A 288,358-nucleotide genomic window follows, 5' to 3' on the forward strand; every position below is an offset into this window, starting at 1 on the left:
AATGCATGGTGTTGATGGCCGAAATGCATCAGGGTGGGGCCCACAACTGGGGCCGTGAGGCTCGGCTCGTCCGTCCGTGCATCAGGCGCAGGTGTTGCCTGCGGACGCTCTGACAGCAGCAGCGCTACTGCTGTTGTTTTGTTTTTTTAAAAAAAACCAATTTTTCTATAGTTTTTCTAGGGTAGTGCCCACATCAGATCGATCCGACCCAGCCATTGGATTCTACGGCCCATGATCGACCAAATGAGACCAATATATAATGTGTTTTTAGCGAATAGGAGGATCAAAGTGGATTTTAATGGCAATACCACTATTTCCTTTGGTATGGCCCGCTTGATCATCAGATTGGTCCCAAAGTTTTGGTTCAACGGCTAAAATGAACTGGGTAATGAAATAGACGGTGTGGATCAGTCCCATCCATCAAGGTGGGTCCTACATGAATGCCCCACCTCAAAAGTACATCTCTTTTTTTTTATTAGCTTAACGGTACACACCCATGACAGTACACGCACACCATGTTAGCCATGGTCTGTCCAGCGTCCAGGGACGCTGGACGTCATGGATAGAACACGAGCATCATGGTGGGTCCCACATGGACGTGGCCCACCATGGATGTTTATATATATATATATATATATATATATATATATATATATATATATATATATATATACATATAATATAAATATATTACATATACTTAGATCTAGTGGGTGGGATTTCCCTGATATGTGGTGAGTCACTCCGTCTGATGGATGGATTAGATCTAGCACAATTCGGTGGGGCCCACAACATTCAAGGGAAAGAGAGAGAGAGAGAGAGAGAGAGAGAGAGAGAGAGAGAGAGAGAAATAGAGAAATAGAGAGAGATCGGTGGAGTGGAGGGACCCCGCCACTATGGGCCCTCCATGGATATGTTACATTCATCAAAATGGGTCCCACCAAGAAGTGGGCCCAAAAATTAAAATCAATGGTGGATCACCCACCTTTAGGCCTTCTCCTTGCTCCCTTAGGCTCCTAAGCTCCTTGCCTTCAACTTTGATGGAGGTTGATGGGTTTTGATGGTGTGGATGAGAGATGAGAGGGTGGGCCACACTTGATGTTTTTGGGAAAACTTAGGAATGCTTGGACGTGTGAGGCTTTGAGTTGCTTGGGAGATTTGAGAAATGAGAGGGAGAGTGAGATGATGGGAGTAATATGGATGGGTGAGGTGTGATGGGTGATGGGTTGGGTTGAAATTTGAAAAAGGAGATGGTTGTGGTTGAAATTGTGTAAAGGGGAATGGTGAGGTGGAAAGAGAGTGGACTTTTAAAAAACGTAGGGATGGGTTGTTGTACTTGACTTGTACTTGAGGTATGGAGTGTACTTGATTAATTAATTAAGTGATTGATGGGACATATCGTAGAGATTCCCTCGATATTCGCAACTCGCAGCGTTTCTTCGAAACAAACGCTGGCCTACATCTCTTGGCCTGAGTATCGATTCGGGGCGCGAGTCATGGTGTTGGAACCGCGACGACGACGCGGTCACTAAGGTATAAGTTTCGGTTCGAGCCGACTTCGGTATGCGGGACCCGGCTTAGGATCGGGTGTAAACGTTGGATATGGTGCGAAGGTTGCCGGAATGACCGCGGAAGCTAATGGAGCAGTACGGACTAGGACACGGGTCTTACATTTCTATGGGACCTAATACAAACAAGGTGAGTCTACAAGTTATGGTGATTCCTACAAGGGTGGTGGAGAGTACTAGCATGAATGAGGGCCCAATGGTTTAGGATAACTCAATAAGGTAAGATGGCCATGGGCTTAACAACGGGCCCTTGGGAGATGTATGACAGGGACATTTAACCACCCTTTATAATGTGGACATTTAACCAACATTGCCCCCAAGGTGTGGCCCATTAGAATCTATCTTATAATGGGGTTCATGGTCCTAATACTTGCTAGGAATGGATGATCATTATAAATGTTATCACCTACATCATGGTGGAATCACACATTACAGTTGGGCCTCATCACATAGGCCTCATATGCACCATAATGGGCCTCATCATAAGGGCCTCATATACGTCCCATTAGGCCTCACATAAGGGCCTCACATGCATCACATTGGGCCTCATGCAAGGGCCTTACATGTACATCACATTGGGCCACATCTTATGGGCCTCAATACATCACAATGGGCCTCATTACATGAGCCGCATATACATCACATTAGGCCTCATTCATGGGCCGCATATACATCACATTAGGCCTCATTCATGGGCCTCATATACATCAATTGGGCCACATACCATGGGCCTCAAATACATCCTATTGGGCCTCTAACTGTTCCTCAAATACATCAAGTGGGCCTTACATATAGCAGGTGGGTCTTGTTCATATGGCAGGTGAGCCCTGTGTGTACAACAGGTGAGCCTTGTGTCCAGCAAAACGGACGGATGGCATGGATATGAAACACATACATCATGGTTGATCGCACCATCGAGATGGACAATGAGGATATAACACTTACATCATTGGGGGATGCACTATCCACATGCTGGACGGTGGACTGTGTGGATCAAAACATACATATCAAGGTGGGCCCCACTGTCTACACTGGATGGTGGATGAAGCACACCCATCAGATGATCCCACCATCCAGATGGACGGTGCTGGATAAAGCACATGCATCATGTGCGTCCCACCATCCCAGTTGGACGGTGAGGATAAAATACTTACATTATGTGGGTCCCGCATGCAGGGACGGTGTGGATCACAACACTCATATCACGTGGGCTACACAGATGGACAGTTGGGATATAACATATACCTCATGATCAGACCCTCAGAGCTTGCTGATGTTAATACAACAGCTATGAAGCTGGTGGTCCCCACAGAGATGGACGGCGTGGAGGATACAATACATAGAGGTGGGTCCCACCGTCCAGCTTGGATTAGACCCATACATCAGGGTTGGCCCCATCAGATGGACAGTGTTAATGAAACACATGCATCACGGTGGACCCACGTGATGGACGGCTGGATAAAACACCTATATTAGATAGTCCCACGTGGACGGTGTGCTCCTCCTAAGATTTGAATCTGCTTCATTTCCCAGGCCCGTGGCCCGGGAGGCCTAGATGGACGATGTGGATCCACACATGCGAGAAGGTGGGTCCCACGTCCATCAACTGGATGGCACGGGTGAAACACATGAGTCCGGTGGGGTCCACGTCAGCGTGGCCCACCTGCTTTGCATCAAACTAATATTTGTGTTTTTCTTGCGTCCAAGCCTGCTAGACGGTCTGGACGGCAACCGTCCAACAGCTCCTAGCTGGTCACGGTCCACCTGGCCCTGCTGGATCTGGCCACTGATGTGGATGGACAGTGTAAATATAAAATACAACAAGGTGGGGTCCATCAAGATTTTCCACAACAAGGAAAGGAGAGAGAGAGAGAGAGAGAGAGAGAGAGAGAGAGAGAGAAATACGTGTGGTAAAGGGAGCTCCGCCACTATAAGCTACCTTTATAAGATACAATCATACATCAAATGGATGGCACGTGCGGGAAGGAGGGTCCGGTGGGGTCCACGTCATCGTGGCCCACTTGCTTTGCATCAAACTAATATTTGTGTTTTTCTTGCGTCCAGGCCTGCTAGACGGTCTGGACAGCAACCGTCCAGCAGCTCCTGGCTGGTCACGGTCCACCTACCCTATTGGATCTGGCCACTGATGCGGATGGACGGTGTAGATATAAAGTACATTAAGGTGGGCCACAACAAGGAAAGGAGAGAGAGAGAGAGAGAGAGAGAGAGAGAGAGAGAGAGAGAGAGAAATACGTGTGGTGAAGGGAGCTCCGCCACTGTGAGCTCCCTTTATAAGATACAATCATACATCAAATGGGTCCCACCACATGTGGGCTCTCAAATCATAAAAAAATCAACGATAGAAATCCCTTTCCCACCCACAAGATCAAAGTCTAGATGACTTTTCTACAATAGGAAAGTAAACATCATGATGGGGTCCATGGAGAATAGCCTCATTATGGGATGAACATATTAATCATAATGGGTCATTGGCCACACCTAGGGTCCAAAGTAGGATCCATACCATCCATCGGTAGGCCCCACTTGGCCCATCACTAAAATTACAATTTAATCCTACAAAACACCCACCAATTGCCTTCTTCTTTAGCTCCTTGAAATCCTTAGCTCATAGGCTTTCTCTTTGATGGAGAATGATGAAGATCGAAGGGTTGGATGGTGAGATTTGGGGTAGGAAAGTGGGCCTTGATCTTGGGTTCTCTTTTCTCTCCTTAATATTTTTCTCTCTTGGTTGCTTGAAAATGGTGGAGAATGAGATGGGATGGAGTGATGGATGGGAGAGGGGGATGGTGTTGTAAGAAGGATGGGATGAGAGGGATGGGTGGTGTAAGGAAGAGTTGACTTTGGGGTTGACTTGTGTAAGAGGGGAATGGGTGTGATGAGTGGTGATGGGATGTGTACTTGACTAGTACTTGATTGATTGATGTGGTGTTTAGATAGAGATTCTCTCAAGATTTATAACGAGCGGCATTTCTTCGAAATGTACTTTGGCCCACAATTCCTAGCCTGGGTATCGCATCAGTGCGTAAGACGCGGCGACGGCGCGGTCGCAATGGTACAAATTTTGAGTCGAGCCAACTCAGATCTACGGAATGAGATTTAGGGTTGTGCGCAAACGCTGTCTACAGGTCACGAATTGCCAGAATTCGACAAGAAAAATCGCGGAAGTTGGCGGAACAATACGATTTAGGATACGAGCCTTACATTTAAAGTTTTAGATTTTCTTATTTTTTAGAATTCATGATAGGACTCTTATAATAAAATTTTATTTGGAATTTTTATTTTTATAAATTAGGCTTTAGAAGAGTTTTACTAGAATTAGAATTTTTATTAGAGCTAGAATTTTGTTATTTTTGGTAATTACAAATTTTAGTTTTTTTTCTCTTTATTAATGGTATAACAGGGACACACACATTAGACAATGATCAATCAATTTATTTAAAATTTAATTAGAATTTATTTTTATTTTCTATCTCTCCTCATGGATTTGAGGCATCTTTGTGAGGAGTCCAGAGAAGCTCCGTGGATTCAGAGTAATTACCCCTTAAGGAAGATGGTGCTCGACCTCAACACGTCCTTCCCTGCATCAGTTTGGTATCAAAGCGAAGCTTTCTCCTCTGATCCATGGCTTCTAACGACGTGTCGGGCAACATTCCCAAAGATTGTGCTCCAGGGAGTTTACCTTTAATAGCAGTAGCTTTCGAAGTGGCGCAGTGAGAGAATCGGCAAGTCATGCAAGGGCTGCAGGCTGCCATCGATCATAAGACAGAGGCCCTAGAGCAGTTCCATGTTTATGGTGGTGATCCGCCCCCCAGTAGGTGTTAGAACTTGTAATCGCACTAATCGTAGGACGATACCAACAGTGAGCCATACGATTACTCCAAAAAAGGTGGGATCCAACGACATGATTTCACAACATCCCAGACGAGGCATTGATCGGATAGATCAAACGGATCAAGAATTCAATATGAAAGTCGATCTTCCTAGTTTCAACAGCCAACTCCACTTCAAGGACTTCCTCAATTAGTTGCTTGAAGTCGAACGTTTCTTCGACTTCATAAACATCATGGAAGAGGAGAAAGTTAAACTTGTGGCTTACAAGTTCATGAGCAGAGCTTTGATTTGGTGGGAACAACTTCAAATCGAGCGGACGAGATAAATGAAGGCGCCAATCCGCACGTGGTTGTGGATGAAGCAGTTGTTGTGCATGCGATTCTTCCCTAGCGACTACGATCATGTATTATTCCAACAAAACTAAAATTATTAGCATGATAGCCGATCAGTAAGGGGTAATGTAGAGAAATCTCATTATTTCAATCAGGTGAGAGATAACCTGATTGAAACGGAATCGCGACAGGCCATAAGACTCATCAGTGGTGAACATATCATCCCTATGAGAACAGATAACCAACCCAAGACCCAACAGGCCATAAGATTCATCGGTGGTGAACATGTCATCCCTATGGGAACGGATAACTAATCCAAAACTTCTAAAGTGGAGGGATAGTCTCTAATAACCAAACATGATTTCATTAAATAATCTAAGGAGACAAGAGATGTAGATGTATTAGTAGAAAAGGAAAAATATATGGAATCTATGAACATCCCCGAGGATTTGAAACCAGTGTTGCAAGAGTTCAAGGTGATTGTGCTCGATGAACTCCTTAATAAATTGTCTTCCATACAAAATATACAAAACCACATTGATCTTGTCTCAGGGGCAAGTCTGTCTAATTGCCCATATTATCAGAAAGAATGTGAGATCTTGCAGGCACAAGTGAAGGACCTAATACATGCTAGTCAAGGAGAGCATGAATATATGTATTGTGTCAGCTCAAGACCCTAATGCAAAGTACAAGGAAAATGATGATAAACATCTATGGCATAAATTGTTTGTGTATCATGTGCGAAGTCATTTCGATAAATCGAGGATGATTTTTTCCAAGTGGAGGGGTCTTATGTAGGACGTGGCACTGATATATTCCTAGAATGGTTGGACCAAAAGAGGGTGGACCGTAAATTGATCATAACTTTTGATCCATGTATCGTTACGGGACACACAACCTATCAATCTTTACTGCAACAGGCCATCCAAGGTGAACCAACCCAAATAGTGGGGGTCGCATCTGTCCATTTCACCAAAAAACATGCGCTTTCAGCTCAAAAATGAAAATTTAAGAAAAAAAACTTTTTAGTAATTTCAATTTTTGTAATATTTTCTTATTTTTATAATTTTAGATTTTCTTCTTTTTTATAAATAAATTTTAATCGTGATAGGACTCTTCTAGCAAAATTTTATTTGGAATTTTTATTTTTAGAAATTAGACTTTAGAAAAGTTTTATTATAATTAGGATTTTTATTAAAGTTATAATTTTGTTATTTTTGGTAATTATGAATTTTGGTTTTTTTTCCTCTTTATTAATGGTGTAACAGGAACACACACATTAGGCAATAATTAATCAATTTATTTCAAATTTTATTAGAATTTATTTATATTTTTTATCTTTCCTCATGGATTCGAGGTATCTCTATGAGGAGTCTAGAGAAGCTCCGTAGATTCGGAGTAATTATCCCTTGAGGAAGATGTTGCTCGACCTCAACACATCCTTCCCTGCGTCAATATACATAGGTTAGGTTTGCGGTCAAATATAAGGACATTGTGAATAAATATATAACTCGAGTAGGCTCCATTGAATGGGTAATATTCTTAAACATATAGGACAAGTGGGTATCATGGCGAGACAATACGTATATGGCACGAACACTAAGGAATTTCTCTTTCATCTCTTGCAAAGCTTGGATGGAGTTTGATAATAAATTAAAATACCAAGTAAAGGCCACTAAGGTTAAGGAATTACCAAATATTGTAACTTACAATAATCATTGTTAGCTAATTCACTACATTGCATGATAAATTGGTCAATAATTCCTAAACAATGGATGTTGTCAGTCAATCCATTCATGATAAGGTTTGTGGTATACCGGGGTAGTAGTGCGGCCAAGAACTTAGCCTGCCACTTCTTGGACTAGTTGTATAATATCATCATGATGTATATGCTGAGGTTCAACCATTAGTGATGGATATGAACATACTTGGTATTGTCCCCCATTATGAGGTGGATTCCTAAGGAAATGATGCCCACAAGCATTCCCTAATTTCTAAGTTTCTAGCTTCTTGCTTAGGTCCCTTGAATTCAGTAGGCAAAGGCACATTCCACATACCCTGTGTCAGAGTGAGATGCGTATTCTGTTGTGGGGGTGGTATTGGCGCCAAGTTTCTAATGGAACTAACCTCATCATTTCACTGAGGTGCATCAGGTGCCTTCTCAGCAATGATAGCCACAATCTAGTTTATGTCCTCGATATGACTGGCCATCCAGCGGTTGAATGTGTCTGCTTGAATTCGTGATTGCTCTGCCTGAGGTCGCCCTTGCTCCACAATATGCTGGATTCCCATATGTATATCGCGCAACCACAATTGATATTGTCTCAAGAGGGTCACTCTGAGATGAGGATGCCCCTTCTTAGTTTAGAGGATTGAGCATTAGGTTTGATGGCGAACTTAGGAGTTCAGGTGTTGGCTACACCTGCATTTCCCCAACTGAAGGCACTGCAGAAGGTGTTGCAGGCTCATTTGCCTTAGAAGAGTTTCGAGTAACCCTTCCGCTTATATTTTCTAAGGTTAGATTAATTGCTTAAAATAAAGTCACGCCGATATATATACCAAATCAGGTGTCCCACCAGGCATGCCAAAAACTGTTCGCACGGCCGATACACAATGAATATTTATGGCAACCAAGTAGGTTTTAGTTTCACCGTGCGTGCCAAAAACTGTTAGCCTCTCAAATTTAGAAATTGATCGCGTGTAATATGCGCGAGTATGCAAAAATTTATTATGCGGCTCAATTTCAACCGTACAACTTTGACCCTAAGCGCCAAGATAGGCATATATGTTAGAATTGATTATATATGACCGGGATCTAATAAGATCGATCACCTATTTAACCACTCGCAAGATGTTGTTTAAAATGATCATGTGATTATTAGAGGGGAAGGCTCGTCCTCCAAAAATAGGTTGCACCTTGCATTCCGTACGAAATGACTTTCAAATACAAAAGCAAATAAAAAAGAAACACTTATGGTAAACCATAGGGATTACCTGCAAAGCACCTTACTAAAAGAAGAACTATTTTTATTTTAGTGGAACTCATTCAACGTATGCGTATAAACTTGGATTACAACTAATAGATTACAACTAAGGATTACAACTACTCCTAATGTAAGATTAAATTACTGGTTACACTAAGTAACATAAAGGATAAATAATGCCAAGGAACATAGAAGATAATTGATCTATTTGATTTGTTTGATTGAGTTGGTATGGGGCAATTGTTTTATTAAACTCCTCTACTATTTATAAATTCCCTCGAGATAGCCATCTATATGTTTCTTTCCAAGTTCAATAGGTCACAACAGCTACTTTGGCCCTCTAGACTCGTCTTGGACACTTGTCCCAATAACCACTTTCTACTGCTTTTCTTTCGACTATGTTTCGTCTTTCATTGCTCAGCCATAATGACATGTTTTATTCAATCAATGTCACATGTTGCCCTCTTGCACGGAAATATCTTCGCAAGTCTTGTGCATATTATATATATCTCGTGCTACGTGTGCTATATGTTTCTCCTACAAAGACAATGTCATTTCTTAATTGGTTTTTCCAACAACGGTGAAAAATGGAGTATAACATATCTATCCTAATGTTTATATGTCATTTATACCATTTAATAAGTATATTTTTACTTAACTGAAAACATAAAAATATTACCTGTGTTGTATTTTGTTTCAAAATAAACATTAAAAATTTGATTTTCAATTTGATTTTATTTTTTTGTTTCCCTCCACATTTGATTTTTGGTGCTTTTGGGTTATGGGTTTTGTCTCATATCGGATTTTCCAAAGAAAATCTTCTTGTATATAAGATAGGTTTTTTGCCTTAGGGCTTGAGCCCCTATTCAGGGGGCATGTGAATTTGGTCTTGTGGAGGGCTATGTCAATAGCTCTAATCTATGTCATTGACCACACGCACGCACGCGTCGAGCCGAGTCGTGTCATGCCGAGCCGAGTCTAAGTCCGAGTCCGTGTGCATGTGCGCAACGTGACAGGACGGGACAGGCTAGGCTGGGTGCGAGTGCGGTGCAAGTGTACTCGCATGTGTGTGTGTGTGCTGGGTACTCACGAGACTTTATTTGCAATTGTGTAATCACACTTGCGTCTTTTCATTTTAAATCAGAGAGGCGTGTCCGTTCTGGTTGGTCGCATTTATTGAATTAAAACCCAACGGACCTAACCTTTTCTAAAGGGTGCTTATGCACCACTTCGGAGTCTATATAAAGACTTCCGATTCACATTTCAAATATACGAAAATCATTCTCTCTTATAAAACACTTTCTGATATTCAGTTTTAAGAATTTTGATTGCTAAGTTCGTTACTGAGTCAACTCAGCACTTTCAGGTTAAACCGTAAGTGGTTCGAGCCCGTGTATAGTGAGTGCATTGCTGGGACCGGGTCATAGTCGTTGTATCCCATAGGTCGATTGCTTTGGAAACCTGTTGCACTTGGGATGCTGTCCAAGGAGAGCCAATTCGATTTCAAGCTGAGTGACTCACATCACGCATCAACTCAATTCAATAAGTCCTCTTTCTCAAATTTTATTTAATTTTTTTGTTCTCGATTTTAATAATCTATTTAATTCAAACAAATATTCCAACAATCTTGAAATCGAATTGTTGAATTACATAGACTACGGCTACAGTAACAGTAAATGCTTCTGCTGAGTTAGCCAAAATCGAACCGTTCGCTAGATAATGCTTTAAACGGCAGAAACAGAAACTGATGTCCACACTGACCACCCTTAAAGTTTCATACATTTTGTCTGAATCATTTACTATAGATCCAGCAAATCAAACTGAAGTAACAGATAAAAATAATTATAAAAATTATATTTTAAACTCTTTATCCAATAAACTATATAATGTATATGTTTTTTACGAGTCTACTAAAAACATATGGACTGCTTTAGAAAAGAAGTACATATTGGAAGATGTAGGCGCTATGAAACATGCAATTGCTAATTTCCTTCATTATGAAATGACAATCGATAAACCTGTCACTAATCAGATTCATGACTTTCAAAATCTAGTTCATAAACTATCGACTAAAGGAATTAAGTTGGATGAAACATTTTTGTTAGGAGCTCTGATAGAAAAGCTACCACCCTCCTGGAAAGAATATAAGAATAGAATGAAACATAAAAAGAACAGTGTTCCTTTGGAAACCCCTATCGTACACATACGAATAGAGGAGACTAAAAGAATCAGGGACTAAAAAGAAATTGAAAATTAGATAGATTCAAAAGCGAATCTTGTGGAATCAAGTCGGAAAAAAATATTTAAAAAATGGCAAATGTCATAACTGTGGCAAACCTGGATATTATGCAAATGAATGCAGGCTCAAAGAGAAGATTGGAAACAATTAATCCAAGAAAAAAGGAAATTGCTACAACTGTGGAAAGCCTGAACATCACATTAAAACCTACAAGCTTAAGAAAAATAAAAATAAACCGCAAGCTAATCTTACAGAAACTAGCAATGAGTCTAACATGGTAATAGTTGTGGTGTCAGAAATCTTCCTTATAAACAACTTGGAGTGGGTACTAGATACTAGTGCAACTAGGCATGTGTGTAAGGATCGTAGCATATTTACCTCCTACCAAGTATGAGAAGATGTTGAACAGATGTTCATGGGTAATGCTAGAACATCTCCAGTTGTATGGAAAAGTAAAGTACTTATAAAACTTACTTCTAAAAAGACTCTAATGTTGAATGATGTCTTATATATGCCTGACATTAGAAGAAACTTGGTCTCTAGTTTGCTCTTCAATAAGGCTGGTGTCAAGTTAGTATTTAATTCAAATAAGCTGGTAATGACTAAGAATAGAACTTTTGTTGGTAAGAAATACTGTAGTGATGGTTTATTCATTGTAAATGTATCTAATGATAATAATAAGAAGACATCTAGTTATGTTTATATCATTGAACCCTTTTATTTATGGCATAATAGATTAGGTCATGTGAATGTAGTATCTTTTAAGAAAATGAAAAGATTAGGTTTATTACCTGATATATCTAATGAAAAATTCGATAAATGTGAAACATGTGTAGAATCAAAATTCATTAGAAAACCTTTTAAACAAATAGAATGATCATCTGTTCTATTAGAGTTGATACACAGTGATTTAAGTGATTTTAGAAGTCACATGTCTAAAGATGGAAAAAGATATTACATAACTTTTGTAAATGACTACTCTAGGTTCACTAAAGTCTTTCTGTTAAGGAACAAAGATGAAGCTTTAAATATTTTTTCTAAATATAAAATTGAAGTTGAAAATCAGTTAAATATAAAAATTAAAAGACTTATAACAGATAGAGGGGATGAATATGAATCTTCTCAATTTAGAAAATTATGTGAAAAGAGTGGAATAGTTCACGAAACTACAGCTCCTTATACACCAGAACAAAATGGAATAATAGAACGTAAAAATAGAACTCTTAAGGAGATGATGAATGCTGTATTAAATAGTTCAGGCTTACCATCAAATATGTGGGGAGAAGCAATTTTGTCTGCTTGTTATATCCTAAATAGAATTTCTTCTAAATCTTTTGAATAAATACCTTACGAACTTTGGAAGAATCACGTTCCTAGTTATAAATATATCAAAGTATGAGGGTGTCTTGCTAAAGTAGGATTATATAAAATTAAGAAAAGAAAATTAGGCCCTAAAACGACTGACTATATATTTATATGTTATGCATAAAACAGTGCAGTCTATAGGTTTATAGTTTTAAAAACTAATGATAATATTCTACATCCTAATACAATTATAGAAGCTATGGATGCAGAGTTCTTTGAGAACGTATTCCTTATGAAATCTAAATCTATAAGAATAGAGGAAGTTAATAAATCAGATATCATGTCTACTAGTAAAAGTGCTTGCGAGCAGATAGTAGAAGAGATACAACCAAGAAAAAGTACTGGGATTAGAAAAGAAACTAACCTAGGAGATAATTTTTTCACCTTCTTAGTAGAAAATGATCTTACAACCTATATAGAAGCAATTAACTCTTCTGATGCAACCTTTTGGAAAGAAGCAATAAATGATGAGTTAAAATCTATTATATCTAATAACACTTGGGAACTCATACACTTACCACCTGGAAACAAACCAATGAGCTATAAATGAGTGTTTAGAAAGAAACTAAAATCAAATGAAACTATTGATAAGTTTAAGGTTAGTTTGGTAGTAAAAGGCTTTAAATAAAATGAAGAAATAGATTATTTTGATACATATTCCCCTGTAACTGCGATTACAACTATTATGGTCTTAATAGTGATAGCCTCTATATATAAACTAGTGGTACACTAGATAAACGTTAAGACGGCTTTCCTAAATGGAGACTTAGAAGAAGAAATATATATGGAGCGACCTAAGGGTTATAGGATATCAGGTAAAGAAAATTAAGTATGTACACTAATTAAATCATTATATGGTTTAAAACAAGCTCTTAAACAATGACATGAAAAATTTGTGTTTTAAAATCAAATGGTTATCATATAAATGATATAGATAGATATATATATAGTAAAATTTTTGAAAATGATTATGTTATTATATGCATTTATGTTGATGACATGCTTATTTTTGGAACTAATATTAAATTAATTATTGTGACTAAGAAATTCTTATCATCTAAATTTGACATGAAAGACTTAGGAGAGGTTAGTGTAATCTTGGGTATTGAAGTAACTAGGAAATATGATGTTATTATATTATCATAATCTCATTACAGTGAGAAGTTATTGAGAAAGTTTAACCATTTTGACTGTTTACCTGTCAGTACTCTTTATGATTACAGTGTGACTCTCATGAAGAATACAAGAAGTAATTTGTCTCAATTAAAGTATTCTAGAATAATTAGTAGCCTCATGTATCTAACAAACTACACTATACCAGACATAACTTTTGCAATAGGAAGGCTAAGTAGATATACACGTAACCCTGGAAAAGAGCATTGGAATGTCTTGTCTAGTATTTTGAGATACCTAAAAGACAGTATGGCTTATGATTTACATTATAATGGTTTTTATGCTGTATTAGAAGGATACAATGATGCTAACTAGATCAGTGATTCAGATGAGATAAAATCCACTAGTAGATATGTCTTCACCTTGGGTGGAGGAGCAGTCTTTTAGAAGTCTACCAAGCAGACATGTATCGCTCGGTCAACTATGGAATCCGAGTTTATTATCTTATAAAAGACTGGATTAGAAACCGAGTGACATAGAAATCTTTTAGCTGATATACCATTATGACCAAAGCCTGTGTCAGTCATGTCTATTCATTGTGATTGTCAAGTGGCTAAAGCAAAAGCAAAGAGTAAATATATAATAGAAAGAACATGCATATTAAACTCAGACACAGCATAGTGAAACACATGTTGCGTGATAGAGTCATTTCCATTGACTTTGTGAGGTCAAAAAAGAATCTGATAGATCCTCTGACCAAAGGACTATTTAAAAGGTTAGTCAATGATACATTGAAAGGAATGAAGTTGAGCCTAATATATAAGCTGCCAGTGTCAACAACCCAATTTATATAAGTGCAGGTCCCATAAGATATGTTTCAATGGGTAAACAATAAGACACGAGGTAGATAATTGCACTGAGTTTTATGAGCCCCTGCTATGGTGTACAGTGCGAGCAGTAATGCAGAAGAATAAGTTTTTTAGAACTCTTAATAAATTTATAGCCATATATTTGGTTGTGTATATAGTTGCTATATACACTTGATGGAATTCATGTATATGAGTGTGGAGGTGGAGGCCGCTTCCTATGAGAATCTAGACGAATTCTCTAGAGCACTCATTAAATCCAAGTAATGGTATATAACCGAAATGCACCGAACTGCAGAATCACTTGCAGAGGAAGAGTTGTGTGAGTGACATGTACTTGCAATTTACATTAAAAGGATTCAGGTTCAAGATTATGGTGTCACCTGATTCATGTAGACCTGCCTTGCTCACTCTAATGTCGGTTCAAGTCTATAGTGACACTGACATCATTGCATAACGATTACACTTTGACTCGAAAGAGTTTTTATTTTGAAACATGTAGGGGATTGTTGTATTTTTTCAAAATAAACATTAAAAATTTGATTTTCAAATTTTTTGGTTTCTCTCCACATTTGATTTTCGGTGCTTTTGGGTTGTGGGTTTTGTCCCACGTCGGATTTTCTAAAGAAAATCTTCTAGTATATAAGATAGGTTTGTTGGGCTTAAGCCCCATTCAGGGGGCATGTGAATTTTGTCCTGTGGGGGGCTATGCCAATAGCTCTAATATATGCCATTGACCGCGCGCGCGTCGAGCCGAGCCGAGTTCGAGTTTGAGTCCGTGTTCATGTCCGTGTGCGCGTGCGCGACGCAACAGGACAGGTTGGGCTGGGTGAGGGTGCGGTGCGAGTGTCACTTGCACCTTTTCGTTTTAAACCAGAGAGGTGTGTCCGTTCCAATTGGTTGCGCTGTTGAGTTTAAACCCAACGGACCTAACCCTTTCTAAAGGGTGTTTATGCACCACTTCGGAGTCTATATAAAGATTTTCGATTCACATTTCAAATATATGAAAATCATTCTCTCTTATAAAACACTCTCTGATATTCTGTTTTAAGAATTTTGATTGCTGAGTTCGTCACTGGGTCAATTCAGCACTTTCAAGTTAAATTGTAAGTGGTTCGAGCCCGTGTACAGTGAGTGCACCGCTGGGACCGAGTCACAGTCGTTGTATCCTATAGATCAATTGCTTTAAAAACCTGTTACACTTAGGACGCTGTTCAAGAGAGCAAATTTGATTTCAAGTCGAGTGACTCATGTCACGCCTCATCTCAATTCAATAAATTTTTTTCTCAAATTTTATTTATTTATTTATTTTTTTGGTTCTCGGTTTTAATATTCTATTTAATTCAACCAAATATTCCAACAACCTGCATTCAAAACTTCCGTGGCCCATGAGTTTCAACAAAGGACGTTCACTGTTTCCTACAGTGTATGTCATTTAAGTCCTGGATCTGCATCATTTTTTGGTACATTTCCTTACCTGATCTGAAAAAAAAATTGGATGGACAGGAAGTTCCTGCAACCGCGTCCAACCCCTAGCCATATGGCCGAATCCGGGGCACCCTGACTCTGGGCCCAACTCAACGTATGAGTTCTATATCTACGCCGTCTATCCGTTTTTCTATCTCATTTTAGGCCAGGGAAAAAAAATTGAAGCAGTTCCAAATCTCAGGTGGACCACACCACAAAAAACAATGGTCATTGAACGTCCATAGTTAAAGACTCCCTAGGGTCCACCGTAATGTTTATCTTCCATCCAACCTGTTGATAAGGTCACACAGACCCAGATGAAAGGAAAACACAAGTATCAGATTGATCCAATACTGTTATGGTACATGAAAAGGTTTGAATGGTCAAAGGCCACTGTTTATTGTGGCGTGGTCCAACTGGGATTTGGATCTACTTACTTTTTGGGTCCATGCCGTAAAATGAGCTGAAAAAACCGATAGACGGCGTAGATATACAGTGAATACATCGAGGTAGGCCCCACGGTCATGGTCCCACCCACATCGCGGGATCCGGGGTCGCAGCTGAGTCACGTCCGCCCTAAACCCAGGGCGAGAGAGAGAGAGAGAGAGAGAGAGAGCTTTTTCTCAATGGCCGCCCCCAACTGCTGGAGTAAGCTCATCAACAGAACTTCTCTCTCCTCTCTGAAATCCGCCATTAAATCCAAGAAGGTCCAAACTCCCCTTGACAGATCTACTCCACATCTCTCTCCAACCAGACCTACTCCTCTTCCAGCAGGCCGCTTCTCTTCCATCTCCAGGTCAGCAATCTCCCTTACGTAGTTTTCTTTTTACAGTTTGAGGGAGCAACCTCTCTCTGTACTCTCGCCCTAATTCCTTCTATACAGATCTCCTGCGGAGCTAGCATGCGCTCAGTCTCTCTTGCCGCTCCACAGCGCCGTCGCCACCGCCAGGCTGACTTCATGCCTCACCTCGAGCTCCCGCAGCTGCCGGGCTCTCTCTCAAGGTATGTTCTTGTATGAGTAGCTCTGCTTCTCCTGCTGATGTTTCTGTCGATCTTCCCTTTTTTTAATTTTCAGAATCTCCATTTCCTTAGGACTGTCACAGCTTCACTTTCTTGTTGGGAAGATTGGATTTTGATGTAGTTCACTATCCTTCATACTCTGCTCAGACTGCATTACGGCATTTTGTAATTGGCCAACATTTGGTACAGGAGGGCTCACCTTTCAGGGATCCAGACTGTTCTCCAGTGGGCCCCACTGTTGATAAGGGATACTGCTGAAAGAACAAAAGAAAATAATTTAAAAAAGAGAGAAAATATTCGATACTCTGGCTTAATGTGATGGATGATACACAGGCACTTATAAATTATTTAGAAATTTCATACATGGAGTACAAGTAATTCAAATTAAAATGTCTGTGGTTCCCAATTCAGATATATCATGAACCAAAAATTATGCATATTTGATTAGCTGACAATCCAATTGGTAGACATTATGGGACGTTTAAAAATAAAAATTATCATGAACCAAAAATTATGCTTATTTGCTTACCTGACTTTGTAATTTGTGGAGATTTATTGGATTGTTACAAATGAAAGTATCCAATGCTCCTATTTCAACAAACACATCCACAAATAAGGGTTAGGATTGTTTGACCAATCTGATTTTGAGATTCTGACTTAGCGAAAGTAAATCCCACAATTTAGTCAGTTTAATGTGACTTAATGCATGCCTTGTGTACACTTTCTGGGTGTCAGTGTATCAAGCATCCTCGGTAGCTGGAGTACCAAATAACTCCCATTAAATAATCTCCCATTAGGTGATCCATCTGATGGTTGGCCTGTGAACAGACTGCTAGAGAGAAGATACACACCCAATGGACTGTATGCACTGCAAGAAGACCACAAATTGTCTGTTTGGTAGGGGAGATTTTTGGGTCATCATGTGTCCATTGTTGGGCCTACCAGATGAACAGTTTGGGTCACTAAGTGACAGGACCCACCTGTAGTAAATGCTTCTGCAGATTGAAGTACCTTTAGTTCAGGCCAAGCATTTTGACAGTCTTTTGTTTCTTTGAGAAATCACAACTTCGATTGTTTAAGATTGTACCTTTGTGCCATCTCTCATAGCCAACTTAAGCTATTTGATTCCTGCAGGCACATGAATTTTCAAATGCTTGAAAGAAATATACTGGGCTTTTACAGATTCGCCAGTTATGCTTCACAACATCTTTCCCAAGTATGAACACTGTTAGCATTTAGCATAGGCAATATCATTTAAGTGATTACATATTTAACCAATAGTAATGAATGACTGATTCTAGCATTTCCTCGCATTTTCAAGTTATCAACTGATGACATGTTTTTTTTTCTTCCTTTTCTTTTCTTGTTCCTTGTTGTCATTGTTTATCATGATGTTGTTATTGAAACCAGTTAATTACATTTGCATCTACTCATTGTCACATCAGGTTTTTACTGATGTATACGACCCTACAAATAGGCTAGTTATGCTTGGAAGCATCTTTCTCAAGTACAGAACACTGCTAGCATGGAAGATACCATTTAACTAGTTAAATTTCTAACCCAAGATGGTGACAGCGAGGACCAGTGTTTTAAATAGCGGTAGCGTGATGTGTAGCGCTCAGCCCTCTATGGTGTGTAGCGTAAATACGTAGCGTGTAGCGTATGCTACACGATACTTATATTTTTTAATTTAAAAATAGGATAAATATAATAAATAGTGAAAAAAAAGGAAAAAATAAAAAATAAAAATGCTTAAAAGATGATTCATTTTATCAATTATAAGCATGTTCAAAAAAGTTGTTAGTTATCATTTATCAAAAGCCAATCGACATATATAAGCCAAATCAAATAATTATCACATCAACAACTTTCAAAGCAAACCACTTTAATTAATAATGTCTAATTGAAACCACAAGTCATAATTATGAAAAGAAATAAAAATCTCATAGGTTAAAAGTATCAAGTATAATACAAGTGTCACATTCCTCAACATTAGAAACAAAGAAAACGTGAAAAAAAAAATAGTAAAAAAATACATTGTATCTTACGCTACGGACGCTCCGCGCTACGTAGCTGTAGCATATGCTACGACACTTGTAGCGTACGCTACAGGGGATTTATGCTATTTGGGACGCTACGTAGCGCTACAGCCACGCTACGCTACGTAGCGTACGCTACGGGCGCTATTTGAAACACTGGCGAGGACAATTAAACCCAAGAGTTTTTTTTTTTTTTGAGAGATAACACAAAGGATCGTATTATTGAAAAAGAAAGCAGAAAAAAAGATACAATATAATCGCTGATCTGCTAAGATAGCAGAGCAGCTAGGCTTCTAGGAATGCAAAATTACAATCGAAAGGATTGTCAGAATAGGTTGCCCACTCGACCAGACAATGAATCGCCCTAAGGAGATTGACCTCCGCTGAATTGGCTCTATCATTAAAACATTTGTCGTTCCTTTCGACCCAAACAACCCATCATACAGCAAGAAGAGCCATCCACCATAAGGGAGTACGCTGTTTCCCACAATTTACCCCATGCCAAGAATCAAGGAGGTTGGAAGTAGAGGCCGGGAAGCACCATGAGACATTGAACCAGGAGAGCATAGCCGACCAGATCTAGTAAGTGTAGGGGCAGTGAATGAAGAGATGATTCACCATCTCTTCATTGGCCATGCAGCAAACACAAATATTAGTTATCGACATACCTTGCTTCCTCAAATTGTCAACGGTGAGGACCTTGTTTTTACCAACTAGTCAATCGAATATCGCAATTTTAGGGGGAACGGAATACTTCCAGCCATGGTAATGCAGGAGTCCAGCAGGGCGAGGGAGTCTGCCGATCAAAAGGCCGTATAGAGATTTGACTGAGAACGTGCCTTTTTTATCCGGATTCCAAACCAATTGGTCATGCCCATTGGGGAGGGGCGGAAGGCTGTAGATGCGAGAGAGAAAAGTGGCAAACTCGTCGATCTCCTAGTCACGGAGATTTCTTCTGCATTTAATGTTCAAAACCTGGGCTCCTCCAACTATGGAATAGCAGTTGGCCACCATTATGGATGGGATTTTGGCAATGCGATATATGTTCGGGTAGACAGTAGAGAGGACTTCGTTTCCCAACCAAGGATCCAACTAGAACCGGGTGCGAGTACCCATTCCAATTGATATAGATATGCCGCTGAGACCTTCGGGCCTGGTGGATAGAATATCTCTCCAGATGGCGGAAGCTTTATGATTGCTGCATTTTTCGGCCCACCAACCCCCAACAGAACGCCCATATTTGCTTTTTATCAATTTACTCCATAGAGCCCCGTCTTCATTCCTGAGCCTCCATATCCATTTTCCAAGAAGGGCGTGATTCATGAGTTTGAGATCCTTGACACCAACCCCGCCGTCTTGCATTTGACCGCAGACCACCTTCTAGTTTTCCAAGTGGAATTTTTCCTCTTCAGACTTGCCGCACCATAAGAAGTCCCTTCTAAGCTTCTCCAAGGTGTTCACGACCGACGTCGGACATTTAAACAAAGACATGAAGTATGTAGGAAGATTAGATAACGCAGATTTTATGAGAGTTAGGCGACCCTCCAAAGATAGGTACCTGCTCTTCCAGTTTGCAAGGTAGGATCTGACTCTCTCTATAACCTTGTCCCAAGCCTTCTTGGGCGGCTTCCCAATACACAGCGGGAGGCCCACGAATGAGGAAGGAAAATGACCAACCGAACAACGGAAGAAATCAACATATTCTTTGACTTCGGCTTCCTCCATATTCACCCCCAGCATTATGGACTTGGACATGTTCACATAAAGGCCCAACACCGTTTCAAAACACCGAATTATTGTGCGCAGGTTACTGACTTTGTCACGCTCGGCCTCGCTGAACAAAAGGGTGTCGTTGGCGAACTGAGTATGGTAGATCGGGGTGGCCATCCCCTCCACTTTGAACCCGCTAATGATACCGGCTTCCTGACCTTTAATGAGCATTCTGGAGAGGGCCTCGCCCACAATCAAGAAGAGGAAGGGGGAGAGCGGGTCGCCTTGGCGCAACCCCCTGGAGCTGGGGAGAAAACCCTTCGGCGATCCATTGATAATAACCGAAAAAACAGCCGAGCCGACGCATTCTTTGATCCACTTTCTCCACTTCTCGTCGAAACTCATCTGTTGAAGCATGTACATGAGGAAGTCCTGGTCCACGTGATCGTACGCCTTCTGTATATCCAGCTTGCATATAAGGCCCTTTGCTTTGGATTTGTATCTGGAGTGGAGACATTCGTTAGCAATGAGGGCGCTGTCAATGATCTGTCTGCCAGGAATGAAGGCGCTTAGATGATTAGAGATGACAGATCCAATCACCCCTTTCAGACGGGAAGCCAGGACCTTGGCAAGAATCTTATAAGGACCCCCGATCAGGCTTATCGGCCTGAAATCAACCAGAGAATTAGCTTCCGGATTTTTGGGAATGAGAGCAATGAACGATGCCCCTAGCCCTTTGGATAATCTGCCTCTCGCATGGAATTCGGAGAAAAAGTCCATAACATCACTTTGGATGATCTCCCAGAACTGTTGAAAAAATGTTATTGGGAATCCATCTGGCCCGGACGCCCTGTTTTCCTCCATTTCGTCTATGGCCCTCTTCACCTCTAGGGGGGAAAAGGGGGCTTCAAGGGCAGCAACATCCTCTTTCGAGATACGGTCAAAATGAAGATCATCAAGCGAAAGCCAGGCCCACCCATCACTCTTCAGCAATGCACTGTAAAACCGGACAACTTCATCAGCAATTAGATCCTTGTCTTCAGTGCGGGTATCCCCAATCATCAAACTACTTGTCGAATTAGATCTGAACCGCTCACTGGCTATGCAGTGGAAGAATTTGATATTCTTATCGCCTTCGCGAATCCATTTGCATCGCGATTTCTGACACCATGATTTTTCCTCTTCCTTCAGCCAAGTGACAAGGGATTGAATCAGTTGGATCCTCCTGCGAAAAAACTGAGAAGAATTCTGACCCTCCTCAATGTCCCGATTCATTTTCTGCAGCTCAGCGAGGATAGTCGCTGACTCGGCTTCTCTTTTCCGCTCCTCCACCCCACTCCACTCCTTAAGTTTGCGCTTAATCATTCACAGTTTGCTGCATAACTTGAACCCAGCGAAACCAGAAAACGAAGGGTCAACCCACCATTCTTCGATCATCTGACGAAAGGCTTCTAACTGAAACCAGGCGATATCGAGGCAGAATGGTTTGGGGCCCCAGTTGCGCTCATCAGCAGCCAGGAGGATGGGGGTGTGGTTTGATGTAGGCCTGGGGAGCGCCGATTGAGTAGCTTGGGGAAACTTTCCATCCAGTCAGCCGTGACCAAGAATCGGTCGATCCTATATAGGGTGGGAGACACCCTACCATTCGTCCGGGTGAATTTCGCTCCCAGCAGAGGAAGATCGAGCAACTCTTCTTCTTCAATCCAGTGGGAGAACCTGCGCATTCCCACCGACACTCTGCCTCCTTGAGATTTGTATTCCACTATTCTAGTATTTTCTTGTATTCCATAATGCAGCAGTCGGTGTGTTATTCAGAAGTAGTAAGTCCCTGAAAATATAGACAATAGGAGTTGCACAAGGCGGCACACTCCTACACACAGAATTCATTCTGCCCCTTTCTTGTTTCTGATCGTTCTTAGTTATTTATTCTGTGAGAAATCCCGTCACTCTCATTTTCAAATTTTAATCATTCTTGGTGATGATGTTGTTAATTGAAAACAATTAGAGACACATGCATCTACTCATAGATGCTTTCTTTTTTTGAACCTCCGTTGAGGAACAACTTTGTGCGTCTTTTCCTTAATACCTGTTCCTGTTAAATGTCTGAAAGTCCTGATGGAAATGCACTTTCAAGCCCCACAATTTCACTCGATTTTTTCTTTCCTTCCAAAATTGATCTGTTGTATACCATTAGAAGACCCCCTCGTTTTCGTTAGGTTCTCATTAAGAGACCTACCATGACATTGGTTTTTTCTCAATTGCAAAAGTTAAGCGAAGACATGTAGCCAAGGTATTTCATATCGGTAATGGTGGCCATAACGGTCACCATCATTACCAATATAGTTATTAGCCGTAACGGCCGATATGGGGGCGCAACGACTGTTATGACCCCCATAACAGTTGAAAAAAAAAAAAAAATTGCCTGAAATTTTTTGGAACAAATATTTAGAAAATATAGAATAATGTAAATATTCTGAATATATATGTATTCATTTTTTGTTTTGAACTTATTTATGGTAGCATAATGGTCCACTCTTTAGTAAGAATGTTGTATTTGGTGAATTTATAAACATGGTTATGTGTCTCTAATACTTATACATCACAATCAAGCATCAGAACTAGAAATCGGAAAAAAGGCATAAATACCATTTTTTAAAAAAGAAAAAATGGCGCTCTGAGCTTCCATTTGCCCAAATCACTTCAATTTATGGTTTTAATCTTAAAAACTACAGTAAGATTGATTGAAAACTGTTGTAGAATAATTTAGGAAAATTTCAAGAATGAGAAAAGTGGAAAAATTGATTTAAATAGAAAAAGTGGCCTTTTTCGACCTTTATGGGGGTAGTAGTTGTTGTGTCCTGTAACGGCCGATACGGTCCCAAAAACCCAACTGCCTCGTTTCACCCTCATATCACGTAACGGTCACGACTGTTACACCTATACGTATCGGCCTTTATGGTCGTACCATATTGTAAGGATATTGAACACTTTGCATCTAGTCATCTTTCTTGTATAAGGTGCCTGTTTCTTAATTTACTGCTGAAGGGATAGGCAAGAGTTGTAGTTCCCAACACAGTCAGGTAAATCTCAGCCATAAAAGAAAGAAAATAAATTTGGCTGCTTGGTGATTTATTTCTTAGCAATTGGGTGCCCTCCTAAAATTTCAATTAATCAAATGATAATGCTAAATCATGGTAAATGTTCCCTTCATGATTCTCATCTTCATTCCCTTGTCCCAACAGCATGGGCATTTAGCAGATTTGTGTTAAATTTTCATTTTTTTCTCATATGATCCTAAATGGGCTTTGCTGAGCTGACAAGTGTGTATAGGGCATTGGAACTACACACCACCAGATTTTCCATCATGGAACACGTGCACGAGGTCCAAGCTGTCCATCAGGTGTGTTGCATCCTTTTGATCCTCAGGCACAAAAATATCAGGCCAATCAAACTAGTAGGCTACAATTTACAAAACCAATGGATGGATGGAAAACTTTGGGCAAGTTTCTCTAAGCCGTCCAACTATGTCTAATGCCGTGGCTTACCTCATGAGCAGGCAGGTCTGCTTTCCTGGCCAAGGGTCTACATGGTGGACCCACATGATGGATGGCTTGCATCTTATGCCGGTCTACATGATGGGCAGCTTGGATCTTATGACTATGTGCAATGTTGGCACATATGATGGTGTTCAGACAAGCTGCCTTATTCATGCACATGGGCTTAGCAAACCGCATGGTAAATTGCCACTTTGTAGATAGCGTAACTGTTCTTCATGCTAACCTCTTGAAATAGTAAGACTCGTGGCAAAATATGTTCACTATCTTATCTCAATTTTCCAGAGTGGTTTTGTTCTTCTCAAAATTTTAAACTCAAAGAGTTTTTTTTTTTCATTTTCTTTTTTGAATAGCACATTCAAAGATTTTCAAATATCTCGCTTTTGTGGGGCATGGACTCTTCTTTATCCAATCACTCTTCCAGTACAACAATTGCACACATGAAAATCATGCTTCTTGTCTACCTTCCATGACCTTATATCTGGGGACACTCCCACATGAGTTCCATGCAACATGCAGACATGCTCATAATAGCTAACGATGACTAATAACATACCTAAATGCAATCATGTAAGATATGACCATCGTGGCTCCCCCAAATGTCTGCAACTAAAAATGAAAATGGAGATTCCGCTATGTAGTCTTAAAATCCTTCAGAGTTAAAAAGTTTCGAAAGTGTAAACTTAAGCTAGAAAGCGCAACATGTAAGACATTGCATAGTTTATATGTTTCTTGCAAATGGTGGACCTGCTGATCTTGCGATGGGGATTCTTGTGACACTATCAATTTGGTAAAGCCTCAATGTGCACTTTCCGCTGTTAGAAGAGTTGTATTTATTGATGTTGAGAGATGTGAATGAAGTGTCCGAAGCAACCTGATGCTAAGTTTGTTAAGCATTTGTTTTGTTTTTAATAATTTTATTCCAAAAAAAAAAAAAAAAAAGACTGGAGAACTTTTCTATGTCAACCATCTATTGACAATTGAGCTCCATGTGTTTTCTAACCCAGTTCATTTCCTACTTGAACCAAAGTGGGGGAGTTCCAAGGTAACTAGGGTTGTACATGAGCCAAGCTAGCTTGAAAAGCTCAATCGGCTTGGCTCGATCTAGCTCAACTTGACTTGACTCAAATAATGACTCGAGGCGAGCCAAGCTTCATATGACCCAGCTCGTTTTGAAAACAAGCCAAGTTCAAACATAGTAGAGCTTGACTTGACTCGACTCAAACCTAGCTCGGCTCGAAGTTCAAGCTTAGTTCAACTCGAATAAATTTTATATTATATTATATATGTTATTATTTAAAAATTAAAAACATTAAAACTTAAACCATACCATACCTGTCCGTCCATTTCTTACCCTTTCCCTTCCTTACCTAACTCGCCACGCTTAAGCCTCTCTCTCTCTCTCTCTCTCTCTCTCGGCCACTCGCCTGAGCTTGACTCAGCGTTTACCCGACTTATCTCAGCCATATGACCTGCACTTGCCCGAGCTCTCCTCCTTCTCTCTCTCAGCACAAACAACAAGGTATCCTCTATGGCTCTATCTAACACACACACACACATTATTAATTGAATATTTGATTTGGGGGTTGCGTCAGTTGGGTCGAGTTGCTGGGTTTGAGTCAGGTGCAGGTTGGGTTAGGTTGGGAGCAGACTCGACTCGATTCGAGGTAAGCTTGCCTCGACTTGATCCACTAGCTCGCCTTGAGCTCCACTCGAAAGGTTTGGCAAACAAGCCAAGCTCTGATGGTAAGCTCGAAGCCAAGCTCGAGCTCGAACTCAAGGATAGCACGGACGAGCCAAGCCAAGCTTGACCCACCTCGACTCGACTCGACTCGGCTCGATGTACAGCCCTAAAGGTAACCGATATCTGGTTACTTGGAAAATAACCATTAATCTCTTTGAGCCTAATTCCCAGTGCAGAAAATCTAGCCATGCTTCCAACAACTATAATGCATCTATCTTCTATCATCCCATGGAGTTAATCTAATATTTCCGCTTCCATACGACAATAGGACGAATGTTATTTGAGTTGCTTCCAGTTGTGTTTTTTGAGGTGCTTGTTTCCACTTTCTTTGAAAACACTTTACAGACGTTCTTCGGTAACAGTTTGCAAAATGTACAGCAGGAAAAACTTGGCTGAAGTTTCTAACCCATTCACCTGTCTTGAACATTGGGACCCACACGCTGAGTAGGCGAGATTTACTTTTTGGGAAAACACGTAGAAGGTTGGACCAATCTGATGGACGGATTGGACCTTGCACCTATGTACATGCTGGCACGTGTGGCATGTGCATGAGCCTTATTGCACACACGTGTACCCTTAGCAAAGCTCATGATCTAAATTTAGATGGGTCTGGCCAAATTAGATATTCTAATTCACCCCAGTTTTAATATGAATTTCTTGCATGTAAGCTTGTTGCTTATAATTATGTAACGAAATGGTTCCTTTTCCCAGATGGAACCGATGGTACGTGAATGTTTTTGCTTCATCCGTTTGAAGGCAGGCTCTTGCCATGTTCCTAGTGACTCAATTCTATTACAGATTTTGAGTTGTAGTTTTAGTTGATCCTGATCTCTTGGCTACCTGTCATACTTTTATCAGTGTTATGGGGATTTCTTGTTTTACCATTTATACAAGCTTCACAAACCTACTGGTTGTATGATGGGTTAATGCGTCATTGTGTTTAAATTCCATCCTTGCTTCTCTCATTATTCAATGCATGCAGTGACTTGAGACCATACAATTGATTTCTCCTGAAAAGAGAGCGAACTTTTATGTCGGTCTTTTTGCTGTGTAAGAAAAGAGTATTCGGTTGTATTCATCTTACCGTTTCTGATTGAACTATTCGTTTTCTAATATGGTTGCACATTGTTTGTTTAGAGTTCGGTCTATCTGTTCCAAGGTGAGAGTGTTAGCAGACCACCAATGCAGCATTCTCTTTCCGGCCATCAGACATGGAAGGCCTTCCTGTTCTTTGCAGCCAATTTCTAAGTTATTGTAAGCCAGGTCCTTATCGTGGCCATCTGTTTTATATGCTGCATTCCAAACATTAGAAGTGAATTAGATTTGATTCTTCCGGCAAGGGTAAACAAGCCTTCATGAGAATGAAAAATCAAAGAGTTTACTTGAAGATGCTCATTGTAATCATGTTTTATCATTGCTTGTTTGCTGCTGCTTGTGCATTGCCAGGAGAGTTATGATGCCATCATTTTATTTCATGAATTTGGACCTGGGGCATCTGATCACTGGCATCAGACTAATGGACGGCTTGGATCTTGCACTGATGTTCCTTGTTGTCACATGGGGGCTGTGGATTTTGGGTTGCCTTATACATGCATGATGCTTTGGATTCGCAAAGGGCCTGCCCCAATTTTCTAGAGAAATCCATTCCATCCATCAGTTCTACCAGCTCACATTAGACATGAGCCCAAAAATGAGGCAGATCCAAAACTCAATTGGGCCATGTGACAGGACAGAGTTGGGATGGAAACTCCCACGGTTGAAACCTTCCTACCACTGATGTTTATGTGCCATCCAAACCCTTTATAAGCTTATTAGTACTGGGATGAACTGAAAACACAAACATTCACCTCATCCAAAACTTTTACGACTCCACGAAGGTATCCATAGTGGCCGTTCTATCCCCACTCTCCTGTGGTGTGCCCCACTTGAGTTTTGGATCTGCCTCATTTTTGCGCTTATGTCCTGCAATGAGCTGGTGGAACTGATGGACGGAGTGGATTTCTCACAGACATTGCTGTGGTCCCCACATAGCTTCCACCACAGTTGGGGAGAGCACAAACGGCAATGGGTTGATTGTAGAGAAGAAAATACGTTTATGAGGGTGCTGGGTGCATGTCCAACCGATGTGATTTTCCAAACTCCAATAACTGCAGGAGCTTGGGGATTTCAAATCTCTGTTAACAGGATAATCATGATGATTATAGAAACTATATAGACATGCATGGCCCACCTATGGCTCCATTCTAGAGCTTACAAAGCAGAGATCAATAGGTGGCCCACTGTGCGAAATCCAGGTTGATCATCAGTTGGGCCCACCATGCGTATTGGTGAAAGAAATAAGGCTGTTAGGACTATCGGTCCCACCGTGCTTGTAATCTGCACGAATCTGCCGCATCTCTAGACCTTTATTCAAGTTCTACTATCTACTTGTATCATGATTAACTGTCCGCATGACTAAATGTAGGGATGATCTGAACCGTCAATTTTGTGGGACCGACTGCATGTTGTCAACTTTGAGAAACATTGCTTCGCTCAGAAAAGCCCTACCCAGGGTCAGAGTGGATTGGTTTGAAGAAAAAATGACAAATTTCAAGGGTTCACATTCAGTTGAGAAAGCAGGTGCCAATTGTCCACTAGTTAATGCTTTTCAGCGTGCGACGTGTGGCACCGCACTGGCCCTTACCATGGGGCCCACTCTGATGTATGTATTCTACATTCATTCACTCCGTCCATTCGTTTTGGCAGATCACTTTAGAGCTTTAGGGCATGATCCCCAAAAATGACCAAATATCAGGTGGACCATACCATAGGAAACAGTGGGACTGACCCTTCATCCCGGTTTCTTTTTACCTTATCAACAGGTTGGGTGGCAAATATACATTACACAAACATTAGTGGGGCCTAGAAAGCTTTTAAGTGGTGGGGGCATTTAATCAACACTGTTTTCTAGAGCATGGGTCCTAGAAAGTTTTAAATGGTGGGGGCATTTAATCAACACTGTTTTCTATAGTATGGTCCACCTGAGATTTGGATCTGCTTTTGTGTTTGGGTCATGCCCTGAAATGATCCGGCAAAATAGATGGACAACATGGATGTAGAATACATACATGGCCCCACGGCAAGGGCTACACATAATTGGCTCCCCTTAAGACTGTCCAAATTCTGAGGCCCAGTTCGTAACCCTATAAATAGATTGCTTGAAGGAACTGGGGGTCGTTTGGCACCATGGATTTTGGGGATTTGAGGGGATTTCAAATCGCTTTATATGTTTGGCACGGGTTTCAAATTCCTTCAAAGAGGGAGTTAGAAATCTAAGGTGGTAAGCTTGGATTACATCTAAATTCCTCTCAAAGTTGCATGTCTAATATGTGTGTCACTAGGCTACTAATCTATTGGGCACATGGGTCACTCATAATATCCCACAAAATAATCAAATTATTAACTGTATTACTATAATTATTTTAATAGGATAATCTGTGCTGTCCAAATATTGTCGATGTAAATCAATGGTTAAAAATCGTTTGTTAGTCTCTCAAATGTGATCATGTGCTTGTGGCCCATCCGGGATTTGGAATTTCACCATTTTCTGGCAAAGTAATTACAACCATTGTCTAAGATTACATATGTACACTAATTAGAGATATTAAAACTAATTTAGTAATTAAATTCAAACCCCCGTAAATATCCTCTGCATAACTATTTTTGGATAAGAGGGATTCTGAATCCAAGGTGCCAAACACAACAGGAAGATTCCAAATCTAGGGGGTTCCGAATCCACGATCCAACACAGGCCTGATATGGAGCATTGGCTGCTTCCCGTCAGTGACGTGTACAATTTCCAAGTACAACTGTTGGTCAGTTGACCTTTCTGAAGCAAGGTGGTATGGTTTGATTGGATTGACATGTCAGCCTTGTGTACAAAATTTCTAATTGCATGCATATGAGGCATAGCATTCCCCCAGAGTCTCTCCATCCCCCTCTATAGGCTTATAGTTCGGAAATTTGATGTCTATCCCTTATCTTGGAACGAGTTCTGAGATGGCTCGAGAGCTGAAGAATCTCAATCAACCCAAGAATTGATTTATCCAGTTGAGGCTGAGTTTGGATGCGAAAGTGATTGAATTGCACTTTGCAAACACTCGACACAATCAAGAAGTGAGAAAAGCTAATGAAGGCTACTAGTTTCCTGACTGACGAACTACTGCTCAAACCCGGAATACGGTGAGCTACCTGCGTAGTTCAGATGGTTAGTGTGGATTTTAAGGAAATTATAATTTGATTACTGCCACTTTTATAGACTAATAACTGCAATTCAATTCAACAGAGCATCCAAACGCACCCCACCCCAAGTGACGGGCTATTGTTTGTTATAGATTTGGAAGCGTTGCCCAGTCCATCAATTACAAATGTAGATTTCGCCATACTTTTTAATACCACAATTGTTACTCGTGATAGAAAGGCCATCCCACTGGCCAGCATCAGGTCATCTTCTACAGTGAAACAAGAACAGTAGTGGCAGCTGACATGCTTCCCAAGCAGGGCCAGCGTGCGAGGAGCCGTATTTTGTTATTGTGGATATACACACACACACACAAAGACACAGATAATTGGCATTCAAGATTTACAAACTCAGGATATATCCATGAGAAGGACCTGGATCAAGTGCACCACTCTTTAATCTTAAGAAAATATAAGGCAAACTGTCACTCTCTAGTCATATGCAGTGGCACCATGAGAATACCACACAGCTACTCACAGCTACTCCAATGTGGCCTTACCATTTTGAGGATCCACTTGAAGTACTCAAGACCTTTCTAGGATGCATAGGGGCCATTTGGTTACTCAAAAGGTTGCATTTAGATTGCCTTGTCTGTATAGTAGCACCATCCATTGTTTGTCACTTACCAATTTTTGTATAATCAGTCTATTTCAAGCACTTCACATGTGGCAATGTCTACATGTAAATATGACACATGCCACCATGCGTTTTTAAGTGGTCCCACATGCCACGTGCATCTTCTAGTGACTGGCATGTGCCGGCACTAATCTACAATCACGTCGTATATCCACATGCACCAATGCACTAAATGTGTACATGGGCAATATATGCTTGTTTAGACAGGGTGTCGACAAACAGTACTCAGTACAACATAATAGTCTATCTATACAAGCTTACTCAGACAGGCTTTCGCTGGAGAAATGCATTTAGATTAGCTAATTCGAATAGAATTTTGATGGTAATCAAGTGTGCCCTTTGTACTGAAAGAGGAAATGATCATTCCTTGATTGATGAAATTGGCAGCGCATTTTCCACCTCAATCCAGCTGCAGCCAGCTTCTTTCCTCATTCCTCTTTCTCTCATCAGCTCCCTAACATCACTCACATCATTCCACCTCCCATGAGATGCATACGTGTTCGACATTAGTACATAAACAAACTCATCATCTCCTTCCAATGCAAGGACTTTCACAGCGGCAACCTCGGCAACCTCCACGTCCCCACAGGCTCTACATGCAGTAAGCAATGCCTTCCAAACCAACCCACATGACTCAAAACCCAACTCATATATCATCCTCTGTGCCCTTAACAGCTCTCCTCCTTGACCTAGTAGATGAATCATGCAAGAACAGTGCTCAGCTGTTGGACGGATCCCATATTCGCGGGTCATAGACTCAAAGTACCGAATTCCATCACCCAAGAGTCCATCGTGTCCACAAGCTGATAAAACACCAACAAACGTGATATGATCGGGTTTCAAGCCTCGCATTGTCTTCATCTCTTTGAACATCCACAGCGCTTCCCTTGTGTTGCCATTGTGTGCATATCCTGAAATCATAGCATTCCAAGTCACCAAATTCCTTCCAGTTAATGACCCAAAAACCATTTCAGCCTTCTTTATCTGCCCGCACTTAGAGTACATGTCGATCAAAGCGCTTCCAACTACAATGCACGAATCCCACCCAGACTTAATCGTGCAACAGTGGATCAATGCACCCCAATTTAGTGCAGATAGGCACGCAGCTCCCCTTATAATGCTAGAAAATGTGAACTGATCTTTCGTAATGCCTGCCGAGTGCATCTTACTGAAGAAATCCAATGCTTCTTGTACTCGGTTCTGTTTTACATATCCAGCTATTACTGAATTCCAAGACGATGAGTTTGGATTTGGCATTTCAGATAGAATCTTTAGTGCATCTTCCATGTTTCCGACTTGTGCAAGGCAACTGATCACTTCATTGTAAGAGATAGTGTCTGGAACTGGCATTTGATGGAAGAGGTCAAGAGCATCAGCAACTCTTTGATTTTGGGCATTCGCTCCTATGATGGAATTCCAAGAGACTATGTCCTTATCTTTCATCAAGTGAAACTCTAGAATCGCATCGCATACGGACCCACATTTTCCATACATGTCAATCAAACAGTTCCCAGCTATAATGCTTGATTCGAAACCGAATTTTATGATCTTGCAGTGGACCGAACGAGCCAAATCCAAAAAAGACGGTTGGGTGCAGGCAGTCAACGCTGCTGTGAAGGTGAAAACATCTGGCCGTAGAGATGACCGGGCCAACTCAGAAACCAATCCTAATGCCTTCAGACACTCCCCACTTTGTGCATAGCCATAGATCAGAGAATTCCAAGAAACTACATTTGGCTGAGGAATTTCACCAAACAAACAGTGCGCATGATCAAGGAACCCCCATTTCACATACACACCGAGGAGGGCAGTTGCAACGAAGACATTAGAATGAAATCCTGATTTTAAAATGTACGAGTGCAGCTGCTGGGCGTACGAAATCCACCCCAAATTCGACAAAGCTCGAATCAGGCAGACCAAGGAATAGCTATTAAGTTTAAAGCCCGAGCTGCGCATGCGAGAGGCTAGGAATAGAGCTTGCTCGCTGCTACATCTATGCTGGGAGAGACTCGAGATGAGAGAAGTCCGTGAAAAACCGTCCTTTCGTTGGAGAATTCCATCGAACATGTAGTAGGTGTAGAGGATGGCTGGCTAGCACGACTGAGGGTAGATCAAAGGGAGTTGCTTGGCTTGTTCTATATTAGTTCCCCCGAAAGAAAGATTTTACATCAGATGATTAAATGATTGAGAGGATTATTCTTTGAGATTTTTATCGAAATCGCCCAAAGGTATGGCCATTCCAAGAAAATAACTCTCCCTTATATTTCCTTTAAAAAAAACAAAAAAGCCTCCGTATACTTTTTAACATTTTTTAAAAAAGCTTCCCTATAATGTGGTCTACCTGATTAATGAATGAGGCTCTCTCTTTAGCCCATAGCCTTGTATGAAATACTGACTCCATTTGACGGAGTGGAGTCGGCGGATTCGGCACATACCTGACAATGAGCCCTATATATAACGTACTTGCAATGTTAAGGCTCGAGGTCTAGGTGGTCATGACTTAAGGTTCCAGGTTTTAATGTATTAAAAGCTGTGGAGGTCATCTTGAGTATGTATTGAATTCACTTTATTTATTGTATTCGGAATTAAATTTAAAGCTGCGGTCAAAGAATGAGTTAAATACACAGCTCTAAACGAGTTAGCACAACTTGACTTGGCTTGGTCAATAGCTGACCCCAGCTCAAACTCGGCTCAGCTCGGTCCTCGAGCATGACTGACCGGCTCGATTCAATCAGCAGCTCTAGCCAGTTTGACCCGAGTTCAAGCCAGTGTGACATTTTTTTAAACACATGGAGTGCACCTTAAATTTCTCGGAGTATGTAAAATAGAAGCAATAGTTTAAGTGTTTCATCAAACACTTAATAGGCAACATCAAAATCATGATACAAAGGGTATTTGTTTCATATCCATTCCTTCCTTGCCACTAGCTGACATTTCGTTGAGTTATTTCATTAAATACTTGGTGAGCAACATCAATATTAAAGTAACCGAGTCACTGATTCGATTCAAGTTCGATTCAAGTTAGGGTTCGATCCAAGTTGAATCAAGCTCGGGCACTCAAACTCAGCTCGAAATTTTTTCGAGCTTAAGAAATCAGCTCAACTCGGCTCAAACTCAATTTTGAACCGAGTCATATATAGCTTTTTTGAGTTGAGTCGAGCGAGCTAACCGAGCAAACTCGATTCGTGTATAGCTCTAGTTAAATACATAAAATAATGTAAATCACTTTACGAGAAAAAAGTTAAGAGTGAATAATCACCGCTATCAAGTATTGTAAGTCATAGACAACTCATATCCAACTAAAATTTGTATATTTCCACAAAAATGATGAGCCATACAAAAAATGAATTAGATCTAATGTTAAATAACCCAATCAACACTTTATGTCACATCATGCATTGGAATAAAAAGCTTTACCTACACATTTGGGGAAACTCATAAAGGGTGGGACATTTTCATCCTAAAAAATTTAAAGAGTTTTACAAGGGAAAAAAAAAAAAAAAAGAAGATGAAGGAAAGGGAGGCTATTTTCTAGAAATGGCCATTTTGGTAAAATTTCCATCTTTGGGTGGTAAGTTAGTTATGGATTGATCTAGGTGCATGTGGCAACATATACGTGATCCAGACCTTTCACGTTCTGGGTCCCACCATTGGTGCTGCGAATCACAAAGGATTCTATATCAAAGCCAAGGTTCGAGTAACGTCGAAGGTCCTCCAGTCGGCCGCCAAAGTCATCAAAGCTAGTGGAATTATGTAATATGGCCAATCCTACAATGCCCACGAGATGAAGAATCCAACGCCTAAGAACCGTGAATCCATTTTGATATATCATTTTATAATATGAGACGAAAAGCAAGGCAAATCCAAATCTCAATGTGGTAAGAATTAAAAGCCTAGCGTTGAAAACTTTATGGACCACAGAAGTTTTTGACCAAGATGATATTTTTGTTTTACCTTCATCATGCTTACGTGACCTTATGAACATGTTGGATGGAAAATAAGAAATTTTGGATTGCGTACTGAATTCATCAATGCTTACGTGACCTTATGAGCATCAAATAAGAAATTGGATTGCGTACTGAGTCACTTGGTAAGCTTTTCTCGAGTAAACTCAATTGGGCTCACTTTGAATGTAAGTGGCTTATCCACGCTGTCCATCCATTATTTCAGATCATTTTAGTGGTTGAGACCAAAATTTAAATATATACAAAGCTCAAGTGGACCACACCACAGGAAACAGTGGGAATAATGACTTCCACCGTTAAAATCTTTCTAGGGCTGATAGTAATGTTTATTTGCCATCCAACATGTTCATTAGATTACACAGACATGGATGAAGGGAAAACACAAATAAAATCTTGATCCAAAACTTCTGTGGCCCCCAAAAGTTGTTCAACAGTAGATTTCAATTCACACTGTTTCCGGTGGTGAGGTCTACTTGAGCTTTAACATGCTTCATTTTTGGGCTGGAGCCCTAAAATTATCTTTTTATATGGATGAACCGAATGGATAAAATATATAAATCACGGTGGACCCACAGACTTTACTCAGGATGCAATCCGCTTCCGGAAAATAAACATCACGGTGGCCGTTTTCAATGCCGGCGTCATTATCATCAGTGCTTCCTGTGTGTGGTCCACTAGAGCCTTGGTTCTGCCTTCCTTTTTAACTAATGCCTTAAAATGATCTGTTAAAATGGATGGACGGCGTGGATAAAACTCAGACATCACGGTGGGCCCCACAGAGCACCTGCTAGGACCGAGTAGGGCGCAATCCGCTTACATCGGTACTGATATCCTATGTCAGCGCATGTTAGCGAGAAAGACAGTAAGGTACCACAAGTTGGGGTACCTTGCCTGTAGGTGGTCAGTTCTCTGCCCCATATGGGCAGTGTCTCTCGTTGTCGAATTCCTTCGATTGTCTATACTTCTTGCGGTTGTTTACTACTTGATGGTAGAGCAGCTTGTTTCTGAGGCACTACATGTACAGAAGTGGGCCCATCCAATGAGTTGCTTCGATCACCGAAACGTGTGCCAAGTTGCATGTGTGAGGAGCAAACGCTTGGAAAGTTCACGGCCGTGAGTGCATTTGGGGCCTACACGGTGTTTGTGATATATCCACTCTGTCCATCCGTTTCTTCAGCTCTTTTTAAGGCATGAGCCCAAAAACGAGGGAGATCCAAAACTGAAAGTGGGCCATACCTCAGGAAACTATCGGGATGGAGACACCCACCGTTGAAACCTTCCTGGGGCCCACGGTAATGTTTGGATGCCATCCAGCGCATTCATTTGGTGATTCCCACCTGAATGAAGAGAAAACACAAATATAACCATGACCCAAAACTTCTGTGGTCCTACTAAGCTTTCAAATGGTGGGCGTTCAATGTTTTGGATCTCCTTCATGTTTGGGCTAGTGGCTCAGAATGAGCTGAAGAAACGGTTGGACGGAGTGGATATAAATCATCGTTGTGGGCCTCACAGCTTTGGGTTAGAGGCAGGTCGCGTCCCCCCGCACCTTTGCATGGTTGCATGACGCACCGACGTACCGTCAATCGAATGCCACTGCGGAACTTTTGCTTTTGGCGGGAATTATTTGATACTCCGGCAGAGTGTGACAGCTGATACGCTTGCACTCACAAAATTTACACGCGTCACAATAACTCAAACCAGGCCGTCCAAAATGAGGGCCCCACTGTACATAGGTAACTTGCCACAGCGTGTCTTGGTTTAACAGTCCTAGGCTCTGATTAGTGAACACCTGCGTGCTGAATTCGGACCACCTTGTATTTTCCGTTGGCATCGTCTATTAAATGTCCAACAAGGTACCTGTTAGATAAAAGAAAAGTCTGTTTGAGAATTGACTAATAGCACATCGGATCACAATTTGAACGGTTTAAATTAATTTATTATTAAGCACATATACAATTTCGTAGTGCTCGCCTATCACCCATCACACCCGGGCAGAGTACAAAAAGATTTCCCATTTTGGTTTGAAACAATTACGACTGTATACGTTAATTTTTTAGGGTAAGTATTTTTCTCGTTGCCGGACGGACAGATGAACGGAAGTGAATTTTTAGGATAAGGATGGATGAAAATACCCCTCGCTTACACTCGGGTTCGAAGCAGGTGAAAAAGGAGGGTTAGTTTCATCCGAAATAGACTTTCTGTACAAACAGGGTCTACTTTCGTACCGTAGTTTTGTGGTAAAAGGTCGTGTCTACGGTAAAAAAAGAACCCTTTTGGTATTTGTCTATCGGATGTTTCCGGGCATATCATACACAATCTCATTTAAGATAACAAAAGAAGGCTACTTATGTGAGTAGGTTATGTACCATGCTCTTTCCACACGTGCCAACTTGGGCGTTTCTGTGGGCCCACCGCCGTTCATCAGGTGGCATCTCTAATATACATATATTGTCCCTAAAAAATGAGGCCTCCGGTCATCAGGTGGGTCATGTACTAAAAGTGGACAATTAAAAGGAATTGACAATAATTAGCATTGATGCACAGTGGTCCACTTACATGACACAGTCCTCACTATTTTAATCTTAACCATTTATTTGATAGCATTAATTGGATGGTTAGGATTTATTGATCTGAGTGGATTTACATACATAATCCATCAATAATGTACCTCACCAAAATGGGTGGTTTGGATAGCTACACACGATACACCTAAGGCTTTGAAAAATGGCCCATGATTCGTCAATCCGGACCACTCATCTGTTCCTCTCACCGTCCATGGACCATGTTTCAAAACCTTCCCAGATTATAAAGATTCATTCCCCTAACTATCAGTTGAAAACGGACAGCTGCTGTATCTCTTCTCAACCATCCACTCGTACACCGTCGATATAAAAGGTATTATATTTCATTGTCGGAGATGTGTTTTGATAATGATCCATCCACGCTCGGATACAACGTACCAATGGTCTGGATTGACAAATTGTGGACCCCACTTGTCAGAAAAGACCTAGGTACACCGCAAAAAGCTTCTGGTCGCGTATCCATTAAATCCTTTTCATATATATTTTTTAATTCCATGGTATAAAAGCGGCAGAAATCGTATTTCTTCACATTTCCTTCTTCATGCGTTCGAACTGAAATCCTTCGTATCCCGGGCGCTCTCTCTCTCTCTCTCAGGAACCCATCTCTGTTCTTTCCATGCAATAACCCTAGCATTCTTCTCTCCATCTCCCACCATGCTTCCCTTTTCGTCCACCGTTTCAGACCAGATTCGCTTCTTGCTCCAGAACTCGGACGATTCCAACTCCGACTCGGTCTTCCGCGAGCTCTGTCAGGTACTCAGAAACCTTCTCCTTCCTCCCTATCTTCCCATCTTCTCTCTGCAAGCCCTAGATCTTCAGTCTTCTCCGTTTCTTGAATTCGCTTGGAAACCAGAAGAAAAATGCTGAAATGGAAAAGTACGATGGCCTGTCTCACGAAATCACTGTTTCTTGGTAGAAAATTGTAGTTGTTGCGACGCATTGCAATTGCATTTCGATGAGGGAAGAGTTTCTTTTGATTTCTTGTGGTGCTTTTCAGTATCGATCTTGTTCTTGTAATTTGTGTTGTCCGTGGCTTGTTTCGACCGTACATTGGCATTCTTATGGCGTTCCCAATTCAGTTTTGTTAAGTACATTTTCAGAACGATGCGTTCTTATGAAATATGTAGAACATGTACTGAATTGATGACCTTATGTAGTCATGGAAAGTGAATGCATAGTTACTGTATTTGGCTTTCTTTGCTTTAATTTTATTTTCACTCAACTGGATTGTCGAATGCTGAGGAAGATTATCTGTCACAGACACAGTTCTCTGGTTGAAATCAATTAACATAAACATTGACAGATCTTTAGAGATCCAGCCCTTCCATCAGGTGGGCCCTACAATGGATGGTCCACGGTTCCTATTCTGCAATGATCAGATGATCCTGATCATCCCAACAGAAACCTTTGCCAGTTTAATGTGGACCACCACTATTTATTTATGTTTAAAAAATTGTTTAGTTCCATCACCCGTCTGTTGAGGATCATCTGGTCATTGCGGTTTTTGATGACATCTGGACTGTTCATGGTGGCCCCGACCTGATGAACGGTCCAGATATTGTCAACGTGTTCCACGTTTGTGTTTTTGCACGCTGGACACGGTTCTGTTCACAACGGACACTGGAGTTGGGTATCTTAATAATATGATGTTTCTCAAGATTCTTTGTATCTTGTATTGAATGCCTCCTTTTCCCAATCTTTGGTTCTGCAGCCAAAGTTATGTTCCCTCCTATCTCATTTCTTTCCTAGACCTGTAGTTGTAAAACAATCTGCTTGTGCTGTGTAGTTTGTTGAATATGGGAATGAGGGAAGCATTGTACTGCTCCAAGCCTGCTTAGATCAAGTGAAATTTCAGAGCGAAGACTTTCAGTCAAAGCTATATCTTCTATCAGCTATCTTTAGATACTTTTTGGGTAGACCAAATTTCGCCACAGTTTTCTGTGAAGCACTGAGAAGTAAAGTGATGAGTGAAGGATTTCTAGAAGGTCTCTCCAAGCAATTGCATTTGTCTACACCCGAGAAAATTGCTGTTGGTCTTGCTCTGTCAGATTCAGGAAATATGGATTTCAGAATCAGAGGTAAGTTGAGTTGCTTGGAGGAAGGTATCACACGCTCCATGAATGACATGGTGTATTTGTATGACATCCATTGCAGATGGATCGCCCAAAATCACTTGCAAGTTTTGAAGAAAAGATGATGGTTTCATGGAAAAAGTGGATCCCTGTCTCACATCTCCATCACCACCACCATCTAACCCTTATCCCAACTAATTGGGGTCGGCCTCATGAATCCTATTCCACCATTCCACTCCATCAAGGGCCATATCCTCAACTAAACCATAGGTCATGGAGTCTTTTCTTCCTACATCCACCTACGTCATCCTTTTTGGGCCTTTCCTTTGCCTTAAAATGGATCCCTGTCTCACATCACTGGACAAAAGTCCTTGTGCTAATGGCCCAGACCATGTTGGGGCCTGATGAATAAGTGCGTATATGTACATGTGCCACATCCTCATTGAGTGTGTTTTTAGCATTCCTTGAGTTGCTTGATTTGGAGATAAGTTTTGAAATATCTGTTCTAAGATATCTTTGTTCAAAGATTCCTATTGCATTTGTTTTTTCTCCCATGGCGTTTTGCATTTAAATCTTGGTCATTTTTCCAGGGCAAAATTTCTGCAGGGCACATATTGAGGAATTATGTACAAAGCCTGCTTCTGTTTCTCATGAGCAAATTCAGAACATTTTTTTATTTCTCTCTCAGTCCGAGGGCCTTTCAAAGCATGTGGATTCTTTTACAAAGATGTTGTCCTTGTTACAACTCAAAGAGAGGACTCATTTTGTACTAGCCCCAATACTGGCAGATGATTCATCTGATGTCAACTCATTGAGGTACTTTTTAAGGACCACCTTTCAGTTGATTAAATATTCATGTTATGGGTCATTGTATTCTCCAGTTAGGAAGTCATATTTTTTTACTTCTGTTTTGGTCGATTTTTCTGCAGGTATTTGGAATCATTCTTTGATTGCACTGAGAATGATTTTGATACTGTTCTAGCTGAGATCGAGAAGGAAATTAGCATGGCAGATATAATGAAGGAACTGGGCTATGGATGTACAACTAATACTTCAGTCTGTAAAGAGATGCTCTCTCTCTTTTCACCCCTTAATGAAGTTACTCTCTCTAGGATACTCTGCACAATGGCATGGACCCATATTGGTCTTGAGGACAGTCAAAACACATTTTCAACATTCTGCTCTGCTCTTGGTACTAATTCGACTGCTGATTCATCATGGTTGAGCTCTTGGAATGTTGATGTCCTCGTAGACTCGATTAAAGAACTTGTGAGTATTAAAGCTTTACTATTTATCTTCCATTGCCACACTGTTTTCTATTCTTTTTTCATCCTGGCTATTGTAGCAATGACTTGGAACATATTTGCCTTGGTGGTATGTTATGACTTATGAGGATTCTTCCAAGTAATGCTTACATTGTGTGTTCGAAGAATCCGACTTTGACATGCATACATGACCCGCTAGGATTCTTCTACCATATGAATCCAGCCATTTAGACACATGAACACAGAGAGTACTCTTACCAATTACTTCCTAATATGACTCTTTGTATTTTTATTTATTTATTTATTTGAAATATAATATGACTCTTTGTATTAAAGAAAGATAAAAATAAATTTTAGTTTGAATTTAAAACATAAACAAATTTTTTTAATGCAATTACTCTAAAAAAGCAAACTTGTTCTGTTTTATAAGATAAAACTTATGGATCTTCTTTTTTCTCTCTCTCAATTTTAATAGACGTTTGAAACTTCATAATGTCTTGTAGTCAAAACTTCAAATCTGGTCTACTGCTTTTTTATTATTTTGACTTTTTTTAGAGATATCTAACTTTGTTTATTTATTTTAAAAACAAATATTTTTCTCAATCAAGAAATATTTTTAAAATCAACAAGTTACTCATCTCCCTCATTTCTAAAGGCAATGATAAAAGATTTGCTAATGTTCTCTCTCTCTCTCTCTCTCTCTCTCTCTCTCTCTCTTCCTTTTTGAAAGGCGATGATTTATTATTACTGGGCTGAAACCAAAAGAATACAATATAGGAAAGGAGAAAAAAAATACAAGAGAGCAGAAAAAAATAAAATCCTATAGCTTTAAAAGCTATTGCCCATTCCAATATATTCACTTTAGCTTGATTGAAGACATTAGGTACCAGGCTACTTCTATTTCGAAAACACATATTGTTCCTCTCCTCCTATACTGCCCAAATTCTGGCCACCAAGGTAATCTTCCACACTTTTCCCCCTTCCTTCCCAATGCCTCCTCTATGCCAAGCCTTAAAAAAAAACTTTCTATAGAACGTTGCATACTCAAAAGATACCAATTTCTACAAAGAATTGATCCCATAGTTCTCTTACAAAAGTGCAATGAACAAATTGACGGTTCACTGATTCTTCATTTTGCATACACATTTAACATACATTCGGCAAAATAATCCAACACTGTCGAAGATTATTGGCTGTAAGCACCTTGTTTCTTCCTACAGACCATGCCAAGGCACCACTTTGGGGGGAGCTTTATAATGCCATACAAATTATGTATGGCTAATTTGACTTCCTGATGAAGACCTAGAAATGAACTTATAAACCGATTTGATTCGGAATTTTCCAAATTTCTCTTTCATCCTTGTTTTGACTGAGGTTAGCTCTATTTTCAAGCCGTTTCATAGTTGGGTCAAAAATTAATTTAATTTGGATATTGGAACTCTTCGTACAAATAATGCAAAAGAGTATCTTTCCCATACCTTGTTATCTTATCATATTCATGGTGTTAATTCTTAGATCACATGTGCATATACCCACAACAAAATAGAATTGCTGAGAGTAAAAATAGACATCTTTTAGAATTAACTGGTGCTCTCCTCGTTTGTAGTCTGTTCTTAAATCTTTTTTGTTAGAGGTTGTTCTCACAGCTTGTTTACCAAATTACTTGTGTTCCTATGAAGGTCCTTGTTGGAGAGTCACCTGTCCAATATTTTCCGGTCTTTTATCTAACCCCTGAAATTTCATTACAGGTCTTTGGTTGTGTGTGTTATGTCTATAACACTGATCCTCTTAGAAATTAATTGTCAAATCGAGTTGTCAAATGCATTTTCATATGATATTCGTCTCCACAAAAGGGGTAAACTGTTTTGATCCAATTACTAAAAAGCGTTATATTTTTATAGATATTAAATTTGTTGAATACACTCTGTATTTTTCTAGTGGAAAGGGGGAGCATCATTCTATAGTTCTTCCTGTTCTTGTCCTTGAATATGATGAAATAATGTTTGTTCTTTCCAAACTTGATAATGCTAGGGATAAGATTGCTATTGATTTCACTAAGCCCAACATGAACGAATGTTCATAATCCTATTCTTTCTCAGGAGACCACAAAGCATGCTCCTTTGGCTACAAGTACTGATAGTGATCTTACTTGTTTGCCTATTTATGATGATCCATATTTAGACGACCCTTCCTTGGACTTACCTATTTTTGTTAGAAAAGCAAAAAGACAGTGCACCTCAGCATAGGTTCCTATAATTTTTTTGTCTCCTCAGCACGGGTTCTTTGTTTCTGCTCTTGAGTACCCTTTCTCCTCCAATCCTAAAAATCATAAGGAGTCTCTTATTTCTCTTTTGTGGTGACAAGCTATTGAGGAGGAGATGATAACTCTTGAAAAGAATCATATACATGGAAGATGGCTGAGTTACCAGCTCGGAACAATCTTGTGGGTTGTCGTTGGGTGTATGTACGCGAGGACAATCCTGATTTAAGTATAGCTCGACATAAATCCCGCCTTGTAGCTAAAAGCTTTATGTCGTTTTCTATTGAGAATTATTCTGAGCCTGTTGTTAAGATGAACTTTGTTTGGGTGATTATTTCTCTTTATGCTAATCCGCATTCGCCCCTGCATCAATTGGATGTTAATAATGCCTTTTGAATAATGATTTGACTGAGGAGATCTATATGCTTACTCCTCATGGATTTACTTGAAAGGAGGGGGAAGATAAATGTATGTTGTCTGAAGAAGGTGATATATGGCCTTAATTTGTATTTGATTTTCTTGTATGCATTTTGATCATTTTGTGTTTTCTAAGAGGCATGTGAAGGTGACCATTATTGTGAATGTCTATGTGGATGATATTCTTATTACAAGTAATGATGCTAATAACATTTCTAAGTTGAAATTATATATGAGAAAGGTGTTTAATATCAAAGATTTGGGACTGTTAAAATGTTTCCTTGGAATTGAAGTCTCTCATTTAAAAAAGGGTATAGTTTTGTCTTAATGTAAATATGCCATTGCTTTGTCAACTTTAATTGGTAATCTTGGTGTCAAATCTATTGATTCTCCATTGGAAGTAAATAAGAAGATTATAGCAGATGACGAGGAACTTCTTGATGATCCTCGTGTGTACCAGCACTTGATTGGGAGATTGATATTATTGATGATTATTCATTTATATCTGTCTCATGCTGTGAGTTTGGTTGGTCAGTTTATGCATGCTCACCGTTCTAGCCACCTTGAAGTAGTTTGTTGCATCACACTACATCAAATCGTCTCTTGGACGTGGTCTCTTATTTAGCTATCATGATAAACTTGATATTGAAGGATACTCTAATGCAGATTGGGCAGGTTCTCTAGATGATCTACAATCTATAACAGGCTACCATGCATTTTTTGATGGTAATTTAGTTACTTGGAAGACTAAGAAGCAAATGGTTGTTGTTGGGTCTAGTGTTGTGGTAGAGTATCATGCTATTCCAAATACGTTATGTGAAATTGTATGGTTGAAAAGCTTTTTTACTGAATTGAGATTTCCTGTGAAGACTCGTGTGCCAATTTATTGTGATAAAAGCTGCCATTCTCATGCTTCAAATCCAGTTTTTCATGAGCAAATAAAACATGTTAAAGTTGATTATCACTTTATTTGTAAGAAAGTTTCTGCAAGCATCATTTCCACTCCATTTGTTTAGTTTTCTGAATAATCGGTGGATATTTTTACTAAGGCTCTTACTGTGGAAGTTGGACGACGTATTCTTGGGAAGCTGGGCATGATTGATATCTATGCCTTAGCTTGAGGGGGAGTGTTGGTGTTATGAGTGGGTGGGCCTAGTTCTTGGTGCGTGTGTGTCTAACATGTGGGCCTGAATGTGCCTCTCCTAGGCCTTTTTGTTTTGGGCTTTTAGTCATTAATTATTAAGGCTTTAGTTGTTTTTTCTTATTTTTTCTTTGGCCCTTTCCCTATTTCTTTAGCATCTCTTCAATATTAAATGCATATTTGTAATTGTACGAGGCTATCTATTATAAATACATCCAACCCTAAAACGCTTTTTTCTCTCTCAAATTGTTTTCTACTATGACAATCCACGCCATAGAATCCCGCTTAGCCACAACTTCTGCAACCAGTTGAAACCTTTCCAGCAACTTTCTCCCTCTTCAACTTCTTATTCCAATAGATTCCTTCTACATAAAGGGGCCCATATCACCTCAGTTCTTTCAATTGAGAAGCCATGAGCAACCAAAGTGTTTGGTTCCATTGAATTCTAGCCAAATTTGGGAAATCTTCTTGAAGAGGCTCATTTCCCATCCAAACATCTTCCCGAAACTGAATGCTACTATCATATCCCAAAGAGAAACCAACCCCTTCTTAAATTTCCGCCTTAGACTTGCTATATCATTCCAAGCCCTTGAAGCTTTATATATAGATGACTCTTTTATCCATTTACATCCTTCCTTTGCTCTATATTTGTTTATTATAACCTATCTCCATAGATGACTTTCCTCACCACCGAGCAGCCCCCATTTTTCCAGTAACGCCAAATTCATCATTTCCAAACTTCTAATACCTGCCCCCCCTTCTTGAAATGGCTTGCTCATCTCCTTCCAATCAAATGGAATTTATGATTTTCTTTAGCTCCTTTCCACACAAAGTCTCTTTTGCATTTATCCAAGTGAATTTGCATTCATTTGGGACATGAAATATCCGAACAATGACATAAAATAGACTAGGAGGCTAGAGATTGCCGTCTTTATCAACATTGGCCTTCCTCTTAGAGATAAATGTCTTCCCCCCCCCTTCTTGATAGCTTTCATTCGAATCTTTCCACTACCTTATCCCACAAGAATTTAGCCGGTTTGCCTATACGTAGTGGAAGACTTAAATACGTTGAAGGAAAAAGACCCCAGCCGACATCCAAAGACTATCTGTCACGGTCCGAAATTCGGTGCCTGAGTTGGCCAGACCCGACTTCGAATCCCAGGTTGTGATTATTATTATTATTATTATTATTTTAATTCTCAACCACAAATCTAATAAAAACTACTTTACAATAAAATCAAATATTTATCCGATATAATGTTTAGACTCACTTTTGATTTTTTCACTATACAAATATATTTTTTTTCTAACACAAAAAAAAAATCACTACGACTAGACGGATGGTTAGATCGTCGCTTTGCTTCGCACCTGGCTAATCTCCGAACCTTGAAACACTGTTAATGTAGGGGTGAGCATAACAGCTTGTAGGATCGTATCCAACCCAAATATGAAATTTGTATAATTATACAAAATGTACAAATAATGAAAATAATTTGTTTAAAGTTTAAAACACAAATTAAAGTATCAAATCTTAAAAGATGAGATGAATGCAATACTGGAATTGTAAAGATGCTTCGAATACCAGACTTTCCATGAGTTCCATGAGTTCTATAAATAACAAAATTAAATAACTATTATCTTTTACAACACCGTACCCAAGTGGATGGCTACGTTGCATTAACGCCCACGCACTAGTACCTCGATGTGAGGGACCCATTTATACGTTAGCTGGTCAGACTATTGCTCCGGTTGTACCTCTGGCATATGTCCGCGACACAATTGTACTCATACGTCGTACACAAAGGAGACTTCAAAGGATCTAGTGGGTTTTAGGATCTTTCACCCAAGGGACACGATCACCCTACTTGCTGGCTTTAGGGTCTTCTGCCTAAGGGACACAATCATCCTACCTGCTGGCTTTAGGGACTTTCACCTAAGGGACACAATTGTCCTACCTGCCTATGCCTTTTAGGGACATCCCCAGGGCAGCGCACCCGCATTCCAATCTTCATTCTTAATTAAAAATAAATATATACATGATATGAGTTACCCCCATCCATTCAAATCGAAATTATTAAATACGCAACTTACTGTAGGTTAGTTACAAACTACATAGTTACATCACATATTCTTCGTTATTATTAAATTATGCATATAAGTCGTTGTAAGGTTCAATGGCTATTAACTCAGTAATTATTTTAATTAGATAGTTAAAATCCTCGATTATAAATTCAGAATTATTATTTTTAAATATAATTTAATAATTAATTTATCAAAATTAAAATTTTATTCGAATTAAAATTTCTTTATGAAATTATAAATTAGTAAAGCATATGAACTCCATGTTAAATCCCAAATTCAAATAAATTAATGTATTATTTAGATTTAAGCATTCTAATTTAATTGATTTGGTAATATATTAATAAAACCTAACTATTTTATAATAATTTTTTACTTCCTTCTAATAAATTAAGGAAAAATACATACTAAACATATTAATCAAATTCTCTCTCTACTTATTTCAAACCCTAATAGTTGAATTAAGAGAGATATTAATAATCTTAATTCAATATCCACTATTAGTACACTTCCATCTATTAGGGTTAGGTAAGTACATAGATTGAAAATCTATACTAATCACTAATTTTCAAGATTTAAAATCTGATTAGTTAGATATCAATTTATTTTAATTAGAATTAGTTATTATCTATTTAGAATTAAATTTACCTAATTGAAATAAATTCTATAATCCTTAAAATTCATAATCTAACCCTAAAATTCGCAATTAAATTACTATTAAACAAACTAAGTTAAACAATGCTAAATTAAATCTAAATTTAAATTAGTTAATTATACATCAATATCTTAGAATGAAATTTTACATGATTTATGTTTTAGATTAATAAAATATTTAAAATTATTAAAATTTACCTAATATTATAAATATCAGTTTTTTTAATTAGTATGAATCATTTTAATATATTACTTTTAACTAATCTTGAGAAAAAAAAATAATCTAGAATTAATAACTTGAGTCACTTTACAAATTTATGTCAGCAAAATTAATTTAAAATATAACTTAAGTAGGATTTGGAATAATTTCTAATTTAATTCCTACATGTTAAAAAAATCGTATTAAATTTACTAATTTAAAAATTCAATTTAGATTTTTCTTTAATCTTATTTTGTAAATCCTTTATTTTTCTACATGTATCAACAATAAAAAATATCAATGATAAACAATCATTTCCTGCAAATTTCAAATTTCAAGAAAATTAATTATAATAATAAAAAATAATTTTAAATAAAAACAACTATAAAAATTGCAGATCAGGGATGGATCACCCACCTTGACAAAATCTTTACAAAACTTTTTTTTTCTCTCCTTTTTATTTATTTTATTATTTTTCCTCACACTCTCCCTTCTCATGCCTACACGGCTACATCCACGACCCTATTTATATTAGAGGGTCCCACCAGATGTAATACACACACGTGAAAAAAAATAAAAATAAAACGTTAACTTTCAATTGCATCTCATGGAAGTAAAACACCCACCATTTAGTTTCATTTATTGTAAAAATTACATCACGTGTGTATAGGAAGTGATGCATGTGTTGTGTGGTTGTGCATATGCATGGTTGTGCATATGTGAGTAGTGTACACATGGGTATACATGTAAAATGATTAATGTATAATGGATGGTTGATTAGTGGGTGGTTTGATGGGTCAAATTGATGGATGAATTTGGGTAGTGGATGACTAATTGAGAAGTTCTTTGGCCGGTGTTGATTTGTGTATGAATTTAACGATTTCATTTTGTTGGTTAAGTTAACGAACGGATGATCGACTGATCTTGTAATAAAACTTAGACGATTTGAAATTGCTGGGTTGGTCATTGTGATGAGTGGTCTAGATTAGTAACCCCTAATGATAGTCACATGCCTCTTTTCATTTCTAAATCCAATATTCACATGATAATAACTTTAATACTAATTAATATATATTTATATTTTACTAAAAATTAATAATATTTAATATATGCTATTAACTCTTTAAAATGTTAAAATTTAAATGGGCATGTTACACACGTTTAGGACATACTATATTAGAGAGTTATACCGTACATGGATGAATGGTTAGGATGTATTGAAAATAAGATTTAAGTGAACCATGTGGTACCTCAATGAGCATAGAGGTTGTGTACGGTTGATTTTATGAATGGGTTAATCGTTTGCAAGATATGGGGCGTCGGATTTACGATTGTATGTATGGATACATGGATGGTTTTCTCCTCTTTTAAAATTATGAGTTTACCACCAAAATATGTATATGACTTGTGGGCCTTTAAAACTTGTTAAGTCATATTCCAATGTAAGAAGTACTCTAGTAAATTTATCCGGAGAAATGTGAGAATCACAACAGTGATTTTTGTTTGATTTTTGGGTGGCCCAATTGGTGGATCCAGGTATGATGTACGGTTGGATGATAAGATATATTTGAAATGATCAAATGATTAAGAGTCTAATCCTCTATACAAGTTAATGTACAGTTACTTTCATGGTCAGATAGGTGCAAGATGGGTTTTTAGTTGATCAGATTGGTGGATTATCGGATAAACGACTTAGGTGATTAAACTACAATCCTGAAAATGAATGGATGAGTGGATGACTGCATACTCTACATGATTGGGTTTAGTTTATGTTCCACGGTTAGATTTGAGCTGGTTAATAAATGAACAGTTAGTCTTAGGTGTATGAGTAAAGGGAGTGCACGTACACACACACACACACACAAAAACCATACAATTATCAATCAATGATACACACTAAATAAATTGATCATGCATATCAATGGTCACAACTTGCACACTTTATGGACGCATGTATGCATGAATGTGTGAATAAATGGAAGGATTATGCATGAATGCTTAGATGAATGCAAGTGTGCATTTATGCACATGCATGCATGCGCACCAAAATCTCAGGTCATTACATTCTACCCTCCTTACAAGAATTTTATCCTCAAAATTCAAACACACCCAACGTGTGAACGGGAGAGGATACTCCTCCTGATTAACGGTGTGTTTAAGTGTCTGTTAAGTTCCATATGTTGTAGGGTTTAAGTGGGTGCAAAAGTGTGTAAATCACTGCAGGAATTAGGGTTATTACACTATCATACTCATCTACCTCTTCTTTGGATAACTGGATTCCTAATAGCTCACTTTTTCTGATATTCACTCTCAAACCTGAAACTCCCTCGACACAGGGAACAATCTTCCTTAAATTGTCCACCTTGATCAAATCCGCATCACAAAATAAAATCGTGTCATCTGCATAATGAAGGCGAGAAACCTGAAAATATGATCTATCCACCGTAAAACCTTCTATAAGATTTGATTCCACACCTCTTTGTAACACTTGACTGAAAGCCTGTATCACTACTTCAAATAGATATAGAGACAATGGGTTCCCTTGTCTTAGACCCATCGAAGATGAAAATAGCCCTTTAGACATCCATTAATCAATATCGAAAACTTGGCCGACTTGACACACATATGTAACCACCTTCTCCATTTTTGACCACAACTCAAACTTTCTAACATGTAGTCCAAAAAATCCCAATCCACATAGTCGTATGCCTTTTCTATATCCAATTTGCAAATCCATTTTTTCTTTTCTTTATGTCAACAATCAATCACTTCATGCGCGATCAATGCACTATCCATTATTTGCCTGTCTGCTACAAAAGTTCCTTAACGATTTGGAAATAACCGCACTCAACACTACCCAAAATCTTGAAGCCAGTATCTTTGCTAATATTTTGTATGGACTTCCTTATAAACCAATTGAACGAAAATCTCACAAACTCTCTACCCTTTTTTTTGGACCAAAGTTATAAACGTTGCAACCAATTTGGTTGTTATTTTTTATGCATTATGGAACTCATTACTGAGGCAATGAGATCATCTTTTATCGTTGCCCAAAACTCCTGAAAAAAAGCCATTGGGAAACCATCTAGACCTGGAGCCTTATCCTTTCCTAGATCATCTAAAGCCCATTTGACTCCTCTTCTGAAAAAGGCTTCTCCAAACTTTCCGTCTCTCCATTCGAAATAGAATAAAACAAAGATTATTGAGTTTCGGCCTAACCCATTCTTCCCTAGATAGAGGATTTTTATAAAATTCCACAATGGCTTCACATACGTTTGATTTGTCTTCTGTCCTTACCCCCTTTACCTCTACACTTATTAACTCTAGCCCAAGCGCTAGCCAGTGTGTGGAAGAATCTTGTATTTTTTTGCCCTTCTTTAAGCCAAGTTGCTCTAGGCCTTTGTTGCCATTTAATTTTGTCCTCCCTTAACATTACATTGTATTTCATCTTATACACCTTGTGCCATGCCTTTTCATCTTCTAATAATTCTCCTATTTCTTCCTTGATGTCAAAAGCATGAATTTTCTGCAATGTATTCGGCATCTCCTTCTCTAGACTGCCAAAACCTCTTTTTTCCACACCATTATTGTTTGCTTTAGTCCTTGTAACTTTTGGAAGAGAGAAAACCCTGCATAACCGTGAATCTCTATTGATGCCCACCAATTTCTGATCAAATCCTTAAAACCATCCACCATAAACCATGACAATTCAAACCTAAATGGATATGGGCCTCGATTTTCTTCATCCACTTTTAACAATATTGGACAATGGTCCGACACCGGTCTTGGCAGACCTCTTTGATGCACATGCTAAAATTTTTCCACCCATTCAAGTGATGCTAAAAGCTGATATAATTTAGACTTCATCACCTTACCTTGACCATTTTCCATGTATACTTTACATCCCCCAAGGGAAGATCTAACAACTCATTCTTTGCAACCCAAATGGAGAATTTCTTCATATTGCAAGTCATCCGACTCCCATTATACTTCTCAAAATTGTATCTGACGATATTAAAATCTCTCCCCACACACCATGGAAGCTGCCACTTTTGTTTACATACATCCAACTCCTAAAATTTATCGCACTAGGCCGGCCTATTATGACCATCTACCGATCTTAGAAACCCATCAAAAACTAGTCGTCACTTCCCTCAAGAGAACAAACACTGAGAATTCCCCTATCAATTGTCCTCCTTACCCCAAATATTCGAATTCCAAATTACCAGGATCCCCCCTACTGCCTTAAGAGCCACCCAACTCTTTGATCTGCCTTTCCAAACCGAGTCCACGAGACACTTATCAGTATCTGCAGCTTAGTTTCTTGAAAAGCCACCAATTTTTCCTTATACTGTTGCATAAATTGTTTGTTTCCTTTTTCAAGAACACCCAAACCAACTCATGATCTTCATAAGTTACATTTTTTACCCCTTCACACTTCGGCGATGCGCTCGCCTCATAATTTGTTCTTGAATTGAACCTTTTTAACTGTTTGCTACCCCAAACGGATTTCGGCACTTGACTGATTTGCGACTCCCGCTAAATTTGTCGTCCTCTTTCCTCCACAAACTAATACAATGCTATATAATCTTCCTCCCTATCCCCAAATGAAACAGCCAAAAGGTGGCCCACATGTCCCAAAACATATCTTTGACCCACAACATTCCACTTGCCATTGAGATTTTCTCACCTCGCTCACTAATCAACATCCCAGAAATTTTTGATATTGACCTTGAAATGCTTTGACCCTGTGACTCTAATGCTTTGAAGTACAAGACTACAATCACATCTTGGATGACCTCCTCTCGTAGTTGCCAACCTTTCATTGCCGATATTTCGTCTGGTTCTTCTACTACCCCCGTCAAAGCCAAGTCTACGATTAGACAACTTCCTGTATCTCCGTGGAATAATAGTACTGCTCTCTCATTATAACACCCCTCTTGAAACTTAGGAATTTTGTCTCTTGACATAGTCACAAAAGACTTTGATCAACCCACAATGGGAAGAAGTAATGAGATCATTTTTCTTCTTTAGTCGACTACTCACCATCCAATTCGATCCTTTGGCCCAGCCCTGCGACGATTGGACTCGAAATGAAGCTCACTGACAATGTTGTCAAAATCGTTATCATATCGCAAATCATTATGGGGGTTGAATGGTATCAAAATGCAAATCATATTGTAAATCGTAAGATTTTTTCTGATTTCTTAAAAAAATCTAAAACATATGAAAAAATATAAGGACATTAGAAAATACTAAAATCTCATCAACCATCCATTTCCCATCAACATGTACCAGAAAAGTAATACATATCATGATATTATCAATTGAGAAATATATATGGGATACATATCATGATATTATCAATTGAGAAATATATATGTGATACATATCGTGATTGTAAAGGATTCTTCTATTTTTCCTTTATGTTTTTTGGTTGCCTTTCAAAAAATTTACCTTAAAAAAAATACAATAGTCTTCTAATAATTTTGTTCTTTTGTACCTTCTTTGAGTGTAGAATCATGTTCGAAAAATGGCATTCAATTCCATTATGACTAAAAAAGATATCTTGATTCCTTTGTTTTGGGTTATTGAATATTAAAATCCTCAAATCTCCTCTTTTCTCTCTCTTTTTCTCTCTCTCTCTCTCTCTCTCTCTATATATATATATATATATATATATATATCTCAAAAGAAAAAATGAGGATATTTTTATTAGGGGAGTGCATTTTTCATGATTTATAAGCAAACAGTGTATAAAGAAAGAAGAAAAAAACTTAATAAAATTTTTAAAAAAAATTTAAGTAATTTTTAGGCTCATTTATGCAGTCTACAATTATTGTATGATTCATACCATTCGTACAATAATCACATGATTATTTAGGATTTGCGATTTAGGTGTACGATTCAAATCGTACACCTATATGATATAATATGAATTGTACGATTTATATCGTGAATCATACGATTTGAGAACACTGCTCACCGACTCTATTTAAATGAGTTAGAACCGGACATGTGTGAAGGATTTATAATTTCGTTACACATGTGGAGATAAAACAATTCTCCACACATGCCACCCTCTCCACCCATGTGAATAACCCTCCATGCGAGACAAAAGCCTCCCTTACATGTGCTGGCTCCTCAATAGACCCCTTTACAAACCCCGGACACGCGTCCTCTTGAGATTTATCATCATTGAAGTTCGTGATGTCATCGGTGAAGTCGACAACCTCTCGAGACCCACCCTCATCTCTCCCCTCACCATGTACCCCATCACACTGCTCGAAATCAACAGTTGCTGACAATGCCCCCCTAACTCCGTCGTCCTCCTTTCCACGTGTTGGTACCCTCTTAGCCCTCTCCTCACCAACCCCCTCTTGGAGAATCTCACATTGCCACATACACCCTCTCAACTTCTCGTGCATCGTAAGAGCACCCATGCCGTGCTCCTTTGGCTACAACACCTAAGACCGCCATTGATGACCTCTCGAGACCTTTTCCCTCCTTTACTTGATGTTGTGCCCGAACCGACTCTCAGTGTTCGAAATATCGGTATCGTGTTACGTATCGCATTCTTGGGATACAAATACATATCGGTTATCGCATGGGATATATTGGTTGTATCGTGTAATGTATTGCTGTTGTTGGAAACATGGGGAAACATTGGGAAATTGGTTGAATTTTTCTATGAAACTTTGGGAATTGTTAAAAAAGACATCAACACACACGTATAAATCAAAACATTACAAAAAACAAGTACACATAATAGGTTTTCTTTCTATGGGGTCCTAATCTATGTGTTGTCTAACTGAATTTTTGCAAGTATGTTCAATATCTATTCATATAATCTATAAATGTAAAAAGATGTGTGGAAACACAAGCAACAATACATTCAAAAGCAAAAGAAGAATCACTAGATTCGGTTATAGATATGTTTAATGTGACGTTTGAACACAAAAATTGCAAACAATTTGTGAGAAATTGGAAAATTTTGAGTTTTTTTTCAATTTTTCAATTGCAAAATATGAAAAATCATGAATTTGTAACAATTTGACACTAATTTAAGATGATTTATAGAAAATAAGAGCATCAAAATTCGAAAATGCTCACTAGATCGAACATGTGGGATATATTGCACTACTTGTGCGTTTCGTATTGCACTGGTGGGTTACAAGAAATATCGTGGGATATATCGCGGCCGATATCGTCGATATTTAAAACAATGCCGACTCCAAAATTTCCAATGCCGAACATGTTTTCATCTCCTTCACCACCTCGATCAACAATCAACACCCGATCTTTCCCCACCATTACCGCAACTGTTTTCGGTACTGGCTCTTGTTTCCTCCACTTAATATAGATTCAGACGAAATGTAGCATCTTGCATTCTTCTGACGTTGGATTGATCTTTGTCACCTTCCCCAAAAACGACCCATTGACACAAGAATCTCTCTAATCCAAAGCTCCAACGAAAGTCCCCAAAATTGGTACCACGCCTCTTCCTAGCAAAAAACAAACAACTCCTCCCATCTCTTCACTTCCCGAATCATATCATCTCTGTATAGACTGAATGCCATTAGGAACTTATTGATATTCACCTGAGCATGCAACGAGACACACACTTCTGAATTAGATAGTAGCTTGATCACCATCACTTCTTCTTCCACACTACAACTCATTAGAATTAAGACTCCAATCTTCTTCTCCATTGTTTTGGGCTGGGTAATCATCATGAAACTCCACTCGAAGGATTCCCAAGCCTTCTGCATCACTACTGGACGCACTTGGATTGTCGGAATAATCTCGTTATCAATTCTCCATACCCGCTCCTTTAGAACCCCCTGTATCTCAATCTTCTCATCTTCTTCCTTCTCCTTTTAAGATACATGTTTTGTACTATGGCTTGGGATCTCCCTGATGATATCTTTGAAAGAGACCCTATCCTCCAATCCTCCACTTTTTTCTTTCATTTATTGTTCCGAGACTATATTTCCCTCGCTATTAACAGACTTCAATTCTCTTACATTCGTTGGTTATACTACTGGCTTTTTAACATATTTCCTTATGTTTGTCACCCCTTGCCCGTACCTAGCAATATTTGCTCTTAGAACTCTACCTCCTACCTGAACTCCATTTATGGCCTCTACAACTTCCTCCAACTCTTCCCTCTTCTTCATTCGAACAAAAGCAAATCCTCGTACCTCCACTATTCCCTTCTTTTTCAATATTATAACTTCCCTAACCTCCCTGTAATCCCCACAAATTTCTTTGAAATTTGTGTGGCGCTAGTCTAATAGAAAATTGTCTATGAAAGCTATTGCATTTTTTTTTTTTTTTTTTTGTATTTTGGGAAAGCAAGCGAGTGATACTCTCTTATTACTTATCTAGGGCAAAGCCTGAAAAGATACAACAAGCGGGGCAAACCCCATGAAGAGAAAAAGTAAAAGAAGCAACCCACATGGAACCCACAACCCGGGTTAGGCATCAAAGCAAACTAGCGATCTCTATCTTAGTGATGAATCCGGAAGAGGAGTGAATAGGGACAACGGCAAGCCTGGAGAGAGCCGTTCAAAGGTGAGTAGAAATAATCCCGGCATGGCTATTGGAAGCAGTAATGTAGTAATGCAATCTCTTGGTGAAAAGGCGCCTCTCCTAGGATGAGGACGACGGATCATTGAATGGTTACAAGACTCTGCCTGTTTTTTCTTGCGTATTCCTACAATTTCTTCCTTCCTTGATCATGCTAATATTCATTCTACCTGGAAAACCTATCGTTATGATGACGACTTCCCTCCTCTTTGATTTCACGGTTAGGTACGATAATTGCTTTCCCTCTTTTTACTCCATTCCTCTCTTTGAAATCCTTTTGAGCCAAAAAAACTCTTTTGAACTCCCTTTGCTCACATAACCCACATTGCAATCGGCCAAAGGATATTTTGCTTCTTGACGGTAGTGCTCTTGCGATTGTCCTCGTGGTTTTGTTGAAAAAGAACCACAAGAAACTCTTTGTTTGCCACATAGATCCATTTGAGAAGGCCACCATCACACCTACTCTCCTCTCTCAAAACTCACTATCTCCTTCTTTAATGTTACAACAAAATATTAGTAAAAAACTAATCTACATTGTTTTGCATGCTATTTTGCTAACGTTTTCTTGCTCTCTTAGACTCAGAAATTAAAAGAGAGGAGCTAAATGATACTCCCATAGAGAATAATGATAGCATGCACCAGTAAGATAAATGTGGTTATGTCATGTAGTTCCTTGGTAAAAAGTCAAAACTGTAGTAAGGAATTATACCATGCTCTATTGGAAAGGGACCTTTATGTTTTATTTCTATTTACAAAATGTATTTTTGAATTAAATAAAATGTACTCTTTAATTCAAAAACTCTCATTTGTCATGGTTTGGTTAATCTCTGTATTGTTGTTGGATTTTGAAACCCATGTGTTCATGTAACATAGCATGGTAGGTGAATTAGTCATCTCTAATTCTGATATTCCACATGCCAGGCTCCTGAAATTGATTGGAGAAGTGTCATGGAAAACTTGGATCACGAGGGGTTCTACTTTCCTGATGAAAAGGCATTTTCTCTTTTCATGTCTATTTATGCAAAAGCGTGCCAGGTACACTTTTATCATATGAACATGTGAACATGTGAAACATATTCTTTTGAAGTAGTCTTGAGTAAGTGGAAATGTACCTGTCTAGGACCCATTCCCCCTCCATGCCATTTGCGGGTCTGTTTGGAAGAATGCTGAGGGCCAGCTATCTTTCCTAAGACATGCTGTTTTTGCACCGCCAGAACTGTTTACATTCACACATTCTACTAAGCAGCTGGTATGCTGGTTCACCTATTCTAATGTCTTGTTTCTTTATTTTTTATTTGATTAATTTGCCTGGCCCACTATTTTGCAGTCGCATGTTGATGCGGTGCATGGGAGTACGCTTCCACCTGAGCATGCAAATAATGCTTGGTTCTGCCTTGAACTTTTAGAGGTGTTATGTCAATTAGCCGAAAGTGGCTATGCCAGCTCTGTCCGCACAATGCTTGAGTACCCTTTGAAGCAGTGTCCTGATGTCTTACCTATTGGGATGGCCCAAATTAATGTATGCTTCCCATTATTTCGTATCTAATTTTTCATCTAAAATGGTATTTTCTTTTTAATCCATCTTATAGCAGATGATTAAATTATGCTTTACTTCATTGCAGACTGCATTTAATCTCTTACAACATGAAGTGTGTTCCATTGTTTTTCCCGTGATAGCTGGAAGTGCCATGAAAAGTGGGATAGTTCATCATCTTTGGTTAATTAATCCTAAACTTGTCTTGCGAGGTTTTGTTGAAATTCACAACACTAATCCAGACACCATTGAGAAGATATTGGACATTTGCCAAGAGCTGAAGGTAAAGCCCACAATGCAATTGATGTCGCTCCTTTATAATATCAAAATATTTTGTTAGTTAGGCTTCCATTTTTTTATGGATCAAAATGAAATACCGTGTCATCTTTGTGCATTTTTTTTTTCCTGATGGGCTTTAAGCTTCTTTTCTTTTCTTTTCTTTTTCTTTAAAATTTTTCCTTGTACTGCCATGGAATATATTATTGCTCCATTTATCATTGACTTCAAGTCACCTATGTTAGAACTTGGCAACTATAACCTTCTTTATATTCTCTCCACGAAATTGAGTTTAAAAAAATCATATTTTAGGTGTGTCAATGATAAGTATATATAGTTTAGATGTTCTTTTTAAATTTGATGCTTGGCGAATGTACTTAATGTTTACAAAGTTTTCAGTATGGGTTTCAATGGATATATTACACCATTTGAATATGGAAACATATCGGGTATTGCATGGGAAATATTGGATATATTGCGTAATGTATTGCTGTTTTTGGGGAACATTGGGAAATTGGTCGAATTTTTCAATGAAACTGTTGGAGATGTTAAAAAGGACATCATTACACACTTAAAACTCAAAAGATTACAAAAAATCAAGTACATTACATATAATAAGTTTAATTTGTGTAAGGTACTAAACTATGTGCTGTCAAATAGAAGTGATGCAATTGTATTGAAAATCAGTTCATATAAAACAATAAATAAAAACATTACTAATATTTCTATAATTCACATCACATTTTAGCACATTCAATGAATTAAATTCTGGACTAGATTTGTTGTATCGTATATGGTGCATTTATGTAAAAGTATATTTTTAATTTTTTAAAAGTAAAATTAATTTTTGAAAATAAATAAACAAGTGTGGCTGATGTTAAGATTAGTATACACTCATAAATACAAAATATTAGGCATACATAACATTTTCTCAATCTAATTGTTTTCAAATAAAATTATTTTTAATTAATTTTTAACATTTTCTAATTAGGAACATATTTTTTTTTAAATTTTCAGAAAGTTCGGTCAATCTGTAAATCAGCCTCCAAACACTCCAGTGTGATTTTTTCAACCTCTAATTGCAAGTTAAATTGAGGAAATTTCAGATTTTCACAATTTCCCCCAATTTTCCCAATTTCTCCCAATTTTCCCAAATTCGAAATTTAAAAGTCAACATCCTTGATTGAGTATGCAAAACATGCAAAATCATGAATTATATACTTCATTCCATTGATTCCAAGGAATTTAAACAAGAAAAAAACTGTTCAAATTCGCAAAAAATCACTAATTTTGGTTATGATACCACATGTTCTCTGATTAAGATTTCCGCCACCATATCCCCTTTCCTCTCCAAACAATTGAAAAGAGTGGTCGAAATTTCCTTAGGGATGTAATGAAAGAAAAAGAAAAAAACACACACAAAAAAAAAGAGACAAAAAATCAGAAAAAAACATTTTTTGGGGGGATTTTTGGTAATTTTTTTCAATATTTTCACAATGGGGATTGATGCACTGATGGTATCATCGATACATTGCCATACTTCCGATACATAGTGATACATTACGATACATGGTGGTACATTGTGATATATCGACTGATACTGGGAAGTATCCCAACTAAAGCCCAGTGTCGTATCAGTATTGTGCAATATCGATAATATCGGCCCGTATTATCGATGGTACAATCGTTAACTGTTTATTGGCATTGGAACAATTCTTGGAAACTTTTTATGTTTTATTTATGAATTTGTTGCGTTCTAATGCAGCAAATAATGGATCATTTAAAATGTAATGTACTGCTGTTAACTGAAAATATCACCACCATCATCGCCACCACTACCACCATCATGATCATCATCTTAGCATTTCTCCTAGCAATTTGGGGCTGGCCTTTAAATTGTAGGTTGGCCAAGGTTTTAGGATTGGGTTCCTGATCAATCTCTTTTAACTGTGCTCTTGGGCTTGCCATGGCAGAGGTTCACAGTGACACCACTCATATGCCAACATGGTAGCACCTACTACTGACCCGGCACAACTATTACATGACTGCCCCAAAGAGTGAGCAAGCAATGTAGGGTCATGGAGCGGCAGTTGCCAAGAAAATCACTAAGCATGAAGTGAGATTATCCATATTCATAATTTAACATATATTTCCTACTTCTCAATATGTAATATGTAGGCCATAGCATAAGATGCAAATCAGGCTGCAAGGTTAGTGCACACATCGGTTCACATTCCAATTGATGCACACATGTTTGGAATCCTTAGCTTATGGCTTATGAAGAGCATTATGGCACTGGACCAGACAATACCCACTTCAAAACCAGATTCTTACTAAGAAGACCTTGAGTCATTGTTATAGATAACAAATTATATTGCGAGTACAGTTCTCTTGGCTCTTGGAATTGGCCATGGATGAGGCTCACATTTGACAGCACTCAAATGCCGACATCTCCACCAGTATTCCCCAGCCCAGCCCCAAAGGGCAAGTGGGCAATGTAACATCATGGAGGGGCAACTGCTATGCATGAAGCACACATATACATGGAAGGTCATCATTGAGTAGTGGATGCTCAAAATAGCAGGGAACCCATCAATGCATGATTACCAACACCAGTCATATGCCAATGTTGTTGGGCCCAAAACTGCACTGGAGAACAACTATTGACCACTACCTGCAAGGGGGAATTTGCAGAAGTTAAAAATGTTCCCTTTATCGCAAAACTGAAAACCTTTCCAATAAGTTAAATTTTAGCAAAAAATGTTTGCTAAAAAATCAAGTTTCATCTCCACACTCTAAAATAAACACTCTTCATGACTATTCAAAAACAAAAACCCCTCTTTATAACTACGAGCGTAAAAGCTGAATTCACCTCATATCTAAGTCCTATCCATGTTTAAGGTTTCGATACCCAGTTTAAATCTTCAGTAAGGCCTTGTTTGGGATCAAGGAATTGGGAATGTGAATTTGGTAAATCCATGAAGTTGTCAAATTCATGGATTTGCATTCGATTTGTATTTGGCAAATTGTTAAGTCCACTATTTGGAATTGAACTACAAATCCATGGATTTGAGGAGCATCTATTGCAAGGAAATAACTTATTTTGCTTTTAAAAGAGTCTCTCATTTTGATGATTTGCCATGTCTTTAGTTTTTTTGGGTGTTCGGATTTGCCCAAAAAATCCATGGACTTGTGAAGGTGCGGATTTGAGAAATCCAATGATTTGGGAATTCTGCAACAAAAACAAATATGGGATATTTGAAACCCATGGATTTCACAAATCCCTGCCCAGACAGCCCCTTATATATTTTTATCAGCATAAAAGCTTCAGTCATGTGGTATCCATGACATTTCTGGGCATCATAGTTTGCTGTTGAGAATGGGAACTTTTGAGGGGGTGAGTGGTGGAGGCTGTCCTTAGTTTATACATCTTCTCTGGTTCAACTCTAGACTTTCATCATTTTCTTCCTCCTCTTCTTCCCTTCCTTCTAACAAAAGTCAGAGGCAGTCTGCAGAAAGTCGTCCAGTAAAATTGGATCATAACTCAGTGCAGCAATCTTTATTCATCTTTAAGTTTGTGCTCATGTTGAATTCCAGCACCAATATGTTACCAATCAAACCATTGGGAGGAAAATGCGTGAAGCATCAATGAATTTCATGGATATTTTCTTGATTATTTTACATTGTTGCTTCCTGTAACTGTTATTGCTTATTCGTTACATGACGAATAAACGGACTGAAACTGTATATCCTACATGGTTATTAATCCAACCAAGCTTTTATTTTTACGCATGATGGTTAATATTTAGGATACTAATTGTTTGCTAAACTGTGTCCTTGTATTGGTAAAATATGATTTTGATTTTCTATGATTTTGTAAAGCAATTCGTTGATTTTCTTGAAGTTTTTTTTTTTTTTGTGTGTGCGTGCGTGCGCGCGTCTTTGCTGCTCTTTGTTCTTATGCTATTTTTGTCATACAGATCCTATCATCTGTGTTGGACATGACTCCATTTCCTTTCAGCATTAAACTTGCTGTGCTTGCTTCTCAGAAGGAACATGTAAATCTTGAGAAATGGTTGCATCAAAATCTGAGCACATATAAAGATTCTTTCTTTGAGGTACTATTCCAACAATATCTTCTTTTTTTTTTTTTTTTTTTTTTTTTTGCCATGGTGAGAACAGGCTTGTCATTGAGACATGCTGCATTCTTGTATTCTTAAATATCTGTCAAACAGAAGAATATATGAGTTTTCTCATGGAAGACATCTTTTGTTTCCAGTATTGTCTCAATTCCTTAAAAGAAATACCTTTAGATGGGGATGCTTCTGCTAGTCCTTTCCAACATTTTGGTGCTGTTTTGAATGTAGGTCCTGATACAATTTCTACTCTTTTAAAGGCTGAACTGTCACAAATTTATTGTCCTGCATTAATTCATACATTGTTGAGGAAAAATCACCATCAAGTATCTTCTGCTGTACATGATCCTGGCAGGTCCTTCAAGCCCATTCTGGGCAGCTAGTCTCCTGCCAACTTTCTGAGGAAATGGAAAGGTTGCTGTTAGCATCTGGGCATGTTAATCCAAGACTTCAGGGTGGTGGAGTTATAGATTCATTACCATCTGATGGCTATCCTGGCGATGTTGAGGCAGAAACCGACTCTTACTTCCACCAAATATATTCTAAGCAGTTAACTGTTGATCAAATGATTAAAATGATTGCCCGTTTCAAGGATTCTCCTGAAAAAAGGTTGGTTGCTACGAAGTCGATTTTGTAGTAGTCTCATAGCTTCTTTCTGATATTCCTTTGTCTCTATTCCCTTTTTCTAATTTCAAAAGTAGGGATGTCAGTTGGGGTCCTAGAGTTCTTGGACCCAGTCTATAATCTGGTTTGGACCTTGCTTAATCCAGGACGTTTCGGGTTTGGTTCTTGTTTTTTGAGGACCTGGACATGGATCCAATTGGGTTTCAGCTACCCATCAGCTCCTTGGACCTTGGTTCTGAGTTGGGTTGGCTTGGGCCAATGTCAAATAAGGGCATTCACATGGTCAGGCCACTTGAATGGATAGATCACACTCATGTGTATCATTTTGACATATATGATGTGCTGTTAATGTGTGAGATCACACACTCATGTGTATCAATTTGACATATATGATGTGCTGTTATCACACATGATGTGTATCATTTTGGCATATACGATGTGCTGTTAGTGTGTGTTATTATATAATATAATATAATATAATATTACATTAGTACATTACCATAAAATTAGCAATACCTGATCCAGACCTGACCCAATTTTAATCAGGTCCAATATGGTGAACCTAGATGTGGCTAGACTAATTTTTATCTGGGTTCAAATGTGGGACCGAACCCAACCTGATTTCTGAACTGGTCTGAGAAATTGGACCTGGACCTGTTAAAATTGGGTTGGGTCCATTGGGTACCTGTGGGTCCAGTACCCGTTGACAGCTCTATTCAAATGCTTAAGCTTCCTTTGACACTTTTTCCAATTGTAGTTATGCATTTCACTGCATATCCAGTTCTCCTCTAGATTCTACATCCTTACAATGTTGAGCACTTGCTAATGGAGGGCTTTTTTGTTGAAGGATACACTTGCATTAGTGCATTAGTGATAGGAGATTTGTGATCTCGGGTGGAGATATTTTACTGCATTAGCGCTGATGATCTTATACTTCAATATTTTGTTGATTGTTAATAGTATGTTTTGGATTCTTAATCCTTACTTCATGACATGTAGAAAATTTTGAAGAGATAGTACGGCTTTTCTCTGGTTACATCTCTATTCTACATACGTAATTGTGTATTTATTTCTGCAGCCAAGTTCATTTCTTGCTGCCTTTTTTGATGAATATAATATCTCTATGTTCAATTCCTTCAATGTTGAACCTTTCCTTCTTTGAAGTAATGATACAAATGCAAAATCCAAAATTGCCCTATTGATTGTTGGAAATTTTGAAATTGGAAAGTTGTACCTTGTCTGTATGTATATTATAGGAAGCAGCTTTCATTCAAGAGATATCTAATTTCTTGACTATTATTCTATGTCCTGGTATCAATTTCTTAATCCAGAATATAAATGTGTTTGTATGTATGATATGAATACAAGAACACACACACACACACACACACATTATGAACAGTGAATCCTTAGATGAGGTCTAGTGATGTTAAGGGAGGTTCTCCTCATGTTAATGCATTTTTGTATTGGCTTATATTGCAGTTCAAAATACACAGTTTTTGATCATTGATAGGACTGATCTGATCAAGGGGGTGTCCTACTTGAATTGACAGGGAACAATCAATCTATCATTGTATGATAGCAAATCTATTTAAAGAGTACCTCTTCTTCCATAGTCAGCCAGAAAGTCAATTTGAAGTCACTGCTGTTCTCCTTGGTAAGTTTGGTTGTTGTCGATTCAGTTCTTCAATTCAGTTTCTAACGTCTTGGGGTTGATCTTATTTGATTTGTTTAGTTTAATAATTTAGGTTGTGATGCTTGGAATAATGGTTTCATGGTTATGTTTTCATGTGCCTTGCCTTTTGTACTCACTACTCCACACAGACCTTATTATTGTAGTCGACTGGGATCTAAAGCGGCAAGAGGGTACCATTTATATGACTACTGATTGCATTTTAAGGAGATGAGTGAACACTGTTATATCTATGATCCAAAATGTTTATGTGCGGGGCTCATGTGGATGGAGGACACCAAAAAAAAATAAAAATAAAAATAAAAATAATAATAATCATCATCATCATCATCATCTTAGATTGGCTATTCCAGACCTCTGATCATTTGACTTTTTTCCTTGTAGGGCTGATTCTGTCCCAACCTTATCCTCTAGGGCTAGTGCTAGAGACTTTTCAGCTTGATTGGGTCTAGGGCCTAGATGACCAGTGCTGGTCCAATGCCTTTTCAGCTTAATTAGGGGAGGGCTTAGGGACCATGGCTTGGCTAGGGCCAACTCTGGCCTAGTCCTAGCACTACCCTAACCCATTGCCACACTTACCACAAATTGCATTTTACAAAGGCCACGATGTTGGCGGCCTTTGACATTGTATGAGTTGGCTGTTATCGCTAACATATGTTGACAAAAGTTTTGATGTCAACACCAGTGTTTTAAATAATGGTAGCGTGTTGCGTAGCATTTAGCTCCCTGTAGCTTGTAGTATAAATAGCATATCGTGTAGCGTAAGCTACACGATACTTCTATTTTTAATCTAGAAATAGGAAAATATGATAAATAGTAAGAAAAAAGAAAAAAAAACAATGTGCAACCACCCATACAAAGACCACAGTGAGCACCGCGTGGGCCATACCATAGAAAATAATGCATAGCCACCCATATAAACACCACCTAAAAAAAATGAAAAAATTGCATAGCAACCCCTATTCTACAAATATTGCACAGTAACCTGCATTTTAAAAAGAAAAAATGAAAAAAATTCCCAAAATAACTAATAAATCTTCATTCTAAATAAAAAGGAATTCATTAAGGGGCAAGAACATACCTCTTGCAGGCTGAAGAAGAGATTCAATCAATCAAAAATAGGAAAACTTCAGCTTCATAGCTGTACAAATGCGGAAAGGTGGAAATCTGATTTCTCCTTTGTTTCAGCTCCAATGTTCTTGAAAATACATCAAATGGACCTTCTTGCATGCTCCAACGATCAGCCAAAATATCTCCTTATTCGAAGAAGAGGAGGAGAGTTTGCGTCAGAACTAGGGTTTGAAGAGGGGTTTTCGAAAAACATCTTCCGATCACTTTTCGTTTAACTTAATTTTTTTTACTTTTCTTTATGGTGTGAGTTTAACACAGTTTAATAAAGAAACACCACTTTTTAATGTTAAAATCAATTAAGAAATTTTTGGTCTCAAATTTACATTATAAGATTCTTTAAAATATGAGTTTTAAATCGTTTTTAAACAAAGAAAACTAAACAAAAGGTGCATCGTAGTGTACACTACTTACGTTGCATGCTATGTAGCCGTAACGTACACTATGATCCCTGTAGCATAGGCTGCAGGGGATTTACGCTATTTGGGTACTCTACGTAGTGCTATGGCAATGCTACGCTACATAGCGTACGCTACCACTACGCTACGGACGCTATTTGATACACTGGTCAACACAAGGACATTTTTTTCCTTTCCACTTGTGTGGAGAATAACCTCTTTTGTTTTTCTAGCTCCTGGAACAGGTAGGTCCCTGCCCCCTAATTTGGGCCAATCTTATATGCGATATCTTTACCGTTGCTCTCACCCTGGTAACGTAGTATGTGAAATTATGATGTTCTTGTGTCCATGTCATATAATTTCCAAGCAGTTTATGATTCTTGAGTTCATGTTGGACATTGGCTGTTTATTTCTCCCTTTCAGTCACTATGGTACTCAGTTTTAAGGGACGATTTGTGAAAAAGGAAAAAAAAAATTGACGCTACTTTCATGAGGCTGCGGTAAGCACTGGTCCCTTAAATTTTTTGATGGATTTTTGGCTCCCATTACTTCGTTGTGTGCATCTTTCGTATAAAGCTTCTTTTCTCTACAATGTAGCAACTAATACCTATGATTTCCTTTTGGAAAGAAAGTTCACTTCAAAGAATCTAATACCTACAATTTCCTTTTGGAAAGAAAGTTCCCTTCTATGTGTACCCTTTAAGCAGTGGTTTTGAATTTTCTTTCAGGATCCCTTATAAATCATCAACTTCTGCACTGTCATACCCTTGGTGTTGCCATCCACTGCGTTCTGAATGCATTGCGTGAACCTGTGGACTCGAAAGTCGGTAGTTATATTTTCAGCCAGAATGATGCCATGAATTTTGTTGCTTGATTTGATGACCTCCTTAATTGCAGATGTTTGTATTTGGGGCCAAGGCTTTGGAGCAGTTTTTAGACCGTTTGGTGGAGTGGCCAAAATATTGCAATGAGATTTTGCAAATACCTCATTTGCGTGGTGCCCAGGCTGAGCTCTTTTCATATATTGAGCGCGTTCTTACACACATTTCCTTAGGCCAGTTGGAATCAAATGGTGGCAATGGTGCTCCAACTGATCAACACAAAGGTTTTAGTCGGGCTCCCTCAGAAAACCTGGAGGTATTGTTTATAGTTGATTTATTGGTCACTGCCATATACCACACATGTACCCCTTTGAGTCATAGTCATAACCATGGTTTTAAATATCAGTATTGCCTGCTATATTGGCCCTAAATTATTAATGTAATATGGGTATATATGGGCTCATATCAGCTCCATGTCGGCTGGTACGGGTCTATATCTGCCCTGTACTGGACCCCCGTCTCACATATCAGGGTGGGGTGATGAAACATAATATGATTGATGAGGCTGTATTGTCATGGATATTTAAACCATGGTCATAACCTTTGCAACTATCGAGGTAAAATTCCTACAATTTGGACTGATGGATACAACCATAAAATGAAGAAGTTCAGAACTGAAAATTAATTTTGCTAACCGTGAATTAGAAATGATTGCTAAATTTTCTAATCTCTATTATGGTTTTAATGCAAGGCCATGTTTGGAAACCATGGATTCCATGCCAAACAGTGGAAAAGGAAATGGGTTTTCCTTTGATGTGATGATTAGTGTTGTTTGGATAACAAAGAAAAGTGTGGATTCAACCAAACAATCATCACATTTTTCCAAATTTTGGATTCTTGGCACAAGAAACGAGGTCAGTATTGTGAGAGGAATATGGGATTTTCACTTTATTTTCAAACAAGAACTCAAAATCGGATTCCATGTTTTGGTAGTTCTTAAGGAAATCATCATTGCATAATTATTGTTTTTTCCTTTCTTTTCCCATAGATTCCACACATCCAAACAGGCGCCAAGGGGTAGTAAATCCATTTCATTCTACCACCAGTAGAAGTAATGTAGTTTGGGAGATCCAATTTAGAAAGGCAATGAAGCATACTGATTTTGGTTCCAGTGGTTATTTTGTTGATTTGTTGGTCCTTCACCATCAACGCCCTACAATCATGACACAATATAAAGGTGGGCCATGTTGATGGATGAGTGCGGAGATCTGAACTCAAGGGTGAGTTCTTATGAATCAGGAGGTATGATGCGACTTAGGATTGGGTCCCATGAAAGCTCAGGAATGGGCCCCAAGATCTGCCTGATCAAAGGTTTGCACCCGGTAATCTGCCCTGACAGTTTCGAGGGCTGCTGATAATGGTTTGATTAATCTATGTGCCCACTTGAGTGTTCAATTAGTTAGAGGGACCCACAAGTGATGCAGTCAAAAGCCAAAACTTGGGTCCACATGTCCATAGGGCCCCTAGTATAATTAGTTGTTAGACTTATGGTTAGTGACTTGTTGAGCAAATTTCCCTTTAGTTTTTCATCACTTATTGTGGGCTACTTTCGGGTTCCAAATGTTGTTCGAAGGACATGAAATTGGTCCCATTTGATAGCCTAATGAGCATCTTTTTGAACGAGCACAAGATCATTCACTCTTGACATAAATTTTTATGAGTTACGATCCATTAATGGGAGCCCTATATGTTTCGGCAGGATTTAGGGATATTTTAGTCGTTATTGATATTTATTAACATAGATGCTTATGGTTAGACGTAATAGATGGTTAGAATTATCTTTGGGTTTCTTTTGCTTTGGGAAAAATTTATATGCATGTAAAAGTGCTCTTTTGTGAATAGCTGGTTGAAAAGTCCGCTCACCAATGCTGGTAACAGTCTTGATCTCGGCATATTTCTTGCCCTAACCCCACAACCACAGGAGTTGGTGCTTTCTAGCCGCAATTCCCATATACAAAATTTTCTACGCAATCTCAACTTCATAAGGCGTTATGGCCAATAAAGAATGCGTGAATGACAACTTTTTTCAGTATCTTCATTAGCTGAATGTCTTAGGAGATGTCTATTTACATTGTCTACACAAGTATGGCTCACCAAGGCCAGATAAATTCAACGCCTTGTACGTTTATCTTAGCGTACAATGTGCATGTAAGTGCATCTAAGTGTGTCGAAGTACATGATTTTAAATGTAAGTTAAATTGAAGTACTTAGATGCACTTAGGTGCACCTAGACCCACTTAAATGAACTTAGATGCACTTGGATGCACATTGCACGTTAAGCTTCACGTACAAAGGTTTGTATTTGATCCAGTCCATGGGCCACATTATGTGCAAAACACTATCCATTTCTCTTGGGTTTAGCAGATCTTTTCTTTACCATAGTGAGAGAGATAGCAGCCTCTCACCTTTTTGTTAACATACTGGTGGGATAAGTGGGCCATTTTTTAAAGGTCAAACTTTGGGCCCTCATAACTCCTAAATTTAGTACTTGGCATCACCAAGCAATTTCTGTTTTTTTTTTTTTTTGTTTTTTGTTTTTTGTTTTTTTTTTTTGGTTTTGAAGCTTGCCTTTTGTGTTATTTAGTGTAGGATCCAGATAGAAGAGGAGATGGCTTGAAAATTCAGAGGGGTGGTGGGCTACCATACTATGTGACTTGAATATAATTCAAGTGGTATATTAAGTAGTGAAAAGAGTATTCTTGTACTAAATTTGGAACAAGTTCTGGAGATAGAGCTGTACCAGTAACAGGCTTTCAAGGCTTATTAGTATCTTCTAGGTTAAGGAGCAGTGGAACTGTGTTGCTATCACACCTCCTATTCTTGATATGTAATGATTATTTATTGAAACGAAGAAGCTATTTCAAAGGGCCAAAGCTCTCAATGCATAAGGACACCCTACGAACACGGTGTTTGGCTAAATCAGATGTCAAAACTAATGGCTTCTGTAGGAGCCAAGGAGATCCTTAATTTCTTAAAAATAAACCTCAATGTCCAAGGTTCAACCGCCTTTTTCGCCACCCAATTAATTATGTTCAAGGATATCCCCTTCACAATTACCGTGCTTCACAAGAAGCAGACAAGATTCAGCCTTGTGAATTAGTTTTGTGAATTTCTTAGTGGCAGAATGCACAAGAACTAAGGCATGATTTGAGGATATATTCACATGTAGTCTGCTTTCAATGGACTCCATCAATGGAATTACATGGTTATGAAATGTGGAAACCATTTAGAATCAGTGATATGCTCTAATGATATCATGGACATTTTTTCTTTGATCAATATGTTAAATTTACATAGGAAGGTCATGTATGAGAAGTTTTATTTGCCTCTAAGTTAGGACTTGCAAGGCACTTTGGTTTCAATTAATTTATCTCTCTTGAAGTTCGTCCATTGTATAGCTTGTTTGTTATTTATGAAAATCAGTGACTGCATTGTTGTGGAACAATAGATCCGTTGTTTATCAGAATCTCTAACAAGATCAGGATAAAGGAACACAAAAACTTAATGAGTTCAACTTATTTTAGTTCTTTCTTTTAGCTACATATAGAGTTCTGTTCAGCTTGTTTATGGTGATTTCCTTATTGTTACTGAGCATTTTTTGTATATCCTTAGATTATTTCTTATTTTCTTATGATAACATGTCCTATTTTTGGAGTTCTTTTCTGTGGTTTGTTTGATTGTTTAATGGTTCTTGATGGAATTTTCTCAATGTACATCATTAATTGCTCTTGTGTTTGTTCTCAGGCATTGGAACCTTCAGGGATATTCAATGGTTCTGGCACCACAAAACCTGGACAGCAACTTTCTCCATGCCAATTGCAACAGAGGCGTCTAGGTTTTGTGGATGGCTGGGATAAAGCTTCTGCAGCTTATGTTAGCCACATGGAGCTCCCTTTATCTTTTGCTGGACAACCTTTGTTCGGTTCCTCAAATGTTGACTTAATCAGTAATCAGAAGGTGATAGAACGGGTTTGAAGGAATTGACTTATAGTGTTGATTTTCTGTAACGATTTCCGCTTGCCATCTTAGAATTTCTTTGTTGTGGTCTTTTCTGTCGTGGGAATGATTTTTCAGCCCTTGCAAATTGTGCCTTCTCAGCATCCTCCAAGCAGGCCAGCTACTGTGATACCCTCTCTTGGGTTTTTGCATCATTCTCAAGGAATAACATCTGTAGGTAATGTACCACCATTGTTCAAAGTATCCTTGATATTATCTAAATATCCCTGATATCATCCCTATCTCCAGCTTAGCGTTACTGATAACATAAGTAGTAATATCGATAACGCTGGTAGTATAAAAAATTCTAGGTATCGGCGATGTATCGCAAGTATCGCCTATGTATCGATATTGCCAATTTATTGGCAATATTTTCAATTGTGTAAATTCTAGGTATCACTTGTATTGCCAAATATATCGTTATCACCAATGTATCACCAATATTTTTTACTGTGTAAAGGTGTCGCTTATATCGCCAATGTATTGGCGATATTTCGATAATGTCGTTAATGTATTAATATTACCAAAAATTTGTTTATTAAAAATTTTCATTTCATATATTTTATTTTTAGGCGCATGGTTGTATGCGATGTTCAATTTGCCGATGATGTTATCATTATCACAACATGGGAGATATTGAGACCACAATCTTTCTTTTCCTTTCTAGTTGTTGATGATTTCTCGGCAAAATATCATGTGTTGTCAATATTCTAGAATTTCGATGACTGTTTGGATGGATAGATGGGATGGTTGGATGGATAGAGGGGATGAATGGGATGGTTGGACTAATTTCTTACGATAACATATGCTTTTAGGGCCCCATTAAATGAGAATTTATTATGTATGTATTCTTTTTGCTATTTTTTGATTCCTAAATATGCAAATGTGTATTTTAGCATCCCCTGAAGTTTTACTAAAAAATTCCCCTGTTTTCCTCATGTTTCTCTAATGTTTCCCTGCATTTCTGGTTATCGCCGATATTATGTTTCCATATCCCTGGCTAGCGAATACCGATACTTCGAACACTACATACCACAATTGTTTGATGATTTAAATGACGTGTTTATGTTCTGGATGTTAACCATTCATTTTCTGCTTTTTCCAAATATAAATGACCTGATTGCCTCTTCTGCCCTAATTTTATTTTGACCATTATTTCTCCTAGGATTGCTTAGACAAAATACACATAACATGGGTTTTGGAGCTGCTTTGAACATTGAAACTCTACTTGCAGCTGCTGAGAGAAGGGATACTCCCTTGGAGGTATTGCATTCAATACCCTCTTTATATTATGGCTTGCCCCACATTCTCTCTCTTACATTCGTTTTATTTTGAAAGTTCCACTTCCTCACCTCCTGGGTGCAGGTGCCTGCTGTAGAAGTTCAGGAAAAGATATCATTTATGGTTAACAATATCTCATCTGCAAATATAGATTCTAAAGCAAAAGAATTTATAGGGATCCTCGAAGAGCAGCACTATCCGTGGTTTGCTCAGTATATGGTGATGAAAAGGTGAGAAAGTATATGATACCTGTAGTTTGATCTGTTGCTTCTTAGTAAACTATGGGCTTAAACTTTTCTCCTATGGGCTGTTTGAGGAGAGGGATTTGGGGTAGTGATTTGTGACGTTCACGGATTTAAAATCTCCCCTGTTTGTTTTTCATTTGGATTTGCCAAATTTGGGAATTCCCAAATCCATACGCCTATAAATCTATAGATTTGGGCCAAATTCAAATCCCCTCCAAAACTAAAGACTTGGTAAATCCATAAAATGAGCAGCTCTCTCAAAATCAATAAAGGTCATGCCCCTACAATAAATTCTTTGCCATTGCCTCTAATCCATGGATTTGTAGCTTGTTTACCAAACAGTAGTCCTCGAGATTTGTCAATTCCAAATCCAATGCAAATATGTGAATTTGACAAGTTGATGGATTTACCAAATCCACATTCTCATTTCCATGATCTCAAATAGGCCCTCAGGCCATGTTTGGATGCTATAGATTCCATGCCAAACAATGGAAAAGGAAAAAGGGTTTTGCTTTGATGCGATGATTTCTATTGTTTGGATAGGAAAGAAAAGGTTGGATCCCACTAAACAATCATTGCACTTTTCCATAATTTGAATTCTTTGCACAAGAAACTCGGTGACTGTTGTGAGAGGAATACGATATTTCCACTTGCTCTCCAAACTAAACCCTAAAATTGAAATCCATGTTTTAATAGTGCTGATAGTAATCATTATTAGATAACTATTATTTTCTCCTTTCTTTTTTCTTGGATTCTCAGTATCTAAACACGCCCTTAGTGTTTTTATCTTTTGTATTTGGTAATTGAGGCCTTACTTTTTGTAGGGCGAGCATTGAGCCAAATTTCCATGACCTCTATTTGGAATTCATAGACAAGGTTAATTCGAGACTATTGAATAAAGAGATCATGAATGCGAGTTACGAGAATTGCAAGGTGCCTTTGATTCATGTTGTTTTGTTGAAGCTTGTATATGTTAGCTTTATCAATCAAGTTCTCTTAGATTTTAAATATGTATTTTCAGGTTCTTTTAAGATCCGAACTAATAAAATCAAGTTCGGAAGAGCGTTCCTTATTTAGAAATCTTGGGAGCTGGCTTGGAAAATTCACAATCGGCAGGAATCAAGTTTTACTTGCCCGAGAAATAGATTTAAAAGCATTAATAATAAAGGTATATTTTGTTTTCATCTTGTGCATTGCTTAAAATCTCATTAATTGATTCAAAACTCAACTCATTTACTGATTTGGTTTAGCTATTTTAAGTGCAGCGGATTTGAACATGTTTTCAATAAAAACCAGTCAATTTGCACTAGCATAGTGAGAAATGTGCTAGGTTTGGCTAGGACTTTCCCTTTAAGTGACGTGTTGCACTGGCACCCAGGTGTAGTGAGAAACGAGCAGAGGTTAGATAGGGCGTCCGTGGAAGTAACATGCCGCAACGGTGTTTGGTTGTAGTGAGAAGTTGGCAAGAGGGTTCCCACACCATTTTGGATGAGTGTGGATAAAGAAGAGCTTATGTACAAGACACCAAGTGAAAAGAGGGTAAAAAAACTAGAAAAAAATTATGGATATAAACTTTGGTATATATGAAGACAATGCAATCAATAGTGGTTATGTGTCACTCAAGTAGAAAGTTTGTGCAAGATCTAAGTCGTTATATGGGTAGGCCCCATGGTTTATATTGTGACCTGAAATATTGATGAACTGTGTTGGCTAAACTTGCATGAGAGGAACGTCAATGGTATTCGTGAACTTTTAGATGAAGGAAACATTTTGTATTTTGCATTTTTTTTTTTTTTTTTGTTTTTGGGCGAGTTATAATAGGTGGAACCCATCCTTCAATGATCTAGCCCAAAAATCAAGCCTACTCATTTGGTGGCCACTGATTGCATATGTGTATCACATTGTCATGCCTAGCCATATTGTTAGAACAAATATTTTAAATATCGTTATCACACATAGTGTTTGCAGTTTTGATAACATTGGCTGATATTATCAGTATCACACGGTTTTGATACGAAATGCTAGGGGAATTACAAAATCCCCTGTTGATATCATCAATATCTTGCTAAATATCCTCGTAACTCCTTTGTAAAGCTCCCTTGTATAGCTGATACGATACCCAGCCGCCTACTTGCTTTGCTTTTAAAAGCCTACTCCCGTTGTGAAAATCTTATTATTCACGATTTACAATTTGAGTCGAATCTTAAGCAAAACGATTTGAATCCCACCTTTGAATCCCTTTTCATATTAATCCTATGATTTTATAATTTGAATCCTATGATTTACGATTCAAATTAAACTTGTTTTCTTCTATTTTAAGCTTCACTCAACTTTCATTTTATGTTTCTAAATTGGTGGGGGCTTTAATAATCATTTAGAAAAAAAAAAAACCTTTAAAAAAGAATTGTTTAGAAAAGGTAAATTATTTTATTTTGTTGTTTATATATTCTCTTCAATGTTAAATCCTAGAGCTTTTTTGTATAGTTTCTTACTTCTTAACTGGTTGAAACACCAAATTGATGTATGACTTATCTAGAATGTTTTTATGGATGGTTACGATCACGTTGACTTATATATTGTGGAATGATAGTTAGAAATCCAAATATCGTGGAATGATATTTAGAAATCCAAATCCATATAAAGGGCTATTTTCTGTGGAAAGATGTCGACTTCTGGTTTTAGTGCCACAAGTTCATCAACGTATAATGTTTTTGGTGATTCAAGTTTCATTCCTACCATAGGTGTCTATGGTGACAATCCTAGTGTGCAGATGACAACTATGAAGTTGGATTGTATGAATTTTCTCGAATGGTCTCAATCCGTCAAGATGTATATTGGTGGGTGAGGAAAACTAGAGAATGTGAATGGTCGGGTTAGGGAACCAGCGATGGATGATTCAACCTATGATAAGTGGGAGCAAGAAAACTGATGTAGGGATGAACATGATGAGGTCCATCACCGTCTTCCTCAAGGATAACTACTCTGAATCCACGGAGCTTCTCTGGACTCTTCATAGAGACTTCTCGAATCCACGAGGAAAAGAAATAGAAATAATTCTAAAATATTTGAAATAAATTTGTTGATTGATGAATGTCGAATATCTATGTACCTTACACCATTAATATAAAAAAACTCAAAATTCGTAATTACCAAAAATAGCAAATTTCTAACTCTAATAAAAATCCTTATTCTATTAAAACTCTTCTAAAGCCTAATTTCTAAAAATAAAAATTCCAAATAAGCTTTTGCTAGAAGAGTCTTAGCATAATTACAAGTTATTTCTAAAAAGGAAGAAAATCTAAAACTCTAAAAATAGAAAAATATTAAAAAATTCAGAATTACTAAAAATAGTAAAATTTTCCTGAAAAATCGTTTTTGAGCTGAAAGCCTGCGTTTTCTGATAAAACGGACAAAAACGACCCACTATGTGGGTTGGTTCACCTCGGATGGCCCGTTTCGGTAAAGATTGATAGGTTGTGCGCCCCGTAATGATACTCGGATCAAAAGTTACGGTCAATTTACGGTCCACCTTCTTTTGGCCCAACCATGCTAGGAACGTATCTATGACACGTTCCACATTAGACCCCTCCACTTGAAAAAAACTCGTTCTCGAGTTACTCAAAGGACTTGGCTCATGATTCCGACACAGTACATGTACTCATGCTTTTCTTGACTTGACTAGTATCGATCAGTTCCTTCACTTCTGCCTTCAAGATCTCACATTTTTTCTGATAATGTGGGCAATTAGGCAGACTTATCCCTGTGACAAGATCAATGTGGTTTTGTATATCTCGTATGAGAGGCAATTTATTAGGTAGTTCATCGAGCACAATCACCTTGAACTCTTGCAACACTGGTTTTAAATCCCCTGGGATGTTCATAGGCTCTATACATTCTTTCTTTTCAACTAATGCATATATATCTCCCGTTTCCTCAGATGTTTAACAAAAGCCTATTCAGTTGTGAGAGACTGGCCCTCCACTTCAGATTGGACAATGGTATTGGTACCCACATATCCAACTAAATGGCCCATCCAATGAATTGATTGAGCTATGGGGTCCACAAGCCCAATGGGGCCTTGATTTTGTCCATTATTTCAGCACATTGCCTAATTTTGGCTCCACATGTGTCTTTAGTAGTTTAAAATGACATGTATTTTTCTTTATTATGATTGTTTCTTTATAGCAAGTGAGTTGGTAATGATCATAGATCTGAATATCGGTATCATATTGGCCAATACAGCCGTATCGCATCCGTATTGGCACGAGACGATACACGATACGGGCTGTATCAGCCCAATATGAAAAAACTGACACGTATTGGCTGAAATAGGACGCATCGACATTGATACGGGGCTGACATAGGCTGATACACCCATAAAAGCCCAATTTTGATCATTATCTTTTTCAAAATCTCACTCATGTCTCTTTTTTTATATAATTTATTGAAACTATAGAGGAAGCATAAAAACTCATTTTAGGCTAGACCTATTTTGGAATCAAAACATATAATTTGAATGCAATTTAACAAATCGGAGCGAAGTGGACCATTATGGGAAAAATCGGAAAGAAGGGAAAACATTCACTTTCTTTTTTATATTTTCATCTTCTTTTTGTTGTATTTCAATGTAATGGACCCTAATTCACTAAATCATGCTTGATTTGTGTTCAATTACGACCCATTTAGTTGATCTTTAACAAGTCAAATTGACATACAAATTCTCATAAAATAATGGTCCGATACGCCATCATATGTAGAGTTGTACACGAGTTGAACCGAGTTGAGCTTGGCACAGCTCGACTCGACACGGCCAATGGCTGACCCCTGCTCGAACTCGGCTCGACTCGGTCCTCAAGCTTGACTGGCCAGCTCGACTCGATTAGTCAGCAACTTGGGCCAATTCGAGCCTGTGCGACATTTTCTCAAACACATGGAGTGCACCTTCAGTTTCTCACAGTATGCAAAACAACAGAAGCAGTTTACAGGTATTTCATCAAACCCTCGATAGGCAGCGTCAAAATCAAAATACGAGGGTAGTTTTATCATGTAAAGTTTTTTTTTTTTTTTTTTTGTAGTGATCTGTTTCATATCCATACCTTCCTCGCCACCAGCTAATCTTGCGGAGAATGTATGCACCCAAAACAACACTTCGTTGAGTCATTTCATCAAACACTTGGTGAGCAACGTCAATATCAAAATAACCGAGTCAGCGAACTGATTCGATCCGAGTTCGATTTGAGTTGAGGTTCGATCTGAGTCGGTTCGAGCTCGGACAAGCTCGAACTCGGCTTGAAAATTTTTCGAGCTCCAAAAATCAGCGAATCGAGCTTTTTTGAGTCGAGTCGAGCGAGTTAACCGAGCTAACTCGGTTCGTGTACAGCTCTAATCATATGCATGCCTAAAATAAATAAATAAAAGTTTGATTCTTGAATATCTTATTATTCTATTTTTTTTCCTGATATTTTCCTTAATTCTTTGACTTAAATTTTTTTTTTTTAATCAATTTGGTCCAATACAGACCGATATTGATATGTGATGCCTATATCGTATCATTTTTTGGGCAGGCTGGTACGCCTCCCGATACCGATATTCAGAATCATGGTGATGATTGTATAGATAATCAGTTAAGAAGAGAATGATCATATTAGAGAATAAATTAGGAGAAAGTTATGGAATGTTTTCGAGATTTATTTATAGCCTATTTAAAGGACTACAGGTCATTCATATTGGGAGATGAATGAATTATTGATGAAATAAAGCTCTTCTTTGTTTTTGGGTTTCTACTATGGGAATTTTGGGGTGAGATGCTTCTTCCTCCATTGGTGCAACTCTTGTGCTACGACATGTATGGTTTATCAATCTTGTTCTGCCTGCTTCATTCATGTGCCTTGCTGTGAAGTTTTTGGGCTCAAAATTCATACACATATTTGCAATTTTGGTTCTTGTTTGATCTTGTTGCATTGACATTTTTGTATTCCTATTAGCCTTTATTATGTGCACCACAATCTGCAGAAGGTGCATGTAATAATGGGTGTGATTATGGATTAATATGCCATTGGATCATTTTGAAGGGGCTAGCGACTAGCACTGCAGGACATGGCTGTAGGTATTAAAAGATAATTTTGAAATTTGAGAGTGGCTCCACCGATTGGAACACTTAAAGGAGCTCCCGTGTCAATCACTTGGATGGCTTGGCAGGCATCAATTACTTTTATGAATGAAATGTTGCACTTTCATGTGTTCACATCTGCATATATTCTTTTAGGGAATTACTAATTTGCACTTCCACCCACAGTTTCACTTATGTTCTTTCGAGATCTTCTTATGGGGAAGTTTTGGTCGATACCTGCTGATGATGTTCCCACTTCTGTTGAATTTCATGTTTGTCTGAACAGGCATATGAAAAGGGATTGATGATTGCAGTAATTCCATTTACCTCAAAGGTATGACTGTCTTGAAAATTTGATCTGTTTATTCTTTCAAGTTTCTTTTGGTGCTGTGACTTTGACGTGCTAACTTTTGCTGTAGATTCTAGGACAATGCCAGTCCAGTCTAGCTTATCAGCCCCCTAATTCTTGGACTATGGCAATCCTTAGTTTACTTGCTGAGATCTATGCACTTCCAAACCTTAAAATGAACCTGAAATTCGACATTGAGGTATATGTACATACATATATACATGTAGATATAGTCTTGGTTCATTTTGTCTTGCTGACTGAATGGTGCTATATATATCATTCATTTTACCCTTTATGTTTTTGCATTGTAGGTTCTGTTTAGGAATCTTTGTGTGGATATGAAAGATGTAAAACCATCTTCCCTTCTCAAAGATCGTGTTCGGGAAATAGAAGGCAATCCTGATTTTTCTAAGAAAGATACTGGTGCATCCCAGCCACCAATGGTTGCGGAAGCTAACTCTGGAATGGTATCTTCATTGAGTCAAGTTGAGGTGCAGGCCGAGCATACCAATCCATCTCACTCCTGTGGCCATTACAATGTATTAACCCGGTTTGCATTTATTTGATTTCCCTTTCTTTCTTTCTTTCTTTTTTTTTTTTTTTTCTTTTTTTTTTCTTTTTTTGTTTTTTTTTTTTCCCGTTTCTTTTTTTTCTTTCTTTTTTTTTCTTTTTTTTTGTTGTTGTTGTTGTTGCTGATGTGGTAAGTTGCTGTTTCACTTCATTACTGGTATCTTGAATGTTAATGCATTTGATGGTTGTATTATACTGCACGTCATCATCTGCTTCAACTCCATTGGAGAAGTTAGCAAGATGGGAACCTATAACTCATCTGAATGCCTTTCTTCTGGTCAGGGACTGTCCCAATCTACTCCATCGCGGTCACCATTATTTGCTACTCAGGTTTGCTAGTTGGCCATACTTCCTCATAGCTTTTCAGAGATGTGATTGGTTTGCATATTTTGGTAAAAGTGATACTATCTGCAGCATCTGACACCAATCCCTAATATTGGAATTCATGTTGTTGTCAATCAAAAGCTTGGTGCTTTGGGCAGGCAGTTGCAGTTTCAGAGGTTTGGGATTATTAAATTAACAGTCTGTTTCTCCAGTCGGTTGATCATTCCTTTTTAAGCTGAATAGGTAGTTATCTGTGACAGAATCGTGGCAGCAGCTGTGGAGAAGGCCATCCTAGAGATAACATCTCCTGTTGTTGAACAGAGTGTTAAAGTTGCTAGCCAGACAACTAAGGAACTTGTTTTAAAGGTTCACTGTTTACTACATTAGTTACCCTTGTTACTGAGCTCCACAATTCTAATACCAGTCTTTCTGCATGTCTCAAATGTAATCGTAGGACTATGCTATCGAGTCAGATGAAAGTCGCATATATGCGGCTGCACGTGCATTGGTGGCAAATCTAGCAGGATGTTTAGCTCATGCGCAATGCAAGGTTGCTTACTTTCTATCCCTGTTGTTTGTTGTTCCTCTAAAGTAAACGCTCATTTGAATATATAGTTATAGGTTAGCGGATCCCTATTGAAAGCTCTTTAAATCTACTGAAAGTACATTTCTGTTTTTTGTACTGTTAAGGAATAACAGACTAGTTATGTGTGTATTGATAGGAATGTCTTCCTCAAATCTTGTCAAATCAGCTTCGCAATTCTCTTCAATCCTTGAATATTATGAGTGATTCTCTCAAACAGACCGTACAGCTCATTACGAATGATAATCTTTGTCTGGGATGTACAGTGGTTGAACGTGCTGCAACTGAGAAGGTAGGTTCTCTTTAATTCCTTCTGGGTGGTTTTATTTTGGGATTTACTAATTTTTTTTATATTTTTTAATGACACACTCTACTGCATGTATTATGGTGTAGTTATCTCAGATTCCTTTTGAGGTTAAATTTCAGATGAATGAGGGGGCTGAGTTTCAAAACTCATTCATCTCTGAAATTATACTTGGATGTTGCATGTGAGCTGATTGGGCTAATCATTAATTTCCTTTTTGGAGCATAGTATGTAATTTCTTTAAAAAATTGACTTTCAGATATCCCAAACAGATTTTTTTTTGGCCTCTAAGATACACATTTGGACATCTTCCTACTTCAGATTACATTGTATTAGTTGTAATTTTACCTTTTCAGCATAAAAGATTTGTCTGTGCCCTAGATATAAAAGGGTTGTCTTTTGGTGTGTGTGTGTGTGGACATATGGGGGTGGGGGGTAGGCATGGAGATGCTCGAGTGACAAAGCCGAATCTTAGGAGTCCTCTCCAAGAGTTGAGACATTCCTTGGGAATTTCATTGTGTTGTTTTCTCACCCCCATTTAGATTTACACTAACACCAACTCTTAGTAGGAAAGAAGTCTGTCTATTAATTTTTGAAATCATCATCTTCATCGAAGCCTTATCCCAATGGCTACATCAATCATGTTCTACCATTCCACTCTATCAAGGGTCAGGCCTTAAGTTAGACCATAGGACATGATCTTTTCTTACTACCTCCATCTACATCCTTTTGGGCCTTTCCCTTGTCATTTTAGAGCTTTCAACTTGCCCTATTATTATTATTATTTTTTAAAATAATGTGAAATTGCAGTGATACCATTATAGTAGAAGTATGGAATTAGTCAAAGTGTCCTAGAGGGGGGTGAATAGGACTTTTCAAAAATTCTAATCTTACTAACTTGTAATGTTTACTAATCCAAAATTAGTTCAGTAAGATCATCAGAGAATCATTCACATTCATGGCTATAAATCATTTTAAGGATCCAAGTTTATCACAACACAAATACTGCATATTTAAACATATCAAGCTATCAATCTAAATATGCAAGAATCATCACAAACACAGCGATATATAGTGGTTCGGCTATGTGCCTACTCCACTCCCGGCTAACGCACTCCACCCTAGAGTGTGTCGGATTTCACTATCTGATGGTTTTAAATCAGGTTAACCACAAACCTTCACAACCTACACAAGGTATTGTCTACACAAGATAGATATATCCTACACAAGGAATTGCCTACCAAAGGCAATCATACATGCCTACACAAGGCAACCAATCATGCCTGCACAAGGCACAATAGATCCTACACAAGGACTCTATGCATATTCTCCCGTCGGAGGCCTGTAAAAAGGTCTTGGTAAGATTGTGAGATACAACTTGAAACCCAATCCTACACAAGGAAGGATCCTCAGATTCTATGGACTCTAAAGACTTACTTGTAAGTAGGTGAGCCCCAATTCTAGCACATGATGAAGATGATCTCCCTTGATGATGAAGAATCTTCAGTTCCCTTGAATCGCAGCAGCTGTAGATGCTCCCAATCCAAGTCGCAGGGGTTGGGTCAAGGTATTTAGAGGAATCTACTCTAATGGATGTTGATCTTTTGATGATAGAGAGATTCCAGGGTATTAGGCATTCAAGAGGTTCCAACACAATGATTTGCCATTAAGTAAGTTGTTGGAAGATACTTGAATGGTGAAGTTCATTCTCCAATCCAATCTATTGAATATTCAATGATTGCATTTAAGAAAGCGTTGAAGGATGAACTCCCATGAGAAAAAGGGTTTATGGTGGTAGGTAAGTAATTACTCTCTCAGAGCTCTCTCTTTTTCTCAATACAAACTCAGAAAGCAACCTTCCATATATGTAGGCAAAAATCTGAATGGAAATAAAACGGGCAGAATCTTTCTGCATTCGATGTCATCGAGTGGCAGTTCGATAACACGGGATTTTTGTTGAAAAATTGTTAAAGCTTGCTGGACACTTTCTTGTCTTAACTTGATGTCATCGAACGTGATTCGATGTTATCGAAATTTGAATTTCGATGTCATCGAATCTAGTTCGATTCCTCGAACTTTTAAGCGATTTTTCTTCGGAGCTCGCTGGACATTTTCTTGTCTGTATTCGATGTCATCGAACGTGATTCGATGTCATCGAATCGAGTTCGATTCCTCGAATTTTTTAAGTGATTTTCCTTCAGAGCTCGCTGGACAAGAGTTGCTCATATTTCGATGCCATCGAGCTATGTTCGATGTCATCGAATGTCGATGTTCGATGTCATCGAACGTTTGCTCGATTCATCGAATTTTTAGGTGATTTTCAGTTTGAGCTCGCTGGACATCTGAAGGTCATTCTTCGATGTCATCGGTTCACTTTCGATGTCATCGAAGGTTGATGTTCGATGTCATCGAACGTTTGCTTGATTCATCAAATTTTCAAATGATTTTCTGCTTGAGCTTGCTGGACATCCGAAGGCACTTTTTTGATGTCATCGAGTCAGATTCGATTTCATCGACCATGAATGTTCGATGTCATCGAACAGTGTTTGATTACTCGAAGGAAGTAGAAAACTGACAGAATTTTAATATAATTTTCCAACTTAGTTTTCTATTACCTAATCTAAAAACATGTTTTCCTTGTTGGTTTTTGAATAGATTAGAGTGTTTTTTAACGGGTATTATATACCTGAGGTGTTTTGGTCATGGGATGTGAGGTTTTATTTACTTTTGAAGATCTTGATCCATCCACTGTGTTGAGTTTGCATCTTGTAGTTCTTTCATATGGGGCTCACCGAACCGACTGACTCAACCTTCACATTAATTGACAAACAAAGGCACTTTCATAATATACTTTTAATTATTTTGAATAGCTTGAGAAATATTTTTTTTCAAAAAGGGGAAGTTTATGGAAAATCTCTTCATTGGCCTGCACTCATGGACATATTTTCCTGACCAATTTTTTCTGTGGTTCTATCAAACCTGGTCCAATTGCCTGATCAACAGATCTGACCAGTGATGTCTACGTAAAGTATGCATAAATATAATAATCGACACCATGCAACAAAATGCCTGTGGTGGAGTGAATAGGATGCATGTTCCTAAGCAGGAGCTTAGGCTTAGCACTTACAAAGTGCATCTAAAATTTTATTCAATTTTTCAAAAAGATTCGACCATCTCTCCCTCCGGTCCAACTGGAAATAAGGCCAGTCCTGTTTTTTTTTTTTTTTTTTTGCCAAAAATGGGTTTCTAGGTGACCAAACCAGTTTGTGTTCAGACCATCCAAACAGGAATGAACATCTGATGTGGTCTGGGTGTTAAAACATTGGTACTGCCATTATAATTCTTTGATCCACTACTACTACTGATTTATGTTAGTGGAATTTTACTTGTAGGGTTTTTGGTTTGAAATTAATGTTTCTACATATACTATGGCAGGCAGTGCAATGCATTGATGGCTATATGTCTCCATCTCTAGATTTTAGACGAAAGCAGAGGGAGGGAGTTGGTTCTGCATTTTATAATGCAATTACTTACATGAAAGGCCCTTTTGCCAGCATACCAGAGGCACTTCGCCCCAAGCCTGGCTGCTTGTCCACTATCCAACATCAAGTTTATGAGGTTGCACATGTGCTATCCTCCACAAGCTATCTCACATTGTTCTGATTCGACTGACATTTTTTCATTTCCCCTTTACTAATGTTACCTTCTCGTATGCCAGTATTTTGTCCAGCAACCATGGCAAAATCAGTCAAGCCCCAGTTCTAATGCTGCGCATTCTGGTCTAACCAGTTCATATTGTGGTTCTCTTAGTTCAGGCTTGACTTGTGTTTATGGTGCAAGTTCAGGACAGCAAATCTCAAGCATATATTCGGCTGAACCAGTGATTCCTGGGTTCAGTGCCGTTGCCCAACCATTGGATCTGATTCCTGAAGAGATGGACCCCCTTTCGGCACAACCTTTTAGGTGCTCTTTCATATCTTTTTTCGTCTCCCTGTCTGCATTCACAGACTTCCATTACTAATCCATGCAATCCTCATTTTAAAATTATAGTGCCTCGGCTCTCATCGGGATGGCTGATGGTGTTATCCAGCATGGTGCAGAAATGAACTCTCCTGCACCTTCATTTCCCTCAATGGCTACAGCCCCAGAACTGCAGCCGGTGGAATCCTCTATTGCAGTGAAGGTCAGGAAAAACACTTATGAGAGATGCGCAACGCACGCACACCTACACATCAGTAAAAACACTTAGTTAACAACACACACACACACACACACACACACACAAACACTCACATGACACAATGAAGTCAGGAAAAACACATGCTGTAGTTATATAACACACGCACAGATGGACACAAGGACATTAGGAAAAAACACTCACTGTAGTTACACCACACAGACCGCACAAACACATGCATAGATGCACACATGCATGCACAAAAGGGCATTGAGAAAAACACTCTGCATGCAATGCAACACATTCACAAACAAACCAAACACATGCACGCACGCAAACAAACAAACACACCCACGCACACACGTATGCAGACCAGGACATCAGGAACAACACTTTGTAGTTACACCAATAGGCACACAAATATGCTAGCAATGTCCCCCAAATTTTTTTAACTAACACGTGACATGGTTAATCATCAGTCAGGACAGGAATGTAGGCCATTTTGTTACAACCATCTGTTTTTTTGTTAGCCATATATTGGATGGAAAGAATTATCAAACCAAAGTGATTTCATAAGCAATCCATGGTGGGACCTGCTGAGTAGATGTGTCAGGATGATGATTGGACCTTTTTTTATTTCTCCTCTCAATCTTAACTGTCCAATTTTCATGCTATTGATTGGATGGCTAGGATACATGTAGGAAGTCTCACTCGCAACTGGTTCAGTGAAAGTCATCGTCCAACTAGTTGCATGTGAGACCTCTTCACAAACACATACATACATAGTTATTCCTGTTTCCATTAATCTTTACAATTTTGTGTTTGGTTTCTTTGAAGGACTCTGGAACTGTTGTACTGCCGTTGCCGATTGTTTTAGTTTCACAGCACCTTGGAAGTGGCTTATCAGATCCTTTGTTGACAACAGGAGATGCATTGGATAAGTTCCAGTTAGTAGCACGGAAGGTAGCAAATGCTCTTTTCTTTGGCTGCTGGTTGTTCCATCTGCTTGTTGGAGTCCACCACCTCCAGTTTTACAAATGGGGTATTATACAATGCTCTGGCCAAAAGTTTCTATGGTACTGCTTGGTTTTAGTCTATACCCATGTTTCAGTAATCCTAACCAATGATATTACGAGCTTCAGTGTGGAGGTCTGTCGCATGAAAAATCCCCCAGATGGAAAAAAATAAAATTTGAACCCGTCAATAGGTGGCCAACAAACAGATGGTCAAGAAAGAAAATATAGCAATGATACATGCTCGGCCAAGAAATCCCAAGTATCTATTGATAGGGTCTTTCAATATTAGGGGATTTTTGGTGCGTGGCCCGGAAGTAACTCGGATAATTGAACTATCGGTGCTGCTTGTACAAATAGAAAGCCTGAAACCAAGCATTGTATACTGCTTCATTGAAACAGAAATTTCCTACTGTCAGAGTTACTTTGTGTTTTTTCTACTACATATAATAAAAGCTCATTGGACTAGTTACTATAAAATTTTATTCGGCTATGATACAGCATCAGTTTTTGTTAAATGGATGCTTCTGTTATTTTTGAGTTTTCGCTTATATTTGATCAATGGGGAACGATGAACACTTTTTGTATGAGCTTGTTTGTTTCATTTAAGAATCTGCCTTTTCATTTTAGTCATTGCAATGCACTTTGAGCTTCCATTCTATATTTCTTTTTCATGGGATTGACATTTTATCATTCTATACTCTGAACTGTGAAGTCCCTTGACCTGGCGATTCTTATGTCTCCTGATAATCAATTTGATTAACAATCTTACCCATCTAATAATGGCAATCAAATGGTGGTCTAGTTGTAGGGGAAGATGCAAGAGCACCCACCCATTAACTTGGATAAAATTATTTGGAATAAGGAAAAACAACTTCTAAAGAAAGTATTTTTGAAATAATCCACTAACATGCTGATAAAGTGCATTCTTCAAAAAAAAAAAAAAAAAAACAAAACACGCTGATAAAGTTATCTAAAATTAACTTTATTTAGGCATCCAAACAACATTTAGTTTTATTCACAAATAAGTTTGTGAAGAAGAGATTCAATGCAAAAAGTAATGCAAATGGGGTTGAGGGAATAGAAATATACAAGAAGAGAATGGAAGGAGGGAGAATTGGAAGGGTTTTACTCTAGTAGATGGGCACAAGTTCCCTCCAATCTCATTCTCTCTACAAGAGCCAAGGTATTCTATAATGGTAATGGTGCCATAACAGCCACCACGGTTACCTTTATGATACGAGTCTTAACGGCTGTTATGGCTCCTGTAATGGCCGTTATGGTCTCTTTTTTCATTGAAAAAAAACCCCGAAAAACTTGTATCTATCCCGTAATGTTAAAAAAAAAGTCTGAAAAACTATATCTACCCCATAACAGACCATTATGGGGCTGTTATGGCTTTTATAGTGGACTTAGTGGGCCATTAAAGGTGGTTATGGGTCATTTTTTTTTTCCATAATGGCTGTTACAGCCGTTATGGCCCTATAACGTATAATGGTTGCCACTGTTACCTTTACGTAATGGCCTGTAATGGCCTTTATGGCACACCATGACAAGAGCCCTCCCAAACACAATGGTAAAATGCCAAAAGTCCCCTGCTTTCTACAACCCTCTTTTGTAAAGGTCTAACTAAAGCACTATGAAATCACTTAGTTACTCCTATTGACCCAACAAAACCACATAAAAGCAAAATAAAATTAGCAACCCCCTCGAAGAGAGAGAGAGATCATGGCCAGTGTTTTAAACATCGACGATATCGACCGATATATCCCACGATATATCTTATATCCCACCTGTGCGATACGAAATGCACAAGTAGTGCCGATACATCGCACCTATTTGATCGGGTGACATTTTTTATTTTCGATCCCTTTTTTTGTTTTGTTTTGTTTTTATTTTTTGTTATTTTTTTGTTTTTTGTTATAAATCACCTTAAATCAGTATCAAATTGTTACAAATATATGATTCTTCATGTTTTCCATTAAAAATCATGGATTTGGAGCTTCGATTTCGAGATTTGGGGGAGATGGGGCAAGTTGTGGGAAATTGGGAAAAATCGAAATTTCTCAATTTCTCGTAAAGCAGTTGCAATCTTTGTATCCAAACAAAATCAAATATGTATGTAACTTGATCTATTGATTCTTCTTTTGCTTTTGAATGTATTGCTTGTGTTTCCACTTTCCATACATGTCTTCTTACATTTATAAATTATATGAATAGACTTTAAATATACTTGCATCGGTTCAATTGGACAATGCATGTATTAGGACCCCATACAAAGGAAAACCCCTATTATGTGCATTTTTATTATTATTATAATATTTTGATTTCTAAGTGTGTATTAATGTCCTTTTCAACAATCCTTGAAGTTTTCATAAAAAATTCGACCAATTTCCCAATGTTCCCATGTTTCCCAACAACAATGATACATTACGCGATGTAACCGATATTAAGACCACTTGGAAGTATGAAATGTAAGAGGGATAGAGAGATTAAGACCACTTGGAATTAAGAAATGTAAGAGAAGAATAGAGTAAGAGAGTTTTGGGGTGAGAATATTGCAAATAGAGGAGGTTTGCAAGCCTTTTTTATAGGCAAAAAGCTGTTTTTTTTTTTTTTTGGCAACAAATCGCATATGCGATCGCATATTTTCGCATATGCCACGTGTGATCGCATATGTGCCATGACGCATATGCGATCTGCACATGGATACGTGCATATGCGGTTGCACATGACAACATTGACCACCACCCTTATTTATTGTAGAATTAGGCCTCCTTGATGCAAGCTTTGAATCCCTCCTACCGCCACGATCCATTGGAGCATTTCCCCGAACGCTTGGTGTGCCTCTCCCATGTGGTTTATGTGAGTTTCTTTCCGCCCAAGTTTTCTAGCCCTATCACGCTTTAATTGTGATTCTACTGATGCAGGACATGAAAATTAAATATGATATGCAAGATTTCAGGCTTTAGATCATACTAATTGAGAAACAATCACAAAAATTCCACATCTCACATAAAGTTACGCATTCAACAAGGGGAATCTACGAGGGTCCAAGCCTACACATGTTAGGGATGGATCAATTAAAAATTATAGACCAAACAATGCTTAAAGGAGAGTAGATTCATCCACACATGCAAAGGATTATTCCCCAATCCAAGGGATTCATATGTTTCAATTCGGAAAAACCTAGGGTTGCAAAAGTGGAATAGAACTTGGGATTTAGGATTATTTAGGGTTAGGGTTAGGGAAATAAGGTGAGAGAGGAGTAAAATAGAGGAAAGAGACAAACCCGAGATGATCCACAAGTGTGAACAACGGCCGGGTCCAGACGCACTTGCGTGGGATCCTGCCCGCATGTGTGTGGGGCCCACGAACCCAAAATGGGAAAGCTTGGGTCTGGTCGGCCAAGGGTGGACCACCCACACACCAAATTTCAGGCTGATCTGACGTCTAGTCTGTGCACAGTGCTCCACCGAAGTTTCAGCCCTCCTGCAGGGCCTAATTTTGCAAATCTATTGCAGTGGAAGGATTGACTGCAAAAGGGGGTGAATTTGAAGCGTGGATGGCTGTGGGAGATGATGAATATTGAGGGTAGGAGATGGGGGCGATTCTCGATGGGTGTGGCTTCGCACCACGATAGTTAGCCCTTCGAAGAAGGGAGGGTTTCGCACCCAATTGGATTTCTACAACTATGAGCATTAGAGAAGCAGGAAAACACATAATTTTATTCATAATCTTCAATAATTAAAAACCTATAAGGGGTTGCCTATTTATAAGAAAACCTTATACCCCAAAAGCCTCACCATGTGCGCACACTATTACTTAGAGACGAAGTAACAAAAATAACAACTAATCAATGCAATCTAAACCGTTCATGATGTTCCTAATAATGATAATAAGCAAAACTCAAAGTCCTAGATCATCTAGGGTAGTGGGCCACGATCATGAGATCCAATGGTGGGATCCACTTGATGATTGGGTCTACTCCAAGGAACCAAAGCACAACCCTCTAACTAAGAGGCCCTCCATGGATGTTGTCATCGATCTAGATCGATGGTAGGGCCTTCCTCCTCCTTGCGTAGGGGGGGGGGGTCCGTATGCCCGTGATGTCCACATCAACTCTCCCCGGCTGCGAAGATTTCGCTACTAGCAAAACAAAACTCCTGAACCGCTCCAAGTTGTCAGGATTAATTCGTTGAAGCTCCTCCTCAATGAGCCATGTACATCTGAAGCGGGGCGTGACTTCCACTTAACCAGGTACTTTTGAAATCCGCCGTCCGACGTTGAGACTACCTGATGGTCCAGAATATCGTCTATATCCTCTCTGGGTGTGTGAAGTGTAGGTATAGGAGGTAGAGGCTGGGAAAAATGGTCGGGAAGAGGCCATGGATCAAGGAAAAGGTCTGGGGATTCAAGATGGTTAGGTGAGAGGCTGACAATGTATCGGAGGTCCCCTGAAATGTAACTAGATCCTCCAAATGTGCAACTAATTCCCATGAAAGGTGCAAGATTAATGCGGGGGCATTTTCACACTGGGCTCGAGTGGGGTCTCCTGTGGGATGCAGGGGCACACTTGGGGTCGGTGGGGCCCACGGGGGAGGTCTCGTGTTTAAGACTCCTCACTGGGGGTGATTAATGCGCATTTCACACCGGGCTCGAGTGTGGTAGCCTGTGGGATGCAGGGACACTCGAGGTGGGTGGCCCATGTGAAGCAGTACTCATGTGATTTGGGGCCCACGAGGGAGGTTCGGCCGAGATCCTAACCCATGAGATGTGGGGCCTAGGTTATGAGATAAAGGGATTAATTTGCCATACTCTAACAGTTCGAGCTTTTAGAGCAAGTGGTTAATTGTCCTGCATCAAAAATCTACCACATACGCATTGAGACCGTTTCGTTTTATAATTTTGAATGGTCCAGTGCTACGCGCGTGTAATTTACGAATGGCTCCTTGAGGGTGCCACTTTGGCCTGATGCAAACCATCACAGAGTCCCCTACATTGAATTCCTTGAAACGTTTATGTTGGTTTGCAGAAAGTTTGTAATGTTCATTACTAGTAGTGATCTTTCGCATGATTTCTTAATGCAATGAATGAATGTGATGTGTAAAAGACTTTGCAGACTTTAATGGCCTATGGGATAGTGACACAGGGATAAGATCAATAGGCTTCCTAGGTTTATAACCAGTAATGACTTCAAAAGGACTTAAACCTGTGAACCTATTGACAAAATTATTAAATGCAAACTCGGTTATAGGTAGTGCGGTGCCCCACGTCTTAGTGTGCTCCCCCCACTAAACATTTAAGCAAACTCTCTAGGCTCATATTGACCACCTCAGTCTGACCATCGGTCTGAGGGTGGTAGGCAGAAGAAAATTGGAGCCTAGTATTCATCATGTGTCATAGTGTCTTCCAAAAATAACTCATGAATCGCATGTCACGGTCAGACACTATGGTTTTTGGTAACCCATGAAGTTTGACGACCTTACTAAAGAACATTTTGGCAACATGAGATGCGTCGGAGGTCTTAGAACAAGGAATGAAGTGGGCCATTTTAGAAAAAGGGTCCACGACAACAAATATGGAATCGTGTTTCCGAATAGTCTTAGGGAGCCCAAGCACGAAGTCCATACTGATATCCTGCCAAGGGATGAATGGAACTAGCAAAGCTGTGTAGCGTCCGGTATTTTGTTTTTTTTTGCTTTGCCAATTGACAAGTATGACATTGCCCTATAATTTTGGCCACGTCTCGCTTGATGCTTGGCTAATAGAACCTATCATCCACTAGGGCAATGGTCTTGTCTCGACCAAAATGACCTGCAACCCCTCCTGAATGTAACTCCCAGACAAGAAAATCGTAGAGGGAGGTGTGCGGTATGCATAAGCGATCACTCCTAAACAAATATTCATTTAAAATCAAGTACTTACTGCTAGCTCCTGATGGACTCTCTAACAACAACGCGTACACAACTCCAAAATCTGGGCACTCAGAATAGTCCCGTCTAACACGCTCGAGGCCTGTGACTTTGACACTCATGGAATTGAGTAATACAACTCGACGACTCAACGCGTCGGTAGGTTTATTCTCTGCACCGGCCTTGTGCTTAAGCACAAAAGTGTACTCTTGAAGGAATTGAACCCACTCGGCGTGCCTAGGGTTTAATTTCTTCTGAGAGTTCAGATATCTCAAGGCCTCATGATCTAAGAACAAGACGAATTCTTGCGGCAATAGATAATGATGCTAGTGGCGCAGTGATTGCACTACCACATAGAATTCCTTCTCATAGGTAGAGCATTTTTGCTTTGCCTCATTCAGTTTCTCACTAAAAAGGTGACAGGGTGCCCTTCCGGACTAAGTACTCCTATGCCGACTCCTGACGCGTCGTATGCGACTTTAAAAGCTTTTGAAAAATCCGGAAGTCGCGTTACTGGAGCTTCGGTCATCTTGACTGCTATCTCCTTGAAGGCTTTCGAGGCTGCCTTCATCCATTGAAACTCTCCTTTTTTAATGTAATCCGTTATGGGAGCCATAATGGAACTAAAGCCTTGAATGAACCGCCCATAGAAAGTGGCCAAGCTGTGAAAGACCTCGTGAATATTGCGGGGTTCAGGCCAATTGATAATGGCTTTGACCTTCTCGAGATCTGCCATTACACCCTCAGCTGACACAACAAAACCTAAGAAGATAACACTACTAGACATAAACACACTTCTTTAGGTTGGTGTACAATTTCTTGGCTCTAAGGATCCTATAAACCTGCCTCAAATGGTTGAGGGTTGTTCCTTGGTCATGCTATAGATCAAGATATCATCAAAGTATAGGACTAGGAACTTCCCCATGAAGGGCCTCAACACTTGGGTCATCACATGCATAAAAGTACTTGGGGCATTAGTTAGCCCAAAAGGCATGACTAGCCACTCGTATAGCCCATCCTTCGTCTTGAAGACCGTTTTCCACTCATCACCAGGGCGTACACGGATTTGGTGATAACTACTTTTGAGGTCAATTTTCGAGAAGATGGTAGCATTGGCCATCATATCCACCATGTCATCAAGACGCGGTATGGGAAACCGATACTTTATTGTGATTTTGTTGATGGCCCTACTATCAACACACATCCTCCATGTGCCATCCTTCTTTAGGTGTAAGAAGGGTGGGCACGACACACGGGCTCATGCTCTCTCGAATGAAACCCTTTTCCATGAGCTCATCAATCTGTCTTTTCAACTCCGCATGCTCCTTTGGGTTCATTCTGTGATGAGGGAGGTTTGGTAGAGTCGCCCCAAGGACTAAATCAATGGCATGCTGTATATCCCTCATAGGGGGAAGCTCATTCTGTAGATCCGCAAGAAAGACATCACGGAACTCATCCACTGTCGAAATGGCCTCAGTGGGTAACTCTACGCTTGCTTCTGGTGCACTCTCCCTAGCCACAAGGGCATACACTACCGAGTCTAGAGCTGGGCATCGGACCGAGTCGGATCGGATTGGGTCCAACTCGACTCGGTCCGAAATCTACATGGCCTGACCCGAACTCGATCCGATCTGGGACCGAGTCCGGGTCATCTGACTTGAACCGATCCGAACCACTGCTGGTCTGATCTGATCCGAGTCCGACTCGGTCAGGAAAACCGAGTCGGATCGGATTGGGCAGGGTTCGGATCAGTCTAGATGTTTTTTTTTTTTTTTTTTTTTTTTGAATTTTTTTTAAAAAAACAAAAATTCTAAAAATAGTAAAAAAATAGTAACAAAATGGTGGTGATTCTTAAATCATACACAATGTATAGTTTAATGAAAATCTAACATGCACATTCTAACATAAAATGAAAAAAGAAAATAAACCATGTCCAAAATTAAAGTAAATAAACTTAACATACACATACTGACATAGAGATTAGGTAAAACTTTCATACATTCAATACCCTGTATATGATGAATGCCTTTGTGGCATGTAACTAAATGAACCTTGTCCGTAATAGTAACCCCCTCCTCCACCTCCACCTTCGTCGCCAGATTTATCCTTCGGTTCTCTTTTTACTGATTCAACTGCAGGAGAACTCTTGGCCGACTCCGAGCTGGATGTGTCCAAAAAACGGTCGTTCACCTCTGCTGAATCGGATGGTGGGGATGCTTTCCCATCATCCTCATTCACAGATGCAAGAAGTTTTTTCAGATGCTTTTTATGATCCGATTTGTAGGGGATTCCCAACCTCCTATAAAATGCTGCAAGACTTTTAAGAAACTTTGATGGTTTACTCGTGCCTGCTTCAGCATCATGTTGTCTTGGAGGTGGATGTTGTTGTTTGGTACTTCTTGATCTGGATGCCATTTGCAAGCTTTCTTTAACGACCTCTTTATTATTGTGTTCTTCTTGTTCCCTTAAAATTCTCTCTTGTTCTTCTTCTCTACTAATTGTGGAAGGCCTGGAACCAGAGGCAGAAGTAGTTCCTCTGCTTCACCTTTCTTCATTTGTAATAGGCCTACTTCTATATATTCTTTGGTTAGTTGTATTGGTTATAATTGTAGGGTGAGGGGTGTAGGAAGTCTTTGTATTTGAGTCGAGAATGGCTCTAAATAAAACTCGGACTTCCTGAGGAGCTTTACTACATGGTGCGACGTCTCCTTCCCGACAAGCCAAATGTAATTTGGGCCGATTTGTTTTGTTGACATATTGTTTTCCAGACAACTTATATTTTAACTTTATCTTTCCATCCTGGGAGTAGACTTGGACTCCATAATCCCAAATATCCACCGATGCATCATCTTCCGATGACATATCTAGTGTATATCTGGTTAGGTTGGGACAAAAAAAAAGAAAAAAAGAAAAAGAAAAAAGAAGAAGTTAAAGTAATGGATGGACGTAATTACCCAACAATATAATCAGAGATTTAAACAACATTAACTAATTGAGTAGTACAAATGAAAAAAGAGAAATATCCATCCACCCATAACTATAATATTACAATATAACTATTAAAACAAAATTACAAATATCATGATATAACAGAAAGAGAAGGCATCAAAATCATATTGCAGTTGCAGGTACTGTCTCATCTATCTTGTCACTCTCCTCTTCATCGAACTCCTCATTAACAGAGTTCTCTTTCCCCCATATCGGACGTAGTCAATCCTAAGTATAAATAAGCGCTTCAACCGATTCAGGTGTAAGTGAGCTCTATACTTGCTTAAGACCCTACTCCCCGTACTAAAAGTAGATTCTGAAGCCACAGTTGAAATTGGAATTGATAATGTCTCGTGCTATTACGAGAGCACAGGGTAATGTAAATTATCAGATCTCGTCCTCCACCAGTCCAAAACATCAAAATCATCGCCTTTGGATTTTACAAGTAGAAGTTCCTCCTTGATATAGTCTTGAAGTTCTAATCTAGGCGTCTGTATTTGAGCCCCTTTTCGCTGTGCCACGTAAGACATAAAATCATCTACCGTTTCTTCTTGCGGTTCATCAACTGCAAAACTAGAACCCACATGAGGAGATTGTTCTTTTGCGGCGCACACATAGAAATTATACAATTCACTGACTGCATCAGAAATCTTTTCGACCTCAGCAACACCCATCGCACCATACAACTTACTACATATGAATTCAACCATAATCATCTTGTATCGGGGATCAAGAACGACCACAAGAGCCATTACCGGACTACACTCAGACCAATACTTATCAAACTTTACTTGCATACTGATGGTCATTAAGTGTAAAAAGTCTAGTCCACTATTGCTTTTGTGCACGGCATCTTTTACCTTCCAAAGTTCAAGCAGAAATATATTTGTTGTTGGATACTTGCTACCCGAAAATTTCTTCGTACTGTTGTAAAAAACTGAAAGGAATTTACGAACTGATTTAGTTCTTGACCAATCATCTTCAGAAGGCAGCCAAATATACGCACTATCACGCTACGCATAGTGAGAGAATGCAGGTCTCAAATCTATCGCTGAATCCAACATTTCAAAAGTTAAATTCCAACGTGTCGTGACGTCCAACTTCAGCGTTCTCTGAGTTGACAAATTCAACCGCTTCACGATCTTATTCCATGTATGTAATCGTGAAGGTGACCCCCATATGTACTTTACACACTCTCTTATGTTCTCGATCGTGGGATCGATTGTTTTAAGGCCATATTGTACAATCAAGTTTAAGATGTGGGCACAACACTTAACATAAAATATCTTTCTACCAAAATATAGGTCACCGGTGGCCCTAAACTGGTTACGCAAATTCGTTATCACGCTATCATTTGCAGAGGCATTGTTTAGAGTTATTGTGGAGATCTTCTCAATTCCCCACTCCATAAGACATCTGTATATGCAGTCTGAAATCATCAAACTACTATGAGGAGGCACAAGATAATGGAAGTTTATTATTCTCTTGCAAAGCCTCTATTTGGCACCAACATAGTGAGCAATTAGTGACACATACCCTTTTCGTTGATTGGATGCTGTCCACAAATCTGATGTCAGGTTAATTTGAGAAATCGTTTCCAACTCTCCTTTCAACTTTACCTTCTCGCTTTTATACATCTTCATATACACCCTCTTTATTGTTGTATGAGAGACCTTCTCGTATCTGGGGTTAAGGCATCTGGCCAATTCAAAAAAAGCAGGACTCTACCATCTGAAATGATCTTTCATCTGTAATAATTAACTTGGCTGTCAACTCATTCACTAACTCTTTGTCATACTTGTAGATGGACATTGACAGACCCACTGCAGATTGCGTTAATGAAAGTATTTGTTGCCTTGCCGCACTTCTCACTTTTTTTATAACACCTTGAAATATGTTTCTTCAAAGTTGTGGCCAAACCATCTGATTGCTTAGCATGTTGAGTCTTGCAGTACTTGCATTGTATCTTCATGGTGCCGTTCTTCAGGGTTACTTCTTCAAAATCGTCCCACACTACCGATCTCTTTTTCGTTTTTCCCGCAACATGTGACTGTGTCTATGTGGTACTAGTATCAACGACGGGCACGTCTTCATGTTCAAGACCTAATCCTTCATCTTCAAGGATCATTGGTGATGTAATTGACCGACCGTCCGGGGTATTGGAAAGACCCTCACTTTCCATCTGATAGTTGAAATATACTAAATCATATTAGCATTAGCAATCTAATGCTAACAAAGTTATACTAAATCCTAAATTAGTTACCCATCCAAGGTTGGATAGATTGTAATACTTTCATATTTCCATTTAAACGTTCACGTCGAAAATCCGGCAACATCTCCCCATGCCTCTCTAGATAAGTTGATCTTACATTACATTCCGATGCCAAATATCTAAAGCAATGTGAAGATATTTGGCATTGGATACGAAACGGAAGAAACATATCCAAAGAGAAATAAGGAGATGGACCGCGGATCAGGCATGAACATTTAAATAGATTATATGAAAGCATGCTATCCATCTAACCTTGAACTGTCCAAAATGGGACAATTTGAGCGATTTCTATGCCACCAAAAACACACTATATCTATGTATGGCCACATAGAAATCCTCAAATGGGTAACTAATTATCTAACTTACAAATCACAAGTCACAAGTCACAACTCACAACTAACAAGTCACAATAATAATTTAAGCAAAAAAAAAAGCAATGTAATACATATTAAGCTAACTATATATAATGCACAATAATGAGAAAAGTGAAGAAGCAATGTAATACAATTAGTTAATTATACAAACATATTAAGCAATAAGCAAGCAAATAAGCAAATAAAACATCACGGTGGGCCCGGGTAACTATTTGTAGACAAAGTTTATACTAAAAAAAATAAAATCAAAAAACTAAAATCTTATTTCATGGTCAAGATGGTTTTCATGCGAAAGGCGGGCCACACATGGAATTGAGGCATCCATTGAAGTGGGTTTGAGAATTAACCCATTGTGGCCATATGGCCCATATCCAACACATACCAGTAGATTGTGCAACCCATAGTCGCCAAATCACAATCCCAATATCAAATTGGTTGAGCAATCCTAGCCTCTAATTCATGGACACTTGTTTAGAGAAATAGCACCATTGGATTACTGTCCACCAATCCAATAATCAGATAATCAAATAAGCTTAATTTTTGGATCATGATACATCTAGACTGGACTTCATAATTTGGACATCCAGTGTAGATAATTGGATATACAACACATATATCAAGGTGGGCTCATGGTCAGAGCCTCACCAACTAAACTGTTATCCTGTCTCTACCTGATCCACATCCCATTCCAGTCGGTTGGATTTTGAGCCGTTAATTGATGTTAATCATCATTGGGAGAGAAGGGATTAACAACTCTGCTAGTCAACAACATGTTTATGTAAAATCCACCCGACCATTAGGCCTGTCCTCACATGCTAGGCCCATGGACTAAAATTCCCGCCCGTCTGTATTTCAAATGAACCACATGATTGAAAACATTATATATGGCACCAGCGGGCAGCGAGCCAGGGCTGGACCACCCAACCACTGCTAGACCAACGTCGAGCCAGGGTTAGACCACCCGACCACTACCAGACTTGCGTTGAGCCAGGGCTGGACCACTCGACCACTGCCGGACCATCGTCGAGCCAAGGCCGCACCACCCGACCACTGCCGGACCTCCGTTGAGCCAGTGCCGTCCACCAGCGAGCCACTGGCCCGAAACTACATCCCCATAAAAAAAATCACTAAATAACTTACTGGATCGAGCTTGGAGGGTAGGACGAGTTGCTGGTGGGTGGGTTCGGAGTTCGGATCAATCGCGACTGTTAGAGAAGAGGAGATGGGTGGTTAGGGTTTAGAGAAGAGGGACTTAGGGTAAAAGAAATGAAAAAAAAGAAGAAGAAGTAATGTATACTTGATTCTAAGAAGACAAGGACGGCCGGACGAGTTGCTGACTTACCGGACTGAGCGGTGGTGGACGGGTGGGTTCGGATCGAGATTTGAAGAAGAAGAGAGGGTTTGTTCGTTCGGTTTTGGGATGGGTAGGGTAAGAAAGAGGGGTAAAAGTAATATTTTAGGGTAAAAATTTATTTATATATATATATATATATATATATATATATATATATATATATATATAGTACCTGCTCCGGATCGGGTCAGATCAGATCCATTCGGATCGGGTTTATCCGAAAAACTATCGGATCTAAATGGCCTTACTCGATCCACACCGATCCAGGCCGTTGGTTCGGTTCGGGTCGGATCCATTAGATCGGGTCAGACATGCCCAGCTCTAACCGAGTCCGATTCAGTCTCTTGCTCAAAGTCCTTGGCATTTAGAATATGGAAAGGCTTAGACTTGGACTTCGATTCCTTTAATTCTTTTGAGCTGCTCACACTACTCTGTGTGGTGGACTCCTTTCCAGTCGTGTTCTTGGGCAGAAGTGGGTTTTAGCTTGACTTTCTAACCCTCAAACCAAAATGTACACACATTCGAACAACCAAATATGGTGACATCCTTGTCATAGAGCCAAGGCCTACCCAGAATGATATGGCCAACATCCATGGGAACAACATCACACCAAAGTGTCTTTATATGATCCAAACTGAATAGGAACAAGACAACAGTGCGAGACTGGAATGAAAGTTTCATCAACCCAAGACACTCTATAGGGTTGAGGATGGGCTTCAAGCTTCAAACCCAAACGGCTCAGTGCTAGCTGATGCCACGTTGGCACAACTACCACTATCCATGATCATCTTACAACTCTTTTCACCACATTTTACTTAAGTAGAGAAGATCGTGTTGCGGCGCCAATCGTCAGTATTTTTGGCTTGTGCAAAGGCGCAACACACAACTATGAGGGTCGCAGACTCTTGCGCTCCCTCTTCCTCATCACTAGGGGTTTCTGTTGGCTCATATTCTTTCTTTTCGCTGTCACTCTCTGGGGGCACTACTTCTACTTGCCTATCAATAAGGAACACCTTGGTGCCCTCTTTCGTGCCACACTGGTGGGCAAAGTAACCAAACCGTTGACATCTAAAACACCTGGTCGCCTCACTTTTGCACGAACTAGACCTGACAACCTCTTTACCCTTATCATCCTTGGGCTTAGACTGAGAACCACTGGAAGGCTTGTATTGATATCCAGTGCTGGGCTTAGCCCAAGAAGGGTTGGCCTTAGCGCCAGAATCACGAAACTTAAACCACCTTCCCACAGATGCTTTGAGGTATTGCTCGATCTCCAACACTACTTGATACATCTGTTCAAGAGTGTCTATGTCCTTGGTGAGCAACTCTCTCTTAATGTCAAAACGGAGGCCCGTCTTAAATCGAGCAAGAGTGAGTACGGGATCCTCATCAACTTCACATCGGGTCAAGTTGTCATGCCCCGAAATTCGGTACCTGAGTTGGCCAAACCCGACTCCGAATCTCAGGACATGATTCAATTTTAAACATTCACAACCACACTTAATTAAAACTCATTACAATAAACAACGTTCATTAAATACAATCTTTAACTATTATACTCACTTCTAAGTTCCTGCTATATAATTTTTTATTTTTTATTTTTTTTCAAATACAAATACAGATATGACTACATCTAAGCCGATGGTTAGATCTTCACTCTGCTTCGCCCCAACTAAACTCCAAGACCTGAAACATTGTTATTTTGGGTGTGAGCATAATAGCTCGTGGGATTATATCCAACTCAAATATGAAATCTCTAAATTTATAACAAATGAATAAATAATGAAATTATATATATATACACATTTTTAAATTTTTTTTTCCAAATACGAATCAAGTTATTGAATCCTAAGGATGAAATGAATGCAATGTTGGAATCGTAAAGATGTTCTGAATGCCACACTTTTATGAATTCCATAATAAAAATTAAATAATCGTCATATCTTACAACACTGTACCCAAGTGGATGGCCACGTTGTATTAACGCCCACGCACCGGTACCTCGTGGTGAGAGATCCATTTATACGTTAGGTGGTTAGACTACTACTCCAGTTGTACCTCTAACGTATGTTCGTGCACACAATTGTACTTATACGCCGTATACAAAGAAGACTCTGAAGGATCCAACGGGTTCTAGGGTCTTTCACCCAAGGGACATGATTGCCCTAATTGTTGGTTTTAGTGTCTCTCACCCAAGGGACACAATTGCCCTACTTGCTGGCTTTAGGGTCTTTCACTTAAGGGACACGATCGCCCTACTTGCTTACGTTATATCCAACATATTAAAATCGATGCTCAATGAATGTTAGACATGCATGTAAGATGAATCACTGTTTCGCAATCGAAAATATCAACAATATAAATTTTTATTTCTAATTAATAATTCTAGATATAATTTTGTTGAAACTTTAATAATTTAAATATTTAAATAAAATATTATTTTTAGTGTTATTTAATTTAGGAATTACTGTGAAATAATGTACAAGAAATTTTATTTAAATTCTAACTTTAGTTGAATCAAAATTTTTACTTAAATAATATTAAATATTAGCATAAGAATATTTATTATTTTTATTCACTAAATTCTAAAATTTAAATTTTATGTTAATTATCACATAAACTTAACAAATATATATATATATATATATATATATATATATATATATTATATTGTTCTGATTTTGAGTTAATTTAATTATATATATTGGAATAACTTGATTATTTTATAACTAATTTTAATTTCTCTTTGATAATTCATTGAGAATGTATATTTAGATTTAATCGATAAATTTATTTAAATTTTAATTTAAGTAAAAATTTTGAACTACAAGAAGATTTTTAAATTTAAAATCTAATATTATACTTTATTAAAATTTTAATTTAATGAAGTTTTAAATATATATTAATCACTAAAATTCCAAATATAGAAATCTAATCAATTTAGTTTCAATTCCAAAATTTGAAAAATTTCTTAAACTTAATTTCATTTAAAATTTAAATTAATTAACTCTTTAAAATTTAGAATTAAATTTTGGATTTTAATCTTTATAGAAACAAAATATTACACTGATTCCATAAATTTATAACATTAACAATGTAATTAAATTATTATTTAATAATTTATGTTAATCTATCTTAAAAATTTTAATCTAATTATTTTAGATCAAATATTCTAAATTTAGAATATTTTATTATTATTTATTTTTATATCTAAATTTAATAAGTTAAAGGAAGTTATTAATTTGTACTTTGCATACTATTATTTTTGCACATTCAAATTTTAAATTTTATTATTATAATTAATTCTAAGTATTATAAATTATTGGAATTTAAATTTTGGTTTACTTTTTAACTTGATTTTTTTTTTAAATTTTATAATTCGAATCAATTACACAATTAAATTTAATAACTAACATAATCATTAATTAAAAATATTTTAAAATTAATTCAAATTTACAAATTTAAATAAATTCATAAATTAATTGGAACTTAATCTATTTTTAATAATTTACTTTTATATTAATTTAAAATTTTTTTTAGGAATAACTCGTATTTAATTCTTAATCTTAACAAAAAATTTAAGAATTTCTAAATTAAAATATAAACTTAGATAAATTATTTTTTTTATTCTGTATTTATTATTATTGTTGTTATTTTTTTTCTCTCTCTTTTCAAAAACACATAAATAAAGCAATTAATATTTACTCTAATCAAACAAAATTTAAATCCAACAGTCTAACTTGGAATTAAAGCCTAAATTTAGTGAATTTAATTTAATATACCTAAAACTAAATTTCAGAATTAATGTTAGAATAAAATTGAACTCTATGAATCAATAAAATTCAATTAATATTAAAATTCATAAATATAAACATAATGTATAAATGAATTTGATAATTCTATTTCTAAGAAAATTATTCAAAATTAAATCTCGAAAATATATATAAATAGTAAATTCATAAATGAGTAGGATTACCCACCTGATCTTTTGTTATTGGATAAGCCCCGCCGTTGCACGCTAGACCCATGCTCAACCTCACCATTGTACACACAATTCTCTCTGTCTTCCGCTTCTTTTCTCTTATTTATTTGTCTTTAAAAAAAAAAAAAAAATTTACTCACAATGCATGTGTAATTTATGGAGCAGTTGAATGTTGATCATGGCCTGATGGATAGGTGATTCACATGCCGTGGCACGTCATTGCAATGATGTGGCTATCCCTATTTTGAAGGAGGAGAAATGGGAGAAGTGGGAGTCGTGGATTACCTGCTGAATCCTTTTGCTTGCTCTCTTGTGAAAATGGCTAGGTGGGGTCCACCAAGATGCATAAGAGAAATCCACCCCGATCATAAGTTTTACCGAATACTGATGGGACACAAGTTGTAAAATGAGGCAGATCCAAAACTTCAGTGGGTCGCATATCCTAAAGAACGGTTAGGAAAAATCTACATTGAAACTTCCCTAGGATCCATCCAAGTGGACGGCCCTAGATTTAGTGGGTCCCACAACAATGAGATGAGGATGGATAAGATTCAATGACTCTAGGGCCAATTGTGACGATGGGTGGTCCAGATGCGATGGGTCTGGGACCCACTTCACGGAAAATGAAAGAAAAGTGGAGAACGTGGGAAGAGAGGTTAATTAGGCAAAGAATCTCGATGAGTTGGTTGTTTTTAAATTTTATTTAAATTTAAATTTTCTGTTCTTTAATTTTTATTTTTTTTAAAAGGTTGGTTGTTTGAGTGGACAGAGTCTTACGACGTTAGGTTTCTCTTAGCTCCTCTTGTACACGAATTTAAATTGCGAATATCTCAATATTAGGTCGTCGGATCAGAATGAAACTTAATTCCTAACTTACACTTGACATACTCTATCCAATAAGCTTAATATTGCCATATGATCATCCTAAGGTGGCAAAAATAGATTTCAATGGCTCTTACTCTTTCATGATCTCACGTGACGAGTGTGTGTGACCCATATAGAAACTAACCATTAGATTTAAAGTATATACTCCACAAGCTACAAGTGGATGGTTTAATTTGTGTTTAGGTGGCTCGGTTGACGGATACAAGTACGATGTATAGTTGGATGGTTGAGATATAAGTAAATAATTATACGGTTAGGAGTTTAATTTGATGTATAGGTTAATGTACGGTTACTTTCATATTTAGCTTAGCGAAATATATGTTTTTCTTTTTGGAATTAGATAAATAAATCATTGGGTTAATGGTCTAGATTAATGATTTAATAAATTGAACTAAAGTTTAAAAATGGATGGATGAATAGATGATCACATACCTTGTACGATGAAAGAATGCGTGAGTTTTGTGTGTGATCCATAGTTAGATTTGAGCTAGTTAATGCATGAACGGATGGTTTTAAGTGTACAAGTGAAGGGAGTGCACATGCACATATACATATAAACACCAAAATAAAACAATTTAATTCAATGGTTTATGATAACAAATCGATCCATATCAATGGTCACATCTTGAATAAATTGAAGGATGCAAGTATGCATGGATGCATGGGTGGATGCATATATGCTAAGATGAATGCATGTGTATGTACATGCACAAGTACCAAAATCTCGGGTCATTACACAAGTACTCTTCGAACTTCTCAATGTATTCAGCAACACTCATGGAACTTTATTGAAGAGATTGCCATTCCTCAACCAACCTCAAGTGATAAGAGAAAGCGAGGTACCTTTCGTTTAGAGTTTCTTTCATTTCTCCCCAATGGTCTATTGGGGGCTTCCTCAACCTCTCTTTCTTTTGCTCTACAGTAGCCCAAAACCTCTTAGATTGGCCCACAAGATTCATCTTGGCGAATTAGACCCGACGAGTATCCAACATGTCATACCACTCAAGATTGTGGTCCATATCCACCAACCAATCTAAAAAAGCCTTAGGGTCCAAGTGGCCATCAAACTTAGGGGCCTCTACTCTAACTCACTTAAGGAGTTGCGCATCTGGGTCATAATGATCATGATGCCTCTCCGGGTGTGGGTGCACGGCAGTGTTTTAAATAGCGGTAGCATGATACGTAGCTCTCAACCCTCTATAGCGTGTAGCGTAAATACGTAGCGTGTAGCGTAAGCTACACGATACTTCTATTTTTTAATTTTAAAATAGAACAAATACAATAAATAGTGAAAAAAAGGGAAAAAATATAAAAATGCCTAAAAGATGATTCATCTTATCAATTATAAGCATGTTCAAAAAAGTTATTATTATCATTTATCAAAAGCCAATCCACATATATAAGCCAAATCAAATAATTATCACATCAACAACTTTCTAAGCAAACCACTTTAATTAATAATGTCTAATTGAAACCACAAGTCACAATTATAAAAAGAAATAAAAATCCCATAGGTTAAAAGTATCAAATACAAGACAAGTGTCACATTCCTCAACATTAGAAACAAAGAAAACGTGAAAAAATAACAAAAAACTAAAATAGTAAAAAAAAATACATTGTAGCTTACGCTGCGGACGCTACGCGCTACGTAGCTGTAGCATACGCTACGACCCCTGTAGCACACACAACAGGGGATTTATGCTATTTGGGACGCTACGTAACGCTACGGCCATGCTACGCTATGTAGCGTACGCTACCGCTACGCTACGGGCGCTATTTGAAACACTGGTGCACGGGTACGTGCCCATGACTAATTCCTTGGCCACCTCCATTCCTTGGTCTATCCTTTTGACCACCTGCCTGAGATTGGGCATTTTCCCCAATGGTGGGGTTTGCTCGGGCGGAGGTCTCTAATTGGGTAACGCGCACATTAAGTTGTTCAAAGCATTGGTCAATACGTTGTTCCAAGTGCCTACCCAAAGTCTCAAACTGCCAGGTTGTATTGTTCATTGATTCTTGCAATTGCTCCATGTTTAGTGTAGGGTGCAAGCCAAAACCACGACCAGTATGTGTGGACATACAACTACTCACTCAACTCAAAAACCCTCTAACACAACTATATGCGCCTAAATGAGACTAAATGATCCTACAGGACTATATGAGGGAAACTACACAATGCTTCCAACATTCTAGCAACCTAAGCCTGTCAACAGAAAATTCAGCCAAGAAATTTGGAGACTTTCTGACAATAGAAAATTCAACAGCCCATATTGTGAATGATGGGTCCTAAATAGCCTTATATGATGAGACTTGATGCAAAATAGACATACACAAACTAAATCCTAAACATGCAATGCATTCCCCTATGAGAAACCTAAGCTGTGATACCAAACTTGATGCAAGACATGAAAATTAAATATGATATGCAAGATTTTAGGCTTTAGATCATACTAATTTAGAAACAATCACCAATCACAAAAATTTCACATCCCACATAAAGTCAAGCATTCAACAAGAGGAATCTACGAGGGTCCAAGCCTACACATGTTAGGGCTGGATCAATTAAAAATTATAGACCAAACAATGCTCAAAGGAGAGTAGATTCATCCACACATGCAAAGGATTATTCCCTAATCCAAGGGATTCACATGTTTCAATTCGGGAAAACTTAGGGTTACAAAAGTGGAATAGAACTTGGGATTTAGGATTATCTAGGGTTAGGGTTAGGGAAATAAGGCGAGAGAGGAGTGAAATAGAGGAAAGAGACAAACCCGAGATGATCCACACATGTGGACAACGGCTGGGTCCATACGCACGTGCCTGGGATCCTGCCCGCACGTGTGTGGGGCCCACGAACCCAAAAAGGGAAAGCTTGGGTCTGGTCAGCCAGGGGTGGGCCACCCACACACCAAATTTCAAGCTGATTTAACGTCTGGTCTGTGCACAGTGCTCCACCGAAGTTTCAGCCCTCCTGCAGGGCCTGATTCTCTAAATCTGCTGTAAAGGAAGGATTGGCTGCAAAAGGGGATAGATTTGAAGTATGGATGGCTGTGGGAGATGATGAATATTGAGGGTAGGAGATGAGGGTGATTTGGGATGGGTGTGGCTTCGCACCATGGTAGTTAGCTCTTCGAAGAAGGGAGGGTTTGGCACCCAATTGGATTTCCATAACTCAAAGAATTAGATAAGCAGGAAAATGCAGAATTTTATTCATAATCTTCAATAATAAAAAACCTACAGGGGTTGCCTATTTATAAGAAAATCGTATACCCCAAAAGCCGCGCCATGTGCGCACACTATTACTTAGAGATGAAGTAACAAAAATAACAACTAATGAATGCAATTTAAACTGTTCATAATGTTCCTATAACGATAATAAGCAAAACTCAAAGTCCTAGATCATCTAGGGTAGTGGGCCACGATCATGAGATCTAATGGTGGGATCCACATGATGATCGGGTCTACTCCAAGGAACCAAAGCACAACCCTTTAACTAAGAGGCCCTCCATGGATGTCGTCATTGATCCAGAACGATGGTGGGGCCTTCCTCCTTCTTGCGTACGTGTGTTTGGGGGGGGGGGGGGGGGTGCGTGCGCGTGATGTCCCCATCATCTACTCTTAATGACCAATTGATATGTCCCACACCTTCCAAATATTCTGCAATGCTAGCTTCTCTGGGCTTGGCATATGGAGCCCATTAACGTAACAGGCAACTGAGTGCTCTTCACTTCCATTTGAGCTACACCTTGTTGAGAGTTGATAAAATTCTTCCATATATTTGTCCACACTCATATCTCCTTGATGTAGATTTTGAAATCTCCAAAATACCGATTGTGCATAATTCTTTGGTATGAATTTTTCCTTTTAACTTGGACTTCATTTCCTACCATGTGGTAACCTTTTGGTTTCCTCGTTGGATTTGTATATTTTGAACATCATCCTACCATATTGATGCATGTCCCCTTAATTTGGTGGTAATTAATTTCACTTTCACATTTTTGGGAGTATCTTTGAAATCGTTGAATTTCTCTGCGGAACTTCATCAAGGAACTCATCCGGATGTAGACGTCCATGAAAGTCAGATATGTCGGCCTTGATTTCATGGTCATTACTACATCCCCTAATTTGGAATGCTCGGGCTTTGAATCCTTCCTCGTCCGACCCATTATGGGAAGCACGATTGAAGAAATGGTTTTGATCATCTTCGGAAGCACGTTGCTCGCTAAGGTCACAATGATTCAATCGGTGAGTCAGTCACATGACTTGCCTTCTCAATATCTCAATTTCTTCATCTTTTTGTGTATATCATTCTGGAATTCCTCTACTCATTCATCCACGTCTTCCTGCCATGGGGACCCGCCGAAATCACAGGTTCAATGGAGGCTCTAATACCAAATAATGGAAACGGGGTAGGGAATAGAAATACAAGAAGAGAATGGAAGAAGGAGAGAGAAATGGAAGGTTTTCACTTTGGTGGACGGGTATAAGTTCCCTCCAACCTCTCTCTATAAGAGCCCTCTCAAACACAAAATGGTAAAATGCCTACTTTCTCTACCACCCATCTTTTGTAGATGCCCAACTAAAGCATTATGAAATCACTTAGTTACCCCTAATCAATGTTCAAATTATCTCTGATACTATCGAAAGATCTCTGATATTATCTTTATCTCTTGCTCAGCGATACCGATAACGCTGGTAGTATCAGAAATTCCAGGTATTAGCAATTTATCTCTAAGTATCGCCAACATATCAATATTGCTAATGTAATCGCCAATATTTTCAAACTATGTAAATTCTAGGTGTCGCTTGTATTAACAATGCATCAATATCGCCAATGTATCACCAATATTTTCGACTATGTAAATTCTAGGTAATGTTTGTATCATAAGTGTATCGATGATATTTCAATAATATCGCCAACGAATTGATATCATCAAAATTTTGTTTATTAGAAAAAAATTATTTCAATTTTTTTTTTTTCATGATCACATGGTTGTATGTAGTGTTCAATTCGTCATTGATAATATTGATAATATCCCGATATTATCGATATCACAACATGTGCAATATTGAGACTACAATCTTCCGTTTCCTTTCCAATTGTTGATGATTTCTTGGTAAAATATCATGAGTTGTTGATATTTTGCAATATTGATGGATGTTTGGATGGAAGGTTGGATGGGATGGTTTGATTGATTTCTTACAACAACACATGATTTTAAGGCCCCATTAAATGGAAACTTGTTATTATGTATGCATTTTGATGCAGGACCGATGCATGAACCAAATAACATGTGAGATCTAGTAGAATTATGACAATTAACAAAAAAACACAAGCATTGCCATAATCATCATGAATCCCATGAGAACCAAAAGAACATCATGCATAATCCTAGCCTAAGTCCCCAACATCGTCACACAAGATCATTAAATAAAAAGAAATTAGGATCTAATAAATGTAGGGACATCCAATTAGCATAGGCTATAGTCTATTTCAAAATAGAAAACTTAACACAACCTAGGGTAAAAATTAGGGTTTTAGTAATTTGGGAAAGTAGAAAAGTTAGGGATTTTAGATTTAGGGTTAGAGTTTCAGGAATGGAAGACAGGTGAAGGAAAGATGGGTTTAGGAGAAGATGAAGGCTTAGGTTAGAAGAATTAAAGAACTTGAAGAAAATACCTTGATGGAGGGGAAAATAAATGATGGTGTGGGGATAGATGGAGACCTTGCACCTCTGTTGATAAAGTTAACTTCGCACCAATCTCCCTTCCAAATCGCATGGTGGTATCTTCAAATCGCATGGAGATGGAAGAAGAAAGCAAGAGCCTTCTCTCTCTCTCTCTCTCTCTCTCTCTCTCTCTCTCTCTCTCTCTCAATCACAAAACCTAATGAGGGAGAGAGTCACACGCCCACCCTCTTTTTATAGCTTCACCAAGTTTCACTAATTACAAAAAACACATTGTCTTATGAAATTTTAATAAAAATGGCCCTAGTCTAAAGAGAATCTACTAAATCACTCACAAAGGTGTCCAAACATAAAATAATCAAAACTAAATCATAAAAGATAATAAAATGTAAAAAACTAATGTGGATGATCTACGATCAATGGCCCGATCATGTGATCCATGCGATCCAACGGCCCGATTGTCACGTCCCTCCAATCCAGCGGATTGGATCACTCTATAAAGCAGCCCATGTGAATCTTCCCAGTGTGGGGTCTTCCAGATGCTCGCACATGCACATGGGATCTTCAGCACGATCATGGGTACTCACCTAGCCACAGGGAAATCGGTGCGGCCGCCTACTCCTCTGATACGTACGCAAGGGTGTACGTGACGTGATTTCCTCATCACATTCTTTTTGCAATTTTTTTTATTTTTTATTTTTTATTTTTTTAAATTTCTAAACATGCAAATATGTACATTTTAACATCTCTTGAAGTTTCGCTGAAAATTCCACTGTTTTTCCCATGTTTCCCTGCATTTCCGGTTATCAGCGATATTATCAACGATACTGATGTCGTTTCCGTATCCCTGGCCAACGAAACTTGTAGCGATACCGATACTTCGAACACTGCCCCTAATGACCCAATAAAACTACATAAAAGAAAAATACATGTAAAAATAAAACTAGACCTAAAAAAAAGAGATTATGACCATCTATTTGCATCCAAAAGTGGGACATTTGTACATCACCTAATTCTCTCTTTTCAGTTCCATTTGTGGGTGTGTTTTTTTTTTTTTTTAAATATGTGTTGGATTCGATATATTAATTGAAGCTTCCTTTTTTCTCAGCTGGAAGCTTTGATCACTAAAGGCGCTAGAGATGTAGAAATTCAGGTAGTGTTTCCTCTCCCTCGCTTTTTTGTTTGGGTTTTGTTGAGCTTAAAGCTGAAATATGTGATTTTGAATATTATTGTTCACCAGGCTATATCACCTGACACAAACTGCAAACATGAATCTGGAATGTCATTCATGAAATGATGTTTTAGGTTTAAGTGTGACTATCTAATGCCTATACTTGTATTCAGGGAGTTATTGCTGAAGTGCCTGGAGTCATTCTTAAATGTGTAAGCAGAGATGAAGCTGCCATGACATTGGCCCGGAAGGTGCACGCATTATTGCACCTTATAGTATGTCTCAGGTTTTCAGCGTTTGAAAATGCAATTTATAATTGTTTGATGATATTTGAGCAGGTCTTTAGGAGCTTGTATGAGAATGCATCAAACAGCGTACATGTTACTTCCCATGTTGCAATTCTGGTAGCTATTCGCAACATTTGCAAGCTTATTGTCAAGGAACTAACGAGTTGGGTGCGTCCTCTATTGAGATGTCATATGTTCGAAACTGCAATTACTTTTTTTCTGAACAGTTAGCAGCAAGGCATCATTCCTAATTTATACTCTGTTTCAAACTTATTTTGTAGTGGTTCTTTGTTTTGATTAAAATGTTTGTTATTCATTGTACAAGATTTTTTTTTAAAATTTTATATAACATGTTTTGTTTTCTCTCTTTTTTTTCTTCCAAATTTATGTCAAGTCTACGATGCAGAGTTTTCCTATAGTAATCATATTTTCTTCTTCTTCTTCTTCATCTTCTTTCAATTTATATGAGGAATTGTAAGATCCACAAACCATTATTTAAACAGGATACAGTGTTTCCTGACAAGTGGCACCCATGGTTCCAGATTAGACTGCTGGTCTGTTGCGCCCCAGGATTGATGCATCATGGCCAAATGTATCCTCGATATGAAAGTCGTAACCTTTCTATTTGTGACCCATAAATCGATAGAAACAAAGCGACTGTCTACACTCAACTTGGTAGGGATCTTCTGATCTAGGAGTTCTTTTTTTTTTTTTTCTCTTTTCTTTTTGGGACTGATCCATCTAGAATAGGACATGACTGACCATTGGTCTGGATTACCGAACCCCTAGCCCCGCTTGTAAGTGCGATAATTGTTATAAGTGCGATAATTGTTATAATAAACAACATAGATTTGTCATTTTGCACTTGTGATGTTTTCATTTTCTTTTAAACTAAGCAGTTCTCATTTGATGGAATGGATGGAAAACAATGATGCCATGCATTCTTTGTTCTAAAGTGATAATAATTCGTGTTGTGGATTTTTTTAATAACATTTTCTTTTAAACTAAGACATTATCATGTGATGCAATGATTGTGTTTTAGTAGATGCTACCTTAATACTTCATCATATATCCATACAACTATTTGAGTAGCAGAAATGCAATGGCTCTTGCAAGAGTAGGTTTGCTCTCCAGTCTCCACTCCCATACCAACCTGGCACATGTGCAAGATTCAGTTGTTCATCTGGTGGAGATCAGTTGTTCGTCAAGCTAGTCAGGCAATTATGTCTAATGCATGTGCATGAGGAATGTTCCACATCCAATGAAGACACGGTTTGTCACGCCCCGAAAATTGGATATAGAGTGTACACCCTTAGACTCGAGTTACGGTCCATGACTCGTACACCAAGTTTACATAATTCCACTTATCATATAGTTGATAGGAAGCGTAATGTAATGTATTCTAAGTTCTCACCATCATTTAACATTCAAACATCCGGACAAACTATATGAACCCATGCCTTTACATTATCACAGCCATCACATTTTCAAATCACATCACTAGTTCTGAAATTCAACTACATCCACCCATTTGGGACTTTATTCAACTAACATATCAAGTATTGTTCAATAAAAGCATAATTATAAACAATCTGGATTTAATCTAAGCATCAACAACTACAACAAATGGAAACTAAATCTTCCATAAAGCGACTGCATAAACAGATCATCCATCCAGTGTGGCAAGTTTATCTTCTGCCAAATGCGGACCTTGGTCTTGGGTTTCATCGCTAACCCAACCTAATTCTATAGCACTTGATGCAGTTTTCTAGTCTCATTCGTCTTTGTACGATTGTTAATCCACAACGTTAGCTAGCTAGGCTAGTGAGTGAACCCAACATGGTTCATATGTAGAACAATATAAGATAGCACAACAAAAATGGAATGGTATGTATGCAGACATGAGTGCTGAGATGTCATGAGATGCATGTCAAGTGGGATGATCATCCACTTACTTGGGTTGGATATCCGTCAACCCGAATATGTACCCTTCAGACATCCACCGTAAGGAGGCATGGGCAATCTGTACCCGTCAAACCTCCACCTAGGTAGGCATGGCCAATGTACACATGTACTCCATGAGTAGGCTTCTAGTAACGTGGTCATCTGACAACAAATCTACTAGGAGAACCATCCAGGGGGCATGAGGTGTGCATGCATTAGCAATGGATGCATGTAAGCATCGACATGTATAGTCAACAGATACATTTCTCTCTGAGAGGAACACCAGATTCATGGTATCAATGATGGGCATGTTTGCAAATTCAATATACATCAGAAATCTTTCAGGACATGTATCATAAAACAAGGATCATGATAGCACAACATTACAATAATTACATGGGTTGAAGATGTTGCTACTCTTCTCCTTCCATGTTTTGAGGCATCATCGCAAGTGTATATGTACCAAGTGAAGGTTAAGTATTTGCGGTAATGTGCACACAAAATGTTTAACGTAATGATCGACCCAACGTTGACATTAAGGATTTCTAGAAGCATTGGTGCTTTTCTTTTCCATTCATTGTTTCTTCCTTTATTAGGCCTTTCTTATTAGTTGTGGGTGTAGTTCACTCACATTTTGTGTAGTGTTACATGTCTTCACATGCGATTGTGGGTGTAGTTCCCTTTCAATCTTTATAGGTGTAGTTCACTCACCTATTGTGCATTGTTGCATGTGTTTCTTTGAGGGGATTTTGCATGCAAATGGCAGTTTGGTGGTTCGATAGTTGTCCAGTTTGGCTATGGCCTTATATTTGAATAGAGATTCAACAGATGACGAAAGCTTGATTTATAAAGAAGCGACAATTAAAGATCTTGTATCCTATTGTAACACCCCGGTTTTTGTAACCCGAGTATACTACTCGTTTCTCGAAAACCCGAGTTTTAACCTTTAAAATTCAAGTCTAACTTAAATATCTTGTTAACAATCAAGTTAGCAGCAATTACTAGCAGAGTAAACCGTGCATTGAGCAAAAGTTTTCCATTCATAACAAAAATCCAAATGTAGTGCCTATACAGGACTTATACAACCCAAATACCAAAAGTATACAATTCTGAAATGAAAATCTATCAACTAATGATGAAGCTCAATATGCTCCACTGGGACCTCTTTTAGTTCCCCAACTACCTGATCCTTTCCAGTGACCAGGTGGATAACGTCATATCACTCTACACCTGCATCAACTGATATATTTCAATAGCGTCAATGGCTATCGCAGTGAGGAATACTCTTTAAGATTACACACCCAACATTCATATCAAGTATAATTCACAAGAAATAGAAATATATATTCAACAATGAAATTCTACTCATGATTATATACACAAAAAATATAAACAATCAACATAATTTCACCATTAATAAAATGTGGTAGAAACCAAAATATGAATGAACATATCAAGATAATCAGATAATCAACATGTGAAGTTCTGCTTTCCATGGAAATCAAATTGTACGCAAACTCCGCAAGATGTCTAGAAAATCAACAAGTGAACTTATGCTTCACCCGAAAATCATATGAACTCCACAATATGACTAAAAAATCAACAAGTGAACTTCAGCTTCACCCGAAAATCATATAGAACTCTGCAAGGTGACTAGAAAATCAACAAGTGAACTTCAGCTTCACTCAGAAATCACAATACAAGTGAACTCCGCAAGGTGAATATAAAATCAACATGTGAACTCCGACGTTATTCAAAAATCATAAGGAACTCCGCAAGGTGACTATAAAATCAACAAATAAACTTCAGCTTTACCCAGAAATCATATGGAACTCCACATAATGATCTAGAAATCAGCAAGTTTATACAAAGTGAACCATCAAAGCCACAAAAAGGGAAAATATTCCATTAAAGGATGCAATAAAAATGGATTCTCTCCAAAAGCCACATAGGCACAAATTATCCGCAAGATAGTTAGTCCACAACAAATTCCATTTAATCCAGCAGACAGAAATGTCCACTAGTTCAAGGACCTCCAAAAATATCATCAAGTATTCACAAGTGGAGATTGTTTGAAGAATGTGACATCAGCTACCACATAATTTCTCTGAGAGAGGATTATAGCATTTGTATCCCTGTTGGGTATGGGAGTACTTAAGAAATATACACTTGATAGCCTTAGTTCACACTTGTCATGAATGTGATCAAGATGATGCATAAAACAGATATAATTGAGCACCTTTGGAGGAATAGAGTAGAAAAGAATTAAGGACACAAGATAGAGAGGTGAATTTCCATCTAGAGCCGATGAAGGCATCATATTTATTAAGTAGCATGCAGTTAAGATTGCATCACTCCAAAACATTTTCAGAACCTTCATATTTAACAACAACACTCTAGCAACCTCAAGTAAATGACGGTTCTTACATTCAATTACCCTATTTTGTTGTCGTGTGTGCACATGAAATTTGGTGAATAATGCCATGAGATGAAATATATGAGTTAAAATCATGAGATAAATGTTCCCTAGCATTATTTTAATGTATTTCAATTGAGTTTGTATTTCCATATAAATTTCTTTAAAATAAGAAATTCTCCTAACCAATCTTTCATCAAATATAGCCATGTCAGACAATAATAATCATCTGCAAAAATAATAAGGTACTTGAAAGCATAATATGCTAGTAAGATGAACTAGACCCTAAATATAAAAATGTATTAAATAAAAAGATTTATTACTTCTATTGTCCACACGAGGAAGAAAGGATGCTCTATGATACTTGCTCAACTTAGAAGCCTCATATAGTCATACTTAAATCTACACACATGCAACAATGATGAAACTAGACTCTTCGAACTACTTGAGGGATGACCAAGCCTTGAATGCCACTGATGCAGAGAGATATCTATTTGCAATGCAGCTCCAATTATTCCACTATCGAGGTACTATAGTCCATTCACTTCATAGCCTCCAACAAACATCCTCCTTGTCTTTAGATCTTGGAAGTCACAATAAGAAGGATAAAATACGACGAAACATTTTAAGGATTTGGTTTACTTACTAATAGATAATAAACTCAAAGGAAATTTAGGGATGTAAAGTACTGATGTCAAGAAAAGCGAAGGGGTCAGACTAGTACCCAACCCAGACACATTGGTTAATTACCATCTTTTAATGTGATAGAAAATATGGACGACAACATTACTAACTGAAACCATACACTCTACTTCCCAGCTAAATGATCAAAAGCTTTTGAGTCAATGACCAAGGGAATGCTATCAGACAATGCAAGACAAGCGATGCTTGACTGCACAAAAGTAACTATGGATGATGATTTGTGAGTGGAACGCTCCTTTAGAAGTCTGACATATTCTTCCTTGAACAATGTAACTATATCACCTGTAGTACTAGGCTAAAAAACAGAGGAGTTAGGCTTGGAGACATTGCAATCATCAAAAGAGCGAACTTGACTCGCTTAAGCACGCCTACTAATAAGGTCCCAACACGTATCAACTGTGTGGTTACTAAGACCACAATGAGCGAACTGCCGATTATCACAACCACAATTACAGTTATCACTGAAATCTTTACCATGCCGTTCCAAATTATTTCTACCTTCAAAGCGACCTCCCCCATTATCTCTAAAACCAAAACATCTACCATGACTATTGCTTCCTCCATCTCCTTTGTTAGATGCAGAAACAGATGTAGAACAATATGAAGAAGGCGAATTCTGTAAACTAACCGCACGCTAAATGCAAGCAATTGCTTCAGTGATGGATGGGATTTCACTACCTCTAAGGATATGAACTTAGACAAGCTCGAACTTAGGATGAAGACCAAAGAGGAAATTTAGCAACACAAAATTCCTCTCTTTGCCATCTCATAGTCTCATAATTAGTAGATGGGATGGTATATGTAAGTTCTTCCCACATACCTTGAATAATACTCTTTGACGCTCTTATCTCCCTGTTGTGGAATGAAGATATTTTGCAATAACTTGTAGATCTAAGTTAAATATGTTTTACCTAAAGACATCTCTCTCATATTATCCTAAACTTCCATTACTGTCTTGAAAAAGATAACATTCGTACTAATTTGAGGCTCCATATTGTTCCATACCAATGTTTTAATTTGAGCATCCTTCACCACCCAATCTTTGACTTTAATTTCATTTTTCCTGCATGAAAAACCTTTACCGATGTGGCCTATTGCAAGTAATTTGTGTTGGGCGTGGAAGCAACCTCAAATCAAATTAAACAAGCAATAGAGAATGAAAAATCCAAGCAAACACAGAGACCACACGAGATTTTACGTGGAAAAAACCGCGGCACAAAGCGATGATTAATCCACTACAATCAGAAGAAGGTTACAAGAGATGGAACAACTTACAGTAGAAAACCCTAGCTTTCCCTCAAAACCTCTTTGGCTCTGAAGCTCTCTACGTTATAACACTAATCACAATTAGCAAGATACACACACACACACACACACACACACACACACACACTCCCGTACAAGATTAGGAAATAATCATGCACTTATGCATGCCGTCGGTTGGACTGAACCGAACCGACTCATAACCATCTGGTCGAACCAAAAACGTGCAAAAGTGGACAACATGTTCTCCGAGAATCCACCCTAATTCGGTCGAACCAACTGGGACACCAGTCGAACCGAAGACAGGACTTCTCTGCACCAAATTAAAGGCACTCAATCAACAATTTGCTTCATTGAGTTTAGATGATGTAATTTGAAAGTTAATTTAACTCAGATGAAGACAAAAGACTAGTCTTGGCTTCATTCTTCACATCCATTGATGTGGGCAAAATCAAACACACGATGGAAGAATGTTTAACTTTAACTTGTCCAAAATGAATTCTAGAAAACCATGTATATCAACAAACGTAGTCACTTGATAGTGTTGATTGATCCAAAAACTTCACACGTGCACTTGTTCTCTAATCCTTGCCATACACTACTTTCACATGCTTTAGATCTCAGATTTGGCCACGGGCAATGGCCCACTTATTTCCATCACAGTGGTGTTATAAGAAAGTGGGCTTCTCACGCATTCACGATGACACAACCCACCATATGATGGTTGGTAGAGAATTCATGTAGATTGGCCCCCAACGACTTTGAATTTCATATCAAGTAAATTGAAGAAGGACAAGAGAGGGAATATAGAAGTTGATGAAAAAGATCAATGCCCGAATCAATTTTGCTCTAATACCATGTGGCGTGATTGATAAAAGAGAGAGAGAAGAAGAAAAGATGAGAAAGCATAAGGACGAAGAGAAAAGGAGAGTTTAGGGTTCACACGGCCCCCTGCATTTATTGACATAGTTTTCGATAATTACGATAATTCCATTAGTAACAAACAAAAGATACCCATTATGGCCTAAGAATAGATGGGCCGTTGATGAGCTATAGAATAGCCCATATCTGATAAATGACTTAACACCTTCAGTATTATGCTATCAAACAATCATGTTTCATTACATAATATCATATTTTTTCTTTATTAAGATTTAACTTGAGTTGTGTATATATTAAATAATATTATGTTTTCCTTTATTATGATTTAACTTAAGTCGTGTATGTATGAATTTTTTTTCTATGTTGTTTTTTTTTGCTAAATGATGATCGCTTGGCTACCTATGTTTAACTGAGGATATGGTCCTGATAGAGTGGACTGGTGGAACAGTATTTGTGTAACCAACCCAAAGTAGTTGGCATAAGGCTTAGATGATGATGATGATGATCACATGGCTGAATTTTCTGCAAATGTAATCCTTCAGAGTAATCTTGGATCTGAAACCTTTCCACCATTTGTGTAGACTTGATACGAATATGTTCTGATGAACTAGTTCTCCATGTGTATCACCACTATATTAGTTGACAAGGCAATGTGGTTTGTAAAAGAACAATGTGGACTTTCTACCTTTTTTTTCGATGATTCTTCTGTATGTTCCTTTTAACTTATTGTCTATAATCATCTTTGCCAGGTAATTTACTCAGATGAAGAGAGGAAGTTCAACAAAGATATAACAGTCCGCCTTATTCGTTCCGAGTTACTAAACCTTGCAGAGTACAACGTGCACCTAGCCAAACTTATTGACGGTGGCAGGAACAGTATGTATTAGAAAATTAAACTTAGTTTCTTAATAAAAATTTTGGATCAGCTGATACAGACTACAGGGTTAACTAGTTGGATATCATTTACAGAAGCGGCTACAGATTTTTCTGTTTCTCTTGTCCAAACATTGGTGGTTCAGGAGCCTCAAATAAGTGTCTCAAAACTCTACAGTCTCATGGATACTTTGGAAAAGGTACAAACATTCTTCAGTTTCACAGTGTGATTGATTATTCTTTCCTAACGTTTTTTTCTTTTGTATTTCTTTATTTTGATAATTTGTTTCAAATGCAGCTTGCTTCAAGACCTGGATCTGCAGAATCCTTGCAACAATTGGTTGAGATTGCCAAGAATTCCAGCTCCACTGTGGTATCTCTTCCTGGTTCTGATATTGGCAACGAAGATATGATCAGACAGTCCAGGGACAAGAAGGTATGAAGAGATCTCAATACTGTTATTTACAATAGACTTTGACTTGCATCTTTTGGTGACATGATGACATCTTGTAATAATCATATGCTACTAATCAGCTATCTGTTTGAAACAGGTTGGTTCTGGTCATTCCTTGGCAAGTAGAGAGGACCATGATGTTACCAAATCTGTGGCTGTGGATCCTGCTGGTTTCCTAGATCAGGTTTTTGTGACTGATATTATATATGGTCAATGCATTTCTTATCATGCCCATATATAGAAACAGGAAGAGATTAAGGAAATTGTGGGAATAATTTAAAAAGGGAAACAAAAGGAAAACGGAAAAAAGAAATCACCACCATCATCTTCATCTAAGCATTATCCAAACTAATTGGTATTGACTACATGAATCCTGTTCCACCATTCCACACTATGAAAGACCATATCCTTAGTTAAACTATATGTAATCAAGTTTTTCCTTACCACCTCCATTCACATCCTTTTGGGCTTTCCACTTGCCCCTTCAAAGCCTTCGACTTGAACCAACTCACTCCTAACTAGTGCAGTTCTTGGATCTCCGTTGCACATGGACAAACCATCTAAGTCTACTTCCCCTCATCTTAGTAGCTATTGGTGGTTCTCCTAAGTTCCCTTGAATGCATTCATTTTTAATTCTATCATTGTCTTGCTACTCATCCGTCTCAATATCATCATTTTAGCTAAGCTCATCCCATGAACATGTTGTTCCTTCATTCCCCAACATCATGTCCCTTAAAGTTTCGCAGAAAAAGAAAGAAATAAAGAAAGGGAAAAAAGGAAAAAAGTTTCTAGTTTTCCATGCTACTTCAAAAATACATTCAAACCCATATTCGTCCATTCCAGCAGCAATTTTTGGGTACACCCAAATGAACCTCAGCATGGATATTGTATCTTCACTGGCACTTTAGTCAATGCAAATACATGTAAAGCTCAAGTAAGTCTTATAATGTTGGATCATCTAGATACTAATACGTGTAAATCTCAAGTAAATCTTATAATGTTGGATCATCTAGATACTAGTGTAAGTTACAAAACGCTATTATTCTACAACACTCATCGTGGTTCTAAACTTCTAGAATTCAAAAAAGATGTCTCCTTATCAGCACATGCCATCTTAGCTTGTGAATTCTTTCTAGGTCAATGGTTAATAGGTTTATTTAAAATGTAAAGTGTGAGAATACAGATGAGATATCCAACTTGCAGATGCCCTGCATATGTCTCTACTTTATGCATTTTTCTTTCCTTTTCAGCTGAAGTATTAATTTAAATTGTTTCCGCTTCTTTAGGTGAACATTTAACATCTAACAAATTTGGTGCTTGATATAGGGAAAAGATATAATCAGTCCATTTATTTGTAAAATGATATCTGCTATGGGCAAAATCACTGAGCAGCTGGTAGATAGTTATATTTGTTGCTTTTCTCAATGATGTCCATTAAAATGCTGCAGGTTTCTCATCTCTTCGCTGAATGGTGTCGGATTTGTGAACTTCCTGGTATGAATGATGCATCTTATGCCCATTATATTTCACAATTGCAGCAAAGTGGGCTACTTAAAGGTGATGATATCACAGATCGCTTTTTCTGCATCCTTACGGTAACTTTTCATGCTTATAGTTATGTTTGCAGGAGATCTCCAAATCATTGAAAATTTGAGCTGTTTTTTCCCTCTGTAATCTCAGGAACTTTCTGTGACACGTTGTCTATTCTCTGAAGTGACTAATCTCTATGTGTTGTCACTACAATCACCTCAACAAGCCCATGATCTCTCGTTTATTGCCATTGATATGTATTCAAAGCTTGTGGTTTTAGTTCTCAAGGTAATGATGCCTATGTGTTTGTTGGTAATTTCTCTGTTATACCAAATTTTGCTAGTGACATCAACCTCAATAAACTTTTTCTGTACTTATTTAATGACTTTTCTTTTGTCTTTTTTGTCGTTTAGTACTGTGCAGTGGATCAGGGATCTATTAAAGTCATTCTTCTAGCCAAGGTTAAGATAAACAGAATGTGTTTTATTTTTAATTTTTCTTTTCTTGTTTCCATTGGTGTTACTGTTACTTGCACTGTTCTCATCATGATATTTGGCAGATTCTGTCTGTGATTGTGAGAGTTATCCAAAAAGATGCTTTAGAGAATAAGTCCTCTTTCAACCCAAGGCTGTATTTCAGGCTGTTTGTAAACTGGCTTTCGGATTTTGGTTCCCCTGACACTGTCCTTGATGGTGCCAACTTTCAGGTACGAGTTGCTTACCTTGGATCATCTTTATGGTCCACACCTCTTTATCTGGCCTGAATGTGGCACATTCAGGTCTTATTGGGGCTGTCAACGGGCCAGATTTAGACCGGGCCAAGGTCAATCCAAGACCGACCTGGGTCTGTGACCAGCCAAAATGGACAGGCTCGAGCCTGGCCTTGTAAGCTAATAATTGGCCCAACCCAAGCCTGGCCCTAGCCCACGCGCAAACTTATTTACTAGAATTGGAATAGTCATCTAGGAGAATGTTAATTGTTTTTAATAAGTTGTCTAGTATAGAAGAATGTTAATTGCTATTAGTTGCATTTAATAAGTTGTCTAATATAGGAGAACGTTAATTGTTATTAATTGCATTTAATTAGTTGTCTAATCTAAGAGAAGGTTAATTGCTATTAATAGTCATCTAGTCATCTAGAAGAATGTTAATTGCCATTAATAAGTTGTCTAATCTAGATTAGCCATTATAAATTTCAAAAAATACATTGAAAAAAAAAAAGAAGAAAGAGTGGAATTTTTTATATTATACCCTTGGAAACCATAAACAGGCCAGGCTAGACTCAGCATGGGCTGACAGGCCTTTATAAACAGCCCAAGCCTGGCCCGTTTAATAAATGTGCTTCACTTTTAGGCATGGGCCTAGCCCTTGGGCCACATATGCCAGCCCAAGTCCGGAAGTAGGCCATGCCCAGGAGCCCAACAGACCAGCCCAGCTCATTGACAGCCCTAGGTCTTATTGTCTATGCCTCTTTATCTTATGAATGTGGTTCATTCAGGTCTTGACGGCATTTGCCGATGCTTTCCATGCATTGCAGCCTCTGAAAGTTCCTGGCTGGAGGTCAGTATGATGTGCTTACTATTGTCTTTTTCTTTAATTATAATACTGTTAGAAAATAATTAGTTAAGTAATAGAGTACTAGTCTTTCAATCAGATCGATGAGAGCATTGTAAATTTAGATCTAGAAAGCAACTTACTCATCATCAGCCTCATCATCTTCATCATACCTTTGCCTAGCTATTTGGGGTCAGCCCAATGAAAATCCTCTTTTGCCAATCAATCTGGTAAGTGAGCAAGCTTTTTTTATCCCTTATCATCTCTTCAATTCAAGCCCTTTTAGGTTCTTCCCTCGGGTCCTTCAACCATAATCAAAATTCTTCTACTTACCGAGCACGTTTCTAGTTAGACACGAGTGTAAGAAAATATTTAGCAGCAAAGAATATAGCCTAAATCTTGTGAACAAAATTCCATTTTAAACTCAGAAGATGAGGGGGAAAAAACATTCATTTTTTGGGGCAAACCAAATTAAATACATTTAAAAACAAACTTGTTTTATTCAAAACAAGTGGGGATGAATTTAAAACAGAAATTGATGGTTGCCACCATTGATACAATTGAGCAAATGATGGAAGATTTTAGTAGAAACAAATCAATTTATATGGGAAATACTTGAAAAGGAAGGATTTAAGAGAGGCAAAGAATAATATCAACCCACTATTTGATTGTCTATATAAATAGTTGCTTATGCATTTAGAAATTTTAATCATTCTAACTGAACTTTTTTTTACTTCAATCTTATTTAAATATAATATATGCACACACACACACACACACACATGCATATATAACTGTTTATTCATTCTGTTAAGTCTTTGTAACAACTCATTTGCCACGACTTCTTGATCAGACCCTCGTTAATCTTGTGAAAATCTCCCAAATTTCAAAGGTACTTCTCAATCTTGGGAATATCAATTTAGAAGGTACTTCTCGATCTTGTGAAAATCTCCCAAATCTCGTCATCAGACCCTCAATCTTCTCCTCGATCATCATAACAGAATGATGGCTTCATCTTCATCACTCAATGTCATGAAAGATTTTGACCTTTGTTTTGCATCAAGGCCAGAAACATACCACCATTTGATGCTCTGATTTTGTTTACCTGTTGTTCAATCATCAACTTGTAGGATTCATCTATGTAGATATGTACAGTTCCGTTTCCTCGGATGAACGTTTGAAACTTGAAAAGGAGGTCATGCACATAATGCGGAGGCAAAAGTTTCAGTTTAAGCCTTCCTTTCATCTTCTGCAGGCTCTCAATCTCGAATTTCCTTTTCTTTTTTTTTTCACATGTTAGCTGAAGTTGGGTCTACTATGTGATTGGTGCCCTGCTTTGTTACTACTGATTTCACCTTTTTATGATTTGGTAGTTTCATCCATTCAATGGACTCTGTTCAACACTCGTTAACCAGTCTAAAAATGCCTCGGGTGCATCAAACTATAAATTGCTAGTGGATCTATCTCAAAACCAATCACAATTGTTGAGCCCACGCCTGTGATCACGTCTTTTATGGTAAACCAGGTCTTCAAATTTTCCACTGCTGTCAGATCATGTGTGATATCTTGATTTGCTCCACTGTTCACTTGCCTGATCCATTCCTTTGTTACACTAGTTGCATAAGTTGATCTGACATACGCATTTTCATCACGGTCTCTAGGTTTTGATAGCTCTGATCTTTAGGTGATCTGACCATTGGATTGGACATTTGAGTTATCAAATTCAGTTCTCTTTCTGAAAATTTCTACGATGCCAAAACTGATGCAGTTGGTCAAGGGATTTAATGGACCCAATCGATTGTGATCGTAAACTATTCTGGGCTCTGAGGGGTGCATTACGATTTCCACCCATAAAATGAATATTCGCAACAAATCCCCAAATTGTTTCAGCACAAATGAGAGTATCTGCAGTAATCAACAAAATATTCCCCAATCTTCAATTTTTAGCAACCAGGATGAGTTCCGGCAATCACGCAGAATTTCCAGCAACTGTAAACAATTTTTTCTGGCAATCGAGCACATCCAGAAAAACCATAACATTCACAAATAGGTTTGCTAGAACTGTACTCTGCCCCAGCTCAGCTGGGCTCATTCAGCCAAGGGGCCTGGCCCGAGTTTGGCTCATCTTTCATCGAGCCAACCTGGTCAGTTTGGCCTGTTTGGTAATCGAATCGAGCCGATTCAAGTTCTTGCCAGTTTCGAGCCAGGTTCGAGTTCTCTTTTTTGGGCGGGTTGGGTTGTTGTGGTTCTGTGGAGGAGAGGGAGAGAGAGAGAGAGCAAAGGGAAATGGGAGTTAGGTGTGGCAGGCAGTGCCCGGTCAGGTGTAGGTAGAGAGAGGAAGATGTGATTCAAAGAATGGGAGAGGAAGAGAGGAGGGTACTTGGTCGGGTGTGTAGGGTAAATGGAAGGGAGAGGAGGAGAGGAGGGCGCTTGCCGCTTGGTCGGGACTCGGGTGGGGTTGCAAACTTAGAAGTTAGGTGGGTTTTTTCTTCTTTTTTTTTTTTCTTTTTTTTCTTTTTTTTTTTGTATTTATACTACATTCATACTCAGCCGAGCCTAACCGGGCCAAGGTTGGAGCCAAACCAAACAGGGGTAGCATACAGCTCGGTCTTGGCCCTGTCCGAACAGGCTGTTCAAGCCGAACCAAGCCAAGCAAAATCGGGCTGAACCGATCGAGCTAACTGAGCTGGCTTGGTTTGTGTTCAGCTTATTGTCGGTAAAGGAGGACAGAATTCTTGCGATTAATAGAAGGGTTCACAACTACCTTAAAATCGATTAAACGTACTTCATCTTTTCCACAGGAAAGGAAAAATGCAGCAGCTGTTTGAACTGCGGCTGTAAAACAGCTCCTAGTCTCACCCACGCACTAGAAACCTTAAGTAAAGACTCCTAAAGGTGCCAAATAGCCCTACATAATTGCTAAACTAACTCCCTTCAACAGCTAGATTTACCACTTGTGGAATTGTGGATGGACCCTTTTATACCATTAAACCCAATTGTATGAGGCTATACATCTGACAAAAAGAACCTTTTGATATGGAGATGCTGATATCTACTTTTGGATGATGTCACCCTGATATTTGATCTGCAAACCTTCCGTAAAGTACCCTTTTTTGCTGCCGTTGAAATCTACTTCAAAACACACTCTTCTAAGGGCTGAGTTGGATCTGTCTTTTCTGCTAATATTGGGATCTCTGCGTCGTCCTGTTTTGGAACTGTTGTAAGCCATTTCAGATCCCAAACTTCTCCAAATTGTGTATGCATGTGCCGTTTCTTGGCCTGATGCTCTCCTTCACGATTGAATCAGTTATCTCCTCTGGCTGTTAATGTGTTAGGAATTTGTGAGCAAAATAGCTAGAATTTTCCATATTGCTATTTTTTATTTTTTGGTCTGAGAATTCAAGTTTTATTAAATAGCTGATTATTCATTAATTCGATACTGGGTATATGCTTCATTAATTTTCCTTCAGTGTGGTCATGTTTTAATTGAAGTTCCTTTCAGATTTGCATGGCTTGAGTTGGTGAGCCACAGAAGTTTCATGCCACAATTACTCATGTCCAACTCTCACAAGGGTTGGCCTTTCATCCATCGCTTGCTCATAGACTTGTTCAAATTCATGGAGCCATACGTGAGGAATGATGAACTAGGAGAAACGGTCTGTTCTTGTTGCCATATTCAGATGATTGGTTCGCAGGAAATTGAGTTTCTTGGGGTGGCATTTTGACATTTTATCTCTATTTGCCCATGTGCAGGTTCGCTTTCTATACAAAGGAACTCTAAGGGTCCTGCTGTTACTGCTTCATGATTTTCCAGAGTTCCTTTGTGGTTATTATTTCAGCTTCTGCGATGTGATCCCTCCCAGTTGCATTCAAATGCGAAACATTATTCTCTGTGCTTTTCCCCACAATATGGAGCTGCCCTATCCTTTAACTCCCAACTTAAAGGTGGTTGTGTCATGGTTTCGTTAGCAGCATCATCGTTCATTAATCCCTGACTAAACAACTAACCCCTTTTCTTTTAACATATGCAGGTTGATTTGGTCCCTGAATCCAGCCAGTCACCATGCATCCTCTCTGAGGTTGATGGTGCCATCAAAGCAATGCAAATTAAGACTAAAATTGATGAGTATCTCAAGGTACCTGGATTCTGGAGTCCCAGTCGTGATTCAAAATACTATACTAAGAACTGGTTATTGTTTTATTTACAAAACAAACGAGGCTTTTCTGTTATAAAATTGTACAGGCTAACTATCATCATAGCTTTGTGCATTGTTACCTTTCTATTGTCCTTCAGTTTCACTTAGTTTGGTGAGTTGGGTAGCTGGGTCTTTGGACTAGTGATGCAGTACACTCACTGTGTTAATCATCTGGTTTTTCTGTATTCTACTCACCTTGTGTGCTGTTTCCTTATTTTGCTGCAGTCATGGAAAAAGGGATCTCCACTTTTAGCGGAGCTAAACCAGAGTCTGCTGCTTCCCCAAAGCGAGGCGGCACTGGCTGGGACTCGGTACAATGTACCCCTGATCAACTCCCTCGTGCTTTACTTAGGCATGCAGGTAACCCTTTCTTTGCACTATCTCTAGCTCTGGGTCCACTAAGTTCTTCAAGAATGTGAAAGAGGACAAGTTTTAAAACTCTTTTATGTTCAGCATGGCTAGTAGGAGAAAAAATACCCCAATTTCTGGAATTGAACAAAAGCTTCTGAAATAATGAAACAGCTTATAATTTCTTCCCAAAAGGACACTATTAAACCTTTCAAATTAGTCAGCTGTATCAGATGCACCTCCAAGATTGAACTTTGAGTATTGTTTTGCGAGGCAGGAGGCATGCATTAAAAGGTGATGCAAATGGCCTTCAATATCTGCCAATTATCACCAATTATAATGCTGTTGCTAGATCTGGGTTATAGTTTGTTCATTAGTGCAAGATAGAAGTTATAAGGGAAGTTCCTAGAAAGAAGTGCCATGATCCTTTTGGTAAAATCGGCTTTCCTTTGTTACATGAAGTCCTGCATAAAAAGATTTTTTGGCATCTGTACTTGATTCTTCATCAGCCAGTAAGGTTTAAATATTAAAGGATATGTTTCCTCTTCATATAGTGCAAACACTGAAGGATGCGTTTTCTGCATTTGACAAAAGAACTGGTTGATTTTTTACTGGATTTTTAACACCATTGAAAATGGAACCTCTACTTGGACGCTTATTTCTCGGGGAATTGCAGGCTATCTACACCACTCCCGTGGATGACTTTTCAGTCAGTCCTACCATGGACATTTTCCAGGTTATGATAACAGATTTGGATCCAGAAGGGCGCTACCTTTTCCTAAATTCAGTTGCCAACCAATTACGTTACCCAAGCAGCCATACCTTCTACTTCTCCTTGGTCCTTCTCTATTTGTTTTCAGAAGCAAGCCAGGTGAGGACTTGCTCTGTTCATAATTCAACTTATGTTCAGTTAAATTCAATAGGAAGGATGTAGAATACTTTGTTCGCTATTGTTATGCAAACTGCAGGAGCTGTCATCATGTTTCATAATTAACAAAATTGGCCGAAGTAAATGTCATTTTTAGTATTATTATCAGTTTGCTATTTCGATTGGGAAATGATATCCGCATTTTTTAAAAATGCATGCACCTTTTCTTCTACCTTTCGCACATTTGTTCTGTTCGGATTCCAAAGTTAGAAATAGTGGGTGGAGATTTTAAAAAAATAAATCATGGAGTGAGTTACATGCTATAGAGTCATCCAAAGGGGTACCCTTCATAATTTGGGGTGGTTGTTTCCTTCTGATGTGTTAGTATTTTATGGACAACATTATTTGGGGGTGGTTGTCTCCATCCGACGTGTTAGTATTTTATGGACTTTCCTTGTGATTGCAGGATGTCATTCAGGAGCAAATAATGAGGGTGTTGTTAGAGCGTCTCATTGTCAAGCAACCTCATCCATGGGGCTTGCTGGCCACCTTTATTAAGCTCGTTAAGGTAACCATGTGGTAGAGTAGCTACATAGAATCCGACCATTGATTTTCTGTCGTCTATGCCTTATTTTCTCTTTTGTCCAACTAATCATCATTCTCTCTCATTCTCTAGCAATATGGGTGATATTTCTGTAAATTGAATGGTTGCCTGCTCCCTGCAGAATCCACAGAATGACTTCTGGAACCAGCCATTCATTCGGCATGAGCGTAAGATTGTTGATGAACTGTTTGAATTACTGGCAAGACCCTATGGCAGCATGATGACTATGGATGGTGGGATGGTCCCAGGTGGGGTTTCTGATAATGCTCATTGAAATCTTCTTGGAAACATTGAAAACCAATCGGATCTTACATTCATGGTGTACTGTAGTTAGTTTCTATGGGTCTTTTCAGGGGCCAGGCATCAGGAGCTCTGTATTATAGGTAAATGAAATTCTCATAATAGAAAGTCATATTGTGACTGTTTATTCTGGCAGCAGCAGTTTTATATGTGCCATTTTCATTGGATCAATGCCAGGAAATTAAAAAATTAAGAACAAGAACTAAAGAATAAAATTTAAACAGAGCAGAGTGACGATTTTTCCCACAAATAACGCATCTATGGTGGGGTGAATCAGGGGCTATCTCCTAGCTGGTGTTAGGCCCATCATGTGCCATGTTGTTGAAACTGGTAAAACAGTTACGTGGTGGCCTACCACTTAGGCCAGCTTATCAACTAGAGATACCTCGTAAATGGCTTAGGACTGACGTTCAGATTTGCCCAGGATTGCCTTGGCAGGGCCTATCTCTGCTTTATTTTGCTTCGCTTTCTCCATGCATGATATCATGACATTAGAGCTTTCTTCAGTAATTAGATTAGCTAGGACCTACCAAGGACGTGGCTGGAAGCCCATAATTTTGCCAGACCGGATGACGTGCAAGACTAATGAATTTATGACCGTCAAAGATTAGGCAACCTGAATTATGTTGAGCTCAGATTGCAAAGAGTTGTAGAATCTTAGGATTTTTTATTTTTTATTTTTTAATAATGCGCCAATGTGCCCCAGCTAGAGCTGGACACCGAGTCGAGCTTGGAACAGCTCGGCTCGGTTCGGCCAGCAGCCTACCTCAGCTTGAGTTCAGCTAGGCTCGGTCCTTGAGCCTGACTAGTCCGCTCGGCTCGATTTAGTCAATAGCTTGGGCCAGCTCGAACCAAAATTGAGTTCGAGCTCAAGTTTTTGAGAGAGAGATACTGGCTCAAGTGTTTGGATAAGAGAGCTCGAATAGGGACAGCCAAATACTCGGACAGGGACGGTCGAGTGCTAGGACAGGGAAGGACGGCTGGCTATGGAGAGAGAGAGAGAGAGAGAGAGAGAGAGAGAGAGAGAGAGAGATATTTGAAATTGAAAGGGAAGGGTTGGTTTTGTGGTTGGCTAGGGCGAAAAAAAGGAAAGAGAATTTAGGGCGAACTCGATTGCTCGGTGCATGCATGTGTGTGTGTGTGTGTGTGTATATATATATATATATATATATATATATATAGAGAGAGAGAGAGAGAGAGAGAGAGAGAGAGAGAGAGAGAGAGAGAGAGATGGTACTATGAGGTTGACCTCATGGGGAGTTCCCATGAGGTTGAGCTGTGTGGGCCCCACCATGATGCATGTCGAACATCAATATGGTGCATTTGATGGGTCCCCTTTAGGTTATGGTATATCTCAAAAATCAGTCGTTTACGGAACTCACGCAGGCCATACAAATCTAAAACTATGTGAAGACATGCCCAAAATGTATAAAATCACTTGGTGGGGCCACCTGAGTTTTGGATGAGGCTGAAACTTGGTCTGACCCCTCATCCAGGTGGGACACATAATAGATGGGCTGGATTTTAGAACCATATCGGTGGGCCCAATAAATAATTATGAATGTTTTAATGGGAGTGTAACTCCCCTCAAGTGCTGTATGTGGCGTGGCCCACCCAAGGAATGGTGGATGTGTGTGTGTCACCATGGAATGTGTGTGTGTGTGTGTGTATATATATATATATATATATAAGCCGTGTCAGGTTCGACAGACATCACGGTGGGGCCACACAGCTCGACCTCATGGGAACTCGCCATGAGGTCGACCTCATCGTACCATTACATTTCATATATATATACACACACACCAGACCAAACCGAACTGAGTAGCATTCTAGTCGAGCTCGAGCAAGCTCAAGCTCAGAAAGAAACTTTTTCAAACTATAAAAAAGATCCCGAACCTAACTTTGGATCCTAGTTGAGAGAGTTAACTTAGCTAGGTCGGTTCGTGTCCAGCTCTAGCCCCAGCAGATAAACCGTCCTGATCACCAGGCACCCTCAACATGAATGAATCGGCAGTGCACCTGGCACCCAGAAAACTATCTATCCTGGTTTTACTGTAAGTTTTGCGGGCTGCTGTCCATTCGATCAAATGTGTGCTTTAAAAAAAATAATAATAATAATAATTTTTTTTAAGGTAGGACTCTCTATGGTGGTCCATCGGATGTCGTTTGTGCATCGGATCCCAATCGGTTAGATAGCCGAACCACGTTTTTATGAGTCACTAATAAATGAATCATCATCTCTTAGAAGCGATCTCCCAAATAAGGGGGTGAAACTAAACACCGGCGCATGCATCTTCAAATATCATCTCAGTTGCCCACGAGAAAAATAACATCGACTGCTCATCAGCAAATGCAGTCTTTTGGTCCCAATGGTTGTCGTGATGGTTCCTCTGAAACACCCGAAATTAAACGGTTGCAACCCTTTGATATTTGGTCCTTTCTTTCTCCACTGAATGTGGATCTTAATGGTAGGTGCTGTGGATAAATATGTTCCGACCACCTTCAAGGTCAGCTCGGGCTGACGAGCGTATGATCCTGTGCCATCTCACTCAGGGAGGCTAGACTTCACACTCCCAAGCATGGTCCTCGGTGGTAGACGCTTCCGAGCTCTCATTTGTGTGCCTCATAAGGATTGTCCTGAAGCACCCGGACATGATAGACTCGGGGGGTTGATTAGCTTGGCAAATTCGAGGGAGAGCTCATCAAGAACGGAAGGAACCGTCAGGATGACATACACCCCTCTGCTCGGAAAAGCCAACAACACAGGCGAACGAGGGCTCGGCTAATGCCGACCAGTGCAAAAGTTCCGAGCTGTTCGTAACAATCCCCGACCAACCAACCGACTGGCTTAGTTTGGCTTCGGCGTAAATAATCGAGGACTTAATTCGGATTGGTCCCAACCATCCATGATGGTTGAACTAAGGAGATGCAAGCATGACAGACGTGTTGGACGATCTGAGTCGTGCCGAGCCCAGAGCTGAGTCGTGTCGACCTATGATATGCCGATCCGAGTCGTGTTGACCTACCTTCTTTGTCAGGCGGCCAATCTTTCTTTAATACACGTGATTCTAGGATAATCGTCGACACCCATCACTCATGCATAACTGTCCGCTGTGTGATTCCACAGTAACCGTCAACATTCATCACTCGCGCACACCTCGCATAACGGCTAAGATCGTGCCAGAGATCACGGGCTATCATGTCCTACCCACACTATAAATTGAGGATCCATTTGCACGAAAAGGTACACATTCTCTGACCTAAAGTCCTCAACACTATCAGACTCAGATTCCTAGCCTGACTTTGGCATCGGAGGGTCCCCTACTCTAGTCAGGGTCTCCTGTGCTTTCCTCCCGTGCAGGTGCTCAAAGGTTTGAAGAGTGCGGTCCAGGTTCTTGCATCAACACTAGGCATCCATATGTCCTAATGTTTCTGGGATTTGCTTGATAATTTAGGATGTTTAATGGTTGACACGCAGGCACCCAAAAAAAAAATAATAATAATAAATTGTACATGCAACATGCCTCAACTCAAATTGAACCGTCCAAATAGCAGGACCTACTTTGCATAGCTTTCTACCTCTTCTAGGTCATATTGATTGACAGATAGTTTTAACTCTTTTTAACGGAGAATTTGCTGATTGGATTCCTACTGTTGACCATTTTTCATGTCTACAGCCATTACAATGTTCCCCCATCATAACGGCTCACGATTTGGACGATTTGAATAGCATGTCCAATGTACACGTAGGGTTTATAATTCCCTATTGGTGCATTATTATAAGTATTATAAATATATAACTAATGAAAAGTGTTAGGCCAAGCCATTCCTCTGTGCCCAACCTGACATGGTCACTTGAGATCCAGGCCATTCATCGGGAGGGACCCGTGAATGGTCAACCCATCAGTTTGGCCACATGTACGTAGATCATACGCCCTGATCCATAGCTCAAGTGGTAGACTGAGTGAAAGATACCTCGTTTCAACCCTGAGGTCTTGGTATCGATCCCTAGTGGGGATGGCTAACAGGGAAGTGTCAACTGTGAGTGGGGTGTACTAACAAGCTAACAAAAAAAAAATGTACGTAGATCATCCATCCTGTTTTTTAAATACATGGGTTCCTATACACATGAGGCGAGATTGGACGGGCAATTGGTTGCGTATGTGCCAACTTGTGCCCTTGTGCTAGATTCTGGCCATTCATCAGTGGGGTCCACACCATGAAAATTACCTTACCAAAAAGGACCACGCTGGTCCAAAATACCCAGTGGGCAAAGGTCTAAGATGAAAATGGGAAACGCGGCTAGAGAACAAGACCAGAGGTCTACGTTCGCTGGGCAGCCGGGATTCTCTACAACAACTGACAACTGGTTCTCGCAGCGCCTCTTTGGGCTCACAGTGTTGTGGGAGAAATCCATTTGAGTCCATCAGGCGCACCTTATCGTGTTCATGGTGCAGACCTGCCTAGGGGACACCACACCCAAGGTGAACGAATGCAAGTATGAGCATTAATGCTTACAGTGCTACGACAGCATCGGAGCATTCCCTCCTTAAAATTTTAGTTTAGTTGAATTCCCTAGAATAGTCAAAGCAACAATATTAGAGATCAGTAAAACAGCAGACATCAAGCCTGCAAATAAAGGTGTAAGTAATTCAATACTTTGTTTCTTTTTAATCTTCTCCTCCGACAAATATCTCTCGAATCCCATGCTTATAATGAATACGTAAGTGTGAGTGTATACGTTGAGAGAGAGAGAGAGAGAGAGAGAGAGAGAGAGAGATGGGTGCTAGCAGCAGATGAGAAGAGAGATGAGCTTCCATGGGAGCTTTCCTGTAGAGTGGATCTTGTCGACGGCAGTGTATATATTGGCTATCTTATTCGAGACGGAATGCGTATCCTTTGCCTTCTTCTCTTCCGCCTTTTTCTCGGCCCTCCTTATTTTCTTCTCCATCTTCTCATATGCTCTCTCTCTTTTCTTCTCCATCTTCTTCTGTTTCCACATACCACAAACATGTAAGTAATGTTATTTTAGCATTCCAGCCATTTCTATTGAAGATAATAGCATGCATGCACGTATGGTAAGGGTACAACCTCGAATTCCTTCAACTCTCTTTTCGCCTTTGATGTCTGCTTATACTCCCACTCGTTTATTTCCGCCTCTTTCTTCCTTAGACTGCACTCCACATGTCATGCGGATATTAGTGGTCGCCTCTTATTTGCGTCCTTCCCCCGCCTGAACGAAAATCCGTCCCTCTGTGGGGCCCACCGTGCTGTATAAGTTTTATCCACTCCGTCCATCCATTTTCCAGATCATTTTAGCGTATGAACCCAAAAACATAGGTAGATCCAAATCGCAAGTGGACCACACACCGTGAATTGAACGCCCACCGTTAAAAACATCTTGGGAGCTGAAGAAGTTTTGGATCAAGCTGATATTTGTGTTTTGCCTTCATCCAAATCTATATGAACTTACCATAAGAAGGTTTCAACGGTGGGTATCACCATCACAGCTGTTTCCTATGTTGTGGTACACTTGGGCTTTAGATTGTCCCATTCTCGGAAATTATATGGAACAATGGATGCATGCCGCGAATAAAACCCATACAGAGCCCCTGTCTGGACTGGAATATCTCCAGTGGGGCAGGACGCAATCAGCTTAATTTGGTTTGTAGGGACGTAAGAAAATGTTCTTATAATGTCTATTTGCCGTAAGTTAAGGCCAAGCTACGTGCGCCCACCATGATGTCTACCAATCTCGATCCTCTGTTGGCCACAAGCAGGATAATACTGTTCCCCGTCATTATGATTGGTCCATGTCATCACTCACGTTGTCACCACTGCTTAATTAAATGCAGTGTATGATAACGTGGTCTAATTAAATAACAATAAGTGAGATTTTTCTGTTTGTGCCAAGTAAAGGATCTAAATTCGTTTGAGTGTTATCTAAACATGAAAAATATAGCTGTTTCCAAAACTTAAATGGCCCACAACATGTAAAATTACTTCTTGGGGCCCACCTGAGTTTTGAAATGTCGTAGGCAAAACCCCACATCATGGCGGGACAAACACAATGAAGCAATTAGATGTATAAATCACATCTCGGAGGGACTCACAAATAATCACGAAAGTTTTGGTGTGGCCTTTGACTGTTCCCTGTTGTGGCCCGCCTAAGTCATAGATGAGTGTGGGTGTCGACACATCATGGTGGAGCCGCAGATCTCGACCTTACCGTTAACTTAGGTAAGGTTGACTTTTTAATATACGCATGCATGCATGTATACGTTGAGAGAGAGAGAGAGAGAGAGCAAAGATGCCCAACGAAGAAACACAAGCATCTATACCTGTTCACGAGTTTAAGAACTTTAGCTTCCTTCCATGCAATAAGCTTGGTCTCCATTTCGTTCCTCCTCATACCAGTCATTAAAGAATTGCCAGGTCTTGCATGCAACTGAGCAAACGGTAATCGTCCATGTTCACTGACCGAGCTTTCCACGTCCGAATCTCCATACCCACTGCGGTTGCTTCCTTCATAACCATCTATATATTTCAGAACAGAACACAGTCATCAACCAAACTAACCCAACAAAAAAAAATAAAAATCATAATATCCATTTAAGCTGTTATTGCTTGTTCTAACTAGGAACGAAACATGGAGAATATACACCATGTTCTCAGTGTATATCCGATCATGATCTGTGGAATGGTAAGAGAGTATTGATAAGAGGGGCCCCCACAAAGAAAATCCAAATCCTTAATCTGGCATGCTATCCAATCACGTTCCTTGTTTTATACACACTGATACAAGGTATTTGCTCCATCCAACACCATGACTATATGTATTTCAAAGATGTTAGTGGAACACTTATAATCATATACCTATGGACCGATCCAGTGGTGCATGGGGACCGTTGATGAATTCATCAAGATCCACTTTGTGTCCTCTTTCTTTTTTATCTTCATTGATGACCGGCAATACAATGCAGAGTGATGCTTGATCATCACAGCTTGCAATGACGGATTCATCGCTGGCAGACTCCAGTTCATGCCATAAGCATCGTTGCATTGTTCTTATCGACTTGCTCTCTGGTGTGGCCTTTGGCTTGTGATGATGGTCTTGCTTAAAACCTTCTACCTCTGTAAAAATAAAGAAGAAGAAGTTGTACGGATGGAATGAGAAATTACATTAAAAATCAAACAGATATATACTGAAATTAGGACTAGACTATTGTCGAAATAGTCATGAGTCGTTACCTCAACGGCATACATGTTTAGAAAATTCGGACCATCTGATTAAAATCTCACTGTTCAAATGATCTAACCATCTTGATTTTTCCTGACGAGTTTCAACTACTGACCACTTTGTTCTTCACAGATTATTTTAGACAGTTAGGATTGGTAAATCAGGGAGAATTTCTGGCTCATCAAACAATGGGCCCCACGTCTGGAACGATCATGTTTGGTTTGTATGACACGGGTAGGGTGGATGATCACCAACCTTAGCATTGTCCCTGTGATTTAAATCAATTAATGCCAGTAAAATAAAAAGAGAATGGGAAGAGGAGAACCTTTGCTATCCGAGCCGAAGCTCTTTCTTGTATTTCTTGCAGATAACTGGTAGCTCTGCAGCATGGGCCTGTACAGACTGTGAGAAGCCATTCCATTGTCTCTTTCTTCTTCTTTTTTATCTTCTTCAGCTGACGCGGGTTTCTTACTAGTATTAGAGATAATGCAGGAGCTCTGAAAATTCAAGGAATGGCAATCCAGAAAAGAAGAAAAATAATTAAAGAATGAAAGAAATGATGATAATTTGAATTAATGAATGAAAGAAATCACTAGAAATCACTGGGACTACATTCATTATCAGAGCCGTTCATTTTGTGGGAACTAATGGTGGATGGGCCAGAGTCCGAGAATCAGGCCTACTAGATGATCCTGAAAATTGTGACCGGACTTCTTGGGATTGAATGTGGACCATTTGCTACTATTTTTAAATACAAGCAATTGATGATCATGCAAAAATGGCTGCATTTGGCCCCCACTCCATATGTGATTCTTGCAATGTGATTTCCAAAATTCATATCTAGAAACCCAAATCAAATCGACCCATGAAATGTAGAAAAGAACACAAACGACAACGATGATGTCGGGGCGACGGCCATGCAAAAACAACAAAGAAAGAAAGAAGACATGGGTTTTCTTCCTTCAAGGAGTTACACCGTTTCGAGTCAACACATACCTGGTTATTGTTTGTGGGGCTGAGTTGAGTAGATAACTCGGCGGAGGGATGAGAGAAGAAGAAGAGCTCGGCAGGAGGAGAACAAGCGAGGGAGCTGACGGGGCTCAAGATAGGAGATGGAGTGGTAGGGCATCTCTCCAAGAAGGAGCCCATGCTCCACGTTTTGAAGCTGGCGACTGAATCCAGTTTCTTGCCGAGCACCTCTGAGTTGGTCTTGACATTTGAATCATCAAGCTGAAACTCGTTTTCCTCCGACTCGGTCGTGGCCCAACATCCAACGGCTTTCACGTACTTGCGATTGGTACTGTTGCAGGGAGAGAAATCGCTTAACGATCGCCTTCTTGTCAGCATTTTTCCTTGGAAGATGATGCTCTTTCTCTTTATCTTTTTTTTTTCCTTTCGATCCTTTTTCTTTATAGTTTTCCTTTCTTCTATCTTCGAGAGAATGGGGAAGGAGAGAGACGTTCTTCTGTCTAATGAGAGAGATATGCGGCGGAATGTAGCAGTGTCGTCGGGGGCGCATTTTAGTGTGACCAGTTCGTTATTAACTCCTAGGAGTTCGTTTTTACTCTGTCGCGACTATGAATGCAGAATGTGTCGCCACCCACTGGACCCACATGCTGAGATGGTGAGATGATATGAACCGTTCATATTTTATTTACTATAATGAAAAGGTATAATCCCACGGTCAAGATTAAATGATGATCCTAACAATTGATTTCTAAAGTTGAATAATAGCCATTGGAAATTTTCTTTTCATTGTTCTTAATTCATCTACGGATGGTAATGGTCAAAAACATATTTTTATTCAATTTTCTTACATAGCAAATATAGATCAGACTGCAAAAAACGTACGGTTCCGATTACGATGTGGATCCACTTTCTTTGATGCGGGGAAATGCGAAATATGAAATACAGTCGCGCGAGTCCGATAGTCCTGGAGTAGTCGATCACACGTGGTAGATCCTGGTCGGACATCAAGCGGGCCAAAGGTGTTAAATTCATGGGTGAATAATTGGGCTGGTCTGTGTGTCTCGTGGGCCGCACACGTACGTTGAATTTTTGGACCGTCCATATGTATCTTTTAACAGTCCATCTATTTTCTTGGCGTGGTCTATTTGATCAGTGGACCAATCTGATTTTTGGGCGTAGACATCTGCATGGCTTCGGCTTCTTGATGATCGGCTTCGACCTCGCACATGTGGATACATCAGCACGTATGAGAAGAAAGTGGACTCGCTTGGCGGGCCTGTCGTATCTTTGACGCGAGTTGCCTGCGCCCACATCTCAATTGCTCGGGTCAGTAGCTCCGTGCGGCCCACCGAGATGTCCGTGAGAAATCCAACCCGTCCATCATTCTCTCCACATGCTTAGAACATGATTCCGAAAATTAGGCAGTTCCAAAACTTAAGTGGACCACACTGCAGAAAGAAATAGTGGGGATGGAAATGCCCACCATTTAAACCGTCCCAGGGCCCAAAATGATGTTTATATGTCATCCAAACCGTTCATAAGGTCTTTATAACGGGGATGAACCGAAAATACAAGTATTAGCTAGATCCTAAACTTTCGTAGGACTCAAGTAAGTTTCGTATGAAGCTGATATTTGGGTTTTCCATTCATCCTAGTGGGAACCGACTTCTGAACGGATTGGATGGAATATAAACATCACGGTTGGCCCCAGGAACGTTTCAGTGGTCTGCTTTCATCCCGTTGTTTCCTGTGGTATGGCCCGCTTGAGTTTTGGATCTGCCTCATTTTTGGGTTTGCATAATAAGATGATCTGGCGAAACTGATGGACGGAGTGTAAGTCATATAGACAGGCTGGTGGGCCCCATGGAGTTTTTGCTGGGGGTTCCAAGTAACTTGCACTTCTCGGGATGCGCCATTGATTTGCTACCAACAAAAAATTGCGTTGATCGGACATCCTAACCATATAATATATGATCTCTTCCCACTGAACATGAGCCTCCCCCTTTGATTTTCACTCTTAAAATCCATCTGTGGGCCACCGGTTTTATGATTGAACCATGGCTCTTGATAGACCTGGCTGGCTCATCACACTGGCTTGGGCTGACATATCAGGCCCATGGGCCAATCCTAGCCCTAAAACTTAGACCATTTATTTTAGGCAGATCCACTCTGTCCAGGCAGACTATTTACGTTTGAGAACTGATCACCTACAGGCGCCTGCACCACCTACAAGCGGCTTTGGACCTACGTTTTACTTTTGGGCTAGGAATAGGCGGACATAGGCCTAATCCCGCACAATTGATTGCCCTTGATAAGACAATCCAATCCATGCAATTTTTATTTTTATTTTTTTATCGTGGGTTCATTTACTATTGGACCAACTGATGAGCGCGGCTCCAATTTTGTCCATGCATGCAAGCAGTGTGGCAATGACATGGATAGGATTGAGAATTGGCTGGCCTAGGCCTATGGTACAAAAACATTTAATAGGGCCAGCCCGTGGACAGCCATGGCTTTCATCACAATAGCACATCAATAGTTGTTACTCACAAGGATATATGCTTGCTACAGGTGGGTGCAATTACGGCGATTTGGGTCCGGCCCAAACCTAACTCATTTTCTAGATGAACTATCACAAGGCCCAATTCAAGCTTCAACCTGAACCTGACCTAAGACATTAATACTCAAACTTATTGCAACTCGACTTGGGTCATATTGAGACTACAAGACACAAATCAAATATTTAACCATTAGATGTGCTGCAACGCTTGTTATGAAGCCGTAAAGGCCATTATGCAAAGATAACGGTGGCAACCCTTATACATTACGAGATCATAACGACCATAACAATTGTTATGGAAAAAATGACATGCAACAGTTGTTACACCCTCTATAAACCTTAGTGATCCATTGCAAAACCTATACAGGTTTTTCAGATTTTTATTTCAATAATAAAAAATAAAAAAAGTGACTGTAACGTTACATCCCATATCATAAAGATAATTGTGGTGGCCGTTAGGACCACCATTAATCTAATCAAATACCTTGGACTTACCATACTAATGTTTTCTATGTTTAACAATACATGTTTTTATACATATGGGGTCAGGTTTAGGTTGGATTAGGTCGTCCAAGGTTTCAACCCAAGCCTAACATGACCCGGGATCAGTTTGACCAGCCCAAACCCAAACCTCTCCTAAAGTTCGGTTGGGCCATTTGGGTTTGGGTTGAGCCTGAGCCAAGTTGCACCTCTAGTGCTGGAACCAATCAGGTCCTCATTCATGAGGACTTGAATGACTTGGGTCTCGAGATCCTAGCCATGGGCCCTCTTTCAGTTGAGCGTGGCAATGCAATGCTGTGTGGGTGACAGATTGAAAGGGTAGGATGGTAGGACAGAGCCATGGTCCCACCCTATACACGCGTTCAAGTTTCGATGATATTTGCAGGGTTGAACATCCCTCTCGAAAACGAAGATTTGAAGTGGTCCATATGTCGGACTCCACAAATGGAGACTTTATTTTTGTTTTGCTTAATATCATTCCTCGTATTAATGAATCCTTGTATGGTTTGGGAGCTCTCCAGATGCTCCTTGGAGATGGAATTTGGTTCACTTGGATTGTGTTTGGATGCACAAGCGAACTAAATTGTGAACTATACAGTGTAATAATGACGAAATGGCAGAGGTTAGCCATTGTCTCTTGATGCTGAAGTAGGCCCAAAATTGCAATTTCATATCTTTCTTTTCCAACTTGGAAGTTGCTAATGTCGACGCCTTAATATAAATGATTAAGAATGAAATTACAAATTGTTTTATCTCACGCAACATTCAAATTGCACAGATTAGGCTCTTGTCAGCAGGCCTTGGTGGGCCAACATTTGGACATCGATGACACCAACAAATCCCAAGAAGAGAAGCCAAACAAGTGGGCCAAATCACCATTTCAAACCATAAATCCAGACCATTGGAAAATTTTGTAAGACTCCATCAGGTGGGCCATACATAATCACCGGTTTAGATCTGATCATTGGATTATTCGGATTGAGCAATTCAGTGGACCCTACTATAGTTGTGATTATTACATATAGGTTTGGGGCAGGACGCTTGAACCATGGTCCCTATACAAGATTATTAAGCCGAATATAAAAACTTACGGTGTGGAGATCCTAAAGGAGAAATGTGTGATGCATAAGCTTATCAACACATTGGAGAAAATTGTAATCTAATTGAGAGGTTCTCCTAAGTTGTAGGTGTGGAACACCAATATCCTTTCTCAGCAAAATCATGATTAGTAGAATATCTTTCCAATCAAGTATGTCTTTAAGATTAAAATATAAAATTTTCATCATTAATGTGTAAATAATCCTTCAATTCCACAATATAAAAATAACAAAATTTTCAATTTGCGAAGTATTGGTCACTGGTCAATGTGTAGTCAGTTTCCGTCCAAAATGTCTTGTTTGATGTTTGTTTCAAGTTATAGGCAGCTAAGTTATTTTACTTGGGATTAATGCTTATATGGTTAAAATTAGAAGGTAGGATAAGGAAAGAATGGTCTATACTTGCCATGCTTTGTACTGTAGATGTTGAGGAAACTAGGTTTCTAATTTTGGGAGACTTGCTAAATACATCTTGATTCATTATTGTAGAATGAGATTTAGGGGCATGTTTCATTGATCAAGCTTGTTCTGAGATGGGCCTCACTATATACGGCAGATACAAGAAAAAACTCTTCTAATGGAATTATCTTCAACCATCTGATCATTTTAACTATTCTCCTTTGAACTCACATCCTTTCCTTAACCGTTTGCTTGTGGGACATCTAGTTGAAAGTTTAGGGTCTTTTAATTCAATTTTGTAGATTTTCAAGGCAACCACCATCAACTTTGCATCTCATGGGATCAATGGTTTTGGATCATCATACATGATACTAGATCCAACAGCCACAGATCCTATAAAATATGTCCAAACTATTAGTATTTTCGAAATGCAGTGAAAAATAAAAGTTTTAAATAACTTAATTTTAGATTTTACGCCCTATGAATCTTTATTTAGATATTTTTCAAGTTTTTAGAAAAGAAAAGAAAACAAATGTTATTACTAGAATTACCTTAATCAATATCACTGAGAATCCTCTGTTTTTATCAATGTTATTTATTCAATTAGGTATCTCTCCAATCTATCTCATATATAAAAGGGGATGAGATCTACATGTCGCCCTTTGGAGCAGAGCTAAGAGAGATGCACATAGGTGCCTACACAGATGGGCTCCACCGTGATGGATGAGAAGGAGAATCTCTCTCTCTCTCTCTCTCTCTCTCTCTCTCTCTCCCCTTTTCTTAACTTCTCTTTCTTTCTCTACAGTGACCCTAGGGTTGGGGACATCCAAGGGTCTCTTTTTCCTTTACTCTCCATCTCAAATACGACCTATTTATAAGGAATTAAGGTTTCAAGAAAACATTGGTTATAGTATTTCTACCACCTAACAATGTTCCATATGACTTACTACGATGAAATCTTATAATCCTTAACACATGCACTTAAATTGATTAAATCCTTTCACTGTCATGATTACCCACTATTGATCCAATATACATGCAGATTAAGTTGTGGACACACCGGATCTAAACTTTTTTAACTATTAAAATAAAAGTTTAATGATTAAAAACATTTGTAAAACCTTTCTACTACTGGACCCAATGGAAAAATCACTTGATAAACATCAAATTCTCAAATTATAAGTAAGTTTTTAAGAAACCAATGGATCCCTTTTTGGATCATATAAGCCTCAAAAGAATATTCATGGATGCGCCTTGTTGCACCCACTTTTGTCAGCCAATGATGACTTTGCAGAGCTGGCAGAAACACGTGTAATCCAAACTTCAAACTTCCCACATGTCTCAGGTTTAAAGGTTAATCAAAGTAAGTACATCCTCAAATCAATTACAATCCAAATATGATGAGTCTTCGTATCTTGAATAAACTCGATTACAGTCCAAAGCCAAAAGCCTATTTTCGTGGCACACTCCTATCTGGGGTAGGGAAAAATCACACTAACTCGTCGTCATGCCCAATATGAGTATCTTTCATCTTAGCTTATCATCAGATCCCTCATGGAGGATAGCTGCATAACATTGATAGTACGTAACTACGTGTCTGTAACTTGCTCATTGATCATAACACGCAATTTTGTTGTCTACATGATGACCTTGTAAAGAGAGTAAAAACACGTGTAATCAAGACTGAACTCCTCACATGTCTCGAGTTTAAGGATTAATAATCAAAGTCAATAATCCTCAGGTTGATCATATTCTGAGTATAATGGGGTCTTTATATCTAGAATGAGTCAAACGGTCCTGTCATGAGCTTTGTGGGACCACCGTGATCTATATGTTTTATCCCAGCCGTCCATCTATTTTGCCACATCATTTTAGTGCATGAGCAAAGAAGGAAGAAAATGAAAGGCTCAAGCGGACTATACCACGTGAAGTAGTGAGGATTGAACTCTTATCGTTGAAAACTTTCAACGGCCCACCGTGATATTTATTTGCCATCCAAGCTGTTCATAAGGTCACATAAACCTGTAAGAAGGGAAAACATAAATATCAACTTGATCTAAAACTTTCATAGCCCCTAAGAAGTTTTCAATGGTGGGCTTTAAATCCCCACTGCTTCATGTGGTGTAGTCCACTTAAGCCTTTAAGCTGCCTCCTTTTCTGGCTTATGCCCTAAAATAAATTGTCAAAAATATAGATGGACGGCACGATAATTAAAACATATAGATCACCGTGGGCCTCATAGATCCCCTAATATGACCATCTTGTTAGGGATGAACAAGCTCTAATACGACTTGTCTGGTGTGAAAGCAACCTCAGATAGAATCACACAACGCAATAGGAAAGGAAAAATTAAAACAACCATAAAGAACACACAAATTTTACATGAAAACACTATTGCAAAAAAAAAAAAAAAAAAAAGGGCACCAAGTGATGAACAATACACTATATCGTAAAGTTACAATAGATGGAACAATTTACAAATAAGAAACCTTGAAAACATGCTAAGCTCCTTTTGTTCTACCTTAATTGTGTAATTAATAACTTATTTATGCACTTCCGTATAAAATTAGAAATAAAAACCCGCACTTACGCATTCCATTCGGTCACACCTTTGGTTAGCTGAGACATCAATAAAATCTCCCGATCACCTGAAACATATCTCAATCGATCAGAAACATCACATCATGCTTCAATCAGTGCCAGAATTTCTTAATCAACCAAACAACACTGCACCAAATTAAAAGAAAAAGAAAAAGAAAAAAAAAAACTCTATCAACACATCCATTCCTAGCTAAGTCCTGCTAGGGCCAATCTGCATCTTTGGGGTAGGACAAAGGCACACAAACTTGTCATCATGCCTGATGTGAATATCTTCCATCTCAGCTTATCATCAATTCCTTCACACACTATAATTATATAATAATGATTGTAATCACATGTCTATTATATAACCTGCTCATTGATCATGGCACAATGTTGTACTAAGATCCATGGTCCGTAAATCTCTCTTAATCACTGACCTCGTTGCAAGGACAATAAAGAAAATTCCTCTCTCCTTTAACTTACGTTCATATATATATTTAAAGTGCTTTCACACCTTATCTATAGCGTTGTAACCCGTCCATTTCGGACACAGTCATCATGATCTATGATCAATGAAATCATCAATATAACATTCATGTCATCCATTTACAAATTCCACATTAGTTTTTCTAGCACAACTCCAACACAACTGTACTGTAGAAAACATCTTTTTCCATAATTTAAGACAACTTTATTCTGATTACTTAAATGCATCTCCAATTTCTTAAAAACAGTCATCTAAGGTTAATAGTTAATAACAAGAGTCTTCTCACATTATTGTAAAAACGCCAACAATTGACTTTTAAAAAAAAAAAAAAAAAAAGTTAAAAAGCTATAGTAATCATAATGGTAAATTTTCATGGTTACATTTACAACACAAAGGTCATATCTACGGGGGAAAAACATTAATTTCTTATGAAATCCATGTTCCCAAACAACCCCTCATTAGCATTCTATAATTATTGTTCTTTCTAAGGAGCTGGGGCTAATCCTAACACCATTAGTTTACTTGATGGGACCATTATCATGCCAGGTGGTTCATGGACCAGCCCGACACAATGCCAGTCTTGCCTTCTCATCCCACATGCTTTTAGATGAAGAGGGGAGCCTGACAAGGCACGCCTATCCCTGGAGCACATGAGCCGGATCTGGACCACTCATCAGGAGGACAGAGTGAACATGCCTGCCCCCAAAAAACAAGAAGGCCCACTCATCAGTTGGACCTCACGTCTTCATCATCTTTCACTGGCCATCCATTTTTCTCCTACAAGCGTATTAGGTGTTACCAGGGTAACAACTCAGTGGGTGTCACATTAATGAAGTGTCGTATATCCACACCGTCCATCCGTTTTCCCAGCCTAGTTTAGGACGCATTTATAAAAATAAATCAAATCCAAATCTCAGGTGGACCACACCACAGGAAACAATGGCGATTGAACGCCCACCACTAAAAACTTGCTAAGACCGACAGTAATGTTTATTTTCCATCCAAACCATTGAAAAGGTCAATCAGACCTGAATGAAGGGAATATATAAAGATCAGCTTGATCCAAAACTCTTGTGGCTCACAAACAGCTTTTAATTGTCATTCACCACTGTTTCCAATGGTGTGGTCCACCTGAGATTTGTTGGATCTACTTAATTTCAGGAATCAAGTCCTAAAATGATATGGGAAAACGGATGGAAGGCGTGGATATAAAATAAAATAATCAAGGTGGTCCCCACGAGGTAAGGGTAACACCTTACCCGGGTAACACCTAATCCGCTCCCGGCAATCTCACGGTGGTTCTCACCTGATGAATGGCATGGATCAGTCAAACACTCACACGTATCATGCTTCAGCATCTCCTCGTGTCGACCGCCCAAGCACCTCCTCAGGTTGATTCCTTGCCAGTAAGGCAATCTGATGAGAAAATCCTATCCTAAGCTTTGTGTCCTTCGCTCGAGGAAAGGGTTAAGATGCTGCAACCATTGTTTCCTAATGTAGATAAGCTTCCTCCGTACCATTAGCATACGGTTTCGTATCGGACGGGTTATAGGGTACAGCTACGAGTACCATATTACGGTAGAGCCATCTTTCTACCGCATATGTACTAGGGTAATCTATCAATCAGATCCGTCCATATAGTGGGCCTTATCATGGGCTGCCAGTCTTTCAAAATTCACACCTAATGGACAATCATATGAATTGATGTTTTTACTTCCTTGCTTTAATTGAGACCGTTTAGCATTTTTGTTTCCACCGTCAATTTGATGCCACCGATCAGGAAGTTAGTATCATCTTATCCATGATTTCTTTGAACCATTTTCCATCTGAATTCGGGACCACTAGATGGACGGTCCCAAATGATAAGTAACCATGCCATGTGTTCTACGAAGAGATGGCTGTACATATTTGGATTCTTTTTGACTCGACGCATCATCCCCCTCGTTTCCAAGCTAGCTACTCTAGCTCCGATTTTCGTTATCCCACAGCTCAACCATCAGTAAATAAATATGGAACAGGCCAAAGCGTGCTTTTCGAGCATATTTTGTAAATGGTGGTGACTCATCCGTTGGACACGTCACATAAGTCTGCGTCAATCCACACTATCTGAAAAGTGATTCTTTCTGCAGATGGAGCATGACCCAGAAATTGATGTGATCATGCGGTCTTAATTATCTGAATTTTGACCCATGAACATTTTATTTCTAGAATATCCATTTCACAACCACAAAATGGACGGTTGGACTCATCAGATCAGCACATATCTTGGAACATAGTCCATCCATAATGCGACCCATAATCCAGCTGGTTTAGATCAATATACTTACATGCCATGTGCAGGTGGAGATCACCTCACCACCATATAAGAAATGGTGCAAGACAAACATAAACAACACTCTCCCGTAAATATGAGATTAACTAAGATCAAGAAGCTGAAGATTCTCATGTAATCAAAGATAGGACAGTTGTTTGGGATCGTATACACCGAAGATCCGGTGTAATCACGGGTGTAAGTGACCACACCGGATCATTCCTCCAATAACGACAACAACAGTAGCAGCAACAAGTATAATAAAACCATGTGTTTTAGATCATGCCAACATGCAAAAATCCACAATACAGGATATTATTTTGTGGAATCCAAGTAAGGTTGCTGTGCATGGTGGCCCACCAGAACATGTGATCATAAGGCATTTTCTATTGCCGCCCTCTTAGTTGTATATTCTTCTTAGTCTGGCTACGTTACCATGCAATCGCAATTATCTACACGTTTATAAAAATGAGAGAGTATCTGCTCAAATCCCATGAGACAAGGAGGATCCCATTCCCTTGCTTTATTGCACTCTTCACATCTTCCAACCAAAATCTATCAGCTATTCCTTTGCAGTAAATCCCATTTCTTGATATTTACTAAAATGCCATCCAAGCTCTGAGAACTGCTTAGTGCGGAAGCCGATTGACTACTGAGTAAACTCTGTGGGACCTACTGTGGATGTATGTGTCTTATCCACGCGGTCCATCCTTTTTTTTAGATCATTTTATTGGATGAGACCAAAATCTAATCAAGTTCTAATCTCAAGTGGACCACACCACAGGAAACAGTGGAGATAATGTTGTCCACTGTTGAAAACTTCTTACGGCCCACAGAGATGTTTATCTGTCATTCAATCTGTTCATAAGGTCATCTAGACATGGATGAAGGGAAAACACAAATATCAACTTGATTTAAACATCTGTGGCCACCAAGAAGTTTTCAACGGTAGGTACTGTTTCCTGTGGTGTGGTCCAATTGAGCTTTGGAAATGGTTCAATTCTGTGTTCATGCCCTGAAATGAGCTAGTAAAACGGATGGACGGTGTGGATAAGACATATACATCATGGAGGCCCCCGCAGAGTTTATTCAGTATGCTATAGCGTGCTGAGTGGTTTTGTAGTGGTTTCATTTGGTTAGGGCCTAATCTAAACCGTCTCTATTCTCAATCAGTGCTTGTGCCCATGTATAAGAACCGTCCGATAAACTGGCCGCATTGCAGACTCCTACAGCCACAAAAATAACGCTGATCAGATGATCTTAACCATTGGATTACCAACTTTTTGTGATGTAATCTCTATCGGCAGTTGAAAAAGTTCAATGATGGCACAATTAGGAACGTTGGGTTAGCATTTTGTTTAAGATATGATTGATTAGATGAACAGCCAAGATAATCAATGGACCATTTATTAACTCGCCCAGAATTTAAAGCTTGAACCTGCCTGACCCAAGACTGAGTCCCTAACCGGACCCGACACGACCCATTTTATTGTAATCAGGCCGGGCTTGTCCAACCCAAAGGAAAAGGTATGAAAGATGGTGGATACAGACAAACATATCTATACTTATCGTCTATTAGTCTATCTTGCCTTTTGAGCTGGTCAAGTCGTGCCATCTAGCTCAGCTCGTCGGGTTGGGTTCGGTTCAATTCGAAACCATTTACTTGAATGGGCTGCATTTTCATCCCAACCCAACCCATAGGCATTTAGCTTGGCCCAAACATGCCTTAGAAACTACTCGGGTGAGTTGGCCCCACCGACCAGAGCCGACCCACTGCCACCTCTACCTGTATTTAATAATAATAATAATAATAATAATAATAATAATTGAAAGGAAGAGGGTACTGTCCTTCCCAAGGCGTTTGACCTACGATGAGGACAAATACCCAAGTCAATATATTTATTTATACACCATAACAGTTATATATAGAGAGAGAGAGATAGAAGAGTGCATGGACGTGTTTAAGGGTGCTGTAATAAGGATAGAAGAGAGTTAGAAGGAAAGAAGAAAAGATGAGGTTCCGATGCGATGCCAAACTACCTCTCATTGGATTCGGTACAGCTGCATACCCATACAATGGAGAGAGAATAGAACAAGCAATTGCAACAGCTCTAGAGGTGTGACTCTCTCTCTCTCTCTCTCTCTCTCTCTCTCGTGGGAAGATCATCACCATTGGCATACATGGGTTTCAATACAGATTGTCCAAATTGTGGATGGAGATGGCCCAAAAGTCATACTGATCGGGCAATCCTATGTTGGCAGTGTGAATTCAACCTATACAAAATCGGATGGTTAAGATTGTCGGATCAACATGATTTCCAGGATATGCTCCGCCTACAATGAGGCCCGCAATTTGGATGGTCTGGATTGATGTACACTGTGCCACTTACAAAGGTGGACTTCAATACAGACTGTCCAAATTGTGGGTCTTGTTGGACGGAGATGGAACGTTAAGTCACACCGATCGGACAGTCCTAAGTTAGCAGTCCGACTGATAAAATGGTTATAAGGATGGTAGGATCAACATGATTTCCAGTATATGTTCCACCTACAATGAGACCCGCAATTTGTACGGTCTGGATTGATGTACATTGTGCCACATCAAACATAGGCCTTTCATATATGATAAACCTATCTTAAGCCTGTGTTATTATCATAGCCTCTTAGGGTAAGTGAAAATGCAGTGTATGAAGTGTAACTGATCTGGGGATGAAAAATTCAGCTGGGTTACAGGCATTTCGACACGGCCAAGATCTACGGTTCAGAGACCGCCGTGGGGAGAGCTTTAACGGATGCGATTGGTGGAGGAAAGGTGGAGCGAGAGGACATTTTCGTCACTTCTAAGCTTTGGGGGAGCGATCACCGTGAGCCTGTAACTGCATTGAGACAATCTCTCAAGTAAGTGATAACACGAATGACCTTTTTAAAAAAAAAAAATTATAAAAACACCAATCCGTGTGATGGTTCTGCCGTCCATCTGGTGGGCCACGGCTAGAAATCGTGCAAAGTCTCTATCGGATTAATGGATTTTTGCATGTTGAAAGTGAACAGAAATTCATTTTTTGGAACCATCTGTTTATGGGCCACCCAACAAACAGTTAGGATTCCTGATTTGTGGTGGGCCATCCCCATCACTAGAGAGGAAATTTCCCATTTTTCAATTGCAATTTTGTCCACCTCTTAAATAAATAACGGTTATTTGGGATTATATTGCATGTGCCCTACTTATGCACCTTATTATATGAGATTGTCGAATGCTCCGAAAGCACAGAACAGGACACTTGGACAGTGCAATTAATCGGTCTGTACTATCCATTACGTCCAGCCCATGGCCCACTATGCGAAAATCAAACCAATCAGGTGATTCTACCCATCTGAAAATTGGCCGCCTTATTTCTACGGCCATCCATTTCCAAGCCAAGGATGGGATGGTAAGCATCATCTGATAAAGGAAAAAAATAAATCCTCAGAACCATAATCAATCCATGGGGAGACCCACCAAGTGGATGGTTCAGATTGTTGATCGGACATATTTTCCGGAAATAATCTGGATACTCCATTTTAAGGGTCTGGATTGGATGGTTAGAATCAGGGTCAGCCAGTAAGCTGCGGACTGGACCAGACACAATGCACGGTCCAGATCGACTGTGCAAACCCCGCATGTGTCCCTGGGCAACTACGAGCCCAAGACAGCTTCTCAATTTAATAAGAAATGCTCGTATCCTACCAGTTGGATGATAACTTACCATCCAACCAGTGCATAAGTTCCGAACTGTCATGTATATACGACATCCATCCCACCCAGAAGATTGGCGCCACTAATAGAATCTTCTATTGATAAAATCATCCCGACCCACTCATAAGGTGGGCCATGCCTGTATTTATTATTAGAATGCCGTTCATGCATTATTTTCTATAATGTGGGACACATGATCGGCAGATAGATGTGATTTTTTTATCAAGTAGTCTTCATGGTGTGACCAACCTATTAGACGGGTTGGATCTTACACGGACATGGGACGTTGGAACTTATTTTTTGGTTGGACGATTTGGAAATGAGCATTCACATTATAATAAGGCAATGGTTTAGATAATGTGGGTGAGTGATGTTTCCCAGGAATTTAGGAATGGAGTATCTGGACCTGTACCTGATCCACTGGCCAGCAAGATTCAAGACGTGGGCCAGCTATCCTGTGCCGACTGAGGACGACTTTGATGGCCTGGACATGGAGTCGACATGGGCCGGGTTGGAAAGATGCGTGGATTTAGGTTTGTGCAAGTGCATTGGCGTCAGCAACTTCTCTTGCACCAAGGTTGATAGACTCTTGCAACATGCGTCCATCCCTCCTGCTGTTAACCAGGTAATAAAACTATCACGTGAGTGCGTAGCACGTGTGTCCACGTGCATGCATAGCTTACATGTATGCGCCATACGAACATGGTTGGTGGGACATATGAGCGGGCGTGAGGTGGGCCTCACCGTGAAGATGGCCAGACATTGTAAGTGTACGTGACATCTGAGGGTTGCATAAGGTGGGTCAACCATCAGGGGCGAACGAAGATTACTTACTAACGCTGACAGTAGAGAGGTGGCTACTGGACAGTGCTCTGTGGGCTCCACCATGATATATTTGTTTTATCCGCACCGTCCATCTTGTTTTTCAGATCATTTTATATTATGAGCACAAAAATGAGATGGATCTAAATCTCAAGTGGACCACACCAAAAGAAAACAGTAATGATTGAAATGTCACCATTAAAAACATCCTAGGGCCTACTGTAACCTTTATTTGCCATTCAACCTGTTAATTATGTTACACGGACCTGGATGAAGGGAAAACACAAATATCAGCTTTATCCAAAACTTGTGGCCCCCAAGAGGTTTTTAATGGTGAGCGTTTAATCACTAATGTTTCCTCTAGTGTGTTTGTGGACCACATGAGATTTCTATCTGCCTCATTTTTCGGTTCGTACCATAAAATGATCCGGAAAATGGATGGACGGCATGGATAAAACACATACATCATGAAGGGGCCCACAGAGCACCGTCCAGTAGCTACTGGCCACTAATGACAGCATAAGTAGGCAATCCGCGTCCATCAGGCACCCCTTTCTAAAGAAAGCAGACCGTTTGAAAAAATGTCCGCTGTCCATGTTCATAGCATAGTTCAAAAACTCGACTCGATGTACAGCTGGGTAGACTCAACCCAGTCTTCATTCCACTCAGTGTGAGACATTTAAGAGTCATAGCATTGTTTTTAACTCAGTGACTCGTTCCGACTCATTCAAGTTTGACTTGTGGTATCCAGCGTACAGGCCGAGACGACTCGGTCGATACAAACGAGTCAGCAATCCATAGTAATACCCATAGTTCTAAAACTTTGAGTTGACCCGACTCACATAGAATCGAGTCGACTTAAGCTTTCAAGTTTTTGAGCTATGGTATAGATATAGACATTAAAAATGGGAAAATTAGTAAAGACTGATGGCAAAACAGGCTCACCTGTAAGTCGACTGGCACGTCGTCCAAAGGGACCCACATTCATGAGTTCATCATAACGGGGTTCACAATCTAGTCAAATCGAGTTGACCCGGCCAATGTTTTTAAGTCCAGTCACTAAGTTATAAAACTATATATGATCCAAAACACACACCTGGTCCACCTAATGAGTGAACCAGCCTGATTTTTCATGTACGACTCAGATGTTCCAGACGCTTGCCACTTCGGCAAATGTGTTGCATGTAAGCTAGGTGCAGCGAACCTTGGGCCCACATGCATACATGGTCATGGATCATCACTGTCACTCATCTATTCATGATGAGGTGTGTTTATATACGTAGGTGGAGATGCATCCCTTGTGGAGACAGAAGAAGCTTAGAGAGTTCTGTGAAGAGAGGAAGATTCAAGTGAGTGCTTATTCACCACTTGGTGGGCCAGGGAATTCCTGGGGATCAACGGGTGTGGTGGAGAACCCCATCATCAAGTCCATTGCTCTTAAGCACAGTGCCACTCCAGCTCAGGTGTGTTCTTCTTGTCATGTGCCTATCGAAACCTTTTCTCGGATCACTTGCAAGGAAATGCGTGTGGTATGTTGTCCATTCATTACGCCCTTACTATGGGGCCCACTTTGATGTATTTATTATATATCCATGCCGTCCATCCGTTTTACTACATCATTTTAGGGCATGACACAAACAATGAAGAAGATCAAAATCTCAGGTGGACCATACTATAGAAAATAGTGGTGATTGAACGCCCCACCATTAAAAACTTCCTAGGGCCCACCGTAGTGTTTTCATAACGTTTATCTGACATCCAACAACCTTTTGATAAGGTCAAATAAACCTAGATGAAGTATAAAAACAAAATTCAGCTTGATCCATAACTTTAGTTGCCCACAAGAAGCTTTTAATTCTCAATCACCACTGTTTCCTATGATATGGTCCACTTGAGATTTGGGTCTGTTTCATTTTTGGTCTCATGACATAAAATGATCCGGAAAAAAGGATGGACGGTATGGATATATAATACATGCATCAAGGTGGGGCCCATCCCCACTGTTTCCCATGATATGGTCCACTTGAGATTTGGGTCTGTTTCATTTTTGGTCTCATGACATAAAATGATCCGGAAAAAAGGATGGACGGTATGGATATATAATACATGCATCAAGGTGGGCCCATCCCCACTGTTTCCTATGATATGGTCCACTGAGATTTGGGTCTGTTTCATTTTTGGTCTCATGACATAAAATGATCCGGAAAAAAGGATGGACGGTATGGATATATAATACATGCATCAAGGTGGGGCCCATCCCCACTGTTTCCTATGATATGGTCCACTTGAGATTTGGGTCTATTTCATTTTTGGTCTCATGACATAAAATGATCCGGAAAAAAGGATGACGGTATGGATATATAATACATACATCAAGGTGGGGCCCATGGTAAGGGCCGCACCCAATCCGCAGCTCAAAAACTGGGCCTGATGAAGGGCCCAATCTCAAAGCCAGGAGTGTGTGTGTGTGTGTGTGTGTGTGTGTGTGTGTGTGTGTGTGTGTGAATTTGTGTTTACTAATGTTTTGTTTGGATTGGGTCCAAAACAGGTTGCACTGAGGTGGGGATTGGAGAAAGGAGCGAACGTGATCACGAAGTCCTTCAATCGCGAGAGGATGAAAGAAAACATGGGAGCATTAGGGCTGAGGTTGGATGAGGAGGATGTGATGGAGATTGATAGATTGGAGGAGTGGAAGCTCATGAGAGGAGAGTTTCTTGTAAATCAAACTACAAGCCCTTACAAGACAATTCAAGAGCTTTGGGATGGAGAGATTTGATTATTGCACTTCTCACTTCCTTTGTATTTCATTCATTACACTCGTCTCCATGTTTGGCTTGCCGATTTGACCAAAACGCGTACTGAATTTGGACCGTTCATCCTCTGGGTCTTACTGCTGATGATGGGCCATTGCCAAAAATCAGAGCAGTTGGACCATCCTAATAGTGTGATTTGAAGAGGAAAATGAATGTTTTAAAAGATGTAGACTAGTGGTCCACGTTTAACGTGCATAACTTCCATCATGGATCATCTAGCTGGGATCACTTGATTTTTGGGCCATGGTCCCAACGTGGATGGAAAATGCCCAAAAGCTTAGGATCTTTCAATGTGGACCATTGTGGCATTTATGTTCTTAACCATCTCTCTCTATGGGCCACGAATGAACAAATAGAACCAATGGTCTGGATTATAAAACGTGTGCCCCATTCGTCATAACTTAAAACCCAAGTAAAAATACAGATGCGGACCCACCATATGATAAAATTACTCTGCGTCTTCTTTTGGAGTGCACACGACAATCCACTCCCAGTATCCATATTTCGAACTATTTCTTACAAATGAAAGTAATATAAATTAAACCTGGCGTCCCTTTAATTTGATTTAATTTGGACCGTTTGATAACATTTCGATCATGGCTTTTCAGGCGCCACACGGCCCACACCTGCCAGGTGGCACGTGTGAAGGGCCCATGATATTTAGAGGGTGGCCCTCGCAGGGATGTTCCTTAATGGAAAAATCCCACCGGTCCATACTATTCTCAGGTAGATCACACAAGTGAGAAGAAATGGACGGCTATGAAAATGGATAAACCGTCTTCATCAAATCGTGAATACCTCATCTGATGCCTGAATTTTATTTTAATCGGACACATGCACCACAGGGATCAACCTATAAACATCGTGGATCTTGATGATCAGACAATCTAAAAATCATGTGGATCCAACATCAGTTGGACCACATGTGAATTTAGTTTTCTGGGTGGTGTGATCATTTTTTTTTAATGGTTGTGGCCCACTAATGATGGGATCACATTGCTGTTTTATTTATCTGATCATCATAGTGAAGTACACCTGTTGGACGATTGGATGTGATACAAACAACACGTGATGTCCACTCCCACTCTTTAGAAGATGTGGATGAGGACATTTTAGTCATTTCACCCTCCATGATCGGAATTCCGTGGTAAAAATCCCAAAATCTGTGTTTTTTTAAAATATAATCCAACAAATGGATGGTCAAGATCGATGACGGTATACAGTAAAAATGGTCTTATCATCCAAATACAATCAGGAATGCTAATTCATATACTTCGAGATAGCGGATTTCAGACCATGACCATGTGGCCCACATGTGTTGTGTTGTATATCCAAACTGACCATCCGATTTGCCAGCTCAGTTTAGGGCATGAACCCAAAAACGAAGCAGATCCAAATCACGGATGGACCATACCATAGGAAACAGTGATGATTGAATGCTCGCCGTTAAAAGTTTTGAATCAAGCTGATATTTGTGTTTTCCCTTTCCCTTCATCCTGGGCTGCGTGACCTTATCAACAGGCTGGATGGCAACAAAAATTACAGTGGGGCCTTGGAAGATTTTAATGGTGTGCGTTCAATCACCACTTTCCTGTGGCGTGGTCCACCTGAGATTTGGATCTGTTTCATTTTTGGGCTCATGCCCTAAAATGAACCGGCAAGATAAACAACACATACATCAAGATGGGGCACGCGGTCACAGCCTCAACTTGAAAAATTCCTCAACAAGCTTTCTTTTTTTAAAGCCTTACAACAAGCCCCACCAAAGTCCATCACCTATGACAACACCCACAAGCTTCGAAATAATATGCAATCTATCTGTAATGTATATTCTCCCACAACAGTAAACAGGTGAACAGATAGACAGGACAGCACAAATAAAATATATAAATAAATAAATATCACACCAGTTGGATGATCAGGCCCATCTAAAAGTTGGGCCTTGATTTTTATTGTTATTCCTACTCAAGCTCCAGGGGAATGAGAGGCAATCAGATCAAAGCTCTTCTCATTGACTTAATCTTGCTGGCAGTAACTTCAAATACAATATTAAATAAGAAAACTGATCGCCTCCAACCGTTCATATGGTATGACCCTTTGTTTTTTACACCTGAATTTTCATTTCCTATTTCGCCCTTAAATATATTCAATATTATCAAGGGCAAAATGCTTGAAGAAACTCTTGTTGGTTAGTTGGCCCACGACATGATGTAGGTGATTGGTTCTCATGATTAAATAATGCATGTCTGCACATACAAATACATTCCCACGGATATCACGCTACATACCTGCTTAGGCCTAAACTACCGATGTCATGTCGCCGATGATTGGCGGGATTCGGAGGGCACAGCAGAAATGCCTCGCTCGATACACTGAAAGTAGAAAATATTCATGTTAGTTGGATCCTGGAATAATGAAAATACTATAGGCCATTACTAAAAGAAGACAAAAAGAAATAATATACAGAATATGGGAAGCTTCCCACTTGGCTGCTCTACAATAACCAACCCCAATAGCTCCAGACAAGGCTGTGGTGATGACGACGACAATGATATATATTATACAGAATAGATATGTTTGTCATTTTGAAATGGTCGACGAATTCCACCATTTACCAAAAGCTAAGGTATTTGTCATTTAAACATGAGCAGTTTGGTTGGTCCAAGGTTTTCAGTTTTCGCCGTGCAGGAAAAAATAGGCGAAATGCCTGATCTTTAATCCGTAGTCTTTAAAATCTTAGAGTCGGTACGGGCATTCTTCTCCAGGACAAAAAATAAATAAATAAAAAACCTCCCTACGAGGTACTAACATAGCATCCGTTGCATAAAAACAAAACACTATCTAAGCAATTCACAGTAGCACATAGATCATGACAAACTCACGCATTGATGCTATAGAGTGGATGAAATGCTGTAGAATAGGCATTGACATTAGAATTTTCCTTCTGAAATTCAGGTGCCCCTGTTCCATGAGTAACAAATGCCTCCAACTGTTTTATCTTGTTCCAATAAATAATAGGGCCATCATGACAAGGAGAAATGCTGGAGCCATTTACGCAAAGAGAGATTGAAGAGGCAATTCACAGCAGATGTGCCAATGGTGGTGGCGTATGCTGGATCTGGAGTGGGGGCCGCCGATAATGCCCTACCAAAAATCAGGAATGTCCAATCATCAGATGGGCCACACATGAATGAGGAGAATGAACATATGGAAAAGTGATGACTGATGGTCTCAATATCCAATGTGCACTTGCGGCCAACCTGTCAAGTAGACCACCAGATTTTTGGTCATCCAAGGCACGTTCAGGGATGCCCCAACCTGATGAATGGCTTCAACCATTGTTCGGAGTATCCCCAATATAATCCATATCTCCAGCTCAGTGATACCGATAACACTGATGGTATCAGAAATTCAAGGTATCGGTCATATATCGCTAGTATCGTCGATGTATTGATATCACTATTGTATTGCGAGCATTTTTTACTGTATAAATTCCAGGTGTCGCGTGTATCGCCAATGTATCGACATTGCAATAATAATAATAATAATAATTTTTTTTAAAAAATTTGCTTATTAAAAAAATCCATTTCATTTTTTTTATGAGCGCATGGTTGTATGATGAAATGCATGTTGCGTTTGTCTATATGCATGGATGAATGTACAGATGGTTGGTTGGTTGGTTGGATGGATGGATGGATGGATGTGTGTGTGCATGTGTGTCCGTGTTTGTGTGTATGCACGCACGCATGCATGGATGGATCATGCATGTGTGTTTGTACGTATGTATGTATGTATGTATGTGCATGCATGGATGGATGGTTAGATGGATGGATACACCATTTTTCTCATGTTTCCCCGAGTCAAGGATACATGCTTTTAGGCCCCAATAAAAGGTAACTTATTATTTGATTTTTAAATATATAAATTGCATATTTTTCGCTATTATTTGATTCTTAAATATACAAATATGTGTATTTTAGCATCTCCTAAAGCATTGTTGAAAAATTCCATCATTTTCCCCATATTTCTCTAATGTTTTCCTCAGTCAGCGTTACATGCTTTTAGATCCCCATTAAAGAAACTTATCATGTATGCATCTTTTTTGCAATTATTTGATTCATAAATATGCAAATATGTGTATTTTAGCATCTCCTGAAGTTTCATTGAGAAATTCCACCATTTCCTTGTGTTTTCTCAATGTTTCCCTCAATCGGTGATGCATTTCCGATTATCAAACGATAATATCAGTGATGTCGATACATGTTTCCATATCCCCAACCAGAGATACATGTAACAATACCGATACTACAAATGCTCGCTTAGACCCCACATAGAGCTGTACCCGAACCGAGTTAGCTCGGTTAGCTCACTCAACTCAGTTCGAAACTGAGTTCGAGCCGAGTCGAGCTGATTTTTTGAGCTCGAAAAAATTTCGAGGCGAGTTCAAGCTTGCCCGAGCTCGACTCGACTCGGATCGAACCCCAACTCAAATCAAACTCATATCGAACCAGTTCGGTGACTCGGTTATTTTGATATTGATGTTGCTTATCAAGTGTTTGATGAAATGACTCAACAAAGTGTCGGCTGGTGGCGAGGAAGGTATGGATATGAAACAAATACCCTTGTATCTTGATTTTGATGTTGCCTACTGAGTGTTTGATGAAATACCTGTAAACTGCTGCTGCTGTTTTACATACAGTGAGAAATTGAAGGTGAACACCATGTGTTTGAGAAAATGCCACACAGGCTCGAACTCAGCTCGAACTGGCCCGAGTTGCTGACCAAACCAAGCCGAGCTGGCCAGTCAGGCTCAAGGACCGAGCCGAGCCAAGTTCGAGCTGGGGTCAGCTAGTGGTCGAGCCGAGTCGAGCTGTGCCAAGCTCGACCCGGTTCGACTCATGTACAGCTCTAACCCCACATATGCACCAGTTGACACACGTGCCACAAATCTCTTCTTCCATCACTAGTGCAAACCGCATCAGCATTTATCCTACAAATGAAAACTCAGACTCATGCCTAAATTTGAATGCTTGGTCAGAGTGATCAGTCCCTCAAAACTTATCAGCTAGTCTCAGAGGTTAAGGAAGACAATTGGGGCCAAGTGCTTCTGCCTGATGCTTACCCTCTCAGGGAAGCAGATGCCACAGAAGCTGGAGGACAAGCCCTTAGAAACAATACATATTATTGCTTCTGCCTGATCCTCACCCTCTCAGGGAGGCTGACACCATAGAAGCCAGATGACAACCTCTTAGAAACAGTACATCTTATTCACCTCCAAGCTCCTGTGGGAATTACACTAACTATTTCACTCCAAAATAGAACCCAAAGGAATGATATTCAGAAATCTACCATGCTGCGGTACAAGTATTCTCATCATTCTAAATGGTGTCTTTGATCCAATGCCTCCACATGACCATGAGATTCACAGTTGATTCTTGTTATCTGAATTTTTCAAATCAAGTGATGGCTTGAGGAGTTTGAATGATTATTGATTATTCTCTTTACAGTGGGACACATCAGTGAGTCAATTCCACTGCTTGACCTGCACTACTCTCTTGGGAAAACTAAATACTAGTTCAGCTTTTCTTTCCAGAAACAAATAGTAACACCACTATTATTCACAGACATTATATGTCTGGAAATCAAAGGGACTGAGAATCCTATGCATACCATGACAAATAAAAAGAGAACCAAGAAGTAGCACTTGAAATCTCAGGAATGAAGAGAAGTTTGGATCTAGAAGCGAAGAAGAGAGAAGAGAATAGACAGAGAAAGAGAGATGAGGCAAGGGTGAAGAGCGTTAGTTCCAAAACTAGCACACTAATGTTATTACTAAAAGAAAAGTACAATACTCCTCATGATTTCATAAGCTGATTGACTACAGGAGAAAAGAAAAAAGGAAGAAAAAAAATACACGCATGATTATAGATATCCTTCTAAGTCGCTCTACACTCCCCCTCAAGCTAGAGCATTGATGTCAATCATGGCCAGCTTGTGACATGCTCTATAAAGTTGATGACTACTGATGCCCTTGGTCAAAAAATCAGCAAATTTACCCTCGACATAGCATGCAAACCACCTTAGAAATCACCTTTTCATGAAGAAAGTGACAATCAACCTTGAAACATCCATTCATGGTATATTGGATTAGAAGAGATACAGATGGCAGCTAAATTGTTACAATGAAATGTCATCAAAAGAGAAACAGGAATATGCGGCTCATTCAACAAGATTTTAACCAAAGTAACTCGAACACCCCATGAGCCATAGCATGATACTTGGCCTCAGCAACACGCTGAGGCATTACTGATTCCTTCTTACTCTTCTATGCAATTAAATTTCCACCCGCTAAGGTACAATAGCCCATAGTAGATCACCGCTTGTGACTGACTCTGCCAGTCAGCATTAGCATAGGCTTCAACATGAAGGTGATCATGCATGGAATATAGGATACCTCGACTAGGGGAGCCTATTAGAAACTTCAAGATACTGTAAATGCATCCAAGTGACACGTACACCATGCATGCATAAAGTGGGTCATCATATTGACGGCATGAGCAATATCAAGACTAGTAACCATCAAGTATACGAGTTTGCCATGCCCACCAATCACTTATACATCCCCACATCTGGCATAAGTCACCACTACCAAGCTGAAGATAATGATGTTGCTCAATGAGAGAATGTGCCGGTCTAGCACCAAGTTGACCAGAAACATGCAGAAGATCATTGGCTTCCATTGAATGATCCAAATATTTAATATGGATGGTCAGATCCATCAAATCTTTGAACAAGCCGTTGAATGGGTATTTTGTGAGTCTGATGTCCAATTTGATGCCCTGATCTTTGATCATCCAGATTGTATCGTTATCTGGCTTCCATCTAATGTTTATGGATGGCCCAAATGCATTTGGATGCTAGATCCCCAATTTTTCTGCTTAGGTTCATAACACAACCCAAGCACAGATCTATAGCTACCCTCCATACCAACACCTCCAAATCTTCAAAACAACAACACAATAGTTTTGAATATCGGTATATTCTACTCTTGTGGGCTGACATGTGGGCCCAGGCCTAAGGCTCCTCTTTTGTTTTACTTTCCCATTGTTAAATAAATAGGATTGGTAGAGGACATCCAAACCCTAGTTCAGACGTCTCTCTATCTCTCTCTTTCTCCTTCATCCTTCTTCTTCCTGCCTCTCTTTCTCATCTCTTGTGGCCATTTTTCATCCTAACACACACGTCATCCAACGTGTAACATTGTCCATTGAATCCTCAATCCCGATCTAGAGATTGTTCATGGTATTAGAGCCAGTCTGATCCATCCTCTCGCATCTTGTTGACTCATCATCTTCTGGCAACACCATATGATCATTTTGCAAGGACTGTCGTTTTGATCGTGTAAACATCAGCACCACCTTTTATTTGTTCTCAGAACCAGTTGTGTTCCGCATGGGAGACTCCATCAATGGAGTGAAGACAAGTTGCGTCTTCCCTTTTCTAGATCAGTCAGATCTGGCCTCTATGTTGTTTATCCTTGGTGTGGAGATCTTGGATCAGTTGGATCCATTCCGAAGTTTCCCTCTTGCACATGCATTGATCTCCATTTAGATCTTCACGTTATAGAAGACTGGGTCCAACTTTGTTCAAATGCTGCTCTCTGTTATTTGTGGCCATCTGCGTGAACGCGCTGATCTCTACCGTGCTATATCTCAACCACGTTGGTGTTACAAACTCCTCGGGCAATCATGCTGTAATGAGAACTGTAGACTGGTTTTGATCCCTTTTTTTGACACGATCTGCTGTTGATCAATCATTGTGGTAACATTCATCCTTCTCATCTATTGTGCTTCGTATATTCAATTCATTGATGATGGAATTGAAAATCTGAAAATAAATCTGAGAATCTACAAACTGTTTCCATTAAATTGCGTGGAATTGATAACTACTTGCCATGGGCTTGATCCGTTATGGTCTTCTTACAATTGAAACAGAAGTATAAACGTCTCATAGAAAGTAGCCCAAGTGAAGAGTCCGATACCTTCTCCAAGTAGAAGGATGACGACTATCAGGTGATGAGTTGGTTTTCAATAGTATGGAAGAGCCAGTTTACAGTAATGTGATGTATGGAAATAGTGTCAAAGACATTTGGGATAGTCTATGGCAACTATATTCCACCAAAAAGAATATTCAACGTCCCTACAATATTTTGAATTCTAAACAATCAAGCAGGGAGATAATTTACACGAGCATTGTGCCCGATTCCGTGGTCTAGCCGATGAGTGGTATTTACATTATCCATTTTACTCAAGACAGCAAGTATTAACAGGAAGAAATTTTGGTCACTTAATTTCTTGCCAGTTTCCGGCCCTACTTAGACCTAATCAAGGCTCAGATCCTTAGAAGTGAGCAGGTCCCATCCTTATCAGATGTCTTTGCCCCTGTTCTACGCATAACCACACCTGCTTCTACCTCTATATCCTCTACACATTCTGACAATGCAGCCCTTTACTCCAATATGGGCAGCACTCTTAGAGGGGATCATCCACCCTCTAGAGGTGGACAAGGAGGTGGGCGCGGACGTGTTCGTGCATATGGACAGCCAATTCACTGCATCTATTGCAAGAAGAACAATCATACAGTGGAAAAATGTTGAGATTTATTGAAGAAAAGCGGAGTTTCCGTTCCTCCCCAGGCGAACCCAGTCATGCCTCGGGGGAGGAATCTTCTCCAAGACCAGGCCCATCAGTCATGGTATCTCTCACAGATTTGGGGAAAAAAAATTGGTCATGCAACAGTTCAAGACTCTAGTATCGGTGCCTCCACTTCACTTGCAACTTCAGGTAATGCTTTAGTTGCATCTGCTGGATCATCACCATGGGTGATTGATTCGGGGGCCAAAGATCCTATGACAGTTAACCAGTCTCTTCTTTCTTCTCTTGATTGTTCTAGTTCTTGTTTACCAGTTTCTTTAGCTGATAGGTCCCTTTCCACAGTTTTAAGGAAAAGGGACGACTCCTCTTAGTTCTCATTGTGATTTACATTATGTGCTATTTGTACCACAATTTCCCATAAGTCTTTTATCAGTTAGTAAACTAACAAAATCATTAAACTGCTCAATCACTTTCTTTCCAACTCATTGTGTTTTCCAGGACCTCCAAACCAAGGCGACGATTGGTGGGGGCCATGAGATGTGTGGACTTTACTACTTTGAACCAAGTTGTGTGGACTCTACCCTTCCACATCATTGTGGCATGCCCGGCTTGGTCATCCATCCACCAGGTAAGAAAGCTTTTGGATGTTGTTGGGTCTATACAATTAAGTACCAACCTGATGGGTCAATTGAACATCTTAAAGCACAACTTGTTGCAAGGGGCTATGCGCAAACTGTTGGTGTAGACTATAAGGAAACCTTCTCTGTTGTCGCAAAACTTTTTTTTTTACACACGCACACTCCCACCCACACACCACGATGGGTACTCGAACCCATGACCTTTGTGTTGAAACTCTTTGAGTCTACCACCAAGCCATGAGCAAGGACCTTGTTGAGACTCAAATATTGCATAGTTTCCCTCATTTATATCTTGGTTTTATGAACATGATACTACTTAATGTTATATTTTATGCACGTTCATGTTGCAAGGTGAATCTAAGAGCTTAGATTGAAAAGAATGCTAAAAGCATAGATTTAGTGCTCAAGAATCACCAAGGCAAAGGAGGGATCTTAGGAGACCAAGAACGGAGAATTCTCATGCCAAAGATCCAAGAAAACCAAGTACAAAGGATGGAGAAAAGATTGGCAAAAGTACAAGTTAAACAGCAGAAAAACAGGACAGTTCGGTGCCACCTACTGTCATTTCGGTGCCACCGAAAGTGCACAAAACAATCTAGCAAGAAAATAGCTTAATTCGGTGCCACCTAATGCCATTTCGATGCCACCTAAGTACTCCGCACATACAATTTCAGATGCGATAAAATTCAGATATGATTTCGGTGCCACTGAACCAACTTCGGTGACACCGAAATCGCGCAGAGCTGTAACGCGGGGCCGACGCGGATTGCGAAATTTGAGGCGGTTTGCAGAAATTCCAAGTCAGTGGGAAAGGTGGAGCTTCACAACTATAAATAGGAGTCTCTAAGACGTTCCTAGGTATCTTCTAGGGTTCAAGGAGTGGAGCAAAAGGGTGGAGTCGTCGTCCAAGAGCTTTCTTCTTCGTTCTTTAGTTTGTTTGAGAGACTTTAGTTCAATCATATCTATGGTTGGCTAAACCTCTTAGCTAGGGCTAAGAGGTGAAGCTTGTAGCGTGATTGGGATATTTACTTTGCTCTGATTCATGTTTATATTTGAAATTCATTGAATTCTAGTTGATTCTAAGGAATATTTTCAGTTTTTAATGGTTTGTTGTGACTCAAATTACAATAGATCTACAATAGCTTTAAATATCTTTTTTTCTATTTGAGATTGTGGATTTGGTAAATCCTATTGTTTGTCATCGTCGTCTCCGAGGCATAGTTGGGTGATGGAATCCCTTCCAATTCACCACAATTCTCCTTCGTTGAGGCTAGATCAATGAGAAGTTCAGAGATTTGACCATCTCTTTTTCCAACTAGATAAGATAGGACTCTGATTCTAGTTGGATCTCTTAAATTAAGCAAGGTAGCATCTCAATTGCTACAAGTGGATCCTTGACGCCCTAGTTCCCACTTTTAATTGATACTTTACTCATTATTCACAATTACTCCTTTAAATTCAGATTTCTACTTTAGTTCTTTATCTAGCTCTAGTTCTAGTTAAATTCAGGGGGCGTACAAGTTTAGTCCCTGTGGATTTGACCTCGATCTCAACGAGATTATTACTACATCGTGACCCTACACTTGGGGTTGTGAACAGACCCCTCCCATCGCTAGACTCAATTCCATTCGGGTGCTTATCTCTATTGTTTCTAATCAGGTCCGGCCTTTATTCCAACTTGACGTGAAGAATGCCTTCCTTAATGGCGATCTTTTCAAGAAAGTGTATATGGAGCAACCTTTGCGATTCATTGCTCAGGGGGAGTCTGGTAAGGTATGCAAACTGCAGAAGGCCATCTACAGTTTAAAATAATCTCCTCAAGTGTGGTTTGAAAAATTCAGCGAGTCTCTTTTGGATTTCGATTTTTACGGATGCAAAGTAGATCATTCAATGTTTGTGCGACATAGTCCCAAAGGAGTTGTGATCTTAATCGTCTACATCGACGATATTGTCATTTCTGAAAGTGACAATGATGGCATCGCCAAAGTGAAGAATTATATTCACGAGCAGTTTCAAACAAAAGACCTTGGTTCTGTGAAATATTTTTTTTCGGAATTGAGATGGCACGCTCCGCCTCTGGAATTTTATTGTCTTAGCGAAAATATACACTTGATCTATTACGTGAGTCTGGTTTGCTGGGGTGCAAGCCCTGTGAGACGTCTATTGATCTGAATCTCAAGTTAACTGATGATCTAGGGGACCCTCTTGAAGATGCAAAGAAGTACAAAAGACTAGTGGGAAAACTTATATATTTGACCGTTACACGTCCAGACATTTCTTTCACCATTATAATAGTTAGCCGATTTATGCACTGGCCGCATACATCTCATCGGGAGGTTGTATTGAGAATCTTGCGCTACTTGAAGGGTGTGCCTGGACAGGGTCTAATTTACAAAAGAAAGAGACGTCTTATGATTACAGCTTATGTTGATGTAGATTAAGTCGGGTCCATATATGATAGAAGACCAACCTTGAGCTATTGTACATTTGTAGGAGGGAAGCTTGCCACGTGGATAAGTAAAAAATAATAATAATAATAAATAAATAAATAACAAAATGTAGTGGTGAGGTCTAGTGCAGAAGCTGAATATCGTGCCATTGGGCACGCTATGTGCGAGCTCTTGTGGATAGGTCCCTCCTTCAAGAGCTCCAACTTTTTTATGGGACACAAATGACATTATATTGTGATAATCAGGCTGCTACCCACATTGCAAATAACCTAGTTTTCCATTAGCAAACAAAGCACATTGAGATTGCCCCTTTATACAAGAAAATGCTGCATCGAAAGAAGTTGTTATGAAGCATGTATCATTCAGAAACCAACTTCCTGATATTTTCACTAAGGGTCTGTCATATGCACAAGGTGCAGGAATATGTAACAAGCTGGGCATGATTAACATATATGCCTCAGCTTGAAGGAGAGTGTTGAAAATCTATATCTTCTCCTCTTATGGACTGAAATGTGGGCCCGGGCCTAAGGCCCCCCTTTTGTTTTATTTATCTATTGTTAAATAAATAGGAATGGTGGAGGACATTCAAACCCTAGTTCAAACGTCTCTCTCTCTCTCTCTCTCTCTCTCTCTCTCTCTCTCTCTCTCTCCCCTCCATCCTTCTTCCTACCTCTCTTTCTCATCTCTTGTGGCCATTTTTCATCCTAATACACACATGCCATCCAACGTGTAACACTGTCCATTGAATCCTCAATCCCAATGTAGGGATTTTTTTTTTTTCAAATAGATCATATAATCATATCTAACCAATGGTTGGACCCAAAACTCCAAAGAATGGGTGAAACAAAAAACATAAAAACCATACCACAATGGATTGAGGCAATACCTACTTCTGAGGTGTTGGAAAATATCAAATTGATGCCACACTTCTCCACTCTTTTCCACACAAAAAAAAATAAAATACGCACACACATAAACAAAGGTATGGACAAGAAATCAAGGAGCAATTTTTTAAATATTTCTTTAAATTTAAGAAAACATGAATCAGAACTCACCAAAAGAAACTCCAGAAAATCACCTGAAATCCTCTAAAATCATAGTCAACCAGGTTATATGATTTTTCCCTTGATGGAGACCCTTGGACATACAGAGATTGCATCATCTATATGGCCCGATGCATCAACAGTGGACCCTACAAACCTAGGCTGTGATAAGCACTCCAACCTAGCTATGATACCAGCTTGAAATCTCATGATGAAGAAAAGAGGAGTCTAACTCAAGAAGTGAATAAGAGAGAGGAGAGAAGAGGCTAGGGCAGGAGAGCATGTGAGTTGTGTGATTAACATGTGAATTGTGAATAAAATGAGACCAATATGGTACCTGTACTCCTCACAAGTACATAAGCGGACTACCTGAAAGAAGGAAAAAAAATAAAGGGATACACACATGACTATAGATATCTCCATACATCTCTCTACAGTAGCAATATGATAGCAATCATGACATCACTACAATATATACCTGTATCTATGTACATATAAAAATACATGTGTGTGTGTTGGTGGGTGTATTTTTTGTTGGTGCACTTATTTTAATGGGTGTTGATGAAAAGCCTATCCAGACAGCTGAACTTCAGTTGCATCTTGAACTTCGAAAAGAAAAAAGAAAGCAATCAGCATATAAGTGCACCCCGGAATACTGCAGGACACAAAATCAATTGCAAGTTGCATGGGCCATTTTAGTTCAACTTGAAAGAAATAGTTACCTGTAGAAGATAGCTGTGCAGCCAATCCAATGTTTGAGGGAATGTTGTTGCTGAAATATTGACCACCGTCAAACCCTGTTTCAAGAGAAGTATTTGCAACAGCACCATAGTTCAGAGGACATGACAACCCAAAAGAAAATCATAGTTTAAAAACCCGAAAACTTGACTCGAAGGACATTCGAGTCAGGTCGACTCAAAGAGTCAACGCAACTTGACTCGATGGTCAATGACTATAAATTAAAAAGGATAGGATTGTTGATAAATATTTAAATTAGTATATTTGGTATAAGTTATAGAAAATGCAATGTACTTATATAATGTTAGTGTGTATTTATGTGTGTGTGCATGTACACAATGTTGTGTGCTCTTGATGAGCATGTGTGTGTTTCTAGTGATATAATAAAAGGTGTTCAGGTCGTGGCCCTAACATGCAACAAAGTGTTTTTCCTTCAAAACCCTCTCTTCTCTTACACTTTTCATTCTCTTTCCTTCTCCTCCTCTTCCTTCCCCTGCCTAAATCCACTCAACTCAACTTGGTATCAAAGCAAGGACTTTCCAAGTTGATTGGAGCTTCAGGAGCCTACTGATGTCAGCAATCGTACGGTTGACGTCAGCATCTATACATACTATACAAACAGTTTCTAATCTGGAAGAGAATGATTTGATGCAGCTCGAATTGAGAAGATTTTTGGTGATTTTTATGGGATTGTTTGGGCTGATTTGAGGTGCGTTTGGGCCCTTTTTCATGACCAGCTGAAAAACCCCAGATTTTCTTTTTCTTTTTTCTTTTTTCTTTTTTTTTCGATTTGTCCCAAATCGGTAAGTATCTTTTGGGGGTTTCTTCTTAGGGTGGATTGGTTTTACCAAATTTGGGTATCCATGGAGTTTTTTTTATCGGGACTCAGGAGGGGGGGTTTTCGATGGTCTTTTTGGCCTCTCATAGTGGACCAGTTCTACTGTTTTGGGGTTCTGGGGACCTTGGACATACACCAAAACTTCTTTTTTTTTTGTTAGCTTGTTAGTACACCCCACTGTCAGTTCACACTTCACTGTTAGCCACCCCCACTAGGGATCGATACCAAGACCTCGGTGTTGAAACGAGGTATCTTTCACTCAGTCTACCACTTGAGCTATGGACCAGGGTGTGACACACACCATAACTTCCGGTGTATATGTGGTGTGCTCTTTCATCTTCGTTTGCCAGTGTGTTGTGCTTGTGCAAGTCAGGTTGTGGAGTTTATTGTTGTTTTTAGTCTCTCCTGCTCTTTTTGGAACCCCAGCCCATAATCTGAACCCTAGTTTTTGTGGAAATCTGACCTTTATAGGTTTAGCGGCTAACCTAATCATGTGAGCACCATTTTGTGTATTTTGTTGCTTGGGTTTCATGTTTATGAACCCCTATGGATGAGAAAATATCTTCTGGATCTAGTATGGGGTCTTTGGAATCTCATCCCTTGTTGATTACAACAATTAAGTTGAATGGGAATAATTATTTACAGTGGGCTCGACCTGTGAAGCTGTTTTTAGGGGAAAGAGATAGACTTTTGTATATATTGGATTAAGCTCCAGATTCTACAATGAGAACTACCAAAGTCATGGCTTGGCTGCTTAACAATATGGAACCAACTGTGAGTAATTCTGTTATGCTTCTAACCTCGGCAGAAAGGATATGAGACACTCTTCATGATATGTATACGGAAGCCCATAATATATCCAGAATATTCACATTGATCTTAAACATTGGGAGATTTCAACAAGATTCAAGATCCCTGAAGGAGTACTTTTCGGCTCGTCAAGGTATGTGGGATGAGTTAGACATCTATCATCTCCTTTCCTCCAACTATACAATGGATTACAAGTATGTATGGAAGCAACACGAAGAAACTAGAATTATGTATTTCCTTACTAGTCTCAACCCTGAGTATCATGGTGTTCAAAGACATTATAGTCATAGATCCTCTTCCTTCTCTAATAGCTATTTACACCATGTGTCAAAGGGTCACCACATCATTCGCCTCTCCCTTTGTTTTGCTGGATTGACCTACATATGTTGTTGGAGATCGGTCTTCATTTAGCCATGGGTCTAGAGCCCCAGCATGGGGTACTTAAGGACATGGACGAGATTCTGGATCAAGTTATCGAGACAGGGGTCGTGATGTTGATCTTAGAGGATGTGGTAGTCATGGTCGTGGTGGATGAGGATGTGGATGTGATGGACCTCACGCTTGTACTCACTTTGTTGGTCGCCCATCTTGAGCAGGTTTGTCAGTGGTTGGTAGTGTCTCCACTAGTTCCGAGAAGACTTCAGAGTCGACTGCAGCGGAGCAGTCTGCCTCAGGTGATTCCATTCTCCTGTCCTGTGAAGCCTATGATGCCTTGATGTGATTGCATGTTTGTGAGGCCCTTGATACTTCCAGAGCCTCTATAGCCCAGTCAGGTGATGCCCTCCATGTATGTGCATGAGGTCCCTAATACTTCCAGAGCCTCTATAACCCAGTCAAGTGATGCCCTCCATGTATCCCCTCATACTTCATGAGTCATTGACTCTGGAGCTACCTTACACATGACTGGTAAGCATCATCTGTTTAGCTCCTATTTTCCTTCTATCCAGTCACACTTTGCCCATGTGGTTATCTCTTTGGCAGTGAATTTGTCTTGGCCCCTATTTCAACTAGGTGTGAAAAATGCATTCTTACATGGTGATCTTGTTGAGGTCTATATGGATCAGCCTCTCGATTTTTCTGTCTCACAATCCTCATGGTTCATTAACTCTGGAGCGCACGAAGCACATTGAGATTGATTGTATTACTTCATTTGAGAGAAGGTTGCTAACAAGGAAATCGTGACTCCCTTTGTTCGCTCCAAGGAATAGCTAGCTGATGTCCTTACCAAGTCTTTCAGTCGGGATTCTCTTCTCTATATCACTGGCAAGTTGGGAATGATCAACACCTATGCTCCAGCTTATAATGTTAGGGTGTATTTATGTGTGTGCATGTACACAGTGTTATGTGCTCTTGAGGAGCATGTATGTGTGTTTCTAGTGATATGATAAAAAGTGTTAGAGTTTATAGCCCTAATATACAACGAAGTGCTTTTACTTCAAAACTCTCCTCTTACACTTTTCCTTCTCTTTCCTTCTCCTCTTCTCTTCCTTTGCCTAAATCCACTCAACTCAAGTATCATAAAATAAGAAAGCAATTAGTTGTTGCATAGCTCGCTGATTGAATACTCTGCATTTCTAAAAGAGGTCTTGGGAACAAATCGCACCCACCTTTCTTTTCTTTTCTTTTTTTACTTCTAAATTAAAAAGAGGGCTCGAAAGGCGACTGAATCTGTCTGAATCGGAGCAAGTCACGTGAAGTCAACTCAACGAATCTCGCTGTGACTCAAATGAGCCACTCTCATATTTGAGTTTCTGAGTGACTCTGCTCAAAATCTCGCCGAGTCGAGTTGACTTGGCGGAGTTTCAAGTCGAGAGAGCGAGTTTTAGACTATGCATGAAAGATTTGTTCCTCATGGATTACATGAGGACAGAGAACAGAGCATATGAATTTTTTCTCACTAATTTACCATAAAAGATTGGGAAATTTGCAGAATATGCAACATAGGTACCACTCAATCCATGGTCAAAATTTTATTAACGCATGGTTCAATGAAGTTAATGCACAGATCATGCTCATTAAGCAGTATGTAACATCATGATGCTACTTGAGTATATCATATACAAAGCATATGAAGAGGAAAGTGATCTAACATCATGGAACAGAACTGCTTGCTAAGATGCTGACATGACTTCATCCCATTTTCACCTATTTATCCAAAAAGAATACTAAGAAGGAGCATACCTGTGATCCAAATGAGCAAAGATATTCCTGAATAGTTTTTAAATTTCTTATTAGCTTATCCTTATCCTGCAAATTTTGTCAAACAAAATGACTGACTGTTAACATAAAGTCCACCAAAAAACTATCAAATTTGCAGTATGTGAAGCACAGTGAGTATGAGAAATGAACAACTTTTAACTAGTTATTCAAATTAGAGTATCTTGCAGCAATGCCTAAATAGAGGGAAAGAGCAGATCCATTTACTAATTTAAGAGAGAAAAATTAGAAGCCATCATAATGGTATGTGTTGGGTTGTTTTCACAAGGCCTATAATGTTGGGATGTTTCAATTCTTTATGAAGTTTAGTTCCTCAAAAAGATAGTAAAATACAAATAACTCATCAAGTCAATGCCGCCTGTTCATGTCATTACCTGAGTCAAACTCATAAAATGTCAGGCTTACTAGTACATTGAATCATACATGACTTGAGGAAGATGAATGAGTCAAAGTGCAAGTCATGACTCTTGAGTCATGACCCAAAAGAAATCTTTTAGCGGTTTCTAGGCTATTTCTCTCTAGCTTCACATCATCATCTAAGCCTTATACCAACAAAGTGGGATTCGCTACATGAATCATGTCCCACCATTACACTCTATCAAGCTTGAAATGTCAGATTGTCAGGATTCATGAGAAAAAGCTAACTCTTACGTTAGCATAGGTATGGTTTTAATTCAATGGCCAGATTTACACAATTCTAGGGTCAAAAAATTAGGGGTTTTGAAGGTGATTGGGGCTAAGTCTTTACCAAATCAAAGAACGAAGGGGGGAAGAGGGTGTACGACTGTCCGTGCACTTGTATGTACGGACAGGGGCAGATGGTAAACTCTTTCGTTTTGATCGATTAGGCCTAGGCTATGGTTGTAGGATGATGGGAAGTGAGACTGTGGAGTATGTTGAAGGGTAAGGAAGATTTTGGTTCTAAACTTGAGAAATAGAAAAGATGGGAATGAAAAAAAAATACATTTTAGAGAAGAATAAGATAGAGATGATGAGGATAACTAGGCTTCACACCTTTGGATTCACACCAAGTAGTCTCTTTCACAAGAGAATCTCAAATCACATGAGGAGGCTTTTCCAGCAAAAGAGACTTTTTTTCATTCCAAAATAATGGACTAGGGTTGGATGTTCATCCCCCCCAATAGTCTCAATAAATGTGTTTTGACAAAAATACCCCTCAATAAAAACATACCTCACGTCCCATGATGCAATAATCTGAAAATAACTTGTCCTAAACTATAAATAACCATCAAAAATATAAAATCGGCTAATTCTAATACTAATTATCAAAGTGATCAAGAACCATGATGATCCAACTACCCAATTGAAGGATCCATGCAATCCAATGGTCCCATCGCCATGTCCTCGCGATCCAGTGGTCAAAACTCCTCAAACCCACATGCATCTTCCTAGTGCAGGGTATTCAAAGATGCACAATCATGCATATAGGGTCTTCGAGTCCTCATGTGGCCCACCTGGGCTCATGTACAAGTCATCAAGCCAAAGGAAACGTTGGGTCGATCTCCTCCTCCTCTGGTATGCTCTAAATGGTCGGATGTCCTCATCAACTCCCCCAGACTGAGAAGATTTCGCCTCTCGCGAAATAAAGTTGCAATACCGCTCCAAAAGATCCGAGTCAAGTCACTGAAGATTCGCCCCTGTGATCCACATGCAATCTGAAACTAGTCGATGTTTCCACTTAACAAAATATTTCTGAAAGCCCCCATGTCAAGTGGAAACCACATGCTCGTCCAAAATATCATCTATCTCTTCTCTGCTCGTAGGTATGGATGGTAAAGGTGGTAGAGGCTAAGAAGAATGGTCAAGTAAGGTCCATGGGCGATAGGACAAGTCAGGTGTGTCATCATATGGGTCAGAAGAGGAGTCTCGAAAAGGCACAAGATCTTCCACATTGAATGTAGCACCAATACTCATACTATGTAACACCCCGTACTTTTCTGTACTCAGGTGTTACCATGAGAACCCGACTTAGTATAAATACAATCCCGATTTATGTGAACATTCACACTCTGGCCTAAATCCAACCGTCAAGATGGTGGAGCAACTATGAGATTCGAGATATACCGTCCAACTGATATGTAGGGGAATAAATTGTAGGAGTGATCGTCAGATCTAGAGCTATAGATCTATCTCAAAGTCAGGCGGGTGGCCTATCTTAAGTTGATACCCTAATAATTCATTTTAAATGTGATGTGATTGTATATATATACTATAATACAAAGTAATTTTATAATTATTCGTAACAGTACGTATGTTTAGGGGTGTACACGAGTCGATCCGAGTTGAACTGGGCTCAACCCGGCCCGGCCCAGTCACCAACCACACCCAGCCCGAACCCGGCCCGGCCCGGCCCAATCACCGGGCCAACATGTCCAGCCTGAACCTAGCCCGGTCAGCAATCGGGCGAGTTCGGGCCAATTCGAACCTTACAACAAGTTTTAATCGTAGAAGTTCATCAAAGCAGTTCATTTCTGTATACATATATGCATGTAGGACTGATGAATCCCAACTTTGTATATAAAGCTAAACTCCTAGTAATCAAGTATAACTTATTCTCTAACTAATGGTGACAAACTTGGATCCAAAAGGTACAACTAAATTGAACCAAACTTGGAGTTTAACGTTCTAATGGCTGTTCCTCTTAACCGTCCATTTGACGGCCAACCAAATGGTGAGGATCATCCAGACAGCGAAAACATCAGGTTATGCTCCATCCATGTTTGGCCCACCATTTGGAGTATCTAGATTGCGTTACGTGCATGGCATACAACGACTTCTTGCATGCATACAATCCATCATAGATTGCCAGAGTATCAAATACTTCCTCTTTAAGAAAAGAGAAAATCTGGTACGTTCAACCAATCAAAGTGCTCAGTCAGACAAACTTGCATGAGCACACCACCTTTTGGTGACGACCCGTTCATCTGGTCAGTGTCGTCAAACCCATGATGGATGGGAATTGTGAAATGGACTGAATACTTCCCCCATCAAATGGTTTGGGCCTGAATGCTTCGCCCATCGGATGATCCTAACCATCCGATTAGGCCCCTGCTAAATCAGAGGGCATCTGATAGGCAATGTACCAGGCATAGTCCAGCCAACGTTGGGCTAGCAGATGAACGTCTCAGATTAGCAAGCCATAAACCGCACTAGCAGGGTCGAGGAAAAGTAATAGCAAATAATTATTAGATAAAAAAATAAAAAATGAAACAAAATGATCTGAAAAATCCAATTCCAACATGAAAGTCGTTGATTTCAGTGAAAGCAAAACCCATGAAAAACACTGAAATTAACTTCATCTACTACTTTGGATCGAAGAGAGAGAGAGAGAGAGCTTACAGATACAAAATCAAATTCAAGTCCAGGCTTTTGTTGCTCGCGGGAGTGAAAAAAAGCCGTTGGTATCTTCGAAACAGGCGGGACGACCATTGGAATCCTTGTATTCCCGCCGAACCTTCGACGGAAACTGCAGTACAAATGTTTTAGGGTTGAGAGAGAGAGAGAGAGAGAGAGAGAGAGAGATTTGCTAGGTCGGGCAAAGAGAGAGAGAGCAGGGGAGAGGGTTTGGTGGGGTCGGGTGCTGGGGTCGAGCGTTTTCTCAAAAGGGGAAAGCGACTGGGGACTAAGGTTTTTTAAAAGGGGGTATATATACCCTAAAGGGTGAGTCGGGACGAGTCGGGCCGAGTCGGGACGAGTCGAGTCAGGTTTCGGACCGAGTCGGGCCGATCTTGGACCTATTCGAACTCAGCCCGAACTCAGTTTCAAGCTGAAGAAAATGGCTCGTCCCGACCCGAACTCAGTTCCGGGTCAGGCCGAGTCGAGCTTTTTCGGGCTAAGTTGAGTGAGTTAACCAGGCTAGCCCGGTTCGTGTACACCCCTACGTATGTTACTTAAATTATTTAAATTATGTATATTATTTAAACTATATATAGAACAAATTGTATACCAACACATCATTATATAATCAATGTATATTAATTAACATTTACATTTTATAATATACTATACTATATATAAAATATATATCTCTTAATATTAATTTTGCTATACTAACATATGCATATATAATCACGAAAATACCTTATAAATATTAATGACTGTAAATAAATATTTATCTATAACTATTAATTTATTATACCAAACAAATATGTATATATATTTTTATTATATAATCTAAAATAGATAGTGGCCCTGATAGGCTCGCCAGTTAGATGAACGACCCTGATTGTGAGTTTGGATCCCGGATCTCCATCAGATCAATGATAAATGACACTAAATGGCCATATTTCAGTTGACATGGCCTACTTGAGCATGGGATCTGCCTCATTCTTTGGGCTGGGCCCTAATAGGGGCTGACAAAACAGACGAACGGAGTGGATGGGGCAAGACCATCACCGTGGGCCCCACCTGGGGTGCATGGGCACCACTCGTTAGTGCACACCCAAGGTGTACTGGATCAAGGAGGCCGGTCAAACCAGCTCTAACCATGCAAAACCAAAAAAAGAAAGGAATTTCATTCCCTTTGAAATTTCTCCCTCCCACGCCGTTTTTAAACAGACCGCCACCATGCGTTTGTCGCTGGCCCACCATCATGGATCGGTCCCATGATCCACACCGTCCATCTTAGAGTATGGGAGATTCAGGCCAAACCCCCAAAGTTTCACATGCGGGTTCCCACGTGCAGCTGCACAATCACGAGCGCAAGCAGACCATGTGCAACCAATCCCTTTCCAAAAACAGAAATTCTGTGTTTCTTGCCTTTACACGCTGGCAATCCGCGTGAATTGCCTTCCGACCATCATAGCCATCTGTTGCAACCCATCTCAACCCTCCCAACTAGGGCTCTCCCTAGACACATTCAAAACTTTTCCTCTCCCGCCATCGTGGCAAGATGGAAATGAACCCATCAGTTACAGCGCTAATCACCGTCCAACTAGTGGGTCCCACAACGTTCAACGGTCAAATCTAATCCATCCATAAGGCTAAGATCGGGAGATCACCCCTCAGACTCACGGCTGCATTAGTGAAGTGGCCATCTCCTCCGTTTAAACAGGAAACCCATCAGCGTGGGATGGGCCCCATTTGATGATCTAGGATGTCCGTCAGGTGGACCATTATACTAGAAAACCATCCGTATAAGCATCGTATAGCCAAGCACAAAGCATTCCACTCGATCAAAAATTCTCAGGGCGTTTAGTTGGGGTGAAAACGCAGACAATAGCTAATCCCGGATTAGCATTCTAACTCCAACAGATTGCTAGCGTGGCTTATAAAACCCACTCTTTTTAGGGCAATGATTCCAAAAAAAAAAGAAAAAAAAAGAGGGAAAGAAACAGAAAGAAAGAAAAGAAAAGGGAGAGAAAACGAGAGAGAGAGAGAGAGACTGCGTCCCTCTCTGCTCGCTGCTCGCTGCCGAGTTGGAGCTCGAGTCAAGCCAGCAGAGGCTGGGTCAGGACCGCTCCTGGTCTAGTCCAGGGTTGCTGGACGGTACAAAAAAAAAAGGGAGAGAAGGGAAAAAAAAAAAAAAAAGAAAGAACGAAAGGACGAGGAAGAAAGAGAGAGGGAGAAACAGGGGAAGAAAGGGCAGAGTGAGAAGGAGGTGCTGGTGAGTCGAACTGACCCGCTGACTTCACTCAGTTGGGTATTCAGCAAGGGCGAAAGCCTTGGTTGTTGCTGGGTGCTCCAACAGAGGAAAGGGAGGAAGAAAGGAAGGAGAAGGGAAAAAAAGAGAGAGATAAGCTGTTACCCGGTCAGAACCAAGTCGACTCGGCTGAAACCGAGCCTGACTGGGCCAAGACGGGTCTGGACCTGTTTCGAGTTGGATCTTGCTGGAGTCACAGCTGGGAGTGAAAGAAGGAAGAAAAGAAAGAAAAAGAAAAGACGAGGAAAAAAAAGAAAGGAAAAGGAGAGAGAGATGGGTTTTCTTAGTGATTGCTGAGTTGACTCAGCTGGAACCGAGCCCAGCCGAGTCAAGATGGACTTGGGGCTGGTCTAGGCTCTGCTGGACACTCCAGCATGGGATGATAGAAAGGAAGGATGGGGGTTCGTTGCACCCGTCGAGTCGACTCAGGTGAGTTGTTGGGCTGTGATCGGGTTACATCAATAGACCGCACCTCAAGGTGAGTTAAAACCCTTTATATTAGCCTCCTACTAGAATGTTAGTTATTAAATCCTTGTTTTATAATAATCCTTTGTTTTCCTTTTATCCTCATCTAGTTTCTCAGTCACGCTGGATTCATCCTAGCGGAGGTGATTCGAGTTAAATCCACTTCAATCGAATTTAGAGGTGAGGACTCACCCTTTGAGCTGCCCACTTAAGTTCATTAATCGTAGAAGATGCCTTAATCTTTCCTATCAAATATCTCCTAAAGTTTCTTGATTGGCTTACTTGATTTATTAGGTGAATATGTGAATATGATAATATGTTGCACACCTGATTCCTGTGATAAATAATGGACATATCTCTTTAATTGTGACATGCATAAATGATTGATGATAACATGCTATCTTTTGTTGTACATGTATTAATTAACTATATGCTATCACTTGCACTTGAATGATGGAATGAATGGAATCAATCTTGGACTTACTAACCTGTGGTCCACATATGCCTTACATGGCTTGGACCACGTACTTGCCTTACATGGCTGGGACCACACATTTGCCCTACGTGGCTTGGATTGTATGTTTGCCCTCTTGGCTTGATGGTTTATTAGTGCCCTTTGTGGCTTGTTAGTTATATTTGTATATCCTGTTATTTCCTAGCCATTTTGCGGTGTTTAGTCGTACCATGATTTCCGAGTGGAGCTGAAGTTCACTTAGCGATTTTCTATCCATCTTGCGGTGTTCACGTACGATATAATTTCTGCGTGGTCTAGAGTTTGTATGTTGGTGTCCTAGCCATCTTGCGGTGTTCAGTCGTACCATGATTTCCGGGTGGAGCTGAAGTTCGTTTATCAATTTTCTAGCCATCTCGCGGTGTTCACGTACGACATGATTTCCGGGTGGTCTAAGGTTTGTATGTTGTTTGTCTCTTCATCTATGATGATCAGTCGTATTATTTCCGGGTGGAGCTGAAGTTCGCTTATCGATTTTCTAGCCATCTTAGGGAGTTCACGTACGATATGATTTCTGGGTGAAGAAGAGGTTTGAAGATTGATTTTCTATTCACCTCATGGATTTCACTTATACCACGATTTCCGGGTGGAGCTGAAGTTCGCTTATCGATTTTCTAGCCATCTTGCAGAGTTCACGTATAATGTGATTTTCGGGTGCAATAGAAAGTCGTGTGATTGGTTACTTGACTATCTGAACACATTTCCTTATATTGCAATTGCTACCATATTCTGCTTATGACGAGATTCTATTGATTGGTTTAATTTTTGAGTACATGAGTTTGATTATGAAATGCCATGTTTAACATATCTAAATTCATGACTTGCGTTCTATATTGATCGTGAATGATAAGTGCACAATCTTAGAGGGTGCTCCTCACTGCGATAGCCATTGACGCTATCAAACTATAACAGTTGATGCAGGTATAGTGCGAGCCGGTGCTGTTCACTAGGTTGCTGGAGCAGATCGGGTAGCTGGGGAGCTAGACGGGGTCCCTGCAGCCCATATTTAGCTCCACCACTAGCTGATAGATTCTTGATTTTGCTTACCTGAACTTCGTTATTTGAGATTGTATGAGTCCTATATGGGCACTACGTTTGGATTTTTTATTATAGTTGAAACATTTTTATTTCAATGCATGGTTTACTTTAGCTTCGTTGCTGTTGACTCTAATTAAGGATAAGCAGTTCAAATTTACACTGAATTTTTGAGGTTAACACTAGGGTTTTTGGGAAACAGGTCATATACTCGGGTCCTGAAAACACAGGGCGTACATACTAGGTGAAAGATCTATTAAGTATGCGTCGGGACCTAATTGTTTCAAAATCGTATATGGTCCAGCATTGCGTGCTTGTAATTTTTTGTAGTTCCCCTATGGAAACTGTTCAGGCCTTATCCTCATCATCACTTTATCGCATATCTAATATTCTTTAAATCTATGGTTGAGAGTCAACAAGTTTCTTATATTTTTCATTATTTACATTAATCCGTTTTGTAATCTCCGTGTGCAAGTTATGAAAGTGGCTTGCAAATGCATCTACAGACTCTAAAGGCCTATGGGAGACTGATATGGGAATAAGGTCTATAAGTTTTTTAGGCTTATAACCTAACACAACTTCAAAGGGACTCATGCCTATTGACCTATAGACTGAACTGTTACATGCAAACTCGGCTACAAGTAAGACTGTGTCCCAAGTCCTTATATGGTCACCCACAAGACACCATAACAAGTTCCCTAAAGTCCTATTGACCACTTCTGTCTAACTGTCAGTCTGAGGATGGTATGCCGATGAAAATTGTAATCTCGTGCCCATTATGTGCCAAAGTGTCTTCCAAAAATAACTCATAAGCCTAACATCCATGTTAGACACGATAGTTTTCAGCAAACCATGTAAACGAATCACCTTCGCAAAGAATAGCTTCGCGATGTTGAAGGCATCAGACGTCTTTGAGCATGGTAGGAAATGGACCATTTTAGAAAAACAGTCCACCACCATGAAAATGGAATCGTGCTTCTTGATTGAATTGAGAAGCCCATGAGGTCCTGCCACGGAACGTATGGCATTAGCAAAGGTGTATATAAACTCACATTTTACATTTTCTGCTTTGCCAGTTGATAAGTCCGACATTGCACTATAATTTTGGCTACATCTTGCTTGAGACTTGACCAATAAAACTAGTCCTCTACAAGGGCAACAGTCTTGTCACGAACAAAATGCCCGACTACCCTACTAGTGTGAAGCTCCCAAACAAGAAAATCTCCTACAGATGTGTGGGGAACACAGAGTCGGTCTCTTTTGAATAGAAAGCTATCAATCAGGACAAACTCACTATCATTCCTTTGACCATCCAAAAGTGACACATATACTTTACCAAAGTCTAGGCACGTGGGCTAGTCATCCTTCAAACTCTCAAATCCAGTGACTTAAACACTCATAGATTGAAGTCACATCACTCTACAGCTAAGAGCATCGGCAGATTTGTCTTTAACCCCAGCCTTGTATTTTAGATCAAACGAGTACTCTTGAAGAAACTCAACTCACTTGGCATGCATTGGGTTTAATTTACTTTGGGAGTTAAGATAGCGTAAGGCCTCATAGTCTAAGAACAAGACGAATTCTTGTGGTAGTAAATGATGTCGCCAATGACGCAAGGACTGGACTACCGCATAGAATTCCTTGTCATAAGTAGAGTATCGTTGCTTTGCTTCATTCAACTTCTCACTAAAGAAAACAACATTGTGTCCCTCCTAGCTAAGTACTCCACCTACACCTACCCTAGAGGCGTCACAAGCAACCACGAAGACTTTAGAAAAGTCAGGAATCCGCATGACAGAAGCCCCTATCATCTTGCCCTTAATCTCCTTAAATGCTTTAGACACGGCGTTAGTCCATTTGAACTCTCCTTTCTTTTACAATCTATGATGGAGGCCATAATGGAACTAAAGCCTCTGATGAACCGCCTACAGAAGGTAGTTTAGCCGTGAAAGCTACGTACCTCATGAATTTTATGCGGTTCAAGCCAACTCACAATGGCCTTGATTTTCTCGGGATTCACAAGCATACCTTTTGATGAAACCATGAAACCTAAGAAGATAACATGAACGATCACTTCTTGAGGTTTGTATATAACTTCTCTTCCCTAAGGATCTCGCAAACTTGCCTCAGATGGTGGAGGTGTAGTTCTCTGGAGGTAACTATAAATGAGAATATCATCAAAGTACACAACCAATAACTTTCCTATAAAGGGCTTTAACACCTAGGTCATCACACGCATGAACGTACTTGGAGCATTAGTCAAACCAAAAGGCATGACCAACCACTCGTAGAAGGCCATTTTCCATTCATCCCCTGAGCGAATACTTATCTAGTGATACCCACTCTTAAGGTCTATCTTTGAGAAAATCATGGCACGTGTCGTTATGTCTAACATATCATCAATTCATGATATGGGAAACCAATACTTGACCGTGATTTTGTTGATGGCCCGACTCCCCACGCACGTGCCTCAAGTGCCATCTTTCTTAGGCGTGAGAAGTGTTGGCACAACACAAACTCAAACTCTCCTGAATGAAACCCTTCCTAAAGAGCTCATCTACCTACTTCTTCAACACCAAATGCTTCGCGGGGTTCATTCGATAATGAGAAAGGTTTGGTAGAGTTGACCCAAGGACAAGATCAATGGCATGCTGAATGTCCCTCATGAATGGAAGCTCATCCGGTAAATCCTAAGGAAAAACATCACTAAACTCTTCCAATACCAGACTTACCTCAGGTAACAACTCTACACTAACCTCGAGTGTAGCCTCTCAGACCCGAGAGGGCATACACCATCGAATCCGCCTTAGTCTCCCACTCAAAACTCTTTGGTGTTTAATATGTAGAGAGACTTGGGTTGCAATTTCCACGCATCCTTCTATCCATCCTTTTTAACGTCCTTTCTTAAATTCTGATATGCTCTTGGGCAGAAGAGGATTTTTTAACTTTATCTTCTTGGTCTCATGCATGAAGGAACAAACATTTGAGCGACCGAACATTGTTACATCACGATCAAAGAGCCAAGGCCCACCCAAGATGATGTGGCCTACATCCATAGGAAAAACATCACACCACAGCGAGTCTTTGTAAGATATGAACTGGATGGAAATAAGACAACGCTGGGAGATTGGCATAGAGGACGCATCAACTCATGAAACTCTATATAACTGAGGGTGGAGAGTGGGCTTTAAGCCCAAACGAGAGATAGTGCGAACGGAGACCACATTCATACAACTGCCACTATCGACGATTACTATGCAGTTTTTCTCTGCACACTTAACGTAAGTATAGAAAATGGTAATCCTGCGTAAATCATTAATCCCCTTAGCCTAAGCTAAGGCGCATCTAACAACTGCAGGTGGTACAGCCTATTCTTCTTCATCACTAGCACCAATTACAAGGTGATTCTTCTTCTTCACAGTCACCCTAGTCATCTTCATCTTCCTCATACTCTCCAATCATAAGGGTCTTAGTTTGCTCTTTTGTAGGACACTCATAAGCGAAATGACCATATCCTTGGTAGTTATAGCACTGCCTGGGTTCGCCTCCTCACGAACTGATACTAACGACTAATTTACCCTTAAGGTCCTTTTGATTTACTTTGAGTGCTAGCTAAGGGTTTGGGTTGACTCTCAAAGTTAAAATTAGCTCCATAGGGAGTAGTCTTAACATTGGACTCATGAGTGTCAAAGCATCTCTCAAATTATGGTTTTAAGTACTACTCAGTTCTTGCACCAACCGATATGCATGCTCAAGGGTGCCAACATCGTGAGAGAGTAGCTCGAGTTGAATATCGAACCAAAGGCCCATCCCCAAATGAGAAATAGTCACTAGTTGATCCTCAACATTACATCGCATCATATATTCTTCAAATTTGGTGATGTATTCCATCACGGACATTGTTCCCTGACGAAGGGATTGCCATTGATCCATTAATTTATGGCAATATGAGAGATATTTTTCCTTCAGCGCTTCCTTCATCTTGACCCAATTTATGATCGAGTCTTGTCCGGGCCTTTCTAAGTTGCGCTCAAGATTGGTCCAAAACAATTCAGCCTGACTTACCAACTTCAGCTTGGCGAACCTCACTCGACGGCAATTAGACATCTCATACCATTCAAAGTAGTGGTCCATGTCCGCAAGCCAGCCGAGGAAAGCCTTTGGGTCCAAACGACCATCAAAGCTAGGAGCCTCGATCTTGGCGCTTTTCAAAATGAGCTCATCTGGATTGTAACGATCGTGATACTCTCCAAGGGGTGCCTGGGTACGCACCCCATTATGACCAACACCTCAGCCACAGCCTCTTCCATGTCCTCCAACGTGACCTCCCACGTGAGCTTCCTCTGTGCCTCCCACTTGAGACAGGCCATCTTCCCCATTGTTAGGATTTACCTAAAGGGAAGTCTCCAACTGAGCTATACAATTGTTAAGCTCTGTCAATTGGTTGTTGGTGGTTCTGCTTTGAGCCTCAAGGGCCTCCAGTCGTCTAGATATTGCATTAAGAGTTTCGAGAATCTGATCTTGGCTCATGGTGGTAGGGTGAAGACCAAAACCTCTCCCAGTACAAGTGGGCATAAAGAAGGGACAACCTAAGAGGCATAAGACTCAAGAATCTAAATACTATGTTATGACAAAGGAAACATGACTAACCTAAACGCCACAATATGTAAACCTAGACTCTATATGCAATGAATGCACTAACAATACCCTAGGTGTGATGAATGTGCTGACCGATGTATACCTATGGTAAAACCCTAGGCTCTAATACCAAATTTGATGCAAAACATGTGATCTAACCATTTGGATGCAAGAGATTATTAATAGGTTAATAATCAATATAAGTCAAATATAATAACATGCCATTCTACCATGATTAACAGAATTCGAAATAGATAATACAATTCAAATTCAATCCCATATAAGCATAAACCACATAAGAATGAAAATCTATGTCCCAATGAGAGACTGGAACTCTTATGATAGCATAGGTATGGTTCTAATTCAATGGCTAGATTTGCGCAATTCTAGGGTCCAAAAATTAGGGGTTTTAAAGGTTCATGGGGCTAGGTTTTTACCAAAACAAAGAACGAAGGGGGGAAAAGGGTGTTCGACTGTCCGTGCAATTGTCTGTACGGACAGGGGCAGACTATACGCTCTTTTGTTTTGATCGATTAGGACTAGGTGATGCAGGACAATTAACCACTTGCTCTAAAAGCTCGAACTGATAAAGCATGCCGAATTAATCCCTCTATCATATAGCTCAGGCCCTGCATCTCATGGGTTAGGACCTCAGCCAAACCCCCCTTGTGAGCCCCACTACACATGGGTACCACCTCACACGGGCAGCCGACCCCGAATGTGCCCCTGTATCTCATAGGCCACCCCACTTGAGCCCGATGTGAAAATGCCCCTGCATTAATCACCCCCGATTAAGAGTTTCAAACACACGACCTCACGCTCTGATATCACTTTGATGCGGGACAATTAACCACTTGCTCTAAAAGCTCAAACTGATAGAACATGGCGAATTAATCCCTTTATCTTATAGCTCAGGCCCTACATCTCATGGGTTAGGACCTTGGCCGAACTCCTTCCCCCCCAGGGGCCACCACTTCACATGGGTACCGCTTAACACGAGCCACCCACCTCACACGGAATGCCCACCCTGAGTGTGCCCCTGCATCTCACAAGCCACCCCACTCGAGCCCGGTGCAAAAATGCCCCTGCATTACTAGGTTATGGTTGTAGGATGATGGGAAGTGAGACTATGTGGAGTATGTTGAAGGGTAAGGAAGATTTGGTTCTAAAGTGGAGAAATAGAAAAGAGGAGAATGAAAAAATACCTTTTAGAGAAGAATAAGATAGAGATGAAGAGGATAACTAGGCTTCACACCTTTGGATTCACACCAAGCCGTCTCTTTTCACAAGAGAATCTCAAATCACATGAGAGAATATGTTTTTCCAGTAAAAAGTCTTTTTTTCATTCCATAATAATGGGCTAGGGCTGGATTTCCCCCCCTTATATAGTCTCGATAAATGTGTTTTGACAAACCTCAATAAAAACATACATCACGTCCCATGATGCAATAAGCTGAAAATACTCGTCCTAAATTATAAATAGCCATCAAAAACATAAAATTAGATAATCCTAAAACTAATGATCAAAGTGATCAAGGATCAAGATGATCCAACCGACCAATCGAAGGATCCCCACAATCCAACGGTCCAATCGTCGTGTCCTCGCGATCCAATAACCAAACTCTTCAAATAGGTAGCCCACATGCATCTTCCTAATGTAGGATCTTCGAAGATGCACAATCATGCATGTAGGGTCCTCAAGTCCTAAGTGTGGCCCACCCATGCCTATGTACAAGTCATTGAGCCAAAGTGAACGCTAGACCGATTTCCTCCTCCTCTGGTATACTCTAAATGGTCGGATGTCCTCATCAATTATTCTAGAGAATTAGTGCATTTCATTACTGTCAGTGAGCCAAAAAGAAAGGTAGTGAAGGCCAGTTCATAAGTATCAAAATATAAGTGTTCCATAACCGCAATGGCGTTAGTAATGGTCATTGCCATTACCATTACAATACAGGCCGTAACAGCCTCTTCTTCTTCTTTTTTTTGAATATATATATATATATATATATATATGTTTCAGCACCATTATAGGGCCATTCTGGCCATTTTGGCTCCGTAATGCGTAATGGGCAATGGTTACATGCCTTTTTTTTTTTGTAATGGCTGTTATGTCCATTTCATCTCTGTAACACGTAACGATACTGTTACCATTATGTAAAGGCCATTACAACTGTTACGTAGCCATTTTGATATACTATGATCTGAATACAAAAATCAGGAGGCAAAAAATTAAGGCATGTCACCATAGAAAAAAAGTTAAAATATCGAAACTCAAGAGAATCCATGGTAGGTGCACGTAACAATCTCCTAGTAGACAATTGTCGCAAGTTAGTTATTCTCAATACCTGAGCTAGCGATTTATCTCCAAATGTTCGGGTGGAGATCCACTCCTCTAGCAATGCCTACATCCCAAGAACAAATAGGTCAATAAGCAATAACATTTTTTTTGCCAAGGTTTTAAGTATCATCTGATATCGGTACGCATCGCCCGGTACATACCCATATCGTCACGGCTGTATCAGCCATACCGGCTCGAAACAGCCCAATAGGAGGGCAATACGGGGTGATACCACCCTGTATTGGTGTGAACAATATGATACAGGATAAGTGGATTTTAAAACCTTGATTTTCGCATAATTGATTTCCCACAATAAATTTGTCTAACGCTACACCATATTTTAATGCCAGGGTTGCTATTGAAGTACAAGAAAGGCATATGACATGTTCACCAATTGAAAACAAAGGCATGTGCTTTCTTTGTGGAACAAGAGTAAAGCACATAAAGCAAGATTTCAATGTTAGAAATGCAAACAACATAATAATATTCAGATAAATTTTCTTTTTTTGAACTTTAATATTCAGAGAAATTTTCAATACAAATATTGCATGGAAAAAAATGTGCAATGTAGTTTGGGTGGACCACCAAGTCATAGTTGAGTGGATTTGGCAAACTAAATGTGCTTGGTATGTGCGGCATGGAAAATACACCACGTGAAGCAGGCTAACAAGTTACCATTTGTTTTTCCTTTTTTTCCTTTCCAAAACATGATTAAGATAAGAACGGAAAGGTTTGATCTTAAGGCATCATGATGGTTTTGGAAAAGACAAAAACCCAAAACATGTCTTCAACAGGGATTTCAGAAACAGAGTTCCAAACATTGTGATAATACAAGGAACAAATCAAACCTTATGATCAAACTCCGCCATCTTCAACACTAACGGCACAATGACAGGTTCAGCGGCAGATTTTTCTGTCTTCGCCGGTTTACTGGGTTTTGCATCTGGATCATTTAGAGTTCTCCCTACATAACTAGAGCCAACATAAGTATGATGAAATCACACGAGTTTCAGAATTACAGCCAATCTCATATGTTCAAGTTTTAGCCATTTGACTTAAGACAAGAGGCAAAACACATCAAGATGGATGAGAAGGAATCAAGTTCAAGAAATAACCTTGAACATCTGAAACATTTCCAGCTAGGTCAACAGATCCCAGACAATCCGTAACTTCTGCCACCTGATTGGAGGACATCCCCTCTTTTGTGCTTACCTCATGCACAGAACAGCACTTGTCATTTTCAGAGTATTCCTGAGGTTTTGCAATGTTATCTTCTGAGGGCCTAGGTACAGACTTTGGCACCTCACTTTTTTTATTTAAGTCGGTGAATGTTCTCCCCTCCTCATCCATTAGATAAATACTTGGATCCAAATGTATTCCCTGCCACAATTGTAAAAGATGGTAAATTTGAAAGAATCAGGCATTCGTAAATCATAGTTGTAAGAGGCTTACTCTATGCATAAGAAAAATTAGTTATGGTCAGCAGTTTAGAAGTATCAGTATCGCAATATGTATCAAACCCTTGGAATACGGATATATAGTGGGAAACATAGGGAAATATCGCACGTATTGCATAATGTATCACAGACATAGGGGAACATTGGGGGAACTTTAGGCCGTGTTTGAAAACCATGGATTTTATGCCAAACGGAGGGAAAAGGAAAAGGTTTTTCCTTTGATGGGAAGGTGTGTTATTTGGCTCGCAAAGAGAATGGTGGATTCCACCATGAAATCATTACACTTTTCCATAATTTAGATTCTTGGCACAAGACGCTAGGTGAGTATTGTGAGAGGAATATGAGATTTCCATTTGCTACCCAGACAAGAACTCAAAATTAGAATTCATGTTTCAATAGTTCTCGTGGAAATTATCATCAGATAATTATTATTTTCCCTTTCTTTTGCCTTGGATTCCATGTGCTTGAAAATGCCCTTGGGAAAATGTTGGAGTTTTTCAGTGAAACCACAAGCAGTGTTCGAAGTATCAGTATCACTACAAGTATCGTTGGCCAGGGATACGGAAACAATATCGATATCGCTGATAACCGGAAATGCGGGGAAACATGGGGAAAACGGTGGAATTTTCAGCGAAACTTCAGGAGATGTTAAAATTTACATGTTTGCATATTTAGAAATTATATATATATACACACACACACACACACACAAAAAAAAAGAATGCATATATAACAAGTTTCCATTTAATGGGGCCTTAAAAGCATGTGTTGTTGTAAGTAGGGCTGTACACGAACCGAGTTAGCTCGGTTAGCTCGCTCGACTCGACTCAAAAAAGCTCGATTCGACTCAGTTCGAAACTGAGTTCAAGCCGAGTCGAGCTGGTTTTTTGAGCTCGAAAAAATTTCGAACCAAGTTCGAGCTTGCCCGAGCTCAACTCGACTCAGATCAAATCCAACTCGAATCGAACTTGCATCAAACCAATTCGGTGTCTCGGATACTTTGATATTGATGTTGCTCACAAACTGTTTGATGAAATGACTCAACGAAGTGTGGCTGTTGGCAAGGAAGGTATGTATATGAAACAAATACCTTTTTTTCTTGATTTTTATGTTTCTTAGAAGGTGTTTGCTGAAATACCTATAAAACCACTGCTGTTGTTTTACATACAGTGAGATTTTGAAGGTGTGGTCCATGTGTTTGTGAAAATGTTGCACTGGCAAACTCGGCTCAATCTTGGCTCGAACTCGACTCGAACTGGCCTGAGCAGTTGACCGAACCAAGCCGAGCTGGCCAGTTAGGCTCGAGGACCGAGCGCAGCCGAATTCGAGCTGAGGACTCGTGTGCACCTCTAGTTGTAAGAAATCAGCCCAACCAACCCATCGGGCCTATTTAACCATCCAAACATCCATCGATATTGCAAAATATCAACAAAACGTGATATTTACCAAGAAATCATCAACAATCGGAAAGGAAACGAAATATTGTGGTCTCAATATCGCGCATGTTGTGATTTCGATAATATTGAGATATTATCAATATTAGCAATGACAAATTGAACACTATATACAACCATGTGCCCATGAAAAAAAAAATTGAAATAATTTTTTTCTAATAAACAAAATTTTGATGATATCAATACGTTGGCGATATTATTGAAATGTCGTCGATACACTTATGATACAAGCGTTACCTAGAATTGCATAGTCAAAAATATTGGCGATACATTGGCAATATTAATGCATTGGCAATACAAGCGACCACTAGAATTTCCATAATTGAAAATATTGGTGATTACATTAGTGATATTGATACGTTGGCAATACTAAGCGATACATTGCTAATACCTGAAAATTCTAATACTACCAACGTTATCAGTATCGCTACCAGTGTTATCGGTATCATTGAGCTGGAGATAAAGATAATATCAGATATGTTTCGATAATATCGGGGATAATTCGAACACTGACTACAATAGATGTTGAAGGACACATGATTACATGAACTCAAAACATTACAAAAAATAAAATAAAATAAACCTATGCATAAAAGTTTTCTTTTAAGGGATGACAAACCTATTGATGCAGGACAACTAACCACTTGCTCTAAAAATTTGAACTGATAGAGAGTGGCAAATCAATCCCTTTATCTCATAGCCTAGGCCTCACAACCCATGGGTTAGGTCCTAAACCAAACCCCCCTCGTGAGCCCCACATCACATGGGTTCTGCCTCACATGGGCCGCCCACCTCGAGTGTGCCTCTGCATCTCACAAGCCACCCCACTCGAGCTGGGTGTGAAAATGCCCCTGCATTAATCACCCCTGGTGAGGAGTCTCGAACACGAGACTTCCGGCTCTGATAACACTTTGATGTAGGACAACTAATCACTTGCTCTAAAAGCTCGAACTGATAGAGCGTGGTGAATCAATCCCCTTATTTCATAGCCCAGGCCCCACATCCCATGGGTTAGGTCCTCGACCGAACCCCCCTCATGAACCCCACATCACATGGGTTCCACCTCACACGAGCCACCTGCCTCACATGGGTGGGGCCCGCCTCACATGGGCCGCCCTAAACCCTCACGGATGGTTTTGCATCATTGAACTATGACACTGAAAATATCGGTTGCTACATTTGAACACTAATGGTCAATTGACGGAAATAGCCATTTATATCGATGGTACAATGACTAAAGAAACTGAAGTTGATGTGCAAGGTCAGACACATCAGAAATTGGGTCATATGCTCCTGCAGTATATTTTGTATTTAGACGTAAGAAAGTTATAGCTGAAAGTGGATGGTGAACTTGACTAGCATACACTCACTTTATGGGAGCTGCTAGCTTGTGATTCCCCTAACCCTATTTGGGTTGGGGAATTGATGGATAATCCACATTCACAGAAAAGGAGAATGACATCAAACTTCGAATAGACCATTGGCATTCCAAGTATTTCATCCACTTTACAGATTCTACCTCAATTTGCCTTCCCCAAAAGAAGATGCAGGTTTTTAAGGACTGGATGTGTTATGAAGTTTCACAAAATGTTCTCTGCTCAGTGCTTCTTCATGCCTTCATGCTAAATGTTAAACAGTTGTCTATTAGGGTCAGCTCTGCATTAAAAGAATAAGTGACTTCATCGAAATCACACTTGGAAAACAAATCAACTAATTTCTTGGTTGTGCATACATATTTTCCTCATTTGTGAGTAAAATCTCAATTTGCAGTCACTTGTAATCCTTCGGACTCTAGTGGAGTCAGATTCCTGACGATGTTGGTTGATCTGGGCCTAATGCTCCAAAGAAATCCAATCCAAGCATCCACACCACTACAACAGTCTGTATTTATAGTTTAGAAGTAAGAACAGTGAAGGGAGGAAAAGGTTTTCTAGGGACATGGATGTTGTTGAAGCATGAGAAAATGTTTTGCTCCTATCATCATGTTAATCATTATTTATCAGGGTCATAACATATTATTGTCCTACATCAAGAATAAGTCTATTACATTAAAATAAAATAAAAAATAAAAAATAAAATAATAATAATAATAATAATCATATTAGGAACACATTTACTAATTTCAGGTTAGGCGTATTTGTTTCCTTATTTAAGGGACAAATCAGGAAAAGTGTGCAATCTACAAATATAATCCACCACCACATACCACAAAGCAAGATGACTAACCACACCTCAATTATGACTGGCTTCCCATCTTTCGTTGCCTTCTTCAAATCCCCTGCCAACCCTAGCAAAACACAATATCTCATGATAGGAATCATGTCACAACATCAACATAAAAGATGTGTAAAATCTACTAAAGATATGGCTGAAAATGATTTAATATAATATACAAGAGCAATTATCTGCTATAACTACAAATAAATAAATAAAAGACATCCCAACTACTTGGAATCCAAGGACTACCTTTCCGAACAATTCTACATTCTCGACAAAATTCAGTAATGAGTTCTTCAGAGGAGCTGAATTCCCGTGCCCATACTGGAATAGATGCCAATGGTGCACTACATATGCAGTGATAGGTATTAGCATTTTTGTGGTACTCACATAAGAATAAATAAATAAATAAATAAGGAGCATAGAAGAGCCCTAAAAGAGTTATCAACACAAATTCAAAATGGCTAACCAGACAGTAGTTAACATGAGTAAGATGGGGGTACTTTTTTTATATATATACCCAGTCTAATGTTAAAGAATAAAAAAAACACAGAAATAGATTAGATCAGTTGTGTTCGATATTCCTAGCAATAGAGGAGTACATCCTAAGTGTGTATTTGGATGCATTATTTTAATTATTTTGCAATTATTATTCAAATAAAGTGGGAATATCTGTTTCATAATCTCCTTCATCAACATTCATACTAAGGAGCATCCAAGCAAGAAGAAGACAAAAAAAAAAAAAAAGGGTAGCTTGCCCTTAGGCTTTTTTTTTTTTTTTAATAAAACCTTTCTTACCAATAAAAGTAAATTAAAAAAAAAAAAAGTCATACCAAGCGTTGAGGCTCTGAATTTTGACTATGTCAAGTTCTAGTTGGACTTGAAAGAAACCCAACTGCTATTTGAGGGCTACTTCCTCATCATGGATGCTTGGAAACGAGCTTTGCTAAGTGCACACGGGCGTGCAATAAAGCTCATGTACACCCACACAAGTGCCAGCATGGCACCAACGTGCAAGATCTAATCCATCCATCAGGTTGGTCTTGGTCCAACCTTGTACATGTTTTCCCAAAAATAAAATCTGGTCCAATCAAGCATGCGGACCCCAATATTGGAAACAAGTATATGGGTTCAATTGGTGGTTCAACCTAATTCTTAGGCTAGGGCATCAATACAATGGTTTTGTTCTGGGAGAGTATAGCAATGATAGGATCTCGACACGTGGCAAGGAAAGCGTTAGTGAAGAGGAGGAGAAAATGCGTGGTGGGGAAACGTCAGTCAAGGACTTCGATTCGAAGAATGAAGTAGGAGGTTCAGGAGGCGTCCAAGCTAGGAGGGAGCTTTCACATGGCTCCACTCCTCTCCCGGAGAGAATCCGAGCATGGGAGCCTTAGGTGAGGAAGGAGTTGTTTCAACTCTAGGTCCAGAGCATTCTTCTCTAGCACTTGTGTCGATTGCTCATGTGGAAGACTTCTACACTCACACGCTCAATGCATCACTTATGCCACTCGCTCGTGTGGACATTTCTTCTCCTCACACATTCCCTACTTTCGGTGCATGTGGAAGGGCCATCCCTCTTTATACTTCGGACCCAGAGTCCTTTACACACTCTAGGGGATCTTCTATCATGGAGAGGGGATGAAAGGCTCTCACTCAGATGGCCAGGTGCAGAGGTCTATGGTCCCAAATCTTCTCCCTCTCGCATGGTGTGCTCCTGAGGAACTCGTCGACAACGTGTGATCGGGAAGAATTGTTGTGTGTGGAACCGATTCAGTCAATCACCCAGTCCGCTGCCATTCCAGAAGTTGATGGAGGCGGCCAAGATTGTCAACCCTTGACCTAAGATAGAAAGTGGATGAAAGATGCCCTTGGGCGAGTAGGCAGAATGGTGGGAGCCTCCTGTGGGGAAACTGACAAAGATCTCAAAGCTTTTATGAAGTTTGTCAGGGCGACTGGTAGAACTCTTTTACAAGTGCAGACAGTTTCAAAGAAACACAAATCTCTTAAAGGATGGCGAGAACTGCGCAGTCTAGGTTCATCAATCAATTATGATTCGAAATGCAAGGCAATTGCTGCAAGACGGGGTTTAGCGGTTAAGAGGGGTTCTCAATGAAGGTCCTTTTTGTGGAATGTCAGGGGGCTAGGGTGTAGGAATAAAAGAAATCAGATTCGAAAGTTGTGCAAGAAGTCGAAACCACAACTGATCGCACTGTAGGAAACAAAGTTGAGTTCGGTTGATAGGAAAGTGTTAGATTCTATGTGGGGTTGCAAGCGAAAGGATTGGATTGTGTTGGATTCTGTTAGTGCATCGGAGAGTACTGTTGTTGCATGGTCCACTCAATTACGGACAAAGCTAGACTCTTCAGTAGGTTCTTATTCTGTTTCGGTCCTTCTTAAAGATATTGCTTCCAGTTTTCTCTGGATCTTTTCTTCTGCTTATAGCCCTTCTACTCCTGTCCATAGGTCACTACTGTGGGAAGAATTGGATGCAATTCGGGCAAGGTGGCACCATCCCTTGTGCGTAGGAGGGGATTTTAATGTTACTTGTTTCTCTTTCGAAAGAAGGAATAAGATCTCGCAGAGCATGAGGGCTTTCTCGAATTGGGTGAAGACCAATGATATGGTAGATCTTCCGATGGAAGGGGCTCTTTACGCCTGGTCCAATGGTCAGAAGAATCTTCTTATGTCCCGCATTGATAGATTTATAGTTTCAGTTTATTGGGTCAATAAATTTCCTTTCGCTAAGCAGGTTGGTCTTCCCAAGATGGTCTCGGATCACAGGCTAGTCTTGCTTCAGGCAGAAGACGAAAACTGGGGTTAAACCTTTCCAATTCGAATTAAGTTGGTTGATGGTTGAAGGTTTTGCTAAAAATGGTCAAAGAATGGTGGGCTTCTTTCAAAGTTGAAGGATTTGCAGGCTTTGTGCTATCTTAGAAGTTGAGGATGCTTGAAGGAAAAATTAACAACTAGACAAGGGAGATGCTGCAGAACAGGGAGAAGGAAACTGATTCCATACAAGCAGACATTCACGTGTTGGACCTTAAATAGGAAGGTGTCCCCCTGACATACAAAGGGCTTAACAAAATATCACAATTGTCTATTCATTATGAGAAGAGAATTTTAGATAAAGAAATAAAATGGAGACAAATATCTCGAGCTCTCTGGCTCAAAGAAGGGGATAAAAACAAATTCTTTCACGGTATGGCAAGTGCTGGGGCAAGAAATAACAGGATCGGCTGCTTGATGGTGGAGAATAAGCAGGTGACAAATAAGGAGAGAATATGTAAGGCTGTCATAAACTTCTAAAATCAGTTGCTGACAAGAGAAAGTGGGAAAAGGCCTCAGCTCGATCATCTCGAATTCGGGCAGATATCTCAAATTCAAGCCATTGATCTTGAGAAACTAGTCTCAGAAGAGGAAGTGAAAGCAGCAGTGGTGGCTCTTGGGAGAAACAAAGCCCCGAGCCCAAACAGGTTTCCTCTGGTTTTCTTCCAAACCAAGTGTTTTGGGAAGAGGTTAAGATGGATGTCTTGGCTTTCGTCAAATAATTCTTCAATAAAGGCATGTTGTCCAAAGAGATGGGGGCTTCATTCATCGCAATTATCCATAAAATTGAAGGCACCGAAAATTTGAAAGATTTCAGGCCGATAAACCTGTTATGGAATCCTTATAAAATTCTAGCCAAGATCCTAGCGACTAGATTCCAACAGGTCCTTCCAAGTATTATTTCAGGAAATCAAAGTGCGTTTGTTGCTGGTCGCCAAATTCTGGATTATGCCTTACTCACGCACGAGTGCATCAACTCCAAATTCAACGAAGGCAAACCAGGTATAGTTTGTAAGTTGGACATCGAAAAGGCTTACGATCATATCGATTGGAGCTTCATGGACTACATGTTGGGGCGCTTCAGCTTTGGTCAACTTTGGAGAAGATGGATGTTGGAGTGTGTGGGATCGGCCTCATGCTCGATTCTAGTAAATGGCTCCCCGAAAGGTTTCTTTAAGGCATCAAGAGGTCTACATCAGGGAGACCCTTTGTCCCCTTTTCTATTTTTTATTGTGGCGGAAGCGCTTGGTAAGATGCTACAAAAAGGGCAAGAATCGAGCCTCATTAGTGGGTTTGAGATGGCGAGATTAGGACCAGCAGTTGCCCACCTACAATTTGCGGACGACACTATATTATTTTGTGGAGCGGAGGAAGCCTCGGTTGATGACTTGCAGAAGATTATTGCTTGCTTCGAAGTTGTGTCATGGCTGAAGGTAATGATCTCAAATGTTAGCTATTAGGAGTGCACTTGAGGGAGGAAGAGGTAAGAAAGTTTGTGGAAATCTTTGGGCGTGGGCTAAGTAGTTTTCCATCTACATACTTGGGTCTCCCTCTTTGTATCGGCACGCTAGCGAGACACTTATGGGATTCGGTGATAGAGAGAATTGAAAGGAAGCTCTCTTCTTGAAAATGTAGGCATTTGTTGTTAGGGGGGAGGTTGACTTTAATCAAAACGGCTTTCTCAAACATGCCCATCTACTTCATGTCGCTTTTCAAATGTCCAAAATCGATGCTTGATACTTTGGAGAAATTAACGCGCAATTTCCTTTGGAGGGGTAAAGTTACAGCGAAGAAATTCCATCTTCTTAAATGGGAGGATGTGTGTAAGCCAATTCAGGAAGGGGAAGCTGGTCTGAGAGTGTTGAACACAGTGAACAAGGCTCTTTTGGGAAAATGGTAATGGTGATTTACTATAGAAGAGCACAACTTGTGGAAAGAGGCAATATCGGCAAAATATGGAACAAGTCATGGGGGGTGGTGGTCAAAGGAGACCTCCAGGTACAAAGCTTTGGGTATGTTGAAAGCAGTGTTTGCTTTAGCCCCAAGATTTAAGGAAGAGGTCCTTTATTTGATGGGAGATGGTACCCGGATACACTTTTGGAAAGATCATTGGTTGGGTGATTGTCTCCTCAAAGACGCTTTTCCAAGTCTAGTTGCGATTGCCATTGACAAGAATGTGAGTATCGCCAATTACTTCTCTAGGAATGAAGGGGGAGTGGTGTGGGCGCCTCCTTGTCGTAGAGGTTTGAGTGATGAGGAAGTGGAGACGTTCATCAGGCTCTTGGACAAGCTGAACTTAGTATCAATAGGAGAATGGGGGGAGGATGTTCTGATTTGGAGAGACCAGAAATCATATCATTTTTCAGTCCAATCCTTTCGCAAGAAGTTAGCAACTCCTATTTTGGCCCCCACGTTTAACTACTGGTTCTAGAAGTACGATACTCCTCCAAAGGTGGCTGCTTTTGTGTGGTTGGTAGGAAGGAATAGGATCCTTACCATCGACAATCTATGCAAGAGAGGTATGGTGCTTCCAAACATTTGTCTCCTATGCATGGGGGATGCAAAATCTGTGGATCACCTTTTCCTTCATTGTATGTTCACAAGGAATATATGGGGATCATTCTTATCAGGGTTGAATGTTAGTTGGGTCATGCTGGCGTCCATTCCCTGCTTTCTTGCCTCATGGGATGAAGGAGGCCTTGGGAAAGATGGCAAGGCGGTTTGGCCCTTGGTGGCTATATGGGTACCTTGTGGGCGATTTAAGGAGAAAAGAACGGGTTTGAAGGATTTGGATCCTCATGTTATCATTTGCCCTCTTGGGCATCTAGTTTTTCCTTTGTAGTTTTTGTTCATTCTTTTTCTGCTTTGTGCGGCTCGTAATAAAATTTGTGTTACCTCTCAAAAAAATATATAGTGATGTCATTCTAATGGATAGAATGGATGTCAGACTTATCTTGCCACAATAGCACATTTGTGGCATGTACATGAGCTTTATTGGACACGCATTAGGCTCAGCAAAGCTCCGGGGAAACCTCACTAAATTTCGTCACTTCCTTTTGATTAAACTGAATGTTCACAAACCATTTTCTTTTCAATAAATAAAATAAAATAAATACTGAATGTTCACAATTCAATTTACTTGTGCATCCAAATGCAGCCCAAAGAACCTGAGAAGAAATTCTCCAATTCAGTTAAAGGCTTTCAGATATAAAGTAGCATGGATATAAGTAAATCTCTCATACATCAAAAGATGATAATCAGAGAAAATAAAAATTTTTAAAAATAATAAAGAATAAAGAGTTCACATACTCTGTTGACGTGCGTAGTAACTCATAAACCATATCCGTCTGTTGCATTAAGACAGAGAACACATGCAAAGAATAAGTGAATCAGGAATATAAGCTAAATAGCTCAATAGGAATGATTATAAGTGTTGAAAAAACAAAAAGATATAAAGATTCACCTGTAAAACATTTGGCAAGTTTAGTCGTTGAGCAAGTTGTGTAGCAATGGTGGATTTCCCAGAGCAAGCAGTTCCACATACAAGAATTACCAAGGGAACTCTTTGGTGATGGAATCTAGGGACACAAGATAAGAACACCTAATTATAAGATTGTAAGAAGCAGTTCAAACCAGAATATACAGAAAATAAATGTGTATATCATACGCCCACACACATGAGAGAGAGAGAGAGAGAGGGTGGGGGCAGGGAGAGCACATGCAAATAAAATAAAACACAGGATTTACAGTATGATTTTCTTTATTGAGCTAGATTTTAATATTCATTTTCCGCAACTAAATGATTGTGGCAACTCATCCACTTTACAAGTGGCATACATGCAATCCAGCCCATCAAAATCTTGGGCCCCATTGTTGATCATAGATCAAAATCACAATGGTCAGTTCCACCAACCTGGTCATCATTTTATAACGGTTGATATATTCTTCTCCATAGCCCCGCCGCTCCATAAGCTGCAGACATGACTTTAGGTTATTAGATTCCAAACCCAGAAAGCTCCAAAGGTGTCCCTATAGTTCACTAAGAACTCAAGGTTTAAAAACACTGAAAGACTCCTAGTGGCATTGCCATTTTGAAACAGAAAACCGGATGAAAAAGAAAAAGATGGGACCCAAAAAAATATTATCTTCCAAAAAACGAAGAAAAGGTGGGACCCATGGGAAAATAATTTCGCTTTTCTTTATCAAACTCAGCGTTATAGTCCACAACATGCACTGTTTATAGTTAAAAATATCTCATGCAAATAACAGCCCTGTGCTGTTATATAATGGCCTTCATTGAGAAAATAACAGCAGTCATTTAACAGGTGTTTTTCATAACATAACACTATCGAGTGACCTTTCCCATTATAACAGCCATTGTAGCAGCTTCATGAAAATCTTTCAAATCATGATCAGAACTAAGGGTTGTCATATCTTAAATTTCATTATTGACATACCTAAGAATTATGAATACGTATGTGAATTGTTGGGTCCCATTTACTGAATTTTTACAGGAAAAATAACCAAGTAATAGAGAAAAGCGCATGCTTAACTTGGAAGTACCTTAAATAGATTGGCTTCTAAATCAGATTGGGAACTGCAGAAATAATCGACCCAAACAATGGTTAGTCCAAGAATAAGTAGAAAAGGTATATCACCCATTGACAATTTATAGAAAATAATCAAGAAGACCAAGAAATAGTAAGATCCTTGAGCCCTCTTTGGTAGACGCCTAAAAATGAGTTCATCTCATTTGAGCAACAGCAATTTTGTTATTGATCTCTAATACATAATTACTGTTAAAATGAACTCACCATGTGTTACAAACCAAGATCTCTAATACATAATTACTGTTAACTAAAATGAGATGAACTCATTTTCAGGCATCTACCAAACAGGCCCTCATTGAATTTCATAGTAACAAAAGAAAGAAAAGGCAGTGGTATGATAACATACACGTCTAAAAGGCTGTTGTCGATGAGAAGCTTTTTGAGTTCAAGAGCAATTTTAATTGCAACATGATTGGGAATCTGTGGAAAACAATTTACAGTCGGATTACTCCAAGTTCTTCCCATACGGTCAAGATCATCCACTCTAGTAAAATGCACTGAATTTTGATTTAGTTTCCAAAGCATAACCCAAGAGCAGCTCCCAAATTGCAATTTCTATCACTTCAAATCAAGCTCAAAACACAGAATTACAACCTAACGTTTAAGTGTCATTTCGAATTACAACCGCACACTTTGGTCGTTTCCTCTATACCAATTAGTAAATGCACAAACTACATTCTGCTTAAATTGACGAGCATCCAGACACACCTGACAATGAACTGGAAACTGACATCTTCCTTTATGTTTGTTTTTCCTTAATGTTATCGCTAAACGAAACTGGGGAAGGCATGTCTTTCGTTCTGCTTGTTTTGCACTTGAAAATCAACAGAAATGAATTGAATGTGGACTGGTATGGTGTAATTTCTCTTTGAATCATACAGCTGCTAGCGAGTAGCTGAACTAGAGTGGGCCCACTTTTGCGGGCCACCTGATGATCAAGTAACCTACCCTTTGGTCCAAGGCTACTTCATGATGTGCCCAGACCAATGAATGTTTTAGGGGTCGTTTGAATGCCTGTAAATGGGGCTAACCGTAAATGGTTTACAGTCTGTGTTTGGATGCTGAAAAATGCCTGTAAATGATTTACAGGCTGTAAATCATTTACAGCTTTCAGCCCCATTTGATTTACAGGCAAAAAGCTGGGATTTCATTTACAGCCTAACGACTATAAATGGAAAGATTGGCTCTCCATTTACAGGACCTAAACAATTTACAGGCTATCCAAACTCAGACAATCATTTACCTGTAAATTATTTACAGCTTACAGCCAAACAGGACAGGCTGTAAATGATTTACACCACTTAAACCATTTACAGGCATCCAAACAGCCCCTTCGACTTCACCCACGCCAGCCATGTTGGCACAGGTGACATGATTTGCCTCTTCAAGCTCTCTATGCTGCGAATGCCCACACCCAGGTTCCTAACAACTCTTTCCCATTACCCAAACACAGTTTCTGAAATACCCAAACAAGATAAACAGAATCTATTTCACAGAATATCTGTTTCTGAGAAACACTTCCGCTCCACCTTTAAGATTGAGGGAGCCAAATAACCCATAAGAAAAGCTTATTAAAATAATAATAATAATAAATAAAAGCAAATTCATAAAATCCGCGAGGAAAACTTGTGAAACAAATAATTCCTAAAAGAATACTTTTAAAAAATGAAAATGGATGGCGTAGATACCTTTGTGACAGTCAGCATCCTACTGAGGAGGAAGCGAGATAAAACGTAGTAATGATCGGCATTACCACCCAGCCATACTTTTACCTGATCAAACCCATCAGAAGAAAAAATAAAATGAAAAATTCATGTAGAATATAAGTGGGACCCACGTCAGAAGAGAGAGGGGAGATGACCTTTACGAAATCGTACTTGGATGAAGCGTTTCGGGCAGCTAATCTGACCGCAGGCAGGGAGGAATCTCCCTTGTTCTCGCCGGACTCTTCTACGGCGGGAGGAATGGAAGCTGCAACTCCTTTGCCTCTCTCCATCCTCTCTCTCTCTCTCCTATCTCTCTGCTGCTGCGGTTTTCTTTAGCTGGGGAGCGGATTCGGCCAGGTCGGTGAAACACCGACTTCGGTCGGGGAGCGAATTAGATACTGAACACTTTGGCTGCCAAAAGTGACGTGGTGAAATTGGATGGGCTGAACGCCAAGAGTCCGTTGCCTTATAATTAAGGCTCAGGAGCTCCGTTATACGTCTCTTTCCGTTTGGCGGTGCACGCACTCGACCACGGAAGGGTAAATGCTCTTTCTATTGGACTATGATGTATATATTGTATCCACACCGCCCATTCATTCAGGGAGATCATTTTAGGGCATAATCCAATGAGTGAGAAAGATCCAATTTTCAAGTGCACTCCACCGTAGAAAACAATGGGAATTGAACGCTTACCATTAAAATCTTTTTGGGCCACAGAAGCTTTCGATCAGGCTAATATTTATGTTTTACCTTATTCCATGTCTTTTTTAACTTATTAAAAAGTTAGATCTCAAATAAATATCATGGTCAGCGCTAGGATGGTTTCAATGGAGGCTGTCACTGTCTCACTGTTTTCTGTGGTGGGTCCACTTGAACTTTGAATCTACCTAATTCTTTTGCTTACTCCCTAAAATGGTCTCTCCAAATGAATTGATGGTGTGGATACAACACATACATCATAGTGGGGCCTGGTGACGTCTCACGAGACTACTACCATCCGGTTGATTAGCCACCCGCTTCGCTACTCTATATAATTTAAAGAATTAAAAAGTTCCCATCTTCTATAAATTACTAAAATGCCGTCACATCGAGTAATTAAAAGTAGTAACATGTATAGGCGGTGCCCACAGTGATATTTTTGATAAATCTATCCTGGCCATCAGTTTTTTTAGATTATGTTACGACATGGACCTAACAATGATATTAATCCAAACCTCGAGTGGGCCACACAATAGGAAAAGATGAGGATTGAGTTTCCGCCATTGAAACATTCAAGCAGCCACAAAAGTTTTGGATTATGCTAATGTTTTTATAATTTCAGTTCATCCCTGTAAGAATAACCTCATGAACCATGTGGATGGCATATATACGTCATGATGGACCTGAGAAATTTTCAACGAATGGAATTCCACCACTTACTATTTCCAGCCGCACAGCCCACATGAGTTTTAGATCTACCTTATTTTTAAGCCTACATTATAAGATGATATGGAAAAAATGATGGACAAAGTGAATTTCTCACAAACATCGTGATGTGCCCCACCTAGCTTGCCGTTGAAGGAAGTTCATGCTGATGGCTTTGGCCACAATCCATGTCCATTGGAAACAGAAGCCGGTTGGCTACTTAATCAGAACGTAGCGAGTCTGGCTAACCGTAGTGAGTTTGGCTATTGATGTAACATCACCATGTTCTTTGGGCCCCATCATGATGTATGTGTTGTATCCACACCATCCATCCATTTGGAGAGGTCATTTTAGAGAGTGAGCCAAAGAATTGGGCTGATCCAAAGTTCAAATGGACCCCACCAAGGGAAAAAGTGGGACAGTGACAGCCATTGTTGGAATCTTCCTAGGGCTAACAATGATGCTTATTTAAGATCCAACTCTTTTATAAGTGAAAAAAGACATGGAATAAGGTAAAGCATAAATATGAGCTTGATCGAAAACTTCTGTGGCCCAAAGAGGTTTTAATAGTAAGCGCCAATCTCCATTGTTTTCTACAGTGGGGTGCACTTGAAATTAGATCATGCCCTAAAATGATCTCACAAAATGGGTGGGCAGTATGGATACAATATATACATCATGGTTGCGCTTATGAAAAATAGTGACGTCACTTCAACAGGGGCCAAGAAAAGAAATGAGTTGAAAAGCATTTACCCATAAGTGGTCGAGTGTGTGCACCGCCAACAGGAGACAGGACGTACAACAGAGCTTTAATGGGAAGAACATCAATTGTAAGGCAACATAGCATTCAACCAATTCTATTTCACCACGTCACCTCCTGGCTACTGACGTGTTCAGTATCTAATCCGCTCCCCTTCGGTTGAGCCGTGACCGTGGGGCCACCATTATGCATGTTTTGTACATCAGGCGGTCCATCCATTTTTCCAAATTATCTTAGGAATAATGCGAAAAATGAAGCACTTCCGAATCTCCTGTGTACCACACCACAGGAACATGCGGTGATTAAACGCTCACCATTAAAATTTTCCTAGGACCTACCGTAATGTTTATTTGCCAATCCAGCCTGTTGATAAGACCACTCAAACGTGGATAAAGTTAGTAGCTCATGAGAAGTTTTTAATGATCAATCACTATGTTTCCTGTCATACGGTCGACTAGAAATTTGGATTGCTTCATTTTTGTCCAAATGTCTCAAGGTAGTGTTTGGTGCACCGTACTGTGACAGATTCGATGAGATATACTCTATAATACCACCTTTTGAGTGGAAGTAGGAAACGGATTGGCTACTCCCCCCACACTAACTAATGGCTGGTGGTTGGTGCTATGTAGGCCCCACCATGATATATGTGTTTCATCCATGCCGTCCAATTATTTTTACAGATCATTTTCCAGTGTGAGTCCAAAAATGAGGTATATCCAAATCTCAAGGGAACACATTATAGAAAACAATGTTGAATGAGAGTCAACCGGTAAAAACATTTTGGAGGCATAAAAGTTTTGGATCAAGCTGATCTTTGCTTTTTCTCTTCATTTGGGCATCTATGACCTAATCAACAGATTGAATGTCCAATAAACAGTATAGTGGGCTTTAGGAAGATTTTAATGGTGGATATCCAATCACTATTGTTTTCATGTGGTGTGGTCCACCTGAGATTTATATGCCTCTCATTTTTGGTATAAACCAATAAAATGATATGTAAAAATGATTTAACGGAATGGATGAAACACATACATCATAGTGGGGCCCACAGAGCGCCAACCACCAGCCAGTGGCCGGGGGAGTAGCCAATCCGTTTCCGTGGAAGTGTGTTAGTTAAGATGTCTATCAGTAACAATTTCACGCTTTCGAAACCGCACCAAAGCGTTGAGGATTGAAAGGGGAAATGTTATATTTATTTTGAATTTGCAACATCCACATCTATATATAGCAAGTTAGCAACTGATCGTTTGCGTGGTGTGCCACCGTGATGAAAGTGTTATATTCATACTATTCATCAGTTTTACGATATCATTTTAGGCCATGGGCCCACAAAAAAGATTCAATGCTTAAGCGGACCACACCTCAAAAGAAAGTGAGGATTGAATGTTTACTATTGAAAATGTCTTATGGGCCACTGAAGGTTCGGAGCAATATCATATTTGTTCTTTTTTCCTTCATCCATGTCTACGTAACCTCGTTAGCAGGTTGGATGACTTATCAAGGTTTCAACACTGCCTTTTGTGGCGTGGTCCACTTGAGCTTTGGATCTGTTTCATTTTGTGCTCATGACCTAAATTCATCTCGAAAATGAATGGACGGTGTAGATGTAACACTGACCATGGAGGTTGGTGGTGTGATACTCCACTCAATATGCTTCCGAAAGCTTACTCCACGTGGATGAAATGAAACAAACATTCGAACATGTATTCAGTGTCCCTGGGCTCCGAAACTATACATTTCAAACATGAAGGCGAGTATTCGCATATCTCCTTGTACACCGACAATACCCAACACTCCGTAATGCCACTTAGTCGTTTACATTTTATGCCCATTTGTTCCCAAATTGCCCCTATTTAGGAGACACTATGGTAAGCCGGACCTATTCTCCTTTGCGGTACATACTAGATGCACCCTGACAGAAATGTTTTCCGCTTCTCATTTTCTGATTGTCGTGTATTTACTATATTTTTACATTAAATAGTTATGGAGGCGGCTTGACAGTGATAGCAAACGCTATTTTAGTAGCTTATGACTTGAAAAATGAGGCAGACTCTGTAACCCCCACTATAACATGTGTTTTATCTACGTGGTGCATTCATTTTTTAAAGATCATTTTAGGCATAAACTAAAAAATCAGGCACATCCAAAGATCAAGTGAACCACAATATAAGCTAAACTTTTCAATAGTTATCGTTCAATCTTCAGTTGAACTTTAGATTTCCTAAAATAATCTGAATTAATAGATGGATGACATGGATATAATACATGTATTATGATGGGCCCACAAGGTCTCTCGGGCTTGAAATGGTTGGAATTGTTACTAATTTCGAGGTGAAATTACTCCTTTCACCTGAACACCGGAATCAAATTGTGTACCGAGTAACTCAGTACCGCAAGGGTTGCTGAGTTGACATGGCAACATTCTATTGGCTCTCATATGTGGGGTTTGTTTCACTCCTCCAAACGGAAGAGCAAACGGCGTTAGCCCGTTTCTCTCTCCAGACTTGCGTAGAGAGATTCTCTCTCCCGCCGTGCATGAAATAAAATAAAATAAAATAGAGAGAAAGATCCGGCAGTATCTTTTGTTTTCTCTCCTGTCAACCTCTCGTCTCCCGAGTTCGACCACCCTCTCTCTCTCTTGGATTGGCATCAACCCATTTCTCTACATGGTGATGTTGATTTAGGATTAGGGATTTTGCTCCATTCGGTTGATAGTTTGATGAGAGATTAGAGAGTAGGGTTTAAAATTGAAAATCCGTAGTAGGGAATTTTTCAAATCCTTAATCCATAACTTGAGATTCTTCAAATTTCTAATTCCTAATTAGTATTTTTATATTAAAAATTGAAAATCCATATTAGGGGATTTTTCAAATCCCTAATCCGCAACTTGAGATTCTTCCAATTCCTAATTAACAATTTTCAAATCCCTAATCCATAACAGGGGATTTTTCGATTTTCAATCCCTAATTAGGATTTTGCATTTGTAAATCTAATTGGGGACTCTTTTTTTTTAAAAAAAAAATCCAGTTACAGTTTTCAATTTTTAATCCCTAATTAGGGATTACTGATTAATTAGAGATTGTAGACTGAAAATCTTAAATTAAGTTTTTTTAACATTTGATTAAGATCTTCATGACAATTTTGATTAAGATTTTTTTATGATTTTGATTAGGATTCTTCGTTTGAGCGGCACTATAATTGTTTTAGTGAGTTACCTTCACCTTAAATGTTCTCTCTAAAATAATAATAATAATAATAATAATAAAATGGGCTCAAGTTTGATTGTGGGGAGGAAAGTTGTTATGTTTTCTTATTCCAACAATAATGTGCTCATTTTTTAAAGTATATACAAGTGTATCCAACCATCTGGAATTGCTTTAAAAAATAAAAAAATAAAAAAAAATTTATACGTATGTGCTTACAAAATCTCATTGACTACATTCATCTACTATTTTTTGAATAATTGGTAACTTTGGTGATTGGCGTTGTTTGGAACTGCAGATTTTGGTAGAGCAAAGAACTGTATGGTCAAAGTAATTTTTGAGTTATGATGAGCGGGTCCCTAGTTGTGAGTTGCAAATGTTGAACATGATTGTAATCTTCACCGTAGCTGTACTCCAATGTGTTGGAGATGGCTGTTTATTGAATCCGTGAATGCTTTTCAAGGATGTTGGCTTCACACATATTTTGTAGTATCTATGAATTGTGTAATTTGAGTTGCATTGGAAAGGCACTTCTGTTATGCATTGCACCGTATCTTTTGGCTATATTTATTTATTTTTATTAGTGAAATTAAGGTGGTTGTAATTAGGAGAATACATTACTCTTGTTTGATTTGAATATCTATCAATGTGTGATCATAAGCAATGAGTGTGATGTGATTTTTATGTTGTGAATTAAATGTGGCTTTAACATGTAATTGAATTAGATTGTGTTTGTATACATTGCCCTTGAAAAATGATAGATAATGCTCACAAGGTGGTCGTGTGTCTAGATTTGCTAGCAAACACTTTCATATCAAAGGCAAAGCATCTTCTAATTTGGTTGATTGGTGCATGCCTCAATTGGGCGGCTCTATTGGACCAGTGGTGATGATGGATAGCATGAATGTCACCCACTTGGCCTTGAACTGTAGGTTCCAATGCTCTAGTTGTAAGAGGATGTTTAGGCCACAAGTGTGACATTTGTCTAAGGAACCCTAGAGAATGGGAACTCTTCATCCAACCTTGCTTTGGATCTGAAGTTGGGGATCCAAGGGCATTTTGAAATTTGGATGCCAACTTTGCTTTGGATGTTAAGCTGCGGATTTGAGGGCATTCTGAAATTTGGATGTTCATGGGTCTTTCGAGTTTTCCATACTATGGTATGTGTGAATTACTTTAGGCTGCATTTAGATGCAAAAGTGAATTGAATTGCACATCAATGGCATAGTTTAAGGTTTTCCATATGGAGGTATGTGTGACATTGCTTTAGGCTGTATTTGGATGCAAAAGTGAATTGAATTGCATAGCAATGGCATAGTAATCCTCAAATCATGACTACATTCCTTTCAAGTGCAGCATAAAATAAAATCAATAATGATTTGGAGCTCAATCTCTCAATGTTCACATTCCTTTTAAGTGTAGCCTGAAATAAAATCAATAATGATTTGAAACTCAATCTCTCAATGATCACATTCCTTTCAAGTCCAACCTGAAATAAAATCAATTATGATTTGGAGCTCAATCTCTCAATGATCACGTTCCTTTCAAGTCCAACATGAAATAAACTCAATTATGATTTGGAGATCAATCTCTCAATGATCACATTCCTTTCAAGTCCAACCTGAAATAAACTCAATTATGATTTGAATATCAATCTCTCAATAATCACATTCCTTTCAGGTCCAACCTGAAATAAACTCAATTATGATTTTGGAGATGAATCTCTCAATGATCCTATCTTTTTCATTGGGATAAGTGAGGCTTTAAACATTTCAATGATTGTACTGACCGGAAGCATTTCAAACTTTTCCATTCCCTGCCCATTGAAAATCATCTCAACATAAACTGGAAACAAAAATACATTCAATGATTTTGTTTCACCTTACATTTTTTCAATAATTATCGTGCAAAAGTACAAATGCAAGTATAGATGGAAAGTTGAGTCCTCTCAAACAAATTCAATTTTAGTATTTGCAAAAGCATTTCAAACTTTTCCATTCCCTGCCCATTGAAAATCATCTCAACATAAACTGGAAACAAAAATACATTCAATGATTTTGCTTCACCTTACATTTTTTCAATAATTATCGTGCAAAAGTACAAATGCAAGTATAGATGGAAAGTTGAGTCCTCTCAAACAAATTCAATTTTAGAATTTGTATTAACATCATATAACATTGCATTTTAAATGCTTTTTGATGTCCTTATCCATGCCTGCTGAACAAAGACGGAAACCTTACAACCCATCACTTACTAAAGATGGAAACCTTGCAACCCCCCTCTTTATGCTTTTCTATATATCTTTCTTCACAAAGACTTTGCAAAATTCAAAAAAATAAAAATAAAAAATAAAATAAAATAAAATAATCTTTCTTCACTTTGCACTCCCTGTCGTTTGATTCGAATGATGAGCTTGGAAATCCTAACTTTTAAAACAATGGGTACAAAAAACTGCTAGCGGGTTGTTGTACTCCCTTTCTTGTATGGTTGTACAATCATTCAGGCAAGTGCCCCAAAAAGAAATGGGCCTCACCTATCGTATAAGATAATCACTAATTTTTAAGAATCAATCAGGTGGGCCTGACAAAAAGAGTTGGCCCACCCCTGACAACAGTTGCATCTCCACCTGCATCCAAGATAAAATAATGATAAAAATTAATTTCAAGATAAGTAATGATAAAAATAAATACATTTCAGACAATTTGGGTAATACCAAAATTTGCACTATTAACATAGAACACTACTTAGAACACATGCTTACATTTGAGAAAAAGAAATACTAATTACTCAAATGTGGGTGGAAATCTTCATACCCCAATGATTGATTATTATCATATGATGTTAATGATGGTTGCATATGAAAATTCACATATTAGTTAATACGATTTTTTACTATGCATAAATTCAAAAGGTATATTCAATAGTATGCCAAATACAAATGATCCTTTTTACCTGGCTAAGCAAGACGCTTCCCGTAGATGTCTCATGCGGGGTGCTTGAGGGATTTTGTTGGTAGAAGTTAATACTCGGTTGGGATCCGTAACAACTCACTCCGGTAATATTTGAATTCTAAAAGAGCGATAACACAATAATAAAAACTTCAATAAGTAGAAATGATATAAATGTTATATGTAATATTATAAGTTCTTTCTTTTTTTCTTTTTTCTTTTTAAGATGACAATATAGAGTATTGCAAGTTTACTAAATTAACCTTCACTTATACATGATATCCAACGTTGAAAAGGTTTTGTTGGAACATGCTAGCATCAGTTGGTACCTACACTGAGCCACTGATACATTGATAAATCCACTAGGGTTAGGAACGTAGCCCATCACCATATAATGTGAAGGTTGAAATGAAGCATGGTGCATGACATTTGGTACATGATTGTTTCCCATCACCATCAACATTTAACTTGCTTGTGGTTGAATGGTTTCAGGTAAGGATCTTTTCATCATTGCTTGATCTAGTGAATTTTTAAACGCACGATGATTGCCACAACTTGTGTACCCATACTATCAACAAAAGTAACTTGTTTTTCAATTAGCCCAGTGCGAACGCTTTCAGTGTTTTCAATTTCAATTGGCTCAGGGCGTGTGCTTTTAGTATGTACACTTGTGGTCAGATTGGTAGGTGCATCTTCAGTTTGTAAACTTTCTGTAGGCTCAGAGTGTGCATGTTTAGTATCTAAACTGTTGGATAGCAAATGGCATGCAGGTTCATCATCTTCACTTTCTTTAACAACTTCATCAGACATTAAAGGAAGTTCTTTGATTCTTTTCATACATTCCATCACTTGATCATGATATATATCCGCATATTTATCAGCTACTTTGAAGACCTCTACATGTTTCCCAGCAATTGCCACAACTTTCAGAAGCTTGCGACACAAGTGATTGTACCGTTTACCTGAAGTAACATTGCGATCAACTTGTATTGCTAACCCAGTACAATCTTTAGGATAACCTACCTTTACATCTCTTTGTCATCTCTTCAAAATATAACGAGGATGAAGCACATCTATATTATATTAATTTAAAACTTTCAATGCGTGACTACATAAGATCCTCACAAATTCAAATTTCTTGCAACTACACCTCTCAGTACTATTTAAGGAGTCAAATCTAATGGTATGCCCTTCTATTTTACCTTTAGAAACAACTTGAAACTTAACAACCGTTCCAAACTCACCACATTTAAACATTGCATGACTTAGCTACTTCTTATACTCATCTTGAAATATTTCAAATATTTCTGGAGTATAATTTTGCTGCTTCCTTTAACATCGTGACATCAACAAACAATACTGGGGTACTCTGCCTCATATTGAAATCAACTTTAGATTCCTTGTATCGTCGTTTGGCCACTACCTGTTTGTAATGAGTGAAGAAGCATAAAAGATTATATTTGGAACTCAAATATTTTTTCAATACGCCATTCATGCTCTCACTCCGCTGCGTGCTGTTCATGTCAGCAAAAAATGTATTTCTTCCATAAATCATAACTCATTTCTCTCTTTCTTTAAACAAATTCTGTAGCCACTTGTTCTGCACTAAATCCTATTTCTCAAGTAAGTTATTCCATGCAGCTAGAAACTCTTCCTCTTCCTCATAATCATACACACACCTACTAAAATCAGAATCAAAACTTTTTGAAACATTAAATACATTGCTAAGGTGTATTGCAGCATTTTGGTATATATGTTAGATACATAGACGATGATATGTTTCTCACATCACTGAAGCTATTGCATTGGCCATTGCAATATCTTGGTCTGTTAGTATTGTCATTGGTTGTTTTCCAGATATTACATTTAAAAATGTTTGAAACAACCACTTGAAAGATTCAATCGTTTCATTGTATAGTAAGGTCGCACCAAATATTACAGTCTGCTTATGATGATTTACTCCAATAAATGGAGCAAAAGGCCGTCCATAACTATTTATCCTATATGTAGTATCAAAGCAAATGACATCTCCAAAAACACTGTAGTCCATTATTGACTTTCCATTTACCCAGAACATGTTCGTCATTTGATCATCTTTATCTACTTTTATAGCATAAAAGAAAGATGGATCATCAATTTGCTTTTGTTGAAAGTACTCTAATACAGCTCCTGCATCACCCTTTTCCATTGCTTTCATTTGCTTTCTCTTTAAGTAGTTCTTGTAATCAACTGGCGTGAAACCCATATTCTCTCGATTTCCAACTTGCTACTAAAATATTCAAGACCTGCTCATGGTATTATTCCTGAATCATTTATGATATCTATGTGAGCTTTTTGATCATCAGTCAAGCTTCTGTGTGACCTTAAATATGTGCACCTTCGTTGATGTAACAACCTCATGGTTATGCTCTGCCACAAACTTATTCATATTATATTTTCCATTCTTCTAAAGCTTAATCATCATGCTTGCTTTACAATTCATTCTTGTAATCAGACGGATAGACCTTAGGAGATCGGTTTGTTTCTTTTCACGTTTTCGACCTTCTTTAGAACAATAAAATTCTTTGAAAACCATGACATCTTCATCTGATTTTTGTATCTATCCCCTTTGAGCACTGAACTCTATCCTTTTAGCATACCTATTATAAAAATTATATACACTTTCATCAAAAGAAAACTCCATTCCTAGTTTTGGTTCTTCATCTAACATATCACCTATGTTGAATAGTATATCTTGCCTTATATCTTCATTGCACTGGCTTGCATCTTGAACATCTATTTTAGTATCAAACTATAACCTTCGATATGTTTGAGAACATGATTGACTTTCCAAGAATTTATCATCAATTTCAATAATTGACCTTCAAAAGTAAAAGGCGTACAAACCATGCAAACAATTTAGTTCATAATGTAAAATATGCATGTGGGATATAACAATAATGGTTATAATTATGCACAGAAACATAGGCAATACGACTAGATAAACAAAACTCAAATGTGCCTTAAAAGTTAACTCTTAGCGAAATACAAAAAAGTCATGGAATTGTACTGCACGACTAAGGAAGAGGTCTTTCCAATTGAACAAAAAAATAAAAACTTATTTTCAGATATTTTGAAAATTCTACTGAAGCTCTATTTGGAATAATGGATAAGTATCAACTTACATCAAGCTAATAATTTCAAAATATGCTTGAATAGTTATGGCTATGACATACATATTATAAAACAAAACCATCCCAATACCAACACTCTCCAAATTCCTAGAACGCAAATACTAAAATTAAAATAAATCCAGTAGAGTTTCTAGATCGCTTGGAGTCATTCACGTAAAAATTTATCTATCTTCTATCTACCGTAGGGTGCCAAACATGAACAATAAAAAATCAATCTTAAAAAAAAAGCCTAATAAAAAATCTATTTAAAAATTCGATAATCATAACCATCCAATGGTCCTATTCCAAATTAAATCACCAATTGCTTTCAAGGTCTAAGAACTAAGAAATTTCTTCACATAGAATTCATATTTGGAGCCTCAAAATTTATTTCTAAATATCCATAAAGATTAACAATTTATATAAATAAAATTTGAGTTAGTAGAGAAATGACTGAATATCTCATACGCATCTATGCACACATGTACTAAATCTAAACATTTCATCTATTAGGAAAATCAGGGATTAGGGTTTATGAAAATTAGGGCAGACATTCAAAATATGAAAATTAATTTCTCATATAAAAATGCTAATTAGGAATTTGAGGAATCTCAAGTTATGCATTAGGGATTTGAAAAATCCCCTAATATGGATTTTTAATTTATAATATAAATATGCTAATTAGGAATTAGAAATTTGAAGAATCTCAAGTTATGGATTAGAGATTTGAAAAATCACCTACTACGGATTTTCAATTTCAAACCCTAATATCTAATCTCTCATCAAAGTATCAACTGAAGGGAGCAAAATCTCTAATCTTAAATCAACATCACCATGTAAAGAGAGAAAGGAAAGAAGAGCAAAATCCCTGACTTTAAATCAACATCACCATGTAGAGAAATGGGTTGATGCCGATCCAAGAGAAAGAGGGAGACAAAGAGGTCGACGGGAGAGATAACGATAGAGCTGCTTTTTTTTTTTCCTTACACGGTAGGAGAATTTTTTTTTGTTCTTGCACGGCAGGAGAGAGAATCTCTCTACGCAAGTCTGGAGAGAGAAACGGGCTAAAGCAGTTTGTTCTGCCGTTTGGAGGAGTGAAACAGGCCCCACATATGAGAGCCAATAGAATGCTGCCACGTCAACTTAGTACCCCTTACGGTACTGAGTTACTCAGTACACAATCCGATTCCCTGATCACCCGTGAAATAATATAATTACCTTTTAACCCCAAATACATAAGAATTAATCTGTTTCAAACATACTTAGAGAAAAAACTTCCATGCTCTGACAGAGGGTGATGGATGATACGCAGGCACTCGAATATTGCTCAGAAGTTGCATGCATAGCCTGAAAGTGAGTCGATTTAATTGATCACACACTTGAATATTTATTGGACAGTTAAAATGGAAAAAAAATCCAATTATTTCATTTTGAAAAATGAGTGTTCAAGAATCAAAGGTTAGGATTGTTCAGCCAATCCGAATTTGGGACTGCTTTTATTTATTTTATTTTATTTTATTACACACACTCACCCCACAGTGGATTTCCTCCACAATGGTTACTCAAACCATGGCCTCTTTGTTGAAACTTTTTTGAGTCTACCACTAAGGCATGAGTAAGGAATCTCTTTGGGATTGTAACTTAGGGGCAGTTTTGCCATGATTTATCTGCTTGGTTTCAGATACTGTATGCCACATGTACAAATTTTTAGTCTTGTGTATTAAAATACATTTTTGGAGTACCATGTGACTCTCATTTTCATTTTATGGCATGGCTAAGAAGAGAAATAGAGGATGAGAAGCAGCCTACAATCGTGTCGATTAGCCAAATAAACGGCTCCACTTATCACAGTTTAAACCCCTTCACTTATCATGGTTATAAACCCACAAGAGGGTGCAGATTAGGTGAGTCCAGGGTAACAACTTAGCACGATGAGTCCTTGACCGTAGGGCTCACATTGATGTCTATGTTGTATGTCCATTCCATCCATCATTTTTTTTTTCAGCTTATTTTAGGCCATGATCCCAAAAATGAAGTAGATCCAAATCTTAAGTGAATCACATCACAAGAAATAGTGGTGATTGAACACCCGCTATTTAAAAAATGTAGGGCCCACCGTAATGACATCGAGCTGTTAATAAGTACAGTGAGACCTGAATGAAGGAAAAAACACAAATATCAATTAATTTTTAAATGGTGAGCATTCAACCTATACTGTGTGGTTCACTTGAGATTTGTATCAGCTTATTTTTTAAGACCATGCCATAAAATAAGTTGGCAAAATTGATGGACAACGCGGGTATGCAACACATACATTGAGGTGGGCCCCATGGTTAGGATTGCACCTCCCTGGCTGGATCCAGGGTCACACCTAGTCTAGTCCCTCCATCTCCTCATGCAATTCTACTACATCAGTGTAGATGTCTTAGTGTGTAACCAGTCTATTAACTCATTTGTATACATCACATGCACAACTATGATAGTTACAAAACTTGCCAATAGTTCATATTTGATGTTCTAGTGTTACCTTGATGGACGAGTTTGATCTTTTAGCTTAAATTATGTAGAAAAGTGTTATGTGGATGCTTTGGATTCTACTCAGTTTGGGAGTTGAAGTAGGGCTCCCGAACAAAAATGAGTGTCGACCCGACTTACAGAATGCAAGATTTCTCAGGAGTAAAGCAGGACTCTATCGGTTCAAGTCGGTCCAACCGAATGTGATATCGGTACACGATTTTGCATAAATCATGGTATTTAAATCCTAATTCGATTAGGTTATGGGGGACAAGTGTTTTCTCTTATATGGTAAGAGTTTTGCAAGGTGAGAGGGTTTTCTACACTTGCAAGAGCTTGAGAATGGATCTTTCTCAAGGGGTAGGGTTTTTCCTAGGATGTGCATTGTAAAGGGAGATCGGGTTGCTTTTGTAATTGGAGAAGGTGAATGGTGTAACTATAAGGTTTCGATTATGGTGACAATCTCCGTCGCTTTGTGCCATGGGTTTTTTCCTACAAGAGTTTTTCATGTTAAATCATGTATTTGTGATTGTTTTATTGGTTGTTTCTAGTTTTGACTGTTCTATCTTCGTAAAACGTGCTTTTTCGTAAAGCGCAAGATTGGTCGTGGTATTAGATTCGAATTTTTAGTATCTAGGGTTGATCCGGGTTTGTTGTAGGCTCGGAATTACAATGAAGTGGAATCGAAGCATAAAGTTAAGGACATTCGGGAATTCAACAAAAATATCGAAGTTTGATATACAGAAATTCAACGGGAATAATAATTTCAGTTTATGGCGGCGAAAGGTTAACGATATTCTAATGTCACAAGGGTGAAGCAAGGCATTTTTGGAAACTAAACTAGAAAAGATGTCAGAAGATGACTTGAGCGAACTTGGGAAGAAGGCTATGAGCGTTATCCATCTGTGTCTATTGAACAAAGTCATGTACAACATTCTGGACGATGAATCAATCTTGAATATGTAGAAAAAACTAGAATATCTATACATGGCGAAGTCACTCACTAATAATTTGTTTGTGAATAAATAACTTTACATCTAATCTTTTGGAGCATATCAACTCATTTACGAAGATATGACGAGTCGTTAATGCTCGAAGTGATGATCATGGATGAAGATAAAAGTGTTACTACTTCTAGTATCGCTTCAAACATCATACAACCATCTCATTAACACTCTACCATATGGGAAGAGTACTCTTAAGATAGAGGAAGTCATCATGACTCTGGTGTCTAACAAGATGAGGAAGAAATCAAGCAATAAGGATCTTAGGCGGAGGTGTTAGTTCCAAAAGCGGGTCAGGGATGTGGGAGATATATGGAGCATCGGTTTGACAGGAAGAAGTCTATATCGAAATCAAAGGTTACGGACAGATGCTTCTACTATGGCGTGAAGGGATACTTCAAGAGAGACGACCAAAAATGAAATGATGACCTAGAAAGCAAGAATAAAAAGAATACGGGTGAATTAGCTAGCGTAGCGGAAGAGAGCTTAGAAGGATACTTCCTCTCGGTTTTTTCAGGTACGAGTCATCTTACAAATACATGGATACTCAATTCTGATGGAAAACAACATTGCATGCAAGGTCATCGAAATAGGAACCATTAAGGTAAGGATCTTCGATGGAGTCGTATGGACTCTAGGTGATGTCAGGCATGTCCTATATATAAAGAAAAACTTGATATCATCAGGCGTTATAGATATAAATGGGTGCACATTCACAGCATCTGGCGTGTGTAATCAAGGTCACTAGAGGTGCAATGATTTTAATGAAGGGACATAAGATGAGGAACCTATACAAGTTGGTTGGGAGCACGATTATTAGTGAGGCCGCTACCACCTCACCTGCAGAATCCCACATAGATGACACAAATTTGTGGCATATGCGGCTAGGGCATTTGAGCGAGAAGGGTGTGATGGAATTCCACAAAGGAAAAGTGTTGAAGGGAGTTAAGGCATGCAATAAGAATTTCTGTGAGCATTGTATCTATGGGAAATAATGTGGAGTAAAGTTCAAGATTGCTACACATACTAGCAACGGGGTGCTCGATATATATACATTATAATGTCTTGGGGGCAGTGACAGTACCGTCTAAGGGAGGAGCACACTAATTTGTGAGCTTCATAGATGATTACTTAATGAATATTTGGGTCTACTTCTTAAAGCACAGGTTTGAGGTGTTCATTAAGTTTGAGGAATATAATGTGAAAGTAGATAAACAAATTGAGACACATGTTAAGTGTCTCAGGTTAGATAACAGTTTGATTCCTACATGGTAAAGATTGACTATATCATATGTGAGTACGAGTGTTGCGTATATTATGAGGTGCTCGAAGACGGGCCCTATATTCTATTAATGTTATATGTTGATGACATGTTAATTGCTGCAAAGGACAAGGAGGAGATACTCTTGTTGAAGTCTTAGTTAAGCAATCAGCTTGACATGAAAGATCTGGCCACTGCAAAGAAGATCCTAAGTATGGAGATTTACAGAGACAGAGAGTCTGGGAAGCTATGGCTGTCTTAGAGGGATATGTGTATAAGGTGCTAGAGAGGTTCCACATGAAAGATGTTAAGTTAGTTAGCACACCTTCAGAATGTCACTTTAAGTTGGCCAAGGAAATTTCAAACATGTCATGAGCATCATATGCAAGTGCAGTGAGGAGTCTCATGTATGTGATGGTTTACACAAGGCCGAATATCTCGCAAGTAGTTAGCATGGTCATCAAATTTGGTGAATATGACAAAAGAGCGTAGGAATGCAATTAAGTGGATTCTTAGGGATTTACAGAGACAGAGTTTGCGAAGTTATGGTTGTCTTAGAGGGATATGTGCATAAGATGTTAGAGAGATTCCACATGGAAGGTGTTAAGTTAGTTAGCACGCCTCTAGAAGGTCACTTTAAGTTGGTAGCCAAGGCATGTCCAAGCACTGAAGAGAAATTTTCAAACATATCACAGGCGTCGTACGCGAGTGCAGTGAGGAGTCTCATGTATGTGATGGTTTGCACGAGGCCGGATATCTCGCAAGTAGTTAGCATGGTCATGAAATATACGGTGAATATGGGAAGAGTGTAGGAATGCAATTAAGTTGATTCTTAGGTATCGAATGGATACAATCAACACTAAGATCATGTTAGGGGGACATGGAGCTTCAGGTGGACTTGTAGGCTACGTGGATTCGAATTATGCATGAGATCCGGACAACAAGTGGTTCACTATAGGATATGTTTTCATGTTAGTAGGCATACCGATTTTTTAGAGATCTATGCTACAGTCTACAATATGTTTTTCACAAGCACTTTGACTAGCATTGTCTACAATAGAGGCGTCAAAGGAGGCATAACGATTGAAGGGTTTGATTCGATAACTCGGGTTGAAGCAAGAGGCAATTTAGTTGCATTACGATAGTCAAAGCGCTATCCAATGCTGCGGACATATTGACGAAGTCGATGACCACAGACAAGTTCAAGCACTGGTTGATCTTGATTAATTTCACCACTCATTGATGAGATTGAGCACCCTTACACAGGAGTGCAGATGAAGCTACGTTTCGAGTGGAGGATGGAAGGAGAGGTCTATGCTCAAGGTGGAAGCTAGCACGAGAGATTTTAAAAGGTAACTTGAGATAATATAAGTCAAGGTCGACATTGTTGTGTGGATGCATTGGATTCTGCTTGGTCTGTAAGTTGAAACAAGGCTTTATCGGTCAGGCCAAACTAGGTGTTAGTTCAACCTACAGAGTGCAGGATTTCTCAGGAGCAAAACAGGACTCTAGTCGCTGTATTGGTCCGAGTCGGTCCAACCGAAGGTGATATCAGTCCGACCAATGGTGCGTTTGATCCAACGAAAGGATGTCGATTCAGTTACGCAATTTGCGTAAGTCAGAATATTCAAGTCCTAATTTGATTAGGGCTTGGGGGGACGAGTGCTTTCTCTCATACGACAAGGGTCTTGTAGGGTAAGAGGGTTTTCTACACTTGTAAGTGCTTCGAAAGGGATTTTTCTCAAGGACTAGGTTTTTCCTAAGGTGTGCATTGAAAAGGGAGATCAGGTTGCTTCTATAATCGAAGAATGTGAGTGGTGTAAGGTTTTGATTATATAAGTCTAAGGTTTTTCTTCTATAATCGGAGAATGTGAGTGGTATAAGCCTAAGGTTTTGATTATAGTGGAGATCAATGTTGCTTTATGCCGTGGTTTTTTCCTACGAGGGTTTTCCATGTTAAATCATATGTTTGTGATTGCTTGATTGGTTATTTCTACTTTTGATTGTTCTATCTTTGCTGAATGTGCTTCCACAAAGTGCAGAATTGGCCGTGGTATTATATCCGAATTTCTAATATCTAGAGTTGATTTGGGTTCATTGTGGGCTCAAAATTACAATAAAAAGTGAATTCATTCTGATGCACGAGTAGGATCATCCCTCACATAGCATATTGGCATGTGCGGTTGTGTATTGCAGTGTTGTTAACTTGATAAAGAACGACTCCATTTTTAAAATGAGAAAACTTTGATACTTGCAAAGTATGATAGATGATACATAGGTACTTAGAAATTGCACACGTGGCACATAAGTAGTCAAATTAGGCCATCAAAATTATGGTACCCATCAAAATTGTGCAGGAACTTAGAAATCTGCAATGCATCACATGCATAACCATGATAGTTACAAAACTTGCCAATAGTTTATATTTGATGTTCTACTGTTGCCTTTCTTTTTGGCTTGAGTTATATATAAAAGTGAATTCCTTATGATGCATGGCTAAAATCATCCCTCACACAGCATATTAGCACATGTGATTGTGTATTGTGGTGTTGTTAACTTAATAAGGATGGACTCTGTTTTTAAAATGAAAAAATCTTTGATACTTGCAAAGTATGATAAATGATGCGCAGGTACTTAGAAATTGAGCTATGTGGTTGGAACAATCTATCATTGGGATTATGACTCGGCTGCAGTGGGCTGCTCAATCTAATTGATTTTCTTGGAATTAATATATGTCATGATTACGATGTCCTACTGCCTGTGCATCAAGCATCATACTTAGGCTGAGCATCATATAACTCATCTTTTAAATTTAAATTTGGAGCTTCACTAAGCCCACACGCATGTACAGGACCTAGCTCAAGAACCGGGTTGATCCTCCTGCCATGTGGACCACAACTTGTAAAACAGTCTCTCTTTTTTTTTTTTTTTTCCTGAAAAGCACATGATATTTGAAGTAATCATCATTGCTTCATCTGTTCATGTATTCACCTTCTGGATATGTCCAACCACTTCAATGGAGTCTACTAAATGTGATGCATTCCTAAAGAAAGAGTGAACACCAGTGGCAATCACAACAGCTTCAACCTCTCCACCTCTCCATGCTTACATGTGGAACCGGAAAATACTTCATCCCCTGTCCTGTCTGTGACCAGTTATGTATCCATTTTTCAAATGGTCATAGTCTTTCATAGGGAAATTTTATTAGGGCATGAAAGATCAATTCAATGTGAAATGAAACTTGCCATCACAAGCAGTTGCCTGATCTGTCATCCAGTTTCATGAAATGAAAATTAAACTTATTTCATTATCTAACCATCAGATTAGTGGACATTTGTTGGATGGTTAAAAGTGAAAAAAAAAATCCCAACGGTCCAATTTCCACAAACAAGCATCAACAGAACAGATGTTAGGATTGTTTGATCTTGGGAATGAAACTTGGTAACAGTGGGCTGCATAATCTATTCAATTTTATTTGAGTTATATATTCCACGTGCAATTTTTGAGTGCTCATGTATCAAGCATCATATGCAGCATGAGTATCATCATATAAATCAACAGGGATGTATATGTAGTGATGATGCAAAAGTGGAGGCATATAGTACATGTATGAGATTTTAAGATTTATGTATAGAAAGACTGCTAAGGGCATGCTCATTTTCTAATTTGTAGTGTAAATAAGCAGTAAATGAATAATTATTACTTACCTTTATATTTACAGGGAACTGCAGCCACTTGATGTGGCTTGACATTGACAGGAAGCTTCTTCAGAAAGCTTAGATGCTGGAATCAAGAAAAGGGGAAATTTTTTCACTAAAATTTGTGGGGCCCACTGTCATGTATGTCTGATCTGCACTGTCCATCCAAAGCTCAAATGGACCACACCACAGGAAACAAGAGGAATTGTAAGTAACCGTTCAATTCTTCTTTGGGGCCACAGAAGTTTTGGATCAAGCTGATACTTGTGTTTTCCCTTCATCCATGTCTGTGTGATGTTATGAATGGGTTGGATGACAGGTATACATCCTATGGGCCTTGAGCTCATTTTAACTTTCAACGGTAGGCATACGGTTCTTCCTGTTTCCTATAATGTGGTCCACTTGAGTTTTGGATCTGCCTCATTTTTAGGCTCATGCCCTAAAATGAACACGGAGAAAAGATGGACGACATGGATCAAACACATACATAATGGTGGGCCCCACAGTTTTAACAATCACAAATTGGATCAGGTTTCAACACCTTTATGCCACGTTTTTTTATGCCAAATTCAAACGGAAATAGCTCTCTTCCAAGAAGATGTAGTTAGTAATGATTATTCATTTACGCTGTATTTGCTGTGGAAATTGAAAAACAAATGGGCCCTAAGTGCACAAGCATGCACACCCAACTATTTATAAAGCAAACAGGCAATCAAGAGTAGGTGCATCAATATATGCATGTAAAGCATGTAGATGTACATTTAAGTTAATCTTTGCATACTCAAATGTAGCAGGCATTGATATGATATGATGTAGGAATTCTATGATTCTAAATACAACTTTGAGATATCATCTATAACCACTATGCAAATGATAAATATCTTATTTATTACTCACAGGAATGACAAGAGAATGTTTCAGGGAGGTTTGCTCAAATACATTCCGATGTAATGCAGTATGATACACCAAGACTTAGCCTTTGAATCTGGATTCCAAATAACCAAACAATTTACATGATAGGTTTCACTTTGTATGGTGAAAAGACATCAAATAGAATCACTCAAATTGGATTATTTCAACCCTTTGATAATTTTGGTCTTTTTATTTAAGCATGAACGTTCACCGTAATCTTCGTATAATCAATGGGTAGAAATATTCAATCTTAGTTTTTTTGGGTATCCCACATCCAAGGGGAGCCCTATCAAATAAACAGTTTCTATCATTGAAAAAAGAGCAAATCCAGCTGCTAAAATGTAGCAGGCATTGATATGATATGATGTAGGAATTCTATGATTCTACATACAACTTTGAGATATCATCTATATGCAGGTAGATTATGGACATACTCCTTCGGATCTATTTTTTTTTTCCCCTTCTATAATCACTATGCAAATGATAAATGTCTTATTTGTTACTCACAGGAAAGACAAGATAATGTTTCAGAGAGGTTTGCTCGAATACATTCCGATGTAATATAGTATGATACATCAAGACTTCAGCCTTTGAATCTGGATTCCAAATAACCAAACAATTTACATGATAGTTCTCACTTTGTATGGTGAAAAGACATCAAATAGAATCACTCAAATTGGATTATTTCAACCCTTTGATAATTTTGGTCTTTTTATTTAAGCATGAACGTTCACCATAATCTTCGTATAATCAACGGGTAGAAATATTCAATCTTAGTTTTTTTTGGGTATCCCACATCCAAGGGGAGCCCTATCAAATAAACAGTTTCTATCATTGAAAAAAGAGCAAATCCAGCTGCTAAAATCCCGATGAATCTTATCGGGAATCTTATTGTAATATTTTGGGATGTCTTTAAGCAAACTTCTATTTAGATTGATCTAATGTATTGAACATTAATGAAATCTGATGGAAGATAAACATTCCACACCATTTTACCAACAAGGAACTATAACTGAATAGTAGATAGTACCGCTTACTAGCTAAAGCCTACTTTCTTGGTTGGGCTTCCTCTACCTATTTCAGGGAAACTTCCTTGGGGTTGACATAAGCTCCCCAAGAGGGTAGCCATTAAAGAAACCTATCCTATCCTTGGTCCATAACACCATTTTAGGGAGGTGGTCACGAGGTTTGCAGGTGTGTGTGAATCCTAGAGGGGTCTTTGCCATTTGACAATGCATAAAAGTATCAAGGTAGATTTCATTATAAGAGAAGGATGTGTGACTTTGGATTTTAATAGCTTTCTAATAAGTCCAATTTCCTTGATGATATTAGACGCTTCAAAATGAATGTCGTCCCATCTTGCACACTTCAAGTGAATGTCATGAGCATGACACCACATCTAATCGATTTCTTAGATGCTAAAAGCAACATGGATTTAGAAGCGGGAAACAAGGACGAGAAACTAAGTTGCATGTATAAGTCCACATGGTAGTTAGGAACCAAGCAAAGATTTGTTTGCTTCACTTCTTTGAGGCCAACAGACTAGAATTTACCATTTAACATACTAACCATTTTTGCAAAGCTCTAATGAATTTAACAGCACCGTGTAGTTAACTAACTATTGCATAGCGGTAAAGTTAGAGTTGCTGGGGAAAGATAAAGGCCTAATTGGCTAATTCATCATGTTGGTGTAAGAAAAAACCAATCTTCAAGTGGGTCTCACAATGAATGAATCCTAGTACAAACCAGTCTTCTCCTGAAGCTTGTTTAGGCTGAAAATCTTCATGCATGCTTCAGCATCTTCTAATGAAAGCCCTGCTCGTGAAGTTCTCAGTTGTTTGAAAACTTCTTCAAGTGGCAAGCGCTCATGTGAATCAAATAATAGACAAGGTGTGAGCAGTATGGCATGGAAACCTAAGAAAAATAGCTTTTAAGATGTATCTGTGTACATCCCTTACCAAGTCAATTGCATCACGCAGGAAATTTTCGGGGCCAAGCATAGGTTTTTCTAGATCATCCATGGTTTAAAAATCCCAAGGCCCCGAGTGATCTAACAATCAAATCTTCCTCTAGAGCATAGAGCTAGAATTAGAATCCCTAGAACTGTAGGTGCTATGACACTACCTTTTGATGTAGCTCAAGTTGAAAAAAACATTCTTTCCCACAAGAATAAAATATGTACAAAATTAAATGTTCAAGATCTTCGCTATTGGTCTTATAGGCCCAAGTACCTAATTGCATAGATGGAGCAAATGAAAACTTAACCATTAAGTAGCAAAAGCCTCCCAAGTTCCCATGGTTGGAAAAAAAAAACATCCAATAATTTCCAAAAATTATGAAACTCCATAAATTGGCTTTCTAGAAGAGAATACTGTCCGGATATAAAACCTAAAAACATAACAAAGGAACTAACAGATGATTGGGCAAAATCAAGGAAAAAGGGTCGTCCCTAGGCTGCTTGGGAAGCCTTTAATTTTTGCTGCTCTTTAAGTCTTCTAGATAAGCGTCAACATGGTTATGAAAGTCCATAAAATGGCTTTCCAGAAAAGAAACCTAAAAACATAACAAAGGAACTAACCAATGATTGGGCAAATCAAGGAAATGGGTAAAGGTCCCTAGGCTGCTTGGAAAGCCTTCGATGTTGTGTCATATGCAATATTTTATTTGCTGCTCTTAAGTCTTTTAGATAAGCATCAACATGGTCATCATTAAAAGTTCTAGAAGTACAACTAAAAAGGAGATCATTAAAGACTACGAATCCTTGCAATAAAATTTGAGGTTTTTTCTTTTCACAAGATCGCAACAACAAGCCCATGATATGCACACAATCAATGTGAAACCGACAAAGAATTGTATGGTAAGCCACCACAAAAACCGTAGGTATGCCATATGATATATTTGGAGTCATAGACAAGTTGATAAATTAAGCACAATTTGATAAATTAAAAACAAAAAGAATTTGATAATGTACGTTATACCAATTTGAGGGAAACGATAAAATCATGTAACCATTACCACTTTCTCTGGGCCAGCTAATGTGCTCATCTTACAGAAGTGAAAACCATCGCTCTTTGCTCTTGCCCGAATCTTATTCTAAGAACCTTCTCATGCCCAAATATAATCAAAGGATGTTTTGAAAAAATATGCTACTTTTTTAAAAACATATTTCTTTTGGCTTTTGTGGAGAGAACTAGAAATTTTTTATTTGGGGTTATCTTTGATGGGCTTGAGAGACAACATGCTTGGTAAATAACATCTAGATGGCATAGACTTTTCGCTTGCCAAGAAGGGGCATATTGCCCTCTGTTGGCTGTGGGTTTCTTCATACCCTCTAAGGTGATTCCTCTACTTTAAAGAAGTCTGATTATTGATGGTTGTGGATATGAATGATAGGTCTTCATAAGTGATCATGAGAAATTGCTACAAGCCTCAAAAGTAAACATTGTAAAACACAATTGACATAATGAGGCTACTTGCAAAGAGCATTGATTTTGAAGTTCACACCTAATCATTTAAAATGAAAAAATGAAAAAAAAAAAATAAAAATCCACAGGTGCATTTACTTACAGTTGAAGTCCCCTTGACGATGACACCACATTTGCAAGTCAGATCAAGAGCCCTTTCCAACAATTGTGAATACTATTGCAAAAACTAAAGAATGCATGCAAAGAGATGGCATGTAATAGTAAATACATAAACCAAGCATTATCAGGGTCAGAGCCACACCCATATCCACAACATCACAATGTTTAATACATTATTCAGCCATCAAATCACACACCTTGGCTATGTAACTAGTAGTTCTTTCCATCAATCTTAGACAACCTATGACAATTAATCTTCTTATTTCGAATATGGAAGTTTGAGAAGAGATTAATAAATTTTCCATTAATGATTTCCTCATTCTAAATAACTTGGATCCATATTACACAATTTCTTTCGATCACTATAAGTAGCTATCGCATGCCATTAAAACAAATGATACACATCGTGCAATATGCAAATTGACAATACCACAAAAAAGAAATACCCTTAGACATAAGATTTGTTATCATGCACAAATGGAGCGTACATTAGTGGAGTTTTCAGATACTCCAATTCTTTTGTGGATTACCCGCTCCTCATTGCTTGATAGGATGATGATAGGAACGAAAAAAAATGAAAGGAATTCCTTTTGCTTAAGGACTTCTCAGAGAGAAGAACTTCCAACTGAGTTTAGAAAAGTACCTAACTTTTAAAACTAGACATCCTTTGGGTTAAATGGCTAAAAAACATCATTATGATGTGAAAAAACTAAAATACCATTAGAGTTCCATAGTTTCAAAACTAAGATATTTTATAAGCTCCTTTTTCATTAGCCAAAGATTCCAAAAGGATCACTTCGTACTAATTAAATGGTCACAACGGTAACGGCAATGGACTCAAAGCCTTCCCCAGATTTTGAAATATTTTTGTTCATTTTTCAAGTATTTTCGTTATAGCAACTACCTTGGTCACACCTTCGAAAAGTGAAACCCCACCACATCTTTCAACACCCTAGATTTGAGTTCAGCTCGACTCAGCCTTGTGCTAGGATTTGAACAATGCCTACAATTGGAGGTAAATGAAATTTGGCACTTGGTGCAGTTTATTATAATGCGTACTTGGCGTAGCTATTTGGGAAAACAGAGAAATATTTTGAAGATCAAGACATCTTCAAGTGGCAATATGCCCTTAGCCTGAAGATTCGTTATCACACACAAATGGAGCTCCTCAATGCTTGATAGGATAAAGGAACAAAAGAAATGTGAGTGCCTTTTGCTTAAGGATTTCTCAGAGAGAACAACTTCCAAACGGGTTTAGAAAAGTACATTTACTTCTGAAGTGTTTTCAAACGCTATACTTTACATAGAGCTTAACTTTCAAGAGATCCTAGAAAACATCTTATTTTTGAAACTAGACACCATTTAGGTTAATTGGCTACAAAAAACATCATTATAATGTGGAATAACCAAAATACCATTGGAGTTCTATGAATGAGTGGTCGTGGTCACGATGTTGAAGCAATTTCTTAGTGAAAAATTGTAGGAGAAATTGTTGAAGATACCATGTGATTATGAATGAGTGGTCGTAGTCACGATGTTAGTTTCACAGACATTAGGAGAATGAAAGGGCAAGTAAAAATTAATTTAAGTGGAAGAGAAATTTACCTTAATTCAACAAAATGAGCAATTTACTTAGGAAGAGTTGGAGTGCACACGTGTATAAGAAATTTATGCAGCAAGGTGACACTAACAAAGTTAGATTGATCATGGTCTTGATTCATACTTGTAATTTAACATATCTCTTGATTTGATTTTACCGCACCATTAGTGAGGAGAGATGATGAAATGGAGGTTAAGATTTCGAGAGTCTTGAGGTGTGACGATATCAAACTTTCCTAGACAGTCTTAAGGCCTTTTACTATCTGTAAACTTTTATTCATTCTTTTCACTTCTTCATATTCCCTCATTTATTATATAATCCTGTTTGCTGATAGTCGAAGATTCCAAGAGGCTCACTTCGCACTAAAGCACTAAATCGCAATGAACGTCATGGGGAATGCCCCGGCTCGAGATTACGGTGAGCAAAAGCTCTTACACTTTTTCTTCTTCTCTACTTCTTTTTATATAATCCTTTTTGCCAATAGCCGAAGATCCCAAGAGGCTCACTTCGCACTAAAGCACCGCAATGGTGATGACATGGGGAATGCCCCTACCCCAGATTGATTACGGTGAGCAAGCTCTTACTCTTTTAATTTTCCTTCTCTACTTCTTTTCATCACCCTAATCATTAGTCGAAGTTTCCAAAAGGCTCACTTCATACTAATTCAATAATTGCAATGGTAACAAAATTGGACTCAAAGCCTGCCCCAGATTCCGAAATCTCCTCGTTCCTTTTTCAAGTCTTTTCGTTATAACAACTACCTTGGTCACACTTTTTTGAAAATGAAACCTCTCCACATCTTTTAACACCTTAGATTTGAGAAGAATGTTCGGCTTGGCTTCATCCTTGTGCTAGGATTCGAGCAATGCCTTCAATTGGAGTAAATGAAATTTGGCACTTGGTATAGTTTATTATAACGCGTACTTGGCATGTATATAGCTATTTAGGCAAACAGACACATATTTTGAAGATTAAGACATCTTCAAACGGCAAAATGCCCTTAGCCTGAGGATTTGTTATTGCACACAAATGGAGCGTTCGTTAGTGGTGTCTTCACATACTCCAATTCTTTCGTGGATTACCCGCTACACAATGCTTGATAGGAAATAGATAGGAACGAAAGAAATGAAAGGAATGCCTTTAGCTTAACGACTTGTCAAAGAGAATAACTTCCAAATGGGTTTAGAAAAGTACCCTTATTTCTGGAGTGTTTTCAAATGCTACACTTTACATAGAGATTAAGTCTCAAAAGAACTTATAAAATACCTTACTTTTGAAACTAGACATCCTTCAGGTTAATTGGCTAAAAAAACATCATTACGATGTGGAATAAACAAAATACCATTGGAGTTCTATAGTTTCAAAAGTAAGATAGTTGCTAAGCACTCTTGAAAGTTAAACTCTATGTAAAGTAAAGCATTTGCAAACACTCCAGAAGTACTAGAGGTCCGGACAGTGTTGTTTCTTCTCTCAATTTGTGCTTAACAAGCAAAGACGATATAGATTCATAGACGATATTGAAGCAATTTCTTAGTAAAAAATGTAGTAGGAGCAATTGTTGAAGATACTAGGTGATCATGAATGGGCGGTCGTAGTTGCGATGTTAGTTTCACAGACATTATGAGCGTGAAAGGGCAAGGAAAAAAAAAAATTAGGCGGAAGAGAATTACCTTAATTCAAAATATGAGCAATTTGATTAGGAAGAGTTAGAGTGCCAACATGTGTATAAGAAGTTTATGTAGCAAGGTGAGACTATCGAAGTTAGATTGGCCATGGTCATGATTCGACCTTGTAATTGAAAATATTTCTTGATGGGATTTTAGCACACCGTTAGTGAGGAGAGATGATGAAATGATGGCTAAGATTTCGAGAGTCTTTAAGTGTGAGGATATCAAACTTTCCTAGACAGTCTTAAGGCCCTTTACTATATGTTCACTTTTAATTCAGTCTTTTCACTTCTTCATACTCCCTTATATAATATATATATATATATTATCAATAGACGAAGATTCGAAAAGGCTCACCTCACACTAAAGCACTGAACCGCAATGGTAACGACATGCGGAATGCCCCTACCTCATATTATGACGAGCAAGCTCTTACACTTTTAAAAAAATAAAAATAAAATTCTTCTCTACTTCTTTTTATATAATCAATTTTGTTAATAGCCGAAGATTCCAAAATGCTCACTTCGCACTAAAGCGTTGAACCACAATGGTAATGACATGGGGAATGCCCGTCCCAGATTACGGCGAGCAAGCTCTTACACTTTTCTTTTTCTTCTTCTCTACTTCTTTTTATATAATCCGTTTTGCCAATAGCCGGAGATTCCAAAAGGCTCACTTCACACTAAGTACTGAACTGCAATGGTAATGACTTGGGGAATGCCCATGCCCTAGATTACGGCGAGTAGGCTCTTACTCTCTCTCTCTCTCTCTCTCTCTCCGTTCTTCTCTACTTCTTTTTATCACCCTAATCATTAGCCGAAGGTTTAAAAAGGCTCACTCGTACTAATTCAATGATTGCAACGGTAATGGCATATGACTCGAAGCTTGCCCCAGATTGCATAATCTCCTTGTTCCTTTTTCTCATCTTTTCGCTATAGCAACTACCTTGGTCGCAAGTGGAGCGTTTGTTAGTGTTGTCTTCGCATACTCCAATTCTTTCGTTAATTACCTACTCAATGCTTGATAGGATAAAGATAGGAACGAAGGAAATGAAAGGAGTGCCTTTTGCTTATGGACTTCTTAGAGAGAACAACTTCCAAACGGGTTTAGAAAAGTACCCTTACTTCTGGAGTGTTTTCAAAAGCTATTTGTCTATAGTTGTTAACTTTCAAGAAAGCTTAGAAAATACCTTACTTTTCAAACTAGACGGCCTTCATGTTAATTGACTAGAACAAACATCAATACGATGTGGAATAACCAAAATACCATTCGCCTCATCCATTGACCTCCTCGCCCATAACTAGCCCATTTCGCTCCAAAGAAGGGACTTTTTTCGGACTATTTGGCGAGAGGAGGGAGCAAAGGAATAACGTCGGAATCCCAAACTTCGTCGCCAGAATCCCAATATCTGAGCTGTTAGATAGCTCACATACCTTGTATAACTAGTATACCTTGTATAGTTTATTTCCATAAGTAGAGGATTCTGAGTTTATTGTTTTCCTTGTATAGATGGTTGTAATCTCTTTATATTCAATCCCATTGGGTTGTCTTAAATATAGAAAACCTTCAGTTCCTCTCGGCTTTCATGCTATCAGAGCTTCCCTGATCCGAAACTGCCCCTGCGTTGTCCGGTCACCACCCCTGTTGTGTCCGGCTACTGTCTCTGCTTGTTCGATCGCCCCTGCGTCGTCTGGCCGCCCCTGCCGCGTTGTCCGACTATCCCTGCTGTGTCCGGCCACTGTCCCTACTCGTCCAACCGCCCCTGCTGCGTCGTCCGGCGACCCCTTTGCTCCAGATCTGCTCATCCGAACCCTGTTCCAGATCTGTTGTTGCTCCAGATCTGCTTGTCCAAACCCTGTTGCTGTCATGACCCTAAATCTAGTGTTGGTAATCCATAATTACGGGACACCAAATTTTGGTTGACAGTCTCCGTAGAACTCCGATTTTGGGACTTCCAACTATCACATCCTAAATCCCATAAGCGGGGCTCCACAAGGAGGATTTCTGAAAGTAAAGACAACAAGCATGTATGTCTCAAAATTTCATCATATTCAGCATATATTATTGTGTACAACTGAGCACATTGAGGCAAAACAAAACATAAACCATGTCATATTTACTATACTTGATGTACATATTCAGGGTATTACAAAAAAATATACACTGATATGTATAAAACAAAAAGGACAACTGGAGTCTGTAGCCTCTACTCCTGCAGCTCCCTACTCTCGCCCGTAACAAAAAAAAAAATAGAAAGGAAAGCTTGAGCTACTAAGCCCAGTGAGTGCGTGTGTGCAGTGAAAATGCATGTTTCATGTCATGCTCCTCTAATGCACATGCTTTCTGGCTCGATAACAATAAAATAAAGATACAATGTCTACTCTTTCAACGTTTTCACAACTTTCCACATTTCTCACTTGAATCACCAGGGTCTAAAACAGAGGTGGGACTCGCATATGATTACTACCCACTTGTGTAGACTTTTCCACTGTGGTCAACTACAGAGGTAGGACTACATAGTTCACGAGCCAAACTAGTCTAACCCACTTGTGTTAAACCTCACCATCTGCTTAACAGCGAGAAGTAATAAGTCGCCTGGCAAAACGATAGTGGACAATTTACGAGCTTGTCACACACAACCTATCTTTGCTTGCCCATAAGCAGGTCAGGTCAAACCTCTCAACCAATCGACATGCGTCGGTGGGAGTCACTGCCTACTTTGGTATTTCGGCATTCCAGCGCTCTGTTCTTCCACCTGGTCTAAGCATTGGTTGCTTCCAATGGTATCAATCGGGGTTTAAGGACTTTCACCCACGGACCCTCTAATCATGTCCTGTCGAATTACACATTTCCGGTGTAGTGTCCAACTCAAGTTATAACAAAGCATGTTTCATTGCATTTGCAATTACCATATGCATAAGTCTACATACAAGCACAATATGTCATGGTTTTCAAGGCAAACATAGGATGACCTTCTTCATGTGGTCTCCTCATACATTTAAGTTCCACATTTAAATTCCTCATAAGGGTCTCATGTAATACATCATGTATCTAGACGGTTTACATACTCATCATAGATACATTGTGTGTCACACCACAACCCACTATGATCACCATATCATGATATGAATCATTCACTCTCAAGCATACAATGATACAACAACTATGAGTCATGCATATAATATGCACATGACTTAGCCAATCTAAATCCAATCCGGGATTTATCCTGCTATAAGACTTCATGCTACAAGCATGCTTTTTCTCAAAAAGTAACTACATTAAAAAGATGTAGGATATTTCTTTGAAACAATTTGTCAAACAAGTAGCGGGCGGATGTAAGGGACAAAGAGAGAACCCGTTTGTAAGGGACAAAGAGAGAACCCGTTAGAAATACGTATGACTTTCATCTAATCAGCCATAACCTTAAGAAAGTCCAGCAATAACCTAACGAATTTAAATCAGCAAAGCTTGTCTTTTATAGGGTTTTGAAAGAAAATCCAGCAATCTATTAATCCTAAATACAAATTCAGCGAAAACCTAACCCTAAAACAGACAATCCAGCAATTCTCTAACCTTAAAATAGAAATTGCAGCGATAGGGTTTTGAAGGAAACCTCAACGTACACATATACGTGCTCATAATCTATACACTCACCTGTAACTATCAAAAGATTAACTTGCAATCTCAGCTTCTATTTCCTTTTCTTCTTCTTCTTCTTCTCAACTTCACATTCAACAAGAAAGAGTGCTGAAAAATAAAATCCTGCAAGAGGGTTTTCATATGTGTGGACTTGAAATTGATTTTAAAGGGTTATGGGATGTTTTGTGATGATCTTGAAAAGTTTAAGCGTATAGTAGCAATATAACAATGTTATTTAAGTAGTTGGAACTAACGTATTCCAAGGAGTTTAAAAACATCGAGGTCATTTAAGTATATTTTCTCAACATATACATGTACATATCTATGCATAACTTACACTCCGGGGTGTCCTATTGACATGCCGTTTTCGCCATTAACTCCGTAACTCGACTACGGTTACAATGGTTAGGCTCTCGGACCTAACGGATTTTGAAAAGTCGATGGTGGGGCTCCGCCAAATAAAATAAGGACATAATTGTCATTTCTCAGATTGTTTAATTTTAAGTCCATATCTTAAATTCGGACATCGGGTTGAAATATGGCTTGCGGCTTGATAACAGAACAACATTATGATCACATCAAAACATTCTCGAGGCCAATGGACCTATAGTCAACGGCTATCCAGTGTACAAACCAGATTTTGGGGTCACGGGTCTTACAACTTTTTCTGTCACGGGTCTTACAACTCTTCCCTCAAAAAATTTCATCCTCAAAATTTCAAAACATACCCGGTTATAACAGTACAATACAACAATACAACAATAACCATATCATATTTATATGTACCTAGGAAGCAAATAGATGAGGGTGACGACTATGTATCTCTACTTCCCGTTCCTAGGTTGCTTCTTCTAAAGAATGATAACCCCATTGGACTTTAACTAAGGGAATGACTTTAGTATGAAGAACTTGTTCTTTTCTATCCACGATACAAATTGGCTGCTCGATATAGGATGCATCTTCTCGAACTGCTAAGGATTGCCAGTCAATAACAGGTGTTATTATCTTTGAATCACATTTACGAAACATCGAGACGTGAAAAACATTATGAACTCCAGATAATTGGGGTGGCAAAGCGAGACGATAAGCTACGGTGCCAACTCTTTCAACAATATCAAAGGGCCCTATAAACCTCGGGGCTAGCTTTCCTTAACACCAAATCGTACTACACCTTTCACTGGTGAAACTCGGAGATATACACGGTCTCCCTCGACAAACTCTAAGGGTCTACGCCAGCGATCTGCAAAACTCTTCTGCCGACTTTGAGCTGTAAGCATACGTTGTCGAATAAGATCAATCTTTTCAGACGTTTTCCGGACAACATCAGGACCTAAAAGATGTCGTTCACCAATCTCAGTCCAACAACTTGGGGACCTACAAGGTTTACCATATAACGCCTCATAGGGTGTCATGCCAATAGTAGCCTGAAAACTATTATTATATGCAAATTTTGCTAACGGCAAGTGGTCGTCCCAACTACCAGAGAAATCTAAGGCACATGATCTGAGCATGTCCTCGAGAATCTGGTTAACTCTTTCGTACTGCCCATCTGTTTGTGGATGATATGCTGTACTAAATCTTAAAACCGTCCCCATTGCTTTTTGCAAACTCGTCCAAAACTTTGATGTAAACCTCGGATCTCGGTCAGATACAAGCGACACAGGTACACCATGTAATCTAACAATTTCGTTTATAAACAAAGCCGCGAGCCGATTTGTAGACCAAGATATACATATAGGAAGAAAGTGAGCTGTCTTTGTTAAACGGTCTACAATAACCCATATAGCATCATGTCGACGTAAGGTTCTTGGTAAACCCACAATGAAATCCATAGTTACATGTTCCCACTTCCATACTGGTATCTCCAAAGGTTGCAATTCCCCTGCCGGCTTTTGATGCTCTGCCTTTACTCGTTTGCAAACGTCACACTCTGACACATGCCTAGCAACTTCACGTTTCATTCCAGTCCACCAAAATTGCCTTTACATGTCCTTATACATCTTCGTAGAACCTGGGAAGATAGTAAACTGAGTGCGATGTGCCTCATTCATAAGGGCCTTCTTCAATTCTAAGATATCTGGAATATATAATCTGCCCTGAAATCGAAGTCTACCATCCAAACTTATCTGCCACTCTGGTTGATTTTTCCCTATTATCACATCTTTACAAAACAACGCCCATTGATCAAACTGTTGGGCTTCTATTACTTGGGATATCAAAGAGGGCTGAATCGTCAAGTTTGCTAATTGTACAACTGAGGACTGTAGAGTCAACTCAAAATCAAATTCAGCTATATCTTTGACCATTTTCCACTCTCGCATCATCAATTGTGCCACTTGGGCCTGTGGCTGACGACTTAAAGCATCCGCCACCACATTAGCTTTTCCTGGGTGGTACTGAAGATCAAAATCATAGTCTTTCATCAATTCCATTCAACGTCTCTGCCTCATATTCAATTCGGCTTGGGAAAAGAGGTATTTCAGGCTCTTATGATCCGAAAAGAGTTCGAATCTAACCCCATACAAGTAATGCCTCTATACTTTGAGGGCATAAACTACCGCTGCTAACTCTAGGTCGTGTGCGGGATAATTCTGCTCATGAGGCCTAAGTTAACGAGATGCATATGCTACTACCTTGCCCTGTTGCATTAGGACACACCCCAAACCTATAAGCGAGTCATCTGTATACACAACGAATCCCTCACTCCCAGATGGAAGAGTGAGAATCGGTGCCGTCGTAAGACGAGTTTTTAGTTCTGCGAATGCCCGCTCACAGGCTCCACTCCAAACAAATATTGCATTCTTTCGAGTCAATCGAGTCAGTGGGGCAGCTATACGAGAAAATCCTTTAACAAAACGTCCGTAATACCCTGCTAGACCTAAGAAACTTCGAATCTCAGATGCATTCTTCGGCTGTTTCCATTGCAAAATTGCTTCAACCTTAGCTGGATCAACTGAAACTCCATTCTTCGAAACTGTGTGCCCCAAAAATTTCACTTCTTCCTGCCAAAACTCACATTTTTCTAGTTTAGCATATACCTGGTGGGCATGAAGGGTTTGCAACGTCATCTCTAAGTGACACTCATGATCTTTCTTTGTCTTTGAATATATTAAAATATCATCAATAAAAACAACAATAAACTGGTCCAAATAAGGACGGAATACCTCATTCATCAACTGCATAAATACTGCAGGTGCATTAGTCAGACCAAATGACATGACTGAAATTCAAATTGTCCATAACGAGTCACAAAAGCTGTCTTCGAGATATCTTCGAGAAATACTGCGCACCACTCAACTGATCGAATAAATCATCTATTCTTGGGAGCGGATACTTGTTTCTAATCGTAACCTTATTAAGTCCTCTATAATCGACACACAACCATAAAGAACCATCCTTCTTCTTTACAAAAAGCACAGGCGTTCCCCAAGGTGAAGTACTCGGGCGAATAAACTCCAACTGACGTAATTCATCTATCTGCCTTTGCAACTCATGCAACTCTAACGGTGCCATACAATAAGGGGCTCTGGATATAGGGGCAGTGCCAAGGATAAGATCTATTCGAAACTCTGTCTGTTTAACGGGTGGTAAACCTGGAATTTCCTGAAAAATATCTGGAAAATCACGTACTACCAACAACTGTTCAATACATACACCTTTCGACTCGTTATGAAGACAGGACATCAAGGTCTCTATAAACTTATCTTTGAGATCAACTACAAACTGAAATTGAAGATGGTCAGGTATAGAAAAGGTGAATGTCTTAGCGGTACAGTCCAACACTGCATGGTACTTGGATAACCAGTCCATTCCCAAAATCACATCATACTCTAACAACTCCAAAACATAACAATTGATTGGAAGGGCATACTTTGCTATGTAAACAGGATAGTCCTGGCATATAGAACTCAACACCATTCGTTTCCCTAAAGGAGTCAAGAGCTCTAATCCCTTGGTCATCGATGTTCTCGGCAATTCCAACGACCGACAAAAACTATCTGCTATAAATGAATGTGATGCACCAGAATAAAAAAGGATACGTGCAAAAAGGGATGATACTACAAGTATACCTTCTATGACTCCTCCCTTAGTTTGAGCATCTTTCTTTTGAATTGCATAAACACGAGGTTGCGTCTGAAGGGGTAAGGGTTGTCTACCTTGCTACCGCTGTGACTGTTGTTGAGATTGTTTTTGTTGGGGCCTATACCGTGTCCTATATGGTGGCTTTTGCTGCTGGGGCTGCTGATGTCTAGGTGGTTGATATGGCTGTTGTTTCTGTGGATTGGGACAATCCTTTTTACGGTGCCCTACACCACCACAATTATAACAGGCTCCGAAAAACTGTAGCTGAGGAACAAACTATGATACTGGGGATCTGACATCAGGTCTAGCTACAAACTGTCGTTGAGGAACAGATGGTACTACTGGGGGTCTTACATCAGGTTTGGCTACATTATCATATCTGATTGTAGGCCTCTTTGGGGATGAAAATGGCTGAAAACTACTACCACTCTCTGAAATAAATCTCCTCTTCCTTTGTTGATTAGAAGTAGATGGATGCGTACATTGTTGTTGGTTCCAATCAGACTCAAAAAGCCGTGCCTTCGCTACTACTCCCTCAAGAGTCGACAACTCAAACCCTGTAACTCGAGATCGCAAACTAGGATGCAAACCATCCTCAAATTTCCTCGCCTTTAAATCATCAGTGGCTACTAAATGCGGAGCAAAACGAGATAATTCTATAAAACGAGCCTCATAGTCAGCAACAGACATCTCACCTTGAACCAAAGAATCAAATTCATGTGCTTTTTGACGACGAACAGCTACGGGGAAAAATTTACGATCGAACTGTACTTTAAATGCGTCCAATGTCCACACAAATTTTGGATCTACTGAACGAACAACTGACTCCCACCATTGTTCTGCATCTCCTTGCAATTGATAAGTCGCTAAGGTAACACATTGCTTGGAAGTACAACCCATAACTTGAAAAAGTTTCTCTATTTTTGACTTCCATAACTCGGCTGCCATAGGATCTGGCTTGCCAGAAAAACAAGGTGGATCTAGACGTCTAGACTCCCACCATTGTTCTGCATCTCCTTGCAATTGATAAGTCGCTAAGGTAACACATTGCTTGGAAGTACAACCCATAACTTGAAAAAGTTTCTCTATTTTTGACTTCCATAACTCGGCTGCCATAGGATCTGGCTTGCCAGAAAAACAAGGTGGATCTAGACGTCTAAACTCCATAAAAAGAGCACTGGCCCGCTCCTGCGCTGATGTCTCAGGAGTATTAACTAGATCGCTGCTTTTGATTAGCCGTTATAGTTGACATAGTCTACAACAGTTGTTGAAGTTGTGTTGCAGGAATAGGTATAACTGGATCTGGAACAGATTTTGATGTAGATTGTGACTTAGACTTAGGTTGTACTGGAGGAGTTTGAACAGATTTCGACGTAGATTTTGACTTAGACTTAGGTTGCATTGGAGGAGTCTGAACAAGATTCTTTCTAGGCGGCATCCTATAGATAAAACACCGAATTAGCCTAAAAAGAACTAGGAACACGTAAACCGATACAATATACATAATAGTAAATAACCATACAACTCCTCTACTTTACAAAACATGAACCTAACAACTCTAACACAACAACATATAGTAAATACATTAGGATTTATGTAGATAGTTCCCAGATCATGCTCTGATACCATTTTTTGTCACGATCCTAAATCTAGTGTTGGTAATCCATGATTACGGGACACCAAATTTTGGTTGACAGCCTCCGTAGAACTCTGATTTTGGGACTTCCAACTATCACATCCTAAGTCCCATAAGCGGGGCTCCACAAGGAGGATTTCTGAAAGTAAAGACAACAAGCATGTATGTCTCAAAATTTCATCATATTCAACATATATTATTGTGTACAACTGAGCACATTGAGGCAAAACAAAACATAAACCATGTCATATTTACCATACCTGATGTACATATTCAGGGTATTACAAAAAAATATACACTGATATGTATAAAACAAAAAGGACAACTGGAGTATGTAGCCTCTACTCCTGTAGCTCCCTACTCTCGCCTGTAACAAAAAAAAAATAGAAAGGAAAGCTTGAGCTACTAAGCCCAGTGAGTGCGTGTGTGCAGTGAAAATGCATGTTTCATGTCATGCTCCTCTAATGCACATGCTTTCTGACTCGATAACAAAAAAATAAAGATACAATGCCTACTCTTTCAACGTTTCCACAACTTTCCACATTTCTCAATTGGATCACTAGGGTCTAAAACAGAGGTGGGACTTGCATATGATTACTACCCACTTGTGTAGACTTTTCCACCGTGGTCAACTACAGAGGTGGGACTACATAGTTCACTGGCCGAACTAGTCTAACCCACTTGTGTTAAACCTCACTATTTGCTTAACAGCGAGACGTAATAAGTTGCTTGGCAAAACGATAGTGGACAATTTACGAGCTCGTCACACACAACATATCTTTGCTTGCCCATAAGCAGGTCAGGTCAAACTTCTCAACCAATCGACATGCGTCGGTGGGAGTCGCTGCCTACTTTGGTATTTCGGCATTCCAGCGCTCTGTTCTTCAACCCGGTCTAAGCATTGGTTGCTCCCGATGGTACCAATCGGGGTTTAGGGACTTTCACCCACGGACCCTCTAATCATGTCCTGTCGAATTACACATTTCCGGTGTGGTGTCCAACTCAAGTTATAACAAAGTATGTTTCATCGCATTTACAATTACCATATGCATAAGTTCACATACAAGCACAGTATGTCATGGTTTTCAAGGCAAACATAGGACGACCTTCTTCATGTGGTCTCCTCATACATTTAAGTTCCACATTTAAATTCCTCATAAGAGTCTCATGTAATACATCATGTATCTAGACGGTTTACATACTCATCATAGACACACTGTGTGTCGCACCACAACCCACTATGATCACCATATCATGATATGAATCATTCACTCTCAAGCATACAATGATACAACAACTATGAGTCATGCATATGATATGCACATGACTTAGCCAATCTAAATCCAATCCGGGATTTATTCTGCTATAAGACTTCATGTTACAAGCATGCTTTTTCTCAAGAAGTAACTACATTAAAAAGATGTAGGATATTTCTTTGATACAATTTGTCAAACAGGTAGCGGGCGGATGTAAGGGACAGAGAGAACCTGTTTGTAAGGGACAAGGAGAGAACCCGTTTGTAAGGGACAAAGAGAGAACCCGTTAGAAATACGCATGACTTTCATCTAATCAGCTATTAATAACCTAGTCAACTAATGTTGAAAATCCACTTTCATCTAATCAGCCATAACCTTAAGAAAGTCCAACAATAACCTAACGAATTTAAATCAGCAAAGCTAGTCTTCTATAGGGTTTTGAAAGAAAATCCAGCAATCTATTAATCCAAAATACAAATTCAGCGAAAACCTAACCCTAAAACAGACAATCCAGCAATTATTTAACCTTAAAACAGATATTTTAGCAATTTTCTAACCCTAAATGAAAATCCAGCGAAAACCTAACCCTAAAACAGAAAATCCAGCAATTATTTAACTTTAAAACAGAAATTTCAGCAATCTTCTAACCCTAAATGAAAATCCAGCGAAAACCTAACCCTAAAACAAAAAATCCAGCAATTATTTAACTTTAAAACAGAAATTTCAACAATCTTCTAACCCTACATGAAAATCCAGCGAAACCCTAACCCTAAAACAGAAAATCCAGCAATTCTCTAACCTTAAAACAGAAATTCCAGCGATAGGGTTTTGAAGGAAACCTCAATGTACACATATACGTGTTCCTAATCTATACACTCACCTGTAACTATCAAAGGATTGACTTACAATCTCAGCTTCTATTTCCTTTTCTTCTTCTTCTTCTTCTCAACTTCACATTCAACAAGAAAGAGTGCTGAAAAATAAAATCCTGCAAGAGGGTTTTCATATGTGTGGACTTGAAATTGGTTTTAAAGGGTTATGAGATGTTTTGTGATGATTTTAAAAAGTTTAAGCGTATAGTAGCAATATAACAATGTTATTTAAGTAGTTGGAACTAACGTATTCCAAGGAGTTTAAAAACATCAAGGTCATTTGAGTATATTTTCTCAACATATACATGTACATATCTATGCAAAATTTACACTCCAGGTGTCCTATTGACATGCCGTTTTCGCCATTAACTCCGTAACTCGACTACGGTTACAACGGTTAGGCTCTCGGAGCTAACGGATTTTGAAAACTCGAGGGTGGGGCTCCGCCAGATAAAATAAGGCCATAATTGTCATTTCTCAGATTGTTTAATTTTAAGTCTATATCTTAAATTCGGACATCGAGTTGAAATACGACTTGCGGCTTGATAACAGAACAACATTATGATCACGTCAAAACATTCTCGAGGCCAATGGACCTATAGTCAACGGCTATCCAGTGTACCAACCAGATTTCGGGGTCACGGGTCTTACAGTTGCTGTTCGAACCCTCTGCGTCTATGTCTGCATCTGCATCGTTGCGTCTTCCCGATCCAGATCCGAACCTGTTGCTGTTGGTCCCGATCCTCTGTTCGTCTCGATCCAGATCCAGATCCGATCCACTCCAGCGCCCCTCTGTTCATACCACTCTAGATCCAGAACCTGTTGCTGTTGCTGTACGGTACATCTAAAATTTCTTCTGTTGCAACTCCTTGAGTGCTTTATAATACTTTAGCTCAATGGACAAGAACTCATCACGTCAAAAGGCCCCACGTTGTAGTTTTGATGGTACCAACTATTCTGTATGGGCCATCCATTTTCAGAACCTCCTCAAGGGTCGTGGTTTGTGGGGACTAATTGATGGATCTGTTACTATCCCCACTTCCACCGATGCCGACAAATTAGCTGATTAGGAAATGAACAATGGACGGATTATTACCTGGATTCTTGATTCTATTGATCGGTCCATTGCTGTTGGCCTCACACCTCATCGCACTGTTAAGGCAATGTGGGAGCACCTCCAGACAATTTATCAACAGAGTAATGCAGCCCGGTTATACCGCCTGGAACAAGATCTCATTAACCTTACTCAGGGTGACGACACTATTCAATCATTTTACTCCAAAATTGTCACAATTTGGACTGAGATGACTATGATGGATCCAACATTTCCTCATGACTTTAAGATATTCCAAACTATGTGCGAAAGTGCACAAGTTTGACAATTTCTTATGATGCTGCGTCCAGAATTTGAGCATTGTCGGGCTGCTCTCTTGAACCGTAGCCTTATTCCTTCATTGAATTCGGTTATTAATGATTTATTGGCTGAGGAACAGCGACTGAAAGTTTTCTCTCTTCCTTAACTCCGGGATCATCTGATATGGTGCTTGCTGTGTCCACTACTACACCAACACGTGGTTCCACTCCTTTGACTTGTCGCGGCTGCAACAAGGTGGGTCATGTTGTCGCTCAATGCAAAGAATGGTGCGCTTATTGTCGACGGACTGGTCATGGTATTCAAGACTGCCGCACACGTGCTTATGCATCTTCTTTCGGCCATGGACGTGGTGGTCGTGGCCGTGGCCGTGGTCGTGCTCTTTCTGCTACTACTGCCACTATTTCTTCTGAGCCGTCTGTTAGTGATTCACATCTACTGTTTCTACTGAAGGTCTTTCACCTCTGTTGACTCCTGCAATGCTCCAGCAAATCGTTCAAGCCCTTGCTGCGGCCAGTATGTCAGGTATATCCCCATTTTATACATGGTTCTTTGATTCGGGTGCTTCCAATCATATGACCGGTGCTGTATCCCATCTTCGTGACATTCATCCCTACACTGACAATCAGGCTATTTCTACTGCAGATGACACTAGATTACCTATTCAGTCCGTTGGATCATTGACTTTCTCTCCTTCTGCTCATCGCCAGTTCACCCTTCGTGATGTGTTTCATGTCCCTAACCTCTCCTTCCAATCTAATTTCAGTTGGTCAACTCACATCCAATAACTGTTTAGTCATATTTCTTCCCAATTGTTGTTTTGTGCAGGATCTGGCAACGGGGAAGGTACTTGGGAGGGGTAGGTGGCATGGTCGTCTGTACGTGCTGGATTTTGATCCATCTGTCACTCTGGCTCGTTGTTTCTTTTCTCCATCTTCATCAGATATTTGTTCGGCAAATAAATTGTGGAAACTGTGGCACTTTCGCCTAAGGCATCCACATTCCGATCATTTACTTCAGTTAATTTCGTCTGGCATGTTAGGGAATATTTCTCTCAATAAAAATGATTTGGATTATTCTTGTTCTTCCTGTTGTCTTTCAAAAAGTAAGTGTATTCCCTTTTCTCTAAGTACTACAAAATCATCTTCTATGTTTGAACTTGTGCATACGGATGTCTGGGGTCCTTCACCAATTATGTCTCTCTCTGGGTTACAATACTATGTTATATTCATTGATGATTTCACATGTTACACTTGGATTTACTTTCTGCAATTGAAGTCACAGGTTTTTGAAAAATTCAAGTTATTTCACTCTATGGTGGAGACTCAATTTCGGGTTCTAGTTCAAACTCTTTGCTTTGACTCAGGGGGGAATATCTCTCAACCGATTTTCGTACATTTCTTCAAGGGCATGGGATTATTCATCAGACCACCTGTTCTGATACTCCACAATAGAACGGGGTGACTGAACGAAAAAATCGTCATATCGTTGAAACTGCCAACACCCTGATGATAGCTATGAGTGTTCCTCGTTCTTTCTGGGCGGAAGCAATGTTACATTCCGTCTACTTAATTAACCGGATGCCAACCAAAGTTCTAAACAGTAAATCTCCTTACTTTGTTCTCACCGGCTTACCTCCTGCATATTCCACATTTCGTGTTTTTGGTTGTATCTGTTATGTTCACCTAGCTTCACGTGAACGTAACAACCTATCTCCAAAATCGGTCAAATGTATGTACTTGGGATTTGGGGAAACTCAGAAGGGTTTTCAATGTTATGATCCGGTTTCTCATCATGTTCGGGTTTCACGACATGTTTTTCTTGGACACATTGCCTTTCATTCATCTCTTCCTCCTCCGCACACTCCAAACTCTCCTGGTTTAATCGCCTTTTCAGAAATTCCGTTTGCCTTAAGTACTCTCCCTCGTCCGTTGCAGGTTTACTCACGTCGACCACGTACAGATCCACCACCTATTACTCAACCCGAACCTACTGTACCTGTTGCAGATCCCGAACCTACCTCGATACGTCGTTCTGCTCGTGAACATCGAGCGCCTGATCGCTTGATATGCTCTATGTCTGCCATGAATGCTACTCTGGATATTGTTTCTATTCCTACTTCATACTCTCAGGCAGCCACTCATGATTGTTGGAAGAAGGCTATGGCAGAAGAACTTGCGGCATTGGATGATAATCATACGTGGGACATTGTCACTCGACCTGCTGACCAACAGCTAATTGGTAGCAAATGGATTTATTCTGTCAAGCTCAAGTCTGATGGATCATTGGATCGATACAAGGCTCGACTTGTCGCTCAGGGATACAAACAGGAATATGGAATTGATTATGATGAGACTTTCGCTCCCGTGGCCAAGATGAAAACTGTTCGTACTCTTATGGCTATATCTACTGTTCGCTCATGGCCACTTACTCAGATGGATGTAAAAAATGCCTTTCTTCATGGAGACCTCCAAGAAACCGTATATTTGAAACCTCCTCCTGACTCTTTAATCCCTGACAATAAGGTATGTCGCCTAAAGAAAGCCCTGTATGGCCTCAAACAGGTACCTCGGGCATGGTTCCAATGCTTTCACGATGTTGTTACGGGTGCTGGCTTTACTCAAAGTGGTCATGACCCATCCTTATTTTTGCGCACCACTGCTCATGGAATTGTCATTGTTCTGGTCCATGTTGACGACCTCCTCCTGAACTAGTAGCGATGCTACTGGCATTTCGGCTTTAAAGGAAGTTCTGCAATCATCCTTCAAGATGAAAGACCTCGGCCATCTAACATACTTTCTTGGACTTGAATTTTCACGTTCCAACCGTGGGATCCTGGTCAGCCAGCGTAAATATACCAAGGATCTTCTCGCATTGACATCATTGACGGATTAAAAGACAGTTCAGACTCCCTTAGAAATTAACGTTCACTATGGCCGTGACGATGGTGATCTACTTGCACAGCCCGACTTATACCGTTGTTTGGTTGGGAGTCTTGTTTACTTAACTATGACTCGCCTTGATATTGCCTACGCTGTCCAAGTCGTCAGTCAGTTTGTTTCTGCTCATCGGACTCTTCATATGACGTTGAACTCTAGATCGATCCCTGTTCTTCTCATCCACGACGACTCTGGACCTTCGTACTTATTCGGATGTTGATTGGGCCGGTTGCGCTCACACGAAGATCTACCACTGGCTATCGTGTCTTTCTCGGCACTTCTCTCATCTCTTGGAAGTGTAAGAAGCAGTCCAATGTTTCCAAATCGAGCACAGAAGCCGAGTATCGGGCGATGTCCGTTGCGTGTAGTGAGCTCGTTTGGTTACATGGACTTCTTTTAGACTTGGGCATTCCTCTACAGAATCCTACTCCACTCCACGTTGATAATCTCAATGCCATTCAGATTGCCTCTAACCTGGTTTTTCATGAACGGACGAAGCATATTGAAGTTGACTGTCACTTTATCTGCGAGAAATTTCAATCTGGGCTCATTTCTCTTCCACATGTTGCATCCCATGATCAGATTGCCAACATTCTCACCAAGTCCCTCACTTCTACAAGTCACTCTTTTTTAGTTGGCAAACTATTACTTGTCGATGACCAGCATTAGTTTGAGGGGGGATGTTAGACAGCTCACATACCTTGTATAACTAGTAATCTTGTATAGTTTATTTCCATAGGTAGAGGATTCTAAATTTATTGTTTTCCTTGTATAGATGGTTGTAATCTCTTTATATTCAACCCCATTGGGTTGTCTCAAATATAGAAAACCTTCAGTTCTTCTCGGCTTTCATGAGCACCAGAATCCCAAAATCCCAAAATCCGACCACTAGCAGGTAAGAAGCACCTCCAACGCGGTGTGATCAAGTCAGCACGAGATCCAACATGTCAAGCCAACCATTGGTCGAACAAAACTCCCACAGTGACAATCTAAAAAGGAAGGATGGAGGACCATGTGGGGCGAATGACAGCCTAGAGAGCTCCATGATGGCCGCTAGGTCCCATGGTGTGGCGGCTGTGGCCTTCTCGTGGCAACGAACCCCCTACACGCAGTGATCCATCAGCTCTCGCGACAGCCATGTACTCCCCGCGGTAGCTATCATCTGACTTCTCGCGGCGACTGCAGTGTTACCCGCAACAGCCAAGGAGAATGGTGTGGTAGCCTCGGCTCCATTACAGTAATGCAGAGCATAGACGGTGTCTCAAGGGTTACAATGATACCAGTATCCATACGAATGAGTCAAATCATATGAACAATTTGGATCCACTGAATGGCCCAACATGTCAGTGTTTTTTATCCATCGAAATGGCCCATGTCAAAGTTTTGGATCAATAGAAACGAGCCAAATCATATGAATTTGGATAGCTATAAAAAGAAACCTGATTGTTTGAATTGTGTACACAATTGTTTGAATTGTGTATAGAACTGAACGGGGTCCTAAAAAATTAAAGACGTGGATCATTGAGAACCAACCTCAAATATTATGAATAGATGGATCAACTTAAAATATCCATTGGGATGGGTCATGGAAAGAGGCTTCAATCATATGATAAGTTTAGATCACTAACAGCAGCACGAATCATATCATGTATATGGATCGCTGAAGGGGCCAAATGATATAAGAAGTCAAATTTGCTGAATTGGCCCAAGCACGCTAAAGGTTTTGATCCATTGAAATGGCCCAAGCATGTCAAAGGTTTGGATCACTAGAAATGGGCCAAATCATATGAACAGTTTGGATCATTGGTAAAACAGAAGAGGGTCCTACAAAATTTAGGGCATGGATCAACTTAGCATATCCATTGCCATGGATCATGAAAAGCAACTTTAATCATATGATGAGTTTGGATCATTAAAAGCACCTTCAATCATATAATGAGTTTGGATAATGAAAAGCACCTTCAATCCTATGATTAGTTTGGATCGCCGAATGAGCCGAATCATATGAACAATTTGAATCCACTGAATGGCCCAAGCATGTCAATATTTTTTATCCATCGAAATTGTCCATGTCAAAAGTTTGGATAAATAGAAATGTGCCAAATCATATGAATTTGGATCGGTGTAAAATAAAACCTGATTGTTTGAATTGTGTAAAAAACTGAAGAGGGTCCTACAAAATTAACGATGTGGAACACTGAGAACCAACCTCAAATATTACGAATGCATGGTTCAAATTAACATATCCATTGGGATAGGTCATGGAAAGAATCTTCAATCATATGACGAGTTTAGATTACTAACAGCAGCACGAGTCATATGATGCATTTGGATCGCTGAAGGGGGAAGTTCAAATCCGCTAAAATGTCCCTAGCACTTCAAAGGTTTATATCCATTGAAATGGCACAAGCATGTCAAAGGTTTGGATCACTAGAAATGGGCCAAATCATATGAACAGTTTGTATGATTGGTAAAGCAGAAGAGGGTCCAACAAAATTTAGGGCATGGATCAACTTAACATATCCATTGCAATGGTACATAAAAAGCAACTTCAATAATAAGATTAGTTTGGATAATGAAAAGCAGCTTCAATCGGATGATGAGTTTGGATCACCAAATTAGTCGAATCATATGAACAATTTAGATCCACAGAATGGCCCAAGCATGTCAATGTTTTTTATCCATCGAAATGACCCAAGTCAAAAGTTTGGATTAATAGAAATGATGAAGTCATATGACTTTTGATCGGTGTAAAAAAAAACCTGATTGTTTGAATTATGTATAGAACTGAAGAGGGTCCTACAAAATTAACGGTGTGAATCACTGAGAACCAACCCAAAATATTACAAATATATGGATCAAATTAACATTTCCATTGGGATGGGTCATGGAAAGAGGCTTCAACCATATGGCGAGTTTAGATCACTAACAGCAGCACGAATCACACGATGCATTTGGATCGCCGAAGGGGCCAAATCATATAAGAAGTTCAAATTCGATGAAATGACCCATGCACGTCAAAGGTTTATATACATTGAAATGTCCCAAGCATGATCACTAGAAATGGGCCAAATCAAATGAACAGTTCAAATCATTTTTAAAGATGAAGAGGTTCCTATAAAATTTAGGGCATGGATCAACTTAGAATATCCATTTCCACAGATCATGGAAAGCAACTTCAATCATATGATGGGTTTGGATCATGAAAAGCAGCTTCAATTATATGATGAGTTTGGATCACCGAATGAGCCAAATCATATGAACAATTTGGATCCACTGAATTGCCCAGTATGTCAATGTTTTTTTATACATAGAAATGGCCCATGTCAAAGGTTTGGATCAATAGAAATGGGCCAAATCATATGAATTTGGATTGCTGTAAAAAGTATCATAATTGTTTGAATTGTGTATAGAACTGAAGAGGGTCCTAAAAAATTAACAATGTGGATCACTGAGAACTAACCTCAAATATTATGAATAGATGGATCAACTCAACATATCCATTTGGGATGGGTCATGGAAAGAGGCTTCAATCATATGATGAGTTTAGATCACTAACAGCAGCACGAATCATCTCATGCATTTGGATTGTTGAAGGGGCCGAATGATGTAAGAAGTCAAATCCGCTGAATTGGCCAAAGCACATCAAAGGTTTTGATCCTATGAAATGGCCCAAGCATGTCAAAGGTTTGGATCTCAAGAAATGGGCCAGACTATATGAACAGTTTGGATTATTGGTAAAGTTGAAGAGGGTCTTACAAAATTTAGGGCATGGATCAACATAGCATATCCGCTGCCATGGATCATGAAAAGCAGCTTCAATCATATGATGAGTTTGGATCATGAAAAGTAGCTTCAATCGTATGATGAGTTTGGATCGCTGAATGAGATGAATCATATGAACAATTTGGATCCACTGAATGGCCAAGCTTGTCAATATTTTTTATCCATCGAAATGGCCCATGTCGAAGGTTTGGATCACTATAAATGGGCCAAATCATATGAATTTGGGTCGTTGTAAAAAGAAACATGTTTCTTTGAATAGTGTATAGAACTGAAGAGGATCCTACAAACTTAACGAAGTGGATCATTGAGAACCAGCCTTAAATATTCTGAATAAATGGTTCAACTTAACATATCCAACGGGATGGGTGATGGAAAGAGGCTTCAATCATATGATGAGTTTAGATCACTAACAACAACACAAATCATATGATGCATTCGAATCGCTGAATGGGTCGAATCATTTAAGAAGTTCAAATCCACTAAATGGCCCAAGCACGTTAAAGGTTTTGATCCATTGAAATGGCCCAAGCATGTCAAAGGTTTGGATCCCTAGAAATGGGCCAAATCATATGAACAGTTTGGTTCATTTTTAAAGCTAAAGGTGGCCCTACAAAATTTTGCGCATGGATAAACATGACATATCCATTGACAGGGATCATGAAAAGCAGCTTTAATCATATGATGAGTTTGGATCATGAATAGCAGCTTTAATCATATGATGATTTTGGATCATGAAAAGCAGCTTCAATCATATGATGAGTTTGGATCGCTGAATAAGTAGAATTATATGAACAATTTGGATCCACTGAATGGCCAAAGGATGTCAATGTTTTTATCCATCGAAATCGCCCATGTCGAAGGTTTGGATCACTATATATAGGCCGAATCATATGAATTTGGATCGCTGTAAAAAGAAACCTGATTGTTTGAATTGTGTATAGAACTGAAGAGGGTCTTACAAAACGATGTGGATCACTGAGAACCAACCTCAAATATTATGAATAGATGGATCAACTTAACATATCGATTCGGATGGGTCATGGAATGAGGCCTCAATCGTATAATGAGTTTAGATCACAAGCAACAGCACGAATCGTATCATGCATTTGGATTGCTAAAGGGGTTGAATCATTTAAGAAGTTCAAATCCGCTGAAATGTCCTTCGCACGTCAAAGGTTTATATCCATGGAAATGGCCTAAGCATGTCAAAGGTTTGGATCACTAGAAATGGGCCAAATCAAATGAACAGTTCCGATCATTTGTAAAGATGAAGAGGGTCCTACAAAATTTAGGGCATGGATCATGGAAAGCATCTTGAATCATATGATGAGTTTTGATCATGAAACAACTTCAATCGTATGATGAGTTTGGATCGCCGAATGAGCCGAATCATATGAATAATTTGGACCCACTGAATGGCCCAACATGTTAATGTTTTTAATCTATAGAAATGGCCCATGTCAAAGGTTTGGATCAATAGAAACGGGCCAAATCATATGCATTTGGATCACGGTAAAAAGTATCCTGATTGTTTGAATTGTGTATAAAACTGAAGAGGATCTTAAAAAATTAACGATGTGGATCACTGAGAATCAACCTCAAATATTATGAATAGATGGATCAACTAAACATATCCATTAGGATGGGTCATGGAAACAACCTTCAATCACATGCTGAGTATAGATCACTAACAGCAGCACGAATCATATCAAGCATTTGGATCATTGAAGGGGCCAAATGATTTAAGATGTCAAACTCGCTGAATTGGCCCAAGTACGTCATAATTTTTAATCCATTGAAATGGCCCAAGCATGTCAAAGGTTCGGATTACTAGAAATGGGCTAGATCATATTAACAATTTGAATCATTGGTAAAGCAAAAGAGGGTGCTAAAAAATTGAGGGCATGGATCGACTTAGCAAATCCATTGCCCTGGATCATGAAAAGCAGCTTCAATCATATGATGAGTTTGGATCATGAAAAGCAGCTTTAATCATATGATGAGTTTGGATTGCCGAATGAGCCAAATCATATGAATAATTTGGATCCTCTAAATGGCCCATGTTAAAGGTTTGGATCACTATAAATGGGCCAAATCATATGAATTTGGATCGTTGTAAAAAGAAACTTGATTCTTTGAATTGCGTATAGAACTGAAGAGGATCCTGCGAAATTAACGAAGCAGATCACTGAGAACCAGCCTCAAATATTACAAATAGATGGTTCAACTTAACATATCGATTGGGACGGGTCATGGAAGGAGGATTCAATCATATGATGAGTTTAGATCACTAATAGCAGCACGAATCATGTGATGCATTTGCCTCGTTGAATGGGCCGATTCATATATGAATTTCAAATCCGCTAAACGGCCCAAGCACGTTAAAGGTTTTGATCCATTGAAATGGCACAAGCATGACAAAGGTTTTGATCACTAGAAATGGGCCAAATCATATGAACAGTTTGAATTATTTGTAAAGCCGAAGATTGTCCTACAAAAATTTGGGCATGGATCAACTTAGCATATCGATTAACAGGGCTCATGAAAAACAACTTCAATTGGCACGACCCTAAATCTAGTGTTGGTAATCCACGATTACTATACATCAAATTTTGGTTGATAGCCTCCGTAGAACTTCGATTTTGGGACTTCCAACTATCGCATACTAAGTCCCATAAACGGGGCTCCATAAGGAGGATTTCTAAAAGTAAAGACGACAAACATGTATCATTTCTCAAAATTTCATCATATTCAATATGTGTTACTGTGTACAACTGAGCACATCAAGGCAAAACAAAAACATAAACCATGTCATATTTACTATACTTGATGTACATATTCAGGGTATTACAAAAAAATATATACACTGATATGTACAAAACAAAAAGGACAACTGGAGTCTATATCCTCTACTCTTACAGCTCCCTACTCTCACCTGTAAAAAGTATAGAAAGGAAAGCTTGAGCTACTAAGCCCAATGAGTGCGTGTGTGCAGTGAAAATGCATGTTTCATGTCATGCTCATATAATGCATAGGCCTGCTGGACCAATAACAATAAAATAAAGATACAATGCATTATGCCACTTTTTATGTTCCAAATCATTTTTATATACAGAGGTGGGACTTCTACCCACTTGTAACATACATACTCTTTCAACGTTAACAACTTTCTACATTTCCCAATTAGATCACCAAGGTTTGAAACAGAGGTGGGACTCGCATATGATTGCTACCCACTTGTATAGGCTTTTTCCACCGTGGTCAACTACAGAGGTGGGACTACATAGTTCACGGGCCGAACTAGTCTAACCCACTTGTGTTGAACCTCACTATCTGCCTAACAGTGAGAAGTCATAAGTTGCCTGGCAAAATGATAGCAGACAATTTACGAGCTCATCACACACAACCTATCTTTGCTTGCCCATAAGCAGGTCAGGTCAAACCTCTCAACCAATCAACACACATCAGTGGGAGTCGCTGCTTACTTTGGTATTTTGGCATTCCAGCACTCTGTTCTTCCACCCGGTCTAGGCATTGGTTACTCCCAATGGTACCAATCGGGGTTTAGGGACTTTCACCCACGGACCCTCTAATCATGTCCTGTCGAATTACACATTTCTGGTGTGGTGTTCATCTCAAGTCATAATAAAGTATGTTTCATCACATTTACAATCACCGTATGCACAAGTCCACACACAAGCACAATATGTCATGTTTTTCAAGGCCTTATGTGGTCTCCTCATGAATTTAAGTTCCTCATAGGAGTCTCATGTAATGCATCCGGTATCTAGATGGTTTACATACTAATCATAGACACATCGTGTGTCGCAACACAACCCACTATGATCACTATATCATGATAATTTCATTCACTCTCAATCATACAATGATACAACAACTATGAACCATGCATATGATATGCACATGACTTAGCCAATCTAAATCCAACTTGGGATTCGTTCCGCTATAAAACTTCATGCCACAAGCATGCTTTTTCTCAAGAGTTAGCTACACCAAAAGGATGAAGGATAACTCTTTTAAACGTTTTGTCAAACAGGTAGCAGGCGGACTTTATAAGGGACATAGATAGAAACTGATGGAAATACTTATGAATTTAAACAAAACTATAGCATATGAATTTCTTGGGTCTGGGCCATATGGATAGTTTAATTGATGGTGGAGATGGGGCCATGATGGGTTGATCTTGCATAGCTTTTACCATGGCCCTTTTCTCAAGTTCATCTCTCTCATCAAATCTTCTATCAATAACCTAACCCACTAACTCAGAAAATCCAGCAATAACCTAACCAACTAAATCAGAAAATCCAGCATAACCTAACCCACTAAATCAGAAAATCCAGCAATAACCTAACCCATTAAATCAGAAAATCCAACATCACACAACTAAAATCTATTCTTCTATAAGGCTTTTAAGTAATCTAGCGCATATATATATATATATATATATATATATATATATACGTGCTCCTAATCTATGCACTCACCTGTAACAATCAGAGGATTAAATTTCAAACTTGGCTTCAACTTCCTTTTCTTCTTCTTCTTCTCAAGGAAGAGAGTGCTGGAAATGGGTTGTTGAAAGAGGGTTTTCATATTTATGGACTTGAAAATGGTTTTAAATTGGCTTTTGTCTAAAAAGAAGGGTTATGGGGTGTTTTATGAAGTCTTTGAGAAGTTTAAGCTTCTGGTATCAATAAAAAAAAAAAAATGTTATTTAAGTGATTTGAAATAAAGCATTCCAAGGATTTTAAAAAAATCGAGGTCATTTGAGTTATTTTATCAAAATATACGTGTGCATATCTACTCATAACTTACAATCCGGGTGTCATATTGACATGCCGTTTTTGCCAATAATTCCGTAAGTCAACTACGGTCATAACGGTTAGGCTCTCGACCTAACGGATTTTGGAAACTTGACGATGGGGCTCCGCCCGATAAAATAAGGACATAATTGTCATTTCTCAGATTGTTTAATTTTAAGTCCATATATTAAAATTCAGACATCGGATTGAAATACGGCATGCGGCTCGATAACAAAACAACATTATGATCAAGTCAAAACATTCTCGAGGCCAATGGACCTACAGTCAACGGCTATCCAGTATACGGACCAAATTTCGGGGCCTTGGGTCTTTACAACTCTCCCCTCAAAAAAATTTCGTTCTCGAAATTTCAAAACATATCTGGTTATAATAGTACAATACAACAATAACCATATCATACTTATATGTACCTAGGAATCAAATAGATGAGGGTAACGATTGCGTATCTCTGCTTCCCGTTCCCAGGTTGCTTCTTCTACAGAATGATAACCCCATTGGACTTTAACTAAGGGGATGACTTTAATACGAAGAACTTGTACTTTTCTATCCACGATACAGATTAGCTGCTCGATATAGGATGTATCTTCCCGAACTGCTAAGGATTGCCAGTCAATAACAGGTGCTATTATCTTCGGATCACATTTACGAAGCATCGAGACATGAAAAACATTATGAACTCCAGATAATTAGGGTGGCAAAGAGAGACGATAAGCTACGGTGCCAACTCGTTCAACAATATCAAAGGGACCTATAAACCTCGGGGCTAACTTTCCTTTAACACCAAATCGTAGTACACCTTTCACTGGTGAAACTCGAAAATATACATGGTCTCCTTTAACAAACTCTAAGGGTCTACGCCGGCGATCTATAAAACTCTTCTGCTGACTTTTAGCTGTAAGCATACGTTGTCAAATAAGATCAATCTTTTCAAACGTTTTCCGTACAATATCAGGACCTAAAAGACATCGCTCACCAATTTCAGTCCAACAACTTGGGGACCTACAAGGTCTACCATATAACATCTCATAGGGAGCCATGCCAATAGTCGCTTGAAAACTATTATTATACGCAAATTCTGCTAACGGCAAGTGGTCGTCCCAACTACTAGAGAAATTTAGTGCACATGATCTGAGCAAGTCCTTGAGAATCTGGTTAACTCTTTTCGGACTGCCTATCTGTCTGTGGATGATATGTTGTGCTAAGTCTTGAAGTAGTCCCCATTACTTTTTGAAAATTCTTCCAAAACTTTGATGTAAACCTGGGATCTTGGTTAGATGCAATCGAAATAGGTACACCAGGTAATTTAACAATTTCGTTTATAAACAAAGTTGTGAGCTGATCTTTAGACCAAGAAATACAAATAGGAAGAAAGAGGGCTGTCTTTGTCAAATGGTCTATAATAACCCATATAACATCATGTCGACGTAAGGTTCTTGGTAGACCCACAATGAAATCCATAGTTACATGTTCCCACTTCCATACTGGTATCTCCAAAGGTTGCAATTCCCCTGCAGGCTTTTGGTGCTCTGCCTTTACTCGTTTGCAAACGTCACACTCTGACACATATCTAGCAATTTCACGTTTCATTCCAGTCCACCAAAATTGCCTTTTCATGTCCTTATACATCTTCGTAGATCCTGGGGGTGAATAGTAAACTTAGTGCGATGTGCCTCATCCATAAGGACCTTCAATTCTGAGATATCTGAAACTTATAATCAGCCTTGAAACTGAAGTCCACCATCCAAACTTATCTGCCACTCTGGTTGACTTTTCCCTATTATCACATCTTTACAAAACAACGCTCATTGATCAAACTGTTGGGCTTCTATTACCTGAGATATCAAAGAGGGATGAATCGTCAAGTTAGCTAATTGAACAACTGAGGACTGTAGAATCATCTCAAATTCAAATTCAGCTATATCTTCTACCATTTTCCACTCCCGCATCATCAATTGTGCCACTTGGGTCTGTGGCTAACGACTTAAGGCATCCGCCACCACATTAGCTTTTCCTGGGTGGTATTGAAGGTCAAAATCATAGTCCTTCATCAATTCCATCCAACGTCTCTGCCTCATATTCAACTCGGCTTGTGAAAGGAGGTATTTTAGGCTCTTATGATCCGAAAAGAGTTCAAATCTAACCCCATACAAATAATGCCTCCATATTTTTAGGGCAAAAACTACCGCTGCTAACTCTTAGTCCTGTGCGGGATAATTTTGCTCATGAGGCCTAAGTTGTCGATATGCATATGCTACAATCTTGCCCTGTTGCATTAGGATACCCCAAACCTATAAGTGAGACATCTGTATAAACAACGAATCCCTCACTCCCAGATGGAAGAGTGAGAACCGGTGCCGTTGTAAGACGAGTTTTTAGTTCCACGAATGCCCGCTCACAGGCTCCACTCCAAACAAACATTACATCCTTTCGAGTCAATCGATTCAATGGGGTAGCTATGCGAGAAAATCCTTTAACAAAACGTCTGTAATACCCTGCTAGACCTAAGAAACTCCGAATCTCAGATGCATTCTTCGGCTGTTTCCAATGCAAAACTGCTTCAACCTTAGCTGGATCAACTGAAACTCCATTCTTTGGAACTGTGTGCCCTAAAAATTTTACTTCTTCCTGCCAAAACTCATATTTTTCCAATTTAGGAATAGCTGGTGGGCATGAAGAGTTTGCAACGTCATCTCTAAGTGACACTCATGATCTTCCCTTGTATTTGAATATATTAAAATATCATCAATAAAAACAATAATAAATTGGTCCAAATAAGGACGGAATACCTCATTCATCAACTGCATAAATACTGCAGGTGCATTAGCCAGACCAAATGACATGACCTGAAATTCAAATTGTCCATAACGAGTCACAAAAGTTGTCTTTGGGATATCCTCCTCCCGAACCCGAATCTGATGATACCCAGACCGTAAATCTATCTTCGAGAAATACTGCGCACCAATCAACTGATTGAATAAATCGTTTATTCTTAGGAGTGGATACTTGTTTCTAATCGTAACCTTATTAAGCCCTCTATAATCGACACACAACCGTAAAGAACCATCCTTCTTTTTAAGAAAAAGCACTGGCGCTCCCCAAGGTGAAGTACTTGGGCGAATAAATTCTAAACGACGTAATTCATCTATCTGTCTTAGCAACTTATGCAACTCTAACGGTGTCATACGATAAGGGGCTCTGGATATAGGGGCAGTGCCGAGGATAAGATCTATTTGAAACTCTGTACATCTAACGGGTGGCAAACCTAGAATTTCCTGAAAAACATCTGAAAAATCACGTACTACCAGCAACTATTTAATACGTCCACCTTTGGACTCTTTATGAATACAGGACATCAAAGTCTCTATAAATTTATCTTTAGGATCAGCCACAAACTGAAATCGAGGCTGGTCAGGTATAGAAAAGGTGATTGTCTTAGCTATACAGTCCAACACTGCATGGTACTTGGATAACCAGTCCATCCCCAAAATCACATCATACTCTAACACCACCAAAACATAAAAATTGATTGGAAGGCCATACTCGTAAACAGGATAGTCCTAGCATATAGAACTCAACACCATTCTTTTCCCTAAAGGAGTCGAGAGCTCTAATCCCTTGGTCATCGATGTTCTCGGCAATTCCAACGAATGACAAAAACTATTTGCTATAAATGAATGTGATGTGCCAGAATAAAAAAGGACACGTGCAAAAAGGGATGATACTACAATTATACCTTCTATGACTCCTCCCTTAGTCTGAGAATCTCTCTTTTGGATTGCATAAACACGAGGTTATGTCTGAAGGGGTAAGGGTTGTCTACCTTACTGTTGTTGTGACTGCTATTGAGACTGTTGTTGTTGGGACCTATACTGTGTCCTATATGGTGGCCTTTGTTGCTGGGGCTGCTGATGTATAGGTGGTTGATATGGCTGTTGTTTCTGCGGATTGGGACAATCCTTTTTACGGTGCCCAACACCACTACAATTATAACAGGCTCCAGAAAACTGTTGCTGAGGAACAGATGGTGATACTGGGGATCTGACATCAGGTCTGGCTGCACTATCATATCTAACTGCAGGCCTTTTTGGGGGTGAAAAGGGCTGAAAACTACAACCACCCTCTGAAATAAATCTCCTCTTCCATTGCTGATTAGAAGTAGATGGATGAGTACTTTGTTGTTGGTTCCAATCAGACTCAAAAATCTATGCCTTCGCTACTACTCACTCAAGGGTCGGCAACTCAAACCCTCTAACTCGAGATCGCAAACTAGGACGCAAACCATCCTCAAATTTCCTCGCCTTCAAATCATCATTGGCTACTAAATGTGGAGCAAAACGAGATAATTCTATAAAACGAGCCTCATAGTTAGCAACAGACATCTCACCCAGAACCAAAAATCAAATTCTTGCGCTTTCTGACGATGAACAACTATAGGGAAAATCTTACGATCAAACTGGTCTTTAAATGCTTCCCATGTCCACACAAATTTTGGAACCACTAAATGAACAACTGACTTCCACCATTGTTCTGCCTCTCCTTGCAACTGATACGTCGCTAAGGTAACACATTGCTTGGAGGTACAACCCATAACTTTAAAAAGTTTCTCTAATTCTGACTTCCATAACTCGGCTGCCATAGGGTCTGGCTTGTCAGAAAAACAAGGTGGATCTAGACGTCTAAAATCCATAAAAAGAGCACTGACCTGCTCCTGCACTAATGTCTCAGGAGTATAACTAGATCGCTGCTTTTGAGTAGCCCTTATAGTTGACATAGTCTGCAACAGTTGTTGAAGTTGTGTTGCAGGAACAGGTATAACTGGATCTGGAACAGATTTTGACGTAGATTTTGACTTAGACTTGGGTTGCACTGGAGGAGTCTGAACATGATTCTTTCTAGGCGGCATCCTATGGATAAAACACCGAATTAGCCTAAAAAGAACAAGTAAACCTATACAATATGCACAATACTAAATAACCATATAACTCCTCTACTTCGCAAAGACCTAACTGTTGAAGTGATAAATCCCTTGATATACATTGATACACCACACTCTGACAGCTTGAGCTTTTGGAGTGAATGGTTGTTTGACATGGTATCAAAGCGGAAGATCCTATGTTTGAATCTTGAGAGCAGCAAAAATATGCCTCTCTAAAATGTTATTCTCCCACGGGGGACCAGGAAAATCAGGTCCAGCTCCGGGACCGGGGTAATCAAGCCCGGCCTATTTATGGTGTGAGTGTCCCTTCACCCTCGTCAGTATGTTCCCGTGTGGAGTTCCTATCCTGCACGTGCGGGGGGGGGGGGGGTGTTGAAGTGATAAAAGTCCCTTGATATGCATTGATACATTGCACCCTTCTGCTTGGTATGCATCTACCTAAACATTTTTGGGGTGATGCTCTTCTCACCACTACTTTTCTTATTAATCGTATACCCTCACGCATTGTCTTACAAATCTTCATTTACTACATTGTATCCTGATGATAATCCATTTCCTCTCCCACCTAAAGTTTTTGGTTGTACATGCTTTGTTCAAATTTTGGATGAGAGTAATGATAAACTTAGCCCCAGGGCAATTAAATGTGTCTTTCTAGGGTATATCAGGGTCAGAAAGGGTATAAATGCTTTGACCCAGTGACTCGCAAGAAATATGTCTCTGCCGATGTAACCTTCTATGAGGATATTTCTTTTTTCTCTGCTCCGAGCCGATCCCTCTGTGATCCTCTTGCAAGTCAGGGGGAGTATAACTCTTCTCCTCTTTCCACTAGTGATCATGGGAAAACTCCTCTCCCCTCTATTCAACATCCTGTTGGTGATATGGGTGAGCCAAAGCCTCTGCGTGTGTATCATCGTCGAGATAAATCTTCACACGCTCAGCCATCCACCCTTCTGCTCACTTTAGATGTTGGCTCAGGTGACTCTCCTACCTTGAGTTTAGATCTTCCCATTGCCTTGCGCAAAGGGTCACGATCTTGTACTCAACACCCCATTAGTAATTTCGTTTCATATGATCATCTTTCACTGTCTTTTCAGTCGTTTGCAGCTTCCCTTTCATCACAGACTATTCCTAAATCTCTCTTGCATGCTCTTCAGAGTCGTGATTGGACAATGGCGATGATAGAAGAAATGTCTGCTCTTGAGAAGAATCATACTTGGGACCTTGTGTCACTTCCTTTAGGCCATAAACCTGTTGGTTGTCGATGGGTTTATACGATCAAGTTTCTTCTAGACGGCTCAATTGATCGCTATAAAGCCCGTCTTGTTGCTAAAGGTTACACACAGACTCATGGTGTGGATTACTTCGAGACATTTTCTCCGGTGGCTAAGCCTAATTCGATTCGCGTTGTGCTCTCCTTGGCCGTTGATTTATTATGGCCCTTGTTTCAACTTGATGTTAAGAATGCATTTCTACATGGGGATCTTACAGAGGAAGTTTACATGCATCAACCTCCTGGCTTTGTTGCTTCTCACAACCCTGCACTTGTATGTCGATTGAAGAAGGCTCTTTATGGACTCAAACAATCCCCACGTGCATGGTTCGAAAAATTTAGTCAGGCTCTCTTGGAGTTTGGCTTTGTTCGTAGTCATGCTGATCATTCTCTCTTTATATGTCGTCGATCGACGGGCATCATGGTTCTCATTATCTATGTGGATGATATTGTTCTGTCTAGTAGTGATTCTGCTGGAAAGAGGGAGGTCAAAGATTTTTTGAAGACCAAGTTTGAGATCAAGGATCTTGGTCCTCTTCGCTACTTCCTCGGAATTGAAGTTGCTCGCTCATCATCCAGATTGGTCTTGTCACAACGAAAATATGCGCTTGATCTTCTCATGGAGACTGACATGTTAGGGTGCAAGCCTGCTACCACTCCCATGGATACTTCACAGAAGCTTTGACCAGATGATGGTGCTCTCCTCATTGATCATGAGATGTATTGATGACTTGTAGGCCGGCTTATTTACCTGACTATTACTCGCCCAGATCTCTCATTTACGGTGGGGGTTGTTAGCCAATTCATGCAAGCTCCCCTTACTTCCCATCTCACGGCTGTTTACCGCATACTTCGGTATTTAAAATCAGCCCCGGGTCTTGGCCTCCGCTTTCAGTTGCATGCACACTTCCCTCTTCTCCTGCAGTGTACTATATGCTTTATTATAATAAAATATTGTGTTAGGGCAAGTAAGCCTAACACAAATCATCTCTCCCAAACTCTCTTTCTTCTTCTTCTCTCTCAATATTCTCATCTCTTCTTCACATTATCATCATCAAATCATTTTCTACTCTAACAACTCTAACGCAACAACCAGTGTTCGAGTTGTCGGTATCGTCGCTACAAGTTTCGTTGGCTGGAGATAAAGATATAATATCGTTATCGCCGATAATATCGCTGATAACTGGAAATGCAGGGAAAAAGGGGGAAATATGGGGGAAATGGTGGAATTTTTCAGTGAAACTTTAGGACATGCCTAAATACACATATTTACATATTCAGGAATGTTCCTTTAGCCTAAATACTCCCCAACTCCGTATCACTTGGCCACAATAGTTGCATATGACCCCATATTTATTCCCCTCCATTGGTCATCCATGTTTCCACCCAATGTCCCTTGCTCCTCCTTTTCCCGATCCAGACGACATTTTGCTCCCTAGTAGTATACAAATTTGCAATAATCGACAAAAAAAGGTCCATCGGCTCGTATTCAGTGTAATAAGCCCAAATCATTTCAAGGGTTAAGATGTTAGATCAAATCAAAATTTCATATAAATTACAATTGAGGAAAGAGTTTGCAGATTATATACTAAGTAAACTTTATGGGGCCTATTGTGATTTATACATACAACATGATGAGTACTGGAAAAAAAAAAGAAACAGATGTCTTAGGTGGACAATGCAAAAGGAAACGGTTGTGATTGTACGGTCCAGCATTAAACACTTATTAGGACCCACCATAATGTGTCCATAATGTTTATTTTCCATCCAACCTGTTGAAAAGGTTACATAAATCTAGATAAAGTGAAAAAACAAATATCAACTTTATACAAAACTTTTGTGGCCCATAATAAAGTTCAAGTGGACCCCACCATAGAAAATAGGGACAGTGATTGGATATCCACCATTAAAATCCTCCTAAGGATGGCTGTACTGTTTACTTGACATCCAATCTGTTGATTAGGTCATACAGATCCAGATGAAGGGAAAAAACAAAGATAAGCTTGATCCCAAAACTTTTATGGCCCTCGAAAAGTTTTTAATGGTTGAAGTTTATTCAATGCTGTTTCCAATAATGTGGTCCACTTGAGACTGTTATATGCCTAAGTTTTGGTCTCATTCTATCAAATGATGTAGGAAAATAGTTGGACGGCATAGATGAAACACATTCATCATGGTGGGGCCCACAGAGCACCGACCACCATCCATGGCTGGTGGTAGGGGGCGTAGCCAATCTGTTTCCTTGGCCTACAGTTTTTGGCTACAGCTTTTATCTGTAGCCAATGCGCCCGAAATCGGAATGCTTACTAAGTTAACTCTTATTGTACTGAGTAAACTCAGTTGGGCCCACTATGAATTTATATGGTTTATCCGCACCTTCCATACAGTTTTTCGTCTCATTTTAGGCGTTGAGCCCAAAATTGAAGCTTATATAAATCTCAAGTGGACCATACCACAGGAAACAGTGGAAATAATGATTTCCACCGTTGAAACCTTTCTATGCCGCACAGTGATGTTTATTTTTCATCCAAACTGCTCATAAGATCAAACAAACATGGATGAAAGGAAAAAACAAATATAATCTTGTTCCAAAACTTCTGTTTTTCAACGGTATAACTTCAATTCACACTATTTCCTATGGTGTGGTCCATTTTAGCCTTGTATATCCTTCTGTTTTGATATAAGGCCCTAAAATTATCTTGTAAAATGGATGGACAGACTGGATAAAATACATAAATCACGGTGGACCCCACAGAGTTTACTCAGTACGCAAACCGCCATCCACGCCCCTTTCAACAGCAGCGCAGGACTCGGATTTCCTTCCTGCGCTGCAAGCTTAGGTGGGGCCCACTGTGATATTTTTGAAAAATCCTCCCCGTCCATCTGTTTTTTGAGTTCATTTTAGGACATGATGCAAAAAACGAACCGTATCTAAAGCTCAAGTGAGCCTAAAACGTGATAATTAAACGTCCACAGTTGAAATATTCGTGGGGCCACAGAAGTTTTGATTCAGCTAATATTTTTGTTTTGAGTTCATCCCAATAGTAATGACATTATTAACGGTACCGATGGCATCTAAACATCACTGTTGAACCCCAGGAAGGTTTCAACGGTAGGAATTTTCCTAGCCACATTTTTCCTATAGTACGGCTCACTTGAGCTTTGGAAACGGATTGGCTACTCCCCTGCCGTGCTTTGTGGGCCCCACCACGAGGTATGTGTTTCATCCATGCCGTCCATCTATTTTTATAGATAATTTTATTTTATGGAAAAAAAAACAGGTATATCCCAATGTCAATTGGACCACATTACAAGAAATAGTGTTGAATAAACTTTGACCATTCAAAACTTTTTGAGGGCCATGAAGGTTTTGGAACAACATGATCTTTGTTTTTTCCCTTAATCTGGGTCTCTATGACCTAATTAACAGATTGGATGTCAAATAAATAGTACCGTGGGCCTTAGGAGGATTTAAGTGATGGATATCCAATTACTATTATTTTCCTGTGGTGTGGTCCATCTGATATTTTTATCCATCTCATTTTTGGAAAAAAACCCTACAATGATCTGAAAAAATGGATGAACGGAGTGGATAATACACATACATCATGGTGGGGCCCACATACATCATGGCTGGACCACACCGCAAGAAATAGTTGAATTGCACATCTACCGTTGCAAAATTCTTGGGGCCACAGAAGTTTTGGATATGCTTAAATTTTTGTGCTCAACCCCTTGAATTAGATGGAAAAATGGATGGACAGCTTAGATAAACTACACATACATTCAAAGTGGGCCCAACAGAGTTTAGTCAGTACGATAGGAGCGTACTCGCACAGCGTCCGTCGGATTTACCTCCCAGGCCGAGAGGTATTTCATTTTCATCTTTGCAGGGCGCGAACTCCTCACCGCGAGAGGGATTTTCACTCGGCGAAATCCAATTTGCCGGTGCGAGAGCGATTTTCGCTCGGTGTGAAATCCGATTTCAGGGATTTTCGCTCTAAGGAAGAATTCAAAAAACGAAAAGCTCTGTCGAGAAAAGAGGGGAGATGGCGAGAAAAGAGGGGTTTTGCGTACAAATACCGGCTCTATCGATCGAGAAGCTCCTCTTCCAGCTCTAGTTCCGACTTCCGATTAACCAGGTATGAAAATCACTCTGAAATTTTTTTTCCCCGATATTTATCAGAGAAAAGAGGGGTAGGTAGTTACAGTTTTCTCGTGGGGTTGGTGGCTACAGTCGAGATTCCGAAAATATCGGACGGACGCCGATAATATCTCTCGATATTTTGTCGATAATGGAGTACGAAATGCATATTTCGATAATATCGCCCATCTCAAAAAAATCGCCGATTTTTCGTCGACAACTGGAAGAGAAACGAATTTAGGGGGTTTCGGTGTCGCAGAGCTAGCGGCACCGATATTATCGTCGATATTATTGACAATTCGCCGATAACTCGAACATTGGCAATAACATATAGTAAATACAATATATGATTTATGCAGATATTTCCCAGATCATGCTCTGATACCATTTTCTGTCACGGCCCTAAATCTAGTGTTGGTAATCCATGATTACTATACACCAAATTTTGGTTGACAGCCTCCGTAGAACTCCGATTTTGGGACTTCCAACTATCGCATACTAAGTCCCATAAGTGGGGCTCCACAAGGAGGATTTCTGAAAGTAAAGACGACAAATACGTATCATTTCTCAAAATTTCATCATATTTGACATGTGTTACTGTGTACAACTGAGCACATCAAGGAAAAACCAAATCATAAACCATGTCATATTTACTATACCTGATCTACATATTCAGGGTATTACAAAAAAATATATACACTAATATGTACAAAACAAAAAGGACAACTGGAGTCTGTAGCCTCTACTCCTGCAGCTCCCTACTCTCACCTATAAAAAAAAAAAAGAAAAAAGAAAGGAATGCTTGAGCTACTAAGCCTAGTGAGTGCGTGTAGTGAAAATGCATGTTTCATGTCATGCTCATATAATGCATAAGCCTGCTGGACCGATAACAATAAAATAAAGATACAATGCATTATGCCACTTTTTATGTTCCAAATCATTTTTATATACAGAGGTGGGACTTCTAGCCACTTGTAACATACATACTCTTTAAACGTTTCCACAACTTTCCACATTTTCCAATTGGATCACTAAGGTCTGAAACAGAAGTGGGACTCGCATATGACTACTACCCACTTGTATAGGCTTTTTCCACTGTGGTCAACTACAGAGGTGGGATTAAATAGTTCACGGGCCGAACTAGTCTAACCCACTTGTGTTGAACCTCACTATCTGCTTAACAACGAGAAGTCATAAGACGCCTGGCAAAACGATAGCGGACAATTTACGAGCTCGTCACACATAACCTATCTTTGCTTGCCCATAAGCAGGTCAGGTCAAACCTCTCAACCAATCGACACGCGTCGGTGGGAGTCGCTGCCTACATTTGTATTTCAGCATTCCAGCACTCTGTTCATCCACTCGGTTTAGGCATTGGTTACTCCCAATGGTACCAATCAGGGTTTAGGGACTTTCACCCACGGACCCTCTAATCATATCCTGTCGAATTACACATTTACGGTGTGGTGTCCAACTCAAGTCATAACAAAGTATGTTTCATCGCATTTACAATCACCATATGCATAAGTCTACACACAAGCACAATATGCCACGTTTTTCAAGGCAAGCATAGGACGACCTTCCTCATTTGGTCTCTTCATGAATTTAAGTTCCTCATAGGGGTCTCATGTAATGCATCCTGTATCTAGACGGTTTACATACTAATCATAGACACATCGTGTGTCGCAACATAACACACTATGATCACCATATCATGATATGAATCATTCACTCTCAATCATACAATGATACAACAACTATGAACCATGCATATGATATGCACATGACTTAGCCAATCTAAATCCAACTCGGGATTCGTTCCGCTATAAAACTTTATGCCACAAGCATGCTTTTTCTCAAGAGTTAGCTACACCAAAAGGAGGAAGGATAACTCTTTTAAACGTTTTGTCAAACAGGTAGCGGGCGGACTTTGTAAGGGACAAAGAAACCGATGGAAATACTTATGAATTTAAACAAAACTAAAGCATATGAATTTCTTGGGTCTGGGCCACATGGATAGTTTAATTGATGGTAGAGATGGGGCCATGATGGGTTGATCTTGCATAGCTTTTACCATGGCCCTTTTCTCAAGTTCATCTCTCTCATCAAATCTTCTATCAATAACCTAACCCACTAACTCAGAAAATCCAACAATAACCTAACCACCAACTAAATTAGAAAATCCAGCAATATCTTAATCCACTGAATCAGAAAATCCAGCAATAACCTAACCCACTAAATCAGAAAATCCGGCATCACACAACTAAAATCTATTCTTCTATAGGGCTATCAAGTAATCTAACGCACATATATGCATGCTCCTAATCTATGCACTCACCGGTAACAATCAGAGGATTGGATTTCAAACTCGGCTTCTACTTCCTTTTCTTCTTCTTCTTCTTCTCAAGGAATAGAGTGCGGGAAATGGGTTGTTGAAAGAAGGTTTTCATATTTATGGACTTGAAAATGGTTTTAAATTGGCTTTTGTCTAAAAAGAAGGGTTGTTGGATGTTTTGTGATGTTTTTGAGAAGTTTAAGCTTATGGTAGCAATTAAAAAAAAATGTTATTTAAGTGATTTAAAATAAAGCATTCTAAGGATTTTTTTTTTTTTAAATCGAAGTCATTTGAGTTATTTTATCAAAATATACATGTACATATCTATTTATAACTTACAATCTAGGTGTCATATTGACATGCTGTTTTCGCCAATAATTTCGTAACTACGTTCACAACGGTTAGGCTCTTGGACCTAACGGATTTTGAAAACTCGATGATGGGGCTCCGCCAGATAAAAAGGACATAATTGTCATTTCTCAAATTGTTTAATTTTAAGTCCGTAAATTAAAATTCAGACATCGGGTTGAAATACGGCTTGCGGCTCGATAATAGAACAATATTATGATCAAGTCGAAACATTCTCGGGCCAATGGACCTACTGTCAACGGCTATCTAGTGTACGAACTAGATTTTGGGGCCTCAGGTCTTACATTAATTATATCATGAGTTTGAATCAGGAAGAGCAGCATTAATCATATGATGAGTTTGGATCATGAAAAGCAACTTCAATCATATAATGAGTTTGGATCGCCGAATAATCTGAAATATATGAACAATTTGCATATACCAAATGGCCCATGCATGACAATTTTTTTATCCATCGAAATGGCCGATGTCGAAGGTTTGGATAACTATAACCGGGCCAAACCCTACGAATTTGGATCGTTGTAAAAAGAAACCTGATTGTTCAAATTCTGCCTAAAATTGAAGAGGGTCCTACAAAATTAATGATGTGGATCACGGAGAACCAACCTCAAATATTATGAGTAGATGGATCAATGTAACATATCCATTTGGATGGGTGATGGAATGAAGATTCAATCCTAAGATGAGTTTAGATCACTAACAGCAGCACAAATCATATGATGCATTTGGATCGCTGAAGGGGCTGAATCATATAAGAAGTTCAAATCCGTTGAAATATCCCAAGCACATCAAATGTTTATATCCATTGAAATGTCCCAAGCATGTTAAAGGTTTGTATCACTAGAAATGGGCCAAATCAAATGAACAGTTCGGATCATTTGTAAAGATGAAGAGGCCCCTACAAAATTTAGGGCATGGATCAACTTACAATATCCATCCGAATGAGCCGAATCATATGAATAATTTGGATCCACTAAATGGCCCAGCATGTCTAAGTTTTTTATCTGTAGAAATGCCCCATGTCAAAGGTTTGGATCAATAGAAACGGGCCAAATCATATGGAATTTGGATCGCTGTAAAAAGAAACTTGATTGTTTGAATTGTGTATAGAACCGAAGAGGGTCCTACAAAATTAACGATGTGGATCACTGAGAAGCAACCTTAAATATTATGAATAGATGGATCAACTTAACCTATCCATTGGGATGGGTCATGGAAATAGGCTACAATCATATGATGAGTATAGATCACTAACGGCAGCACGAATCATATCAAGCATTTGGATTGCTGAAGGGGCCAAATGATTTAAGAAGTCAAACCTGCTGAATTGGCCCAAGTACGTCATAGGTTTTGATCCATTGAAATGGCCCAGGCATGTCAAAGGTTTCGATCACCAGAAATGGGCTAGATCATATTAACAATTCGAATCATTGGTAAAGCAGAAGAGGGTCCTAAAAAATTGAGGGCATGGATCAACTTAGCAAATCCATTGCCCCGGATCATGAAAAGCAACTTCAATCATATGATGAGTTTGGATCATGAAAAGTAGCTTTAATCATATGATGAGTTTGGATTGCCAAATGAGCCAAATCATATGAACAATTTGGATCCACTAATTGGCCCATGTAAAAGCTTTTGATCACTATAAATGGGCTAAATCATATGAATTTGGATCATTGCAAAAAGAAACTTGATTCTTTGAATTGCGTAGAGAATTGAAGAGGATCCTACGAAATTAACGAAGCGGATCACTGAGAACCAGCCACAAATATTGCAAATAGATGGTTCAACTTAACATATCGATTGGGACGGGTCATGGAAAGAGAATTCAATCATATGATGTGTTTAGATCACTAACAGCAGCACGAATCATATGATGCATTTGCCTCGCTGAATGGGCCGATTCATATATGAAGTTCAAATCCGCTAAACGGCCCAGGCACATTAAAGGTTTTGATCCATTGAAATGGCACAGGCATGACAATGGTTTTGACCACTAGAAATTGGCCAAATCGCATGAACAATTTGAATTATTTGTAAAGCCGAAGATTGTCCGACAAAATTTTGGGCATGGATCAACTTAGCATATCGATTGACAGGGATCATGAAAAGCAGCTTTAATCATATCATGTGTTTGGATTAGGAAGAGCAGCATTACTCGTATGATGAGTTTGGATCATGAAAAACAACTTCAATGATATGATGAGTTTGGATCGCTGAATAATCCGAAATATATGAACAATTTGCATCCACCGAATGGCCCATGCATGTCAATTTTTTTTATCCATCAAAATGGCCCATGTCGAAGGTTTGGATAACTATAAACGGGCCAAATCCTACGAATTTGGATCGTTCTAAAAAAAAACCTGATTGTTCAAATTCTGCCTAGAACTGAAGAGGGTCCTACAAAATTAATGATGCGAACCACGGAGAACCAACCTCAAATATTATGAATAGACAGATCAACTTAACATATCCATTCGGATGGGTCATGGAATGAGGATTCAATCGTATGATTAGTTTAGATCACCAATAACAACACAAATCATATGATGCATTTGGATCGCTAAAGGGGCCGAATCATATAAGAAGTTAAAATCTGTTGAAATGTCCCAAGCACGTCAAATGTTTATATCCATTGAAATGGCCCAAGCATGTCAAAGGTTTGGATCACTAGAAATGGGACAAATCAAATGAACAGTTCGGATCATTTGTAAAGATGAAGAGGGTCCTACAAAATTTAGTGCATGGATCAACTTACAATATCCATCCGAATGAGCCGAATCATATGAATAATTTCGATCCACTGAATGGCCCAGCATGTCTAAGTTTTTTATCTGTAGAAATGCCCATGTCAAAGGTTTTGATCAATAGAAACGGGCCAAATCATATGGATTTAGGTCCGCTATAAAAAGAAACTTGATTGTTTGAATTGTGTATAGAACCGAAGAGGGTCCTACAAAATTAACGATGTGGATCACTGAGAACCAACCTCAAATATTATGAATAGATGGATCAACTTAACATATCCATTGGGATTGGTCATGGAAACAGGCTTCAATCATATGATGAGTATAGATCCCTAGCAGCAGCACGAATCATATCAAGCATTTGGATCACTGAAGGGGCCAAATGATTTAAGAAGTCAAACCTGCTGAATTGGCCCAAGTACCTCATAGGTTTTGATCCATTGAAATGCCCCAAGCATGTAAAAGGTTTGGATAACTAGAAATGGCCTAGATCATATTAACAATTCGAATCATTGGTAAAGCAGAAGAGGGTCCTAAAAAATTGAGTCAACTTAGCAAATCCATTGCCTTGGATCATGAAAAGTAGCATCAATCATATGATGAGTTTGGATCATGAAAAGTAGCTTTAATCATACGAAAAGTTTGGATCGCTGAATGAGCCAAATCATATGAACAATTTGGATCCACTAAATGGCCCATGTCAAAGGTTTGGATCACTATAAACGGGCCGAATCTTATGAATTTGGATCATTGTAAAAAGAAACTTGATCCTTTGAATTGCATATAGAACTGAAGAGGATCCTGCGAAATTAACGAAGTGGATCATTGAGAACCAGCCTCAAATATTATAAATAGAACGTTCAACTTAACATATCTATTGGGACGGGTCATGGAAAGAGGATTCAATCATATGATGAGTTTAGATCACTAATAGCAGCACGAATCATATGATGCATTTGCCTCACTGAATGGGCCAATTCATATATGAAGTTCAAATCCGCTAAACGGCCGAAGCACGTTAAAGGTTTTGATCCATTGAAATGGCACAAGCATGACAAAGGTTTTGATCCCTAGAAATGGGCCAAATCATATGAACAGTTTGAATTATTTGTAAAGCCGAAGATTGTCCTTCAAAATTTTGGGCATGGATCAACTTAGCATATCAATTGACAGGGATCATGAAAAGCAGCTTTAATCATATCATGAGTTTGGATCAGGAAGAGCAGCATTAATCATATGATGAGTTTGGATCATAAAAAACAACTTCAATGATATGATGAGTTAGGATTGCCGAATAATCCGAAATATATGAACAATTTGCCTCCACCGAATGGCCCATGCATGTTAATTTTTTTTATCCATCGAAATGGCCCAAGTCGAAGGTTTGGTTAACTATAAACGGGACAAATCCTACGAGTTTGGATCGTTGTAAAAAGAAACCTGATTGTTCGAATTCCGCCTAGAACTGAAGAGGGTCCTACAAAATTAATGATGTGGATCACGGAGAACCAACCTCAAATATTATGAATAGATGGATCAACTTAACATATCCATTCGGATGGGTCATGGAATGAGGATTCAATCGTATCATGAGTTTAGATTACTAACAGCAGCACAAATCATATGATGCATTTGGATCACTGAAGGAGCCGAATCATATAAGAAGTTCAAATCCGCTGAAATGTCCCGAAGCATGTCAAATGTTTATATCCATTGAAATGGCCCAAGCATGTCAAAGGTTTGGATCACTAGAAATGGGCCAAATCAAATGAAGAGTTCGGATCATTTGTAAAGATGAAGAGGGCCCTACAAAATTTAGTGCATGGATCAACTTAGAATATCTATGCGAATGAGCCGAACCATATGAATACTTTGGATCCACTGAATGGGCCAGCATGTCTAAGTTTTTTATCTGTAGAAATGCCCATGTAAAAGGTTTTGATCAATAGAAACGGGCCAAATCATATGGAATTAGGATCGCTATAAAAAGAAACTTGATTGTTTAAATTGTGTATAGAACCGAAGAGGGTCCTACAAAATTAGCGATGTGGATCACTGAGAAGCAACCTCAAATATTATGAATAGATGGATCAACTTAACATATCCATTGGGATGGGTCATGGAAACAGGCTTCAATCATATGATGAGTATAGATCCCTAGCAGCAGCACGAATCATACCAAGCATTTGGATTGCTGAAGGGGCCAAATGATTTAAGAAGTCAAACCTGGTGAATTGGCCCAAGTATGTCGTAGGTTTTGATCCATTGAAATGCCCCAAGCATGTAAAAGGTTTGGATAACTATAAATGGGCTAGATCATATTAACAATTCGAATCATTGGTAAAGCAGAAGAGGGTCCTAAAAAATTGAGTCAACTTAGCAAATCCATTGCCCTGGATCATGAAAAGTAGCTTCAATCATATGATGAGTTTGGATCATGAAAAGTAGCTTTAATCATATGAAAAGTTTGGATCGCCGAATGAGCCAAATCATATGAACAATTTGGATCCACTAAATGGCCCATGTCAAAGGTTTGGATCACTATAAACGGGCCGAATCTTATGAATTTGGATCATTGTAAAAAGAAACTTGATCCTTTGAATTGCATATAGAACTAAAGAGGATCCTGCGAAATTAACGAAGCGGATCACTGAGAACCAGCCTCAAATATTACAAATAGAAGATTCAACTTAACATATCGATAGGGACGGGTCATGGAAAGAGGATTCAATCACATGACGAGTTTAGATCACTAACAGCAGCACGAATCATATGATGCATTTGCCTCCCTGAATGGGCCAATTCATATATGAAGATCAAATCAGTTAAATGGCCCAAGCACGTTAAAGGTTTTGATCCATTGAAATGGCACAAGCATGACAAAGGTTTTGATCCCTAGAAATGGGCCAAATCAAATGAACAGTTTGAATTATTTGTAAAGCCGAAGATTGTCCTTCAAAATTTTGGGCATGGATCAACATAGCATATCAATTGACAGGGATCATGAAAAGCAGCTTTAATCATATCATGAGTTTGGATCAGGAAGAGCAGCATTAATCATATGATGAGTTTGGATCATGAAAAACAACTTCAATGATATGATGAGTTTGGATCGCCGAATAATCCGAAATATATGAACAATTTGCCTCCACCGAATGGCCCATGCATGTCAAATTTTTTTTTTTATCCATCGAAATGCCCCATGTCGAAGGTTTGGATAACTATAAACGGGCCAAATCCTATGAATTTGGATCATTGTAAAAAGAAACCTGATTGTTCGAATTCCGCCTAGAACTGAAGAGGGTCCTACAAAATTAATGATGTGGATCACGGAGAACCAACCTCAAATATTATGAATAGATGGATCAACTTAACATATCCATTCGGATGGGTCATGGAAACGGGCTTCAATCATATGATGAGTATAGACCCCTAGCAGCAGCACGAATCATATCAAGCATTTGGATCGCTGAAGGGGCCAAATGATTTAGGAAGTCAAACCTGCTGAATTGGCCCAAGTACCTCATAGGTTTTGATCCATTGAAATGCCCCAAGCATGTAAAAGGTTTGGATAACTTAGAAATGGGCTAGATCATATTAACAATACAAATCATTGGTAAAGCAGAAGAGGGTCCTAAAAAATTGAGGGCATGGATCAACTTAGCAAATCCATTGCCCTGGATCATGAAAAGTAGCTTCAATCATATGATGAGTTTGGATCATGAAAAGTAGCTTTAATCATATGATAAGTTTGGATCGCCGAATGAGCCAAATCATATGAACAATTTGGATCCACTAAATGGCCCATGTCAAAGGTTTGGATCAATACAAACGGGCCGAATCTTATGAATTTGGATCATTGTAAAAGGAAACTTGATTCTTTGAATTGCATGTAGAACCGAAGAGGATCCTGCGAAATTAACGAAGCGGATCATTGAGAACCAGCCTCAAATATTACAAATAGATGGTTCAACTTAACATATCGATTGGGACTGGTCATGGAAAGAGGATTCAATCATATGACGAGTCTAGATCACTAACAGCAGCACGAATCATATGATGCATTTGCCTCGCTGAATGGGCCGATTCATATATGAAGTTCAAATCCGCTAAACGGCCCGAGCACGTTAAAGGTTTTGATCCATTGAAATGGCACAAGCATGACAAAGGTTTTGATCACTAGAAATGGGCCAAATCATATGAACAGTTTGAATTATTTGTAAAGCCGAAGATTGTCCTACAAAATTTTGGGCATGGATCAACTTAGCATACCAATTGACTGGGATCATGAAAAGAAGCTTTAATCATATCATGAGTTTGGATCAGGAAGAGCAGCATTAATCATATGATGAGTTTGGATCATGAAAAACAACTTCAATCATATGATGAGTTTGGATCGCCGAATAATCCGAAATATATGAACAATTTGCCTCCACCGAATGGCCCATGCATGTCAAATTTTTTTTTAATCCATCGAAATGGCCCATGTCGAAGGTTTGGATAACTATAAACGGGCCAAATCCTACGAATTTGGATCATTGTAAAAAGAAACCTGATTGTTCGAATTCCGCCTAGAACTGAAGAGGGTCCAACAAAATTAATGATGTGGATCATGGAGAACCAACCTCAAATATTATGAATAGATGGATCAACTTAACATATCCATTCAGATGGGTCATGGAAACGGGCTTCAATCATATGATGAGTATAGACCCCTAGCAGCAGCATGAATCATATCAAGCATTTGGATCTTTGAATGGGCCAAATGATTTAGGAAGTCAAACCTGCTGAATTGGCCCAAGTACCTCATAGGTTTTGATCCATTGAAATGCCCCAAGCATGTAAAAGGTTTGGATAACTTAGAAATGGGCTAGATCATATTAACAATACAAATCATTGGTAAAGCAGAAGAGGGTTCTAAAAAATTGAGGGCATGGATCAACTTTGCAAATCCATTGCCCTGGATCATGAAAAGTAGCTTCAATCATATGATGAGTTTGGATCATGAAAAGTAGCTTTAATCATATGATAAGTTTGGATCGCCGAATGAGCCAAATCATATGAACAATTTGGATCCACTAAATGGTCCATGTCAAAGGTTTGGATCAATACAAACGGGCCGAATCTTATGAATTTGGATCATTGTAAAAGGAAACTTGATTCTTTGAATTGCATGTAGAACCGAAGAGGATCCTGCGAAATTAACGAAGCGGATCATTGAGAACCAGCCTCAAATATTACAAATAGATGGTTCAACTTAACATATCGATTGGGACTGGTCATGGAAAGAGGATTCAATCATATGACGAGTCTAGATCACTAACAGCAGCACGAATCATATGATGCATTTGCCTCGCTTAATGGGCCGATTCATATATGAAGTTCAAATCCGCTAAACGGCCCGAGCACGTTAAAGGTTTTGATCCATTGAAATGGCACAAGCATGACAAAGGTTTTGATCACTAGAAATGGGCCAAATCATATGAACAGTTTGAATTATTTGTAAAGCCGAAGATTGTCCTACAAAATTTTGGGCATGGATCAACTTAGCATACCAATTGACAGGGATCATGAAAAGCAGCTTTAATCATATCATGAGTTTGGATCAGGAAGAGCAGCATTAATCATATGATGAGTTTGGATCATGAAAAACAACTTCAATCATATGATGAGTTTGGATCGCCGAATAATCCGAAATATATGAACAATTTGCATCCACCGAATGGCCCATGCATGTCAAATTTTTTTTTATCCATCGAAATGGCCCATGTCGAAGGTTTGGATAACTATAAACGGGCCAAATCCTACGAATTTGGATCATTGTAAAAAGAAACCTGATTGTTCGAATTCCGCCTAGAACTGAAGAGGGTCCTACAAAATTAATGATGTGGATCATGGAGAACCAACCTCAAATATTATGAATAGATGGATCAACTTAACATATCCATTCGGATGGGTCATGGAAACGGGCTTCAATCATATGATGAGTATAGACCCCTAGCAGCAGCACGAATCATATCAAGCATTTGGATCGCTGAAGGGGCCAAATGATTTAAGAAGTCAAACCTGCTGAATTGGCCCAAGTACCTCATAGGTTTTGATCCATTGAAATGCCCCAAGCATGTAAAAGGTTTGGATAACTTAGAAATGGGCTAGATCATATTAACAATTCAAATCATTGGTAAAGCAGAAGAGGGTCCTAAAAAATTGAGGGCATGGATCAACTTAGCAAATCCATTGCCCTGGATCATGAAAAGTAGCTTCAATCATATGATGAGTTTGGATCATGAAAAGTAGCTTTAATCATATGATAAGTTTGGATCGCCGAATGAGCCAAATCATATGAACAATTTGGATCCACTAAATGGCCCATGTCAAAGGTTTGGATCAATATAAACGGGCCCAATCTTATGAATTTGGATCATTGTAAAAGGAAACTTGATTCTTTGAATTGCATGTAGAACCGAAGAGGATCCTGCGAAATTAACGAAGCGGATCATTGAGAACCAGCCTCAAATATTACAAATAGATGGTTCAACTTAACATATCGATTGGGACTGGTCATGGAAAGAGGATTCAATCATATGACGAGTCTAGATCACTAACAGCAGCACGAATCATATGATGCATTTGCCTCGCTTAATGGGCCGATTCATATATGAAGTTCAAATCCGCTAAGCGGCCGGAGCACGTTAAAGGTTTTGATCCATTGAAATGGCACAAGCATGACAAAGGTTTTGATCACTAGAAATGGGCCAAATCATATGAACAGTTTGAATTATTTGTAAAGCCGAAGATTGTCCTACAAAATTTTGGGCATGGATCAACTTAGCATACCAATTGACAGGGATCATGAAAAGCAGCTTTAATCATATCATGAGTTTGGATCAGGAAGAGCAGCATTAATCATATGATGAGTTTGGATCATGAAAAACAACTTCAATCATATGATGAGTTTGGATCGCCGAATAATCCGAAATATATGAACAATTTGCCTCCACCGAATGGCCCATGCATGTCAAATTTTTTTTTTTATCCATCGAAATGGCCCATGTCGAAGGTTTGGATAACTATAAACGGGCCAAATCCTACGAATTTGGATCATTGTAAAAAGAAACCTGATTGTTCGAATTCCGCCTAGAATTGAAGGGGGTCCTACAAAATTAATGATGTGGATCATGGAGAACCAACCTCAAATATTATGAATAGATGGATCAACTTAACATATCCATTCGGATGGGTCATGGAAACGGGCTTCAATCATATGATGAGTATAGACCCCTAGCAGCAGCACGAATCATATCAAGCATTTGGATCGCTGAAGGGGCCAAATGATTTAAGAAGTCAAACCTGCTGAATTGGCCCAAGTACCTCATAGGTTTTGATCCATTGAAATGCCCCAAGCATGTAAAAGGTTTGGATAACTTAGAAATGGGCTAGATCATATTAACAATTCAAATCATTGGTAAAGCAGAAGAGGGTCCTAAAAAATTGAGGGCATGGATCAACTTAGCAAATCCATTGCCCTGGATCATGAAAAGTAGCTTCAATCATATGATGAGTTTGGATCATGAAAAGTAGCTTTAATCATATGATAAGTTTGGATCGCCGAATGAGCCAAATCATATGAACAATTTGGATCCACTAAATGGCCCATGTCAAAGGTTTGGATCAATACAAACGGGCCGAATCTTATGAATTTGGATCATTGTAAAAGGAAACTTGATTCTTTGAATTGCATGTAGAACCGAAGAGGATCCTGCGAAATTAACGAAGCGGATCATTGAGAACCAGCCTCAAATATTACAAATAGATGGTTCAACTTAACATATCGATTGGGACTGGTCATCGAAAGAGGATTCAATCATATGACGAGTCTAGATCGCCGAATAGCACGAATCATATGATGCATTTGCCTCGCTGAATGGGCCGATTCATATATGAAGTTCAAATCCGCTAAGCGGCCCGAGCACGTTAAAGGTTTTGATCCATTGAAATGGCACAAGCATGACAAAGGTTTTGATCACAAGAAATGGGCCAAATAATATGAACAGTTTGAATTATTTGTAAAGCCGAAGATTGTCCTACAAAATTTTGGGCATGGATCAACTTAGCATACCAATTGACAGGGATCATGAAAAGCAGCTTTAATCATATCATGAGTTTGGATCAGGAAGAGCAGCATTAATCATATGATGAGTTTGGATCATGAAAAACAACTTCAATCATATGATGAGTTTGGATCGCCGAATAATCCGAAATATATGAACAATTTGCCTCCACCGAATGGCCCATGCATGTCAATTTTATTTTTTAATCCATCGAAATGGCCCATGTCGAAGGTTTGGATAACTATAAACGGGCCAAATCCTACGAATTTGGATCATTGTAAAAAGAAACCTGATTGTCCGAATTCCGCCTAGAACTGAAGAGGGTCCTACAAAATTAATGATGTGGATCATGGAGAACCAACCTCAAATATTACGAATAGATGGATCAACTTAACATATCCATTCGGATGGGTCATGGAAACGGGCTTCAATCATATGATGAGTATAGACCCCTAGCAGCAGCACGAATCATATCAAGCATTTGGATCGCTGAAGGGGCCAAATGATTTAAGAAGTCAAACCTGCTGAATTGGCCCAAGTACCTCATAGGTTTTGATCCATTGAAATGCCCCAAGCATGTAAAAGGTTTGGATAACTTAGAAATGGGCTAGATCATATTAACAATTCAAATCATTGGTAAAGCAGAAGAGGGTCCTAAAAAATTGAGGGCATGGATCAACTTAGCAAATCCATTGCCCTGGATCATGAAAAGTAGCTTCAATCATATGATGAGTTTGGATCATGAAAAGTAGCTTTAATCATATGATAAGTTTGGATCGCCGAATGAGCCAAATCATATGAACAATTTGGATCCACTAAATGGCCCATGTCAAAGGTTTGGATCAATACAAACGGGCCGAATCTTATGAATTTGGATCATTGTAAAAGGAAACTTGATTCTTTGAATTGCATGTAGAACCGAAGAGGATCCTGCGAAATTAACGAAGCGGATCATTGAGAACCAGCCTCAAATATTACAAATAGATGGTTCAACTTAACATATCGATTGGGACTGGTGATGGAAAGAGGATTCAATCATATGACGAGTCTAGATCACTAACAGCAGCACGAATCATATGATGCATTTGCCTCGCTGAATGGGCCGATTCATATATGAAGTTCAAATCCGCTAAACGGCCCGAGCACGTTAAAGGTTTTGATCCATTGAAATGGCACAAGCATGACAAAGGTTTTGATCACAAGAAATGGGCCAAATCATATGAACAGTTTGAATTATTTGTAAAGCCGAAGATTGTCCTACAAAATTTTGGGCATGGATCAACTTAGCATACCAATTGACAGGGATCATGAAAAGCAGCTTTAATCATATCATGAGTTTGGATCAGGAAGAGCAGCATTAATCATATGATGAGTTTGGATCATGAAAAACAACTTCAATCATATGATGAGTTTGGATCGCCGAATAATCCGAAATATATGAACAATTTGCATCCACCGAATGGCCCATGCATGTCAATTTTTTTTTAATCCATCGAAATGGCCCATGTCGAAGGTTTGGATAACTATAAACGAGCGAAATCCTACGAATTTGGATCATTGTAAAAAGAAACCTGATTGTTCGAATTCCGCCTAGAACTGAAGAGGGTCCTACAAAATTAATGATGTGGATCATGGAGAACCAACCTCAAATATTATGAATAGATGGATCAACTTAACATATCCATTCGGATGGGTCATGGAAACGGGCTTCAATCATATGATGAGTATAGACCCCTAGCAGCAGCACGAATCATATCAAGCATTTGGATCGCTGAAGGGGCCAAATGATTTAAGAAGTCAAACCTGCTGAATTGGCCCAAGTACCTCATAGGTTTTGATCCATTGAAATGCCCCAAGCATGTAAAAGGTTTGGATAACTTAGAAATGGGCTAGATCATATTAACAATTCAAATCATTGGTAAAGCAGAAGAGGGTCCTAAAAAATTGAGGGCATGGATCAACTTAGCAAATCCATTGCCCTGGATCATGAAAAGTAGCTTCAATCATATGATGAGTTTGGATCATGAAAAGTAGCTTTAATCATATGATAAGTTTGGATCGCCGAATGAGCCAAATCATATGAACAATTTGGATCCACTAAATGGCCCATGTCAAAGGTTTGGATCAATACAAACGGGCCGAATCTTATGAATTTGGATCATTGTAAAAGGAAACTTGATTCTTTGAATTGCATGTAGAACCGAAGAGGATCCTGCGAAATTAACGAAGCGGATCATTGAGAACCAGCCTCAAATATTACAAATAGATGGTTCAACTTAACATATCGATTGGGACTGGTCATGGAAAGAGGATTCAATCATATGACGAGTCTAGATCACTAACAGCAGCACGAATCATATGATGCATTTGCCTCGCTGAATGGGCCGATTCATATATGAAGTTCAAATCCGCTAAGCGGCCCGAGCACGTTAAAGGTTTTGATCCATTGAAATGGCACAAGCATGACAAAGGTTTTGATCACTAGAAATGGGCCAAATCATATGAACAGTTTGAATTATTTGTAAAGCCGAAGATTGTCCTACAAAATTTTGGGCATGGATCAACTTAGCATACCAATTGACAGGGATCATGAAAAGCAGCTTTAATCATATCATGAGTTTGGATCAGGAAGAGCAGCATTAATCATATGATGAGTTTGGATCATGAAAAACAACTTCAATCATATGATGAGTTTGGATCGCCGAATAATCCGAAATATATGAACAATTTGCCTCCACCGAATGGCCCATGCATGTCAAATTTTTTTTTTATCCATCGAAATGGCCCATGTCGAAGGTTTGGATAACTATAAACGGGCCAAATCCTACGAATTTGGATCATTGTAAAAAGAAACCTGATTGTTCGAATTCCGCCTAGAACTGAAGAGGGTCCTACAAAATTAATGATGTGGATCATGGAGAACCAACCTCAAATATTACGAATAGATGGATCAACTTAACATATCCATTCGGATGGGTCATGGAAACGGGCTTCAATCATATGATGAGTATAGACCCCTAGCAGCAGCACGAATCATATCAAGCATTTGGATCGCTGAAGGGGCCAAATGATTTAAGAAGTCAAACCTGCTGAATTGGCCCAAGTACCTCATAGGTTTTGATCCATTGAAATGCCCCAAGCATGTAAAAGGTTTGGATAACTTAGAAATGGGCTAGATCATATTAACAATTCAAATCATTGGTAAAGCAGAAGAGGGTCCTAAAAAATTGAGGGCATGGATCAACTTAGCAAATCCATTGCCCTGGATCATGAAAAGTAGCTTCAATCATATGATGAGTTTGGATCATGAAAAGTAGCTTTAATCATATGATAAGTTTGGATCGCCGAATGAGCCAAATCATATGAACAATTTGGATCCACTAAATGGCCCATGTCAAAGGTTTGGATCACTATAAACGGGCCGAATCTTATGAATTTGGATCATTGTAAAAGGAAACTTGATTCTTTGAATTGCGTATAGAACTGAAGAGGATCCTGCGAAATTACGAAGCGGATCACTGAGAACCAGCCTCAAATATTACAAATAGATGGTTCAACTTAACATATCGATTGGGACGGGTCATGGAAAGAGGATTCAATCATATGACGAGTTTAGATCACTAACAGCAGCACGAATCATATGATGCATTTGCCTCGCTGAATGGGCCGATTCATATATGAAGTTCAAATCCGCTAAACGGCCCAAGCACGTTAAAGGTTTTGATCCATTGAAATGGCACAAGCATGACAAAGGTTTTGATCACTAGAAATGGGCCAAATCATATGAACAGTTTGAATTATTTGTAAAGCCAAAGATTGTCCTACAAAATTTTGGGCATGGATCAACTTAGCATACCGATTGACAGGGATCATGAAAAGCAGCTTTAATCATATCATGAGTTTGGATCAGGAAGAGCAGCATTAATCATATGATGAGTTTGGATCATGAAAAGCAACTTCAATCATATGATGAGTTTGGATCGCTGAATAATCTGAAATATATGAACAATTTCCATCCACCGAATGGCCCATGCATGTCAATTTTTTTACCCAAAGAAATGGCCCATGTCGAAGGTTTGGATAACTATAAATAGGCCAAATCCTACGAATTTGGACCGTTGTAAAAAAAAAAACCTGATTGTTCAAATTCTGCCTAGAACTGAAGAGGGTCCCACAAAATAAACGATGTGAATCACGGAGAACCAACCTCAAATATTATGAATAGATGGATCAACTTAACATATCCATTCGGATGGGTCATGGAATGAGGATTCAATCGTATGATGAGTTTAGATCACCAACAACAGCACAAATCATATGATGCATTTGGGGCCGAATCATATAAGAAGTTCAAATCTGCTGAAATGTCCCAAGCACGTCAAATGTTTATATCCATTGAAATGGCCCAAGCATGTCAAAGGTTTGGATCACTAGAAATGGGCCAAATCAAATGAACAGTTCGGATCATTTGTAAAGATGAAGAGGGTCCTACAAAATTTAGGGCATGGATCAACTTACAATATCCATCCGAATGAGCCGAATCGTATGAATAATTTGGATCCACTGAATGGCCCAGCATGTCTAAGTTTTTTATCTGTAGAAATGCCCCATGTCAAAGGTTTGGATCAATAGAAACGGGCCAAATCATATGGAATTTGGATCGCTGTAAAAAGAAACTTGATTGTTTGAATTGTGTATAGAACCGAAGAGGGTCCTACAAAATTAACAATGTGGATCACTGAGAAGCAACCTCAAATATTATGAATAGATGGATCAACTTAACATATCCATTGGAATGGGTCATGGAAACAGGCTTCAATCATACGATGAGTATAGATCACAAACAGCAGCACGAATCATATCAAGCATTTGGATCGCTGAAGGGGCCAAATGATTTAAGAAGTCAAACCCGCTAAATTGGCCCAAGTACGTCATAGGTTTTGATCCATTGAAATGGCCCAAGCATGTCAAAGGTTTGGATCACTAGAAATGGGCTAGATCATATTAACAATTCAAATCATTGGTAAAGCAGAAGAGGGTCCTAAAAAATTGAGGGCATGGATCAACTTAGCAAATCCATTGCCCTGGATCATGAAAAGTAGCTTCAATCATATGATGAGTTTGGATCATGAAAAGTAGCTTTAATCATATGATAAGTATGGATTTTCAAATGAGCCAAATCATATGAACAATTCGGATCCACTAAATGGCCCATGTCAAAGGTTTGGATCACTATAAACGGGTCGAATCTTATGAATTTGGATCATTGTAAAAGGAAACTTCATTCTTTGAATTGCATATAGAACTAAAGAGGATCCTGCGAAATTAACGAAGCGGATCACTGAGAACCAGCCTCAAATATTTCAAATAGACAGGTCAACTTAACATATCGATTGAGACGGGTCAGGGAAAGAGGATTCAATCATATGACGAGTTTATATCACTAACAGCAGCTCGAATCATATGATGCATTTGCCTTGCTGAATGGGCCGATTCATATATGAAGTTCAAATCCGCTAAACGGCCCGAGCACGTTAAAGGTTTTGGTCCATTGAAATGGCACAAGCATGACAAAGGTTTTGATCACTAGAAATGGGCCAAATCATATGAACAGTTTGAATTATTGGTAAAGCCGAAGATTGTCCTACAAAATATTGGGCATGGATCAACTTAGCAGAGCAATTGACAGGGATCATGAAAAGCAGCTTTAATCATATCATGAGTTTGGATCAGGAAGAGCAGCATCAATCATATGATGAGTTTGGATTATGAAAAACAACTTCAATGATATGATGAGTTTGGATCGCCGAATAATCCGAAATATATGAACAATTTGCATCCACCGAATGGCCCATGCATGTCAATTTTTTTTATCCATCGAAATGGCCCATGTCGAAGGTTTGGATAACTATAAACGGGCCAAATCCTACGAATTTGGATAGTTGTAAAAAGAAACTTGATTGTTCGAATTCAACCTAGATTTGAAGAGGGTCCTACAAAATTAATGATGTGGATCACGGAGAACCAACCTCAAATATTATGAATAGATGGATCAACTTAACATATCCATTCAGATGGGTCATGGAATGAGGATTCAATCGTATGATGAGTTTAGATCACCAACAACAACACAAATCATATGATGCATTTGGGGCCGAATCATATAAGAAGTTCAAATATGCTAAAATGTCCCAAGCACGTCAAATGTTTATATCCATTGAAATGGCCCAAGCATGTCAAAGGTTTGGATCACTAGAAATGGGCCAAATCAAATGAACAGTTTGGATCATTTGTAAAGATGAAGAGTTCGGATCATTTGTAAAGATGAAGAGGGTCCTACAAAATTTAGTGCATGGATCAACTTAGAATATCCATCCGAATGAGCCGAATCATATGAATACTTTAGATCCACTGAATGGCCCAGCATGTCTAAGTTTTTTATCTGTAGAAATGCCCATGTCAAAGGTTTTGATCAATAGAAATGGGCCAAATCATATGGAATTTTGACCGCTATAAAAAGAAACTTGATCGTTTGAATTGTGTATAGAACCGAAGAGGGTCCTACAAAATTAACGATGTGGATCACTGAGAAGCAACCTCAAATATTATGAATAGATGGATCAACTTAACATATCCATTGGAATGGGTCATGGAAACAGGCTTCAATCATACGATGAGTATAGATCACAAACAGCAGCACGAATCATATCAAGCATTTGGATCGCTGAAGGGGCCAAATGATTTAAGAAGTCAAACCCGCTGAATTGGCCCAAGTACGTCATAGGTTTTGATCCATTGAAATGGCCCAAGCATGTCAAAGGTTTGGATCACTAGAAATGGGCTAGATCATATTAACAATTCAAATCATTGGTAAAGCAGAAGAGGGTCCTAAAAAATTGAGGGCATGGATCAACTTAGCAAATCCATTGCCCTGGATCATGAAAAGTAGCTTCAATCATATGATGAGTTTGGATCATGAAAAGTAGCTTTAATCATATGATAAGTTTGGATCGCCGAATGAGCCAAATCATATGAACAATTTGGATCCACTAAATGGCCCATGTCAAAGGTTTGGATCACTATAAACGGGCCGAATCTTATGAATTTGGATCATTGTAAAAGGAAACTTGATTCTTTGAATTGCATATAGAACTGAAGAGGATCCTGCGAAATTAACGAAGCGGATCACTGAGAACCAGCCTCAAATATTACAAATAGATGGTACATCTATTACAAATAGGTTGGGACTGGTCATGGAAAGAGGATTCAATCATATGATGAGTTTAGATCACTAACAGCAGCACGAATCATATGATGCATTTGCCTCGCTGAATGGGCCGATTCATATATGAAGTTCAAATCTGCTAAATGGCCTAAGCACGTTAAAGGTTTTGATCCATTGTAATGGCACAAGCATGACAAAGGTTTTGATCACTAGAAATGGGCCAAATCATATGAACAGTTTGAATTATTTGTAAAGCCGAAGATTGTCCTACAAAATTTTGGGCATGGATCAACTTAGCATATCAATTGACAGGGATCATGAAAAGCAGCTTTAATCATATCATGAGTTTGGATCAGGAAGAGCAGCATTAATCATATGATGAGTTTGGATCATGAAAAACAACTTCAATGATATGATGAGTTTGGATCGCCGAATAATCCGAAATATATGAACAATTTGCATCCACCGAATGGCCCATGCATGTCAATTTTTTTTATCCATCGAAATGGCCCATGTCGAAGGTTTGGATAACTATAAACGGGCCAAATCCTACGAATTTGGATCGTTGTAAAAAGAAACCTGATTGTTCGAATTCCGCCTAGAACTGAAGAGGATCCTACAAAATTAATGATGTGGATCACGGAGAACCAACCTCAAATATTATGAATAGATGGATCAACTTAACATATCCATACGGATGGGTCAAGGAATGAGGATTCAATCGTATGATGAGTTTAGATCAGTAGCAGCAGCACAAATCATACGATGCATTTGGATCGCTGAAGGGGCCGAATCATATAAGAAGTTCAAATCCGCTGAAATGTCCCAAGCATGTCAAATGTTTATATCCATTGAAATGGCCCAAGCATGTCAAAGGTTTGGATCACTAGAAATGGGCCAAATCAAATGAACAGTTCGGATCATTTGTAAAGATGAATAGGGCCCTACAAAATTTAGTGCATGGATCAACTTAGAATATCCATCCGAATGAGCCGAATCACATGAATACTTTGGATCCACTGAATGGCCCAGCATGTCTAAGTTTTTTATCTGTAGAAATGCCCATGTCAAAGGTTTTGATCAATAGAAACGGGCCAAATCATATGGAATTTGGATCGCTATAAAAAGAAACTTGATTGTTTGAATTGTGTATAGAACCGAAGAGGGTCCTACAAAATTAATGATATGGATCACTGAGAAGCAACCTCAAATATTATGAATAGATGGATCAACTTAACATATCCATTGGAATGGGTCATGGAAACAGGCTTCAATCATACGATGAGTATAGATCACAAACAGCAGCACGAATCATATCAATCATTTGGATCAATGAAGGGGCCAAATGTTTTAAGAAGTCAAACCCGCTGAATTTGCCCAAGTACGTCAAAGGTTTTGATCCATTGAAATGGCCCAAGCCTGTCAAAGGTTTGGATAATGAGAAATGGGCTAGATCATATTAACAATTCAAATCATTGGTAAAGCAGAAGAGGGTCCTAAAAAATTGAGGGCATGGATCAACTTAGCAAATCCATTGCCCTAGATCATGAAAAGCAGCTTTAATCATATGATGAGTTCGGATCGCCGAATGAGCCAAATCATATGAACAATTTGGATCCACTAAATGGCCCATGTCAAAGGTTTGGATCACTATAAATGGCCCAAATCATATGAATTTGGATCGTTGTAAAAAGAAACTTGATTATTTGAATTGCGTATAGAACTGAAGAGGATCTTGCGAAATTAATGAAGCAGATCACTGATAACTAGCCTCAACTATTACAAATAGATGGTTCAACTTAACATATCGATTGGGATGGGTCATGGAAAGAGGATTCATTCATATGATGAGTTTGGATCGCCGAATAAGCCAAATTATGTGAACAATTTGGATCCACTAAATGGCCCAAGCATGTCTATGTTTTGTATCCATCAAAGTGACCCATGTCAAAGGTTTGGATCAATATATATGGGCCAAGTCATATGAATTTGGATCGCTGTAAAACGAAACCTAATTGTTTGAATTGTGTATAGAACTGAAGAGGGTCCTACAAAATTAACGATGTGGGGACCAACCTCAAATAGTATGAATAGATGAATCAAGTTAACATATCTATTGGGATAGGTCATGGAAAGAGGCTTCAATCATATGATGACTTTAGATCACTAATAGTAGCACGAGTCATATAATGCATTTGTGTAGCTGAAGGGGCCGAATGATATATAGGAAGTCAAATCCGCTGAATTGGCCCAAGCACGTCAAATGTTTTGATCGATTGAAATGGCCCAAGCATGCCAAAGTTTTCGATCATTAGAAATGGCCAGATCATATGAACAGTATGTAGCATTGGAAAATTAGAAGAGAGTCCAGGAAAATTTTAGGCATGGATCAACTTAAGCATATACATTGCCATGGATTATGAAAAGCAACTTCAACCATATAATGAGTTTGGATTTTTTTTTTTTTTTTTTTTAAAGATCAGCTTAATCGTATTATAAGTTTGAATCGCCGAATGAGACAAATCATATGGAAAATTTGGATCCATTGAACGGCCCAGCATATCAATGTTTTTAATCCATTAAAATGGCCCATGTCACAGGTTTGGAACACTATAAAGGGGCCAAAACATATGAATCTGGATCATTGTAAAAAGAAAGTTGATTATTTGAATTGTGTATAGAATTGAAGAGGATCCTACAAAATTGACGAATTGGATCACTGAGAACTAGCCTCAAATATTACAAATAGATGGTTCAACTTAACATATCCATTGGGATGGGTCACGAAAAGAGGCTTCCATCATATGATGAGTTTAGATAACTAACAGTAGCACGAATCATATGATGCATTCGGATCTTTGAATGGGCCAAATCATATAAGAAGTTCGAATCCGCTAAATTGCCCAAGAATGTTAAACGCTTTGATCCATTGAAATGGCCCAAGCTTGTCAAAGGTTTGGATCACTAGAAATGGGTCAGCTCATATGAACAGTTTGGATTATTACTAAAGTTGAAGAGGGTCCCACAAAATTTTGGGCATGGATCAACTTGGCATATCCATTGCCAAGGATCGTGAAAAGCCGCTTTAATCATATGATGAGTTTGGATCATGAAAAGAAGCTTCAATCATATGATAAGTTTGGATCATGAAAAGCCGCTTTATGATTAGTTTGGATCATGAAAAGCTGCTTTAATCATATGATGAGGTTTGATCATGAAAAGCAGCTTCAATCATATGATGAGTTTGGATCATGAAAAGCAACTTCAATCGTATGACGAGTTTGGATCACCGAATAAGCCGAATTATATGAACAATTTAGATCCACTAAATTGCCCAAGCATGTCAATGTTTTTTATCCATCGAAATGGCCCATGTCAAAGGTTTGGATCAATAGAAACAGGCCAAATCATATTAATTTGGATCGATGTAAAAGGAAACCTGATTGTTTGAATGGTGTATTGAACTGAATAGGGTCCTACAAAATTAACGAAGTGGATCACTAAGAACCAACCTCAAATATTATGAATAGATGGATCAACTTAACATATCTATTGGGATGCGTCATGGAAATAGGCTTCAATCATATGATGAGTTTAGATCACTAAAAGCAGCACAAATCACATCATGCATTTGAATTGCTAAAGGGGCCGAATGATATAAGAAGTCGAATCCGCTGAATTGCCCAAGCACGTCAAAGGTTTTGATCCGTTGAAATGGTCGAAGCATGTCAAAGGTTTGGATAACTAGAAATGGCCAGATCATATGAACAGTTTGGACCATTGGTAAAGAAGAAGAGTCCTACGAAATTTAGGGCATGGATCAACTTAGCATATCCATTACCATGGATTATGAAAAGAAGCTTCCATCATATGATGAGTTTGGATCATAAAAAGCATCTTTAATCATATGATGAGTTTGTATCGCCGAGTGAGCCGAATCATATGAACAATTTGGATCCACTGAATGGCCCAGCATGTCAATGTTTTTAATCCATTGAAATGGCCCATGTCGAAGGTTTGGATCACTATAAATGGGCCAAATCATATGAATTTGGATCGTTGTAAAAAGAATCTTGATTCTTTGAACTGTGTATAGGACTGAAGAGGATCGTACAAAATTAACGAAGTGGATCACCGAGAACTAGTCTCAAATATTATGAATAGATGGTTCAACTTAACATATCCATTGAGATGGGTCACGGAAAGAGGCTTCAATCATATGACAAGTTTAGATCACTAACAGTAGCACGAATCATATGATGCATTTGGATTGCTGAATGGACCGAATCAAATAAAAAGTTCAAATCCACTAAATTGCCCAAGCACGTTAAAGGTTTTGATCCATTGAAATGACCTAAGCATGTCAAAGGTTTGGATCACTAGAAATGAGCCAAATCATATGAACAGTTTGAATGGTTTGCTACAATTTTTCAAAATATTTAGATTCATGACGACAGTTCCCCTCTATCTAGAGTAAAAATATATGTTTTCAATATTTGGCCAACACATAAAGACGGTTTGCAATGGGCTTGAACCCGATACGTCGATCATCTACCTGACCAAGGTAGAAGGTTCGTTATATCCCTTCCTAGTCCTGGTGGATCCTGGTCTTCTGCTTGGTCAAAGCAGTGAGTCCATTGGTAGTCGCCCAGGATTGAGAATTGGGTCAAGCCAAGAATCCTTCGCAAGTGTATAGTTCCGTAATTCCATAGACCAATCATGAAAAGCATCGTCAATCATATTATGAGTTTGGATCATGAAAAGCAGCTTCAATCATATGATGAGTT

At 39.2% G+C, this 288,358-nt stretch overlaps 6 protein-coding genes and 1 long non-coding RNA gene across 22 annotated transcripts; 3 read left to right on the forward strand and 4 right to left on the reverse strand.

The window, feature by feature from the left end:
• Positions 1-16,320: 16,320 nt before the first annotated feature.
• On the forward strand, positions 16,321-27,240 carry LOC131248265 (protein NONRESPONDING TO OXYLIPINS 2, mitochondrial-like). 5 transcript variants are annotated; one of them, XM_058248458.1, is made up of 4 exons: positions 16,321-16,582; positions 16,670-16,788; positions 23,886-23,955; positions 26,565-26,951. In XM_058248458.1, exons 1-4 carry the CDS (start codon positions 16,413-16,415, stop codon positions 26,605-26,607), a joined length of 402 nt encoding a protein of 133 aa, XP_058104441.1. In that variant the 5' UTR covers positions 16,321-16,412; the 3' UTR covers positions 26,608-26,951. The 5 variants fall into 5 exon arrangements, 3 of the variants coding, with proteins under 3 accessions (XP_058104441.1, XP_058104443.1, XP_058104442.1); XR_009172179.1 differs by lacking the exon at positions 23,886-23,955 and adding an exon at positions 17,941-18,022 and having other exon boundaries at positions 16,347-16,582; XR_009172178.1 differs by lacking the exons at positions 23,886-23,955; positions 26,565-26,951 and adding exons at positions 17,941-18,022; positions 26,991-27,240 and having other exon boundaries at positions 16,348-16,582.
• Positions 27,241-30,943: 3,703 nt separating this feature from the next.
• On the reverse strand, positions 30,944-33,257 carry LOC131248267 (putative pentatricopeptide repeat-containing protein At5g47460). Its single transcript, XM_058248461.1, has one exon. It carries the CDS (start codon positions 32,833-32,835, stop codon positions 31,129-31,131), a length of 1,707 nt encoding a protein of 568 aa, XP_058104444.1. The 5' UTR covers positions 32,836-33,257; the 3' UTR covers positions 30,944-31,128.
• Positions 33,258-37,870: 4,613 nt separating this feature from the next.
• LOC131248268 (uncharacterized) lies at positions 37,871-128,599 on the forward strand. 5 transcript variants are annotated; one of them, XM_058248462.1, is made up of 51 exons: positions 37,871-38,071; positions 39,105-39,396; positions 39,981-40,206; positions 40,320-40,659; positions 56,919-57,032; positions 57,118-57,246; positions 57,325-57,516; positions 57,620-57,814; positions 61,788-61,925; positions 62,087-62,170; positions 62,299-62,552; positions 64,121-64,224; positions 66,515-66,609; positions 66,684-66,923; positions 70,412-70,624; positions 70,742-70,841; positions 71,829-71,926; positions 72,029-72,174; positions 73,014-73,122; positions 73,211-73,357; positions 78,585-78,632; positions 78,718-78,846; positions 78,959-79,186; positions 79,500-79,547; positions 79,632-79,717; positions 79,802-79,907; positions 79,996-80,091; positions 80,264-80,416; positions 83,864-84,046; positions 84,147-84,391; positions 84,479-84,611; positions 85,443-85,568; positions 110,184-110,228; positions 110,420-110,497; positions 110,585-110,701; positions 118,490-118,616; positions 118,710-118,813; positions 118,912-119,049; positions 119,165-119,251; positions 120,516-120,662; positions 120,748-120,885; positions 121,011-121,058; positions 121,157-121,303; positions 122,095-122,156; positions 125,653-125,806; positions 125,904-126,095; positions 126,182-126,286; positions 126,572-126,706; positions 127,371-127,565; positions 128,029-128,130; positions 128,288-128,599. In XM_058248462.1, exons 1-51 carry the CDS (start codon positions 37,973-37,975, stop codon positions 128,438-128,440), a joined length of 7,170 nt encoding a protein of 2,389 aa, XP_058104445.1. In that variant the 5' UTR covers positions 37,871-37,972; the 3' UTR covers positions 128,441-128,599. The 5 variants fall into 5 exon arrangements, with proteins under 5 accessions (XP_058104445.1, XP_058104447.1, XP_058104448.1 ...); XM_058248464.1 differs by having other exon boundaries at positions 110,420-110,458; XM_058248465.1 differs by lacking the exons at positions 83,864-84,046; positions 84,147-84,391; positions 84,479-84,611.
• Positions 128,600-148,589: 19,990 nt separating this feature from the next.
• LOC131249868 (methylecgonone reductase) lies at positions 148,590-153,950 on the forward strand. The gene is made up of 5 exons (XM_058250613.1): positions 148,590-148,733; positions 149,339-149,514; positions 150,734-150,977; positions 152,458-152,637; positions 153,723-153,950. The coding sequence occupies exons 1-5, from the start codon at positions 148,629-148,631 to the stop codon at positions 153,948-153,950; spliced, it is 933 nt and encodes a 310-aa protein (XP_058106596.1). The 5' UTR covers positions 148,590-148,628.
• Positions 153,951-155,897: 1,947 nt separating this feature from the next.
• LOC131248269 (uncharacterized) lies at positions 155,898-200,618 on the reverse strand. 8 transcript variants are annotated; one of them, XM_058248468.1, is made up of 16 exons: positions 200,453-200,617; positions 200,280-200,363; positions 198,938-199,011; positions 198,545-198,578; positions 197,895-197,953; positions 197,445-197,559; positions 197,291-197,328; positions 191,405-191,502; positions 191,170-191,225; positions 187,143-187,407; positions 186,876-186,991; positions 186,035-186,091; positions 171,340-171,405; positions 167,495-167,569; positions 156,450-156,515; positions 155,898-156,359 (listed from the first exon to the last, which is right to left on the reverse strand). In XM_058248468.1, the coding sequence occupies exons 1-16, from the start codon at positions 200,585-200,587 to the stop codon at positions 156,300-156,302; spliced, it is 1,398 nt and encodes a 465-aa protein (XP_058104451.1). In that variant the 5' UTR covers positions 200,588-200,617; the 3' UTR covers positions 155,898-156,299. The 8 variants fall into 8 exon arrangements, with proteins under 8 accessions (XP_058104451.1, XP_058104452.1, XP_058104454.1 ...); XM_058248469.1 differs by lacking the exon at positions 186,035-186,091 and having other exon boundaries at positions 200,453-200,618; XM_058248471.1 differs by lacking the exon at positions 171,340-171,405 and having other exon boundaries at positions 200,453-200,618.
• LOC131248271 (uncharacterized) lies at positions 158,512-166,638 on the reverse strand. Its single transcript, XR_009172180.1, has 2 exons — positions 166,400-166,638; positions 158,512-161,184 (listed from the first exon to the last, which is right to left on the reverse strand). It is a non-coding gene; the product is annotated as an uncharacterized LOC131248271 (long non-coding RNA).
• A 33,634-nt stretch (positions 200,619-234,252) lies between the features above and the next one.
• On the reverse strand, positions 234,253-234,711 carry LOC131249486 (uncharacterized mitochondrial protein AtMg00860-like). The gene has a single exon (XM_058250298.1). The coding sequence runs from the start codon at positions 234,709-234,711 to the stop codon at positions 234,253-234,255; it is 459 nt and encodes a 152-aa protein (XP_058106281.1).
• Positions 234,712-288,358: the final 53,647 nt, after the last annotated feature.

The sequence above is a fragment of the Magnolia sinica genome, chromosome 6, assembly GCF_029962835.1.
Source record: "Magnolia sinica isolate HGM2019 chromosome 6, MsV1, whole genome shotgun sequence".
In the NCBI taxonomy this organism is placed as follows: Eukaryota; Viridiplantae; Streptophyta; class Magnoliopsida; order Magnoliales; family Magnoliaceae; genus Magnolia; species Magnolia sinica.

What these genes read in the sequence shown, in the direction of transcription:
- LOC131248265 (XM_058248458.1), top strand. Translation starts at nt 16,413, where the DNA reads ATGGCCGCCCCCAACTGCTGGAGTAAGCTCATCAACAGAACTTCTCTC. An exon ending in CGCTTCTCTTCCATCTCCAG is followed by an intron (nt 16,583 to 16,669) that starts GTCAGCAATCTC and finishes CCTTCTATACAG; the next exon opens with ATCTCCTGCGGAGCTAGCAT. An exon ending in CTGCCGGGCTCTCTCTCAAG is followed by an intron (nt 16,789 to 23,885) that starts GTATGTTCTTGT and finishes AAGTGTGTATAG; the next exon opens with GGCATTGGAACTACACACCA.
- LOC131248267 (XM_058248461.1), bottom strand. Translation starts at nt 32,835, where the DNA reads ATGTTCGATGGAATTCTCCAACGAAAGGACGGTTTTTCACGGACTTCT.
- LOC131248268 (XM_058248462.1), top strand. Translation starts at nt 37,973, where the DNA reads ATGCTTCCCTTTTCGTCCACCGTTTCAGACCAGATTCGCTTCTTGCTC. An exon ending in ACATTTGCCAAGAGCTGAAG is followed by an intron (nt 57,815 to 61,787) that starts GTAAAGCCCACA and finishes TTTGTCATACAG; the next exon opens with ATCCTATCATCTGTGTTGGA. An exon ending in CACCATTATTTGCTACTCAG is followed by an intron (nt 79,548 to 79,631) that starts GTTTGCTAGTTG and finishes TACTATCTGCAG; the next exon opens with CATCTGACACCAATCCCTAA.
- LOC131249868 (XM_058250613.1), top strand. Translation starts at nt 148,629, where the DNA reads ATGAGGTTCCGATGCGATGCCAAACTACCTCTCATTGGATTCGGTACA. An exon ending in TCCCTCCTGCTGTTAACCAG is followed by an intron (nt 150,978 to 152,457) that starts GTAATAAAACTA and finishes TTATATACGTAG; the next exon opens with GTGGAGATGCATCCCTTGTG. An exon ending in ACAGTGCCACTCCAGCTCAG is followed by an intron (nt 152,638 to 153,722) that starts GTGTGTTCTTCT and finishes GGTCCAAAACAG; the next exon opens with GTTGCACTGAGGTGGGGATT.
- LOC131248269 (XM_058248468.1), bottom strand. Translation starts at nt 200,587, where the DNA reads ATGGAGAGAGGCAAAGGAGTTGCAGCTTCCATTCCTCCCGCCGTAGAA. An exon ending in GGATGCTGACTGTCACAAAG is followed by an intron (nt 199,012 to 200,279) that starts GTATCTACGCCA and finishes TGTTTTCCACAG; the next exon opens with ATTCCCAATCATGTTGCAAT. An exon ending in ACTTGCCAAATGTTTTACAG is followed by an intron (nt 197,329 to 197,444) that starts GTGAATCTTTAT and finishes TTAATGCAACAG; the next exon opens with ACGGATATGGTTTATGAGTT.
- LOC131249486 (XM_058250298.1), bottom strand. Translation starts at nt 234,711, where the DNA reads ATGACGTTGCAAACCCTTCATGCCCACCAGGTATATGCTAAACTAGAA.